We start from the raw sequence: 207,900 nt of genomic DNA, 5'->3' as shown, positions 1-207,900 counted from the left end.
ATATGGCAGTGTAGAAGGGGCCCAAACTAAGGGCCCAAATAATCTAATGACCCTGTCTGATTTGGAAGCTAAACTGGTCACCCTTGGTTAGTACTTTGATGGGAGACTAGCAGCAGATCCCAGGTGCTGCGGGCTATGCATATATGCCTTGAAGTCGCCTATCATAAATTGTTGGCAGGCGACTTGAAAACAAACACACACATGCATACATTGTTCAAACTAGGGAGGTTCTCTGGCAACAGCAGAGATGGCAAAGCATCTCCAAGGGGCCAGGGGATGCTGATTCAGAGAGGGCACGGACTCTGGCGGCCTCCTTGGCGCTTTGCTGCCCTGCATTTGACACCTCGCTTGGCCCTGGGCTTCCTCCCTCTTCCTGCCCAGACCCCATCCTGCTTCCCGGAGGGAGGAGAATCCCAGCGACCCACGAGACACGATTGGCCAGGAAAAGCAAGCACAGGCAGGAATAAAAGGTAACTGGGAGCATCCTGCCTGAACTGTTCTGAACCGACTGCCTTGCTGAGAGCCCTCTCACCATGAGCAGCAGTTTGGCCTTGTACCGTGGCATCTACACTGAGGAACGTTTCCAGCAGGTCTATGGAGTGGCTGCCACCCCAGAACCAGAGGGCCGTTTGGCAGAGATGCTGAAGGGCAAGCTGAGCCGGGGCTGTCAATGCTCCCGGGCAGCTGCCTGGTGCTTGTTCCAGAGGAGGCTTCCGATTGCCAGCTGGCTGCCCAAGTACCAGCCTAAGAAGTGTCTCCTGGGGGACCTGGTGGCAGGGCTGACTGTGGGCATTGTACACATCCCACAAGGTGAGTCAGTGAGCGGGCATGAGGGTCTGCCTCGACCCTAGAAGGCACAGCATCAATTGCATCCTAAAAGACTGAAGAAGAACACGGCCTGGAGAGGGCTGCTCTTTCTCAAACATACAGGATTAACAGTGAGGGCTCTTCTTCCACACTGGAAGTATTTTTGACTGAACATAGGTGCCATACTTGTTTCTGGACTTTCCCCTGCTTCCCAGGAAGCAGAATGGGGTCCTTACCATAGCTTTCTTACCTTTCTATGTTTTTAATACCACTTTTACTTAAAACTAATCTGGTTTTAAGTACCTACTTTTTGCTTCTCTCCGGCAACATCTTCAGAGTGTTGTTCAAGGCTTTCATAGCCGGAATCATAGGGTTGTTGTGTGTTTTCCAGGCTGTATGGCCATGTTCCAGAAGTATTCTCTCCTGATGTTTCGCCCACATCTATGGCAGGCATCCTCAGAGGTTGTGAGGTATATCTCACAACCTCTGAGGATGCCTGCCATAGATGTGGGCGAAACGTCAGGAGAGAATACTTCTGGAACATGGCCATACAGCCCGGAAAACACACAAAACCCCCAACATCTTCAGAGTTTCTCTCCAGTTTAATTGCCAGGATTCATTGCTATAGAAGCAATTTTAAACTTCTCTGCCAAAGATTGTTGGTACCTCACCAAACTAGATGTTGTTGTTGTTGTTGTTGTTGTTGTTGTGTGCCTTCAGATCATCCCTAAAGTGACCACAGGGTTTTCTTGGCAAAATGTATTCAGAACTTTTCTATATTGAATATTGCCTCTTCTACAGAGCTCCAAACTTTGCTGTGCCCAAACCCACCTACATGAGATTTTGATTTCAGCCTCCTGTAGACTGACATCCACCTTTTGATATTGTTTCCATCTAAGTTTTATTTGATCTTTCTCTCTCACACACACACACACACTTCTTTGCTCACCTGTAATTCTGTTCTGCACACCACCAACTTCCCACTTCTTCCCTGTTTCCCTGCGGCTTTGATCAGATTCCGAGTTTTTAAAAAATATTCTAGAGATAGCTTTCTAAGGCTGCAATCTGTTGCACACTTACCTGAAAGCATTGGGCACAGAGGAATGTCCATTATAAGTAAATACACAAAGTGCTTCTCAAGTGCTCACCTTGCTTCATGAATTACTCTCTCCCCTTTCTGTGGCTCTGTCGCACATTCGCTGGAGCAGGACACGAATTCAGCTGTGTGGCAGAATTAAAACAAAACAAACCTGAGCAGCTCCTGGATGTGTTTCCACTCCGGAGAGCCCAGACTGGAATCATGCCATGCCTGCTCCTTTTAAGGTGGCATTTTGCATGTGAGTGTAGGGATGGCATGACATGCAACAATGGATTGCTTGCTTTCTGTATCCACAATTTGATGGGAGACATCTGAGACGGTAGTTTAAGAGCTTGAAAGTGCTCATATGGGGGATTTTTCTGTACTCTAATCCCACCATTGGATACCAATCTATGGGTGCCTCTACACTGTAGAGTTAATACAGTTTGACACCACTTGAATTACCATGGCTCAATGCTATGTAATCCTGGGAGTTGTTTAATTTTCTAAGGTCTTTAGCCTTTTCTGCCAAAGAGTGCTACTGCCTCACCAAATTCCAACTCCCGAGATTCTATAGCATTGAGCAATGGCAATTAAAATGGTGTCAAACGGCATTAATTCTACAGTGTAGTGTCAGTCCCTTCAGAGCCTGATTTTATGTTGATACCTCATTTGGCTCCCACCCCAAGCTGCTCTTAAGACACGTGTTAGTCTGTTGCAACAGACACAGCACTATATCTAGAGGCACCTTAACAAAAGTATTTTCTGTTTGTTGTCAAACCTGTGTTCATGGACTTCACCAGTTTCATTGCAACATGGGGTGTGATATGATGATGATGATGATGATGGTGATGATGATGATGATAATATAATCAAAGTATGGATTGTCAATGTTGCAATCCCAGGTGATATCAGAATTGATGAGAAGCAACTGGAAAAACCGACACAATATGAGGATTTAAAGATCAAACTGCAAAGACTCTGCCACAAGCCAGTAAAGGTGGTCGTAGTGGTGATCGGCACACTGGGTGCAGTGCTTAAAGACCTTGGCCAATACTTAAAAACAATTGGCGCTGACAAAATTACCATCTGTCAGCTGCAAAAAGCTGCGTTACTTGCATTATTTACCGATACGTCACATAGTCCTAGATACCTGGGAAGTGTCTGATGTGTGATCCAACACAAGAGCCAGCACAGTGATCTTGTTTGCTGTGTATTAATATTGTTGTGTATAAAATAATAATAATAATAATAATAATAATAATAATAATAATAATAATAATAATAATAATTTTATTGCCTGCTTCACCCTGCAGCTCGAGGTGGGATATAACATCATTAAAACAAGAGGTAAAATACCATTAAAAGACATACAACAAAATACACAGTTAAAATATAAGTTAAAATCCACTAATGAAGTGCAGATTAAAATACTTAAATATTAAAATACTGCATCTGATGAGACAGACTCTATTCAGTGAAAGTTTATGCTACAAAAATCATTATTATGATACAGAAATCTTTTCGAGGGCATCATGATTGTATTATTACTTGTAATTCCAGAGTTCAGAAATACATCAGCAGCAAAATGAGGCACAGGTCCTTGAGGTGCTTATAAGATACACTTTGTATGCATTGGAGTATGGGGTACATGACTTCAAAGTTAGTAAAAGTAACAGTTTCCCTTGACATTAAGTCTAGTTGTTTCTAAGCCAAAGAGCCGGCGCTGACCATAGATACCTCCAAGGTCATGTGGCCGGCATGACTGCATGGAGCACCATTACCTTCCCACTGGAGCAGTACCTATTGATCTACTCACATTTGCATGTTTTCAAACTACTAAGTTGTCAGAAGCTGGGGCTAACAGCGGGAGCTCACCCCGCTCTCGGGATTCGAACCGCCGACCTTTCGGCCAGCAAGTTCAGCAGCTCAGCAGTTTAACCTGCTGCACCATGAGGGGCTCTACAAAGTTCAAAGTTACCTAGACACTTTGTTCTAGCTACTGAGCAGTGATAATCTGGATGGGTCAGCATAGTCAGATGTCTGTTTGATTTCTTTTTGCCACCTGGAACAAACTCATCATCTTTTCTGTGATGGTGTCTCCCTCTCCACCTTTCTCTGAGTCAGTTGCCTCCTTGCCCCTTTTAGGACTAATTGGCACATAGTGTATAACTGTTAACAATCTCACCAAGAGCAGTCCAGAGTTTAAGGTTTTGACTTGGATTTGGAATAATCTTGATCTAGTAGCCCTAATTTTCTGCTTGTTCTTCTTTCTCTAGGAATGGCCTTTGCTCTCCTGACCTCAGTAGCACCCGTTTATGGACTCTACACCTCGTTCTTCCCTGCTTTGCTGTACATGCTTTTTGGTACTGGGCGTCATGTCTCCACAGGTACGTAGGCTACAAGATGAAGCCAGAATTGCAATAGCCATCCTCAGACTTGGGGTTCACCATTCTTGCACTCTTGGATATCATACTCTACCATACAATCACAACGTATTGCAGGTTGAGCCTCCCTTGTTCAAAATGCTTGAGGCCAGGAGTATTTGCATGTATGTACATAATGAGATATCTTGAGACGGGACCCAAGTCTAAACATGAAATTCATTCATGCTTTATACATAGTAGGTTTGTGCATTTGTATGGAATTGCTATCCATTTCTGTATGTTCCATTCGTATGGCCCCATTTTCATTTTTGGGCACTGCTCCTGAAAATGGGTGCCTATACAAATGGGTGTTTCAGAAAAGGCTCAAAAAAACTCTGGATATTTTCATGCCTGCCAAAACAGTGCGCAAACACGAATGAAATGGATGAAACAGTAACCGAGCCCATGTCTAATAGACAGTTTATATACATGGCTTGAAGGTAATTTTATACACAATGTTTTTTTTAATAATTCTGTGCATGAAACAAAGTTATAAACATCACTAAGCTAAGATTCTGGAACATTGGACTAAATGTTTAATCACATTGCATGTCCAAGATCAAATCCAACTGTTACCATGAACTACTAAAAGAAGTTTAAAATTGGTTTTTTAAAAAAATATGCTGCCTGGGAGTCTGGTGGAGTCTTGTTCTTTGAAGGCTTTTAACAAGCGTCTGGCTGGCCATCTTTCAGAAGTGCTTTGATTGTGTATTCCTGCATAGCAGGAAGCTGGACTGGAATGCCCTTGTGGTCCCTTTGAATTCTATGATTCTGCTATCACCATGACACATCCATTTAGGGGTCGGTGAGCAGATGGTACCATCTTCTGCTGGTTATCCTTGCCATGTTTCCACAGCCACTGCCTCTTCCAAAAAAAAATTAAGAGAAAAAGACAGAACTGTTGGCCTTTGAAGCTCCCGTGGTCCTTGTTTCTCAGCCTGTCCCATGCCCATCTATCCAAATCCCTGGGAGATGTTTAATTTCTTGGAATGTTAAGAAAGGTGGAAAATAGAAATGGGGACACTGTGTGCGATGTAGCAGACACAACATGTTTATGAATGGGTGTTAGGATGGCAAGCCCAGAGCTTGGCCAAAAGCTTCCAAATCCCCTGGCAACAAGGACCATGATGGCTGGGGGATTCTGAGAGTTGTAGTCCCAAAATGTCAATCTTCTGCATGTGCATAGTACTACTCAGATTCGTTCTTTTCTCGCTTGTCCCCTTACGCAGGTACCTTTGCCGTGGTCAGCCTAATGACTGGTTCAGTGGTGGAGCGTTTGGTTCCTGTGTCCCTGCCATCCAATGGCACAGTCCCTAATGAAGTTGCTTTGCTGGAGGGGCAACGCATTGGGGTGGCTGCAGCCATGGCTTTCCTTGTAGGACTCCTCATGGTAAGTGTGCAGATTTTTCTAGAACTTGATAGGGATGTGCAGTTCCAAAAGACTAAAATATAAGGTGATACTCACAAGGGAAGATGTTTAGCATAATGGAATGGTTTTATTTATTTATTTATTTATTTCTCACATTTATATCCCGCCCTTCCCACTCGAAGGGACTCAGGGCAGCTTACAATAGTGGCAACAATTAGATGCCCATACAAATCAATATAAAAACAGCGTATAAAACAGTTAAAACTATTAAAATACATTATGAATTACAAAATATACAATTCGAACACAAAATCAGATCCGTTCATCCTCATGGAATGGTTGTCACAGTGTGATTTTTCATTCAGCCATAAGACGAAATAGTGAAGTATACTTCTGGACATGGAAGCTCCGTTAATGTTGCCTAATCCTTTTGAAAAGCCATCTGGGTATCTGAGCATCACCACATTCAGTGGCCATTGATCCCTTACATTCATGTCTGATGAACTATTTTTGTGTTTATGTTCTGTAGCATACTAGACCTAAAGATATCAGAGTCAGTGTTTCTTAAATTTGGTGCCACCTTCAGCAATTCTGCAGATCTTTAAAATGTCACATTTCCATGCCTACTTCCACCATCATATGGACAAGAAACCTGATTTTTTAAGAAATAAAATCTTTGATTAATCTGAATTGTGCAATTGGCTTTACAAGCTATAGCTTTTGTTTTGTTTGAGGGCTATAAGGATGTGTCTACACAGCCATATAACGCAGTTTCAGAATGCAAATTAACTGCATTGAACTGGATTATATGACAGTGTAGATCCAGCCTTTGTTGCTTCTGGTCCTGACATTTTCTCCTGCTTCATTCCCAGATTGCGATGTTTACGCTCCGCCTGGGCTTCCTCTCCACCTACCTCTCAGAGCCCGTGGTCAAGGCCTTTACTAGCGGTGCTGCTTTGCATGTAGTAGTATCTCAGCTCCAGAGCCTGCTAGGGCTGCCTTTGCCACGACCTGATGGTTGTTTTGCCATCTTCCAGGTATTTGGATCAGTGCTTATGACTCTGATGGAACCAGAAATATATATTTAGGGGTAGAATGCCTTTCTTATCCCACTCTAACTGATCCTAGATTAATATATTCTACATAGTGTATGTGGGATAGCATAACAATAATACTATGTTACAAAATTTGAAAATGTTTCTGTTCTTGGTTTGAAAGTGTTATTCCTGTTTAATTGTGTGGTACTTACTTTGAAAGCTATTATTATACTCTAGAAACTTTGTTTCTGTGGCTGCCACAAACTATGTTGAATTGGTTGAGACTCTATAAGTACAAACACAAGTGAAATAACACTTTGTAAAAAAAAATTGAAAAAAATTCTGTTCCTGGTTTGAAAGTGCTATTTCATGTTTACTTGTGTGGTACCTACTTAGAAAGTCTCTGTTATACTCCAGAAATTTATTTTTGTGGCTGCCACAAACTAAAAGAACTGCTTTTAAACATTTTAAATACATGAGATTATATTAGTCTACATGTTAATGTCCGATAATCTGGATTTTATCTGGATTTTAGCATGTGACTTGAAGGCATGTACATATACAAGGTTTTAATGCTTCCGGCCTTTTATTGTTCATTTAACTTTTTTCAAACCGTTGAATCATTCCACTTGCTTTACATTTTTTTATCTGTTTGCTGCCCTGACATACTGTAAGAAAAGGGAAGGATTTGTTGCTGTGTTCCTTTTAAGTTATTCAAACTTATGGCAACACTAAGCCAAACCTCTCACGGGTTTTCTTGGCAAGATTTGTTCAGAGCACGTTTTCCACTGCCTTCCTTGTAGTCTGAGAGTGTGACATGTGGGTTTCCAGTTTTGAGTGTGGATTTGGATTCTGGTCTCCGAAGTAGTACTGCAGTGCTTGAACAACTACACTATGCTGGCTGCCCAAAAAGGACAGGCTGAAAGCATTTGAACAAATAATAAATAAATAATCCAAGGAGTACTGGACGTTTATACATTTGTTTTTTCTCCTAGATACTGGCATCTGTTGTGGAAGCCTTGCCTTTAACCAACATTGCTGAACTACTTATCTCCGGTCTTTGCTTGGCTGTGCTGGTGCCCATAAAAGAGATCAACAACCGCTTCCGTAGCCGGATGTGGGTCCCCATCCCAGGAGAAATCATCATGGTGGGTGTGAATTCTTAAATAAGAGAAATTGTTGCCTTCTCCGACTGTGTCCTCCACCTCCTCCTTTTCCACTGCCACCATTGGCGTAGCCACCAATTTGTTGGCATTCTGTCCGTCTCTCCAGATTAGGCTCAAGGTGGTGAACAATTTTAAAAGAACAATGCAATTAAACACATACAAAAAGTGAACTGTAAAATAACTCAGCCGTTATCAGGACCTCAAGATTGAACTGCAAAGGCTCTGACATAAACCAGTACAGGTGGTCCCGGTGGTAATCGGCACACTGGGTGCCATGCCAAAAGATCTCAGCCAGCATTTGGAAATAATAAACATTGACAAAATTACGATCTGTCAACTGTAAAAGGCCACCTTACTGGGATCTGCGTGCATCATCTGAAAATACATCACACAGTCCTAAACGCTTGGAAAGTGTTCGACTTGTGATTTTGTGATACAAAATCCAGCATATATATCTCGTTTGCTGTGTCATACTATGTCTTTGTGTCAATAATAATAACAACTTTATTTATATCCCACCACCATCTCCCAAAAGGGACTTGATTACTACTTGTTCTGGTTGATATTGAAAAGTTCCCTATAGCAATTTAACTGACCCTTCGCTCTTGTAAGATTGTGAGACAAATATTTGAAAAATGTCAATATTCCCTCACAATGAATCTGGGAGATTCAGCAACCCACTCGGGCTTGTAGGAAGCCGTAACTATCATAAAAGCTTCCAAAAGGTGGTAGTGGGATGGCTGGGTCTTTTTCAAGATTATATGGCCTTCACTTTTGTTTTTGTCTTGGCATTCTTGATAGGTACTGCTGGCCACCGGGATCTGCTTCGCTTCCTCTTTAAATACTCATTATAAAGTGCAGATTGTTGGACACCTCCCAGCAGGGTAGGAGCCCCTTTCTCCCTCTGTTTTCCCATCCTTCATGCCAACTGAGGGCACAGTCGCTACCCATTGTGTTACCCGGGGAATGGAAGGGCAGTTTCCTTCTTTGGCCTTGGAATAACATGGATGTTGACTTGGGATGGCTCATGGGTTGGGGAAGGGAAAAGCTCGGTCCCTCCTGTCACTCAGTGATTCCCATTCCCCTGTTCTTTCGTGCAGGTTCCCACAGCCCCAGCTCCCAGCCCTGCATCTGCTGCCCCAAGTGCTGGGTGACACAGTGGCCCTCACTTTCGTGGCCTACGCCATCTCAGTGTCCCTAGCCATGATCTACGCTGAGAAGCACCACTATATCATTGACCCCAATCAGGTGTGTGTCCAGCCTGGAGCGCTAGGGTCTTCTCAGGGTGGGCAGAAAGAACCTGGGTGCTGCTGGCCAAGGATCATTTGCCCCAATACCACCTCCACATTGCCTGTCGAGCCTGCTTCCCTTTCCTTGCAGCCAGCTTTCCCCTGAGCTCCCCTCTCCTGTATCTGATCTTATGCAATAGAAATCCAGCCTCCACACTTGGGAGTATAACCTTACCACCCAGAGAGGTATGAGCTTTAGTTTACTTGCTAGTTTGGGTTTGTGTCACCAAAAAATAAGTTAAAAACAAGAGCCATACATCTATGGGTCTTCCATAATGGGCTGCCATTTATCAGAAACTGAGCAAAGGGGGGCTGAGCAACACAAGATACAGGGGTGGAGCAGCTCCTTGATTCTTGCGCTGTTTTCATTGGGCTCTTGCTCCGCAGCTCAACTGGGAAATTTCAGGGCTGCAAGTCACTCTAGAAATTTCCATAGTTGCTGTTATTGTTCATTGCTTCATGCACCACTGTTCTTTCAGCTCTGCTTGAAGTATTGTGAGAGCTTTTTGATGTTGCCTTTCTCCTCTCTTTACTAATCTCTCAGCAAGTTCCTTCCCTCACCTGATGCCCTCGTAGTGCATTTTGCCTGCCACCAAGTTAGCTATATGGTTGTAGTTCAACACATCTAGCTAGGAGCCCCTGATGGCGCAGTCGATTAAATCCTTGTGCCAGCAAGACTGCTGACTTAAAGGCTGGGTTGCTGACCTAAAGGTTGCTGGTTCAAATCCAACCTGGGGAGAGTGCGGATGAGTTCCCTCTATCAGCTCCAGCTCCATGTGGGGACATGAGAGAAGCCTCCCACAAGAATGGTAAAAACATCAAAACATTTGGGTGTCCCCTGGGCAACGGCCAAATCCACAAGATGGGGTGAGCTCCCATATGTCAGCTCTAGCTTGTGAGCACATGAGATAAGCCTCCCAGCAGGATGGTAACACATCCGGGCATCCCCTGGGCAACATCTCTGTAGACAGCCAATTCTCTCATACCAGTAGTGACTTGCAGTTTCTCAAGTCTCTCCTGATACAAAAACCCCCAAATCTAGCTTGATAAAAGTGGTAAGGATTGTCTACAGACACTAGGGGTCTCAGAGCTCATCTACACAGTACCTAAAACACAGAATTTCCTGTTAAAAAGGGACGGTGACTACATGACAGAGCTAAATGCACACTGATTTGCTACAACAGCCGAATAATACAGGATAAAAAGATTCCCTTTTATCCCTATTCCAGCCAAAAATGTGCATATCCGCATCTCTGTATATCCTTGCGCTTGGCAAAAACATGTGATTTCCTTCCCTCGCCCCTGTGGAGACTGCTCCAGAACTTGTCAGCTTTTAAAATGCCTGAAACAACTGATCAGCTGATTGGGCCATGAAATGGACACACAGCTGGTTTAAAGGAAGTGGGAATGGAGAGAAATTAGAACTCTCTGAAATACCTCAGTGATTCCAGCCATGTGAGCCTTTGACAGTACATTCTGTGAAGAAGTTATGGGGATAAGAGAGCCAGTGTGTTGTGTAATTTCAATATTAGACTACAGTTTTGGAGACCAGGGTTTGAATCACCATCTGGCCATGAAAACTACTGAATGGCCTTGGCCAATTCACACACTCTCAACCTCAGAAGAAGACAAAATGACACATCCTCTGAACAAATCTTGCCAGGAAAACATTACAGGGTTACTAAAGGGTGTCATGAGCCAAAAATAACTTAAAGGCACACAACAGAAACAATAGTTTATGGGGATGCCTGTGAGTGCACAAAGCTGTTACTAACAGGTGTTTTGCAATATCCCATGAGAATGAACTACTCATGCAGGCTCAGGTTGGGCATACTTCCCCTGCTTCCTTCCTTGCTCTAGTTCTGCTCTCATCCCCACCTCCTCTTGTGTCAAAGCAGTTTCAGATTCAGATATTCCACCATTCTTTTATGGGTTTCTTCTTACTTGCTTCTGTTCTCCCACAGGAACTCCTGGCCCATGGCCTTTCAAACCTGGTCTCCTCCCTATTCACCTGTTTCCCCAGTTCAGCCACACTGGCTACAACCAACATCTTGGAAAGTGCTGGTGGACACACGCAGGTACAAGGCTTAAATCAGCCCTACCATTGGGTAGAATGAGGAAGTTTCCCTAGACTGCTAATGCTGGGGTATATGGGTATTGGCTACAAGGGACCAGAGTAGTGATTCTCAACCTGTGGGTCCTCAGGTGTTTTGGCCTACAACTCGCAGAAATCCCAACCAGTTTACCAGCTGTTAGGATTTCTGGGCTAAACCATCTGGGGACCCACAGGTTGAGAACCACTGGACTAGAGGAAGGAGGTGTCTTTGATAGGTGTCTTGTCCTACAGTCCCCTAAGCGAGTCCATTGTCTTAAGGCATTGAAGAAAATGCTATCGTATCACAACTAGGGAAAGTAAATGCAATCAACCATCCAATTTGGGTTTATATCTATGAAAGTGGTGGGACATCATTTGATCTTTTTACAACAAAATGTCTCAGAAGTAGAAAACATTAGGCGTCTGCGGTGCTTTAGTTACAGCTACAAGGCGTAGAGCCTTTTCGACCTATGCTCCAATTCTGTGGAACTCATTGCCTCTATATGTTAGAGCAATGTCAGAGTTGTGACCTTTTGTAAAAGTGCTCAAGACTTGGCTGTTTGGTTATGCATTTAGGTAAATCAGATCTAATTTGCCAAATAGTCACTGTTGAATGTTTTTATATTGTGGAGTGATATTTTAAATTGTAAGTCGCTCGGAGCACTCTGGTGGAGAGCGACTAATTAAGAAATAAAGTGAAGTGAAGATGAAGAAGTGAAGCATGCCTTTCCTTCTGCCATCTTGGCATGTTTGTTTTGGCTCCGCAGGATGGAGAGGGCAAAAGGGCCAGGTAGGATGGAAAGAAAAGGACACCTAAGGCAGTGAACCATTTATTTTATTAATTGTGTCAGAAGCAAACCTAGGTTACAGTTGTAATATATTTAAAAACAGAAAGTTAAAAACTTGGCATTATTCTATATGTCCTTTGACCAGCGGCTGGTCACTTGGAGTGCCTCTGGTGTTGCTATAAGAAGGTCCTCCATTGTAATAGGTGCATTGTAACAGGTGACTCAAAGAAAGAGTTGGCCTAGGACTGGATTTGAGATTTGATTAGCAAGAGGAGCTTATTTGGATAAGGAAAGACAACTTTCACAAAGAGTTTGCACAAAGAGACACATGTAGGCAAAGCATCAGCACCTGGAATTTGTTGGCCATGCAGCTGTTAAAGGCACAGGAGCTCATCTAGAAGATGACCAGTTGGCAAACTGAGCTGGAGGTTCACAGTCTTGGAGAAATGTGAAATGTGTTGTCAGCTTTTGATGGACAGTGGCTGTTCTTTTTTAACTGGCAGAAATCAAGAGGCATGAAAGTGGTGAACCTGTATGTGTCAACTCTATAGATGACGCTGTGATCTAGGCAAGATATAGTTGTATGAAGGGCTGTGCTGCATTTATGCACAGATATGTTTTGATATCATGATAATAATACCTAGATAAGGCACAGTTATTTAACAGCTCCACAGATGTCTGGACTTCTATTTTTTAAAAAGTAATTTATACAGAGGTAAACACATCGAATGCTTCTAATATTGTAGAATTAAGCTGTTTGACACCACTTTAACTGCCTTAACATAATGCTATGGAATCCTAGGTGCTGATGTTTTACAAGGTTTTTTGCCAGGTGGTTTTTTGCCACACAGCTGAATAAAATCACACATTTTCTGCTTTGAACTAGAATATGTGGCAGTGTGGACTCAGATAACTCGGTTCAAATCACATTTTGTGGGATTTTCTGCCTTGATATTCTGGGATATCTGTCTTTGTGGAAGGACCCTCAGATACCCAATTCAAAGCAGACATTGTAGGATTTCCTGTCTTGATATTCTGGGTTATATGGCTGTGTGGAAGGGCCCTTAAGGCTCTTCCACACAGACATATAACCCAAAACTGCCATAACACAGTGCTATGGAATCCTAGGTGCTGATGTTTTACAAGATTTTTTGCCAGGTAGGCTGGAAAGTTTAAGTCCCCTTCCACACAGCTAAATAAAATCACACATTTTCTGCTTTGAACTGGAATATATGGCAGTGTGGACTCAGATAACCCAATTCAAAGCAGATATTGTGGGATTTTCTGCTTTGATATTCTGGGTTTTATGGCTGTGTGGAAGGGCCCTAAGGTAGAGTGCTGGTGCATCACCAAACTACAAATCCTAGGATCCGATAGTATTAAGCCATGGCAGACAAACTGTATTAATTCTGCATAGTTGGTATGAGATTTTTTTTTTTACCTATGGTGCAGCAGAATGGTGAGAATACATAATGCTATTTAATTCCTTCTGGGCCTAATGTCCTTTCTGTCAACATTGACTAATCAACCTCCTTTGTCCACAGCTTTCCGGTCTTTTTACTAGTGCTATTGTCCTGATTGTCCTGATGTGGATTGGCCCACTTTTCTACTACTTGCCCAAGGTAAACTAGACAGAAGGATGGGGATAGATATTATACAACAGGGCAATTTGTTATTCCCGTCAATCTCGAACAAAGAATAATGTTATGTGTTTGCGCTTTGACTGATTTGATCCACCAAGGTAATTAATTGTTTGCAGATTTCTAGTTTCTTTGGTGGACAATGTTGACTTTTTCTTATTTTTTGAATAAGGCCCAGTTTTGGAGGTGAACCAAGATGTCCTGTCCCCTTGCTATGGAATCTTAGAACTTCTAGTTTGATGAGACACCAGGAACCTTTGGCAGAGAAGGCTCAAGATCTTGTAAAACTACAACTCTTGGGACTCTAGAGCACTGAGCCGGGGCAGTTAAAGTGGTGCCAAACAGTGGAGAATTACCCTGAGCCCTCTTCTACACTGCCCTATATCCCAGGATCTGATTCCAGATTAGCTTCTTTAAACTGGATGGTATGACTCTCCACTGCCAGTTAATCTGAGATAAGAAGATAATATGGGATCAGATTCTGGGATATAAGTGCTTGTGGAAGAAGCCCCAGAGATCATTGGTAACATATGTCTTCGTAGACTAGGACTGTATCCACACTGCAAAATGTATATCCATTTTGGTACCTTATAGCAACCATGGCTTCGTGCTATGAAATTCTAGGACTTGTAGTTTTGTGAGATATTTATCCTGCTCTGTCAGAAAGCTCTTGTGCCAAAGAAACTACACACTCCAGAATTCAATCGAATAAAGCTTTGACAGTTAAAGTGGTGTCAAATTGATATACAGTAGAGTCTTACTTATCCAACGTTCTGGATTATCCAACGCATTTTTGTAGTCAATGTTTTCAATACATCATGATATTTTGGTGCTAAATTAATAAATAAAGTAATTACTAGATAGCATTACTGCGTATCGAACTACCTTTTCTGTCAAATTCATTGTATAACATGATGTTTTGGTGCTTAATTTGTAAAATCATAACCTAATTTGATGTTTAATAGGCTTTTCCTTAATCCCTCCTTATTATCCAACATTTTCGCTTATCCAATGGTCTGCCGGCCCGTTTATGTTGGATAAGTGAGACTCTACTGTAATTCCACAGTGTGGAATGTCTCTACTTTCTCAGATGTTTCCTCTAATTTGTTGTATTCCTTGTAAATTGTGAGCTAGCACAATTTTATGAGAAGGGGGTGGGAATAATCAGGATGAAAATCGTATTTAACACACACACACCTCTCTCTAGCCACCCATTGACTTTTTCAGAGGCCTTTGAATAATTCCAAATATCTGAATAGGAAGCAATTACAGCAGTGGTTCCCAAACTGGGGTTCCCAGATGTTTTTGGCCTTCAACTGGTAAACTTGCAGAGATTTCTGGGAGCTATAGGCCAAAGCATCTGGGGACCCCAGGTTGAGAACCATTGAATTATAGGATCAGAAACAATGAGAATACTCTTAATTGAGACAGTGGAACAAGTTGTGAGATGCTCACAAAGTAATCACATACTTTTCCCAGTTCAGTCTTGTCCCAAGTTAGACATGATGGGTTTAGGTTGACCTAACTGTGCATATCCTGGGATGGTGAAAAGACATTTTTTATATGAAGTAACCCTAGACAGTAAGACCTGTGACTCCTAATACCATTTCTCAACAATTGGTTTAGAGCAGTGATTCTCAGCCTGGGTTCCCCAGATGTTTTTGGCCTTCAACTCCCAGAAATCCTAACAGCTGGTAAACTGGCTGGGATTTCTGAGAGCTGTAAGCCAAAACATCTGGGGACTCCAGATTGGGAACCACTGGTTTAGAGTGCCTTTTTTGGCATGTGCTTGAAAGTGCAAGTTTGAAATTATCTCTTCTGATATGCATGTATGTAATGTGCCACTTTTTTCTGTTGTGTAAAATATGGCAAAGTCCACTTGTAATCACACCTGTATTGGCTTTTGTATTTCTAGTGTGTCCTGGCTTGTATTAATGTCACTAGTCTTCGGCAGATGTTTCTCCAGTTCCAAGATCTACCTGAGCTATGGAGGATCAGCCGCATTGACTTTGTAAGCATTTGAGATTGAACCGATTTATGATGTAGTTGTCAAAAATAAAGCTCTGTATATATTACCTGCCTACAGGGCCGGTTGTTACTAGGCGGCCGCGGACGCGGCCGCCTCGGGCGCTGGCTGCTAGGGGCGCTGTCGAGGCGTCGACAGCGACCCGTAGCGCCACCGACGCCTCCGGTGTTGGCGCGGGCCCGCGGGGCTTCAATCCCCGCGCCCACGCCAAACCGCGACAAGGACCTAGGCCATTTTGCCCTTAGTAACAAACTAAGGGCAAAAATGGCCTATCTGTGCTGTGCGCATGCGCACAGCCAGCTAAGCCATTTTTGCCCTTAGTTTGTTACTAAGGGCAAAATGGCCTAGGTGTGCTGTGCGCACGCGCACAGCACACCTAGGCCATTCGGGCCTTACTTCCTGGTCGCGGCCGGCGATCGCCCGGGCGATCGCCGGCCGCGACCAGGAAGTAAGGCCCGAATGGGCTATCTGCGCTGTGCCCGTGCGCACAGCGCAGATAGCCCATTCGGGCCTTACTTCCTGGTCGCGGCCGGCGATCGCCCGGGCGATCGCTGGCCGCGACCAGGAAGTAAGGCCCGAATGGGCTATCTGCGCTGTGCCCGTGCGCACAGCGCAGATAGCCCATTCGGGCCTTACTTCCTGGTCGCGGCCGGCGATCGCCCGGGCGATCGCCGGCCGCGACCAGGAAGTAAGGCCCGAATGGCCTAGGTGTGCTGTGCGCGTGCGCACAGCACACCTAGGCCATTTTGCCCTTAGTAACAAACTAAGGGCAAAAATGGCCTATCTGTGCTGTGCGCATGCGCACAGCCAGATAAGCCATTTTTGCCCTTAGTTTGTTACTAAGGGCAAAATGGCCTAGGTGTGCTGTGCGCACGCGCACAGCACACCTAGGCCATTCGGGCCTTACTTCCTGGTCGCGGCCAGGGCACGCTGGGCGGGGGGCGGGGCCAACTCTGGCCCCGCCCCCCGCACTATTCGCCCTGGCCCCGCCTCCCACACAGCGTGGGAGGCGGGGCCAGGGCACGCTGGGCGGGGCCAGGGCGTGGGAGGCGGGGCCGGTGGCGGGGGCGCTTTTTAGCACCCCCGCTTAACATTTAAAAATCTCTCCGGCCGGCCCTGCCTGCCTATCAAAGATGTTTATGAGACAACTGTTACAACTAGATCACTCCCCTTTGATGTATCATAGGGACGAGGAATCTTCCTACTTGTAGATGTTGAGAATCCACTTTTCTCATCATACTTTACTACTGATCAGACTGGGTAGGTTCGATGGGAATTGATTTTGATCTCAAGAGCATCTACACTATAGAATATATGCAATTAGATATCACTTTAATTGCTGAATGCCATGGAATTATGGAGGCTGTGATTTGGTGAAGCACCAGTACCCTTTGGCAGAGAAGACAGTTAATGTGATCTCAACCTGCATTAATTCTATAGTGTAATGTACCATAAGTTTGAAGTTCCCCCATAAACAATTTTTCTTATGTCTGTCATTAAACTCTTGTGAAGGAGTTTGTTCCTTATCCACTGTGCCAAGAATCTTTTGGAGATTTCCTGGTGGCACTGTTTTTTTTCATATGGTAGGATTTTACACAGCAGATTTTGAAGATCGTAAACATCAGTGGTTTTCAACCTGTGGGTCCCCAGATGTTTTGGCTTTCAACTTCAAGAAATCCTAACAGATGGTAAACAGGCTGGGATTTCTGGGAGCTGTAGGCCAAAAACATATGGGGACCCCAGGTTGAGAACCACTGATCTACATGATTCATCAGAACCTCTTAGGCAAAAGTCAAGCAGAAAGTCAAAGCCAGTACTGTATACTTCCATATTATTATGGAAATCCAAGTCTGGAGAGGTTATTTTTTTGAACTATGAATCTGAAATTTTCACCCTGTTGGCTAGGGGATTCTGGGAGTAGTTGTCCACTATTTCCAAGGTCAAAACTGATAAATCAAGAGACTGGGGGGGGGGGGGGGTGTCACCATGCTCTCCTGGCAGCACATCCGATTTCTGGGACTGCTTGTGATTCTGTCTTTTTTCATCCATCACAGGCTGTCTGGGTGGTCACGTGGCTCTCTGTGGTTGTACTCAGTGTGGACCTCGGCCTGGCAGTGGGGATTGTATTCTCCATGATGACTGTAGTTTGCCGCACGCAGAGGTATGGGCAGCACACTTCTCCCTTTCTCTTACTTTACCTGTTCCTTTTGCTTTTTAATTGGACACGATTTATACTTCCTGGCTGCCAACTATGGTCTTCCCAGACCCTTTCAAACCCTTTGAATGCTTCTGGATATGCTTGTATGTCAATGCTGAAGACCAAGGACTTAGTCTTGCCATAACAGTTTCACTGTGAAAGCCATTCACAATGGGCTTTTCAGGCTAATGTGGAAATATAAGTTGTGTCAGTATTGCAGTTAGCCAAGTCCTGAGAGCTCATCTAAATTGATACAAGAGATTGTCAAACAATGGGACCTAGTGTATTTTAGATCTGATCCTATGACCACTTTTCTTGAACTATTGGAAAGGTGGGGCAGAAATAACATTCAAGTCTTAAATACCAGAATGTATTCTATTTTACAAGGCCAATACTCCCAGATTTTTTGGCCAACGCATCCCCTAGCAAAGTTGTCACCATCATTGCTGAGAAGAAGCCTAGGGCAGTGGTTCTTAACCTGTGGTCCCCAGATGTTTTTGGCCTACAACTCCCAGAAATCCCGGCCAGTTTATCAGCTGTTAGAATTTCTGGGAATTGAAGGCCAAAAACATCTGGGGACCCTAGGTTGAGAACCACTGGCCTAGGGCTTGTTGGGTATTAGTAAATTCTGCCTAGGCTAATGCCAATGTCTCTGTGGTGTCACTTCCTCAATCTTACAGGGCCGAATGCTCAGTGCTGGGCAGGGCAGCTGACACAGAGATCTATAAGCCTGTCAAGTACAACAGCAAGGTAAGAGTGGTGGGGACTTGGAAACATATATGCACAGCTCAAGAAGCAGCCCTTACAGACAGCACAAATCTTTGGTGATAAAATCTGGAGGTGCTGACATTCCTTAGGACTAGAGTGCTCACTGGCTGAGCACGCACAAAGTTTGGAAAAACAACAATACAACTTCTAGTTATAAGTGTCCACCTCTCTTCTACTGTCTTATCCCTTTAATCGCAGAACCACTCATTTTAAAGTAAGCCCTAGTGAACTCAGTGGGTGATTCATCTGAATAGGATTGTTTATGTTTATGATTGTACCATCAGTGTTCGAGCATGTAGTAGAGGTGGAAGAGATATGGATAACCAGCTGATATTGGACTCCATCATTTATCAGATATGATGGGAGTGATAGTTTGGCAACATTTGATTCCCTATCATTAGCCTATAGGTTTGAAATATGGTGGGTTTTTTTAATTAATCAGTGGCAAAAAAACGTGAATATTTACAGTAGATTTCTATCATCTTTCTTTCCCCTCCCAAACCATGTAAATTTCCCTGAACATATAGTTAGAATGCAAAGTCAACATTACAGATACATAACTTAGAGTCCCTCATTCATCACTGATCAGTATTTGGGACCCTACATATTCACAATCATGGCAATAGTGTAAAGCAGTGGTTCTCAATACAGTAGAGTCTCACTTATCCAAGCTAAACGGGCTGGCAGAAGCTTGGATAAGCGAATATCTAGGATAATGAGGGATTAAGGAAAAGCCTATTAAACATCAAATTAGGTTATGATTTTTCAAATTAAGCATCAAAACATCATGTTATACAACAAATTTGACAGAAAAAGTAGTTCAATACACAGTAATGTTATGTTGTAATTACTGTATTTACGAATTTAGCACCAAAATATCATGATATATTGAAAACTACAAAAATGGGTTGGATAATCCAGAAGTTTGGATAAGCGAGGCTTGGATAAGTGAGACTCTACTGTATTTTCTTCACCATGGACCCCTTTTTAAATACCAGTTGTAGCCATGGACCTTAAGACTTATCTCAAGATTTAAGACACTAGACTGCATCGAATAATTATTTCAATTTTCTCATGAAGGTCCTTTAAATTTAGAGAGAAGGGGATATAAGTTAAACTGTTAATGTACACCTATTACACAGTAATATCATATTTTGATTTTGTAAGGGATTGGAGAAGCCACTGGTCCTGCCATGCTAAGCATCTGCCACTGTTCGTTATGAAGATCTGTTCTCCTGTCAATTAGGACCTAGCAAACTGTCATTTCCACCCCCCTCCTACAAGCAGTTCTGGTACAAGATGGAATTGTGACTGAGATCCTGATTCTGATGGTTGCATCAGAAATTGATGGTGGCAAGAAAGGTGGAAATGTCAGTCTAGTGCATCTTGATCAACCGGAGAACAGACCTCAGCTGCTTGCAGTGGCTGCTATCCAGTAAAACATGATTGGGGGCAGGGGGTAATGCCAGAAGACACTACTTAATGAAATATACTTATCGTAATAAAAAGGTAAAGGTTTTCCCCTGACGTTAAGTCCAGTCGTGACCGACTCTGGGGGTTGGTGCTCATCTCCATTTCTAAGCCAAAGAGCCAGCATTGTCCGTAGACACCTCCAAGGTCATGTGGCCAGCATGACTGCATGGAGCGCCGTTACCTTCCCGCTGGAGCGGTACCTATTGATCTACTCACATTTGCATGTTTTCGAACTGCTAGGTTGTCAGGAGCTGGGGCTAATAGTGGGCGCTCATTCCGCTCCCGGGATTTGAACCTGGCACCTTTTGGTCTGCGAGTTCAGCAGCTCAGCGTTTTAACACACTTCGCCACCAGGGGCTGATCTCAAATCTCAACCTTTTTAAAAAATACTTTTTATTTAGGATTCCTTAGTAATAAGTCAGACAATTGTATAGGCAGGAGGAAGGGAGGAAAGAAAGTCAACCAGCAACCTGATTGGGGGACTATGGAAGTTATAGTTAGTTATTGTTAACTTCCATAGTTATTGTCTTCCATGGTCTCAGCCTTGACAACTGGTTAAGGCTAAAGTGAGGCACCACAAGCTCACTGATCCACCTGTACTCTTTATCTATCTCATTCCTGTTTTTCAGTGCTTTGAGGTTCCAGGTGTCAAAATTTTAAGTTACCAAGCCCCCATTTATTATGGCAATCGCAATTTCTTTCGTGATGCTCTAAGTCAACTTGTGGGACTGGAAGACATCATGAAGCATGAGGACCAAGATCTAGACCATAGGATTAAGATGGACATCAGCACTGTGGTATGTTTTTGATTTTAAGGGTTGAAATGGTGTAGTGTGGGAGAATATATGGAGTGATGTGCGGGGTTGAATTCAAATGCACCCAGTTCCTCTTATTGTTCATCACAGTTCTTTGGTAGATCCGACCATATGGTAGAATGGTTTTAGAAAGCAGCTGCCAGCCAGAACTGTAATGAGATCATTTGTCATTTGGGATGTTTTGGACTTCAGCTCCCAGAGGCCCCAGCCAGAATGGTCAATGATAAGCAGCTATGGGTTTTGTTGTCCAAAACATCTAGTACATCTACTGTATCTGGATATAAGCAAGAAACAATGAACGACAGATTTTTCCCCCTTCACTGTCTCTTCAGTGTAAGATCTCCTCACCTCAATGTATAGTCAAATGGAAAACATATATTTAAAAACCACACACATAGCTCATTTTAACCTCTAACCTTTCTAATGAAATAACCAACAATTTGCCTGTTATTTGAGCAGAGACCATAAACTTCCATACTGCTGGAGGACTTAGAGATTATTAGAGAAAACTTCTCCAGGTATTTGTAAGTCCTCCAGCACGATTCTGTGGCCAGTTTCAGGCAAAATGTGATCACAGAATCACACTGGAAGATACAGAGATTCCAAGGGAAAGTGTTACAGTAGAGTCTCACTTATCCAAGCTAAACAGGCCGGCACAGGCCTGTAGCCAGGATTTTGTTTCGGGAGGGGCTGGGATTTTGGTTGGAGGGGGGGCTGAGTCTGAGCAGGAGAGGGTCTACCCTAGCAAACCTTTTGTATTGTTATCCCAATACCCCCATGCATATGGGATATATTGAGCATGGTGATCAGATCATGATATGAATAAACATAACAATTTAAATAATAAATGTAAGGCCTTCTCGCGGACCACCCTGGGAATTTCGGGGGGGGGGGGCTTGGGCCGGCAGAAGCATGGATAAGCAAATATCTTGAATAATAAGGAGGGATTAAGGAAAAGCCTATTAAACATCAAATTAGGTTATGATTTTACAAATTAAGCACCAAAACATCATGTTATACAACAAATTTGACAGAAAAAGTAGTTCAATATGCAGTAATGTTACGTTGTAATTACTGTATTTACGAATTTAGCACCAAAATATCACGATATATTGAAAACATTGACTTCAAAAATGCCTTGGATAATCCAGAGGCTTGGATAAGTGAGACTCTACTGTATTTCAGGATTTTAAAAACTGCATTTTAAAAATTTGTGTTTTCCCCTCTATTGTGGGGAAAAGCTTGTGTAAATGGAGAGCCTACAGCTATACCCTTTTTTGTTGGTTGTTTTTAACATCCACTGTACAACTGGCAAATTTAACAACTAATAATAGTTATGAGTTATGGGCACTGCTGACTTGGAGGCCTGGTTTTACAAAGACAGCACTTCCATACTGCGCATATGGTCTTTCCACCACTAAGATCATTTCTGGAACTTTTGGTTGTTTCTGTTGTTTATCCCGGTGTGTTTCTTGGACACACAGCACGTCACATTTCTTATCTCGGCACAGTTCATAAAGCAGCTATTCTTTGGCAGCTGACATGCTTTCAATGTTAACTGAGATTATTATAGTTATGATATCGAACATTGTCAATTATAGACTCTAAACCCATGGAGTCCAATGTTTGGTCCACTAGGTGTTTAGGACTCCAACAGAAGCCCTGTTCAACTTGCCCAATGGTCAGGAATTCTGGGAGTTGAAGTCCAGAACATCTGGAGGACCAAAATTTGGACACCACTGCTCTAAAAAACGAAATAGTTAATCAAACATTGATAGCTCAATGAATGAGAGGCCTCCAAGGAACATTATATATGTTGGGTTGTTGTATGTTTTCCGGGCTGTATGGCCATGTTCCAGAAGTATTCTCTCCTGACGTTTCACCCACATCTATGGCAGGCATCCTCAGAGGTTGTGAGGTAACCTCTGAGGATGCCTGCCATAGATGTGGGCAAAACGTCAGGAGAGAATACTTCTGGAACATGGCCATACAGCCCAGAAAACATACAACAACCCTGTGATCCCGGCCATGAAAGCCTTTGACAACACATTATATATGTTGTTAGAAGTTCGACTGTTTAACCTTGCCATTGGTCCCTAATGAGTTAAAAATGAACTGAACTTGGGGATTTTTTATTTAAAAAATGAAGAAAAAGATGAAAAACCCCTGATGTTCCCAATGTTGTTGGAGTACAACTCTCATGAGCTCTAGTTAGCATATGCAATGGTGAAGGACATTGGTTGCTGCAGTCCATCTCCACCTGTAAATCCTCCAGCATTTGTGTCAGCCCTTGTGCTAAATCAGTGATTCTCAACCTGTGGATGTTTTCAGATGTTTTGACCTTCAACTGCCAGAAATCCTAACAGCTGGTGAACTGGCTGGGATTTCTGGGAGTTGTAGCACCTGGGGACCCACAGGTTGAGAACCACTGTGATAATGATCATCCAGGTGCATAGGAATATCCTTTGATGATGTGGCGCAAATGCATTTCAAATAAATAAATGAAAAACAAACCCAGTGTTGGAGATTTTACTCTGTCTCTGCTTAAGAACCTTGTTTTCTTCCCCTATTCTATGTCGCCACTAATGTTTTGAATTTACCTCCTAGGAGAGCAGTGTCTCTGTTTTGGACCAAAAGAAAAGCACAGGTAAACAAAGATTAATTTCCTTCTGGTTCCTGGGATTTTTTTTCTTGGTGAACATGCAATCTGAACTGTGAAATGGTTAAATTTTCATTTCCTGAATTTTCCAGAGAGTAATACATTCTAGACAGAACATTATCCCTCCATGTGATGATGATCATGTAATTTTCTGAACATTATTTCTGAGTTCAGTACCACTAGCCAGTGACCAATAGCTAAGTCCTTTCCTGCATTGGGCTGAACCATATTTGTGCATGAGTTTGAGATGAGAGTTTTACATTTAGCTTTTCTCTGCCCTGGTTGGGGAATTGAGTGTTTCTGAGCATGTGAAATAATCAAGTGTCCTTGGTGCCACTGTATAGTTTGGACTGATCCCTGGTGTGTCTTGTTTGCTCTTTCAGGCATGGCAGTACAGGCTGTGATTCTTGACTGCAGTGGAGTGTCTTTTGTTGATTCGGCTGGAGCCCGGCTCCTTATTCAGGTGTGCCAAATGGCGAGGGTGTGCACACGTGTTTTCAAAGGGTTGGGAGTGAGGATGATGGCAAATGTACAGTTAAAAAGAGCATATGTGTTGTCAAAGGCTTTCATGGCCGGGATCACAGGGTTGTTTTATGTTTTCCGGGTTGTATGGCCATGTTCCAGAAATATTCTCTCCTGACGTTTCGCCCACATCTATGGCAGGCATCCTCAGAGGTTGTGAGGTATGGAGAAACTAAGAAACTATATTAACCTTAGTTTCTCCATACTTCACAACCTCTGAGGATGCCTGCCATAGATGTGGGCGAAACGTCAGGAGAGAATACTTCTAGAACATGGCCATACAGCCCGGAAAACATACAACAAAAAAGAGCATATCCTGGCCACAACCACAATGCCTAAACTCCGGATAGGGGAAGTACACCTAGTGATCAATGCAGGATGATGGTCACACTGGGAGTCAAGGCTCTTCTGGACTATTGGACCAGTTCTTAAACATGCTTCTGGAATGAGCTTCATGTATTCCAAGTAGACTGGAACGTACTTAGTCCTAATCTTTTTTTATACTGGTTTTAAACCACTTCATTGGATGTGTTGCAATAGCAGATTCCCAGATTACCTTAGTGTTTACACCTTATTTTATTTTTTTGGTTATTTAATATTTAATGTTTATTTTACATAAGTGATATTTGTCTTTACTGTTCTAATGTAGCACAAATCCTATGTAAAATCATACTACGTATTTTTGACATTAATATTGAAATCTGAAATATATACAGAAAGTATATGGAGCTCCATGTTACCCCCCTTTTAATTAGCAGAAGAACTTCAGCAGATATTATCATGGTGGGAGAAGTGATCACTGATGATAATGGAGCAGTCCTGAGGTTGACCAAATAACCCCTGTTGTGATTGTGTTTTCTGCATTAGCAGAGCCACCTCAGCTTCCATCTGGTTCACATGTGGTTTCCCATTTATCCAGGTCCATATCTACTTAGTTTTACCAAAAGAACTCCCTGATTTGTTGTTGAATAGCTGAGCTGGGATGTCTCTCTCGGGGAGAAAAATGTGTGCTTCCCTGATTGCTTGGAATGAAAAACAGGATCAGTAAAAGCATGCCAGCATGAAATACATGTATTCTGTCCCGTTGTGCAAAAATTCTATCTGTTCACTAGAAGAATGCAGTACCTTGAGGATGTTGGTAAACCAGGGCTGTTGTTCCAGGGAACTCATTGAGACTATTTGGGGTTTACTCAAGTATCCTCGTACGTGCCCTTGCCTTGCAGGTGTGTGCAGAATGCCAGAAAGCTGGGGTGCAGATGCATTTGGCAGCCTGTAATGGTGAGTGATTTAAGAGATGCTGTCAGACTTCCTTGCCTGTTAAGTGATGCTGTTCTTTTTATGACTACATGCTTCTGTAAACTCTAGAGGAGGAAAGTGTGTGTTCAGATAGTGTCATTAAATTACACTGTGTATTAAGTTACACTGTGTACTAACTTACACTATTTAACATTATTTTTGTTCCTGGGTTATAAATGTCATTTTCTAATTGGTTCTATAATAAAAACATGGAAAAGGTTTATTAAATTACAAAAACTTTGTTTTTGTGGGAATCCTGCAGCACATTTTGCTATAGTTTTTCAATGAATATCTCTTAGAGCAGGGGTCCTCAAACTTTTTAAGCAGAGGGCTGGTCCACAATCCTTCAGACTGTTGAGGGGCCGAATTATCATTTGAAAAAAAAATCCAACAAATTCCTATGCACACTGCAAATGTCTTATTTGTAATGCAAAACAACAACAACGAAAGAACAATACAATATTTAAAAATGAAAACAATTTTAATCAACATAAGCCTATCAGGATTTCAATGGGAAGTGTGGGCCTGCTTCTAGCCAATGAAATAGTCAAGTTAATTAGGATTGTTGTTGTTGTTGTTGTGTGCCTTCATATCAGACTTTGGGCGAGCCTAAGTCAAAAATTATTTATTTATTCATTTACTACATTTATTTACTACATTTATATCCCACCCTTCTCACCCCGAAGGGGACTCGGAGCAGCTGTATATACATACAATATATTATATTATTAGCATAGCACAATATTAGCATTATATATCATCATATTGAACTATACCACTATACTGTAATATTATATGTAATATATAACACATATTTAATATTATTATATGGTATTATTAGTTTTATATTGTATAACATGATAATATTATTATCAATATTATATGTATATACAATATATTATATTATTAAAACTGATATAAAAATATTATATTATAAAACTGAGGGCAGGGGCCAGGTAAATGACTTTGGAGGGCGGCATCCGGCCCCCGGGCCTTAGTTTGGGGACCCCTGTCTTAGAGCCTCAACCAATTCAACATGGTTTGTGGCAGCCACAAAAACAAAGTTTCTGGAATATAACAGTGACTTCCTAAGTAGATGGGAGCCCTGGTGGCAAAATGTGTTAAAGCGCTGAGCTGCTGAACTTGCAGACTGAAAGGTTGCAGGTTCAGATCCCGGGAGCGGAGTGAGCGCCTGCTGTTAGCGCCAGCTTCTGCCAAACTAGCAGTTCGAAAACATGCAAATATGAGTAGATTAATAGGTACCGCTCCAGCGGGAAGGTAACGGCACTCCATGCAGTCATGTCAGCCACATGACCTTGGAGGTGTCTATGGACAACTGCGGCTCTTCGGCTTAAAAATGGAGATGAGCACTGTGAAGACTTGATGTGATGACAGGGATGGAATCTTTTTGGATCCCACCACTGCCACCAAAATGTGAAGGATTCACCTTCTACCTCTACGTGTTCCACTTTTCTATATTATCACTGCCACCACCTTTGAAAGATGCTTTGCTCAAATAATAAGCAACATTTGAAGAAACAGTAACTTGTTTATTTATAGCACAAAGCTTGATGGTTGCAAGAATGTTATAACTTGCGGTGAACGATGTTACTTCTGTACAGTAAGTGTTGCAAGATTTCTCAATAGTTTCACTGAGCTTAGTATGATATCAGCTTTATATTACTTGTTTCTTTCAGTTAGGAATACTGTCCTTCTTGAACTTAGTTGATCTGTACCCGATCAAACTTGGACTGGGGAGCTCAACTGGTCAACCCTAGCCCTCCTTGACTTAGGGATATAGCCTCAGCTCTTTAGTTATTCCTACTAAAGGCTCAGCAACCTCAATTTTAGCCCTTCTCCGCTAAAACTCTCTAGCTGCTCAACTTCCTCCCACAATCTCTTTTTTCCGATCACACTCCTTTCTCACTGAACAGAACCAACTGCTCTGCTCAACCGACAAACTCCAACTGCCAAATTCCAACTGCTAAATTTTGAATTCTAAGGCTTCCACCAGCAAGGTGAAGCCACGCCCCTTTTCCTAGCCATGCCTTAGAGGCTCCCAGCTTCTGTATAAGAATAGCTGAAATATATAACCTTAAACAGTCAACCTAAACATAGCAATCATGAATAAAACACAATGATCATGACATCTTTACAAGCACCAACCCGCAGAGTCAGACATTACTGGACTTAACGTCAGGGGAAAACCTTTACCTTTACTTTCTAAGTAGATACCACACAATTAATTAGGAAATGGCACTTACAAACTATGAACAGAAAAACGTTATTTTTCACTTCTGTATGTTACTTATGCAAAGGGATCTCCATGGCCTTTTGATGACTGGCACAGACCCAACGTCATCATAGACATCCCTGTAGCCAAACACAGAACGACAAAGCCCATCACCTGAGACCCCAGAAACTGCAAAGCATTACATGGTTGTTGTGTCAAATGGTTCTAAACTTGTGGGTCCCCAGAGGTTTTGGCTTTCAACTCCCAGAAATCCTAACATCTGGCAAACTGGCTGGGATTTCTGGCAGTTGTAGGCCAAAACACCTGGGGACCCACAGGTTGAGAACCAATGAACTATAGGGACACTACTAGATCCCTTCCCAATACATTCTCCTTTGGCCACTAAAGGGCTGCAAAAGCTTGTCCCTGCAGAAGGAAGGCTATTCCTCTGAGAGGGAGATTATCTTAGTTCCACTAAAGCAGAACTTCATTATATGTCTGCCATGCTCTTTTCTGTGAATGTATCATCTCTGTTGTCACAGCCCTGCTCTGAATTTTCCTTCTCCCCATCTCTGTATAGTTTCTTTATACAAAACTAAAAGATGGGCAATATATGATTCACCACAAATCTGTTTTTAGAGGCCTGCAAAGATCCCCTTGACATTATTTTCCCTGCTCCCTCCCTGCAAAGAGGAGGATGCATTTCCTGGAAGTTTCCTGGAAGGACTTCAGTTTTTAAATAGCCTGCAGGGCTCACTCACACTGTTTAATATTTAAAAGAAACTGTTTTCAAATACAGCAGAGTCTCACTTATTCAACATTCGCTTCTCCAACATTCTGGATTATCCAACGCAATCTGCCTTTTAGTATTAAATGTCTTTGAAGTCAATCTTTTCAGTACATATATATATACAGTAGAGTCTTACTTATCCAACACTCGCTTATCCAACGTTCTGGATTATCCAACGCATTTTTGTAGTCAATGTTTTCAATAAATCGTGACATTTTGGTGCTAAATTCGTAAATACAATAATTACTACATAGCTTTACTGTGTATTGAACTACATTTTCTGTCAAATTTGTTGTATAACATGATGTTTTGGTGCTTAATTTGTAAAATCATAACCTAATTTGTTTAATAGGCTTCTCCTTAATCTCTCCTTATTATCCAACACATTCGCTTATCCAACTTCTGCCGGCCCGTTTGTGTAGGATAAGTGAGACTCTACTGTATATTGTACTGTGTTTTAAGAACACATATAAAACAAATGCTGCAATAGTATAAAAAACAGAGAATCAAAATAAAGCCTCCAGGAAAAAAAAAACTAAACCCCCAAAACAGTCACAACTCCCCCCTCCCAAAATCTTACCCAAACTAAGCAAATTAAAAATTGACTTCACAATCAGTCATCAGTTTAAAAACCATAATAAACATTTCTGAGACTGAGAATGATTTTGAAATGGGTCCCATCACATGATGTTTGCCCCATCCTGTCAGTATTTCGTCGGAACCAGTCTGCAAAACATCTCAGAAATGGATTATTTGCAGATGGAATTCTAATAGTGTTTTTTGAAATACTATGGATTATTCCATTGCTAAAGCACTGTTTTTTGTGTGTGATAGGAAAACCTGTATGAATCCCTTCAGCAATGATAGTTTTCAAAAGGCCATAGAGTGACATAGGGGTGTTTTGAATGGATTTGGAGGAGCCAGCTTTCCATGGTGTGATGAGTCAAAGCGCAGTACAGTAGTCTCACTTATCCAACATAAACGGGCTGGCAGAACATTGGATAAGTGAATATGTTGGATAATAAGGAGGGATTAAGGAAAAGCCTATTAAACATCAAATTAGGTTATGATTTTACAAATTAAGCACCAAAACATCATGTTATACAACAAATTTGACAGAAAAAGTAGTTCAATATGCAGTAATGCTATGTAGTAATTACTGTATTTACGAATTTAGAACCAAAATATCACGATGTTTTGAAAATATTGACTACAAAAATGCGTTGGATAATCCAGAACGTTGGATAAATGAGACTCTACTGTATTTTGAAATCATAAGAATTGTAATAAGCAGGTGTGATGAGGAGAGTATGCATCCCATCTCAATACAGTATGCATCCAGTCCTAAAAAATATGGGAAGCATACTGATATAAATGGATTATATATTCCAGTGTGATAAGGTCCTTGGAGTTGAGTTGCCTTCCTTTTCCCCCTTTCTTGTTTCCATCTAGCCAACATTCTACAGACTTTGAGCTTTTGTGGCCTGATGCATCACCTTCCCCCACAGCAGATTTTTGTCACTGTCCACGATGCTGCTTCATATCTCCAGCAGACAATGGTAAGTAGTTGAGGGTGTGGATGGAAAACAGGAAGGTGGAACACTTAAGTCTTCCACCTTCCATCATTTTATATGCAACCACTGTATCTCCAGTTTCTCACCACCACCACAAGCATTATATTTTTTTCCGGAGGATAATTGGTCTCTTGATCATTTTGATGGCTCTTTTCTGCAGCTTTGCCAATGGTATACTACCTTAATTCAGCTATGCTGACTAAGCTTGTTCCACTGTGTCCCAAGAGTTGCTGCCTCAAAGATAACGGCATTCTTTTCATGGCAGTTTTATTATAGGTTGTTTTCCACCCCATCTCGATAATGTTCATCTCTTTTGAGAGAATGCTCTCTGTTTTCTCTAATTCTGCATTAACAGGTCTTTTGCCAGATAGTAGTAAAAAAAACCCTTTCTGAATTCTCTCTCTCTCTCTCTCTCTCTCTCTCTATATATATATATATATATATATATATATATATATACAGTAGAGTCTCACTTATCCAACGTTCTGGATTATCCAATGCATTTTTGTAGTCAATGTTTTCAATACATCGTGATATTTTGCTGCTAAATTCATAAATACAGTAATTACAACATTGCATTACTGCATATTGAACTACTTTTCTGTCAAATTTGTTGTATAATATGATGTTTTGGTGCTTCATTTGTAAAATCATAACCTAATTTGATGTTTAATAGGTTTTTCCTTAATGCCTCCTTATTATCCAATATATTCGCTCATCCAACATTCTGCCGGCCCATTTATGTTGGATAAGTGAGACTCTACTGTGTGTGTGTGTGTATACACACACACACACACACACACACACACACATACATACATATGACAGATTTTGTGATTTATTTGCAGTCTTGCACGTTGATTCTATGCCTGTGTAGACCAAGATTTGAAATACAATACGACCGCAATATCTGTAGGACTGTTATCTGCTTTTTCATTTATACATGTCTAACAAAACATGACCTCTTTAAGCATTTCCCAGGTCTTCCAGCATGACACTTTCATATTCTTGGGCAATAGCATTCATTATTATCTATGGTTTGTGTATCCACACATTGATCCTGTTTGGGTATGAACTAGAGCAGTGGTTCTCAACCTGGGTCCCCAGATGTTTTTGGCCTTCAACTCCCAGAAATCCTAACAGCTAGAGAGTTTTCAGTCTCTTTTCCTGAATAGAAAGACCAGAGCATAAATCTATACTGTTAGGTTAGGTACTTGTTTATTCTAAGGGAGCGGATTATAGAACCTAGAAGATTATCATCCATTGGGTTTGATCGCTTTGTTCATGACATATGATAGCTCAAGAAGCCTTACAACAATCTTGTGAAATGGAGCGCTCTTGTTGTGATACTATTGCAATCATGTGACAGAAAGACCTGTGGATAGCAAGGACTGAGGGGTGAATGTGGGATGGGGAGGGACAAAGCCCTGATGTCCATTAGCTCAGAAACTAATGGATACCTGCATTTGGTTTCTCCTTAGGGAAATGTGGAACAGAAGGATCCAACCATCTGGGTGTAACCATCTTCTCCCAAAGATCAAGGAATGTATAAACCAACCTGTGTGTACCAGGACATGGACTATCTGAAATTACAAAGACATGTTAAAGGCAGCTGGCTGCCATGAAAAGCGAGGCTCTGCCTACTACTGGAAGTCTGGCTTGTCAGGAACAGCCTCATGGAGAAGGAGGCAATGAGGATGAGATGAGCACAGCCCTCACTCAACAACTGCTCTTCCCAAGAGCGACATGGCTAGCAGTACCTCGAATTAGCTCGCTGCTATACTAGTAGAGGGAGGGTCTTGTTTTGCACTCCCTCCTATCCTAGCATTTTTCTTTCAACACCATCAAAACAGAAAAAAGCAAGATTATTTTTTAAACAAAATGTTTTATTCCCTTCCTTCAAGTGCTTTCTTTACAGAACAAAAATGTCTTGCACAAAACAGAAAAACAATTAAAAGCAAAAGGGAAGGGACAGAGCCATTTCCAGCCCATACAACTGGGGAATGGTGTGGGGGAAGATGTGAGGCACATTCACATTACACAATTATGATTCCAGTTTAACTACCATGATGCCATCTAGCTAAAGTGGGATCATAATGTTATAACTATGCAGTGTGAATGGGATCCTGGTGAGGACTCATAGTATCTGCAGTGTACCCCACTCCTAGTCTCTCTTGCAGGAAGCAAGAGTGACTAGGAGAAGAGAGACTTTAGGTTTGCGAAGTACCTATTGCAAACAGAATGGGATGCTCTTAACCAGCATGGCCTTTAAATTCCAAGATCTGGAGATGAAAATGCCTTTGGCCCATGCATTCCTTTGTTGTGATCTGAGGAAGTCCCTTGCTGACCATTGACCAAGATATTTACACTGCCAGTTAGACAGGAGGCACCGCTGCAGGCAGCCTTAGTGAGAGCCAAGAATGAAGATGGGACTCACTTTCTACGCAGTCTCCCTCGGCCTGAAGAGCTTCTATCTGCTGTTTTAGATCTCTGTCCTTCCCAGGAATACCCAAAGAGTATTAACAACAGAGCTGGAACTCATATCATATTCAGCATGCTCTAGCCCTAGTAATTATTTAAATAACATTGTTATCAAGAGACATTTGGAAGTATAGATCCTTCTTGCTGAGGTTGGGGAAGAGAGTCGCTTCCGTCCAAGGTCTGTACTTTCAGCCATCACACTTACATCTCACTGAAAGCCAGGGAATGGGACAAGAAGTAGTTTATATTGTCAACAGGAGTTTAGAAATGTTTTGTATTTTTGGATTACAAACCACAGAACCCTAGAAGGTGTTTTTAATTAATAAAAAAAACCAAACAAACTTCCCAAGCTCTGGTCAACCAATTCAAGTAGCAGTATTTTTTTTCAAGATAGTAGGATGCAGGTAAAGAGCAGCATATTTAAATGGCTCAGTGAACATACCACCTATACTAAGTAAAAATAACAGGACACGGGTGAAACTCATCATGATAACATGAGCTTAGTCTTTGCAGATGGGGACTCTCATGATCCCTAACTACTTGTCAATTAGGTTTGATAAGAATGATAGGCCCAAATCTCCAAAGGGAATCAGTTCAGAGAAAGCTCTGAATATGTGCATTTTTGCCTTCAGCTATGTTAATGTTTCTCTGTTAGTTTGAAGTAAAATATTGGAACCAAACATGAGGGAAAAACAAACCTACTCAGCCCTGTTTTGCAAATATTCCCAACCACCACCAATTGTAGAAAAAGCAGCAATGAAGGTTGCAGGTTTGAAACCAAGAAGGCAAAGAAAGGAGGGTTTTGGGATATGGGGAAACACTTGGCGAATGGATTTCGTTGGAAATAATAAAAATACAGTTTCTTGTTGACAGTCTTTGTACTTCAGCATATAAAAAAATTGCTTCATTAGAAAAGAAACTGATCTGACCATCCACAAACACATAAGTCACTCCTGGGAAGTGCATTAACTTTACAGTGTGCTTGATAGCGCTGGCCCTGACCCCAACTGCAATGTACATCTCAAGGCTTCCCTCTGGTGGCAATTTTCCATCACTTTAGTCTTTGGCACTTTAAAATCTCCAAGGATGGCAACCGCTTGCGGAGGAAGGAGCTGAAGGGAATGGGACACAGATGCAAAGAATTGGCACAAAAAGTTGTGGCACCGGAGAAACCCCCATGGTCCAGGCACTGTCTCCTTCCAATCATGTCTCCACTCAATTCAATTAAGCAGAAACAGCAGATGCTTGGGTTGTGTTGGCAGATTTCTTGATACACCACGGGTACGCATGGGTGGCAGAAGCAGGACAGGGAGAGGCCAGACATTTCTTTCAACCGGAGTAGAAAAATGGACATTCCCAGGGCTTCATGGGGCCAGGCACCATTATCACTTCCCATCTAGGATTTCTGAGTTCAAAATATGTCAAACAAATGCAAGTGTAGGCAGCAGTACCTGTTCCACTAAAAACAGTAACACAGTAGTGCAAGCTCAGAAACAAAACAGTGCAGTTTTTCCATCCCACCTGGAAAAAGTGTTTTGGGTTTGTTTTTCTCACAGCAAGAGTGGTTACCCATTTCTGAAACCACTCTTTAGGCCTAAGGATGCCAAGACCTCCCTGAGCTCTGGGGATTTGGCTAGTTGACAGGGAAGACAGATTGCCCAGGGCTGTGGCCAGGTGCCAGAGTAGGCTGCCTGAGATCAGTAGGCCTGATGGCCTGAGGATTTAGCCAGTAGTCAGGGGCTGGGCCAGATGCCCCAAACGGAATACTAGTTGCCCGTCATGCATTTGAAACGGTTCTTAAAGTAGAAGAGCCTTTGCTTCACGTTGATGCTGTCGTCGCTTGAGTTGGGATAGCGGAATTTGGCATACTGCTTCTCGCTCTCTGTCTTCAGCCAGGGCAGCTTGATCTTGGACGCATGGTCCACCACCACGTCAGAGCAGGAGCCCACATGCAGAATGCCAAGGCCATCAATAAAGAACTCTGTGGGATTAAAAAGAATCAAGAAATGTAGCAGGATTGATATAGTATTAGTCAAGAAAACCTCATTTGTCTACATTAGTGGTGGGCAAAATGCAGCCCATGCATGGCATGCCACACTTCAAACACATAAATATGATTCACGGGACACACGAGAAGCCCCTCATACGTTTCGGACAGCTTTTGAGATAATTTTTCACCCCAAACAGCCACAAATCTCCCCTTCTAACTCCTCAACATAGGAAAAATGGCAGCCAGAAATGGCACAATGTCACTTCAGGTATGATGAAACACACTGCTGCCAACCAAAAGGCAGATTCAGGGAGGAAAGAAGTCCCTAGACATAGTTGCTGTTGGCTACCCCTTGGCTACATGAATTTTTTGGATGTTCCTCTTGTTTTCTTGTTGATCCTGAGACAAATTGTTATATGATAGCTCACAAAGTGAACAAAAACAACAAACATCAAACATTTCACATCTCATTTCAGACAATGACAAGAATTCTTCTCTCACCCTGGACTTTCCACAGATATATATAAACCTTCCTTGCTTAGTTTCTCCATACCTCACAACCTCTGAGGATGCCTGCCATAGATGTGGGCAAAACGTCAGAAGAGAATACTTCTAGAACATGGCCATACAGCCCGGAAAACATACAACAACCCCGCTAGAATTCAGGTTGGGAAATCCATAAAGGTACATTTCCCTTACATGAGCAGATCTGATTTTTCAGGCACTGTAGGGATTGGTCTCCCCTTTTTGTGCAGCACCCAAATCCCTCTTTCTAGCTTACGTTTTGAGCCCTGAAACAACTTCATTCAGGGATTTCATACTTCAGCAAAAACATGTAGGATCAGCAAAGCATCTGTTAACTCTCTCCCATGCTGGGTATACAAGGATTGCAGATGTGCTCAGAGCACCTTGAGACCCTCAGTTACCATTCCTTTGCACCTAACTATGGAATTGGGTTGGAAGACAAAACTTTTCGGATCCTGCCTGCTCACTCTGAAACTTATGAGTGGCTTCAGGGCTTTAAAGTGCATTTATGAGGACAGTATATGGGTCGGCATATGACATTCTGTATATGCTGAGGAGGTGTTGAGTTGGCCAAGGTCAGTACCAGAGCTTGAAAAACACATATTTTGATAACAAATCCCCAAATTCATTAATAAACATGGTTACTGGGGATTCTGGAAGTTACAGTTCAAAAATTAATTCTCCTAACTGTACCTGAAATTAGTGCATCTCAAGCTATCTGACCTGGGGGACCCACAATTATTTCATCCCCAATGATGCGCCAGATTCAAGAACTATGTTTGTACCAATTGGAAACCTCCTGGAAACAATCCAAGAACTTGCAGCCAACAGGTCAAGGACTGGAACTAGTCCAGGGACCACCACTTTACAATACTGCCATCTTGAAGCCTTCCCTGTGCCTACAGAATCACAAAACATCACCATTTGTACTGTTCTTTCCATTCCATTTCCTTTGCTTATTTTATGAGAAAAGAGTAAGTGCCAACACAAGGCATACATTGAGAATGGTCAGACTTATTTCATGTGAGTTTGTAGTCAACTATCCTGTTGTCATCACTCACCAAGGTGGGCAACCCGGCTGAGACGAGGATCGAACCCAACCTGCAGCATCTTCTCTGTGCGTGCCAGGAAGAAGTTGACTACACCGTCAGTAACCACACAATCAGGGAAGCCTTCGATGACATGGTGGTAGCCTTGGCGGGTTCTTAGGCAGTCGCCGTCATCGTCACCAGGCTGCACACTGATCTGCTGTCGGTATGTGGTGGTGTAACCAGTGATCTCCCGCACTGCTCCACCCACCTGCCAGACACAGGGTAAAATATTTGGGATGGACAGGGAAAAAAGCACAAAGCAGGATTAGGGTGTTCACACCAAATAACATACAGGAAAACCAACTTGTATTCAATTTCATCATTCTGAAGCTGACAAAAGCTTGAATTGGGAATTTAGAATTGAGCAATGCTAGATCCCCAAACACTCTTGGGGGCAAATATGATCTAGGAGCCCACAAGTAACAGTCTTCATTGGTACAGATATAAGATTTACTTCAGAATTGCCATCTTTCTCTTTGTGTGTGTCTTCAAGTTGCCTGTTGGTTTGTGGCGATCCCTTGAATTTCGTAGGATTTTCATAGACAAGGAATTTTCAGAAGTGGTTTTACCCAGTTCTTCTCTCTGAAATATAGCCCACAAGACCTGGTAATCATTGGTAGTCTCCCATCCAAGTATGAATCAGCACTGACCCTGTAGTTTTCAAGATCAGATGGGATCTGGTGCCTTTAGAGTACTTTTGGACCTTTCAGCCATATACTAAGCCCATCTAATGGAGCATTATGTCTCTCTGCAGTAGCCAGGCATGTGTCCTACTACTACTTTGAGGGTTAGAAATGACAATTTCCACCATTGTCCTTAACATGTGATATTTAGATCTTGTTACAGAACCTGGAACTGTCTGAATCACAGTTTTATTGTTTAAACTGGATTTACATTTCAGAATTACTGTATTTCATCGCATAGCAATCACACCTTACATCTCTTTTTTTTGGTGGATGAAAAAATGATGTGCGACTATTATGTGGTGAAAAACAATCCAGCTATGGGACATCACTTGGCTTGCACCTTACTCAGCCAATTGAAACTGGAAAGGGGGTGGGCAAGCTATGGGGCTTTACTTGGCTATGATTATTATGTGGTGGTAATTATTATGCAATGAAATATGAAAGTAGAAATGGCACTCAGGGTCCTAGGAATCAACTTCAGCTTAGTCTGAAGTTCTTCCTATCTGACTCTCTTTGCACACTTCTGATCAGGAACACATATTTCCCAGAGTGCAGCATATAACCCAGCCCATGTCTCAACCATGACTGACAGGTTTTTAATCTCTTGTTGCCACTCTGGACTGTGTCACTAGCCTCCAAGAAGTTCAGCTGGAAAGATGTCTGCTTGTTTCCTTGGGCAGAGGAAATGTTCTAGAGTCAGGAAGGGAGGACACTCACCAGATCCAGGGATGTTTTCTCAAGAACGTCTACCAGCTTCTCCACTTTAGTGCGAGGTGTGAAAATGAAATCGTCATCTGCCCACAAAACGTATTTGGTGGTCACTTGGGATATAGCAAGGTTCCTGCCAGCAAACCAGCCCTAGGAAGAAGGAATCCAATAAAAGAGCTTCTGTAAATGCCAGTTGGAGGCACTGCCCAGTAACTCCTATAACAAAACAAAACCAACACCCCTCCCAAACCCAAGCGCTGTAGTGATCTCATTTAACTATGATGCACTGAATATCATAAATTCATCACTTTCAATTCCATCAATTAACATTTTACTTCTTTATCACATTCCTGCACCCCTTCCACCAACACATAGGCCCCTAGTAGAGCTTGGACAACAGTATTTTGGATTGTATTCTTATAATCCCTCAGTCAACATGCTGGTCAAAGGATTTTGGAAACTGTAGTCCCTGTGATTAGCAACTCCACACTCTCTCTGTATTGGCAACCCATTATCAGGTAGTTCTTTTAGAGGTCTAGATTTGACTCTTGAGACTTCCGCTCTTGTTCCTTATACTGCTTCTGACCAACTATGACATATGTCCAACCAGAGTTCTGTTTCAGCCTATCCTTGGTTCTCAACATTCATACATTCATATAGATTAGAATAATATATAACAATGCATTGAAATGGACAATGGGTACCTAATATGTAATAATACAATTTTAACTCATTCTGCTATCATTGATTTTAAATCATAACAATAGGATAATTCCCAACATAAATGCACAGGGTAGCTTTGCATCTTAAAGAGGTGTTCCTTGCCCATGTCAAGAGTTTACCAAGAGAATGTTTCTTTCAGGCCCTAATGCAAAGACAGTGAATGTTTCACCCTCTGATTGCTGTTGGATTCTAACCTCTATCAACTTCAACCAACACAATAGAGAATGTAGTTCAATGCCATCTAGAGCAGAGGTTCTCAACCTGGGGTCCCCAGATGTTTTTGGCCTTCAACTCACAGAAATCTGAACAGCTGGTAAACTGGCTGGGATTTCTGGGAGTTGTAGGCCAAAAACATCTGGGGACCCAGGTTGAGAACCACTGATTTAGAGGAACATAGCTTCCTCAACCCTACCCTATCACAACATAAACCAAGAAATTGAGTAGACCATTTAGGAAGGCCTAGAGACTGCCCACCTTGCCAAAGGGCATGAAGTATTGTTCAATGTGGGGGCCCTGCACATGTTCGGTGTCTTGGCTGTCATCGGCGATGATGATGGTCACCGTGGGGTAAAATTTACGGATACTGTTGATCAGCGCTCGCAACTTGTCATAGCGCAAGAAAGTCTTGGTTGCTATGGTGACCAGCGCACTGATGTTATATTCTACTGGCGAGAAAAATACAGACGAGGTTAGCAAAGTTCTGCTTTCAGAAGGAGACGATCACAAGGCTTCAGAGAAGGCCATGATAAAAGTGGATACAGAAATGGGCATTCATCACAGCATAGAATTTTTAGGTAACAAGAACAGCCTGGGCAAGATTGATTTGATTTAGAAGAATGAGATCCTGTCCTCCTACATGTTTCCAAGTCTCATCTTGATGCTAAGAGGACAACAGCAAGACTACTGCCACAGAGCAAGAGTAGTCCAAGCAGTGACCTCTGGACAGTTTATCACATCCACTTTTTTGGTTTCCAGCCAACATTACACTAGATCCCAATAATTCCCTTATTGCTACTTGGGGGTTTTTTTTGTCCATAAGCATTTGCCTTGACAAATATTCACACAATGATTTATGATTTGAATATATTAGCTTGCTATTAAACCTTCAGATTAGCTTATAGGGTTTAAATGACAAAAGTAGAACTCTCAAATCATTAGAATTGATGAAACTAGGAGAACAATCTATCATAAACTTTCACCAAAGTATTAAAAAAAAACATTGAAATTCAGATGCAAATTCATGGCTGCTGCTTATTACACATTACATGGCAAACTAACTAGCACTCTCAAGCACTGGGAATTAGCTCAGTTTTCTCCCCTATCCTGACACAGCAAAATACGTTTTTTAAATCAAGAGTTTTTCCCATGGTGTGAGATGACACTAGAAAGCTTGTTCTAGAGTCAGGGTACTTTCCTTTTTGACTTCATGGAGAAGAGTCTCCTGGAAGTTCACTCATTCCCTTAAAGTTCTTCAGCTCTTTAGGAAAGTGGGGAACACATATTGATGCTGACACATACACAACTAGCTTCCTTCCACCTGTTGTATTCAACACATGAATCTGTACCCAGAAATACAGTCACATGCTCCTTGGTAGCTAATAAGCACCAAACAGGATATATTCAGGCAAAACAGTTGCCATTCACACCGTTTTCTACTCAGTTTGGCTTTAGGCATCAGCTTTCCTCATGTCTTTGTCCCCAACAATCATCCCTAAAAATGGACTTGTCATCTCATCACCATACCCATAAGTTTTGCATTTCTATGGCTATTCATATATACAATCTATCTATAAAGATCTGTTCTTAGGCATTTCACTCCACACATCCAAGGAAGTGGACTAGGGGGCAATCTACACTGTAGATTTAATGGAGTTTGACATCACTTAGAATAATAGAATCATAGAGACCACATGGACCAACCAGTCCAGCCCCCTGTCATGCAAAAGAAGCAAACTACCCCTGACAGATGGCCATCCAGCCTCTGTTTAAAACCTACAGGGAAGGATCTTCCATCACACTCTGAGGCAGAGAGTTCCACTGTTGAACAGCTCTTATAGTCAGGAAGTTCTTCCTAATGTTCAGGTGGAATGTCTTTTCCTGTAATTTGAACCTTTTGCTTCAAGTCCTAGTCTCCAGGGCAGCAGAAAACAAGCCTGCTCCCTCTTCCTCATGACACTCCTTTCAACCTTCTCTTCTCCAGGCTAAACCTGCCCAGCTCATTTTAATTGCCTCCTCTGGACACTTTCCAGCTTATCAAACTTGAACTGCCACGGCTCAATCCAATGGAATCCAGGGAGTTGTAGTTACAGAAGATCTTTAGCCTTCTCTGCCAAAGAGTGCTGCAACTCCCATGATTCCACAATATGGAGCCATGACAGTTAAAGTGAGGCCAAACTGCATTAGTTCTACAATGTAACAAAAGCTTACGCTACTAACTTGATCCTCTGAGTTAGTCTCTAAGGTGCTACAAGATCCCCTGACATACAAATGCAGTTATAGTTTGAGAGTGGGAACTGGAGATGGCTCTTGTATCTTTAATGCCCATGGAGAAGAGGTAATTACAGCAGGTATTTATTACGTGGTTGTATGAAAAGCAACACCTGCTGAAATTTATGCAGCCATGTCCAAAGTCTGGCCCAATTGCAGCCCCTGTTCAAATTTCCACTGGACCTCTCTCTGCAGGCCTCCCTCCCTCCCTTTCTTGACCACAATCAAAGCCCTCCTGACAGATGACCATGCCACTTCTGCTGAATAACCTCCAGAGAAGGAGACTCCACCAGACTGAGGCAGCATATGCCATTTTCTGAAATGACTTGAAGGCACACAACAATAATCCTAATTAACTTGATTCTCTCACTAGCCAAAAGCAGGCCCACACTTCCCATTGAAAGACTGGTATGTTTACATTGGTTACAATTGTTCTTCATTTTATATATTGTATTGTTCCTTCATATATATTTTTTGCACTACAAATAAGACATATGCAGCGTGCATAGCAGTGGTTCCCAACCTTTGGGCCTCCAGCTGTTTTGGACTTTAGCTCCCACAGTTCCTAACAACTAGTAAGCTAGCTGGGATTTCTGAGAGCTTAAGTCCAAAATACCCAGAGGCCCAAAGATTGAGAACCACTGGTGTATAGGAATGTGTTCATGTTCATTTTCAAATTATAGTCTGGCCCCTCAACAGGTTTGAGACCAGGAGCGGTTCAACCGCAAGGCAAATTAGGCAGTTGCCGAAGGCACCATCCTCTATGGGGTGCAGTTGAGGCTGGAAGATGGTGCCTTCAGCAACCGGTGAGGCACCTCCGCCCAGGCGTGGCCTCCTTGGGAAGGTGTCTTTGGCAGGGCCTTCAGGCGCAGGCCAGGATCGCTTCCCTGTCCTTAAAGAGAAAACTACAGAGTGCAACTACAGCATCTTTCTGTAATGTGGTGCTCATGTCAACCACTAGAGAGCAAGAGAGACTCTGAAAAGGTGCTCCACAAAGCACAATGCTTGCTATAATTCACAGTGACTCATATCACAACAGAAATGATGCTGTAGATATTTTTCACCAGTCCTTAGGATGCAATGATTCTTAAACACTGATCCTTGCTGGGAGGAAGGGAGCTCCCTGCACATGATCAGGTGAATGCCTGCTTCAGATCTTCTACAGAAGACACAGCCAAAAGACTTCAAAACTCAGACCCTCCCTTTCCCCACAAATTCTGTCCATGTTGTGCTCACCTCCACTGTTCTCTCCACTGGAGGATCCTGGGTTGTAGAGCCTGGGGGTAGGCGCATGGCGGATGCGGATTATGAAAGTCGCATGATGCTCATCGGTAGAAAACTGCACTGAAAAACAGAGGAAGAGGCAGACCACCAGTTTAGGGCTACCTTCACTTACTTAAAAAGAAAGGCCACACCACACCACTATATAGGTTTCTGGGCAGGAGACAGAGTTCTCCACTATTCATACCTACTTGGATTATAAGAGTATAATTCCCAGACTTGTTAGAGAACGACAAAAAGTTTTCATCCACACAGTCTAGGAACATATCCATTGCAGATATGAGGGTCGTACTATATGCCCTCATTCTCATCACCCTCTTGCCTCCGCAATACGGGAACAATGGAACAACAACAACAACAAACCTTTATTTATATACCACTCCATCTCCTCGAGAGGACTCAAGGCGGTTTCCAACATGTGTGCAAAAAACAGCTAATAGTCAAAACAACATATAGCAGCATGAACAGAACAAACATAATAAAAACAACATCATAAGACAACAGTAAAAAAAACAGTTCAATTAAAATGGACACAGAGTTCCAACAAGGCTACTTCACAGGGGTATTGCAAGGATTATGGAAATAATGTATATAAAATATTTGGATACTTGACAGGAACTGGGTACTATTACATGACAAAGGAAAGGATGTCTTCCTGGAGAAGTCAATGCCTGTACGTTGCAGTTGTGGAAATAGTGCAAGAAGACCCAATTAAAAACTGCCAGGATTGTAATTCACACACAGTAGAGTGACATTTGGAACACAATAGTGATTTCATTTGGATGTTTTGCTAGTATTTTTGGAACTGTTCCTAGAACACCTATTACTTCTAGAAACCAGATAAAAAGAAAAAAAATATAATGGGGACTGAGAAAGACAACTATTTTTGATGGTAGAGATGGCAATCCCTGGTACAATAGAATTCGGGGGGAAAGGGATTTTGCAGTGTTTGTTAATGTTTTGGTTATTTTCAAGTGCCTCCTTTATTTTCTAAAAACAATATTATTACTTTCTTATTGTGTCAAACCTACAAAATTCATATTAGCAACTTGCTCTTTTACTGCTAAGAGAATAAACACAAATACTGAACTGTACTGCAAACATTAGAATGGAAATTCTGTTTGCCTTTGACAGAAAGCAGACCTTAAAGCAGTGGTTCTCAACCTGTGGGTCCTCAGATGTTTTGGCCTATAACTCCCAGAAATACCAGCCAGTTGAAGGCCAAATCATCTGGGGACCCACAGGTTGAGAACCACTGGCTTAAAGCATGGGTTTGGGTGTTTGAGGAGGAAACTGATATGTGCAAAGGTTACTTTTCAGAGTAGTTTTGTCTTTCAGGCTGCAAACAATTTCATATCCATTTTACTAGGAGTAAACTCTAATAAATTCAGTGGCATATACTTCTGAGAAGATATGTGATGTGCAAAGACTGTACTGTTGACTTTTTTCTTTTTTAAGGAAGTCACTTACATGAAAATTAAGGTACATGTCTTAGTTACATCCCATCTGGATTACTGTAACGTGCTCTACGTGAGGCTGCCTCTGAAGAGTGCTTGGAAACTTTTGAAAGAGCTGCAGCCAGGTTGCTGCCCCGGTTGCAACAGCTTCACTGGTTGCCAGTCTGTTTCCGGGCACAATTCAAAGTTGTGGTTATGACTTTTAAAGCCCTAGACAGCTCTGGCCCAGGCTGTTTGGCTGATCGTGTCTCCTTGTACAAACCTGCCCGGGCCCTGAGATCTTCAGGAGAGGTCCTTCTCTCAGTCCCACCTCCATCTCAAGGCTTTGTGTTCCTAATCTACATAGTGTTCCTAATCTACATAATGATAACCAGGCGGACAACTGTATATTTCCAAAAGGCCATTCATAGCAAGCCTGAGAGGAGAGGCAGAACCACTCAAGAGAAACTGCTATAGCTGCTGGAAAATAGGAAGAAATTTAATCCACAGCATGAGGCATGGCATGATCCCTGCCCTCTTATCTTGGCAAAGCACTCTCGTGAGAGGAGGAAGAGGACGGCTTGGCACCAGAGCCCTGGAGATTGCCTCGTTTCATGTGATAGGAGCCACTCGAAAGCAGGGGAGCCTCCCCCGTCCTTGGCAAGCATTTTTGTCCAGTAAGAAGGACAGGCATGCTTTGATAACAAAGGGTTTTTGTTTTTCAGGGACAGCAGTGCTTTTAGAGAAACACACATACACACATACTCCTCAGAAGTTAGCACTTTGGCCCAGAAAGACAGACCCATAAACTCATAAAAATTCAACATAAATCAGTTGGGAAAGGCAGTTAGCATTGCCTTCTTGTCCTGGATACCATTCAGTGATGCCTCATTCTTCTCATCCAATCCTCCAGATGCAATGGATGAAAATTCCCACTGCCCCCAGCCAGGACCTTGTCATCAGGTTTCTGTAGAAACAAGTCCCCATGATGTAATCTGAGACTGACTTGCTTGGGAAACGCACTTTTTGCAGTGACACCTTGCTGGCTTTGGGCTTTATATTTCACTTCTTCTGGGTCACCCTGAAAGGGCCTCTTTGCTTTAGTCAACACGGCATTGCTAAGTCCCACTCCTACTGACAACTCAGTCATTCAACCAACCAAGGAGCACTTGAAAAAAAAAACAGCCAGCACAGATCCCAGATAATGGGCTCATTTCCATAGTTATTCCAGAAAAGTTGGGTGTTTTCTGAAGTGCTTTCTATTGGACTATAATATCCACTATCTCAACAAGTGAGGATGATGGAATGCATAGCCCAATAATTTAAGCAAGAGCCACGCTTTGGAAGGCTGTTTGGTGACTACTACAAGCAGTCCCCAAATTACAAACAAAATAGGTTCTGTAGGTTTGTTTTTAAGCTGAATTTGTATATAAATCGTAACAGCTACATTTTTAAGTGTAACACCAACTGCATGTATGTATGTGTGTGTATATGTATGTATGTATATACACACACAGTATATACACACACACACACAAACACACATATATGTGTGTGTGTGTGTATACACACACACACACACACAGAGGAGCCCCCGATGGTGCAGTGAGTTAAACCGCTGAGCTGCTGAACTTACTGACAAAAAGGTCGGCAGTTTGAATCTGGGGAGTGGGGTTAGATCCTGTTGTTAGCCCCAGCTTCTGCCAAACTAGCAGTTCAAAAACATGGAAATGTGAGTAGATCAATAGGTATCGCTCCAGCAGGAAGGTAACAGCACTCCATGCAGTCATGCTGGACACTTGACCTTGGAGGTGTCTATGTACAGTGCCAGCTCTTCGGCTTAGTTTTTGTGTGTGTGTATGTGTCAGGAGCGACTTGAGAAACTGCAAGTTGCTTCTGGTGTGAGATAATTGGCTGTCTGTAAGGACGTTGCCCAAGGGATGCCCAGATGTTTTGATGTTTTTACCATCCTTGTGGGAGGCTTCTCTCATGTCCCCGCATGGAGCTGGAGCTGATAGAGGGAACTCTCCCTGGGTTGGATTCGAACCTGGCAGCCTTCAGGTCAGTAACCCAACCTTCAAGTCACTACGCCACCGGGGGTTCAGCTTAGAAATGGAGATGAGCAACACCCCTCTGAGTCGGACACGATTAGACTTCATGTCAGGGGAAAACCTTTACCTATATATACACACACCGTATATATTTGCATACATATACCTATATACATATATGAGTTTTGGATAGCATAGGGAAGTGCTAACACCCCTGTGGTGTTTGTTTTGCTGTCTGGCCCCCGTGTAGAAGATTTCAACTCACTTTCTGTCCCTGTGATAATGGATTTTGAAAAATGTGGCTTGTTGTGGAAACAAGGATTGGTGAGAAACCTTCAGTTGAGACACCTTTTCCCCATGAAAACTCTTTTAGGAGATCATTTCCCCTCCTGGGGGTAGCTTTCTGTCACTTCCTGTTGTCTCACCCCTGTTCTTAACTGTGAATTGGTTGTAAGTCGGATGTTTGTAACTCGGTGACTGCCTGTATACCGTTTCCCTGCCTGGCTAATGGTTTGTTTTCTCTTCATTCACAGTAGCTATTTATATGTTTCAACTGTTTATCCTGATCTAGCCGAGGCCCTCAGGATGATAACTGTCCCATTAAAAATAGCAGCAAACATTCAATAACAGAGAATAGAGCACATATTTAGACAAGATGTTAACATAGCTGAACTTACAAGAAACAGTTATTATATAAAGACTGCAAAACATAAAGACTATAAAAAGAGCCATGCTGGATCTGATCAAAGGTAGTTCTAGCCCACATTTTATTAACCCAGCAGGCATTTCTGCACTTTGCGTCTCAGTGTTGTATTCTGGAATTTTTAGTTATTTGTTATTTTTATTTCTGTACCTAGCCTAAAATGGCCTATGCAAGGGGAAAAGTGAAAGGAAACTACAACATGGTCATATCAGGCTGCAAAACTTCTATAAACCAAGGGACCTGGTAAAAAGGAGGTAATATTCAAAGACATCTTTGCAGATGTGTTTCTCAATAAAAAGGTCATAAAGAAATCCTTTAAGATTTAGAAAAAGAAATGTCTAGCATAAGCATTCATGGACACTTGCTTCTTGCCATTAAAAGGTAAAGGCTTTCCCCTGACATTAAGTCTAGTCATACCCAACTCTGGGGGTTGGTGCTCATCTCCATTTCTAAGCCAAAGAGCTAGCATTGTCCGTAGACACCTCAAGGTCATGTGGCCGGCATGACTGCATGGAGCGGTCATGCCATTACCTTCCTGCCGGAGCCATACGTTTTACCTTCCCCACTGAGGTGGTACCTATTGATCTACTCGCATTGTATGCTTTCAAAGTGCTAGGTTGGCAAAGTTAGGGCTAAGTCGGGAGCTCACCCTGCTCCCTGGATTCGAACTGCTGACCTTTCAGTCAGCAAGTTCAGCACCTCAGTGGTTTAACACACTGCGCCATTAGGAGCTCTTGCCATTATTCAACCTGAAATCCACAGATAGCTCAGCAGGTTGAATCGCTAGCTGCAGGAAATCTGCTGACCAGGGGATTGGCAGTTCAAAGCCACATGTTGGAGTGAGCTCCCGATTGTTATCCTTAACTTCTGCCAACCTAGAAGTTCGAAAATATGCAATGTGAGTAGATCAATAAGTACTGCCTCGGTGGAAAGTAAAAGGACACCCCATGTAGACATGCTGGCAAAACACGATCGGAGGTGTCTATGGACAACAAGCTCCTCAGCATGGAAAATGGAACAAGAGAACCTCCTTATGGATAGAGTTGAGCATTGCCTCCAGACGCCAGAGATGAAAAAGGAGAAGGCCTTTACCTTTGTCTGTGTGTGTGTATTGTATGTTGTTGTTGTGTAAAAAGCATTGAATGATTGCCTTATATGTGTACTGCAGTGGTTCTCAACTTGTGGGTCCCCAGATATTTTGGCCTTCAACTCCCAGAAATCCTAACAGCTGGTAAATTGGCTGGGATTTCTGGGAGTTGTAGGCCAAAACACCTGAGGACCCACAGGTTGAGAACCACTGGTGTACTGTAATCCACTCTGACTCCCTTCAGGGAGATAAAGCGAAATGTAAATAAAGTGTATTATTATTATTATTATTATTATTATTATTATTATTATTATTATTATTATTATGTTCAGACTAAAAATTTCATGCTCTCAATTATTCTCAATTACATTTTAATTTAATTTAATTTTATCCCACCTTTCTCCCACTATAGGGACACAAGGGGTCTTAAAGAGGCCAAAGGATTCTTTTACATATTTGTATGGTAAAAAGGCAATTGGTATGAAAATCAAAAGGATTACAGTACCTCAGTTGAAATACCTGGTGTTTAGTCAACATAGCAGAGGTCTACTATTGAGCACTTAATACAGTGCAAATATCTTTAGGAAGCTTTTATATGCTAAGACTGTGACTAACTGTAAAGTAGTGATCCAGAACTAAACCAATGTATTAGTGAGATATGCCTGTATATCATTTGCTTGGGAAGAAAAACTAGAGGATATGAACACACCCATGTCTTGTCTCTGTGTTTCCAAGAAGCATTGGGTCAGCTGCTGGATGAACACTGTGATTAACACAACACTCCCGTTGTGTTAATCACACCACTGCTGGAACCTCAATCTGTGAAGACTGTGTGTTGACCGGCCGTGCACCGACCTCCACACATTAAAAAAATCACGCAGAGGCGTCTTCCAAGAAATGGAGGACCATCATCCTCTAACTACGAGGGATCGCCTAAATAAGTAAGTAAGAAGAAAATGCTGGATTAGATATGCCTTTGATCAGATCCAGCCTGTGTTATGTTTTTAAATAAATAATCCCACTATGCAACCTCAGACATACAAACTGGAAATTATTAACAGAAAGTCATTCCAGAAAAGAGAAGAATGTATACACAAGAGGGTTTTAAGATTCTTAAGGGGCACTCAATGTAGCTTCATATCAACTAACACAACAAAATTGGTGTGGTATGCTAATATTATTATTCACAGTATCATGTGAACAAGCCCTATTAACATTGGCTGGAATCCTGTACGGTAGATATATATTCGTAACCATCATGGTTAAAGTGCAATGTACTAAATCGCAGCCCAGTCTCCCCAGTCCACACTTTCTAAGGACGTTATCCCACAGTGGGTGGGAGGAGTGTCATATATCCTTGGCAATATGTCCTGTTGCATCAGAAGAAAGCAAACGGTATCATTTCTCGGATCCCATGACATGTTGTTCTTTCTTCCCTTTTCTCCCGAAACCATTAATTTTGATATTTATCTCACAACAGAGTGCAGTTCCCACCCATTCCATTAAAAAAACCTTGAGAAAAGAACTTGGGGATACTAGACTTTCCCTTCTAATCCTGCTACTCTCGAGGAGACAAGAGGCATTGATCTGCACACATACAGCCCTTCTCTGGGCTCCTCTCCTTCCTCCCAACCTCTCTAACCGTAATGCAATTTCAAAAGCCAAGATTACTATGAGAACTGACAGAAAAACAAAGGGATGTTATTTTGAAATTTTTGTAATATTTATGATTTATTTATTTATTTATTTTTTAAATTACCATGCCAGGCTCATAAACAGGATTTTGGGAGAGAAATGTCAACACTTGATAGGAGACCACCTATGGGATTGCACCTTACTCCACATCACTAAGTGATTCATCATGGGTAAATTTGACAGATCCTATCCCAAGTGTTTCCCCCCGTTTTCCCCAGTTGTGTAGCAATTCCTGAGCTTGGAAAACCATATCTGTCTGTGCCCCCCCTCTCCCTAGGTTCCAGACACTTTCAGAAACACTTTTCTGATGAGACATGAAGGACACAGGGAGTACCGTATATACTCGAAGATAAGCCGAGTTTTTCAGCCCTTATTTATGAGCTGAAAAAGCCTCCCCCGGCTTATATTTGGGTCAAGGTCAAGCCAGCAGCGGAGCCTGGAGGCCACAGTATGTTTTCTTTTCCAAAACCTCCCTCCTCTGCTTCTCCTCCCAGGCTGGTTATCTTATATTTTTTTGAGAGAGACACAGAGAAGAAGCAAATGTTTTCAAAAGCGAAAGGAGTGTGAGAGAAACCCTTGCAAGCCAGATTGCATGGGCAGAAGGGGAAGAAAAAAAAGATATTCTTGCAAATTTGCACGATTCATTACTATTATTATTACTACTCCTACTACTACTACTACTATTGCAAGAACATTTGAGTCCAAAGGGAGGGAAGGAGGGAAAAGAGAGCAACAGAAGGTGTGTATTTCTTTTTATTCCTAAGGAAACAAAAATGAGGTGGTGTTTTTTTGGGAGGGGGAGAGAAGTTTTAAAAAACCTTCGGGCTGTATGGCCATGTTCCAGAAGCTTTCTCTCCTGCCGTTTCACCCACATCTGAGGTAGGCATCCTCAGAGGTTGTGAGAATACCTGCCACAGGTGTGGGCAAAACGTCAGGACAGAAAGCTCCTGGAACATGGCCATACAGCCGAAAGACTCACAGCAACCCAGTAATTCCGGCCATGAAAGCCTTCGACAATAAAATTTCTGATATACCCTAGTCTGTCTTATGAGATCTCTGCTCTAGCCCCGATAGGGAAAGCAGTGGTTGCCTTCAGACCACACCCACCTGTATCCGCTGTGTTGGGATGGAAGAGCGTGTTGGTGTAGGTGACGAATTGCATTTGTCGGTTGAGATTGTCCAGCTGGGATGCCAACATGGCGAGGTGCATCCCACCTTCTCCTTCCACCTTGACACTATCGACTTCTGCAGCCACATCAAAGGTTCCCATTGTTGCTGTCAAGTTCACCTGTCAGAGGAGGGGTTTAAAAAAAAAAAAGGTACTGACAACATCAAGGACTAATGAGCCGGTATGCAATTCTAGAACCTATTTTATCAACTGACTGGATAGGAAGGAAATGGGAGGCAAATTTAACTAATTTACGACATTGAAATGAGGAAGTGCCATCACAGTGGATGATGAAGCAGCTGCTCCCCCCTGTGGCCAGAATCGAACATTCCCTCAGGAAAAGGTTAAATTGCATCTGCGTCTGTCTCTGTCTTGGTTCTATGTGTATATGGGCATTGAATGTTTGTCCTATATGTATATAATGTGATCCGCCCTGAGTCCCCTTCGGGGTGAGAAGGGCCGAATATAAATACTGTAAATAATAAATAATAATAAATGGGACCTTTTCAAAATTCATTTGTAGATCACAGATTGCCAGAGTAAGGGGTATGCCTAGGAGTAAACCCACCACCCCAAAATGGATTCTGGTACATAAAACAAATATGGATATTTAGTACAAAACTGGTTTCCTCCTCCCACCAGCCCCACTGCCCTGCTAATACCAATTAATGCATTTCTACAAAACGTGGCTTTTTGTGGCCAAAGAGCTCAATTACATACACCTGTACACAACATAGCACCCAAACTATTTGTGGCTTTATACAGTGGCTTTTTATCAGAGATCTCCCAAAGAGAGAATACCTACTGGCTATTTGTTAGAGACACAAGGCCAGTTTCTGCATTCAGCAGAATTCAGCTGTAAATCACTTTCTTACAGAATTAAGAGGTAAGCAAACACTTGCGCCATTTCAAGCCATTGGAGGGAGTTTATACATTTGAATGCTCTGTTCTCCTGTCTGTAATGTTAACCACCTGCATGTAGCAAAATGGAACATATGGAAAGGAGGACACAGAACTCCTCTCTCTCTCTCTCTCCGATGATTATATGCAAAGTCTGAAAACAGAATGGCAAATGGCACTCCCTTGTAAAGCCAAAGTATCCAAGGCACCCTGCCTCTACATAGTCCCATTATTTTTGCATCCTATGGCCAGAATTAGCATCCTAGGCCCTTTGGGGACAATCAAAACAGCTGCCTGATTTGTCTAACTCACCCTGATACCCAGCACAGGGAGCTCTCCATCCCTGGGAGAAGTATGTAATCACACAAATTTCATCTGCAGACTAAAGGAGTGCCATTCATAAAGTGACCATTGATTAAAAATAAATGGATGTTAGCAACTAACAAAGCAGAAACACAGCCAACTTGTATTCTCTGCCCTCAGACTTCTGTGCCCCAGAGTTAACTTACCCGGTACAACGTTCTTTCGGCTGCCTGTAAGCTCAGGCCTGAGGAACACAAAGGCACAAGTAGTTAGTGGGTCTTTACTATCTGTGGTGACACTGTGAGGAGGCACACTTACTCCAATAACTGCACCCTCCTCTGCCCCCACTACCCCTGGCCACTTTAGTTGGTCACCACCTTGGCAACAGAAAAGTGCACACATGAGGGGAGAAGAGTTCAACAGGGACAAATGCAAGATATTCCACTTTGACAAAAAAATAAATAAATACAAAGATACAGAATGGGGGACACCTGGCTCGACAGCAGTACGTGTAAAAAATATCTTGGAGTCCTCGTGGACAACAAGTTAAACATGAGCCAACAACGTGATGCAGCAGCTAAAAAAGCCAATGGGATTTTGGCCTGCATCAATAGGAGTAAGGTGTCTAGATCCAGGGAAGTCATGCTACCCCTCTATTCTGCCTTGGTCAGGCCACACCTGGAATACCGTGTCCAATTCTGGGCACCACAACTGAAGGGAAATGTTGACAAGCTGGAATGTGTCCAGAGGAGGGTGATTAAAATGATCAGGAGAACAAGCCCTATGGGGAGCGGCTTAAAGAGCTGGGCATGTTTAGCCTGCAGAAGAGAAGGGTGAGGGGAGATATGATGAGGGTCATATATAAATATGTGAGGGGAAGTCATAGGGAGGAGGGAGCAAGCTTGTTTTCTGCTGCCCTGGAAACTAGGCTGCGGAACAACGGCTTCAAACTTCAGGAAAGGAGATCCACTTGAACATTAGGAAAAACTTCCTCACTGTGAGAGCTGTTCGGCAGTGGAACTCTCTGCCCTAGAGTGTGGTGGAGGCTCCTTCTTTGGAGGCTTTTAAGCAGAGGCTGGATGGCCATCTGTTGGGGTTGCTTTGAATGCTATTTTCCTGCTTCTTGGCAGGCGGTTGGACTGGATGGCCCATGAGGTCTCTTCCAACACTATGATTCTAAGAAACTCACCTGGGATGAGAATGGTCTGGAGGGGACGGACCTCCACTCCCTGAGCTGGATACTCCAGAGGTGAGTTGGCTCGAACAATGAGGACCTGATCAGCTGGGGACTGTGACCTGGGAATGAGATGAAGGAAGAAAACTCTGGGAGATTAGTGCTTGGTTTTGAAAAGGGGCTCCCAGGCATATAAGAAATATGTACTTGGAAAGATCTGGCAAGCACCAAGGATTCGCCCCCACCCAGTTCAAGATTCTGCCTGCCAAGCATATCCTTCTCTGATCAGGTGAAGGCAACAGGTTGTTTGCCTGTATGACTTTACTTGCAGCTAATGCTGTCCATAGACAGAATGCTAAAATCTAAATATTCAACAGATTATCTTGGAACAAGTCCCACTGCATTTGCATTAAAGACCATCCCTGATTTATCTCTGATTTATAAACTACTCATCATTAAGAATGGGCAAGAAATAAGAGAAATCTACCCCTAGGAAGGAACATTCACTTCTGGAAGAGTTATTATGGGGGAAAGGTGTTTCCACTGAAGCCTTTTTACCAATCCTTGTTTCCACAACAAGTCAAATTTTTCCAAATGCAATTATCCCAGGGACACCAAGTTGGGTGAAATCTTCTGAACAGGGACACAGACTGCAAAACAAACACCACACAGGTGTTAACCCTTCCCTTTGCTATACAAAGTTAAAGAATATATATATTTGCTGGAGTTACACTTATAAACTTACTTGTTCCAACTTACATACACATTCAACTTAACAACAAACCTGCAGAACCTATCTTGTTCATAACTCGGGGACTGTCTATACTTCTAGAGCAGTGGTTCTCAACTTGGGGTCCCCAGATGGTTTTGGCCTTCAACCCCCAGAAATCCTAACAGCTGGTAAACTGGATGGGATTTCTGGAACTTGTAGGCCAAAAACATCTGGGGAACCCAGGTTGAGAACCACTGGTCTAGAGCAAGCACAAGTGTGCTGTTCACCTGTAGAAATATGGGAGTTGCTCCCTATCTTTTATAATAATTTTAATTAAGTATTTATTTTTAAAGGCATTTTAATTAAAATTGTCAACAATTCTTATGCACACATAAACACAAACAAACTTAAACAACAATTACATATCAAATTACACAACATATATCTCTAATTACATATAAGCCAAAACTACAAACAAATATACATAATTTGATTTTGAAAGTGGATTTCTTGCTTCCTTTTTTTCAGTTTCTCTATAATTTGGTATTTTTCCTTCTACCTTATATATAATTTAAGTAATTAAGCATTTTCTAATACATGAAAAGAGCCAAAACACAAAAGTAAACAAGAAAGAAAACGTAGTAAGAAAACAACCAGAACAAGAAAAAATAAAAAATACAACTTTTCTAACACAGGTTAGACATAACGATATAAAGTAACTTCTCCCATTATGATTGCCATTCCATAATTCTACTGCTTTGCAAAATCTGCTAATTATCAAAATCAACAAGTTACCATATTATTCCCCTTTCCTTGCAAAATGCTGGATAAAGTTCCCAATGTGTTTCCAGTGACCTTTCTTTAATCAATGTTGTTAATTGTCCATTTCATCTAAGTCCTTCAGGTTAAGTAATACTGTTTTATTTTTATAATTCTAAGCATAGAATAAACTTGTTGCAGTGATCATGTGTTGTAAACATTTTTTATTTGCTGCATTTTTTTCTGATCTGTTTTCAGCTGCAATCCCCATCAACACCAGCTAACATGGCTAATAGGAATTAAAGTCAAAAACATTTGGAGGGCAACAGGTTGGAAAAACCTGCTCTACAATATCCTTTTTGAGGCACTATATAGCCATCTCAAAGGATAGCATGACAAAGTGAATTACAGTACCCATTTAATAGATCTGGGGAAGTTTGGGTTCATATCTCAAGCCATTAGAACAGGCATGGGCAAACTTTGTCCCTCCAGGTGTTTTGGACATTTCTAACAAACCTCAAAAATCAATGAGAACATAACCTGCATTGAAAATTTTGGAAAAGAATGAATAGGAGGATCTTTTCCCCTTTTCTATTGTGGTTAGTTAAGACCTCAGAGTCAAACGGGGTCAATTAAACAGAAGAATTGCTCATGGGGCAGGAAGGCATCTGTTATCACCTTCTGGAGCTAGGAGAAAAAGCTTGAAAAGGTGTGAATTTAAAGGAGATTGCTCTTTGTATTTCTAGTATACTTGATATAACAAAGGTTTCTTTTTTGCAAAGCTGGAAAGAACATGAAATGTCTGAGGTGGAACAATGCATGCTACCTATCTTTGGCTAAGGATACTGTATCTGAAAGGACAAAGAATGGCAGGCCTGTGCCATAGTAATTCAATGTATTATTAAGACATAACCAACAGACCATATAGTGGTGCAACAAAGGTTTTGTAATTACAATGCATGAAATCTCAAGGTACAGTTGGGAAAGACCACTTGCCATAAGTCTGTACAAATATGTGAGGGGAAGTCTTAGGAAAGAGGGAGCAAACTTGTTTTTTGCTGCCCTGGAGACCAGGATAGGTAACAATGACATCAGACTTTGGGAAAGGAAATTCTACCTGAACATTAGGAAGAAAATATTAACTGTGAGAGCTGTTCAGCACTAGAACTCTCTGTGGTAGAGACTCCTTCTTTGGAGGCTTTTAAGCAGAGGCTGGATGGCCATCTGTTGGGGGTGCTTTGAATGCAATTTTCTTGCTTCTTGGCAGGGGGTTGGACTGGATGTCCCATGAGGCCTCTTCCAACTCTATTATTCTATGACTTGGATGGATGCTGGCACTTGGTGCAGAACCATGGAGCAAGAGTGGGAATTCTGCAGCCCTCCAAATGGTGTGGACTGCAAATCCCACTTTCTTACCCTTGGCCATGGAATTGCTATTTAATGTCATTAGGAAGGCCACATAGGTCCCACCTCTGGTGTAGATGGTAATGAGCTAGGTAAACCAGGGGTCTGGCTCAGTATCAGGCAACCCTCTGTGCAAAAGCATAGAGTGTATCAAGAACACACAAGGACCTGACATTATCTCCATATGATAGAAAAACGGATCTTTTGCCATTCCTTCCAGTGAGGAAAAGGCTAGATTACAATCAGATTTTAAAAATCAAAAATTAGAGGGAAAGTGGCACATACATTGCAAACGTTTAAAGCAGGAAAATGCCCCATTCCAGAAAGACACTTAGATCTAGAAGGGACTGGTTATTTAAATCTTTAATACCACTAACATAAACACAACCATTTCTCTGGGATGTGCTAGAGCAGGGGTCTCCAAACTTTTTAAACAGGGGGCCAGTTCACGATCCTTTGGACCATTGGAGGGCCGGACTATAGTTGGCCACCGAGCAACAACAACAACAACAACAAAGAGTGTTGGAAGAGACCCTTTTGGCCATAGAGTCCAATCCCCTTCTGCCTTTGTGCACCAAAAGCACAAACAAAGCACCCCTGACAGATGGCCACCCAGCCTCAATGTTAATAATAACAATAATAATAATAATAATAATAATAATAATAATAATAAAGGGTTGGAAGAGACCCACTCCTAGGGCCATTTAGTCCAACCCCCTTCTGCCTTTGTGCACCAAAAGCACAAGCAAAGCACCCCTGACAGATGGCCACCCAGCCTCAATGTTGTTGTTAATAATAATAATAATAATAATAATAATAATAATAATAATAATAATAATAATATAAAGAGGGTTGGAAGAGACCGCTTGGGCCATTTAGTCCAATCCCCTTCTGCCCTTGTGCACCAAAAGCACAAGCAAAGCACCCCTGACAGATGACCACCCGGCCTCAATGTTGATAATAATAATAATAATAATAATAATAATAATAATAATAATAATAATAATAATAATAATAATAAGAGTTGGAAGAGAAGAAGAGACCCCTTGGGTCATTTAGCCCAACCCCCTTCTGCCCTTGTGCCGTGGGGGCCGGATAAATGGCTTTGATGGGCCGCATCTGGCCCCCGGGCCTTAGTTTGGGGACCCCTGTGCTAGAGCATTGGTTCCCAACCTTTTTTGACTAGGGACCACTTGACCAGGGACCACTCTCCAACATTAGTACCAAAAGGGTTACGAATCAGTTTTTGATCAATTTTATATTCAATTTGGTTATCTGGGGTGCAGATTCAGAAAAATTGCATTGGATAGACCACATCAGATCTAACTTCTGATACAGAACATATGCCATCCAGTAGTTGCTGTCTGCTCATCCACAGAAAACCATATTTAATAATCTAGAGCTGATGTGGTCTATCCGATGCAATTTTCTGAATCAGCACCCCAAATAACCCCAAGAACTGCCCTAAAACTGAAGACACCAAAGAGCCCCCTGTGTTCCAGGCACCATATGGAATGGCTCCACTCTGGGGGAGGGAGGAGGAGGAGAAGCAGCAGTCAGGAGGCTTTCTGCTGCACCTTTTGTGGGTAGTCAGCCTCTCCCCTCCCGACATCCCCGTTGCATCCGCGCTATAAGAGGGTTTCGCAGGACCAGTCATTCTTGTAGCAATGGTGTAGTAACTGTGAGGCTGCAGATCATATTTTAGTTCTTGGGGACCACTGCTGGTCCACAGAACTGTTCTAGATTGTTGATCCAAAAACTCATGCCAGGTATATGTTTCTATAGGATGACAATAACATATGCACTTCTGAATCAAATCATATTAAATACTTTCTTTTGGATTAATGTGCCATGCCCGTTTTTTATATGGCAGCAAGGCGTGATAGCAAGCAGAAAACAAGCTAATTCAATTTCATATTAAATGAGCCATGAATAACATCTTTCCTTCCACCTACCTGCCATTTAGATTTGAAGTATCTTTGCTGCACACCCTTCTGCCCCGCCTTTTACCTCCAAGTGAATTCTTTTCAAACTTTCAAAAGTTTGCAAGAATGCCTCCTCCTTTAACCAGACAAAATCTGCCTTGTTTCACAATACCCTAGGAAAGTGGTCCTCAACCTGTGAGTCACCAGATGTTTTGGTCTACAACTCTCAGAAATCCCAGCCAGTTTATCAGCTATTAGGGTTTCTGGGAGTTGAAAGCCAAAACATCTGGGGACCCACAGGTTGAGAACCACTGCCCTAGGATGTCATTTAGCTGATTGGTTTTAATATAACTTTCAGAGAGCTAGCAGGCAGATCCAAAAACAATAGGTAAATAATATATCTCATATATCTATCTATCTATCTATCTATCTATCTATCTATCTATCTATCTATCTATCTATCTATCTCCTGCCTTCTTGTCTGCATGGAAACAGGAAAGGTGCACAGCTTTGTTACAGAGCACATCCAGAAGACCCCATATTTGGTTAGAACTGTGAATATCTCTGTTTCAGTACCATTGCATTTGACCCAGATCCTATCCCCATTGTCTTCTTGGTTTTGTCACTGGCTGTTCTGGTTGTAAATGATGGGAGTTGGAGTCCAACGAGTCTGCAGAGCCCATACATAAAATAAATTATATAATGGATTCCTTGTGAACAATTCACACAAAACTTCATCTAGAAAACTACCATTTTTCTCCTGGGTTCTCTGTGAGTTGAATCAACAATTGATTTGGCGAGGTTAGTTGTGAGACAAATCCAAGACATTAATAGTCAGCAAGTTCTATTAATGGAACTTGCTCTAGGAATAGCTGCCGACTGACTAGACAAATATCTAAACAAAATGCAACTCCAGCCTATTCTGGGACCCTCAATGGCAGTTCGATCAGCAAGTGATGTTTTTCACAGCACAATATAAGCATTGTTGTTACCTATGAATACACTAAGCTACTAGTGAAGGCAGAGTTATGACAACTAATGGAAGAATTGGCCAAGGTACGCTTACAGCTATTTATTTTCAAAACCTTTGAACACTGGAAATTGTGGCTGTCAGCTTGGGCACCAGAATGGACTCCAGAAAACATCTTGTGCTGGTTCTTAAATGGGACTGTCAGCTCTCTGTGAGTTGCTGAGCTTGAATCTGGGAAGAACTGTAAGAGCTGTGCCCAGATTACTTAACTGAATGAATGAATGGTTTATGAATGATGTATTGTACCAGCCTTAGGCCATGACATCGAATAACATGCAACCTTTAAAGTACAGTAAGTACTTTCCAATATAAACATTAAACTTATTCTATATTTACTGTTCTCAGAAGCAGTGACATGATAACAATAATAATGTCTGATTTGTATCATCCCAAGCTTTCTCCATTTCCATTTCTAGTTTCTGCTGTGGACTTTCCTAATTTAGCTTGCATTTTTGGGCTGCGACTGCAAATGTGGCAACCTTTAATGTTATATTTTTGGAATAATCCGCTAACAAGTCACAGATAAATGCTGACTGTTGCTGACCCTCTTCCAAAAGGGCTCCCAGAAGATAGTTTCTAGGGTCATTAGACAAAGGGCAATGTAGCTGATAGTGTATTAAATCTTCTCTTTTCCCTGACCCACAAATACAAAGTCATTGGGCATGAGGGATCCCTCTGTATCATCCCTCTAGCCAGCCTGATGGCATTGCTTGGAAGCGAAGGGATGTAAAAGTTTTTCTAAGGGCTATAGACGTTAAGTCATGAAGATATTGTTGACAATATTGGTCACTCTTTAGTAGAGAGTACCAAGTAGTGAAACTCTGCTACAAGTGTCTGACAGATGCATCCATTTCAAATATTTTACTTAATTGAGTAACACAATTAACCACCACAGAGAAGCATTTTTAGGAAAATGGTGACAAGAAAAAAAAGGCTTTTTTGGTAGCAGCATCCTCATTATGGGAGCACCTTGAACAAGCAGTATTTACTGGTTTTGATGGAAGATATCAGCTACGTGATATTTTGAATAATATCCCAAGGATTGTTTACAGTCTGACTGATGAGCCATGTTACTCAGTTTTGCTTTGTCAGTATTGCCATTGATTGAGAAGTGAGCTAGAGGAGCCAACATTTAGAATTTGCCTGAATTCATAAATAAACAAATGGGATCTGGAACCAAGACTGAAGATATTTTATGGAGCCTCTAGTTTTAAAGCATTGCTGAGCTGTTGAATTATTTTAATTCCTAAGCTTCAATAGTCCATTGCGGTTCTTTGTAGTTTGGGGATGAGGCCAGTGAGCTGATGAGTCAGCGCCAGTTTTTAGTCCATACCTGGAAATAACTACCCACAATGTTGAACACTATTCCTCAAATAGGTTTGGCATCCTGGATAGATCCTTTGAAGGCTGGATTCACCCCTGCCCCTTCCAAGGACACAATCAACTATCAAAAATAGTCAGAGCTATACACGCTCTGTAGTAAGTTCTATATTATTGTGGTGAAGATGAGGTCTACAGCCTGTATTTTGTACACAAGCCAGACAAACTGATACATTTTTTTAGTTTATTCTGCTTAGGGGAAAGACTCATGGCCAAACTCAGTGAATGTTCACTCGAACTCCAAATCAGCCTCCTTCTTCTCTGCAGTTCTGACTTCTGTGGCTGTGCTATGTGTACAAAGAGAACATCTATCTTGGAACTCACCTCTGTCGGTAACTACGGTATTCCTGTTCTCGTTTGCTGTTGATTTTGGGAAGTTCAGAAGGCTTAAAGGCATTTGCAAATTCTATGGAATAGACATGACCAAACAGCTGTTTCTGGAATGGGAGGTTGATACTCGGCTCAACCTCACACTTGCAGGAGTTCTTGGGAAGGAGTCTGTGAAGAGACAAGCCCAGGTCATTAAGTTTACCAGAAGGATCTTCAGCACTGGCTATATGTCTAATTAATTTAATTTAATCAATTTCATTAATTTAAGATATAGCAAATACATACTGCTCTGCAAAAGACATAAGTCCGTAAATCAGTATACTTTCAAAAATAATGAAATGTGTGTCATAAAGAATCTAGATATTGTTTACATTATAACAGTGGTTCTCAGCCTGTGGGTCACCAGATGTTTTGGCCTTCGACTCCCAGAAACCCTAACAGCTGGTAAACTGGCTGGGATTTCTGGGAGTTGTAGGCCAAAACATCTGGGGACCTACAGGTTGAGAACCACTACATAATACGATGCCTCTTGTCAAAGATCCAGTCTTACATACATGCATGTGCATTACTCTCAAGATGCATCCATCTACCATCGTTCAGATAAGTAGCTTCTCAGTGGAGAGAGAACTGTAACTAGAAGATTTCTAATGTAGAGATGGTCAGAAGGTTAAAAGAACCAGCATAGTGCAGTAGTTCAAAAGTTAGATCAGGACTCTGGGAGACCAGGAATTGAATTCCTGTTCACCCATGAAAACCCATAGGGTAACCTTTGGGAGGCTGTATCCTCTCATCTTCAGAGGAAGGCAATGGCTGCCCCTCGATGGGAATTTTGCCAAGAAAATGGCAAGAGAGGTTACCACAACATGGAACTGGCTTGAAGGGACACAGAAACAAATAATATCTGTGAATTTCCTGGAAAAGAGAAACAAGGATTTCTGACTTCTAACAACAGAATTAAAAAAGAGAGTGAAATAGGCAGGCATAGATACATCCAGCCTAGACATGTTTCTGAAAGAAAAAAAGAAGAAGAAAGCTTAGGATAGGAATGCATTTTTGTGCATTAGGAATTTCAGTCCTAATCAGAGCTTGGGCTTAATAAAGATAAAGGTTTTCCCTGATATTAAGTCTCGTCATATCCAACTCTGAGGGTTGGTGTTCATCTCCATTTCTAAGCCGGAGAGCCGGTGTTGTCCGCAGACACCTCCAAGGTCATGTGGCCAGCATGACTGCATGGAGTACCATTACCTTCCCACCAGAGCAGTACCTATTGATCTAATCACATTTGCATGTTTTCGAACTGCTAGCTCACCCTGCTCTCTGGATTCAAACTGCCAACCTTTCAGTCACTAAGCTCAGCAGCTCAGCTAATCTTGGGTTTTGAATGATTTAATATTATGTCTTTGACATGAGACTTCAATGGGTAGATCTCAGGGTTCTAGTGTTTTAAATAAAATATCTCCAAAAGCATACTTTAACCTGCTGTAGCATAAACAAAATTTTAAAAACCTCCATGTTCAATGTTTCCCAAAGACAAATAGGAACCACATTCCATCAACAATGGCTACTATTAACCCAGGGACTGATCTCCTGGTACTCAGGAGAGCAGTGGACAAGATAGGGGACAGGCTCCTTACTCCAGAATCTCCTCCTTTATCCGAAAAGCAATGTGGGCATATTTCTTCTCCGGTACCAAGAGGTGGCTATTCAACAGCTGTTCCGGCATCCGGGCAGACCCACGTCTCAGGTCCACTGTGGTATAGGGCTTTGGTGACCACACATGAAGGTAGAGGAATGCTAGGGATGCCGTCAGCACCGTCAGTGCACACAAGGACTTTTGGACTGGACGCATCCTGGAGGAGCAGGAAGAAGGGGGAAGTGGGAGACAGAGGGAAGCAGAAAGGAATATTAGAATGGAGATAACACCCATTCACCCAACAGCGAAAAAAGAATTTTCAATCTCAATAGGTGACTCTCAGCTTAACCACTCCATCAAGCTGAAGAACAAAAGCAGAGAGAAAAAAACAGGGTGATTGGAGTCATCACAGCTAGTATAATTTTTCTAAGCAATCATGTGTGATTCAGTTCTCCCTGTTGTAACACAAACTATTTTGAGATTGTTTGGTCTTGAACGGGCAATTCAGGTCCATTCACCTTATAATAGGTTTGATACAGGTGGAAATTCAAAATCCTAGAACTGGGTTGCTGAAACAATCAATATGCTTGCATTTTAAAAAAATCTTTTTGGTGAGTGGCCCCAGGTACAAAACTAACTATACTAAAAATTTAGCACTACACATTGTAAGCAAAGTTGCAATTTATGTGGACATGAGTGACAGCCACAATCAGTTTCCTCCCCAGCTAGGTATGAGTAACTTCTAGCTTTCCAGCTATTGAACTATAACTCCCATAATCTCTTTCCACTTAATGTACTGGCTAGGGATAATGGAGGTTTCAGTCCAACAACCTCAAGGACACAAGATGCAGAGAGACAGGCATGTCTGGTATTCGCCACAGTGCTGACACCAGTTCTTTGTCCAAAAGGCTACTACTTTGTCATGGATAATTGGCCTTAAAAGAACACATATGCTTCAGTAATTCATTGCTATTCATGGACCTGAGTCACCATTTTCACTAATAATAATAATAATAATAATAATAATAATAATAATAATAATAACAACAACTTTATTTTTATACCCCACCTCTATCTCCCCAAAGGGGACTCAGGGCGGCTTACATGGGGCCAAGCCCGAATAAAAACAATAGCAATATAAAACACAACAATAGACAAAGAACATGCACAATTATAAAAATTTAAACATTAGCCAATAAAAACAAATGACAAGAACTAATAAAAACATGGATTAAAATGGAGAGGTTGTAAAGGTGCACCATATAAATATTGTAAACACGAGGTGACTGATAAAGTGCTGCAAATTCTTGGAAGTGCAAATTGGGATGGGAATAGATCCTGTGTCTATATCAAGTTGACATAGGTTAAAAAGTGCAAACCGGTACAAGAATGGTCACAGATACAGATTGCTATGGGGGTGAGCAATCTTTATCTAAATGCCTGAGTAAAGAGCCAGGTTTTCAAACTCTTTCTGAATGCTACCAGGGTGGGGACTTTCCTGATTTCCCTGGGGAGCGAGTTCCAGAGCCGGGGGGCCACCACGGAGAAGGCCCTCTCTCTCGTCCCCACCAACCGCACTTGTGACGGAGGTGGGAGCGCGAGGAGGGCCTCCCCCGACGACTAAAGACTTCATTTATGAAAAAAGCAAAAAGGGGAATAGGAAAATGGATATTAAAAGATCGTGGAAAACATTGCACACATTCTTAAGAGTAATTCATAGAATCATAGAATCAGAGAGTTGGAAGAGACTTCGTGGGCCATCCAGTCCAACTCCCTGCCAAGAAGCAGGGAAATTGCATTCAAAGCACCCGTCAGATGGCCATCCAGCCTCTACTTAAAATCCTCCAAAGAAGGAGCCTCTACCACAGAGGGTTCTACTCCTGAACAGCTCTCACAGTTAGTACGTTCTTCCTAATGTCCGGGTGGAATCTCCTTTCCTGTAGTTTGAAGCCATTGTTCCACATCCTGGTCTCCAGGGCGGCAGAAAACAAGTTTGCTCCCTCCTCCCTATGACTTCCCCTCACATATCTATATATATTTGTTCAGTCTTATGACAAGTAGTCTTTCCCAACCTCACCTTAAGATTCCATGCACTGTATGCAAAACCTTTGTTGTACCACTTTATGGTCTATTTGTTTATGTCTTAATAATACATTGAATTCTGTCTACAAACAGCATTAGCTGCACGTGAAATCATACAGGCAACCAACCTGTTGCCTTCACTTGTTCAGAGAAGGATATGTTTGGCAGGCAGAATCTTGAATTGGGTGGGGACGAATCCTTGATGCTTGCCAGATCTTCCCAAGTATGTATTTCTTAAATGCCGGAAACCACTTTTCAAAACCAGGCACTAGTCTCCCAGAGCTTTCTTTCTTCACCTCATTCCTAGGCCGCAATCCCCAACTGACCATGCCCTTATCATTCGAGCCAACTCACCTCTGGAGTATCCCACTCAGGGAGTGGAGGTCCGTCCCCTCCAGACTATTCTCATTCCAGAATCATAGAATCATAGAACTGGAAGAGACCTCACAGGCCATTCAGTCCAACCCCCTGCCAAGCATGAAAATGGCATTCAGAGCACCCCCAACAGATGGCCAGTCAGCCAGCCTCTGCTTAAAATCGTTCAAAGAAGGAGCCTCCACCACACTCTGTGGTAGAGAGTTCCACTGCTGAACAGCTCTCAAAGTTAGGAAATTTTTCTTAATGTTCAGGTGGAATCTCCTTTGCTGTAGTTTAAAGCCATTGCTCCACGTCCTAGTCTCCGGGGCAGCAAAAAAACAAGCTTGCCACCCCCCCCCCTCCCTATGACTTCCCCTCACACATTTATACATGGCTATCATGTTTCCTCTTAGCCTTCTCTTCTCTTTCAAGTTGGAAGTCAATTTAGGGAGACTCCATACATTTCACTGGATTTTCTTAAGCAACGAATAAGGTATGCTTCCACCCCTAATCTTCTGCAAATGAGCTAACTAACCCTCACCCACCCAGCCCCCTTTCAACCCCTTCAAATCTGCCTTGCTTACCTGCCTCCAGTACAGAAAGCTCTGCTTCTTCTCCTTCTGGGCTATCAGTGAGCTGTCGCAAAACTACCCTGAAGACACTATTGTTAACAACGCATGTGAGTTACACCGGGAAAGACACTCGTGTTACAATCAAGGAAGTCTTGTTTGAGTCTGGAGAACATTTCCCTCCATACACCCACACACTTGTGCAATGAGTAAAGAAAATTACACAGATGCTGGTAGAAAAATGCACAAGGCAAAGGAATAATAATATGGAATTTATACCCTAAAAGGTGCTCAGAGCAGCATACAAATTGTTAATTTGACAATTCTCTGATTGCAATCTAAATAAGACATGATCCACAAAGACATTCGCGGAGTACCCATATGCTGACAGATGATTTAAAAGAACATGACACACACTTGAATGTTGAAGAAAACAGTTTGCTTAAACATACAAAATGTGGTATGTTCCTATGTAGTGAATTCAAGTTAAGCTCTGATGGGCCTTGACATGTTCTGCTGATCTAATAACAGCCACAACACTACAAAGAGCTGAAAGGCGTAGTCAACTGCATGTCACTTTGCTTCAGGCTAGCTGGATTACACATGGAGAGTCTGTTCTTTCCTTCTGACCTTTCTCAGTTATTACGTTTGCCATTAATGTAAATTCAGTTTATCTTGTAACAAGCTTGCAGTGCAGTGGTTCTCAACTTGTAGGTCCCCAGGTGTTTTGGCCTACAACTTCCAGAAATCCCAGCCAGTTTACCAGCTGTTAGGATTTCTGGGAGTTGAAGGCCAAAACATCTGGGGACCCACAGGTTGAGAACCACTGTTGTAATGCATGCCTTGGTTTTGATATGAGTACACCATGTCATACATCATCACTCATTTTTTCACTGCCCTCTTTCCTGCTTGTGTTTATTTTCTAAAGGCATGAAGAGCCAAAAGAGGAAGCCCTTCTCTGTGTCTCCATTGTGAAGACTTGAATCTCCTGCAAGGATGACGCCAGCAGGACTGCTAGTGGCTTCCACATCAGTGGCACAGCAATTCTATGGCAAGTTTTAGTCAAAAGTTTTAAGGAGCTGTACAAGGGACCTAATCTTGAGTTCAATACTTAGGGCCTTTGCAACACTTGATAACCCAGAATATCAAGTCAGATAATCCACAATATCTGTTTTGAACTGGGTTATCTGAGTCCACACTGCCACACTGTCTGGAAGGGGCCTTAGATAGCAGTTTTAAAGTCTGGGCTAAATCCCGGAGTTGATTCATCACTTGTCAAGGTCAGACACGAGCCAATGGATGGAAATACAGTTTATTGTATAAACAACTCAAAAAAGCTCATAAAACAAACACAGGAGCTTGCAACACTGAAACTTCAGTGTGAAAAAGACATTTAAACTGAAAAAACTCCAGAGATATAATCCAGATTAAAACAAAACTGCTTATATTCAGCTCAAAATTGCAGGATAATTTGGAGAAGGCAAAACAAACTGCGGGCCGAATTCCCAAGGGTCCAAAATAAACAGAATCCCAACTGGGTTACAAAATGGAGTTTTAAGGTTCAAAACAAACAGTGTCCCAAACCGGGCCAAACTTTGCCACCAGAAGCAGCGCAAACAAACTGGTGCCAAAAACAAAGCAACGAAGGGCAAAGAGTTACTGCAGGGTCAGAAGCCAAGCCAGTGACCAGTAACGGAGTGTAACTGCAGAACCAGGAGTCAAACTGGAATTGGAAGCAGAGCGTTACTTCAGGGCCAGGAACGAAGCCAACGGTCGGTAACGGAGAGTAACTGCAGAACCAGGAGTCAAACTGGAATTGGGAGCGGAGCGTTACTTCAGGGTCAGGAACGAAGCCAACGGTCGGTAACGGAGAGTAACTGCAGAACCAGGAGTCAAACTGGAATTGGGAGCGGAGCGTTACTTCAGGGTCAGGAACGAAGCCAACGGTCGGTAACAGAGAGTAGTTACAGGGTTGAGAATGAGGCCAAGCAGGAATAGGGAGCGAAGAGTAATGCCAAAACGATGTCCAGTCCAAGGTCCAAGATGAGAAGTCGTCACAGCAAAGTTCTTGTCAATGGGTTGACACAAGGAGCCAAAACGACGGAGGCAAACTAATGCAGACAGTAATCACAATGCAGCCTAAAGAAAACCCACACAGTTCCAGGCCCCGTTGTAGAAGTAACGCAGAATAAACTTATGTCGGTTGCACAGTCCCAAGCCAGTCTTCAGGAACACGAACACGAAACCCAATGGCGCCCAACAACCACCTTGCCACACGCAAGGGTCGAATGGCCAAATGCCCTCAATTTATTTACAACTCGTCTTCAGAACTCGAGCTGGGCACCGCCCTTCCCACAGGTTGCTCCCATTCCTCATCCGAGCTGGAACCGTCCTGCCGACGCCCAGACCTACTCGCAGCTGTGGAACTATCCACACTCCTCCAATTAGACCACCTTGGGTCTGATCCTGAAGGACCCCATGTTTACTCAGCGTCCCCACTACCAGTGAGCCCAGTCTCCCCATCACAACCCTCTGGAGCGCGTGTCCACTCCATGTCATCCTCTTCTGCCCGTACCACATCCCCAATGTCCATTTCAAGCCCCTCATCCCCTTCAAAACCCTCAAATGAATCCTCATCTGTTGATTCCTCAAATATCTCTCTAATCCTCTTTCTCTGTAACTCCTCAAATGAGTCTTGCTCCCGAGGAGTCTTTATTTTCTTTCTGCTACTATCAGTAGTATCATTGACCCCAGAAGGCTCATTCACAACATCACTTCGTTGACAAGAAAGCCACTATTGGACCATGCATAGGAACTTTTTGATCAGCAAGATGTCACCAGCCTCTGGCCCCACACACATCAGGAATACTGGTTTCCTTTTGCTTTAGTGGCAGTCATCAACACTAACATAGCAACAAAACATGACTGTGAGCTATCCCTATTGTAATGCAAAGTATTTTAACACTATCCAGATTTCAATGGGAAATTAAGATCCATTCGCTTTATAAAAGACTTGCTCCAGGTAGAGAAGAAAATTTCTAGACCTTGGAAACTGAAATTATCAAACTCTGTACTGGAAACAAATACCAGAGACATGGAAGGAGGCCAGAATTATTTTAATCCCCAAAGAAAATCAAGAGGAAAAACTGGTTCACAATTACAGACCTATCTCATTGCTAAATATAAATGATAAAATATTTACATCAATGTTGGCAAATAGATTAAAATCAACACTGAGCAATTGGATCAAATCTGATCAAGCAGGCTTTCTACCTGGAAGGCAAATTAAAGATAACACAAGGATAATTTTAAATATAATTAAACACATTCAAAATGCAAAACTTTAAAAGGGGCCCCTTTTATTATTGGATGCTGAAAAGGCCTTTGACAGATTAAACTGGGATTTTATCATTGAACTACTAAAGAACCTAAGATATGGGGGAAATTTCATTAATGGAATACAAGCCATATATACAGAACAAAGAGCCAAAATTAAAATTAATGGAGATATGACCTAAATGTTTCCAATACAGAGAGGTGTGAGACAGGGATGCCCCCTCTCACCCTTATTATTCATACTTGCAATAGAAATCCAAGCAAGAAATCTACGTCAGGATGTAGACCTGATAGGTATAAAAGTGAAAAATCAAAAATAAAATAAAGTTATTTGCGAATGAAATTACTTTAATGTCAGAAGACCCACTGAAGGAATTTCCCAAGATGATATGACTGGTCAATCAATTTGGATTAGTTGCGGGTCTTTCAATCAATCTGCACAAAACAAAAATATCAGCGACAAAGTTAAACAATAAAGAAAAAGAAGAACTAAGCCAAGAAACAGGAATTAAAATAGCTCTCCAATATATCCAACTGGGCATGTTTAGCTTGCAGAAGAGAAGGCTAAGAGGAGCCATGATAGCCATGTACAAATATGTGAGGGGAAGTCATAGGGAGGAGGGAGTAAGCTTTTTTTCTGCTGCCCTGCAGACTAGGACTCGGAACAATGGCTTCAAACTACAGGAAAGGAGATTCCACCTGAACATCAGGAAGAACTTCCTCACAGTAAGGGCTGTTCGGCAGTGGAACTCTCTGCCCCAGACTGTGGTGAAGGCTCCTTCTTTGGAGACTTTTAAGCAGAGGCTGGATGGCCATCTGTCGGGAGTGCTTTGAATGCGATTTCCTGCTTCTTGGCAGGGGGTTGGACTGGATGGCCCATGAGGTCTCTTCCAACTCTACTATTCTATGATTCTATGATTCTAGAATAAAGATGAAAAATCTACAAGATACTAAACAAAGAGGAGGAATGGCTCTCCCAAACCTAAAATTAAGCAGCTATATTGAATTGGCTAAAAGAATGGATCCATCTTGACAATCATAGTCTTATAACTCTCGAAGGAGATGATTTAAAATTTGGTTTACATGCATACTTAATTTATGGAAAAGTGGCAGAAGATTCAAACTTTAACAAACACCCAATTAGGAAAACCCTGATGAATATTTGGAACAAATATAAAAAAATTACACAAAAATGTCACAATGGACCTCGATACAGGAAGCTTTCAAACAAAGTGGAAATTCCAAGGATAGTAAAAGATGTCCAACATATGCGGAAATACTCAAGAAAACACAAGGTAACCTCCAGCTGAAAACAATGATAGCAATAAACCAACAGGGCTATAACATGAACTGGTTTGAATATGCACAAATACACCAACAATATCAAAAAGATGTGCAGATGGGATTTGAAGAAGAAAAGACAGATTTTGACAAGATACATAAATCAAGAAATAAACAACTATCTAAGCTCTACAATCTCCTATTAAAATTACACACAGAAGATGAATATATCAAGAAATGTATGGTAAAATGGGCCAAAAACATTGGCCGCTCAATCAGCTTAGACAAATGGGAATACTTCTGGAAAGTAAAAATAAAAATTTTCAAAAGCTATTCCCTTCTGGAAAATGTCTGCAAAATGTTTTATCAGTCCTATATGACACCTGTTAAATTAGCCAAAATGCAGCCACAATTTAAAAAACACTTGTTGGAAATGTAAGCAAGCAACAGAATCATTTTTCCATATGTGGGGGTCTTGCAGGAAGGCAAAAAAAACTTTTGGATTGAGATCCATAAAACTACTGAAAAAATATTAAAGCTAAAAATTCCTATGCACCCAGAAATATTCCTACTGCTGAAGTCAAACGATAAACTCTTCACCTTGATGATAATTGCTGTAAAAATCGTTTATGTACGAGCCTGGAAATTGGAGGAAACACCGGAAATTGAGGAATGGGTCGTGAAAGTGGTGGAGGTGGCTGAGATGGACATTCTGACAGGATATCTCCAGTCAAAAGACCCTTCGGAGTTTAGGAAAGACTGGGAACCCTTCAAAAGGTTTTTTAAAGGAAAGACTATTTCAACGTGGGGGGGGGGGGGTTCAAGTTTGACTATTACAAAATCACATTGTTTAACTTCCTTCTGAAGAATGTCAAGACGAAGCATCCTTTGGAACTATTTGATGTGACTTTCTTTTCTATTGTATATGTATTATGGTAGAACTTTGGAGATGTGAACGTTAAGTTTGTATTCAGAAAATGAATTATGTGTGGTTGTCAAGGAAGGGGAAGGAAAGGGAAAAAAGAAGAGGGAAAGGAAAAAATATTTAAAGATAAAGAAATAGGTAATGCTATTTGGACAAGCTGGAATGTTATAAAATTAGAAATAAGTGATTCCTGAAAAGGTTAAATATGTTGAAATAATGTTAATGAAACATTTGATGACGATTTTATACATCTTTCAATTTATACAAATTGGGTTTTTATAGCTATGGTGTATGTAAAATAGTCAAAAAGCTCAAACCACAAGAAAATCTTTCATTGCCCGTTCCCATTCTTATGGGTGTTTTTTATTAATGTGATATCATGATATGTTTAAACATATTCTGAGATTTTCTTGATCATGAAGATATATTCCCTGCCTCGCAAGAAGTTTCTTTTTTTAAAAAAAAATTACAGTAGGATATCTGCATATGACATTGGGGGGGGGGGGGGAGAGAGAGAGAGAGAGAGAGAAGTAGCTGGTGGATTTTTTTTTTGAAAATGTTTTCAATTCAAGTGAATTGTAAAGAATGTTACTTTGCACAAGTCGCCATTTGAATACAGATCTAGACAAGTTTCATTATTTTTGAATGTATATTTTCTGATTGTATATTAGATTGTTTGTGTCAAATAATTAATAAATTCAAAAAAAGAAAAAAAAGAAAAGTCCAATGGATGCATTTCACCCCATTTAATTCTGTGAAATCTCACTGCTAAATTCTTAAGAAGCCTCAGAACATATTCTTCTCTTTCTTTGCAGTTCTATAGAGATTTTTCAATTTTTGTAACATGGGGATGAACCCATCTTTTCATCTCAGAAAGTATTCAAAGCAGTATATGACATATACTTCATAAAAATAATGTGTAGTTTAATGGCTTTCAGACCCTTGCATCAGCTACTATTATTGTTTTTGTCTGTACAAAACAATAATAGTACAGTATATTAACTGTATGGATGAATCCCCCAAAGACGTTTCATGCCTAACCATCTTCCAATAGATCAGACATTCCAGTCTATCCTTGTAATGTCTGATTTGATAAATAATGATCCCAAAGGTAGATTGCAATTTGCAGTTTGCAGGGCATTATTTGTAGCAAGCAGTTTAACTAGCTTTGGTTTTGTAATTAAAACAGGCTACCCTTTTATTTCAAAAATCCTTTAGCCATTCCGGAGGAGGATCTAAAAGCTCTGTGACTGAGGGGAAAAAATATTGCTAACTGCATTAAAAAAACTTTGGTAAATCACGATGGGAGCGTATCACAGTACAAGCCTCCAAAACTGTAACATTACACACTGCAAGTCGAGTTCCAATTTATGTGGACACAACTGATTCTCAGGCCCCTTCTACACTGCCATATGTCCCAGGATCTGATCCCAGATTATCTGCTTTAAACTGAATAATATGAGTCTACACTGCCAGATAATCTGGGATAAACAGATAATCTGGAATCAGATCCTGGGATATAGGAGCAGTGTGGAATGGGCCTCGGAGTTTCCTCCCAACACATTTACAGCAGAGGGAGAAGTTACGTCCTCTCTTCTCTGACAGTGTCAGAGGACAGCATCCCAATTGGGATTCTTTGAACACAATCATGGACTTCTTTCCATCTGGATAATGGCTGGTGGACTATCAAGAGAAGACATTGGGACCCTGCCTACCAACAGAAAAAAGCCAACCAAAGACAAAAATAATAATAATAAATTTAAAGGTTTAAAAATAGCATTTTCTTTCATTCTTTAATTGAGGTTTTTGACTTTCACAGGGATCCTGTGCTACTCGCCCCAGCAAGTGCGGAGAGATGAAAGGAATGCTTTTAGGTTCTCTGGTGCCTCTACTCAGGGATCTTTGGCATGAGTTTGACTGGCAAAGCTAATTTCCTGTGATAATATTGAAGTGCTTTTGCATATATTCCAAAAGATAAACTATGCCATGAAACAGCCTCAGTGCCCAAGTACCAGTGGATTTGCATCCAGAAGTTTCACTTGATCTGGCAAACAAACAACATACAACCCCAAACAAACATTGCATTGCTGAGGCACCTTCTGGAAAAGGAATGGCCTGATGCAAGCTACACCCAGCAGATCTGGCAAGCAAAAGACAGTCAACCAAACACAATAGATAGCCCAAACTAGAACCACCGAATAATTGGGACGTACGTAGGTGCTGGCTTACCACTTGGAATCCAGATAAGCATCTAGATCTAGAAGAACCCAATACGTACTGTTCCTAATATTATTCCCAGGATATTCCCAAGGTATTTCTTGATTATAGAACATTCTCAGGGATATTTTGAAAACCTCAGGCTCAGTTTCCAATACTTGCAGGTAGGGCTGGGAAAGATCTCTATCTGAAACCCTAGAGAGTCCCTGCCAAAGACACTACATGCATCTGATATCTTGTCTGATTTCATAAGGTAAGCATGGTCAGATCTTATCAGTACTTTTATCAGGAAACTATCAATGAATACAAAGCAAGAAAGGCATCCCACCTGAAATCCTCAGTGCCAATCAGGGTTTGCAACTAGGTTTAGATGGGTCGCAGGTTCGACTCCGGGGAGCAGAGTGAGCACCCACTGTTAGCCCCAGCTTCTGCCAACCTAGCAGTTTAAAAACATGCAAATGTGAGTAGATCAATAGGTACTGCTCCGGCAGGAAGGTAACGCCGCTCCATGCAGTCATGCCTGCACGTGACCTTGGGGGTGTCTATGGACAACGCCGGCTCTTCAGCTTAGAAATGGAAATGAGCACCAACCTCCAGAGTCGGGCATGACTGGACTTAATGTCAGGGAAAAACCTTTAACTTTTCATGGCAAGAAGCAAGTGTCTATGAATGCTTATGCTAGACATTTCTTTTTCTCAGTCTTAAAGATGCCAAATGATTTCTTTATGACCTTTTTATTGAGGAACACAACTGCAAAAATGTCTTTGAATATTACCTCCTTTTTATCAGGTCCCTTGGTTTATAGAAGTTTTGCAGCCAGATGTGACCATGTTGTAGTTTCCTTTCACTTTTTCACCTGCATGGGCCAGTCGGACACGACTGGACTTAATGTCAGGGGAAAACCTTTACCTTTACCTTAGATGGAGCAGTGAAATCACCCATCCGTAAAATATAACTTTTACTATTTTTATGTTCACATCCATTCTGGAGCAAACCCAAGAGAAGTTTTCTCCTCATATTAATCGTGGAGGTGGAAAAAGAATGTGATTGTTGTGAGGAAGACATAGAGGCTTACATCTCTCCACCTTCCCAACTGATAAGATGAGCAAAACTTTAGGTTTCCTCTCTGGTGAAGCTCTATGATATACTCCAGCATATCACAGACAAAAGCTGTCATATAGTGTGGCTGAGATGGCAAAAGTTAGGAATGAAGAAGAATGCGCCAACTATGGGAGGCTGCAGCGGATTGCTTTAGATTGAGTCTACTGGGAAAAGCAAAATTTGTCACCTTTTCAAGGTAAAGGTGCAGCTAGCACACAAGCTGTGTGAAGGCCCTCCTGGCCAATGCAGACACCTGGGCCTCCAGGACGACCCCCAGACTGCGAACCTGCACCTTCAGGTTTGCAGTCCCTCCCTTTACTGAATTAACAATTTGAATTCGGTTTGCAGCAATTGAAGTAACCTGGGGACAAAGAGGGTTGGGCTGGGTCTCAGGCCTCTTCTACACTGCCATATATTCAAATCAGATTATCTTCTTACAGAATTAGCTTACTGTTTTTCTTTGAAATACGGTAAATATTCAAAAAACATTTACCCCACTTATGCCTCAGTTAATGTAATTTTATTGGTATCTATTTTTATTTTGAAATTTACCAGTAGCTGCTGTATTTCTCACCCTCGGCTTATACTTGAGTCAATAAGTTTTCCCAGTTTTTGTGGTAAAATTAGGTGCCTCGGCTTATATTCGGGTCGGCTTATACTCAAGTATATATCGTATATGAGTCTACATGGCCATATAATCTAGTTCAAAGCAGATAATCTGGATTTTATACATCAGTGTAGAAGGGGCCTCATTTGTATTCTCTTCAGCTCTGTAATTCCAAGGAAAGGAGAGGAAGACAAATAATAATAATAATAATAATAATAATAATAATAATAATAATAATAATGAGTATGATTCTTTATTTGCATTCCGTCCTATCTCCCCGATGAACTTAGGGCAGATTTCAGCAAACATTTAATGCCTAGAAAGAACAAACACAAATCAGGAGAAAAGCAAAATTCCTTCTCCTCCCCTCCTCTCCCATCTGCTGAGTTATCAAAGCGCATACTACAATTGAACTCTGAAATCAGTTTGTAGCAATGAAGTAAATCAAGGACAAAGGGGAGGAGAGTGAAACTGGGACATTGAAAAAGCAGCTAAAAAGAGAGGTTTGACAGACAGAGGATAAATTGGGTCTCTCCCTGCCAAATTGGGATAGTTGAAAGATATACAAATCCAGAGGAGGCAGTAATGCCAGCTGAAAAGTGCTATCATTGTGAAGTGTGAAAGGGACCTTTGGTCTTAAAATGAATGCCACAGGACTTTGGCCAGGTGCTGTACTCTTGTGGCAATCATTTTATAAATGAGCTGGGCAAATTCATAGAGCTGAGCAACAAAAATGTGACAACGAATACCAGAAGGCTAAGATGCAAAACAAGTTTGACAGGTTGGAACTTTTGGCTAAAACCAACCAATTAAAACCGAGAAAAAATTATACAATCTTACATTGGAAAAACACACATCAAACAAACAAGCCAGCAAAACCCAAAACACAAGTAGGCTTGTCCGATCGATGGAAAAAATGTTTCAATTCTCGTTTCTAAAGCAGGGGGTGCCGGCGCTTCGATATAGAAAGTATTTCCGAATTTTTCACCCAAAAATTTCGGATATTTCCGAAAATTTGTAATGATTCTTAATGTTCCTAAAATGGCGGACGCGCATGCACAATCGCCCCCAAAAAAAGGAAACCGGGGGGACTTTTACAGGGCTCTCCCGCCCTCATTTCTTGAGCTATCCTCATCAAATTTGGTACCGTGGGAGATCACATTCAACACTCTTTGCTCAACAAATTGCAGAACGTTTCCTGTCTCCTATGATTTTTGGCGAATTTTCATAACTTTTTATAATACACTATTTTTCAATATTTGAAGAAACCTGTTCCTGGTTTGAAAGTCTTATTTCCTGTTCATTTGGGTTCTTATCACTGTAAAAGTCCCTCTTCTACTTGTGTAGACTTTGGATTAGAAACGCAGCACACGCCAAGCAATGCCTTGGCAGGAGTGCCCACGTCCTTTGGAAACTAGAAATTGCTGTGGACCCTCTATTGAATCAAATCAATGTCTGACTTTGTGATTGCAGAAATAAAACTCAGCCGAAGGCTTAGGAATAGAAATGGAGCGTGAGGGAAGCAATGCCTTGGCAGGAGTGCCCACGTCCTTTGGAAACTATAAATTGCCTAATGCCTCTTTTCAAGCAAGGACTCTTTGCCAGATCCCACAAGCCCCAAGCCAATGCAATATTTATTACCCAAAAAATATACACAATCTCAAACCAGCAACAAAAGCCCCAACTCTTACCAGACCCAAACCCCTCTGTCTCACTACAGCCAGAACTTCACCCTCTCTCCCTCAATGCAGGTGGCTTGTTTGCTTGCGCAGCGCACCCTCTCTGCTCGGTAACCCAGCCCCAGAATGGCTCGCCAGGGCTAGGGAGGGGGCTTTTATGGAGCTCTTCCACGTGCACGCAGAGGACGCTAGCCCCCACCTTTCCATCCATTGTGGAAGTGTCTGATTGGCCTGGGAGCAGCAGCCATTTTAGGCTGCGCTAGGCTCCCATTCAAGGTAGGTTGCAGAAACAAAAAATCTTTTAAAAAATATTTTATATATTTTAAAAAAAATTTTGGAGGGGGGGGGGAAATTTAACGAAACATTAAGACACGGTTAGAGAATGGGCCAACGATGGTTCAAATTACATTGCCAGTTGCGCCCAGGGACAATGTCTCAAAACTCGATTCAAAAAGCGAGAACAATCCGAAATAATTCCGATATAAGAATCATAACGAATTTTTGGACAACCCTACTAAGTAGAGAGTAGACCTGGTTTGGAAGCAAGCACAGTTTGGAAATAACAGATTTCAAATTATGTAGTCACCTTTAGTGAATGACTTTTTCTATGCCTGCCATAGATGTGGGCGAAACATCAGGAGAGAATGCTTCTGGAACATGGCCATACAGCTAGGAAAACTCATAGCAACCCAGACCTTTTCTTGGTAATAATGGGAAAGAATACCCACCTGGATTTCACAGATAAAAACCAGGGCATGCTGTGGCCAAGCCACATCAGAGTGTGATAAAGAGGGGGAAAGTTATTAATGAGAAAGAGCACTTGAGCTAGAAGAGATTTGCAGCCACTTGCTTTTGTCCAACTTTCTGGGGAGGGCAAGATTCCACCTACACCACTTTACTCCCCTCCTCCCTGCTGAGATGAATGCACTTTGTGGACTTTAAATGTAGTTTGGAGCAACTGAAGTAAGTTGAAGTCAAAGGAAGAAAGAGGTTTGAAAAAAGAGAAGTCGAGACATTTCAAAATAGTCATAATGTGGGATGGCAGAGGATTCATGGGAGTGTCCCTGCCAAATCAAAACAGTTGCAGGGCATTGCAGAGCCAACATGGTATTCTCAAAAATAATTACAGTAGAGTCTCGCTTATCCAAGCTAAACGGGCCGGCAGAACCTTGGATAAGCGAATATCTTGGATAATAAGGAGGGATGAAGGAAAAGCCTATTAAACATTAAATTAGGTTATGATTTTACAAATTAAGCACCAAAACATCATGTTTTACAACAAATTTGACAGAAGAAGCAGTTCAATACGCAGTAATGTTATGTTGTAATTACTGTATTTACGAATTTAGCTCCAAAATATCACGATATATTGAAAACATTGACTACAAAAATGGCTTGGATAATCCAGAAACTTGGATAAGCGAGGCTTGGATGAGTGAGACTCTACTGTACTTGAGAAATGTGTGCACTAGATTTGGTAAGACATATCCAAGAAACTGGAAACAATGAGTAATATTTTGGGGTGTGGTGTCACCAGTATTTATTTATTTATTTATTTACAGTATTTATATTCCACCCTTCTCACCCCGAAGGGGACTCAGGGCGGATTACAATGAACACATATATGGCAAACATTCAATGCCAACAGACAAACAACATTCAGTTTTTTAGACAGACACAGAGGCATTTTTAACATCTTTCCAGCTTCACGATTCCGGCCACAGGGGGAGCTGTTGCTTCACCGTCCATTGGTGGCTGTTCTTCCTCATTCTTTTCCTCGTGAGCAGTTTTATGGTGTTGTAGATTAGTTAAATTAGCCTCCCGCATAAAGCGTACCTAAATTTTCCCTACTTGACAGATGCAACTGTCTTTCGGGGCTGCTAGGTCAACAGCAAGCCGGGGCTATTTTTTTATTTATTTTATTTTATTTTTTATGGTCGGAGGCTTAACCCGACCCGGGCTTCGAACTCATGACCTCTCGGTCAGTAGTGATTTATAGCAGCTGGTTACTAGCCAGCTGCGCCACAGCCCGGCCTGGTGGTATCTGAATTGATTATCTGGATTATATGGCAGTTGCTAATATGCAACTCTATCTAAAAGCACATGATATTACTAATGAAGCAATAACTGCTGTCAGTTGGATGAGGGCCAACTAATTGATACTTAATCTAGACAAGACATGTGTTCCCAGTCAGTCAAAACACAGACCAGGGAATGAGCTTGTCACCTGTGCTGGATGAAGTTACCCTCCCCCTGAAATCTCAAGTCCACAGCTTGAGTGCTCTGGATTCAACTCAGCCTGGATGCCTAGGTTTCAGGAGTGGCTAGAAGGGCATCTGCATAGCTAAAACTCATGTACTAGCTGTGCCCGTTCCTCGAGACATCACATCTGGCCACAGTCACACATGCCTTGATCACATCCTGGTTGGACTATGGTAACGCTCCGCGATTGCCTTTGGAAACTGTTCAGACTATAGGTCCAGAATGCTGTAGCTAGAATGCTAGCTGGGGCTAGCTACCAGAATCATATGATAAAACTCCCTTGCTTTTTTTCGTATCATGAGCGACTTGAGAAACTGCATGTCGCTTCTGGTGTGAGAGAATTGGCCATCTGCAAGGACATTGCCCAGGGGACATCCTGATGTTTTTGATGATTTTACCATCCCTTGTGGGAGGCTTCTCTCATGTCCCCGCATGGAGCTGGAGCTGATAGAGGAAGCTCATCCACACTCTCCCCGGGTTGGAGTTGAACCGGCAAACTTCAGGTCAGCAACCCAACCTTCAAGTCATCAGTCTATGATCGAGGTGACCACCCCCCCCCCAGGACTTTGTAAAAGATAGTTCAAAAATCAAGACTTTATGTTCTATATTCCATATATTTATAGTAGAAGGTGATTGAGACTTTTTACTGGAGTTTACTGTGACTCTCTGCACAAAAGGTGTTTGACCTTTTAGCCTGAGGCAAGAGATAACAACTTCATGAATTGTAAAATCATGCTGCTAAAACTCCACTTTTATGAATTTCCATGCTGGGTTCTCCAGATGTTATGAACTTTGTTCTTATCAAATATTTTCAATTGTTTATATCATTCATGATTCCCCTTTATGCAATGTAACTCACTTTTATGGATTCTCCCTTATTTCCATGAAATCTATCTATCTGCCTATATGTATTTGTACTCTTTGGGATCCCCGGAAAATATGTATTTTTCCCAGCATGGTTTATATTCCAACTTTATTTTATTTTTCATTTTATTTCATATAATTGTCAAATCATGAAATCAAATAGGAAATATTTTGAACTCAACCTGAACCCCAGAACTTATCCCATTTCCTATGACCCAGGCTTCCTTTCCCAAAAACAAAAGGATAATCTGCCACCGCTAAATCCAATCAAATTCAAATTGCATGGACAATATAGGGCTTGAGTCGCCGAATTCGGAGTTTGCTGACCTAAAGGTGATTCGCCCCAAGGCAAACATTGTCATATCTCACCCAAAGGAAAAACCAGGACACCTCAGGAAGGCGCCCTGCAGAGCCTGTCAATATGGCTCATCACCACCCATCTTTGCTTCCATCTCTGACACCCCAAGGCATATCTAAAATCTGTATACGTGACAGAAACCCGGACACTCTTGATTGCTGCCATTAATAAATTAAGCACCCTTTAGAAATCGGTCTAGCAGGACTTAATCCGCTAGTTCCTGTCCCGTCACCTCATTGTTTCGATAACTCCCGCCTTCTCTTTCCTGATTGGCCCGAGTAGAGACAAAAGGCAGCTTCCTATTGGGCCAACGGAGCAAGGCGGGAAACGAAAGCCCGCCTCGTTCAACCTTCTAGCCTATCAACGATCAGATGGGCGGGGAAGCAGGGCGGGAAATTCAAAGGGTTGTCAGACTGAAATTTTGTATAAGTATGGCTTTATTTTGATTGTATGGTACCCTAGTAGACCGAATGATCGCTACTAGAGTCCTCTTCAGCTGAATTGCTCAATAAAGACTCCTTGGCGGATTTTCCTTCAACTTTGGCGGACCTTCTTCATTTCGGCTTCAGGTTGTATTGCGGCTCGTAATTCTCCTTTTGGCTTCGCCAAGGTCCGTTCTCTCAGGACCGGATCGGGTCTCTCCTTAAGGGCCCGATCCCCTAAAACGCAGTCGACAACAAGTCCTGACAACACAAGGGTTTAACCCACTGCGCCACCTTGCTAAAAATGCTGCTCTGGCTATTGGTTTGTTTCCCAGGACAATTCAAAATGCTAGTCATGACTTACCAAGCCATATACGGTTTAGGTACACACCATCGAAAAGCCTATGTCTCCTTATATTAATGTCCCAGACCCCTAAGATCTACAGGGAAAGGCTTTGTCAGGGTCCCCCCCACCATCACAGGCTTATTTGGTGAAGACATGAGATAAAGTAATCTTCAGTGGCTGCACCCACCACTGAGAACTCCCTTTCATGGGAGGCTAGTCTAGATACCTCCTTGCTTTCCTTTTGATGGCAGGTGAAGATACTTTTCCCCCCAAAAAGAGTTTAATGTACAGGCAGTCCCTGAGTTACAAATGACTCATAGTTATGAATGGGGGTGAGACAACAGGAAGTGAGAGAAATCTAACTCCAGGAAGTAAAATTCACTCCTGAAAGAGTTATTATCATGGGGAAAAGGTATCTCCACTGAAGCTTTAGGACCAATCCCTGTTTCCATAAGAAGAGATCTTTTTTCAAAATCCAATTCTCACAGGGACAGAAAGTGAGGTGAAATCTTCTGAACAGGGGTATAGACAGCAAAACAAAGAGCACAGGGTGTTAATTAATCAGGAATTACAGGAATATCATATGTTATGGATTGGAGTAGAGGGCAATATACGTCTCGATATGATGCCTCCTGAACTTGTATATATACTGTAGTGGTTTTTCTTAATCTGTTTATCCTATCATGTTTATATTATTGATGTACTCTTCTTGTTGTTTATGTGATTTTAATATGTTGTAAGCTGCTTTGGGTCCCATGAGGGAAAAAAACAGGATGTACATAAAGATATTATTATTATTATTATTATTATTATTATTATTATTATTATTATTATTGACACAACGATACAGTACGACACAGCAAAAAAGATAGACATGCTGGATTTTGTATCACAAAATCACAAGTTGAACACTTCCCAAGCATTTAGGACTGTGTGATGTATTTTCGGATGATGCGCACAGATTCCAGTAGGGTGGCATTTTGCAGTTGACAGATTGTAATTTTGTCAATGTTTATTGTTTCTTTTGGCATGGCACCCAATGTGCCGATCACCACTGGGACCACCTGTACTGGTTTCTGCCAGAGTCCTGATAGCGGCTGAATTTTTCCTGTTGTTTTTCATCAATTCGACTGTCACCTGGTATGGCGATATCAATAATCCAAAGCTTTTTCTTTTCTACAACTGTGATGTCTGGTGTGTTGTGTTCCAGAACTTTGTCAGTCTGGATTCAAAAGCCCCACAGTATCTTTGTGTGTTCATTTTCCACAACTTTTGCAGGTTTGTGATAGGTGCCACCTTGTCGTGGTGGGAGGGGGTGCTTAACTGCTCCGAGGACGCTGAGAGCTGTGCTGGCGGTAGTGTAACTACCGGCAGGTCCAACCAAGCCAGAGAGGCCTCAGCTGAGGAGTGGAACCAAGAGCACCTAACCCATTAGCATTATGGACAAACAAACCAAAATGAAGTCTATACTGGCTTGGTCATCACCCAGGATAAAAAGGACCGCGGTGGATGCTGCCAATTCTGGATATCCATCGACAAGTGGGCTACAGAATCAAAATACAAATGAACAGCCACAGAAGTGGCAGAAATATACAATGCCAGAAAACTGCACTATTATTATTATTATTATTATTATTATTATTATTATTATTATTATTATTATTATTATATGACACAGCAAACAAGATAGATATGCTGGATTTCGTTTCACAAAATCACAAGTCGAACACTTCCCAATTGTCTAGGACTGTGTGATGTATTTTCGGATGATGAACGCAGATCCCAGCAGGGTGGCCTTTTGCAGTTGGCAGATTGTAATTTTGTCAATGTCTATTGTTTCCAAATGCTGACAGATCTTTTGACACAGCACCCAATGTGCTGATCACCACCGAGACCACCTGCACTGGTTTCTGCCAGAGTCTTTGAAGTTCAATCTTGAGGTCCTGATAGCGGCTGAGTTTTTCCTGTTGTTTTTTGTCAATGCGACTGTCACCTGGGATGGCGACATCAATGGTCCAAACCTTTTTCTTTTCCACAACTGTGATGTCTGGTGTGTTGTGTTCCAGAACTTTGTCAGTCTGGATTTGGAAGTCCCACAGTATCTTTGCGTGTTCATTTTCCAATACTTTTGCAGGCTTGTGATCCCACCAGTTCTTTACTGCAGGGAGGTGGTACTTGAGGCATAAGTTCCAATGAATCATTTGGGCCACATAGTTGTGCCTCTGTTTGTAGTCTGTCTGTGCGATTTCCTTACAGCAGCTGAGGATATGATCAATGGTTTCATCGGTTTCCTTGCACAGTCTGCATTTTGGGTCATCAGCTGATTTTTCGATCTTGGCCTTAATTGCATTTGTTCTGATGGCTTGCTTCTGGGCTGCAAGGATCAGGCCTTCTGACTCCTTCTTCAGGGTCCCATTCGTGAGCCATAGCCAGGTCTTCTACTTATCAGCTTTTCCCTCAAGGAACTTTCCATGCAATGTTTTGTTGTGCCAGCTGTCAGCAAACATCATCATCATCATCATCATCATCATTATTAACCCTTTATCTAGGAGAAAGGCAGCATAGACATTAAATAAAGTAAAATCTAAATGAATGAATGAATAAAAACATTGAATATTTGAGAGTGATAGAGATTTTTTTCTATTTGGAAATTAAGACAGAAAATTTTAGCTAAAAGAGCTGTAAAATGTAAAAGGTAAAATGAGCATTATTCCTTTTTTACTTAGGGAAACTAGTCATTTAGCACAGTCCACTTTTTCTAGCCAGAAGGTGAAGGCAAAACAGAGTAGTGAGATCTGGCATCCCAACTACTAGGAAGGAAGGAGGAAGCTATATAAATAAAACAATTCCTGGGAAATACTGGCAAAGTGCAAAAAAACAATAAAAAATCAATAAAGACTTGCAAACTGTAACATGCAGACGGTTGATTGGCTGCATGGGGATTTGCATACAGTTCTTTCCTCTTGTATGGAAATGACTCAACAAAACGAGAGAGTTTCTTTGTACTGTCATCTCCTGCCTGGAGATGATCCTGAAAACTGGAATTTGAGATCTGAGCACTCTTTTTGTGTGTCCTCACAATGTTGTATAAGATCTGATCATAGCCAACACTGATGACCTGGTAAATGGAGTGGAAGTGGTGGGATCCTTAGGTGGGAATGACTACGTGCTCCTAGAATTTGTGATACAGAGGGAAAGGGGAAATTTATAGACTCATATAATCCAGTTCAAATCAGATAATGTGGATTATCTGATTTGATAATATGGATTATATGGTAGTGTAGAGGGGGCCTAAGAGAAGTCTAGATTTTAGGAGAGCTGACTTCAGGAAATTTAGGGAAATACTGAGCATGATTCTGTGGATATGAATACTAAAAGAGAAGAGTTAATGATGGATGGGAGTGTCTCAAAAATGAGATACTGAAGGCATAACTGCAAACAGTGCCTAGTTGACACTGTTTGCAACTGTGCCTAAAGAAGCCTGAATGAATGTTCAAAGAACTTTTAAACTGATGTGTACAAGAAGTGGAAAGAGAGGGAGATTACCAAAGAGGAATTTGAACAAATAACCAACATATGTAGGGAAAGAATCCAAAAGGCTAAGCACAAAAGCTCAAGCTTGCCAAAGAGATTAAAAACAATAATATTGGTTCTTTGGTTATGTCAGTTAGAAAAGGGAAGAACAAGGAAACAGCAGGGGCTCTGCATGGAAAAGGTGGTGAAAGGCTAACAGGGGATAGGGAAAAAGCAGAACTGCTTAACACCTTCTTTGCCTCAGTCTTTTCCCAAAAGGAAATCAGTGTTCAAGCTGAGTAATATAGAGCAAACGAGGCACTAGGGGAAATGCAACCCAAAATACCTCCCAAGTAGCAGCAATACCCAACTAATCTAAACAAACTGAAGTATCCACGGCCAGATGAATATAGAGGGAACTAGCAGAAGTCATTTCAGAACCACTGGTAATAATCTTTGAGAATTCTTATGTGTCTAGTGCTGTAGGTAGGGCCAGATACCACTTGGGACAGCCCCATGGTTGCCATGGTGGACATGAAGCCCTCAGCTGCTCCCGACAGGATGGTCTCTGCATGGATGTTGAAGTCTCCCAGCACAATGAGCTGTTGGGACTCCAACGCCAGGCCCGAGACCATCCCGGCTGGCTCAGGCAGGGAGACTGCAGTGCAACGGGGTGATTTGTTTATCCCAATTGCATTAGATGCAGGTTCCACTTCCCTTTTGAAAACTGTTGGTTTAGGGTCATACGCCAATCTATGCCTGCCTATTTGTAAGGAACACATATGTACCTCAAATTCACCAAAGTATTTCCCAAAACATACTGATGACATTCTTTCCGGAGATTAGGGAAAGAGGACTAAGGGGACTAAGGTGTTTTCAGGCAACACACCAACCTGAAGCTGGGGCAATCCATGTTCATTTTCTAGACAATGTTGTGCAATAGCCCTACTTTTTGTCAGAGGTCCACCATGAGATACATCTACACATGAACAGTTTCCACCTGGAACACTACCTTCACTGAAACAACACCTTCACTATTAACCACGCTATCCAAAGTCATAGTCTGGGCCTTTCCAATAGTCATTGCACAAAGTTCCATATTTATCTATTGCACAATTTTTTCAAAGGCTTGATTAAAAAGCCACATTTTCACTTTCTTACAGAAGGTCAGGAGGGAGGGGGCTGATCTAATGTCACTGGGAAGGGAATTCCACAGCTGAGGGGCCACCACTGAGAAGGCCCCGCCAGTCATGCCTCAGAAAGAGGTGGGACTGAGCGCAGGGCCGCCCCAGATAATCTTAAACTCCAAGATGGTCCATAGGGGGAGATCCATTCGGACAGGTAAGCGGAGCCGGAGCCATTTAAGGCTTTTTAGGCTAAAGCCAGCACTTTGAATTGTTAAGGGGAAGTCTGTTCCTGTTGGTTCTCCTGGACCTTTCAGCAGCCTTTGATACCGTTGTCCACAGTATCCTTCTGGGACGCCTCGTGGATATGGGGCTCGGAGATATTGCTTTGCAGTGGCTCCTGTCCTTCCTAGAGGGTCGTTCCCAGAAGGTGTTGCTGAGGGACATCTGCTCAGCCCCACAACCATTGTCCTGTGGGGGCCCACCCCATGTTGTTTCACATCTACATGTAGCCATTGAGAGATATCTGGAGTTTTGGAGTAGGGTGTCATCTGTACGCAGATGATGTCCAGCTCTCACTCCTTCCTACCTGTTACTAAGGAAGCTATTCAGATCCTGAACTGGTGCTTGGCAGCTGTGTCAGACTGGATGAGGGTGAACAAATTGAAATTGAATCCAGACAAGATAGAAGTTCTCCTGGTCAGTCACAAGGCCGAACAGGGCATAGGGTTACAGCCTGTGTTGGATGGGGTTACACTCCCACTGAAGATGCAGGTTCGCAACTTGGGGGTTCCCGTGGACTCATCGCCAAACATGGAACCCAGGTTTCGGCAGTGGCCAAGGGAGCTTTCACACAATTAAAACTTGTGCACCTGTGACGGCGCGAGTGGCGCCATCTATATGTTGAACTGTAAGTTGCAAGATTTGAATTGTTGTATCATTCCTGATTTTGCCTTTACCCTGTAAATGCAGTTGGATTGATTGGTTATTTATAGCTGTCAATCAATGTTGTTTGCACCAGTTATATTGCTTCCTCAGCTCAATTGTTTGACTCCACCTCTTCCTGGAGTAGGACAGTGTTTCCTTTTTTCTTTCCACCATCAAGCTTTCTGCCAGATGGACGTGAGAGAGAGACTTGGCACTAAAAGCCCTTGATTAAGTTACCTCTCAGCACCAATTCTGAGGTTCTTACCCTTGAGACTTATGCTTCATGTTCAGGGCTAACCTGGACGACGTTGAGGAGTCTCAAGCACCTTCAAATCAGTTCTTTGGCACCAAAGGAAGACTGTGTCTTCAAACATAGGCCATTTGGACCGAGGCTGAGGATTGCTCCTGCACTCACAGCCATTGAGAAAGAGGGACATGGAAAAGCTTCTCAGCTGCAGAGCTCCTTGGACTTAAGACAACCAAAGACTGTAATGTATAATTTCCTTTACCCCTTTGAAACTTCCAGCTTATTGCCTTAAAGAGATAACCTTTTGTGAACAATAAAACCAGTTATCTACAGTGTTTTGGTCCTTGGGAGTTCCAGTTTCCCTAAAGGAGGGCAAGAAGCAATCCCCTGGGGAAAGATGTCATGTCCATGCCTCTTTCGCTAAGAGTTATAGCCCCAGGTGCGACAGCACAGCAACAGCTGTGCCCACATCTTGTGAACTCTGACTTGGTCACAGTAGTCCATGCACTTGTTACACCCCGTATAGATTATTATAACGTGCTCTATGTGGGGTTGCCTTTGAAGACTATTTGGAAGCTTCCATTGGTCCAATGGGTGGCAGCCAGATTGAGCACCAGAGTGGTGTACAGGGAGTACACAACTCCTCTGTCACGCCAGCTCCACTGGCTGCCAGTCTGCTACCGAGCACAATTCAAAGTGCTGGCTTTAGCCTATAAAGCCCTAAACAGTTCCAGCCCAGCTTACCTGTCCGAACATATCTTTCCTTATGAACCACCTCGAAGATTAAGATAATATGGGGAGGCTCTGCTCTCTGTCCCGCCTGCTTCGCAAGTGCGACTGGTGGGGATGAGAGACAGGGCCTTCTTGGTGGTGGCCCCTTGGCTGTGGAGCTCCCTCCCTAGCCCCCTCCCTCCTAACCTGCAGAAGGAAAGTAAAAACCTGGCTCTGGGATCAGACCTTTGGATAATAGCGCAGTGCAGTAATAGATGTGGAATATGTGCAATGACTATGGAACAGTTTTAGACTACGATTTCTGGATGGTGTGATTTTAATTTAATGCATTTTTTTAAAATGTTAATATGTATTTTTATTTCAAATATTCCAAGATTATGTTTTATATGTTTTTTTAAGGCATCGAATAATTGCCATATATAAGCCACCTTGAGTCCCCTTCGGGGTAGAGAAAGGCGGAGTATAAATAGGATAAATAAATAAAAATACTCAGTAGCAGATTGGCAGCCAGTGGAACTGATGCAACAGGGGGGTTGTATGCTCCATATGAACCGCACCGGTGAACAATCTGGCTGCCACCCATTGGACCATTTGAAGCTTCCAAACAGTCTTCAAAGGCAACCCCATGTAGAACGTATTGCAGGAGTCTATACTACTGTGGCCAAGTCTGACTTCCCAAAGTTCGAGGATAACTGGCGCGCAAGTTTTAATTGTGTGAAAGCTCCCCTCGCCACCAAAACCTAGGGTTCCAGGCAGAGGCGGTTCAACCACCAGGCCAACTAGGCAGTTGCCTGTGGTGCCATCTTGTTGGGGGCACCATCGAGGCAACTTCTGTTTCCTGCGGCCTGCCTCCGCAAGGTATTGAACTGCTTTTTCTGTTGATTTGTTGTAAAACATGATGTTTTAGTGCTTAATTTGTAAAATCTTAATGTAATTTGATGTTTAATAGGCTTTTCCTGAATCCCTCATTATCAAACATTTTCGCTTATCCAACACTTTTATTTTTCAGTGATTGGTTTGGGGGGGGGGGGGCGCCAAAATTCTGTTCGCCTACACTTGAAAAATACCTAGGGCCCGGCTCTGGTTCCAGGCACAGCAGTGAGTCCAGGAGAACCCCCAAGCTGCAAACCTGCATCTTCAGGGGGAGTGTAACCCCATTCAATACAGCTGTAACCCAGGGAAAACCTTTACCCTTACCTCTGTATGCTAGCATTGTAAAGATTTACACATTTTGCTTGCATTTGCTGCAACAGATCCACACAGGTACCACTCTGGAAAGTGATTAACATTTGCATGGAGTTATTATGGAGTTAATGCATGGCTATTCGACTCCAGTGCCATCCTGTGTGTGTTTGTACATCCACAAATACAGACATGATCCCTGCTAGCTAAAAACACTTTAAATATTGCATGAACAGATCATAGTTCAAGAAAATGTATAGGCTACAATAGATCTGCTAGCATTTAAAAGTACCCTAGAAACCCTTACCTTCATCTTAAAAGCCAACCAGCAGACAGAAGTTTTTGGCTGGCTAAATTTCTAACAACATTGCAATTATTTAAAAAAAATCTCAATATTGTAAAAGCAGTACATTCACAGCTCACCATGTTGCCATCCCAGCTGCCTCCGAGAGAGTGAAGAACTGGAAATATCCACTGGACTTTATTCCATTCTCCAGGGCCATTCCCTTTCCTTTGTATGCACCCTGTCTTGTTTAGATTGCAAGCCTGAGGGCAGGAACTATCACATTAACAAAGAGCCTTTGTTGCTGAAGAGCAGGATGTAAATATTCGAAATAAAATAAAATCAAAAAACTGGGTTGGCCTTCTTATCTAGGAGAGGCTACCCTATCCCTTGGGCATGGCCAGAGTAGAAACTGAGGCCAGCCACGTGCTGGGAATTATACTTTCTGACCTCCTCCCACAACATGACTATTACAGGAAGCCAAGGACGCACAGGCACAACACAGTTAACAAAGACTCTGAGAAATAAGCTCCTTTTTATTTTTCAATATTGAGATTTTTTTTAGTAATTGCAGTGTTTCTCAATATTGAGATTTTTTTAGTAATTGCAATGTTGTTACAAATTTAGCCAGCCAACAACAACACTTTATTTATAAACCGCCCCTCTCCCTGAGGGAATTCAGGGTGGTTTCCAATGAGTAACAAAAATGGCAAACATTTAATGCCTTAAACAGACAAACAAGTCAAGTCAAGAACAATGAATAAAATAATCTCAACATAACTTATAAAGGATAAGGTAAAGGTTTCCCTTGACATTGTCTAGTCGTGTCCAACTATGGGGGTTAGTGTTCATCTCCATTTCTAAGCCGAAGAGCTGGTATTGTCCGTAGACACCTCCTTTGTTATCTGGCCAGCATGACTACATGGAGCGCTGCTACCTTCAGCTAGAGAAGCTACTGATCTACTCACGTTTGCATGTTTTTGAACTTCTAGATTGGCAGGAGCTGGGGGTAACAGCAGGAGCTCACCTCACTCCCCAGATTCAAACCGCTGACCTTTCAATCAGCAAATTCAGCAGTTCAGCAGTTTAAGCCACTGTACCACCAACCAAAAATTAGTCGAGGATAAAACTAACTGAACATAATATAACACCGGAACTCAAACCAATTAAAACACAATACATTAAAAGCATTAGATAGTTTATAGGTCTTGACCACCCAGACACCCTTTTCCTCCTCATTTTCTGTCCAGCTATGTTTTTTTTTTTACACAACATCAATATTATGAAGACAGAGGAGGCAAGCTGGTGAAACAAACTTTTAGTGTTGCTTTGCTAAACTGCATCTGCATTAAGCGATGCAATAAAATTTCATGTGGGAAATGGTGTGATTTTATGTGTTGTTTGAGGCTTTCATGGCCAGAATCACTGGGTTGCTGTGAGTTTTTGGGGGCTGTGTGGTCATGTTCCAGCAGCATTCTCTCCTAATGTTTCGCTTGCATCTGTGGCTGGCATCTTCAGAACCTCTGAAAATGATAGCCACAGATGCAAGTGAAAAATTAGGAGAGAATGCTGCTGGAATAGGGCCATATAGCCTAAAAACTCACAGCAACCCAGAGTCATTTTACTTTAGCTTAACCCACATGTGTATATGCATACATGTATTTGAAGTTTGGCCATTAAAATGAAAACCATAAGCAAATTGGAGGTTGGTGAAAGAAGAACATCACTCCTAGATGCATTGTGGAAGAAGCTTTCAAATGGCCACTAGAAGATTTGAAGTATTTTTGCTGACTTATGCAAGGCTGACCTGACTTGAATAAAAAGTGTGTCGAAGTATGATGATCTATTATTTCCAGTGAGCACTCGGTGGCACAGCGGATTAAACCGCTGAGCTGCTGAACTTGCTGACTGAAAGGTCGGCAGTTCTAATCTGGGGAGTGGGGTGAGCTCCCACTGTTAGACCCAGCGTCTGCCAAATCTAGCAGTTTGAAAACATGCAAATGTGAGTTGATCAATAGGTACCGCTCTGGCGGGAAGATAACGATGCTCCATGCAGTCATGCTGGCCACATTACCTTGGAGGTGTCTATGGACAATGCCGACCAGAGATGAGCACCAACCGCCAGGGTTGGACACAACCAGGCTTAATGTCAGAGGAAAATCTTTACCTTTACTATTTCTGGTAGTGTTAAGGAACCTCTCATTTTTCTTTCCATGGATGTTAATTGGGCCACTGGTGCCACATTGTTTATCACAGTAACAGAAGTAATGCCCAGGAACATACCTACTTTGCTAACTGAAGTATTAGATAAAGGAAGCCATAATGCCAGTCTTTAATAATAATAATACAGTAGAGTCTCACTAATCCAAGCCTCACTTATCCAAGCCTCTGGATAATCCAAGCCATTTTTGTAGTCAATGTTTTCAATATATCGTGATATTTTGGTGCTAAATTCGTAAATACAGTAATGACAACATAACATTACTGCGTATTGAACTACTTTTTCTGTCAAATTTGTTGTATAACATGATGTTTTGTAAAATCATAACCTAATTTGATGTTTAATAGGCTTTTTCTTAATCTCTCCTTATTATCCAAGATATTCGCTTATCCAAGCTTCTGCCGGCCCGTTTAGCTTGGATAAGTGAGACTCTACTGTAGTTATCTTATTGCTCTAAACCACAGTCTCCCCAGGTTTGGGCACAACAGATAATATTGCATCTTAGGGAACCATGGGGTTTGTAGTTTTGTAAAGCCATAAAGCTCTCTGAAAGAGAATTCTAGATATCCTTTGAAACTACACATCCCAGGGATCCTAAAGATTGACTCATGATAGTTGAAATGGTATAAAAAAATTATACTTGTGTAGTGTAAAACAAGCTACTGATTGTGAAACATGGACCATCTACAGACGTCACACTCAACTCCTGGAGCGATTCCATCAGCATTGCCTCTGAAAAGTCCTGCATGTTTCTTGGGAAGACGGGCAGACAGATGTCAGTGTGCTGAAAGAAGCAAAGACCACCAGCACTGAAGCTATGCTCCTACGCCATCAACTCTACTGGACTGGCCACGTTGTCCGAATGCCCAATCACTGTCTCCCAAAGCAGTTACTATACTCCCAACTCAAGAATGGAAAACGGAATATTGCTGGACAGGGAAAGAGATTTAAAGATGGGCTTAAAGCCAACCTTAACAACTGTGGCATAGAACTGGGAAGCCCTGGCCCTTGAGCGCTCTAGCTGGAAGTCAGCTGTGATCAGTAGTGCTGTGGAATTTGAAGAGCATGAATAAAGGGCAAAAGGGAGAAACGTGCCAAAAGGAAGGTACATCAAGTCAACCTTGATTGGGACCACCTTCCACCTGGAAACCGATGCCCTCATTGTGGAAGAACGCAAGGGTCAATAGGGATTAACAGTCACTTATGTACCCACTGCCAGGACACTACACCTGGAAGACAACCATACTCGGACAACAAGGAATCTCTTAAGTAAGTAAATAACTGAATGCATCTTTAAACCTGTAACATTGATGCAGACCAAAAACAACATCTGCAATTCAATATCTGCAACATCTGTCCCATTTCCCTTCTATTTTGACAGCAAGTAGGACAAGTGTGTATTAATTTCATAGAATTTGAGAGTTGGAAGGGGCTTCATGGACCAACTTCCTACTCAATACAGTATCTCTATCTTAAGCCTTCTCAGCAGAAAGCTGTCCTGCCTTTTTAAAGACATCCAGAGAAAGAGACTCCATCCCCTCTTTAGGCAATTGTTTTTCTGAACCATCAAGATGTTTCTTCTTAAGGAGGCACGGCTTGGTGCAAGCCAAATTGGCTGCTTAGCTTTCTTGCTCTGGGAAACATCCAACATATTTCGTATTTTAGTTTCAAACAGTGGATGCTGCTTTGTTTACCCTTTTTGGGGAAGTATCCAAACAGCATCTGGAAATGTTTACTGAAGTTTAACTAGCTATTTCCCACATAGACTACACTGACAATGAACTCTCTTCACAGAAATAACAGCACCACAACCCGGGGGGGTGTCCTAAAATGAACTATCATTTACTTGAGCTCTTGGGGGGGGGGGGGGAATGATATTTTAGATCTTCAATTTAGCAAACATGGGGCCAGCATTTCCAAAATAGAAACCATAGTATCAGAAGTGTTTGGTTTAAGCTTAAAGGATGAACACTTCCTCAGAGCCACATGAGATTAGTTGGATAACCAAGAAAATAGGAGCTTCAGGCTAAACCTACGCTTTTGCAGACTACCTGAGGGGTGAGAGAATAATGTAATTGTTGCTAAATTGTAGCCTGGCTTACACAAATGTTCTTGGATCCAAGGCTGACCAATGAAAAAATGGAGTACAGACATAGATTGCCAATTGCAAAGCTCATGTCATGACTGCAAGACAGAGCAAGAGATGTTATTGTGCAATTTGGAAGATATTCCTATAACATGCACATTTTTAGAATGCTTAAATGTTTTGCCTATTCTACAGTATGGGAATGTGGACATACAAGTAGACCAGGACATCTCCACGAAGATTCTTAAGTACAGTAGAGTCTCACTTATCCAAGCTAAACGGGTCGGCAGAACCTTGGATAAGCGAATATCTTGGATAATAAGGAGGGATTAAGGAAAAGCCTATTAAACATCAAATTAGGTTATGATTTTACAAATTAAGCACCAAAACATCATGTTATACAACAAATTTGACAGAAAAAGTAGTTCAATACGCAGTAATGTTTTGTTGTAATTACTGTATTTACAAATTTAGCACCAAAATATTATGATATATTGAAAACATTGACTACAAAAATGCCTTGGATAATCCAGAACCTTGAGTAAGAGAGTCTTGGATAAGTGAGACTCTACTGTATTGTAAAGAATTATGTGTGTTCAATGACCAACATCTTAAAAATGTTATTGGCTAATAATAGGAATTTCTATTAAAAATTATCACTCATAAAGACTGGAAAAACTTGAAAGTATTTTCTGTACCTCAGATAATAGTGATACATGCTAGAGATATTCCACCTCTTAGAAGAGTTTCAGGAGATGTTAGTAAGCAAAACCCACAAGAAAAGTGACATTGAGGCAGGGCCATAGCCAGAAAAAAGTTTTGAGGGGAGGGGGTTGAACCTTTTTTTTAGCGAATCATGAGTAATTCCATAACACAAAATAATTTAGAAATCAAGTTCCATTGTTGAGTGTCACTTCACTGGACACTCAACGCAGATAAACTTCAGTGGACACTGATGGGGATTGGTGAATCAGTTAAAATGCATGAGTAAACAAGGTGCTTTTAAAAAAAACATGAATTCTTTTGGGGGGTGAACTCCTACCCCTCCCCCTTTGGCTACAGCCCTGCATTGAGGTATTATCATAGAATCATAGAATCATAGAATAGTAGAGTTGGAAGAGACCAAATGGGCCATCCAGTCCAACCCCCTGCTAAGAAGCAGGAAATCGCATTCAAAGCACCCCCGACAGATGGCCATCCAGCCTCTGTTTAAAAGCCTCCAAAGAAGGAGCCTCTACCATGGCCCGGGGGAGAGAGTTCCACTGCCGAACAGCCCTCACAGTGAGGAAGTTCTTCCTGATGTTCAGGTGGAATCTCCTTTCCCTGTAGTTTGAAGCCATTGTTCCGTGTCCTAGTCTGCAGGGCAGCAGAAAACAAGCTTGCCCCCTCCTCCCTATGACTTCCCTTCACGTATTTGTACATGGCTATCATGTCTCCTCTCAGCCTTCTCTTCTGCAGGCTAAACATGCCCAGCTCTTTAAGCCGCTCCTCATAGGGCTTGTTCTCCAGACCCTTAATCATTTTAGTCGCCCTCCTCTGGACGCTTTCCAGCTTGTCAACATCTCCCTTCAACTGCGGTGCCCAGAATTGAACACAGTATTCCAGGTGTGGTCTGACCAAGGCAGAATAGAGGGGTAGCATGACTTCCCTGGATCTAGACGCTGTTCCCCTATTGATGCAGGCCAGAATCCCGTTGGCTTTTTTAGCTGCCGCATCACATTGTTGGCTCATGTTTAACTTGTTGTCCACGAGGACTCCAAGGTCTTTTTCGCACACACTGCTGTCAAGCCAGGCGTCCCCCATTCTGTATCTTTGATTTCCATTTTTTCTGCCGAAGTGAAGTATCTTGCATTTGTCCCTGTTGAACTTCATTTTGTTAGTTTCGGCCCATCTCTCTAGTCTGTCAAGATCGTTTTGAATTCTGCTCCTGTCTTCTGGAGTGTTAGCTATCCCTCCCAGTTTTGTGTCGTCTGCAAACTTGATGATCGTGCCTTCTAACCCTTCGTCTAAGTCGTTAATAACGATGTTGAACAGAACCGGGCCCAGGACGGAGCCCTGCGGCACTCCACTTGTCACTTCTTTCCATGATGAAGACGACGCATTGGTGAGCACCCTTTGGGTTCGTTCGCTTAGCCAATTACAGATCCACCTAACTGTAGTTTTGTCTAGCCCACATTTTACTAGTTTGTTTGCCAGAAGGTCGTGGGGGACTTTGTCGAAGGCCTTACTGAAATCCAGGTACGCTACATCCACAGCATTCCCTGTATCGACCCAACTCATAACTCTATCGAAAAAAGAGATCCGATTAGTCTGGCATGACTTGTTTTTGGTAAATCCGTGTAGACTATTAGCAATGACCGCATTTGTTTCTAAGTGTTCGCAGACCACTTCCTTAATGATCTTTTCCAGAATCTTGCCTGGTATTGATGTGAGGCTGACCGGACGGTAATTGTTTGGGTCGTTCTTTTTTCCCTTCTTGAAGATAGGGACCACATTCGCCCTCCTCCAATCTGCTAGGACTTCTCCCGTTCTCCAAGAACTCTCGAAGATAATTGCCAGTGGTTCTGAAATAACTTCCGCTAGTTCCTTCAATACTCTTGGATGTAGCTGATCTGGCCCTGGGGACTTGAATTCGTTTAGAGCGGCCAGGTGTTCCTGGACAACTTGTTTCCCTATTTGGGGTTGGATTTCCCCCAATCCTTCGTCCATTCCATGTTGCTGAGGTTGAAGATGGCTTTCTTTTTGTGAGAAGACTGAGGCAAAGAAGGCATTAAGCAGTTCTGCCTTTTCCCTATCCCCTGTCGCCATCACCCCATCTTCTCCTTGCAGTGGCCCTATCGCCTCCTTTTTCTTCCTTTTTCTACCAACATAAGCAAAAAAGCCTTTTTTGTTGTTTTTTATGTCCCTGGCAAGCCTGAGCTCATTTTGCGCTTTAGCCTTGCGAACCTTTTCCCTACAGGTGTTGGCTATACGTTTGAATTCTTCTTTGGTGATTTCTCCCCTTTTCCACTTCTTGTGTATGTCACTTTTGAGCTTTAGCTCAGTTAGAAGTTCTTTGGACATCCATTCTGGCTTCCTTGCACTTGTCTTATTTTTCTTCTTTGTTGGCACTGTTTGCATTTGCGCCTTGAGTATTTCACTTTTGAAAAACTCCCATCCATCCTTAACTCCCTTGTTTTTTAATATTGGCGTCCATGGAATGCCGCTCAGTAATTCCTTCATTTTTTGGAAGTCAGCTCTCTTAAAGTCCAGAATGCGTGTTTAACTTGAATTCCCTATACATTCTCCATTCCTCATTATATGTTAGTGGGAGCTGTGGTGGCACAATGGATTAAACCCTTGTGCCAGCTGAACTGCTGACCTGAAGTCTGGGTTGCTGACCTGAGGGTTGCCGGTTCGAATCCGCAAGATGGGGTGAGATCCTGTCTGTCAACTCTAGCTTACAGTGACATGAGAGAAGCCTCCCAGCGATCACATCCGGGCTTCCCCAATGCAACATCTTTGTAGATGGCTAATTCTCTCACACCAGAAGCGACTTGCAGTATGTTCTCAAGTTGCTTCTGACACAATAAAAAATTATGTTGGTTTTAGTACTGCTTCCAGAGGACGCAGCCATAGAGGGGTCTTTGGCTCCAGCCCTTCCTAGTAACTTTTCCATGATGCTAGAAGCTAGCTCTTATCGGGTGCCTATTAAAGTCTTTGTTAGCCTTATCTTTCCCATACCATAAGTAGGCATGCCAATCAAATCTTAGATTATGCCCCTCTAGGTGGGAGCCTCCGGTGGCTCAGTGTGTTAAAGCACTGAGCTGCTGAACTTGCAGACCGAAAGGTCCCAGGTTCAAATCAGGGAAGCAGAGTGAGCGCCCGCTGTTAATCTCCAGCTTCTGCCAACCTAGCAGTTTGAAAACATGCAAATGTGAGTAGATCAATAGGTACCACTCCGGTGGGAAGGTAACGGCGTTCCATGCAGTCATGCCGGTCACATGACCTTGGAGGTGTCTACGGACAACGCCGGCTCTTTGGCTTAGAAATGGAGATGAACACCAACTCCCAGAGTCGGACACGACTGGACTTAATGTCAGGGGATGCCTTTACCTTTACTAGGTTGAGTAAAGCACAATTTCCCAACTTTATCCAGTTCTTTAACTAACTAAAGCCTACGGCTTCATAATAATATCTAAGATCTAGAAGCGCTACTCCCCCTCTATCTTTGGCATCTATCAGATTTCTATATGCAATTCTAGCCTTTTTTCATTCCATATACCTTTGACCATATCCTATCTCTATTCATCAAAGACCTTAACTTCAAAAATTGTAAATTTTGAAATAAAACAGCATTTTTGGTAGAATCATCATTTTTACATCATTGTTCAGGAAATAGCAACCTGTAATGAAAGGACCAATGCATTGACATTTCTGGCCCATGTGTTCGAATATCAGCAAGCAAGCCAATGCCTAAATCAAGAAGTATCTTCCTAAGATCTACAGAAATACTCACAGGAACACCTCAGCAAGCAAGAGTCCAAAAGTGGCAGGTCAAATCCTGGAACCTCAATCAGTGGCTGATACAAGGTGAGAACTCCTGGGCACACAGAAGGCTGGGCGACTTGGAAGGTGCTGAACAGACTACACTCTGGCACCACAAGATGCAGAGCCAACCTTAAGAAATGGGGCTACAAAGCAGAGTCCATGACATGTGAGTGTGGAGAAGAGCAAACTGCAGACCACTTACTACAATGCAACCTGAGCCCTGCCACATGCACAATGGAGAACCTTCTTACAGTGACACCAGACACACTACAAGTGGCCAGCTTCTGATCAAAGGAAGTTTAGTATAATGCCTAGTTTTTAACTTTGTTTGTGGTTTTTCTATACATTATAACCATATTCTCAATTTGCTTCTGACATGATAAATAAATCAATCATTTTTAGCGCTACTATTCTCTCCCCAACCAGGATCCTTTGCCATCTTTCCAGATCTTTTTTGACCTCCTTCCATGCCTTCCAATAGTTGTCTTGAATTAGATTATTGTTTTTATTAGTTATCCATACTCCTAGGTACTTAACTTTCCTTGTGACCTTACATGCTGATAAGTTCTCCAGCTTATCGATATTGTTTTTTGAGAGGTTTTTTTGGGGGAAAGGAAAATGGAAATTAAAAGGGAGAGAAGATCTAAAGATAAAGTACTGGTTTAGGTATTATCAACTACAGGATATATTTAGGAAAAAAATTAAAATTGGGTTCCCCAAAAATAAATTGGAGCTGGAGAACATTTTAGAGAAGAAAATAAAGGATTAATCTCCAGGTTATACAATTTTTTTCTAGTAGAGGATAACCTGGAAGATAACCAAACAAAAACAGTAATGTTCTCCTGGGCTAGAGATCTAGGGAAAAACAGAGATTTGGAAAAAACCAAAATTATGGCAACCAGACTGATTGATAACTGGCAAATAGAGGACGTGCTCTTTCAATGCACATTCTACAGAGACCTCAGAACTAATCTCATTACACCGTGGCTTCTAAAATATCCAGGGCGCACTGAAAAATATTTCTCCACACTACAATTAACTTACAGTGTTGCTAAGTTTTCTGCTGCAGCAATTAAAATTAGACGGATGATGGTCGACCTCACAAGACAACACCCACTCGGGAATGTAGCTAGAGCAACTAGTTACAACTGAAATGCTACTAGACTTGTAATGCAGCCCTCCCGTCTCCTTTACTGCCCCTCCCCAGTGCTTTGACCCCTCCTATCCGTCTCCCCGCCCCTCGGTTCCATACCTGCTACATTAATCTGTCTTTTTAAACTGTGATTTCAAATTGTTTTCTAATCAGTTCTTTTAGAACTGCTAAATAGGGAACTGCATTTCCCCTTCCCAGGGCATTTGTGCCCCACTTTGTGTGGGTCATGGACCGTAATAAAGATTGAGAATAGAGGGAGAAAACGTGGAGGCAGTGACAGATTTTACATTTCTAGGTGCGAAGATTACTGCAGCTGCAGACTGCAGCCAGGAAATCAGAAGATGTTTACTTCTTGGGAGGAGAGCAATGACCAATCTCGATAAAATAGTGAAGAGTAGAGACATCACACTGGCAACAAAGGTCTGCATAGTTAAAGCAATGGTATCCCCTTAGTAACCTATGGATGTGAGAACTGGACCATAAGGAAGTCTGAGCGAAGGAAGATAGACACTTTGAACTGTGGTGTTGGAAGGAAATTCTGAGAGTGCCTTGGACTGCAAGAAGATACATATTTTATTTTCCCCAGTCCCACCATCTCCCCATTCCCACCCATGAACCACCAACCATGATTTCCAGCACCTCGCCATATGGAACTAGTATCTAACAAAACTCTATCATTATCATTGTTGTTGTTTATTTGTTCAGTTGCTTCTGACCTTTTGTGACTTCATGGACCAGCCCATGCCATGGCCACCCCTAGCTCCTTCAAGATCAAGGCAGTCACTTCAAGGATACCATCCATCCATCTTGCCCTTGGTCGGACCCTCTTCCTTTTTCCTTCCATTTTCCCCAGCATCATTATCTTCTCCAAGCTTTCCTGTCTTCTCATTATGTGGCCAAAGTACTTCATCTTTGCCTCTAATATCCTTCCCTCCAGTGAGCAGCCGGGCATTATTTCCTGGAGCATGGACTGGTTGGGTATCTCAGTTGTTGAATTTTGAAGACTGTACTTTTTTTTCTTCATATAACACAATAAAGTTTGTACACAAAAAAGAAAAAAAAAGAAAAATGACATTGAGGGATATGACCCCAGATGGAAACCTGCTTTAATAAAAAAAGAAGGGGAAGAATGTCTAATTGCAACTGCTTTATTACTCCTATATTGGGCAATCCTGATAATGATTAAATTGACAGATTTAATTCAGTTCCCTTAACCATTCCCTGAGGGTAGATATCTAGTACGTCTGAAAATAGGATCCCCAATAACTGTGAAGGTCATCTTAGCAGCCAAGGTGTCCACAACTTGTTCCTACTCTGCTTTTATACAGTTGTTCTGCATCAAAGTAAAAAAAAAATCCAAGTATTAAGTGATGTGGTGTCTTATTTATTTATTGCATTTATATGCCGTTTTTCTCACCTTTGGAGACTCAAAGCGGTACACAACATAATCTATGGTAAAATTCAATGCCTCATATGTATAAAACATCACGTATCAAATCAACAACATATAACAATAGATTAAAACAATTAAAAATATAAAACTATAACAACAGTCACAGACCTAACATAAAACCTTTAGACCTTGCATCTTATTCCTCTTATCCATTTCCCAGGGTGAAACTGTGAGTAGGTATCAGAGGGAGTTACTGGGAATATCCTATCAACTCTTGGTGGCATGCATAGAAATAGCCCTACACTGTCAGACGCTAAATAATTTGTCCATGCATTCTTGGTTGAACACTGTCTAACCAATTGGTCTGGCCATGAAATGTTTCCACAGTGTAAAGTTCTGGAAAGAAAAGAACATTTTGAACAAATATATTTATTTAATTATAAGGAAGCCTCTCTGCAGAGTTCTCCGCCCTCCCTTACGAGTCTTTGGAGAAACAACCCTTTCAAACGAGAAAGTTCCTAGCTATTGTACAAGATCATCAGGTGATACTGACGATTAAAAAAGAAGTTCCATCCAATATTCTATCAAAATTAACTCTCCTTAATGTCTAGATCTACTCCTTGGCAAATACAAAGGTTCAAGTTACCCATTTAATGTTTAATACCAAATGTGGGGAGAGCTGGATGGGATTTCAGGACTTGGACCTGTATCTCAGGGCCTGGACCAATGTTTCAGATTGAGGAATGATAAGTGAGACTGTGTGTTGAAAGGAGTGTTGTGTATTTTCATGTGTCAGAATGTGTGCGTTTATTTCAATTTGTTTGTAACTCTGATTGATGCTTAACATATGGCTTCAGCTCCTTTTAATGTCACAAGGCCAACATGCTGAAATCACAACATCCTTAAATCTCAAATCCTGGCTCTGAAATCTCAAGGCCTTGGTTATTCCCCTTGGATTCTATCCTTTAGACTGCTCCACCATTTTATATCCCTGTTCCCTTTATTCGTATGCCTCTCTCTCCCGAGTTTTTAATTAAGTGTTCATGTGGCCCGCCCTGTTTTTTACTGTTTTCTCTGATTTGTGCTGTAATGTATATGATTATTTTTGCACTGTTATATTGTGTTATGATATGTTGTTTTATTTTGTTATATTGTATGGTGTCTGGGCATGGCCCCATGTAAGCCGCCCCGAGTCCCCGTTGGGGAGATGGTGGCGGGGTATAAATAAAGTATTATTATTATTATTATTATTATTATTATTATTATTATTATTATTATTATTATTATATTATCGTGACCTGGCAACCCTAGCTGTGGTCAGAAGGGTTACAGTGTGAACCTCTCCACTGCAATGCTTTACAAAGACAAAATAAATAAAAAAAACCAATCATGACTCATTTTTAAGATTTGCAGTGGCTGGCTTCTGCAAGAGGTCAGTGAATCATGAACAGCAGAAACAGAACAGACAATGCAAACAACTGCAAAACCCACACATTATAAAATCTCCCAAAGTACATAAAGTTACACATGCTTGCTCAATGTCTGTAATTCATACAGATCACAGCTTTACTTGGCACAAGCTCTAGACAGCTCTGGTACTGATGTCCGAAGCGCCAGCATTCAAATTGATATGAACCCGCAGCGGAGAGTTCCGCAGATCCATCACCAAAGGAACAGAGCGGGACCGCAGCAGACTATTATTAAAGGATCTTTTTTTCTTCACTTTCCCCTTCCCTGAACTATGTAACAAATCCCCCCAATAAAAGTAGCATACATTTTATAACAGTAGCACTCTCTATCTGGTTATTTTGTGTCTTTCCCTGACTCCTTCTTTTGCACGCAATCCTCCCCCTCCCTCTCTCTCTAACCCGTCCGTCCTTTAAACTCTGGCTGAGGCTCCTCCGCCATAGGTTAATACGGCGGACGATACAAATTGGCTCATATCTTTATCAAAATTACCCCTAGCACGCTCTTCTTTTAGTTCTAACCCTTCCTAAGGCTCCTGACCCAAGGACCACCAGCGGAACCAAAATCGGTCCAGTTCTCGGCACCTCATCAGCTGACTGTCAAACGGAACCGACTGCTCTTTCCAAGCCAGACTGCTCTTTTCCAGCCTTATCCCGGACTTTCCTCTCCCCGCGACCCGCGGGATGGTTTTAAGAGATCACTGGTCCTTTTCTGTGAACTGTGGATGGGGGATCGCTCTCCCGCTGGGGAGACATAGTTCTCCAAGGACCTTCACCCTCTCTACAGCTGCCAGGAGGGTGCCTGGATGGGCGCCCTCCACGTTTCATTCACACCTTCATAATTTTATGAATGAGAAGAACACTCTTCCCCAAACCTACCCCTGAACTTATGAAATCCTATACTTCCAAAGACTGCAACTCACATGTACCTCTTCCCCATGCTATTTCTATGAATTCCTTCCACCACAGATGAACTCTTTTCCCAATGTATCCGTGAATTTTCATATTCTATGAACCTGGACACCCTCATGAATCACTGTTATATGAATTTCTAATCGTTGGGCTAACTTCATGAATTGTAAAATCATGCTGCTAAAACTCCACTTTTATGAATTTCCATGCTGGGTTCTCCAGATGTTATGAACTTCGTTCTTATCAAATATTTTCAATTGTTTATACCATTCATGATTCCCCTTTATGCAATGTAACTCACTTTTATGAATTCTCCCTTATTTCCATGAAATCTATCTATCTGCCTATATGTATTTGTACTCTTTGGGATCCCCGGGAAATATGTATTTTTCCCAGCATGGTTTATATTCCAACTTTATTTTATTTTTCATTTTATTTCATATAATTGTCAAGTCATGAAATCAAATAGGAAATATTTTGAACTCAACCTGAACCCCAGAACTTATCCCATTTCCTATGACCCAGGCTTCCTTTCCCAAAAACAAAAGGATAATCTGCCCCCGCTAAACCCAATCAAATTCAAATTGCATGGACAATATAGGGCTTGAGTCGCCGAATTCGGAGTGTTGACCTAAAGGTGATTCGCCCCAAGGCAAACATTGTCATATCTCACCCAAAGGAAAATCCAGGACACCTCAGGAAGGCGCCCTGCAGAGCCTGTCAATATGGCTCATCATCACCCATCTTTGCTTCCACCTCTGACACCCCAAGGCATATCTAAAATCTGTATACGTGACAGAAACCCGGACACCCTTGATTGCTGCCATTAATAAATTTAGCACCCTTTAGAAATCGGTCTAGCAGGACTTAATCCGACAGTTCCTGCCCTGTCACCTCATTGTTTCAATAACTCCCGCCTTCTCTTTTCTGATTGGCCCGAGTAAAGACAAAAGGCAGCTTCCTATTGGGCCAACGGAGCAAGGCGGGAAACGAAAGCCCGCCTCGTTCAACCTTCTAGCCTATCAACGATCAGATGGGCGGGGGAGCAGGGCGGAAAATTCAAAGGGCTGTCAGACTGAAATTTTGTATAAATATGGCTTTATTTTGATTGTATGGTACCCTAGTAGACCGAATGATCGCTACTAGAGTCCTCTTCAGCTGAATTGCTCAATAAAGACTCCTTGGCGGATTTTCCTTCAACTTTGGCGGACCTTCTTCATTTCGGCTTCAGGTTGTATTGCGGCTCGTAATTCTCCTTTTGGCTTCGCCAAGGTCCGTTCTCTCAGGACCGGATCGGGTCTCTCCTTAAGGGCCCGATCCCCTAAAACGCGGTCGACAACAGTACCAAAATTGTTGTTTTGCACCGAGTCCTGCTACTGCCACGCTTCCAGCCTGAGAGTCCCAGATCAGATCTGACAACACCCTGATATTTCACAACCCCTTTTGTGCAACAGGCGAAAACCCCAAAGCAAGCACCTTTGCTCTTTGAGTGAATTTGGCCATTGCGCTTAAGAGAGGAAATGAGTGTATGTTTATTATTAACTACCTCCACCCTGCCTTTTACCTCAATAGTTACATTGCACTCCAGTTCAGCCTCAGCTTCACTCATTGTCAGATTTCATCCACAGTCATCCTTCCACATTCACTTGGGTTAGACAGACACAAGAGCTCAATGAGAATGAAAAACCACTCTTTCTCTCTCTTGCTCTCTTTTTTCTTTTTGTCTGAAAGAACATTTTTTAGTACTTTCAAGATCTTCCAGCATGACTCTGTGATCAATTTTCACTGAAAATTGGCCACAGAATCGCATTAGAGAACCTAGAGCGTTCAAAAGAGGCATTTTCTCAAGAATTCTCCAGCATGACTTGAGGAAACTGACCATACGGTTGCTCTTAAGTAAGCTTAGGTAGGAGGAATGATGAGAAAGTGAGACATTTTAAAAGTAGCTGGAAAAGTGGAGTGACAGAGAATTAATCAGGACAGTTGAAAGTTATGGAAAAGCAAAACATGATCATTTAGTACACTTCTGGTTCATAATTCCTAATGGTGTTCAGTAATGCAGAGCCCTTGGTGGTCCAGTTTTGTATGATCTTTTCAGGGTGACAGCACTCCGTGTTTTGGACTTTGAATCCTTAGAATCTATGCATCCATTCAGAAAGTACATCGGTGATCCGGTCCCTGAAGTTATTGACATTGCCCTCAGGTTAAATGGTGCTTTTGGCAATAAGCTCAGCATGTGTTGCTGTTTATTTGCTCAGCCTTCATTCATCTTGTGGAGATGAATGAAGGAATCCTTCCCTTGGGTTGAAGAGATGAGAAAAGATTTCGTCTAGAGAAATGTATGATCTAAATTCCTGACAGAGGGATTCAACGACAACTACGCTTTATTACGGTCCATGACCAGCACAAAGGGATTCATTCGATCACCCTTTAAGAGGCTGTACTAAGTCTGTCATAAGAAGATATGATTCACGAGAAAAGACAATAATAATAATAATAATAATAAAACTTTATTTATATACCGCCCTATCTCCCGGATGGGACTCAGGGTGGTTTACAGTCATAAAAGCAACACAAACATTACATAACAACATAATACACATTATTAAACAAAGTAAAATAATACAATTATAACAATAAATCACACTTACATGACCAGATCAAGGGGACGGGAACCATAAACCCAATATATTAAAATGTATCATTTTAGGCTAGGGAAATCTTGTGTAATATATTCAGGCTCAGAAATCGGCGGTAGTCCAATATAATTACTCAAAAACCTGCCGACACCACCAGGTCTTCAGTTCCTTACGGAAATTGGATAATGTAGGGGATTGCCTGATCTCTTTTGGCAATGCATTCCAGAGCTGGGGGGCCACTGCCGAGAAGGCTCGTTCCCTCGTCCCCACCAGCCGCACTTGAGACGGTGGTGGGAGCGCGAGAAGAGCCTCCCCGGAAGATTTCAAGGTCCGCACTGGCTCATAGGAGGCGATGCGAGCACGGAGATAGGTAGGGCACAAGCCGTATAGGGCTTTATAGGTCAAAACCTGCACCTTGAATTGGGCCCGGCAGTTTATTGGCTTGGAAAAGTAGAAAGCAATAAGAAGAGAAGAAAAACACATTCCAGATGGAAGCCACAGCCCTGAGTCTAAGACTTGAGCAGGGCTGTTGGCCTTTCATTCATGGGATCACCATAAATTAAGATCAGCTTGATGGCAATTCACAAGAAGGTGTGGCAGCGAGGAAAGGAAATATGATGTGAAGCTTAGATTACAGAAATCTGTCCTAACCTGTTCCCTGGCACCAACCATTTCCCCTTTCCCAGGAATGGATTCCATAATCGACTCATGTTGGACAATATACTGATATGGAATACAATGGACACTAGCGCCAGAGGCGTTAGACTTATTTGCTGAAGATACATGACACAATTATCAAGATAATAAAACCCATGGGACCAAATGGCTTCTCTTTGTTCATCCTAAAGCTGGGACATGGTAATCAACTCGGGAAACTATGTGTTGTTTGTCCCACTGTTTGTCCTACCCCGTCAGCCATTGGAGAGAAGAAATCTGCACTGGAAGCGGATAACGTTTTCTGATTGGTTGGCGGGCACCACAGTCCTGCCTCAGAGAGGGAATCCTCCCAGTTGGTGTGACGTCAGAGACCAATCAGCATGAAGCCGAGCCCAGCTGGGTGTGAGCGAGAAAAACAAATGACCTTACTATATAAAAATGTCTGTTTTATTTGTATCAAGCTTTTTTTTCATGTCAGGAGCAACTTGAGTCGCGTCTGGAGTGAGAGAATTGGCAGTCTGCAAGGACGTTGCCCAGGGGACGCCCTGATGTTTTGATGTTTTTACCATCCTTGTGGGAGGCTTCTCTCATGTCCCCGTATGGAGCTGGAGCTGATAGAGGGAGCTCATCCGCGCTCTCCCCATGTGGGATTCGAACCTGGCAGCTTTCAGGTCAGCAACCCAACCTTCAAGTCACAAGGCTTTCGTCCACTAGGCCACCGGTGGCTCCTCTGTATCAAGCATGTCAGCTTCTCATCCTAATATGGGACTTGAAAAGTTTTTGGGAAACAGAGTTACAAATTACAGAACAAGATATGAGACAAGTGGTAGAGACAATAGGGATTACAAGGAATACAAAAGTAAGAGAAATGAGGAGAAAAATATTACGTAAATGGTATGGTACAGCCTGTCAATTAGCGTATTATTATAAAAAGGGGAGCAGTTAGTGCTGGCATTGATGTCAACAGGAAGGGTGGTTTATGCACATGATATGGGAATGCAAACAGGTACAATACTTCTGGCAGACTATACAAAATGTGTCAAACCAAATATTAGGAACTGATTGGCTTATAACAAAAGAAATGGCAGTCTTAGTACAAAGAGAGGGAATGGGAAATTATGGGGAAATAAAGGAAGCAATAATTGAGTACACACAAGCGGTGATAGTATTGGGATGGAAAGACAAATCAAAGTGCACAGTAAATAAATGGTATCAGTATATGGTGGACCAAATGGAATTCGAAATTATGGATGTAATATTAAATGATTCAAATAATAATAATAATAATAATAATAATAATAACTTTATTTTTATACCCCGCCCCATCTCCCCGAAGGGACTCGGGGCGGCTTACATGGGGCCTAGCCCGATAAAACAATCAAATATCAATGATACAACAATAAAACAATTATACCAATAAAACCTTAATTATCAGTAAAACAATCGATAAAATCGACATGAAACATACAATATTAAAACAGGAAACTAATTCATAAAAATAGAAATGTGAAGGAAGTTGAAGGAGAAGTTGAAGAAAGTTGAAGGAAGATGGAACTGGATCAAGAATTATATTATGAATAAGTCTAGAGATCAGCCATAAGAAATAGGATACAAATGTTATACAGTATGTAAATCAAGAAGGAGTGTCTCAAACAGGATTATATGTAAAAGAAAATAATCCTCGTAGTGGTAGTGGGAACTGTAAATGTTGTGTATGTGTATGTCCTAAGATAAAAATATATATTTAAAAAGATTTAAATATATTTACCTTTTTTAAAAAAGCATGTCAGCTTCTTTGAGTGGTGTACTTCTGTCTGGCATCCCTTCTGACCAGATTGAATGAAATACCTCAGTGGCTTCTGCTTCAACTGGTGAGATTTCTTTGACTGGGGAACATTGAGTTTTAGCTTTAAGTCTTGCCAAACATGAATCCACAGGTGGCCCACTGCTAGTACATGTTATCTGCTCGATCTCGGTATCCGGCATTGAGTTTCGCTATCTGTGGTGTGGCTCCCACTATCTGTGACCTCTTCAAATTGCTCGATTTCAACATTACCATAAGAAAAGAAAATTCATCAAAGGGTTCTTTTTCTCATTGCCTGAAACAGGACATAAGCTCCTTTCCCTCATCATAATACATGTGTGAATCAATAAATTTATGCCACTATTGTTGGTTAACAACTATACATCTACAGAATATGTGCAGCTGTTTTTGTCCCTGATCAAAAATGGGCGAACTGACACGTGGAAAAGCCTGTCCCTAAAGAGTCAAAATAATATGAGATTTTGAAGTTTTGGATGTTGTGACTTTTTTTTTGGTAAAAAAAATTGCCTTGAAAGAATGGACAAAAATTATTGTGGTAGAGATAGAGATGATAGAGATAATGATAGCAGTAGAGATGCTAGGGAGAAATACTGGCGATAAGAGATAGGGATGACAGAGGTAGTATAGGCGCAAGATGGAAAATTAATAGGAAAGTTAATATTTCAAATGCTTGCCTGCATTCATATGTAGAACTCTGCTAATAAAATGTCTTAATTTTCAACTTTTCGCCAGCATAGTAACATACAGTAAAAAGCATGTTTTCTTTTAGAGTAAGAAAACCTCAAGAATTCTAGTCAATGTATGATGCAAAAAAGGAACTACAGGTTAGCTTTGCAGGTTTTGAACATTGTGCTTTTGAACAGTTGTGAGTTTTGCTTTTTGGAGGAAAGCTTCAGTTTGAAAAGTTAGAGCTGGAAGGATAGAAACAAGGTTATCTCTGGTCAAAAGATGTTAGCCAATAATTGAGTCAGGAGTTGCGTCTTCTCTCCATTTTAACATGCTGGCAAATGGATTCTCATGGGCAGCCAACAGAAGTGTTCATTTGACATGGAATGGCTTCCGTGGGACTCCAATTTGATAGAAGGTCAAAACAGAGAGAAGACTGAGAGATAGAAATGTTAGAGACAGAAATGGAAGATAGACATAATAGAGTGATATGATAAAGGTAGAATCATAGAATCAGAGTTGGAAGAGACCTCACGGGTCATCCAGTCCAACCCCCTGCCAAGATGCAGGAAAATTGCAATCAAAGCACCCCCAACAGATGGCCATTGAGCCTCTGCTTAAAAGCCTCCAAAGAAGGAGCCTCCACCACACTCTGGGGCAGAGAGTTCCACCGCTGAACAGCTCTCACAGTGAGGAAGTTCTTCCTAATGTTGAGGTGGAATTTCCTTTCCTGTAGTTTGAAGCCATTGTCCCACATCCTGGTCTCCAGGGCAGCAGAAAACAAGCTTGATCCCTCCTCCCTATGACTTCCCCTCACATAATAATGCATATTTGTACAGTCTTATGACAAGTAGTCTTTCCCAACTTCCCAATTGCAAAGTTTCTCTTTTTCATATAAAAAGAAAATAAATGAAAGCGGTATGGCTGGAGACTACACTTTCCCGGGTAATAGATCAGAAAGTGAAGGATTTGTCTAGAAATTGATAGATTTCATCACATTTGGTGGCAGTCAATAAAACGGAAAGGCATTAAATGCTACGGTAAGAAGACGATTCCCCCCACTTTTTGTCCCTAATGGGATGAAGTCCTAAGTCATTTCTGACTCATGGAGACTCTTAGGTAAGCCTATTTATTATTTATTTATTTTACAGTATTTGTTCAGAGTGGGTTTGTCTTGGCCTTTCCCAATATCACCCAGTTCAGGGGTCCCCAAACTAAGGCCCGGGGGCCGGATGCAGCCCTCCAAGGTCATTTACCTGGCCCCCGCCATCAGTTTTATAATATATGTTTATATCACTTTTAATAATATATTGTATATACATATACTATTGATAATAATATTATGTTATACAATATAATACTAATAATACCACCATATAATAAAATTATTTAATTAATATTATATAATACTATAGTGGTATAGTTCAATATAGTAATATGTAGTGCTAATATTGTGCTATGCTAATATAACATATTGTATGTACATACAGCTGCTCTGCGTCCCCTTCGGGGTGAGAAGGGTGGGATATAAATGTAGTAAATAAATGCAGTAAATAAATAATTTTAGATTTAGGCTCGCCCAAAGTCTAAAATGACTTGAAGGCACACAACAATGACAACAATCCTAATTAACTTGACTATCTCATTGGCCAGGAGCAGGCCCACACTTTCCATTGAAATCCTGATAGGTTTATGTTGGCTAAAATTGTTTTCATTTTTAAATATTGTATTGTTCTTTTGTTGTTGATGATGTTACATTACAAATAAGACATGTGCAGTATGCATAGGAATTTGTATTTTTTTTTTTCAAATGATAATTCGGCCCCTCAACAGTCTGAAGGATTGTGGAATGGCCCTCTGCTTCAAAAGTTTGAGGACCCCTGACCCAGTTGGTTTCATGGCTTAGTGGGAATTCAAACCTCAGTATTCCAGTCCCACTCAGGTCACTACATCACACAGATCCTCCACTTCATCATACCTTCGATAGCGGCTCTCGGCAGCACCCCGGTTTGCCGGACTCTTCCAGCAGCTCTCTACACTTAACTATTTACACACATATAAACATACTCAGCATGGGGATCATATATTTGCCAACTGAAATAATGCACCTGATGAAGCGAGATGCTAACCACAAAAGCTTGCACCAAATAAAACTTGTCTTTCAGGTTCCATAAGACACTTTGTCATCTTTGGACCCAGTCCCAGATTCCTCCCCTATTGCATGTATCTTGGAGGAGGAAGGGGAGAGAAAGGTGTTCAAGTAAGAGAAGTTGCCTCATAGGCTCCATAGTTGCCTCATGGGATGCAGGTGGTCGGCTATCAGGACAGAGCCAGAGCTTAAAAATAATGCAGGTTGAAGGTAGATTTTGTGAACTCACAATAGAACAGCAGAAGTTAGTAATCTGGCCAATGGAATCTGTAGTCTTAAAAAAGTGGCTGTCCAGGAGTTTCAATGTGATAAATTTGCACCCAGTTTGTTTCAAAATCAGTTTCATTCTTTGATAGCCTTCTAGGGAAACATAAAAATATATCTAAATAGTTTTCAAAATGTAAAAAGAACACTTTTATCAGATGTTAAGCATTTTAAAATATCTGACACACCAGTACTTTAGAAGACCAGCAAAAAGGATGTCATCACTAGACCATGCTTGCTGCTTTACTGAAAAATGTACCCATTCAACATTTTTGAAAATATAAAATTGTCCCTTCTTATAAATCTTGTTGTTGTAAAAGGTACACTGAATTCATAGTCATTACAGAAGCCCCCAGAGGTGCAGTGGGTTGAACCCTTATGCTAGCAGGACAAAAACAACAGTTACTTGCTTATTACACATTTCAGCTGCCTATCAAACTGAATCCTTATTTCTCCTTTCCTGGCTTGGGAATTTGGGTGACCTAGCCTTCTAGACCTCAAATGTCTGCAAGTGTACATGAAGATTTAAATTACATGCAGAAGTAACTATAGTTTTTAGATTACAGTACGGCCTAACTTACAAAAAAGTAATTCCTATTACAATGCACATAAAACTGGGCTTAGTTCTCGCTACAGAGATCTGAAAACAGTCACTGAAATACTGTTGTCAAAACCTGTGTTAAGTCCTTCTGGAGTTGAACAATGTGAGTTTTAAAAGTCAAAGCATGAGAGGTCTCACAGCTTGAGAGGTCTCACAGCCAACTTTTTGCAGTTTTTCTTTTCCTTCCCTTGAGAAGGATAATTCTGAAATGGTACAGAAGAAACATGTGTTCTCCAGCTGCTGTTGAGCTGCAGAATTAGACTTCATTTCAGAGCTGTTTGGGAGGGTATGTACACTCCACCAAATTATTTTCAATCTCATGGGGGAAGAAAGTCCCCTTCTGACAGAAGCCTGTCTTGGAGATTCAAGTCAACCAGAAACATTACTCCTGGGAAAGTATGTAATTTTCAGAAAACCCTTCCCCCAGAAAGGCTGTTACAGGAAGACGGGTGGCATGCCCTTTGGTATTTCAGCTAAATAAACCACCTACTGTCACCAACTGCTCTCTTCCTCTGTTCCAAGGATCTCAAAAAACAGCCAGAAAATAATCTCTGGATGGAGCCAAGTTCCCTCAAATCAAGCTAACCAGCCTTCCTTAGAAGTCAGCAACTGGCAGCTTAAGAGGTTTATCTCTCATTCAGTTCTTGTCCGTCTAAACTCTAACTCGAAACCACCATCACCACCCATGGTTTTTATCCTTGTCTTTTAATGTGTACATTTAAATAATTTAATGTAATTCCACCCATGGCCGAATCGTATTGCAACTATCTCTTTTTTGTAATGGGTTATTGATGTGTGTTTTATCTGTCCTTGTTGTCATGGTTTAAGCTTCCTTTTGCGGGAGGCAAAGAAGAATACAAATGAATAACAAGTAATGCATTCCTTGGCTATTTGACAAGAAATCTTGACCTAGTAGGTTCCCAAGGTAGAAGCCAAAGACATGGAAAGGGAATGGAATGGTGTTGAAAGAAGGTACAGTAGAGTCTCACTTATCCAACATAAATGGACCGGCAGAATGTTAGATAAGCGAATATGTTGGATAATAAGGAGGCATTAAGGAAAAGCCTATTAAACATCAAATTACATTATGATTTTACAAATTAAGCACCAAAACATCATGTTATACAACAAATTTGGAAAAAAAGTAGTTCAATACACAGTAATGCTATGCAGTAATTACTGTATTTACGAATTTAGCACCAAAATATCATGATGTATTGAAAACATTGACTACAAAAATGCGTTGGATAATCCAGAACCTTGGATAAGCGAGTGTTGGATAAGTGAGACTCTACTGTATCTAAAACAGGTGAGCGGTAAGCCAAACCTTTGCCTGAGTCATGGAGAGTCAGTTGGTCAGTTGCACTCATATGTTTTCTCCTTAAGTTCAGAATACAGCCCCTTCAAAAAAGAAAGTTAGTCCAGCTTCCGATCCCCGCAATTGGGAATTATTATTATTATTATTATTATTATTATTATTAATGCTTTATTTGTAGCCCATCCTATCTCCCCAGGGGGACTCAGAGCGGCTCACAACATAATATGCCAGTATAAAACAAGAAAAATATAAAAGCACACAATACATTATATAGTGAAATTAAAACAAGCAAGATTAAAAATTATCCTTAGATAAACATCATTTAAACATTTAAAGCCAGTTAAAGTAGGTGCCAAATGTGTTTTCTTTTCATTCCATTTGTCGCTGTTGCAAGCTAAATTCCTGCTCATCGTTATATGCCTGAGAGCATAGAAATGTTTTTAATTTCTTTTTAAATGTGAATAAGGAGGGGGCCATTTTGATCTTCTTGGGGAGGGCATTCCAAAATTGAAAGGCTGCCACTGAGAAGATCCCCCCCTCTCGTTTCCACCAGCTATGCTTGAGACGGAGGTGGGACCGAGAGTAGGGCCTCCTTGGCAGGTTTGTATAAGGTTTTCTAGATAGGCTAGAATAATAAATGAAGGGAGTGCCTCTTGCTAAAACTTAAGTCAGATCCAGCTGCAGGATTAGTCAGTTTCTGTACATCAGAATAGGAGCAAGAGGGGCATATTATTATTATTATTATTATTATTACTATTACTATTATTATTAATTTTTATCCCACTTTTCTCCCATGGGAGGGACTCAAAGTGGCGTACAGTGAATTAAAACAGAATTTAAATAAAATACACATTCAACAAGACATAATAAAACAGCTAACACAAATATCCAATTACCTAAATCATAAAAAATAAATTAATAACTTACAACATATACCATTAAAAATCCCCTAACTTCAGGCCACTGAGATTATTCATCAAACTGGTTATCTAAGATCCTAAAAGATAAATTAATACCCAAAGTGGAAGAATGGATAAAAAGAATATGGGATATAATGAATATGGACTACCTAACGTTCCTGCTATCAACAACACAAAATAAGCCAAAAAAAAGTTTAGATTGGACACCAGTAAAGGACTGGATAAAGAAAGAAAAAGTTAGAATATTGTTATAAAGCCCTTAACACGAAGGAGAAGTGTCAACTGTCGACACAAAAAAAATGAATGATAGCAACAACATAAATAATACAAATAGTTACGACAACTTTATAGAGAAGAATGGAAGTCAAGAATCGACAAGGACCCTGACCCCCCTGCCCTTATTACCCCTTTCCCCCTCACTTTCTACCACCCCCCTCCCTACCCCCCCATCCTTTCTCCCCCCCCCATACTTTCCTAACCCACTAAAGTGGATTTTATTGTTATTTTCAAAATTTAATAAAAATTAAAATTTTTAAAAAAGAGACTCCATTTTCATTAGGCCGTGTCACATTGCCAGGTCCAATATAGCATTTAAGATAGTGGTTCCCAACCTGTGGTCCATGGACCACCAGTGGTCCGCAAGAACTAAAATATGGTCCGTGGCCCCACCGTTACTACGCCATTACAACGAGAGTGGTCTTGCAGAATCCTCTTATAGTGCTGGGGCAATAAGGATGTCAGGAGGGGAGAGGGTGACTACCCACAAAAGGCACAACAACAAGCCTCCTCCAGCTCTAGAGTATTAAATATGGTTTTCTGTGGCCGTGCTGATGGCGACTACTGGATGGCATATGTTCTGTAACAGAAACTAGAGCTGATGTAATCTATCTAATGCAATTTTCTGAATCAGCACCCTAAATAACCAAATTGAATCTAAAGTTGACCAAAAATTGATTCGTAACCCTTTTGGTATTAATGCTGGAGAGTGGTCCCTGGTCAAAGTGATCCCTGGTCAAAAAAAGGTTGGGAACCACTGATTTAATTGTTAGATATTGTTGTTGTTTATTCATTCTGTCGCTTCTGACTCTTTGTGACCTCATGGACCAGCCCATGCCAGAGCTTTCTGTCAGCCATGGCTTCCCCCAGCTCATTCAAGGTCAAACCAGTTACTTCAAGGATACCATCCATCCATCTTGCCCATGGTTGGCCCCTGTTCCTTTTTCCTTCCATTTTCCCCAGCATCATTATCTTCTCCAAGCTTTCCTGTCTTCTCATTATGTGGACAAGGTACTTCATCTTTGCCTCTAATATCCTTCCCTCCAGTGAGCAGTTGGGCAATATTTCCTGAAGTATGAACTAGTTTGATCTTCTTGCGGTCCAAGGCACTCTCAGAATTTTCCTCCAACTGGTAGTTTACCTATTATAAATCATCTGAAAGGGCCTGGCTCCACAAAAAGGTCTTAATTTGAGATCAAAAGACTAGCAAGGAGGGGGCAATCGCACCTCTCTAGTAAGGGAATTCCAGAGCTGTGGGGCCACCATCAAGATGGCCCTCTCTCTTGATCCCCCAAGCTCACTCATTGAGATTTGGATGTCCAGTAGGTTCTCTGTACACTTGGATTCAACCATCCACGGCTTAAAAATATTATTTAAAAATGGTCCAAAAACAAACAAAAACAAAGGAAAAAGAAGGAAGAGGGAAGAGGAATGGTCCGCAGTCACATGGCTACATCCCATCTCACTGATGTGGATAGAACATAACAGAATACAGACAGAAACAAGACAACCATACAGAACATCTGTTACAATTAATTTCATCCCACAGTGCATCTACACTGTAGAAATAATGCAGATATCACTTTAACTGTCATAATTCAATGATTTGGAATCATAGTTGTCTAAGTCTTTTCGCTTTCTGCGCCAAAGAGTGGCAACACCTCCACAAGCTACAACTCTCAGGATTCCATCATATTGAGATATGGTAATTAAAGTGGTGCCAAACTGCATTACTTCCACAGTGTAGTTGCACCCCTTCAAAATAAATGATAGGGTGATACTGGGAGTATCATATTGGGGGGGGGGGGGAAACATGCCTTGAAAAAGCTAAAACCGTGGAACTCTTCATGATAGGAGAGAGAAATGAAGAAATGATACCCTGCCATGTTAGAGTGCAGTGTTAGAAAGCAGAAGAAGCCTGCCACATAGTTTATTCAGCTTGTTTGTACTATATTCAGATCGCCACATATTCAGCTATCTGACTAAACTTGCCTAGCAACATTTCCCCAATAGCTATATAAAGAATACGTGGAAATAAGGAAGAAAACTAGTCAGACAAGACTAGACAACAGGCATATATGACAAATAAGAGAGACGTGGACAACAGGGAGATGTGACACATAGATAACACATAGATGTGACACATAGATGTGACACATATATAACAAACAGGGATGAACTGGTCAAGGGGTACACGTGGACAATGTATGGACAGAGATAGGGAACCAATCAGATAATGCCTGCACACTGTATGGGACCAATGGTTGTAGAGATCAATGTATGGGGATAAGAAAAGAAAATGTTTAAAAAGGTCACCTATTGCCACATTGGGCACGGCAATCTTTTGAAGCCCACTCCGGTGGTATGATTGGCCGTCTTCTCACTGATCAGTCAGAATAAAGAAGCCTTGTCTATGGACAATACCGGCTCTTTGGCTTAGAAATGGAGATGAGCATCAACCCACAGAATCGGACTAGACTAGATTTAATGTCAAGGGAAAACTTTACCTTTACTAACTTTCCTATATCTCTGTAACCGTAACCAAATGTAAAACGAGCCCTTGATATCTGTTGGGGTTTGGTTTAAGACCTTGATGGAGACCGAAATCTGTGAATGCTCAAGTCCCATTATATACAATGGCATAGTAAAATAGTGCCCCTGTATAACACTGTAATGTTTGTTTTGGAATATTTTCAAGCTATGGATGGTTGAATTTGCAAATGCAAAATTCCTTGATACAGAAGGTTGCCTGGTCTTGAGAGTATCATTATAAGGCTGTGTCAAAGCCAAGAAACAGAAAAGGCAAGAAACTTGTAATATATACATGTGAACTTCTTACACATTTAAATAATTAGGAGAAAACTGGACTGGTAAACAAAGCATGGGAGCTTCAGAACTAGGAAGACTCTGAGAAAGAATTCACTTTTGTGGTCAAACCACAAAGTCGATGTGTTGGAACAGCTAATATTTGCAAATATTTGTACTGCAACTAAAAGATTGCACATACCTAAATGTGCAAATTAGTCTAGATATCTTTATCAGTCAAGATATTACAAAAATCTGTATTTAGACATGGTAGAGAAAATTATATACCCTAAAGGCATCGGATCCAGTGTGTTGATGTGTTCTCTTTGGCAAGTGATGAATCAGCCCCTTTCAGAAGAAATTTGTGAGCTGACCTAGCAAGCAAGTCAGTTGTTGCCTTCACTCCCCAGCAATTCCAGATAGGAATAGAAAGGATTTCCATCTGAAACCCTGGAAGATGCTGCCTGTTAATGTAGGTCAGGATGGGCAGAATACTGTCCTGAGGCTGAATGTGGGTCTCAAAGCTCTTTTACAGTTGTCAGCCCTTCCCAAGACAGGGGTTCTCAACCTCTGGTATGGGGCTTTTCAAAGTCCCAACCTGAAGAGCAAATAACGAAGGATTCAAGGGGCTGAAGTCCTAGACATATGGAGGACCAATAGTTGAGATCACTGGTCCAAAGGCCAATATGGAATTATCTTGGACTAACTTGATTTTAAACCTTGATTTTGCCATTTTATATGCAGAGCATCACTTTACTATGCCATTGTATATAATAGAACTAGAACAGGAGTTGTCCAACTCATTGTCATCAAGGGCCACATCAGCTTTCCGTTTGCCTTCAAAGGCCTGTTTGTAATAGTAAGCCTGTATCAATGTAATTATATACATGTTCTCTGCTATTAAAAGCTGAATGGGCCACATAAAATCATGTGGCAGGCCCAATTTGGCCCATGGGCCTTGCATTTAACACATAAACTGGAGCATTTATAGATTTTGGTCTACACTGAGCATCCTGGACCCAGTAACACTTCTCAATAAACATGCCCAAGACTGCCCTGTATTGTTGTCTTAAGAGTGATTTAGTTACATATAACATTCATGTAAAGGTCTTTTATTTCTTATACATTTGAAGAATCATGGGATATATACACCATTGTTATTCTGGGTTTACTAGTGGTGATAAGTTGTCATACATATTTAGACTGAAGCAGAAATTACAAACTCCTCTAGAGTTTTTTTGGGGGGGAAACTCATTCATCATCATAGTCTATGTTGTACAAGGTTTGCTGTGACATGTGATTCAATGACATGGGGGGGGGTTGTTTTCACTCTCATCTTAGATTATCAAATCCCAGGAAGTGCCTTTTTGTGATTTCTAGGTGCATATGCTGTAACTGGCTCATTTTACAAGTTGTAAATATATAATAGTTAGTTATATTTATTTTTTTATTGCAAATATTACTAAATCAATTTTCATTTGCACATATCCCAACTTAACACAATGTTCTAGACACACCGCCCTAACCATATTACCATTGTCCATTTACAAGACATGTCATAAGCAACCGTAGACATTTAATATGCAGCCTGCCATTTTCTAGACATATAAAGGTGTTTTTATTAGATAAGAGGTACACTTCCCATAAAAACTTGAATGCAGTAACCTAAAGGCACCAGATCATGCCTGATATTGAAAGGGAAACAGGATCAAACCTGGTTAGTACTTAGATGGGAATCTGTTAAAATAACAATACATTTACCCGTAACCACACCCACAATATATGTATACATATATACACAGTCTCCAGTTCAAAGAAGGGCAAAAGGTACATGGAATAAGCTTCCACAGAAATATTCTCAATTGAACAAAGACAGACCTGTATGCATAATTTGAAGCTGTGTCTTGACTTTAACCTTGTATCACAGAGGGTGTTTCCTCCATGGGAAGACCTACACCCAACTCCCCTGCCTGCATGACCTCTGAACCATGCACAGAGCCTCTTAAGTAGGAAGACATGCCTTTATTTTAAGGTCACAGAGCCCTCAGTTATGGGAAATGGCTGCAGCACAAGCTTCAGTAAGTGGTTTCAGGATACAGGATTCGATAGGATTCTAGTAAAGGGATGAGGAACCCAAGCAGGTCTAGGCTGGGAGTTTTAGTGACTCAAGGAGTAAGCAAGACCGAAAACAAGAACAAGAAGACATAAAAGGGGTTTCATTGAAACTACCCAAGTCCACGGCTTACCTGATCAACTTGTTTTGCCTTCCCATTGGTAGAAAGCATATTCTCATCTCTGTCCAGGTTTCTCTGAAGTTCCACCCCTCTTGGATGTCCTGCCAAAAAGTCCTCAGTCCAGGAGTTGCTCAGGTCTTTTCCTGCAGCTCCCACAAACAAATGCAGGTCTAAAGAAGGCACTTGCACCTTTTCTCCTCTCCGGCAGCACCTGACTCTCAATTCCCTATCCACTGTTCATTTGTTGGCCTTTTCGCCCCTCCTCATTGCAGAGGCTTTATCTGAGCCCGGCAGATGTTTTTGCTTTCCTCTTGAGATCAATTTGCCGGGAAGAGGCAAGGCAATGCCTATGGGGAGACTTACTTTTCTATCCCATCCAAACATCGATTTGACATTTTGGCTAAAAAAACTGAGGACTCACCACATAAAGAAAGCAAAAATTGCAAGGACACCACAGATAAAGTCCTGGGAGTGTCTGGCCATCCTTCCTTGTTTGCAGAAGTGGGACTAACATGACCTACTCTACTTTCCAGGAAAGAGTGATCATAATTATAGTAAAAGTTTATATTTAACCCATCCTCTCTCCCTGAAGAGACTCAGGGTAGCTGGGGATCCGAAGCAATTGTGAACATGTATATTATTATTGTTATTACTATAACTACTTTATTTATACCCTGCCTTTCCCTCCAAGGGGACTCGGGGCAGCTAACACTCACACACTTTAATCAATTTAAAACAAAGCAAATACAAAAATTAAAAAACAATTACATGGTACTATGTGTCTGGTTAAAAACTGCACTCAATTGTACACCTTCCGAGTGCTCATAGGTGGTGCGCACTTTGTTTTAGAAATGTACCCAGCAGTTTTCCATCACAAATTTAACCATCTATGGCTTTAAAATATGCTCCAAAATCCCCAAAAGCAAACATTGCTTTTGCTGTTATATTAGATGCTATTTACTAAAATGCTTGGAAGACAGCTAACTTTTATTTCATTGATATGGTTTCTCTATATAATAATAATAATGGTAATAATAATAACACTTTATTTCTAGATTACCCTCTCTCCCCGAAGGGTGGTTTAAAGGTAAAAGTTTTCTCCTGACATGAAGTCTAGTCGTGTCCGACTCTGGGGGTTGGTGCTCATCTCCATTTCTAAGCCGAAAAGTCAGCATTGTCCATAGACAACTCCAAGGCCATGTGGCCGGCATGACTGCATGGAGCGCCGCTACCTTCCCACTGGAGCGGTACCTATTGATCTACTCACATTTGTATGTTTTTGAACTGCTGGGTTGGCAGAAACAATCCAGTAAGATATAATAAACTAAAACATGAGTGAGTAAACATTATAGCATATACCCTAAAAGCAATTAAGATGCAATTACATTAAAAATTGCCAACACTCTAATGGTTCCAATTATGTTCTTACTTCTCGTGTCTTGCGCTGTTTTGGCCAGCATTCCCTTTTCATATATACTAAATCCGTCTGTGCTTTTTCCAAGTGTGTTTATCTTGTTCTTTCCTTTTAGCTATTGCTTTAAGATAACTTTGCTTATCCTTCTCTCTTACATATTTCCTTTCCAGTTCCTGGATTTCTAATTCTAATTTCCTTCTCTCTGCTTCTTGCCTTCTTCTAAGATTACATGCCTCTTCTATACAAAGGCCTCTCGATACTGCTTTGCATCATGTCCCACACTGTTGCTTTTTGTCATTAATTTTTTTTCTAGTTCTTTGGCTATGTTTTACACTATCTTATTATTCTCTAATATCGCATTTCCAACCTTGCAGTTCTTATATGTTTTGAACCACCAAAACTGGGCTCTACAGGCCAATGGATACTCTACCATAGACATCAGAAGAGCTGCAAGGCCAAGAACAAGCCATGAGAGTAAAGACAAAGATCCACCCAAAGGAAAAGTGCTCTTGCCATACATCAAAGCAAGAACAGACCACACAGGGAAGCTGATGGAGAAACACAAACTACAAACTATCTACAGACTCACCAAGAAAATTCAACAAATGCTACGTTCAGCAAAGGACAAGAGGGATCCTCTCACCTCTGTAGGAGTCTACTGTATACTGTACCATGTAGCGGTGGACAAGTCTACATAGGGACCACCAAATGCAAAATTGCCCAGACGTGAATCAAGGAGCATGAAGGGCACTGCAGACTAATTCGGCCAGGAAGATCGGCCATGGCAGTGCACTTGGTAAACCAACCTGGACACAGCATATTATCTGAGAACACAGAAATGCTGGACCACTCTAATAGCTACCATGTCAGACTGGACAGGGAGGCCATTGAAGTCCACAAGCATATGGATGATTTCAAAAGAAGGGAGGAGGCATGAAGATGAACAGAATCTGGCTACCAGTATTGAAGGACTCTAAAATCAGGACGGTAAGTGAAGAGCACCATTCAGAAAGCGGAAGAATTCTGGGCATGTCAATCGGGGCCAGCTAACACCTCCAAACAAAGGATTCCCTCAGAAAGTAAGCAGCCAGACCTTGAAGCTAAAAAGGTATACAATGCCAATTGCAACATTCACACCTGCCTCAAACAGACAAGAGTTCCTTCTCCCACCCTGAACTTTCCACAGATATATAAACCTCATTTACCTAGTTTCCAACAGACCTCACAACCTCTGAGGATGCCTGCCATAGATATGGGTGAAACGTCAGGAAAGAATGCTTCTGGAACATGGCCATACAGCCCGGAAAACTCACAGCAATGCAGTAATCCTTTATTTGGAGATCCAAGCTTATTAATGCGTGTTCCTGACAAATGCCATTCTACACTCCCAACCAGTAAGAAAAAGGGTGTGTGTGTGAAATGAAGAATAAATTAGGCCAATGTCATCAACAAAGCATGTGCCACAAAAGATTGATCAGCCAGTCCATTCATGTTTATTTCCTTTCCTCCTTCTGATTAGCAGACCTGAAATGACAGCGAAGGAGGGGTGCCAGCTGACCATATAGGGAGAGAATGCATTCAAAGGAAATGCCTGATGTCACGTTTCCAATGCTTAGCAGGCTTCGCCCAGAGTTTAGCTCTCATTGAGGGAACAAATCCCCTCCTCAGGTGAGCTGCCTCCAAAGTAAGAGAGAACTAATGAGGGTGAAACAAATTACATCTGCCCAACAGGAATGTGCAGGCACAGAATGAAAGCATTGCCATGGTAAATGAGCAAGTGATGGAGCAGTTGGGGTGGGCAGAATCGCATCTACTATGAGAGCTCCAGATGACATGAAGCAGGCTGGCAAGGATGTTTACCTCCCAATTATTGAACAACAGAAGCAACAACAAAATTATTGCTGCTAGTTTTTTAAGCAGATGCTAACTGCTCATCTGTCGGGAGTGTTTTCATTGTGTGTTCCTGCATGGCCTAATGGGGTTGGATTGGATGGCCCTTGTGGTTTTTTCCCAGCCCTATGATTCTAAATTATCCAGCTAAATTATCCAAAACAAATCTTGACTGGAGAGACTGCAAGACTGGTTCAGTAAAATTGATCCATGCACTCAAAACTAAACGGAACGATTTTTATTGATCAGCCAATTTGCCTTATTGAAACACACAATATAAACACAACGTATGTACAGTATACATCTAGTCCAAGTAAAAATATAAATGTACATGTACAGAGAGAAAAAGTGAGGGCCATAGAATTATAGAGTTGGAAGAGACTTTGTGGGTCATTCAATCCAACTCCCTGTCAAGAAGCCGGAAAATCGTATTCAAAGCACCCCCGACAGATGGCCATCTAACCTCTGCTTGAAAGACTCTAAAGAAGGAACCTCCATTACACTCCAGGACAGAGAGTTCCACTGCTGAACAGCTCTCACAGTTAGAAAGTTCTTCCTAATGTTCAGGTGGAATTTCTTTTCCTGAAGTTTAAAGTCATTGTTCCATATCCTAGTTTCCAGGGCAGCAGAAAACAAGCTTGCTCCCTCCTCCTTATGACTTCCTCTCACATATTTATACATGGCTATCATCATGTTTCCTCTCAGCCTTCTCTTCTGTAGGCTAAACATTTCCAGTTCTTTAAGCCGCTCCTCACAGGGCTTGTTCTCCAGACCCTTGATCATTTTAGTCGCCCTCCTCTGGACACATTCCAGCTTGTCAACATCTCCCCTAAATTACAGTGCCCAGAATTGGACACAGTATTTCAGGGTGCCCAACTTGTAACCAAATATATCTTAATCTTTACATCAAGATTAATGTAAATATACTTTACATAAAATGTCCTCGTCCTCCTTACACTATATACCAATCTAATCAATATACTCTAACCTCCTGTTAGATTTTTGTATGTGTCAGGAGTGACTTGATAAACTGCAAGTTGCTTCTGGTGTGAGAGAATTGGCCGTCTGCAAAGACGTTGCCCAGGGAACGCCTGAATGTTTGATGTTTTGCTATCCTTGTGGGAGACTTCTCTCATGTCCCCGCATGGGGAGCTAGAGCTGAAAGACAGGAGCTCACCTTGACCCCTGGATTCGAATCGCCAACCTTTTGGTCAGTAGTCCTGCCGGCACAAGGGTTTAACCCATTGCACTACCAGAGGCTCCTCCTTTTAGATGCTTTATAGAGATAAAGGGCAACTTTTGTTGATAAAACGGGCTTATTTATTAATCGTGTCAGAAGCAAATTGAGACTACCGTTATAATGTATAAAAAAACCCACAAACAAAGTTAAAATTTGGCATTATACTAAATGTTCTTTGACCAGTAGCTGGCCACTTGGAGTACCTCTGGTGTCGCTGTAAGAAAGTCCTCCATTGTGCATGTGTCAGGGCTGAGGCTGCATTGTAGTAAGTGGTCTGGGGTTTGCTGTTCTCTATACTCGCATATCATGGCCTCCACTTCGTAGCCCCATTTCTTAATGTTCGCTCTGCATCTCGTGGTGCCAGAGTGCAATCTGTTCAGCGCCTTCTATGCGGCCAAAACCACAGTTTTACTAGCTGGTTATAACCCCGTTTTAATCATTCCTAATTAAAACAGGCTTATAACCAGCTAGCAAAAATGTGTTTTTTCCTGCTTTATCCCAGCTCATTTTATTACAAATAAAAGGCCATAAATGTGTCTTTTCCTTTCTTTTTCCTGCACTCAGTCCATGTCTTTAGTACTAGGCTATGAGTGGGTAAGTGCCACCAGTGATTTAAAGATCTTTCTCCTTTTGTTGTTGTGGTGAAAAAAAGCAAAGTAGAATCTACAAGATGGGGTCTATAGATCCAATCTAATCTTGGAAGCTGAGCAAAGTCAGCTGGAAACCACTAATGAGCATCAGGTTATATTTCAGAGGCAAAAATTAACAAAACTACCTCTGAGTATTTCTGTACTTGCAAAAAAAAACCCATATGAAATTCAGGAGGGGGGAATACATCAACAGGTGACAAAAAGGCACTTAGACAAGCATAGGCTCTTCAGATCTAATGGTAACATCTACATGGTAAAATGAATGAAGTTTGACACCACTTTAACTGCCATGGCTCAGTGCTATGGAATCATGGGTTTTATATGTTGGTGCTCTTTTGCAGAGAAAGGCTAAAGATCTTGTGAAACTACAACTCCCATGATTCCATAGCATTGAGCCATGGCAATTAAAGTGATGTCAAACCACATTATTTTGACAATATAGAAGCACCTGTATTCAAATCTCATCTTGGCCATGAAGCCTTCCCAAAGTACAAACACATAGTATAACAATATACCTGACATTGTATATCCATAAGCATGTTCATCCATAAGCATGAACTTAAGATGTGAAAAAGATATTTGCAACCAAATCCTAAGATTTTTGCCTTATGTTGCCTGCAGAGATTAATCTTTCCATTTAGAAGCAAGCTTTACAGCATTCACCACACTGGGATTTCCTTATTATCAAACATGCTCCAAATCATGTTTCATTACACCCATATCACTGGACTGTGATCCACATACACTGAGCCAGCAACTAAAGCCCCTTTCACACAGTGGAATAAAATCCCACATTATCTGCTTTGAAGTGGAATATATGGCCGTGTGGACTCAGATAACCCAGTTCAAAGCATAAATTGTGGGATTTTCTGCCTTGATATTCTGGGATATAGGGCTGTGTGGAAGGGCCCTAAGTGTCCATCCATACTATACAACTCTAGCACTCTGAGATCACTTTAACTGCCATGACTGTATCCTGCAGAATCCCAGGATTTATAGTTTTACAAGTCACTGGAACTCTCTGGTGGAGAACGCCCCCATGGCCATCAAAGTGGTATCAAATGACTACCATTGCGTAGTGTGAAAGGCCACTGGGTTTACCATTTCTCAAAGTAAATACATTGTTCTGGGCTATCTAGGGCACACATGAAATGCACTTTCACATCGTTTTCACCACCATGGCTCAACTGCAATGGAATTATGGGAGTCGGAGTGAAGCCAAGGAGTGCTGGTGCTTCACCAAACAACAAATTCCAGAGTCCCATAGCATTGAGCCACGGCAGTTTAAGTGGGGTTAAACTGCATTCATTCTACAGTATAAATGCACAGTATAAATTCAGTCTTACTTAGCCCATGTTATCATGGGGAGGCATTAGATCTTTACAAACAAAAACTGACAAAACAAAACCTACATCTGCCTAGACTGCAGTAGAAAGGCTACAAATCAAACCTAGTACCAGACATTTCTTATTTCACAGAGAGATGCATTTTAATTTTTATGTCACAAAACAAACAAACAATGGCCATAAAATCTTTCCAGAACTTCCTTTGCATCCAAGGGCCCTTCCACACAGCCATATAACCCAGAATTTTAAGACAGAAAATCCAATAATATCTGCTTTGAATTGGGTTATCTGAGGCCCCTTCCACATAGGTGAGTAAAATCCCACAATATCTGCTTTGAACAGGAATATATGGCAGTGGACTCAGATAACCAAGTTCAAAGCAGATATTGTGGGTTATACTGCCTTGATGTTTTGGGTTATATGTCTGTGTGGAAGAGCCCTGAGGGCCCTTCCACACAGCCATATAACCCAGAATTTCAAGACAGAAAATCCAATAATATCTGCTTTGAATTGGGTTATCTGAGGCCCCTTCCACATAGGTAAGTAAAATCCCACAATATCTGCTTTGAACAGGAATATATAGCAGTGTGGACTCAAATAACGCAGTTCAAAGCAGATATTGTGGGTTATACTGCCTTGATGTTTTGGGTTATATGTCTGTGTGGAAGAGCACTGAGGGCCCTTCCACACAGCCAGAATATCAAGACAGGAAATCCCACAATGTCTGCTTTGAATTGGGTATATCAGGGTCCTTCCACACAGTCATATATCCCAGAATATCAAGGCAATAAATCCCACAAAATGTGATTTGAACTGGGTTATCTGAGTCCACACTGCCATATATTCTAGTTTAAAGCAGATAATGTGGGATTTTATTCATCTGTGTAGAAGGGGCATGAGTCCACACTGCCATATATTCCAGTTCCAATCAGATATTGTTTGATTTCCTGCCTTGATACGTTGGGTTATATGGTTGTGTGGAAGGGTCCAGGATTCCATATCTGTTCCATTCGGACCAAGCCTTGACCTGGGAGGCTGATTCAGAGCACATCTGCCCTGTAGAATTAATGCAGTTTGACACCACTTTAACTGCCATGGCTCAGGGCCCTTCCACACAGCCATATACAGTAGAGTCTCACTTATCCAACACTTGCTTATGCAATGTTCTGGATTATCCAATGCATTTTTGTAGTCAATGTTTTCAATATATCGTGATATTTTGGTGCTAAATTCGTAAATACAGTAATTACTACATAGCATTACTGCATACTGATCTACTCTTTCTGTCAAATTTGTTGTATAACATGATGTTTTGGTGCTTAATTTGTAAAATCATAACCTAATTTGATGTTTAATAGGCTTTTCCTTAATCCCTCCTTATTATCCAACATATTCACTTATCCAACATTCTGCCGGCCCGTTTATGTTGGATAAGTGAGACTCTACTGTAATCAAAAATATCAAGGCAGAATAACCAGAATATCTGCTTTGAACTGGAATATCTGAGTCCACACTGCCATATATCCCAGATCAAAACAGATAATGTGGGATTTTATTCAGCTGTGTGGAAGGGGCCCTGGTAAAACTACAGCTCTTGCGATTCCACAGCATTGAGCCATGGCCACGGGAGTGGTGTCAAACCAAACGGCATGAATTCTACAGTGTGAATGCATCCTCAGACCGTGAACATGGCAATGGTTGCCCACATCTTGCCTGCCTGCTGCTGATACAGGGAACATGGCTGCACCTTGGGCCCTCTTTGCCCGGTTGGTGGCCCGTCATGCCATTATTTGGTTCTCTGTGGGCTCAGTCCCAGACATAAAGGAAAGGAGGAGGAGAGGGTGCAGTGATGCTTCTTAAAGGGAAGATCCCTCCAGCATCCCTGAGCCAAGGCAGGAGCATTAGGCAAAGGCATTAACCCTTTGCTCCCCTTCCAAGCAGCCTCTAGGGAGAGAATAAAGCCGAGGAGATCTCATTATTTTTCCCCCTGGAAACACTGCTAGGAGGAGAAAAGAAACAAAGGAAGTGTCTGAATCGAGGCCTCTTCTTCTCCTTTCCACAAGAATCCTCCACCCGCATTGGTACCAATCTTTCCCTATCATTTTGGCACCTGTCATTCTGCATCATGGATCTGGTGGGTTGTGTCTCCACCCCAATCGGCCATGAACAAAAGAAAGGCAACAATCCCCCACCCCAATCCTGAATGGCAGAGCAAATGGAGGTAGAAGGAAGGACTATACCTTGCTCCGGAGGAGGAGAGAAGCTCCCCATTCAACATTGCACCATCTTCCTTCACCAGCGCCAGGGACTCCTCGGTGCCATTGTCACATCTTGGTGCCTGGATGGATCTCCTGCCAGCTCCCTGCTCCCCCCCTCCTGGCGTTTGGCTTCTCCCCCTTTACATAAAGCGAAGGATGCTCCAGGATCTATAAGCCAAAGGCATCCCTAAGGAGAGCAGGGAGGAGGGACCCCAGCCTGCGCGCTATTATAGGGTCTAGACTAGAGGGAAAAAATATATAATTGGCTCTGCTCTGCCCCTAGTGGCCAAATCCAGAAGAGCATGCTGAGAGGTGTGCGGCGGAGGGCGGTGATTGCCTTTTCCTGTCAAGATTCGGAATATACCATCTCTGCGGGAAAAAAGGGGGGGCGGTCCATTGTCTGAAGCGCAGCCCATCAAAGGGTTAGTCTCTCTGTCGCAACGTTCTCCCCTCCCTTCCGACAATGCTGATGATTGCCTACCCTCCAACCGTTTGGCTAGGGGTGCACCTACATTGTAAACATTGCTGCAATTTGACACCACTTTAACTGTCATGGCCCCATGCTATTGAATCATGGGCGTTGTAGTTCTATAAAGCTTTGGTCCTTATCTAGCAAATTGGACTGGTGCTTTCTTCAGTAGATTACAAATCCCAGTATTCCATAGCATTGAAGGTGCATTCTACACTATAAGAGTGATTCCCTTTGTCACTGCTGTCCTGGCTCAATGTTATAGAATCATGGGACTTGTAGTTTTGCAAGTTCTTTATGCTCCTGCTTTGTCACCAAACTCCCATGACCCCATAGCCTTGAGACAGAGCAGCTAAAGTGGTGTCAAACTGAATTAAGTTTATAGTGTAGAAGAGAGATGTCAAATGGATTTTCATCAAGGGCCTCCGGTGGCCTAGGGGATAAAAGCCTTGTGACTTGAAGGTTGGGTTGCTGACCTGAAGGCTGCCAGGTTCGAATCCCACCCGGGGAGAGCGCGGATAAGCTCCCTCTATCAGCTCCAGCTCCATGTGGGGACATGAGAGAAGCCTCCCACAAGGATGGTAAAACATCAAAACATCCGGGCGTCCCCTGGGCAACGTCCTTGCAGATGGCCAATTCTCTCACTCCAGAAGCAACTCCGGTTGCTCCTGACACAGAAAAAATAAAAAGGGCCACATCAGCCTTTTGGTTACCTTCAAAGGGCCATTGAAGCCATGGATGGAGAATCTGTGGATACAGAAGACCAACTATGATTATTTTACACAGGTTTTTTTGTGTGTCAGGAGCAACTTGAGAAACTGCAAGTCGCTTCTGGTGTGAGAGAATTGGCCATCTGCAAGGATGTTGCCCAGAGGACACCTGGATGTTTTTGATGTTTCTATTATTCTTGTGAGGTCAGCTGTGACCAGCAGTGCTGTAGAGTTTGAAGAGGCACGAATAAAGGGCTTAAGGGAGAAACGTGCCAAGAGGAAGGCCCGTCAAGCCAACCCTGACTGGGACCACCTTTCACCTGGAAACCGATGTCCTCACTGCGGTAGAACATGCAGATCAAGAATAGGTCTCTTCAGCCACCTAAGAACCCACCCTCAAGACCCCACAACTGGAAGACCATCATCCTCGAACTATGAGGGATCGCCTAAGTGAAATGAAGTGAAGTGATTCTTGTGAGAGACTTTTCTCATGTCCCCACATGGAGCTGGAGCTGATAGAGGAAGCTCCTCCACGCTCTCTTCAGGTTGGATTCGAACTGGCAACCTTCAGGTCAGCAACTCAACCTTCAAGTCATCAGTCCTACTAGCACAAGCGGACATTTTACACAGTGGTCGGTGCTCTTTAGTTTTTACCTAGTTCATGTTCATCAAATGACAACTCACATCACTTTTGATTATCTGTCAAGCAAACTGGATAATGGAAATTGCAACCCAGCAGTGAAATAAAGCAATTTGAACCAGCTGCGGTGCATAGTGAGGTCTGGGCCACAGATAGCAAAACCCGGAGCGCAGATATCGAGTTCTGTTAAGTGGATACCAGCACTGGCAACGGGCCGCCTGTGGATCTGTGTGCCTGGCGAGATGAAGAAAATAATCATCATCATCATTTTATTTTTAAACCTCGCCCCATCTCCCCGAAGGGACTCAGGGCGGCTTACATGGGGCCAAACCCGAACATCAACAATATAAAAACAAAGCAATAAACAAATGAATAAACAGCAACGATAAAACAGGTCATAAAAATCACATACAAAACTATAATGATAAAATCTTGGGTTGGCTCCAAAAGGAACTGGGCCAAAAGTGCAAGAAGTTAACCCAGTGCTCCCCAATCAAGAAATCTCACCAAGTTGAAGAAGAAGCCACTGAGGCATTTTATTTCTGATCCAGTTGAAGTGATGTCCAACTGAATTAATTGTATAATGTAGATGCATCCATGTAAGTAAATATGGTATATTGTTATCCCAACTTGCTCTTAAGAGCATCCTGATGTGCAGAAGAGAAGAGACAATGGAACGAATGGTAAACTGAAGGCAAAATAAACCACCAGTTATAATTGCTTGGTCCAAAAAAGTAATTTTGTTGCTATTGTAGTTACAGTTTCAAAAGTAATATTCCATTTTCCCATATGGAAAAGTAAATGGTTACTTTTAGTGGTTTGAAAAACAAAAACTGAATGTTTCATTCAGAAGCAGGAAGCACATCACATACCAGCCCTTGGTCCATGGGATGTTTCTTTCTCACTAATTAGGCCTCTTCTATACTGCCATATAATCCAGTTCAAAGCAGATAATATGGATTTTATATGGCAGTGTAGAAGGAGCCTTAGAGAGGCTTCCCTCCCTTATAAATACATCCTAAAAGTTATATTGCAAGAGGAATGAAGTTATCTTTTAGTTAGTATTGCACTGTTTCTAACCTTTTTTTAACGAGAAAAAGAAATGTATTTCAATTACATTCAGCTTCCTACACGCGCTGGGGTTTGGGATTAGTACATATTATATAGGATTGGCTGATGTGCCCCTTCAACTTGTTTCTGACTTATCAATGCCCCTCAAGCAGACCTATCATTGAGTTTTCCTGGCAAGATTTGTTCAGAAGGAGCTTCCTGTTGCTTTTCTCTGAGGCTGAGAGAATGTGACTTGCTCTTTGGTTGAGCAGAAATTTAGACCCTAATCTGTAGAGTTCTGGTCCAATCTCCAAGCCAGCATACACTGCTGACTCTCATAGTATTTACTACATTAGAATATTAATACTGAAAGGAGCCGCAGTGACACAGTGGGTTAAACCCTTATGCCACCTGAACTGCTGACCTGAAGGTTGGGTTGCTGACCTGAAGGTTGCTGGTTTGAATCTGCGAGACGGGGTGAGTCTGTCAACTCTAGCTTGCAAAAACATGAGAGAAGCCTCCTAGCTAACACATCTGGGTGTCCCTTGGGCAACGTCTCTGTAGATGGCAAATTCTTGTGCACCAGAAGCAACTTGCAGTATGTTCTCAAGTCACTTCTGAAATGATTAAAAATTGTTATGTATTCAGCTACTGTAGTTTAGTGAGCATATTCAGTTGGTCATGCTGAAAAATACAACAAAATACAAAATCCACAAATCAGTGCTACCTTCATCGGCCAATGGATGGTCAATAAAGATATAATCATGTTTTGTAGATATTGTTGTGTAGTGGTTAGACTATAGAACTGCAGTTTATGAAATCCATGGTCCAGATCTTACTGAAGTATGAAATTCATGGCCGACTGTGGAACTGTCACTCACTGGGTGTATCTACACTGTAAAATTAACACAGTTTGACACTATTTCAACTGCCATAGCTCAATGCTATGGAATCCTAGAATTTGTAATTTGGTGAACCACCAGCCTTTTTTGGCAGAGTAGGCGAAAGACCTTGTGAAATTGTTATCAAGCCAAAGTAAAAAAACAAAAAACAAACCCAAAATCTTGAAGATTTATATTTCACCAAGGGCTCAGATATAAATATATGATTTTTCCTTTTTTGATAAGACCCTTTCCAGACTTGCGCAAGTTCAAAGCATCAGAAGATCAAGGCTGAACCAATAGCAACTATAAACCCCTAAATATCATATCTAACCCTTTAGTAAATTGTATCTATTTTTCATGACTTTTGTATAATTTGTATCTTTCTGTGTACTATATCTATTTCTTTTATATAAAATGTATACACTTCTTTACCAAAATGTAACTAAATAAGCCAGAGAGAGTAATTTTTTTCTTAACCTTGCTGAGTAATTTCCTAAGAACAAGAAGGTTGGGCAAAGCCCTCCAGCTGTTTCTTAGCCAGACTTCCCTATCAGCCCAGATAAAACCAAACCTGCTTGTATAGTTATATAGTTCACTTGAAGCTGAGAGATTGCTGTCTGCAGAAACAGAGGCTCAGAGTGTGTGCATTTGTTAAACCTCTTTATTGATGGCCAAACCCTTGTGTCATGGAACCAAGTCCCAGGGCTGAATTTCCAAGCCCTGGACTTGGAGTCATAACATAAATAATTCTGGATGTCTCATGGAGCACCTGGCAGAAGAAGATAGAAGAGCCTGGGAACTCGGGGTTGAAAGTATAAACAATTATAATTGGTAGAATGTGTGGGAATAATAGTAATGTGATACAGGGGGTGGGATTTAGTGATGATATTTACGTGTGGTGTGACGTTACGACAGAGGTGATAAAAATGATTGTATGTAAACATTAGGTCATTCCCGACTTTTCCAAAGTCATGTATTCTTCAATAAAGATTGGGTTTGAGAGCAGCAATCTTTGACCTGCGTTCAGACTGGTCCTTTGAAGTGAGCCTGACACCTTGATTATCCAAGATCAGCATCTTTGTCCCTTGAGTCTTGTACCTTTGTTTCCTAAGATCCATATTTTTGTTTGACACAGAACTGGACATGTGAGCTAATCAAAAGCCCATCAGCATATCTTTACTATTTGTTTTCCCCAGACAACAAATCATAATAAATCTCTGTGGCTTGTCTTCAACCTGGTGAGTTTGTTTCTTTGTCCTGGCCTATCTAGTTTAGCATATGCTCGCCTGGCATGGATCCTCTTATCCATGGTCCTAATTAACCACTACAAAATTACAACTCCCACGATTCCACAGCATTGAGTCATGACAGTTAGTGTGGTGTCAAGCTGCATTTATTCTACAGTATGGACACATCCCTGTCAGTGTAGCCTACCTCACATGGCAGTTGTATGAACTGGAGAAGAGGAGAGCCCAATGTGCCATATTTTACTCTACCTTGATCTCAATTGAAGAAAAGTGAGGTATACCTGTACCAAATAAATAAAAATAAATATGGTGATTGGGAAAATCACCTGTCTACACTGGGGGGAAAGGTGGAGTGAAGCGGCTTGGCTGCTGCTAGGTGACATATATATGAGGAAAAGGGATGGAGGAAGGTGAGTGAGAGAAAGAAAGTTGTAGTCTGAGTGTTGGACTAAGGACCCTTCCACACATCCCTATATCCCAGAATATCAAGGCAGAAAATCCCACAATATCTGCTTTGAACTGGGTTATCTGAGTTCATATTCAGATAATGTGGGATTTTCTGCCTTGATATTCTAGGATAAAGGGCTGTGTGGAAGGGCTCTAAGGTAGTGGGAGGCCAAGGTTTGAATCCTTGCTTGGCCATGGGAATCTTATGGGAGATCTTGGGCAGGTCAGAATAACTCAGCATTATGGGAAGGCAAAGGCAAATCTGGAGAAGCCAAAATATTTTTAAAGCAGTGGTAAAATCGGGATGATAAAAACATCACTAGCGATATCTCTATCAAGTTGGAATAGTTGGAAGGTATGAGAAGTTACTACTGTAATTACTCCCCAAAATATTTTGCTGCCTGAAACAAAGGGCTAGAACAGTGGTTCTCAACCTGGGGCCCCCAGATGTTTATGGCCTACAACTCCCAGAAATCCCAGCCAGTTTACCAGCTGTTAGGATTTCTAGGTGTTGAAGGCCAAAAACATCTGATTAAGAACCACTGGGCTAGAAGGTGTTACTTAGCATCACACCTTTTAACTACAATTCCATAACTGGCCTTGTCATCTACACTGGCTGGATTATCTTACAAGACAAAAAGAATGTTGTGTGTCATGTGCAGTTCTTCTACCCAGAATGAAAATATTTTCTGGAGACAGGGGGGCTGTATCTTCTGTCCCATCTCCTTAAGCTTAACATTTGCTACTTTGGCCATCATCGCAGGGCCCTTCCACACAGCCATATAACCTGAATATTGTTAGGGATTCCTCTTCTTCAGAAGAGGAAGGGGAGCAGGAAAGTGTTCATGAATCTGAGGGTGAGTTGGAATCTGAGGAGGAAATTTTGCAAGTACCCACATTTCAGGAGAGGCGAAAGGAAACAGAGATGTTGTTCAGCTAGAATACCTGCCAAAAATGCAGCTAAGTAATTAGGAACTACCCTAGCAGCTGTGAGGGGACTCAGGGCTATGAAGCAAAAGCAGGTGCAGCCAGCTCTTGCTGGTAACAAACTAACTCTTTGCTCCCCTTGTGCCTGCTTCAAGTCTGCATCTGGGAAACTGCTCCTAAGGATTTACTGCTGTTTCTTTGTCTGAAGTAAGACTGCTATTTGATTTGGGAATTTAACAGAGACTAAGAACTGCGTTTACCATAAGACTTCCTTGCTTCCTTTTGCATTATTCCACTGGGTGTGCTGTACTTTAGGTTTTGCTGAAGTAAAGCAGTTTTCATTTACTTACCACAGTGTTTTAAGGCTGTTCTTGAAAGACAAAACAGGACAAATATCAAGGCAGAAAATCCCATGATATCGGCTTTAACTGGATTATCTGAGTCCACACTGACAGATAATCCAGTTCAAAGTTGATTTTATACAGTTGTGTGGAAGAGGCCTCAGTCTGCTTAATGGTAGGGCTGCCCATCTACACACTACAGATTATGATGAGCCCCAAGTTCTTGGATGTCTTGTTCCTGTAGTGATGGTATGGATCAATGAACCCCTCTCTCCCAAATGTGAACCAAGGGTATATCCACACTGTAGAATTAATGTAGTTTCACACCATTATACCTACCCTGGCCCAATGCTATGCAGTCATGGGAGTTGTTGTTTTACCAGATTTTTAGTATTTTTTGCCAAAGAGAGATCACAGTTAAAGTGATGTCAAATTGCATTATATTGACCCCAAGTTTACAGCTCCATTGGGACAGACAATGAGCATGCATTAACTAACCTTTTCCCACACACAGAACCTCAGGGGATAGTCCAGGTATGGGCAAATTTCGGTCTTTCAGAAGAGCCACAAGGGTTATCTAAATATTATCTGATTTCATCCTGGGAATGTTTCCTCATCTACAGTATTGTGCCAGAACCCTTTTGTGAGATCGCCATTGTATATGCCAAACATCTTTTTGTCTATCCGATTGGCATCCATTATATTAACTGGTTGAAATATCTAAACACATTTCAGCTAATTATTTCTTGCCACTCCATATTCCTTTCCACTCATACCCCTTTCCTGGGTGGATTTATGAATGAACAGACATCTTCTAAATAATCCAATGACAGTTTATTAAATTTCATTCCATGACTGGAACCAAGCAGCAATGATGACAGACAGAGCCCCAGACCAACCAGGGAGCGGATCATAACCAGCAACATTTTGGACAAATCAAAGGCTAACACAGCAACATGCCTTTGTTTTGAAGAGCTGTCAAAGTGCTGCCATTGGGACCTTCCACACTGCCCTTTATCTCAGGATCTGATCTCAGATTATCTGCTTTAAACTGGAATATATGAGTCCTCACTGTCAGATAACTGGGATAAACAGATAATCTGAGATCTGATTCTGAGATAAAGAGGCAGTGTGGAAGGGCCCATTATGTCTGTATGTTTACATTGAGGTATATTAGTTCTTTGGAGTGCAGACTCCATTGACATTCTCCTTGACCAAGGAAAACAAATGCCTCTGATTTTGCTTTTGACTCATCTGTGTATCATCTGGCTTTCTGGAAGTTTCATACTCTGGGCCCCGAACCCATGGTTTTAGTAGAGCTGAAATCACACAACAAACCCCTTCCGTAAAACGTTACTCCCCAAGCACCTCCATCTAGTCTGGAATTGCATCTCAGTTAATCTCATTTAGAGTGCGTCTACAATATATAATTATGCAGTTCAACTAGACTTTGACTACTATGGAATCCCAGGAGTTGTGGTTGGCTTTCTCTACCAAGCCACACGAAACCACAAGTCCCAGCATCCATAGCAAATTGCATTAATTCTACCACATAGATACATCCCCAGTCTATTAACACAACTAATCACCTTGAACTCCCATTGCATGTTCAGCAGTTGTGACTTTCGAAATGCTGATCTGTCACAAAGAAATTGGAACAAGGTTTCTGTGTCTTATCATGTCCCTTAATCTGAGCCAGACATGGTCTGATCCATTTTCCCAGCCTTTAATTGCCTTAAGTAAAATAACTCTAATGGTCAGGCTTTTTACAATTGCCAGTAACTAGCCGGGATTGAAGGATTTGTGCACTTAAGCTCAGATAATATCCTTTCCCCTGCCTGTCTATAAAAATACAGCAATGTCTAAGCAAGGAATAGGGTGTCCATACAAATGCAGGCCTTCTGCTCCACCACACAAACCCTAGCTGCAGCAGCTATTATAGTGCTATATACCAGGAGCTCAGAAGAACAGTATGTACCACTTTAATAGGACACAATGCTTTCCATTCTTTCTAACACAGGACTCCTGATGAAGCCACTCTGTGCTGGGGGCTGATCAGGGGGTGGAAGGCTTTTAGTTTGCGACTCAGTACAATGCCTGATTCACAACAGCCAGTAAGTGACTCTTTTTTAGCTCTGAAAAGGGAGGAGGCTTGAAACCTCAAGTGAATTGTCCAAAGATCTCTACAGGATTTGAAAGTACATCTTTCCCAGATGATGCTGGACATCCAATCATGGCTCAGTCTGCATGAAAGAAGTGCTAGAACACTAACAGACACCTGCCCTGGGGAGGAGGTTTAATTGGCTTAACGTTGTTGTGTAAATTCAAGTCATTTCTGAATTAAGACGGTTTATCATTGGATTTTCTCAAGGTAACCCAATGGTTTTCCAAAGCCAAGCGGAGAATCAAATCCTAGTCTCCAGAGTCATAGCCCAACACTCAAACCACTACACCACATTGCTAAATTGGTACTTGAAGAAAAAGAAGTAAAAGTTGAGACCGTAGTATTTGAGGGATCTCTTTTCCATACAAACCAAACAAAGCTCTTCACACCTCAGAAAATTATTTTTTGATGTATAGTTAGCTACCAGAACCGTGCACCCAGAAATACGTTTCACCAATATCCCTCTCTTCCTTTCCTTTGCACTCCGGCAATAACTTATTATTAAGAATTAATATTTGTAATTTTAGTCAATTTTCCTATAGTAGAGAACATACCCAGTCTGGTTCAACCTGGAAACCCAGCTGCTGGTAGAGCAGGATTGGGGTAATCTGAAAACAGACACTGAACCTGCCATTGAGGCTTTGCTAGATGGCATAACTTAAGGCTTTTTCTATTTGAAGTTTAGGGAAGCTGCCAGGGTGGGGTTGTGAACAGCAAATCAGAAGTGTTGATTAGGGAAGACCAAAGAGGAATCAAAATTCAAGGTTTCAACCAGAAAATAGGACGAGAAAACAAACCAGGACATGGGGCCAAAGAACATAATGAGAGATGAATTGAGACAGAGTTTGTTCATCAGGCAGGATTCAGATGGTCAAGGAAATTGTTCCATATACTTTTTTTCCAGATATAGTTGTCAGGTTGGTCAGACAGAACCATTCTGTTGTTACCATCATTAGGCAGAATGAGTTGGACAAATGTTTAAGGAGGTGGATACTGATGGCTGCAGAATACAAAGGGATGTGTGTATCCCATTACCTGCTCTTTATAATCTAAGCCTGGGGTCCTCAAACTTTTAGAGCAGATCCTTCAGACTGTTGGAGGGCTATAGTTTGAAGAAAAAAAACATGAATTCATATGCACACTGCACATATCATATTTGTAGTGCAAAAACCATGAAAGAACAATACATCACTGGAATCACTGGGTTGCTGTGAGTTTTTCAGGCTGTATGGCTATGTTTCAGAAGCATTCTCTCCTGACATTTCATCTGCATCAGTGGCAGGCATCCTCAGAGGTTGTGCGATATATTGGAAACTAGCAAGTGAGGTTTATATATCTGTGGAAGGTCCAAGGTGGGAGAAAGAACTCTTGTCTGTTGGAGGAAATGTGAATGTTGCAATTAATCACCTAATTAGCATTTAATGGCCTTGCCATATTTTGTTCATTTTCATGGCAGCGCCCAAAAACGAATCAAGGAACATGAAAGGCACTGCAGGCTAACTCAACCAGAGAAGTAAGCCATAGCAGAGCACTTGATGAACCAATCTGAACACAGCATATTATTTGACAACACAAAAATGCTGGACCACTCTGACAACTACCATGTCAGATTACACAAAGAAGCCATTGAAATCCACAAGCATGTGGACAATTTCAACAGACAGGAGGAAACCATGAAAATGAACTAAATATGGCTGCCAGTATTTAAAAGAACTCTAAAATCAGGACAGCAAATAAAGTATAACACTCTGAAAAGAGAGGAATTCCAGGCAGGAATCAATCAGGGCCAACTAACACTTCTGAACAGAGGATTCCCCGAGGCAGGAAGAAGCCAAGCCTTGAAGCTGGCAAGGTCATTAATGCTAATCAAGGTGATTCACACTGGCCTCCAACAGACAGGAGTCCTTTCTCCCACCCTGGACCTTCCACAGATATATAAACCCCACTTGCCTAGTTTCCAATAGACCTCACAACCTCTGAGGATGCCTGCCATAGATGTGGGTGAAATATCAGGAGAGAATTCTTCTGGAACATGGCCATACAGCCCGGAAAACACACAACAACCCAAATCAACAAGTCTCATAGAATCATAGACTCCTCGTATTTTTCCTTCTCACTAGAACTGTTTGAAATTGTCCATCCAATCTCACTTTTCAGAAACTCTCATCCATTATGAATGCTTTTCTCGTTTAATATTCCTGATTTTGGGATCACACACAGTTTTTCCCTAAGTTTACTGAGGACAGCTTTCCTAAAGTCTAAAATGCATGTCTGACTATGCCTGGCTTTCCCTTTCCACTGTATAACAAACTCCCTCCCTGCAAAGGAATCTGGCAATTCTACAAATTAACCATGTTGTCAGTGTTGGTTAGGATCAGATCTAAAATAGATGGTCTTCCACCTTCTGAGTAATGACATTTTCTGCAAGACAAGTGAGGAATTTATTGGACCTGAGATTCTTGGCTTATTTTCCAACAAATATCAAGAAAGTTCCAATCACCCGTTACTACTCAAAAGTTGCCACTTGAAGCAACATTTTACAACACTTAGGCATAGTTCTGCTTCTGTAGAGAAGTTGCTACAATTATGGTAGTTTAGAAACAGATACCCAGGTGGAAGAGACAGAACCTTATTCAACCCAGGGGGAAAAAATGTGCCATAAGTATTTTTCACCAGAAATGAGAGCTAATTAACAGATAAAATCTCACAAAAGCAAAGCATTGGAATTACCTTCTCTTCAGTAATTCAAAAATAGAAATAGTGTGCTAATTTATGGTTTACAGTCACAAATAGAACACAATGATAATAGTTCATTGTTTTTAAGTAGGATATTGTGTATTTTTGTGGATTGTTGAGGAAAACTGGATTTGAATCCCAAGAAATGACAAAGCAGCATTTAAGTCTTACATGTGAGACTGTGCGGATTAAAAGAAAGTGGTGTATCATCACAGATAGGCTTTTTATTTCCATCAGTGTTGGTTAATATCAATTAATATGTTTGCCACACAGAAGTATTGCTTTTTATGCAGTCACTGCCTAATGGGTATGATAATGCCTCCTCCAACCTGGCCCCAGACAAAAACATAGAAAGACAACATTTTGTACCTGAAGAGGAGTGCTTAGAATCTCAAGGAATTTGTAAAGGATGAAAAGAGAAGGGAATCAACTGAGGCCCGTTCCACACAGCTGAATAAAATCCCACATTTTCTGCTTTAAACTGGAATGTATGGCAGTGTGGACTCAGGGCCCTTCTACACAGCCATATAACTCAGAATATCAAGAAAAATCCTATAATATTTGCTCTGAACTGGGTTATCTGAGTCCACACTGCCATATATCCCAGTTCAAAGCAGATATTGTGGGATTTCCTGCCCTGGTATTCTGAGTTAAATGGCTGGGTGGAAGCGTACTGAGGAAAAGGGATCTAATAAGGAGTAGTGGAACAAAACAAGATAGCAGTGAATCCCTGGTATAGCTGACAGTTTAGGGAAGGTGTCACATATGCCATAAGTCTGTGTTTATTGAAACTACACAGAGAATCTAATAATAAGGTGTGCTTTAGGCTCCTTCTACACAGTTGTATAAAATCCAGAATATCTGCTTTGAACTGGATTATATGGCAGTGTAGACTCAGACAGTCTAGTTCAAAGAAGATAATGTGGATTATCTGACTTGATATTCTGGATTATATGGCAGTGTAGAAGGGGCTCAAGTCAATTCTGGATGAAATTGGTAGTAGCTGGTGGGTCCTATGAAAACAGGCCAGTTAATTTTCTTTGGGCTTTAGTAGGGACTAGGCTTGATCGATCCATGAAAAATTTGATTCTAAACTCGTTTCAAAACTAGAGGGGGGCAGCTTTTCGTTTCTGATGGTATTTCCGAATTTGGCCCCCAAAAAATTTCAAAATTAACGAAAATTCGTTATTTTCTAAATTAATACGTTAATGGCGGACGCGCATGCGCAATTCCCAAAAACAGCACAGAGGGAGAGGACTTTACAGGACTCTCCCACCCTCATTTTTTGAGTGATCTTCTTCAAACTTGGTACAGTGGTAGAACACATTTAACACTGATAGCTCACCAAAATTTGGAACGTTCCCCTTATCCTCTGATTTTTGGAGAATTTTCATAGCTTTTATAATAAACCATTTTTTAATAATTGCAGAAATCTGTTCCTGGTTTGAAAGTCTTATTTCCTGTTAAATTGGGTTGTCTTTACTGTGAAAGTCATTGTTCTACTTCAGAAACTTTGTTTTTGTGGCTGAAACTTTGTTAAATTGGTGTGTGTGTGATATATATTGTGTGTATATATATATGTATATATATATATATATATATATATATATATATATATATATATATAGTCCCTGCTTGTGTGTGTGTGTGTGTGTGTGTGTGTGTGTGTAGGTAAAGGTAAAGGTATCCCTTGACGTTAAGTTCAGTCATGTCTGACTCTGGGGGTTGGTGCTCATCTCCATTTCTAAGCCCAAGAGCCAGTGTTGTCCATAGACACCTCCAAGGTCATGTGGCCGGCATGACTACATGGAGTGCCATTACCTTCCCAGAAACACCCAGAAAATGGGAATTCCAGACAGGAAACAATCAGGGCCAGCTAATACCTCCCAACAAAGGATTCCCCCAGGTAGGAAGCAGCCAGGCTTTGAAGCTGCAATGCTATTCAATGCTAATTAAGGTGACCAATTGCAACATTCACACTTGCCTCCCACAGACAAGAGTTCTTTCTCCCACCCTGGACCTTCCACAGATATATAAACCCCACTTGCCTAGCTTCGCACAGACGTCAAAACCTCTATGTCTGCCACAGATGTGGGTGAAACGTCAGGAGAGAATGCTTCTGGCACATGGCCATAGAGCCCGGAATACATACCACAACAGTGTGATCCCGGCCATGAAAGCTTTCGACAACACAACCACAGTATCCATTCAAGTTCATGTAGCGTGGTATGGACTGGAGACCTGTATTGGGGGGAGGGAGGGTGCGAATCTGGGCCCCTGGGAGCAGCCGAGGACGGGCCTGGCCCACACCCCCTCGCATCCCGGGCCTCTTCCTCCTCACCGCCGGGCCCCTCTCTGTCTCTCCAGGCCTGAGCTGAGGCGTGGCGGCGGCGGCGGTGGCCATTTCCCCCCTCCGTCTTCCTCCTCCTCCTCGGCCTCCTTCCCCCTCGCCCCCTCCCATTGGCTGAGCCTCCCATTGGCTGAGGGGCAAAAGGAAAGGAGTTTGGGTGATTTGCAAAAGCTTTTTTTTCTTAACGAACAAAACGAAGAAATAAGAAAAAACGGCCTCTCGCGATTCGAAACCGCGATATCCAGACGTGTGGACAACCAAGGTTCTATATTGCTTCAAAACAAACGAAAATAACGAATTAATAACGGGTAACGGGAAAATCGAATTATTTGAGCTAGCCTAGTAGGGACTATAAAAGAATCTATCCAAGGTGCTGAATCCAATCACTTCAAAATAAATTCAGCATCTTGGTATCCCATTTAAAGTTTAAGCCAAACAACCAAAGGGGCTCATTACTCCACAATATCAATGCCACCAGCTGTCAGTGTGCCATTGGAGCAAATTATAAGTATTTAATTGCCAAATAAAATTAAAATTAAATAACAAAAAATACCCAGCTCTGTTCAACAAGAATTACTGAACAGATTTTTTTTCTTATGGATCTCTTATTTCATATGCCTTAACTGTTATGAAACACCATAAACAGTAATAGCTATACTAATAGCAGTAGCATCTTGCCTCATCATAAGGAGACAACCAGCATGAGAGAGACAACAAATATCACTAAAGTCATGACTCAAAAGAGCCATGGAATGAAGAATGTGATGTGGTTAGGATCTCTGGGTTGAAAGTCCACCACAATTATAATACAGGACTAGCATATTAATGTTACCTTGCCTTGAATGTCATTCATATATATATATATATATATATATATATATATATATATATATCTTATTATTGAGTAGTCCATTTCTAAAATTTATCTGAGTGTAGAAACAGACTGGTTATAGAACTGTATTAGTTACATTTAAAAAATATTAAAGCCACATAAAAGGAGCAACAAGAATCACTCAGTGCATTTTCTATTTATTATGTAGTCTAACTTTAAAAGATAAAGGTTTCCCCTGACGTTACGTCCAGTCATGTCTGACTCTGGGGGTTGGTGCTCATCTCCATTTCTAAGCCGAAGAGCGTTGTCCGTAGACACCTCCAAGGTCATGTGGCCGGCATGACTGCATGGAGCGCCATTACCTTCCCACCGGAGCGGTACCTATTGATTTACTCTCATTGGCATGTTTTCGAACTACTAGGTTGGCAGAAGCTGGAGCAACAGCGGGCGCTCACTCCGCTCCCAGGATTTGAACCTGGGACCTTTCGGTCTGCAAGTTCAGCAGCTCAGTGCTTTAACACACTTCGCTGCTGGGGCTAACTTTAGAAATCCAAAAAAAGTAGTTTGTATTCATATATGGTAGTGAGCCTTCAAGTTATTTCTTATTTATGGTGACCCTGAGATAAAACTGTCACAGGCTTTTCTTGGCAAGATTTGTTCAGAGGGGGTTTGCCACTGTTTCCTTCTGAAGTTGAGAGGCTGTGACTTGACCAAGGCAAGTCATCCAGTGGGTTCCCATGACTGAGCATTGAGTTGAACCGTAATCTCTCCTTGCCCAATGCTCAGATGACTACACCACACTGGCTCTCTTATATTTGTATGTAGCTTATATGTATTCAGCATTAGTAGCTTGTACTAATCTTGTTTTGTGTTGCCTTATGATTGCAATAGTCATGGAATAATCAAGAAGTGATCTCAGGGTCATCCTTACATAAATAATTACAGAGTGACCATAACCTGTTAGAGAAAATGCATGTTCCTTTCATCAAAATGATGCAAACTGTTCCATTGCCCGCAGCAGAAGTAAAGCACCCACCCGTACAATGTGAACAGACAGACAGCTGCTCAGCTCCACCATGTGCACCAGAGAGGAAGGTATTCCCCTAACACAGCAAGAGACAGCAATGTAGGTGGCTCCTCCCAACCTGGTCCCTGAAGTGGAGGAGGAGGAGGAATGCCTCCTTCCCATTAGAAGTCTCCTCAACATGCAGCTGACTTTTTCTTGGATTCCTGGTTCCCTGGATTTTTCAAAGCTAAGAGACTATGCAGTCATATCGGCCACATGACCTTGGAGGTATCTACAGACAACGCTGGCTCTTTGGCTTAGAAATGGAGATGAGCACCAACCCCCAGAGTTGGACACGACTGGACTTAACGTCAGGGAAAACCTTTACCTTTACTAAGAGACTATGGGAGGTATGGCCAGGAAAATCCCCTGTCACTTCTTCCAGAATGCCTTGGAGCCAGGCAGTCAAGAAATAGCCAGCTTTATATAAAGCTGCCACCTTGTGGTGGGTAGCAGCAACCCTCTCTTTTCCTTTTCCTATAACAGTAGAAAATGACTGGCTTCATTTTCTTCCTCTACTTTCCCATATATCAAACCAGCACTTTGAATTATGTCCAGCAGCCAGTGGAGTTGGGTTTTCCCTGTAGCAAACAAGCAAACTGGCTGAAGCTTTGTGGACTAGCTGAAGTTTCCAAACATTCTTCAAAGGCAACCCCATGTCGAGCGTGTCACAATAGCCCAGCTGGGATGTAAGCAAGTCCTGTGTCACTATGGCATCTGAAGGAGTGAGTGCAGCTGGCAAGCAAGCATTAAATGTACAAATGCACTCCTGGCCATCACTGGAACCTGAGCTTCCAGGTTCAGGGTTGAAGCCAGGAGTACGCCCAAGACGTGGACCTTCCTTTTCAGGGGGAATATAACTCCATCCAACACAAGGTGAATCCATATTCCCTGATCTACATTTTAACTGACCAGGAGTGGCTTTGTCTTGGCTGGATTCAGTTTCAATTTGTTCACATTCATCCTGGTATTGTACGTAAAAGGAACGAATTTGGGACCAAAACAGTTTCCTTGACTTGTGATAGAAAGGAGTAGTAGAAGTTGGGTGCCATCTGCATACTGTTGACACCAAACCCCAAGCGATAAGCAACCTCCCATGTTTCGTGTATTTATTAAATAGCATGGAGGACAAAAGTGAGTCTGAAGGATCCCACAGGCCAATGGCCAGCACCATGTCTCCACTATAATTCTGCCATGTTTTAACAATACATTGACCACTCCCTTTACTTGCTTTTTTAAACTAAGCCAAGAAGGCAAAGTTTCTAACACACATATGGTGGTTCATATCTCTTCAAGAAATCTGTCTACATTCTTGGATGGCACAAACTGAAAAGCAATCATAATCATTGGACAAGTTAGAATCAAAGTTACAGCCACTGCATCCATATCAATGATAGTGTCAAAGTCAAAGGGGATCCAAGCAATTTCATCTGCAAAATGCCAGATAAATTATCCATAGCAAACTGTTTATGTTCTATGAGTTGGTTTCTTGGAGATCTTTTATTCAGAGTATTCCCCATAGAGTCACAGAATAACAGAGTTGGAAGAGACCACATGGACCATCTAATCCAACCCCCTGCCATGCAGGAAAGGCACAATCAAAGTATCCCTGACAGATGGCCATACAGACTCTGCTTAAAAGCTTCCAAGGAAGGAGCTTCCACCACACTCTGAATCATAGAGTTGGAAGACACCTCGTGGACTATCCAGTCCAATCCCTTGCCAAGAAGCAGGAAAATCACATTAAAGCACCCCTAACAGATGGCCATCCAGCCTCTGTTTAAAAGTTCATCCTAATTTTCAGGTTGAATCTCCTTTCCTGTAATTTGAACCCATTGCTCCCAGTCCTAGTTTCCAGGGCAGCAGAAAACAAACCTGCTCCCTCTTCTGTATGACACCCTTTCAAATATTTAAACATGGTGATCATGTCTCCTCTCAGTCCTCTATTCTGCAGGCTAAACATCCCCATCATTTAAAGCCACTCCTCATAGGGCATGGTCTCTAGACCTTTGACCATTTGGACAAGTTCCAGCTTGCCAATATCTCTCTTGAATTTTTGTGCCCAGAATTGGACACAGCATTCCAGGTGAGGTGTAACCAAAGCAGAATACAAAGGCACCATGACTTCCATCACACTGTTGACTCATGTTGAACTTGTTGTCCATGACAACTCCAAGATCTTTTTCACATGGACTTTTGTCAAGCCAGGCATCACCCATTTTGTATCATGTGAAAAAGACCTTGGAGTCCTCGTGGACAGCAAGTTAAACATGTGATGTGGCGGTGAAAAAAGTCAATGGGATTTTGGCTTGCATAAATAGGGGTATGGCGTCTAGATCCAGGGAAGTCATGCTACCCCTCTTATTCTGCCTTGGCCAGGCCACATCTGGAATACTGTGTCCAATGGGAACAAATGTGGAACAAAAAATTAAAATATACATATGCAATGGATTTGAAAGAGAATTGGATAAAAATGTTCCACAGATGGTATACTACACCGAAACAATTAGCTAAAATGTATAAAACAGTTCTGATAAGTGCTGGAAATGTAAAGAACAAGTTGGCTCCTTCTATCACATGTGGTGGACTTGCAAAGAAGCAACAAAGTTTTGGATGAAGATTCATGAAGAATCACAAAAGATTTTAAAAATAACATTTATAAGAAAACCAGAGTATTATCTATTAGGATTTACAGATTTAGACTTACAATTGACGGAACAAGAAGACAAACTTTTTACTTATATTGTGACTTCTGCTAGAATTGTTTTTGCTAGAGAATGGAAACAGGAATCAGTCCCATCAATTGAGGAGTGGGTGGAGAAGATAAGAGAAATAAAGGATATGGACGAATTGACTTTTTTGTTGAAGAAAAATACAGGCAAGATAATGAAAAGAACGAACTGGGACGATCTTCAGGACTATCTGGATAATTTGAGAAAATGAAGATTAAAAGAGGCAGTCAGTGGTGACATCTTTGAATGTCTGGGAATCCTTGTTGATGGGTGGCAGGATGAAATGGAAGTGTCAATATGGGATAATCTTTTTGCAGAGAAAATAAAATAACGTATTAACTGTGGATTTTGATAATTAGTAGGCTTGGTTTAATAGAAGAATTGTACAAATTGTTTGGTTGGAGAAGTTTTCAAATACTAAGACTTATTAAAAGGGTAGTAACTTAAGGATCACTCAAAAGATCTTCCTTGGGTGAAAAAACCCCACAGTCTTTATTCCAACTGGAGAAACGGAGTCAAGTAGCCTTGAAAAAGCTCCTGCCATGAACAAAGGGAAGTCCTTCCTTTTACAGTATCTCTTTCATAAGTTTGATTTCTCACAAGTTTCATTTCATGTTTTCATGATAAGAAAAGCCATTATAATAGGTGCATATTCAGACCATTCCCTTATATGGAAAATCCATAACTGTTGCTAAGGCAGACAGCTGGGTTACATGTAACATTGTGCAAAGCAGGAAAAAACAGGAAGCAATAAATTTCAAAGAAACCTGGCTCCTTTCTGTCCCAGTTCTCCTGGTTGGGGGGGGGGGGGGGTCCTCTTTATTTCATGACTAGCTTGGGTACCCAGAGTTGATCAGGTTATTTGAAAAAGTCAATTTTTAATGGTACAAAATGCATAAGATTGTGGGTGAACTACAACTAACATCATGTCAGGTTAACCCTGAAAAAAAGCCATCAATATTTAAAGTTTGTTATGTTGGGCAGGTTTGCTCTGGATGCATCATTGGTGGTGTTCAGTGTGCTCTCTGGCTGTAGGGTAAACTACAACTCGCACTATAGTGAGTCAGTCCCCTCAAACCCCTCCACTAGGTTGAAATAGTCATGGGGGTTCTTCATGCCAAGTTTGGGCCAGGTCCATCATCTGTGGAGATCACAGTTTCCCTGGTTGTGAGTGAACTACAACTCCCAGAAAAGAAGGTCAGTTTTCCCCAAACCCCTCCAGTAATCAAATTCAGCATATCAAGTATGTGTGCTACGTTTGGTCCAGATCCATCGGTTTTTTGGTTTCACGGTGTCTCTGGATGTAGGTGAACTACAACCCCCCCCCCCCCAAAAAAAAATCAAGGTGAATTTTCCCCAAAGACCTTCAGTATTTTTTGCTGGTCATGGGAGCTCATATGCTAAGTTTGGTCCAATTCCATCTTTGGTGGAGTTCAGAGAACTCATTGATTGCAGGTGATCTATAAATCCCAGTACCTACAACTCCAACATGTTCAGGCCAATTCCCCTCAAAACCCAACAGTATTCAAATGTGGACATATCAGGTATGCATGCCAACTTTGGTCCAGATCCATCAAGTGTGCTCTGTATGTAGATGAACTGCAACTCCTATAAATCCCTCCAAAGATCTTCAGTATTGTTTTGTTGGTCATGGGGACTCTGTGTACCAAGTTAGTTCCAGGTCATTGGTGGAGTTCAGAGTGCTTCTATATTTCTGTGAACTATACACCCCAGTACCTACAACTCCTATAAATCATGGTGAATTCTCTCCAAATCTCTCTAGTATGTTCAGTTGCTGATCAATTCCTCTGTTTATTGTGTGCCAAAGAAAAGAACAGGAAAGGATAAAAGTAGGCTGAATGATAATCTGATTAAAAGAGAAGAGGATATTACAAAAATTAAACAAATGACGAAAGAATATTTCAAATTTAATAACATACAGGAGACCAGCCCATTAATCATATGGGATGCCTATAAAGCGGTGGCCAGAGGGTTTTTTATCCAGCAAAAGAAGCTAAAATCGAAAATCAGAAATGAGAATTTAAAACAAATACAAAGCCAGATAGAAATAAAAGAAAAAGCTCTAAAAGCCAATCCTGGAAATAACAAAATAAAACAACAATTAGGAATTTTATTAAATCGGAAAAAAAATCTCGAACTAGATAACATAGCAAATCAGGTAAAATGGGCAAAACAATATACATTCGAAAACGCTAACAAACCCGGGAAGTGGTTAGCTAGAATGTTAAGGAAAAAAAGAAATAGCCAGCAAGTATTAAAAATAAATTCGCATAGTGTATATTGATGAGGAGATAAAGGAAGAATTCAAAAATTATTATAAGCAACTGTATGAAAAGGAACAGATTAGACAAGAGGAAATTGTGGAATATTTATGTAAGCAAAAACTGCAAAAGATAACAGATGAACAAAGATTTGATTTAAATAGAGAAATAACGGCTGAAGAAGTGAAATTGGCAATAAAGGACTTAGAAGCAAATAAAGCGCCAGGACTGGATGGCTTTATATCAGGGTTTTATAAAATTGAACAGGAAGAGATTATCACACATCTAGCTAAAATAATGAACTTGGCTTTAACAGAAAGTATTATTCCAAATACCTGGAGGGAAGCAGAGATAATAATGATACACAAAGAGGGGAAAGACCATAGTGACGTCAAAAATTACCGTCCTATTTCATTATTAAATTCGGATTACAAAATTTTTACAAAGATTCTAGCAAAAAGACTATCAAATTTCTTAAACACATGGATTGCAGATGATCAATCTGGTTTTCTACCAAATCGCAGTACAAAAGATAATATTAGAATTATAATTGATGCAATTGAATATTATGAGCAAAACCATCAAAAAGCAGTTGGCTTTCTCGCACTGGACGCAGAGAAAGCTTTCGATCAATTGAATTGGGACTTTGTAAAATCACTACTAATAGAATTAGATATGGGTGCTCAATTTCTAAATAGTATAAATGCCATATATAATCAACAAAAAGCTATAATTAGAGTGAATGAGCAAACAACTGAAAATTTCGAAATTAATAGAGGTGCTAGGCAAGGATGCCCACTTTCGCCCCTTATTTTTATTCTGGCACTAGAAATTTTATTGAGATCAATTAGGGAAGATGAAAAGTTAGTAGGAATAAAAATTGAGAAGCAGGAAACAAAGGTCCGAGCATTTGCGGACGACGTAATCTGCATAATAGAAAACCCCAAGGATAACATTAAGTTCTGGCTAAATAAAATTGAAGAATTTGGTAAATTAGCTGGATTCAAAATTAATAAAGATAAATCGGCAATTTTGACAAAGAATATGACACAACAGGACCAGGAAATATTAAAGAATCAAACGGGACTCCAATTAGCCAGTAAAATTAAATATTTAGGCATTTGGATTGCAACAAAGAATAATCGACTATTGGAGCTTAATTATATAAGAAAATGGAAAGAAATAAAAAAAGATTTGGAGGAATGGAAAAATTTAAGGATATCTCTTCTTGGCAGAATTGCCACAATTAAAATGACAGTCCTCCTGAAGATGCTCTACCTGTTTAGAAACATTCCTATAATAAGAAATAATCAATTATTTAAAAACTGGTATAAGGATATGAGCAAGTTCATATGGAATAATAAAAAGCCTAGGATTAAACAAACGACGATGTCAACCCCCAAAGCAAGAGGTGGGTTAGACCTGCCAGACCTTAAATTATATCATGAGGCCTGCGCATTGGAATGGATTAGAGATTGGGTTAATCTAAAGAAAGTGAAAATTTTATCATTAGAAGGTTATAACTTAAGAAGGGGATGGCATGGATATTTGTGGCGAGATAAATACAAAATAGAAAGAAATTTTGGCAACCATTTTATCAGATCGGCTTTAATAAGAACATGGATTAAGTATAAAAGATTCCTTCATGAAAAGACACCACTCTGGTTTTCGCCATTAGAAGCGAACCAAAGAAGAGAACTAGGTTGGTCCTCCTGGCCAACCTATAAAGAGGTCCTAAATTGGTCAAATACAAGGGAAGGTCAACCAGAGATTAAGAAATTAGAAGAAATTCAAATTAACTATAAGAACGTGTCATGGCTTCATTACTATCAATTAAAAGAGAGCTTTAATACAGATAAAAAAGTGGGATTCAACCTAAAAAATGAGTTTTGGGATATAGTACTACAAAGAAATAAAAAGGTAATAACCATTTTATATAATAAATTAGTGGAGTGGGCCACGGAAAAAGAAGTGATAAAAGAATCGATGTTAAAATGGTCAAGAGACCTAGATAGACCAATTCTAATAAATGAGTGGGAGGAGATATGAAATAAAAAAATCAAGTATTGCCGGGCTACAGACCTTAAAGAAAATTGGATTAAAACAGTTCACAGGTGGTACTTGACGCCTAAAAAAATTGCGTTAATGTATAAAAATACAGATAATAAATGCTGGAGATGTAGAGAACAGGTTGGGTCATACATTCACATGTGGTGGAGTTGTAAAATAGTTAAAAAATTCTGGACAACAATTAACATGGAATGTAGGAAAATTTTAAAAATTAATTTGGAATGCAAGCCGGACCACTATTTATTGGGATTATATAACATTCACGAAAACGAGAATAAAGTAGAAGCAAAAAATAAAGAGAATTTAGATAAAATTTATACTTATTTAATCACGGCAGCGAGATTAGTAATTGCCAAACACTGGAAAAGCTCAGCAATACCAACTAGAGAGATGTGGCTAGACAAAGTAATGGACATCAAAAATATGGATAAGCTAACATTTTTGATAAAAAAAAATACAGGAGGAATAATGAAAGAAACGGACTGGTCTTACTTTGAAGAATACATAGAAGAAGAGTTGAGAAGATAAACCAAGTAAGAAGACGAACAGAAGATAGCGGAGCGGAAGTCTACCCCCCCCCCCAATCCCACCTAGGGCTACTTTCCTACCCCAAATCCCACCTATTCCTATGGACTGACCCCTCCCCATACCACCACCCCCTACCCATCCCCATACTTACCCTGTAACCCCCTCCCTTTTTCTTATTCCTTAAGTTGATAATTGTTTAAAAAATCTACAATAAAAATTATTTTAAAAAAAAGGAAAGGATAAAAGTAGAGGCAGTGGGAGGCATCATGCGAATTCCATACCAATGGAGAAAGTAAGATGTCTGTGGTGAAGGAAATATAAAATCTGGAAGGAAATTGTCCTCAAATGAAAGCTTTCACTGGGGTGGTGGGCAGTATGACATTTGTGGAGGACATATGGTGAATTAATACAAGATGTTTATGAGTAAACAAGATATGTTATTTTCAACTAAAGAAGACTTTATATTTTATCGTTGTGCTTGGGAATATCACTTGTTCAAAGAGTTGACTTCTAACAAGGTCATGCTTTATTGACTAGTGGTTTCCACATATAATAATAATCATTTTATTTTTGTACCCTGCCTCCATCTTCCCAAAGAGACTCAGGGCAGCTTACATGGGGACGAGCCCAGTCAGCATAGTTAAAATATAAAATATGAACATACTAAGTACACACATGGTACATAGAAGAGCATAAACAATAATATAAACGATAACATGTTGATGGGGATTCACATTTGCCAATGGATACAATATCATTTTTCCTTTTCAATAAGGTTATGATTGCCATTTATTTCCAAAAGGTTATTGCCCCAGAGAGTGGGTGAAATAATTCCCATTAGTCATTCGCCTTCTTTGCCAAAAGAGGGCTGGTGCTTTACCAAACTACAACATCGATGATGTTATAGAAGTCAGCCACTAAAGATCAAACAGCGTCAAACTATGATGCCTTCCACACAGCTGAATAAAATTCCACATTATCTACTTTGAGCTGGAATATATGGCAGTGTGGATTCAGACAATACAGTTCAAAACAGATATTGTGGGATTTTCTGCCTTGAAATTCTGGGTTATAGGACTGTGTGGAAGGGCCCTGGGTTATCTGAGACCACACTGCCGTATATTCCAGTTCAGAACAGATATTGTGGGATTTTCTGCCTTGAAATTCTGGGTTATATGACTGTGTGGAAGGGCCCTGGGTTATCTGAGTCCGCACTGCTATATATTCCAGTTCAGAACAGATACTGTGGGATTTTCTGCCTTGATATTCTGGGCTATAGGACTGTGTGGAAGGGCCCTGGGTTATCTGAGTCCGCACTGCTATATATTCCAGTTCAGAACAGATACTGTGGGATTTTCTGCCTTGATATTCTGGGCTATAGGACTGTGTGGAAGGGCCCTGGGTTATCTGAGTCCGCACTGCTATATATTCCAGTTCAGAACAGATATTGTGGGATTTTCTGCCTTGATATTCTGGGCTATAGGACTGTGTGGAAGGGCCCCACATTAATTCTGTAGCATAGGCGCACTCGCCTTCTTCAACCTCCCAATCGCGCAGCCGCTTGCCATTCTGATTGGCTGCGTCGATTGTCTGAGCTTCAGCCAATCGGTTTCCACCAGGTTTTTTTAGACGCGGCTTGTGCAAGCGCTCGCTCCTCCGATTGGCCGCCGGAGTGAGCCAATCGCGATTTACCAGGTTTTTCCCTCACCGAAAAAGCCTCACTCTCCCCGCCCCTTGGAATCAGCCAATGGTAAGCGACCTTCGCGAAAATTGACATCTCGTCGGGACCATACTATTTCCAGGAACAGAATGCGAAGGCAGGGCGGAAGTCACCGTTGCCTAGGAAGAGCAGAAACAGGCGGAGGAGGTGGCCGTGCGGAGAAGATGGCGGCGCGGTGCCTGCTTTCGAGGTTTTGGGGCCCGCTGCTGCTCTGGGCGGCGACGCTGGGCGGCGGAGAGGCGCTGGGCTCCTTGAACCTGCTGGAGCTCAGCGAGCTGAAATACGGCATTGAGATCGGGGCCGAGCCAGTGTTGGCTGGGCAGGTAGGCCCCCTGGATGGGGAAGAGAGGGAGGGAAGTGTCAGCCACACTGGAGCATTAACGTAGTTTGGCAACACTTGAACAGCCATGGCTCAGTGCTATAGAATCCTAGGGTTTGTAGTTTCACAAGGTGTTTAAGCCCTCTCTGCTAAAAGAGCGCTGTTACCTCCCCAAACTCCCAACTCCCAGGATTCCATGGCACTGAGCCAGGACAGTTCAATGTAGGGTCAAAACTGCAATAGTTCTACAGTGCAGATGCACCCCTAGAAGTGTCCTGAATTTCAGTTTTTGGAATACATGCAAAGGACCAAATCTAAACACAAAAGTTCATTTACACTTTATGCCCATAGGCTGAAGGTAATGTTATACACAACATTTTAAATAATTTGGGGGTACAAAGTAAGTCTTGTGGACATTGAACTGAAAGCTGAAAGGTGCCACTATCCCAGACTGGATCTACACTGCCATATAATCCAGTTGCTTTGAACTGGATTATATGAGGCTTTTCCACACAGCTGTGTAAAATCCACATAGAACTGGATTATATGGCAGTGTAGATGGGACCTCAGCCATTGGAAGTTTTGGAGGACAGTAGACTCCCAGTTGACTGGAATTCAAGCAACCAGAACTCTCAGGCAACCAGCAACAAAAAAATTGAAGAAACAATACTTTAATTTAAAAAAATCTGATTGTGTAATACAGTATAGTAAAACTGTGTTACGTTGAAATTGTCATAGAGTTGGAAAAGACCACATGGGCTACCTAGTCTAACCCCCTGCCATGCAGGAAAAGCACAATCAATCCACTCCTGCCAGATTACCATCCAGCCTTTGTTTTAAAGCCTCCACCACACTCAGGGCCCTTCCGCACAGCTCTATATCTCAGAATATCAAGGCAGAAAATCCCACAATATCTGCTTTGAACTGAGTCCACACTCAGATAATGTGGGATTTTCTGCCTTGATATGTAATGTAATGTAAACTTTTATTACGGTCAATGACCAGCTCATATCAAGGGCACCCAGTCCCGTACATCCCTATGAAATCCGAGAGGTTATATACTTCAAAATTAATAAAACTCCTATAAAACTAAATAATTAACAAAATTTTAAATCTAGGCTAAAAACTTCAATATTAATATAAACCATTATAAAATTGAATCATTGACAAAATTTAAAATCTAGGCTGAAGATCATATACCAGTACCATTAAGACCCAACTCAACCCACAGGATCATCCAGGGGGAGTCTAAAGGGAGTGGATGGCACTGGGGGGGGGGGGGGGGAATACCCATAACTGTAAATAACAACCTATAACTATAAATAGTAGTCTATATCTGCTTTCCCAACTCTATTCTATAGATGATACTTAGTTCTTTTGGCTCTCAATCATCAACTGCCGGATTTTAATTGCAGCCGTGCAGAACTTGGCGACATTATACGTCACAGCTGAGATGGTATCTGAGAGCAATAAGGTTATGTAAAATTGTCCAGAACGTCCTGGGTATTTAGTTGTCCATGGCATGATGAGATGTGTTCGAATGTCTCTATAAAACAGGCATTGCAGAAGTACATGCTCCTATATCTGGGCCCTCAGAGGCACAGTTGAAAAGTGACGTTGAAAAGTATATAGAGTGAGGCCTTGGTATCCATTGGGGTTGGGTTCTGGGCTCCTCCGTGTATATCAAAGTCCTGAATGCTCAAGTTCCATTATATATAATGGTGTAGTAATTGCCATTTGCTTTTAATTACTGTACATATCAATATAGGTCAGTACAGAGTTTATGGTATGGTATAGTATGGGCTATATAGTATTAGCTAGGCTAGGTTTTAATAGTGATGCTAAGCAATCAGAAACTACATTTAACTGGCATTAACCCATGCCCTGTGAGGAGCATCTTAAAGAACTGGGTATGTTTAGTCTGCAGAAGAGAAGGTTGAAGGGAGACATGAGAGCCATGTAGAAATATGTGAATGGGCATCATAAGGAAGAGGGAGTAGGCTTGTTTTATGCTGCCCTGGAAACTAGAACTCGGAGCAATGGGTTCCAATTACAGGAAAGAAGATTCCCCCTGAACATTAGGGAGAACTTTCTTATTGTTAGGGCTGTTGAGCAGTGAAACTCTCTGCCTCGGAATCTGGTGGAAGCTCTTTCCTTGGAAGCTTTTAAACAGAGGCTCGATGACCATCTGTCAGGGGTACTTTGCGCTTTTCCTGCATTGCAGGCGATTGGACTAGATGGCCCATGTGGTCTCTTCCAACTCCATTATTCTGTGATTCTATGCCCTGATTCTATTCATTATTCTATGATTCTATTCCCTGAGTGTCAGTTAACTGAGAGTCTGCTTTATTTTAGATTCAGAGATAAGGGGTGTCTATCTTATTGTGTATGTCAATATGTGTGTTTATAGAATTTTTGCAATATTTGTGTGTTTTGCCTGTTCTGTGACCTGCCTTGAATAAAAAATAAAATTATTATTATTGCCCCAAGAACAGTGGAGAGTTTTGTGGTACTTGAATCAAACTGTGGTGTGGTTTAATATCCATGTCTGTGCTATGGATGCTGCTTTCTAAATTTCAAGTGGCTGAGAAGAGAACATCCATTGTGAAGTTTGTTTCCTAAAGGTACCAGATCCCCCAAAATTGTAAATAAGTTATAGGTGGCAGCACATTGTTGGCTCGGAGGAGAATATTACGCATGGATCAAAATGTATCAAATCACTTCAGTACAGGGCTTGGAAAATGGCATTTTGTAGCAAAAGAATACATATCCTCAGCATGGGTTTTTTTCCCGATTCCTGTAAAAATTGTTCAGATGGATTTGGTACCTTTTGGAAACCAACTCCACATTTGCACAGGAAGTACATGGGTTTTAGGAGATGTCAAGAATATTGTTGTGTCTTAGGATATGCTCAGTAACTGCCTGAGAGGAAAGTGTGTATCAGTAGGAGGAAGTCTTGAGCCCTGTAATCTTATTCAAAATATTTTCATAAAACCAGCCCTTGGGATCCACTGGGGTTGCGTTCCAAGCTTTTCCATGGATATCAAAGTCCGTGGATGCTTAAGTCCCATGATATAATGGTGTAGTAAAGCGGTGTCCCTTATATAAAATGGCAAAATCAAGGATTGATTGTTGGATGCTGTGGATGGCAGAATCCTTGGATGCAGGATCTGTGGATACAGAGGGTCCACTGTAATATCTCTTTAGAATATTTCTACCTCTATCTTCAGCCCCAGAGACTTTCAGAATGGTTTACAAATTGTACATTTAACAATTCATGTCCTTAGGCTTACTATCTAAATAAGACAACACAAGGAAAGGGGAATGACAGTGGAGGAAGAGATTAAATCTAGCAGATCTGGCCTCTGCTTCTCTCTTTCCAAGGACAGGATAGTGGCAGTTGGGATGGAAGGAGGAGGATTTTTAAAGATTACATGGAGGTTTCTGCAGGACAAGTATGGATTTTTATTACTAAAAGATATATTGCACTGCTTCCACTTCTTCCCCTCCTTCAAACCCTACTTCAGACGACAGTGTTTAGGCATTACTTTAATCCTCACTCTCACAAAGATTGCATGTGGAAGGTATCAAGTTCAAACTCAGTGTATCTTAAGATATTATTTGGAAGGAAAATGTCTCTGTTTAAGGCCTTAGAAAAGTAATACCAGTGGAGTTATACTACAGTAGATTAGTTTGCATCATGTAAAGTGTCAATTCTTTCTAACTTACATGTCATATAGCAGAGACCCATGTTCCCTTTCTGTGTTATTTATTTACTTCTGCCTGAATCCTATGTAATCAAACCACAGTGATCCATATTGAGTGCAGTTTGACAGCCCTATCACCTTCAGAAACAGATTTTTAACTACCTTGTTCCAGAAGCAGATGTTGCCTTCTCAAACAGTGATTATTATTGTGCTTTGATACAGATGGAAGTGATAAATGGTATAAATTATTGTATAAAGGATGTAGAAGATATAAGATTGGATATAAGATTTGAGTCAGATCAACTATGTGAAATATTTTGTGAGATAGAGATTTTTGTACTACAGATTTACAATACACTAGCTTTGCCCGGCCACACGTTGCTGTGGCTCATGGGAATCATTTGTTGGCCAGGTGGAATAGCAGTGAATAGCCTTGCAGCCTTAAAGCCTGGCTGTTTCTGGAGTAGATGAAGTAGCACCCTCAATCAAAGAGCCGCTTTGAAGCCTGGCTACTTCCTTAGTAGGGGAATCCTTGTTTGGCCAGCTTGAACTGCACTGAATAGTCTTGCAGCTTAAAAGCCTGGCTACTTTCTACATAGGGCATCCTTGCTAGGCCAGGTTGAATGGGATGGAGTAGCCTCTTGGCCTCAGAGCTTGGGGGTTTTCTGTCTAGGGGAAATCTTGGTTGGCCAGGTTGAATAGCACTGAATAGCCTTGCTGCTTGCAAGCCTGGCTGCTTTCTACCTTGTGGAATCCTTGGTTGGCCAGTTTGAATAGCAATTAATAGTCTCAGTGTGGCAGGTATGAATGCTGCAATTAGCCACCTTGATTAGCATTTAATGGCCTTGCAGCTTCAAAGCCTGTTTGCTTTTTGCCTGGGATAATCCTTTGTTGGGAAGTGTTAGCTGGCCCTGATTGTTTCCTTTCTGGAATTCCCAATTTCCTTGCTTTCAGAGTGTTGCTCTTTATTTACTGTCCTGGTTTTAGAGATTATATTGTTCTGTATTATTATACCACAGTAATTATTTCATATTACAGTAGAGTCTCACTTATCCAACATTCGCTTATCCAGTGTTCTGGATTATCCAACGCAGTCGGCCTTTTAGTAGTCAATGTTTTTGTAGTCAATGTTTTCAATACATTGTGATGTTTTAGTACTAAATTCGTAAATACAGTAATTACTACATAGCATTACTGCACATTGAACTACTTTTTCTGTCAACTTTGTTGTATAACATGATGTTTTGGTGCTTAATTTGTAAAATCATAATGTAATTATATGAGGCTCCTTCTACACAGCTGTATAAAATGCACACTGAAGTGGATTATATGGCAGTGTGGACTCAAGATAATCCAGTTCAAAGCAGATAATATAAGGTTATAAATGGGTAATATATCTGTGTGGAAGGGCCTTGAGTCTACACTGCCATGTAATCCAGTTCAAATCAGATAATCTGTATTTTATAGGCAGTGTGGAAGAGGCCTGATTGAAGCAGCCCCGGGTACCATTAAATGGCTGAGTGGGTTGCTAGAAGACAAAGTGGGTGAAGCTTAGCCTTCTAACTGGCAACAATGGGGAAAAAACTATTATTCCTCTCCCTCTAATTAGAACTTTATTTTTCTTGTTTTTTTGATGTCTAAACACAGCGGGAATGACCATATCTTTTGTGGCCATGTTTCTTGAGTTTTGGGTGTTTAGTTTCGCTATTTACTTTAAGGCAGAAATGGTCAGAACATTTTTATATATATAGATTATTATGGTGGAAGGAAAGACATGTATAATGGACGGAAAATGTCAAGCTGCAAGTGGAGAAATGCAGCCTTTCGTATATGGAATTTTCAAATAGCAAATATAACACAGGCTTCAATAAAGGAACATGTACCTTATTTGGTAAAATCATGGGAAAAAGCCAAACCAGTGGGTTGATGTGAGTTTTTCAGGCTGTATGACTATATTCTAGTAGCATTGTGTGAGTGAATGAAAACTTGATATCAAGAATTGTGTAGTGAAAACAGAGCAATAAATGTTACATGTAAAATGTTTGAAATCCAGATCTGGTGTCCTGGAAGCATTTTTCAGATCTATAGTCTTGGGTAAACATCTTCAGTTTCCATTCTTCTCTCGAGCATAAGAACAAACTGTTTTTGGTTACATTGTTACTTGCATAACATGAAATACTGCTGGTATAATATATGCTATGCTAGTGAAACTTTCTGTCAGAGTGATTCAGTTGGATCTGTTTTTGATGGTAAGCGTTCTGAGTGCAGAGCTTGCTTATTTTTTTATCTATGGCATTCATTCATTGAGGGGCAGTGCACAATGGTGAAGCTATAAGAAGCATGCTAAGCTGGTGTTTCTCATAGGGTAATAAGGATGAGATTTGTAAAGAAATGTCACAGCAGGCTGTTGTTGGCTTCATTATAGTACTTGGCAACATATCACTTTTCCTCATTATCCTTTATATATAGATCAGTCTGCTTCCAGCAGAGGCAATGTTGTGTTGACAGAGATATATTAGAACTGATCTAGGGCAAGCACTACTAAGGGAAAAGCTTCTGAAAACTCAGTGTGTTATATCTTCCTGAAGCTTTATTGGGGTGGGGATCTGCATTGGATTTTGCGAGAATAGTGCTGAACTAACTTGGTAAATGATCAGCATTCATAAAATAAAACTGATCATGTTGCTATCTATTAACATGTCCCAGAAATTATAATGACCTAGTTCACTGCAGGTGGAGCTGGGAATATAATTGACTTCCTTTACAGGAGAGTTGGGATAGATATATTTATGCCAGATCAATGTAGTTAATTTGCATCTCCCTTCATTCTAGATCTGTGGTTCTCAACCTGTGAGTTCCCAGGTGTTTTGGCCTACAACTCCCAGAAATCCCAGCCGGCTGTTAGGATTTCTGGGAGTTGAAGGCCAAACTGTCTGGGGAACCACAAATTGAGAACCACTGTTCTAGATGTATAGTACCTCATAGCTGCAGGACCAAGCTTACTTCCATGATGGATCAAAATGGAACTTTTGTGATCTTGGTGTATAATAATGGTGTCAAAATTGCTGTGTATTATGGTAAAATGCTTTTAGACATATTGGCTGTGGAGTAAAATACAATAAAATCCACAAACAGCAATCCCTTTATTATGCGGACCCCAAAGTGTGGAATACATTGTGCTAGTTGTTAGAGCTTCCCTGACTTCATCATCAGGCAGTGATGTTAGAAAATTGTACACAAGAAAAAATGGTAATGATGGTAAAGTCACAGGACTATATCCTGTATGAGATATTATCAATTAATATGGTATTAAGGAATTTCAGTGCACGCAGAGGCCACTGCTCTTTGTTGAAGGTAGAAAATCCCAAAGAGTTCAGCCTAAATCCATAGATTCCCTCTTGTTTAAGACTCCCCTGTTATGGCTAAATTTGGTATCTTGAAATCCAGGAAACAATCAAAAATGCCACAAAAATGTTAATAAAGCCAAATCACAACTGCATTAGTATAATGAAGTTTGTCCTTTTTTTTAAAGTGCAGAGTACATTAGATTGTAACCCTATATATGAAGTGGGTTGGTTGAACTGGAAGTCCGTGAGCGAAAGAGATGCAAAATAGCAGTGATTTGATCACTTGAAGCAAACTAAAAATCAATTATAAACATTTCAAACAAGGGTTTCAGTGTGGCAACCATGCAATAGTATCTGAGAAATCATGGGAAGGTTATCAGACTAAAACTCATTTGTCAGTAGCTATGAAAAAAGAAACTGTGTTCTAGTTACTCATAAACATCCATTATATTTAATGATGCATATTGCATAATAATGTTTCCTGGAGGGCAGCCATGTAAGGAAAAAAAAACAGTCTTGTGGCATCAATGGCTATTAACTTCTGTAAAGCATAGGTTTTTAACTCAGCCCACTTCATCAGATTCGTGGATCTTTACAAAACTTTGTGATTATTACATAATGCTTGAATTCATAGGAATTATAAAGGAAGTGCTGTACAAACATCCATATATTGTTCATACTGTTAAATTCTTTAAAGGTATTCAAACAGGTGAATGGTTGCTCTTAAATTTCTCTCTTGGATCATCCAGGAATAGCACGATCAACATGAATAAATGTCACCAGTCATCTTTTTAAATTTAGACAAATCTCTTTAAAATTCATACCTAATTACATGTAATATTAATCTTAACAATTCAACCAATACGACTAACATTCAATTATTTTAATTTCAGCTTTCATCACACAATACCCCCATTTGTCCCTTTCAATTTATAAATTGATCTTACTTTATTTCAACCATTTATTTCTATATCTTACTGTATTTCCTCCTTCATTCCTAATATTCTTATTTCACCAATCCATCCACTACACAGAGAAAAAAAGTATTTATTTTTATTTTTGATTCTGCCAGACTTGTTTCAATTTTTTCATGGTCTCTTTGACAGTGTCTGACAAAAGTCAAAGAGCAACAACAATCATCCAAGTTCTAATTTCCATTTTCAGATTCCCATCAAGACTGCTTGACTGCTGCTTCATTTGCCACAGCCCATATTCTTCCCCTCATCAAACAATCTTTATCTATATATAAGAGAGAAAATATGTTTGTATGTATTTTCCAAGATGACTCCCACATCCAGAGATCCATGTGACTTCTGCAAATACGGATTTGAACAAAAGTTGGCATACAACCCCCTCCTCCATGACAACAGATTTGGGAGGATGTGTATGTGTGTTGACCCAGGATAATGGGAATTGCAGTTCACGGTACATCCAGGGTGAAATTGCAGAGTGCACTATGAACCCCACCAATGATGCATCTGGACCAAACTTGGCACACAGACCCCTCATAACCAACTTAAATACTACTGGGGTTTGGATGGGGGTGGACCCGAGACGCTGGGAGTTGTAGTTCACCCACTTCCAGAGACCATTGTGAACCCCACAGATGATGGATCTGGACCAAACATGGCACACATACCCCTCTTGACCAACTTTAACTGTTGGCAGAGTTTGGGAAAGGGGTGGACTAGAGATAATGGGATTGACAGTTTACCCATATTCTTATTCATTTTCTGATGAGACTATTCATAAAATCCAAAAACAAACAATGACTTTTTCTAATAAATATTGCTACATATTACCTAACCTGGGCATCAACAGGGACTTAAGTTATTCTGTATATAAAAATCAAACTCTGTCAGTGCATACAGCTGTCTGTCTGCACTATAAAGGCTTTTGCTAGGATGAAGTGGTTTTCTGTGATGTCACTAGAGATGAAAGATTACATGTATATTAGGGGAAGCAAGGACGGAAGGAAAGAGTCACAAAGATAGCCATGTTGCGATGAAGACATTTTGGGGTAGGCCCTCTCAGAGCTGGAGATGGAAGAAAGGGGAGGGGGAGGAAAGAGAAGGGAAAGAAAGAAAAAGAGGGGGGTAAGGGACAGAAGGGGGGAGGAAAGAAAACAAAGGAGAGAAAATAAAAGGGGAAAGGTATGAGAGGAGGGAAAATGAAAGAAGGAATGAAAGCAGGGGAGCAGTAGCCCCTCCTACACAGGGACAGTGCCAGGTATGTACAACACAAGCCCGAAATCCTTGGCCTGACCTTGGCAAGTGGACTTTAATGACTCTGTGTTTACAACTTCAGCAAGAGTTGCATCATCCTACGTGAAGCTTGCACCATCTAAACTTTATATGACCCAGGGGAAATTGAAGATTTACTTGAGGTGGCTTTAGGTGCTTTTGCTGCCTTGTGGATTGAAAAGAGCCGCCCTAGGTCTGAGAAAACCAAACGGCTCTTTCTGCTCATTTTCTTCTTGGGTTCTGGCCATACTTTGGAGAACAGACAACTGAGTTACAAAGGGGTTGCCCTTTTACAAGATGACAAAGTTGCTTCTCTAATAGTGAATTCACAGTTTTGCATAGCTAGAAAAATTGGGAAGTAGCAGCATTTGAATATTTACAATGTTTTTTCAGATCACTTGTAGGAAAAAGAAGAAACATTTGTAGGAGCGAGAGATTTCCCTTTAAATCAATTGGCTTCTTCCGTTATGGAATGATGCCACCTTTGTTTGTAAAGGGGTGCTTTGGTCTTGAAGGATAAGCCAACATGCTTCCACATTGGGAGAAAACTGTAATATAAATCAATAAAATTAAATTGAATTTAAAAACAAATAGTGCTTTATGTTTTGCACCACTTTTTAAGTCAAGAACAAGTTTTAATCCAATTTGATCAGTCAAATGCATTTCTAAAGTATGGACATGTCTACTGCTGCTTTGGATGTACCTTTTCTGCAGAATTGAGGTACTAATCACCCCAACCAGTCAATTTATGAAGTCTAAATCCAATTTGCTTTAGTTTTACACGTGCTGCTTTTTTCTTTTGAATTATGATTTCTTCCTTTTCTTCTTCATATTATTTACTAGCATTTGATTCAAATGTTCAGTATGCTGTTGTACCAATAATTCTGGATCCACTCGTGGCTTTGGCTGCTGGGTGTAAAGAAGAGGGGAAAAGACCAAAAGGGTAATAAAATGAGGCTGTAATTCAGAAACAGTGAGGCAGGCAAAAGGGACTGGAACACTGCTGTAAATTGTCACAAGATAATCACTTTTCCCTCCATTCCCTCCATCACATTATAAACAAAATAATTTTTGAGAGGTAGAAAAAAGATGGCTGTGTGCTTGCACACAGGCTGCTTATTTTGCTTAAATTGTTACTAATGAAAAACGATGAAGCAATGAAGCTTTCCACTGTGTTCCTTGTTAGTGACATATTGCTTCTCCACAGAGAGATTAAAACAAAAACAACAGCCCAGTTAAATAGCTTTTTCTAAGCTAGTAATTTAATTAAAATTGTCTTTCAGACTTGCAGTGTTCCAGTGGCTTTTAAGGGGAAGAATACTGTATTCGAAACTGTAGTCCTATGTACTATTGGACTGTAATTCTTGTCATACTCTCACCATAAGCCATAGCAGTTTAGTTTGGGGGGATTCGTTGGATGCTGCTGGCTAGCATTCCAAGGACTGAGTATAAACAATGTGAAATGATGGCTTTCAGGTGACAGATCCTGGTATCTTAGGGTGCATCTCCACTGTAGAACTAATGCAGTTTGACACCACTTCAGCTGTCATGGCTCAATGCTATGGAATTGTGGGATTTGTGGTTTGGTTAGGCCAAAGGTTTTTGAAACTGCGACTCCAGCATCCCTTAGCATTGAGTCACAGCAGTTAAACTGATGTCATACTGTATTAATTCTGCAGTGACATGCACCCTTAATTTAGGTTCATAAATTGCCATTCACCACATCATTGCTATAGGTAAGCCCAAATATCATATGACTTTTCATGTAAATTCAGTGGGATTTATATTCAAATGAGCTCATCCAGGATTGCTATCATCTTTATATGGCCTTGCCTGGGGGAATTCTTTAGGTCTGTTTCTAAAGGAAAGAGTGGTATGTGGGAGTTGATCATTTTTCAGGAATTCATTTGAATGTTTGACACGCAGCTGCTGTAAACAAGGAGAGAGAGATGCTTGGGCTGCATATGCATGTAGATCTCTGAATGATTTGCAGTTAATTAGCAAGATCCTCCAATTCCCAGTTAACTAGAGCACTAAACAACTCTGTCTTACCTGAAATGAAGGAGTCAGGAATGGATTTCTCTGTGGAAAAACTATGTGCTCTGTTCAGTTCTGACATTTCAAACAAATCCTTAAGCTTAGCATTCTTGAATGCACTGATTTTTGTTCTGGTTGGTGGATTTTGAAATGTTTATTTTTTAAATAAATAAAAACAAATTAACTCTCACATGCCTGACGTTTTATTGGAGTCTAGGTAGCTGCTTCCTTCTTTATGTAAGACGGAAGTGGCACTCCAGTTCTACTGGACTGGTAATGCACTAGCTTCTGACAGCTTAACTCTCGGTGCTGGCAGCATAAATGAGGATGTCCTAAAGGACTTTTTTTCTAGACCATGTGCTATATGTCCTGGGCTTTCTTTGTGGCATATCAGGAATCCTGTGATGGATAGAGCAGTTAGGCTAAGTCGGTTGTCCCAAAGGGTCTCTTAGGGTCTGGCACCACTTTTTTCTTGGACTTCAGGTGTTGCTGAGCAACTCTGGGAGCCCATGTACAGTTTTTACAATGTATTGTACAATTTTATATATGTGTTTTATTGTAAGCCGCCCTAAGTCTCCTATTGGGTGAGAAGGGCGGGATATAAATATTGCAATAAATAAATAAATAAAAATTGCTGAAGAAAAAAACCCCATGTGCTACCACCAACCACAGAGTAAGGTCTTAGGGGGATTCTGTAAAGTGTTTTTCTAGTACTACTTCAGCCATAGATTACTATCACCAATACACTAAGTGTATAGCTCTGCAATGTTAGGCTGCTCAAAAGTAATTTCCATGGAATTCACTTGGGCAGACTCTGAGGAGAGTAGCTATATATTGGCAGTATAGGCCAGCTGTAAGTCAAAAAGGGTTTATGAATGGTGCTACATTTATTGTGGAAATAAAAAGAATATTAGAGTTCTTGTGCAGGATTCAGTGGGGCATTTTTACAGGCTCTTCCATGCCTCCTGCTTCCCATCATGTGCCATAAAAACCTTCTCACAAAGACTGGGAGACTCTCCCCAGTAGGTTTTTGGTGACATGGAGAGGTCCAGGGAGGAGTATACGTGGGGAAAGTGCGAATGCTATTAAAGTGCCATCTTAATAGCTTTAATTCAGGTGTGTGGTTAAATTTTAGTGTGAGCTGAGTATGTGTATGTTTGGGCAGAAGTACTGTAATTTTGCAGAAGTGCTAAAAAGCCATTGAACGCATTAATGAGCACAGGCCTCAGCTTCCTGAGAATCTCAACTTCCGAAGCAAGAAAAAGGAACAGTTTAAGCAAATGCTACTAAAATAAAACCATCCTTTTGAGTAAATCTTCCGGTCTTTTAAGCTGCAAACACATACCTTTGCAAATATAACAGAGTTTAATCTATCCTAGGAGAACTTAAAAGAAGAATTTACTCCCTCTACTTTCTCCATTGCAGTGTCACTTTTGGCCTTTTTGAAAGTCCGGGGAAGGAAATGGCAGGGGCAACCGACCCGTTCTCCATGGAATATCCCACATCTTATCCACAAGTCATATCAAAATCCATAACTTTGACCCCACAATCTACCCTCAACTAATACATGAGGCCAACTTATACATGAGAATATCAAGTAGACAATATAAGGCACTTACATCAATTACTCAGATCACAGAGCTCTGCTTGTTGAAGGGCTAGGATACCTTTTAAAGGATGTGTCTAGGCACCTTATTCCAAAGCTTAGAAAGCTTTTTGTTTACATGAAAACCTGCTAGGCAGCAAGCAAGTTTTCGTGGCTCTGCTTCTTCCTAGTTCAAGAATCCGTACAGTCCTCAAGGTTACTTAACATTGTTATATAGACTGTCTCTGCAGTAGATGTGGTGATAACATAGCTCTTCTGCATTTAGGAATAGGTACCTACTTACTCCATTGCTGTCAACTAGCTGCTTACACATTGTGGCTGACAGCTTTCCATCCCTAAAGGGCTGCAAAAATAAAGTCCATCTCCTCTCTTTTGTGTTTAATCAATTTTCAAAAGGAAGTGATGGAATGCATGAAAGGGTTTGTGGATTTTTGCCAAATTATTTGTCAGGCATGCTTTTCTGTAAGTAGATTAAAGCTGCTTCCAAAATTTGATTTGCTATTGGAGTGGCTGGGCAGTTTGAACTGAGCACAAGGTGACCTCATTTTAGTGCGGGCCTTCCAGTTTTCTTGTGTACTCATTGCTGACCATGTATTTAATCTTGAAGGACCCAATAACAAATGGCATTATTCTTCCATTGATGTAAATATGTGTTATTCCTGTGTGAATATATATGTTATTAAGATCCAATCTGGAAACCTTGTCATCCTCAATTTCTCCAAATACCTAGAGGTTCACCTTTATATTCAAAGTCACAGATAATTCATATTCTGGATACACACAGAACCAGTATTTCACAAGAGAATGAGTGAAATATTCATTATCCTGGTGTGGGAACCTCTATTCCTACTATGTATTTTAAAGGTAGTCTACATTTCCTCTCACGCAAATTGAAGAACTTTTGACTGTCCTGGTGTTTTGGGGCCCTTCCAGACAGGCCGTATATCCCAAGTTCCGATCCCAGGTTTTCTGCTTTAAACTGGATTATATGAGTCCACATTGCAAGATAATCTGGGATAAACAGAAAACCTGGGATTGGATCCTGGGATATAGAGCCTGTCTGGAAGGGTCCTTAGAATACAGTTACTGTTATCATTGACTATGGTGGATGGGATTCCAGTACCCCCACCCCTTTCTGAACCTTTGAAGGATATCAAGAAAACAGCACACTATCTTTACCATCACTTTACAGAAATTGATTTGTAAAGAAAATAGGAGGGCCGGTACAGTGAGGGCTCACTTCATTGTTTGTGTGTTTGCATTGCACAGTAGGCAGGGGCATACCTATAGCAGTTCATGAGCTTTGGTCTGTGTGTGTGTGTATGTTTTCATGTCAGAAGTGACTTGAGAAACTTCAGCTCTCTTCTGGTGTGAGAGACTTGGCCATATACAAGGATGTTGCCCAGGGGATGCCTGGATGTTTTACCATCCTGTGAGAGGCTTCTCTCATGTCCCCGCATGTGAAGTTGGAGCTGACAGACGGGAGCTCCTCCGCTCCCCAATTCAAACCACCGACCTTTCGGTCAGCAGTCCTGCCAGCACAAGGGTTTAACCCCTTGTGCCACGGGGGTTCCAAAGCTTTGGTGTGGTGCTGGATGGAGATGTCTGCCACATGAAAGGGCAGATCTGAAATGTGCCTTTGCTATGGGCCTTCAGAGGAACTATATTGACTTCCATAGAGGCAAACAGGCAAGCTGTTGAATTTGCAGGCATCCCTCTTCCATCTACAGAATAAATGAGTGTATAGAAAATAGAAGAAAGTAGATTCACATGATAGATTCACAATATAACTTCTGTAATGCTGCCAAATTTTCCTTAGGGAAAAAAACAAATAGCAAATCCTCTCCCATTCTAATCACAGTGTCAGAAGCTGTAGCTGATGATAAGTATTCCTTTTTACAAAGTCTTTTTATGCCTGTCCAGTATCACCTATTTCCTCATCCTCTGTCAAGCTAATACATTTTAGCAAAATTGGCATTGGGAACAGTGAAGGAAGGCTGGGAAAACAGATTTTCAGTTTCAGGTTTTCTCGTATTTACCTTATTTTAACCCACCTTTCTCCTGATATAGGGACTCAGGTTGCAGCAGCATATCTGCAGTAAACAATGCAGTGATGCTTTAGGGGGTTAAAATAGGATTTACTCTAGCCAATCCTACTGTAGCCATGTGTGCCTGCCCACAATAGGGAAAGTAAATAGCAGCCCTCTCTAGCATTCCTTATTGAGTAAGCATCAAATGCAAAAAGGGGAGAAAAGATTAAGCTATCATACATAGAAAGTGGCAAAACCAATATAGATATTGTACAAAGATTAAGAAAATTATGTTCATGGTTAAAGATAAAGATATATAAGAAAATGTGGTAGGTGTTTGGGGAAGTGGGGGGGGGGGGAGAGGAAAAAATTTGAAAAGGATAACTTTGCAAAAGAGATGAATAGATAATATAAAAATGCTCCATTACTTACAACATTTATATGCAATAGCTCACAGATTGTGTTATTATATACTTAATAAAAATATTTTTAAAAGATTAAGCTGTCATACCATCTCAGTATGTTTTTTAAAACATAGATCCATATTCTTGGCCACCAAAGTAGAAATGGAGGCTGGTGAAAGGGAAAAAAAGTCCCTAGATGTATTTTGGTGAAAGCTTTCAAGTGGTCTCTAGAAGGCTGAAGATGTTTTTTCTTACCTGACCTGATTGTTTCATTTCATTGGTGAATATTGTTAGTTTGGGGCAAAATGTATTGAGCTATTCTTTTTTGGGGATGAGGGAACCTACCAAAATTTTTGTTAAAGCAGTCATTCTCGAGAATGGTTCCTTAACTGAAATATGCCTATATTCTCTTCATTTTCATTTAAATTTTCACCAACCGTTCCCTTGCTTCTATTTTGTCAGAGTAAATCAGCTGATGTGGTGACCATCTCCTCAAAATACAAGCAAAAATATGAGTGCCGGCTGCCTGCTGCAGCTGTGAAGATACATCAGGACAAAGAGGAAGATCCACAGAGCTATACTGGCTTGGGAATCTCAGAACTGCTGAAGCCAATGGAAGCTGCCCCTTGCCTTATCAAGGTACTTTTACACTGGGATTTAAAGGAAGGGGCCGTTGGAAGTGGAGGTGCAACCAAGAAAAGTGGTGGGTGTCACACCCAAGAACTTTGTAAACCAATCTTCTCTGAGGTGGTTTTCCCCACAGAGCTCCCAGAGGCATATAAAAAGACAGTGCCAGATAAGCAAAGTATGTACTCATTTCAGTAATTGTCAGAAGGGCTCAGTAATTGTCATAAGAGGCCAATCACTACCCTTCCCATTTCACAACTGTGGGGATTGAGGTTGAGAGACTGGCTTCAGCAGAGTAGCCCTGAAGCTTTATGGAGCCCCAGAGCAGGTATGATGTTGGCGAGCCCTGCAGAGGTCTCCCTATGAAACATGTGAAAGGTCAACAGTATGGCAAGGTTTGGGAAAGGGAAATTGGTATACATGGGACCTCTTGTTTTATATAAGCCAAGGCTGCAGAATTTGGATGGTAGTCTTTCAGGAGAGGTCTAATTCAAGAGGCAGTTTATCCAGGTTTTGCTTCAGTGAAATATTCTGGACCTTAACCCTTCTCCTTTTCCTCTCAGACTAAGGACTGGTGGACCTACGAGTTTTGCTACGGGAAGCACATCCAGCAATATCACATGGAAGGTACTTTCTTCTCCTTTGTCACTTGATTGCCCGCTTACCTGCCTGGTCTAGATTTAAGTTAAACTGGAGACATCCCAAATGCTAAGTTCTGGAAGGTTTGAGAAAGCTAAAACAAAGTCATTCTGTACAGAATGTGTGGCTACTCTAGGAACTAGACAATTTCATATAGAATAGTGCTGTTAATGGTTGCTAGTTATGAGAAAGTTATATGTAACATCAAGTATTGGAGTTGAAACTTGATAGCAGTTGCTGAGAAGGATGTTGCTGTCACTCATGTTGGCTTCCCAAATGTATATGTTTGATCATTCTGGAAACACAGTGCTGGACTAGATAGATCTGAGCAAACATAACTTTTATCATGTTCTTCCCAATGGCCGCAAATAACATTATGTAACACGATTTTCGTTCCTGGGTTATAAATGTCATTTCCTAATTGGTTCTATCATAAAAACATGGAAAAAAGTTTATTAAACTGAAAAAAACTTTGTTTTTCTTCAGCATGGTCTCTGTGAAAGACACACCTGTGGTATTTTCTGCGTCCATGCAGCAAATCGCACAGGTGCGAATTTCACAGATGACCACTCAAAGAACCATGGTTACAGGTAAACAACCTTACTTTGCGGTACATCCTGCAGCACATTATGTTATAGTTTTTCAATGAATATCTCCTATAGTCTCAACCAATTCAACATAGTTTGTGGTAGCTACAAAAACAAAGTTTCTGATGTATGACAACTACTTTCAAAGTAAGTACTCTACAATTAAACAGGAAATAACACTTTTCAAAAGAACATTTTTCAGATTTTGTTACATAGTGTAATCATTGCCACAGCGTCATTGATTACAAATCCTTTACCATACATATTTATGAATGTGTGACAAGCCAGAGTTTCTTGCCTCCCTTTTTACAAATGTCTCTGGGCGACTTAGATAGCCACAATACTCCATAATCCAAATGACTTCAGAATTACACTTCCGTACCTCTGCTCCCTCATCTCTGTCACACGCTATGTGATTCTTGCTTATATACTGTAGAAATTGCCTGGAGGTTAGATGACCACTTCCTCACAGGTTATTAAAGTAAGGTATTTGATTTATCAGTCTATGAACTTGCATAGACATGATCTGCCTTATTATTTTTTGTAGTTAGCAAAGAGGCAAGATCAGCTTATATCAACACCTCCAGAATCACAAGGACATCATATGATGTGACTCCAATAAATAAGCAAATAAATAGTAGCCAAAGGCAAGAGGAGACAAATTTCTCACCACTTTGCTGTGATGCAAATCTTTACTAGCAGAACCATATTTCTATGATCTTGGGTTGCAATTTCTGTACACTGGCCTTATGTAGTCTGGTGCCTTTCAGTTTGATCGACTGCAACTTCCATAATTTGTAGCCAACATGGCCTGAACTTCAAATGCTCCCTGAGACATTGGCTGCTTAGAGGTTGTCATGTTGATTGGAGATAATAGAGGCTGTAGGTCTCCATATTAAGAGGGCTCCAGGATAGGGAAGGCTAATCTACAGTACATTTACTCGACACTCTTAGTTTAAAAAAAAGGTAAATTCCCATATTGTAGATCTTGACCAGTACTGTCAAATTATAATAGCTTTCAAAGTGATGACTTCTGCAGATAATCATAGCAAACAAGAAAGGTCTTCCTCATTTTTACCTGGCATAAATACGGCTTTTCTTCGCCAAGCTATTCATGAAGTGGGAATGAGAATTAATCAACCGGCATTTCATTTTGTGTCAGTGCACAAAATTAAAATACATCCCGTAGTGCTATAATTTCACCCACCCAAGTCCCTAACTTAAGACCACAGATTTGATGCCTGTAGAAATAGACCATTTATCGTAATTTTGTTCATATTTGGGATCATGGTTTCCTTGGGGAGATTGTAATGGGAGAGCTTATTTAGGCCTCCATTTCTTTTGAACAATTGCTTCAGAGATGTGCTTAAAATATAGCTTTTGGTATTGTTCCCAGGCCATTGATGTGTGTGCGTGTGTGTAAATATAGTTGCAATGGTGACTTGAATTTTGATCCTGGTGTGCAGCTCATTCTGGTTTCTTTGGCCTATGGTCTATGCTAGTTTTCCCTACCACAGTACCATCAAAAGCATAACAAAACAACAGGGTCTTACGGGATTACACATCTATACACAAAATAAAAGTGAAATTATGTATGTGTGTATGTGGCTGGGATGTCTACTTGCACAGACAAGCTCCTGCCTCCACAAACAGCTATAGATCCAACTACTCAGGAGACACAATTGGCTTTCCCTTCAATGGCATTGAAAGTTATAGTGAGCACCATGAACATGTACCCTGCCAATGTCCTCCACAAAAACCATACTGCCCAAGTAAAGGCTTTTATGTGGGGACAATTTCATTCTAGATTTTCTGTTTCCTCCACCACAGACATCCCAGTGTTTCTTACTCTTTCCATTGGTGTGGAATTTGCATAACCCCTCCCAGGGCTATACCCAGAGTGGGGGTTTAAGGGTTCAACCCCCCCCCCCCCAAAGGGTTCAACACCTCCCCTCCAAAACCTGGTTGACTCATGAATTTTAATTGGTTAACCAATTTATGAGTAAAACTTGACACATTTCGGGGAGGGGGGTTGAACTTTTAAAAAAAACCCCTCTGGTTACGGCCCTGACCCTGCCCACTGCATTTCCTTTAACCCTTTCCTATTCTTTTCTATGGCACACAGCAAACTGAGGAATTTATCAGCAACTGAACATATTAGAAAGGTTTGGGGAGATTTCACCATGATTTATAGGAGTTGTAGGTACTGAGTTGTATAGTTCACCGGTAATCTAAGAGCACTCTGAACTCTACCAACGATGGACCTGGAACTAACTTGGTACACAGAACCCCCATGACCAACAAAAAATACTGGAGGTCTTCGGACGGATTTATAGGAGTTGTAGTTTACCTACATCCAGAGAGCACTATGAACCCAAACAATGATGGATCTAGACCAAACTTGGCATGCATACCCAATATGCCCAAATTTGAATGCTGGTGGGTTTCGAGGGGAAATTGCCTGAACATTTTGGAGTTGTAGGTACTGGGATTTATAGTTCTCCTGCAATCAATGAGCCCTCAACTCCACCAAAGATGGAATTGGTCCAAACTTGGCACACAGAGCCTCCATGACCAGAAAATATAGTGGAGGTATTTCGGGGAAATTCACCTTGATTTGGGGGAGCTGTAGTATACCTACATCCAGAGAGCACTGTGAACCCAAACACCAATGGATCTGGACCAAACATGGCACATATACCTAATATGCCAAAATTTGATTACTAGAGGGATTTGGGGGGAACTGACCTTCCTTTCTGGGAGTTGTAGTTCACCCACAACCAGAGAAACCTTGACCCCCACCAATGATGGATCTGGACCAAACTTGGCACACAGAACCACCATGACTAACTCAACCTACTGGAGGAGTTTGAAGGAACTGGCTCACCATAGTGGGAGTTGTAGCTTACCCTACAGCCAGAAAGCACACTGAACCTCATCGATGATGCATCTAGAGCAAACTTACCCAACGTAACAAACTTTAAATACTGATGGAGTTTTTCAGGGTTAACCTGGCATTCACCCACAATCATTTGTTTTTTGTACAATTAAAAATCAATTTTTTTCAAATAACCCGGACAAAGCCGGGTACCCATGCTAGTGACTATAATTTCTAATATATTATTTATAATAAGTATGTAAGAAATTCATTCTGGCCTGAGCTTTTGTGAATCCAATCTGCTTCATTGGGAGCAAGACCTTGTCTCCTAGGTTACTGACAGGCCATTAATGCCTTCCCATTTGTTGTTTCCCCAGAATCTGAAATCAAGGGTGATATCCTGTACCTTGGATATTACCAGTCTGCATTTGACTGGGACAATGAAACTGCAAAGGTGAGTGTTCTGCAGGCTGTAAGTTCTTTGAGCCTGGAGGTTTCTTTTTGGGAGCAACAGAAGAAGCTACAGAAGAGATAGCTTCCTTTCCCTCCTTCCAACTGCAGTGCTTGTATTTGAGAAATTTCAGGAAGTAGGTTTTTTACAAGTGTTTTCTTCTGCATCATAAACAGACAGCAGTGAAAACTATTCCAATGTTTACATACTATTGTCTTCCATTGGGTTCTTGCTTCTTTTTCCTTCTCTTCCTGCTATTACTGTAATATCAAACTGTTCTTCCAGTCCAGGGCTTAAAGTGATTTATAAAAGTTAAAATTGCTATAGGTAAAAAAAGCCCACATCGTGCAAAAAGTCAAAATGTTAATTTTTATGAATATGGCAATTAAATAGAAAAAGAAAAACTATGAAAACTATTCAACATATTCTCCCCCCGGCCCCTGCCCAGCATTTGGCTTCCAAAAACCTCCCAAAACATAAATGTATTCACCAGCATTCAGAACACACACTTATAAAACCTTTTGTGCCCCTTGCTTAGTGGAAATGTTTTTAGCATATTTAAATGCTATTATATATTTGAATATATATTTGGACTTTAAATTTCATTTTAACTGGCTTATTTACATTGGCTGAAATGTTAAAGATGCTTTTCTAAATGAGTTGTACTGATGTTTGCAGTGTAACCCTATTGGGGAAGGCCACCATCTTAGAAGGAGATTCAGAAATATATTTAAATAAAATCTCCTGTTACAGTGACCTGCTTTGGAGTACAATGGGGCACAGAGAACTTCCCTTCTGTGTTTTTTTTTTTTTTTTTGACTTGTCTTGTTCAGGCTAGGAAATATATTGAACAAATGTGGCTATGGAGGACCTCACCCAGAGCTTTCTCTTCTGCATTGGTTTGAAGGCTCTTTAAAGAAAAGGTCAAAGTGACCATAGAGACTAAATTTCCTGCTCTCTTAATGACCTTGGTCAGACTTTTAGCTTTCTCACGTGACAAAGCGGGGACCTCAGGTCTCTTTTTTCCTTTCAACCTCATTGAAAGTTGTTTCTTTCTTGGATATTTCCAGGGTGCTCCTGGTGGTGGTGACATTTGTTCCCATGTTATGCTAGAGATAAACTGCAGCTATTGCCTGTATCTAGGATAATAAGTGAATTTATCTGTGGTGTCTGCTTAAAAAGGGGCTTTCTAATTAGAGGAAATTGAGGGAGACACTGTGATAATTTCAATTCCCTCTTCTTTTCCATTACAGGCTTCTAAGCAACACAAACTGAAGCGTTATCACAGCCAGACCTATGTAAATGGTTCCAAGTGTAACCTGAATGGGAAGCCCAGGGAGGCTGAAGTCAGGGTAAGGAAGGGGCCTTTCTGGCTCCTTGAGAGCATCTCCTCTATCATCAGCTGCGATGGAAAGGTAGTTGGTCTTTGTTCTTGCAGAACAATAGAAATGGGAAGCATCTCTTCTGCTTGTACTTCTGTAGTTTTAACTGCATGTGAAACCTTCATCAGTCTAAGACTCCCTTTCATCCTGGTAAACTCAACTGGATATTATACATCATCCTTTTGGAGAGAGGCACTTCCCACTCAACCCCAGCTCATAAATAACTATCCAAGGGCTTTTAACAAGGCTGTTAACAGATTTCAAAGTTATTACTGTTAGTTGCCAGGGCTACCATTTGTGGAGGTGGAAGGCAGGATGTGACTATAATCAAAGCTTTTCCACATCCTTGTTCCAGTTCCTGTGTGAGGAAGGTGCAGGTGACTACATTGCCCGTGTAGATGAACCTCAGTCCTGCTCCTACGTGCTGACCGTCCACACCACCCGCATCTGCCATCACCCATTCCTGCGGCCTCCATCAACCGCCACCCCTCAGACCATCCGCTGCCATCCAGCTTTGAGCCCAGCTGAGTATGTAGAATATGTCAAGGCTCAAGTGTGTGAGTATCTCAGTGTCATCTTGTCTTAGGACGCATGTGTCAAATTCCAGACGCACGGGTGAATACGGCTACCATGTCATTTTATGTGACCCTCCAGATGATTAACAACAACTCTTGTATTCTTCATCATTAGACATCATAACAACAGTGAATGGGAGTTGTGATACTGTAACACCTGGAAGGTGGTTGTTTGTTGTGTTGGGTCAAGATATCAGGGTTTGAATTTAGATGCAAGGCTTGAAGATATGATGTCTGACATTAAAATGTCCTTCAATCTTTCCCCAATCTTAGAACCACAGTGCTGTTGAGTTGCAATTCCCATTATCCCCAATCCGCATGGCAGACAATAAAAATGATGGGAGTTGGGTTTGGGAACCTAAACTGGGCAAACGCTAAAGAGCACCAATCTATATATATATATAAAATGGTAAATGGACTTTTTACCTAGAAGTAGGCAACGAAACTACATGACCCAGAGCCACGAAACTTGGCAACACAACCCGCTGTCCTTGCCCCTAGGTTCCAACAACAAAAAGAAAAGAAAAGAAAAATCAAGTCCTAATTAGAGGGAGAGGAATTTATTCAATTGCTGCCAGTTAGAAGGCTAAGCTTTGCCTACTTGGTCTCCTAGCAACCCACTCACCCCAGGACCTCTTCAACCAGGCTTCTTCCCCACTGCCTATAAAATACAGATTATCTGATTTGTACTGAATTATATGGCAGTGTAGACTCAAGGCCCTTCCACACAGCTATTTAACCCATTTATAATCTTATATTATCTGCTTTGAACTGGATTACCTTGAGTCCACACTGCCATATAATCCACTTCAGTGTGCATTTTATACAGCTATGTGGAATGGGCCTCATATAATCCAGTTCTAAGCAGATAATATAAGATTATAAATATACAGTAAAGTCTCACTTATCACACATAAACAGGCTGGCAGAATGTTGGATAAGCAAATACGTTGGATAATAAGAAGGGATTCAGGAAAAGCCTATTAAACATCAAATTAGGTAATGATTTTACAAATTAAGCACCAAAACATCATGTTATACAACAAATTTGACAGAAAAAGTAATTCTATGTGTAATAATGCTATGTAGTAATTACTGTATTTACAAATTTAGCACCAAAATATCACAATGAATTTAAAACATTGACTACAAAAACACTGACTACTAAAAGGACGACTGCGTTGGATAATCCAGAACATTGGATAAGGAAATGTTGAATAAGTGAAATTCTACTGCAATATGAAATAATTACTGTGGTAGAATAATACAGAACAATATAATCTCTAAAACCAGGACAGTAAATAAAGAGCAACACTCTGAAAGCGGGGAAATTGGGAATTCCAGAAAGGAACCTGAGAAGGGAGAGAAGCAGTGTGTATTACCCAAGTCATTATTATTACTATTGTTGTTGTTGTTGTTGTTGTGTTGCTGTGAACCGTGAAAATGAACACAATCTGGCCCCAAGTATTCAAAAACACTAAAATCAGAATATATAAAAATTACTGTGGTATAAGAAAACAGAACAATACAATCTCTAAAATCAGAACACTAAATAAAGAACACTCTGAAAACAGGGGAATTCCAGACAGGAAACAGCCAGACCCAGCTAACACCTCCCAACAAAGTATTCCCATCACCAAAGTCTGGCAAATCCTGTTTTCTGAGGACCACAGACTTTTTTTAAAAAAATATGTGCGCTCAACCACTGGGTACTTCTTCATCTACACTGACAGTAGAAGCACATAAAATATCGCAAAGAACAACACTCTGAAAACAATTGAACTCCAGGCAGGAAACAATCAGGGCCAGCTAACACCTCCCAACAAAAAATTCACTCATGGAGGAAACATCCAGGCTTTAAAGCTGCAAGGCCATTACATCCTAATCATTTTTCCTAATTGCAGCATTCATACTTGCCTCCAACAGTAAAAAAAAAAATCAGAAATATTGTATATTCACAACCTTTAGGAAATAATATCCCCTGATGGCACAGCATGTTAAAGTGCTGAGCTGCTGAACTTCTGGACCGAAAGGCCGCAGGTTTGAATTGGGGAAGCGGAGAGAGCCCCCACTGTTAACCCCAGCTTCTGCCAACCCAGAAGTTCAAAAACATGCAAATGTGAGTGCATGAATAGGTACTGCTCCATGCAGTCATCCCACATGACCTTGGAGGAGTCTACGGACAATGCTGGCTCTTCGGCTCAGAAATGGAGATGAGCACCAACCCCCAGAGTCAGACATGACTGTACTTAATGTCAGGAGAAAACCTTTACCCTTTACCTTAACTACCACCAATTCCTCAATACTTTATTTCCCATACCACCATACTTCGCCACAGCAACGCGTGGCCGGGCACAGCTAGTAGCTATGTAAAAAAGTATAGTTGGCCCTCTGTATCCATGGATTCAGCAGCCCTTTGAAGGCAACCATAAGGCTGATGTGACCCTTAATGAAAATGAGTTTGACACTCCTGTCTTAGGGTTACAGCCCTTGTGTTTCTCCTTAGGATTGTCCTACAAGAGGAATATAGCATTGTTCAAGAGGGATAACAACCAAGATATCTGATCTCAAACATAAAATTGTCATAAGATAGATGTTGGCAACACTGGTAGGCCCAAGGCTAGTTCACCCCCATCCCTGCTGCCCCACTGGATCCACATTGCATCCTTTTAAAGGGACCTATGGCATAGACATCTCAGAGATGAGATCAGATTACTATGCCTACAGTGAAGCCATGGATTCCTATTTCCTTCAGGTTTTTGCACTTGCATGAAATTTCCATTTCTGTGTCCTCATTTGCCCTCTCTGTGTAGTAAAAGCCAAGCAGCACCAAAATAATGATCTTGATAGTTACCCCTGACTCCCAAAGGACTTTGGACTTCTTGTTTATTACTCACAGTGATCAAGAGTGTGTGGGGCAGTGGTATATAATAGCATTTCTTTATTTCAATTTCTGCAGCTGACACAAAGCGCAAAGTGGAGGAGATCTCTGAAGAGCTGAACACATTAGGCACACGACTGTGGAATGAGCCAGACCGTAACTCTGCTGTTCAGGATGCAGATGGAAATGGTAGAGCATCATTGCCCTTGGCAACTTTGTGCTTTCTGTACTACAGCTCCTGTCAGCCCCAATATGGCCAGTGATGAGGGCTGGTGGGAATTGTAGCCCAAACCGTTTGGCAGTTGGAAAGGCTAAAACAGGATCACAAAGATGTTTCTGAAATAAGAGAAAATGGAAATAAAATATTAATAGTGTGGTAAGGATCTTTAAGTTGGATTAATTGTCTAGAAAGCAGGTAACTACATAATATATAACAAGCTGCCAGACCCTTTTGTGGAAATGACTGGTAGTAGTAAAGATTCAGGCTCCTTTAATGGAGTTTGTGCAGGGAAATATGCAAGCATCATTAAAATCATATACTGGAAAAATATACTTGCTGCTTTCAAACATATATATCTAATACACTGTCAGGTTCCCTAACTTATAACTAACTACATTTCACAGCTCAACCAAAAAATATCTTGGTGTCTTGGCTTTTAGGCCTGTTCCTGGGGATATTTGGGGTGCTGATTCAAAATATTACCTTTGATAGTCCACATCAGCTCTAGTTTCTTAGATATGGTTATCATGGTTTTCTATAGGAGAGCAGATGATGATTGGTAGGTAACATAAATTGTGTATCAAAATCTAGAGCTGATAGGGGAAATTTGGTGCCATTTCTGAAATCAGCAGGTCAACTATTTGTTAGCAGACTAACATTTGAGGCACCAAATGTACGGACGGTATGTTGGCCAGTGTTTCAGGCATCAGGGCTCCAGGTGGCTTTACTTACTTCCATCTTTCTCACAATAAAAAAGAGGGAAGAAGTACATGAGTCAATGTGTGATCACAAAAACCAAGGAGTTGTTGGTGTCAGAGGGGACCAGCTGCCTAGTCGTATCCCTCATAAATGTCTATGCATTGTTTTCCACACAATCTGGTTGGGAAACCATGTTTTGTTGTGACAAAAACGTAAACAATTTTCCTTGACTAAATATTACAAAATAAATGAACAGCTGTTGTGCAACGCTCTGGTACGACAGTCTCCTAATCCATGGTGGCTGGTGGCAACATGATGGATAAATCTGCACTGGGTTTACTCAAAATTTGAAAGGAGTTATTCTCAAGGTGCCGAGCTTATATTGACAGCAGGATTCAAAGCTGTGGATAGTTCTTTTACATTTCAAACTAAAACATAGAGGAGGTTCACTGCCCTACTGGCACGGAAGCCATCATTTATCCTCAGCACCAGATGGCCAGATGCATGCCGAGCTAAAATGAGCTTTAATGGTAGCTCGTATTTACAGCTAGAGGGCTGAGGTGCTTCTCATCACTGGAAATTCTGCTCAAGTCAGTTGACTTTGAGATATGTGGCAGTTCTGCAAAATGCTGTGAATAAGTCCTGTTGCTTCCTCTCAACTCATACTGTTTTGTGTTGTTGTTACTGGTTTGTTCGATGACCCTAGCTCCTTCTCCCCCTCCTGAGACTAAACAAGACGATGACACCAATTTCTGGGAGGGAGTAATGCGTGGAGATGGGAAAGCATCCCAGATGCCAAAAGACACAAAGGTAATACTTAATTGTAACCGTTGCTTCCATCTTCCCCAGAGGCCTCTCTTATCCATACATCTGAAATACTCCAAAAACTGAAACTTTTTGTTGCCTAAATACAACAAAATTTGACAGGTATTCAGCTGTTTCATATTGAAAAAAATAGCCATTTTTCAAAACCAGAAGTGCACTTCCAATCACTTCCTTTTTTTTCTTTTGTTTTCTTCCTCCAGGCTCTCCTGGTGTTTTTTACTTCAACTCCCACCTAACAGCCAATAAGCTGGCTGGGATTTTTGGGAGTTGAGTCCAAAACACCTGGAGGACCTAAATTTGCCCATGCCTGTGCTAACATATGCCACAGCATGGAGTATCTAAATATATCTGTTAAAAGTTTAGTATGACTGAAGGGTTAAATGCATCTGTATTTTGTGTATAGCATGTGCAGCACCAAAGAAAATGTGGAAAATCAATCCTTCTGGTGGAACGACTAGCAGGGCTCAAGGGCTTGTGCATTGCAGAAAGGGTTCACCATTTAATCCCACTATGATATGGCTCCTGTGGATAGTACTCCAACCCATTCCTCTTATGATCTCTTTTGCAGGAGGAAGAATCAATCCTAAACACAGAAGAAAGTCATCTGGCAGGTAAATTGCAATGGTCTAAAGCAGTGTTTCTCAATCTACTCCTCCAGGTGTCCTGGACTTCAGCTCCTACAATTCTTAACAGCTGGTAAATTGGTAGGGATTTCTGGGAGCTAAAGTCCAAAACACCCAGAGGTGCAGAGTTTGAGAAACACTGGTCTAAAGAGTACGAGATAAAAGGATGTTATTGGGAAAGTTACATGAATCCTCCTTTACCTCCAGTGGCAATGCTGCTGAAAATCTCCAACTAGGCAGAGGATAGGAAGAGTCAGAGTGGGTGTAAAAAGATATTTATTCATTGTGTTACTATCCTTAGGACCAGAATGAAAAGCTTATATGTATAAAATTGTGGTCCTGTGCATGAAAGATGACATAAAATTCAGCACACTGGGCACCCCCAGAGTATACATGTATAGTCTAATTTTAAAGCAAGTTTCTGATCCTTTAGGCAGTGGAAAGACACATGTATGGGTAATGCCTGGTGAAAGTTCAAATGTTTAATGGAAGATCAAGCCCTTATTGGTAAGAAATGTGATATATTTTATGCAGAGAAAATTTCACAGGACTTTACACGCTTCCGAATTCAGCTCTGTGTTTATTAGCTTACGTCTATTAGTCTGAACTCCTGCCAGCCACATGTCTCCAAAAGAATATAATACATGTTGCTTGGATCTTTCTAGATTTCAAGAAAAAAATACACTTTAAAATTATCCGGAATCCTGGAGATCTGGTTCAGTTCATTCACGATTTGAAGGAGAGCGCCAGGAAGGTAAGATTTTATGACAAAACATTCCATCTGAAGATGGGCTGAGGCTCAGGGTTTCCGCTGAATAAATGAGGTGCACATCTTCATAGCTTCTTATTCCCACCCTGATAAAGCAATAATAAAAATGTGTGCAAATACAGCTGATTTTTAATGCAAGTTCTTATGAGCACAAGCCCTGTTTTTTGACTCCCCATTACCTTCTAGATCAGAGCTGGGCAAAATCAAGCCCTCTAGATGTAATTGGATTTATATATTTATTTACTATTATTTATATACCACCTTTCTTACCCCTGTGGGGGACTCAAGGCGGTTTACAACATATTAATGGCGAAAATTCAATGCCAACATACATATAATAGAAACATTGTAATAACTGAACACTGACATATACCTATAAATTAAAATAATTAAAACCATTAAAAAATAGGCATAAACAACATTTAAACATTAAGACAAAGCATTAAAAACATCCTAATATAAATATCCTAATATAAATATAAAAGGTGGTGAGAATATACAGAAGATAGGAGGGATAAAAATATAGAAGATAGCTTTGATGGTGTGGTGAATGAATTAGAAACAGACATCCTGAGGAGTGAGGTTGAATGGGCCTTAAGAAGCATTGCTAACACCAAGGCAGCAGGAGACGATGGGATCCCAGCTGAACTGTTAAAAATCTTGAAAGATGATGCTATCAAGGTGATGCATGCCATATGCCAGCAAATATGGAAAACACAAGAATGGCCATCAGATTGGAAAAAATCAATTTACATCCCCATACCAAAAAAGGGAACTGCTAAAGAATGTTCAAACTTCCGTACAGTGACACTTATTTCCCATGCCAGTAAGGTAATGCTCAAGATCCTGCAAGGCAGACTTCAGCAATACATGGAGTTAGAGCTGCCAAATGTCCAAGCTGGGTTCAGAAAAGGCAGAGGAATGAGAGACCAAATTGCCAATATCCGCTGGAAGCCAGGGAGTTTCAGAAAAACATCTACTTCTGCTTTATTGACTACTCTAAAACCTTCGACTGTGTGGACCATAACAAACTGTGGCATGTACTTGGTGGTATGGGGATACCAAGTCACCTTGTCTGTCTCCTGAGAAATCTGTATAAAGACCAAGTAGCCACAGTAAGAACAGACCACGGAACAACAGACTGGTTCAAGATTGGGAAAGGAGTACGGCAGGGCTGTATACTATCGCCCTACCTATTCAACTTGTATGCAGAACACATCATGCAACGTGCGGGTCTTGACGAATCCAAGGATGGAGTTAAAATTTCTGGAAGAAACATTAACAACCTTAGGTATGCAGATGATACCACTCTGATGGCTGAAAGTGAGGAAGAGCTGAGGAGCCTTATCACCAAGGTGAAAGAAGAAAGTGCAAAAGCTGGGTTGCAGTTAAATGTCAAGAAAACCAAAATCATGGCAACCAGACCGATTGACAACTGGCAAATAGAGGGAGAAAACGTGGAGGCAGTGACAGACTTTATATTTCTAGGTGCAAAGATCACTGCAGATGCAGACTGCAGCCAGGAAATCAGAAGACGTTTACTTCTTGGGAGGAGAACAATGGCCAACCTCTATAAAATACTGAAAAGGAAAGACATCACACTGGCAACGATGGTCCGCATAGTCAAAGCAATGGTATTCCCCATAGTAACCTATGGATGCGAGAGCTTGACTATAAGGAAGGCTGAGCGAAGGAAGATAGACGCTTTTGAACTTTGGTGCTGGAGGAAAATCCTGAGAGTGCCTTGGACGGCAAGAAGATCCAACCAGTCCATCATCCAGGAAATAATGCCCAACTGCTCACTGGAGGGAAGGATATTAGAGGCAAAGTTGAAGTATTTTGGTCACATCATGAGAAGACAGGAAAGCTTGGAGAAGATCATGATGCTGGGGAAAATGGAAGGAAAAAGGAAGAGAGGACAACCAAGGACGAGATGGATGGACGGTATCCTTGAAGTGACTGGCTCGACCTTGAAGGAACTGAGGGCGGTGATGGCCGACAGGGAGCTCTGGCGTGGACTGGTCCATGAGGTCACAAAGAGTCGAAAACGACTGAACAAGTGAGACGACGACGACGAATATAAATATTAAAATCATATCATCCAATTATCGTGCACTATGGCCATTCAGATTGTCATGGCACATAGGTAAAGGTAAAGGTTTTTCCCTTACATTAAGTCTAGTTGTGTCTGACTTGGGCGGTTGGTGCTCATCTCCATTTCTAAGCCGAAGGGCCGATATTGTCCATAGACACCTTCAAGGTCATGTGGCCGGCATGACTGCATGAAGCGCTGTTACCTTCCCGCCGGAGCGGTACCTATTGATCTCCCATATGCATGTTTTCAAACTGCTAGATTGGCAGAAGCTGGGGCTAACACCAGGAGCTCATCCAACTCCCTGGATTCGAACCACTGACCTTTCGGTCAGCAAATTCAGCAACTCTGGTTTAATCCACTGGTCCACCAGGAGCTCCGTAATTGCACATATCTCCTAATTATTCTTTGCACTGCATTACTGATCAAAGGCTTGGTCCCACACCACGTCTTTGTTTTCTTCCTTCCCTTGATCTTAATCAAATTTACCAATGCTGAAGAGTAATGGGAATCTCAGTTGATAATGTCTATGGGTATTGCCTTCCTTGTCTTAGACTGGTCTGTGTAATCTGTGTGGAACATCCTATAAAAAGGTATGTTTTGGATCGCACTTCCGGAACAGTTTGGGCCTTCGGTATTAGTATGGTTGTTGTCATATTGCTTTAAAATCTCCTTCAATTGAGGCTTTTAAACAAAGGTTGGATAACCATCTCTCTGGGGTGTTTAGCTGTGAGTTTCTGGGTTAGCCCAGATGGTCCTGGGGGTGCCTTGCTACTCTGCTTGGTTTGTGCCCCGTCTTTCTCCTGCCAAGGCAAGATACGGATGAAAACACATTCTGTGTCTGACTTAGATCATCCAGACTTCACCTTACCTTTCAGTTTCTGAGTTGCCATTTCTTCCTCCAGAATAAGGAGAAGACTAGTGAATCAGAAGCAAGTGCACAAGATACCTCACCCAAAAAAGAGCCAAAAGGAGAAAGGGAGAAGCCTAATGAAGGAGCCCAGGAAGAGGAGGAGGAGGATGAAGAAGAACTGCTGGGGAAGTTCGAGAAGGAGCTGGAAGACATCCTGCTACAAAAATCTGAAATGGCCGAACTAAAGGAAGAGGTGAAATCTGAGATGGAGAAGGAGTTTGATCACATCATTAATGAGGTAAAGATCTGTGAAGACAGATATGGGAAAGAGTTTTAAAAAATACAAAACACATTGCCCAGAATCCCATAGAGGTCATGCTACTTAAGGGATTCTAGGAGTTACATTCTCAAAAAATATGTACAATCTCTGTGTGGCTTCTTTTCTTTCCCTTCTATGCTGGATTCTTGAAAACAACGAAGTAGATATGGAGCCAATATTTGATGTTGCTTTTCTTTTAGTTATTATTTGCACACCCAGTGCCTTATATATGAGAAGAGGCTAAAACATTTCAGTATTCTTTTGATTAAGCAAAAAGGGTGAAAGGAGGAGAGAGACAAAACTGATCTACAAAAAGGATGAAGAGGAAAGGAAATCTGATTTTGTTCTATGAAATTGATAGTGATTGGTTCAGAATTGAGAATATGGTGTAGTATTTCACATAATATGCAAAAGGTTCTTGTAGCACCTTTGAGACTGAGGGATGGAAATTGGTAGCTTTTGCAGACATTTTCCTCGGATGAATGGGATGAGGAGTGGACTTTTCACTTCATGCATCTACTTAAGTCTATGAAAACATACACTATCAACATCTTTTTCTCAATTAGTATCAAAGGTGCTACAAGATCCCTTTGCGGACTGATATTCCAGACTAATCCAAATACGTATTTCAATCTTCTTCATACAATACATGGATTATATGAAGTAATGCCTCCAGATATATAATCCTGCCTGTACACTGAACTGTGTGTCATAGATCATGGCATTAAAATCTGTTATGTTTGGTGTAGAAAAGAAGATTGTGTTCTTGGTGGTAACCCCAACAAAGATATTTTCTTCCTATCCATGTGCCCTTTTTGTGCAGGTACTTAGACATGCCATAAAAGGCTTTCTGTATAAAGCCGCCTTCTTTTGAAGTTGTCCTTAGCTTAAGTTTTTCCATTGTGGTAGGAACTGAGCGAGTCTCAGTTTGTTTCTCCAAAAATCTTAGCTTGTTTTTTTTTTTTTGTCCTCCGACTATAAACTTAACAGGTGAAAGATGAGCTAGAAACAGAAGGCCTGAAAGGAGAGTTTGATCGAAAACAAGCCTCTAAGTCTTTGGCATCAACCCTCAACAAGCTTATTGACAAGCTGGATTCAGGCAAAGCCCCAAATAAAGGAGATAAAGAGCAAGAGCAGAAACCAGAAGAAGATGAAGAGGAGGAGGAAACACCACTGGATGGAGGAGATTCTGCTAAAGAAGATGCAGCCAGGGCAGCCAGTGGTATGTTTTCTTATAGATGGTGTAGAGTTCATTGTTTTGAGTATTGATACAGATGAGGATAGTATGTTTGTTTGGTGTAGAGATTTTGATTGACAAGCTAAACTTTGGGTATATCACACACTCTCAGCTTCAGAGGAAGCCAATAGCAAATCTTCTCTGAATCAATGTTGCCAAGAAAGCTCTGAGATAGGGCCACAGTAAGTTGGGGATGACATCAACAGTTTGAGGATCTGTCTGCAATAGCCAGCAGGAGGCACTATTTTGCTGTGAACTTTAAGGATTTTGCTTTAAAGATTCACTTGCTAATTCGATCAAACAAGAAAAGATGAACAAGACTTGTTCTAAATAACTGCTACTGACCAGCAAATGACATAGCTAGAAAATACCTAGGAAGACTTAGGGATGGAGCATACCTATGATCTTATATGGAGCTTGATCTTAGGGTTATTATTACCTGTCTTTACACATGTTCCTAAAGTTCTCGCAGGAAAATGGATTGGGAGATTGCTAAAGATACTTAGGGTAGTAACAAATATTTGGGTACATGTCTTGTGATATAACTAGCAAAATTTCAATGTGTCTTGGTGGTGGGGCAAGGATTCTTCTGAGACAGATTTGCTGATTACTTAAATATTTATAAGAACTGTGTTCTTCCTTCTCCCTACTCTTGATCAAGAATACACTTTGGGGAAACTTTTTTGGTTATGAAATCTGTTGCTGGGGAAAAGTCTCTTCGTAGTGAAATTTGTCAACTCCCTGGGATTAATAAATCTGCTGCTTCTGCTGCTGTCGCTACTTGGTCATTTTGTCACTACCAACCACGTAAACAGCTGGGCCTCATAATCAAACATCTCAACTTTTACCTTTGAATGTTTTATTTCTTTATGGTATTTATATCCCTCCCTTCTCACCCCAAAGGGGACTCAGAGCAGCCTTACAATAGGCAATAATTCAATGCCAAAAAAATAAACCAATTTTCATCAATTTCCTTTCACACAAGCATTATGGAATGATTGTCAGATGTCTGAGTAGGCACTACAGAAGTGTAAGCAGGGTCTTTCCCCCTTTCCAACGTAATGATCCTATGGGTCTTAGCATGACCATGAATGTTTTACTGAAAGGACAAAATATCTTCTTATTGGTTCCCTCTCTTCAGGCCCCATACAGTATCTTTTTAACATAATAAATAAAACCCAACAGAGTTTTCTCTCACCAAGCCAAACATTTCCCCAGAAGTTCAAAATAAATACATCAAAGTGAAGATTTCTCCTTATGTCTAGTCTTTGGATCAAATTCTGGTTAAATCTGATAAATTAATGAAACATAAAACACAAGCCCACACAACAAAAATTTCCACAGTTGATTACAGGTGCAAAGTGGAAGCTCACTTTCATTATATGAAAGTTCATAGCCTTAGCCAAATGTGACCTATTGCTATATTAAGATATTAGGAAGCGTTGCTACTGGCTAATTTGGCAGCTTGTCCCTTATTACTCAAGCAAAAAGGTTAATTGTTCCACATAATAGGGTGCTGTTATACCAGTGGTTCTCAACCTGTGGTTCCCAGATGTTTTGGCCTACAACTCCCAGAAATCCCAGCCAGTTTACCAGCTGTTATGATTTCTGGGAGTTGAAGGCCAATGGGTTGAAGGGACCCATGGGTTAAGAACCACTGTTATACAGTAATAAGGGGAAGAAAGAGAACATGCTGTTTATAACATTTGAATTAATAGGCAGGAAATGACAGGGAAAGGATGAAAGCATGGTATCTCATCACTTTCTAACTGCTTATTTTGAAGTTTTCCATTTATTCTGGCTAATGTGTGTATGTCGCAAATAAAAAAATGTTGTTCTTGCTTATTTTGCACACTACTTCCTCTTAGCCATAGGGAAGGCTCTGCACTGAAACTTTTATTTCCTTGTTCAGCTCTCCAACTTTGCTTCTGAAATACTCTTCCAGCACTATCCAAACATTTTCTAGTCTTAAGGGCTAGAGATGTGTTCTTGGGTTTTGAAGCTTAGGGACTCAGGGTTTTGAAGTTAAGGCCCCTGGTTATTATTTCCTGCACAAGCCCCTTCCCCAGCTGAATGTGGCCCACTAGTCTAAAACTGCATTCTGCCTGCTGCTGGGCAGTCATAAGCAGGAGCCAGAACCTGGAGAATAGTGGTGGATAACAGTGTACAGCTAGTGGGCTATATTCAGTTTGGGTGGATCAGAAGCAAAGCTGATGTGGCTCATTGGCTGATCACTACACCTTTCTGGGTCTTCTTGCCTTCCTTTTCCTCTGCTGTCCAGGGCTCTTCTGCTTTTGCAAGGGTGCTTTGAAGGCCTTAATATTGTGCTCAAAATGCCTTGGTACAAATGTTGTTGTCCTAGATCTCATTGGCATAAGAGAGGCTCTCATTCTTTAGGTAGCCCTTGCGAGCAGATCCAGCCAGCTTGTGCTTCAACTTTCCTCCCGCAAATGCCAATTCATTGATACGCCCTTGTCCCCTTTCTGTCTCAGATGGCAACGCGGACGGGCGCGTGAAAGTCAGGGTCACTAAAGTCAAGCCAGGTAGCGCTCGACAGAAGGAGCTGCGAGTCCAAGAGATGAGCAGGGACAACCCGCAGCTGCGCCACATAGAGAGTGTGGTTAAGGACCTGTTGGAGAAGGAAGGCCTGAAGGCAGAAGGTAATGCAGCCATGCCACTTGGGCAGGGAGGGCAATAGGTATTGCTCGGAGCCTTTGCTGGGCTAGGTGCCATAGGCAGAGTTCAGGCAGGGACGCAAGGTCACCAGAGGATTCCCATTGCAAACTTGCAAAATGGAGTCATGGGCTACCCTGATCCTGAGCTGATAATCTCAAGACATTATCTGATTAATGATCTTCCGAGAAGGTTTTTGAGGCCATGATTGCCAGCATTCAATTTGGAGGCCATAGCTCACTGGGAGATCATTTGTGATTTTCACACACACACTTTCTTGTTCCACCTGTGAAACTCAAACTGAATAGGATTTTTGGAACCTGAAAAAGAGCTCTGCCTGGAGATCATGGAAGGCTCCAGGCTTAGTGGAAGAAGATGTTACATATTCAATGCCAAGATCTCACATATTAAATGTCAGGATGCCTGCTTACTACATAAAATGTATTTGTTTAGGGAAATACAGAATGGGCAAATAATGTTTTTTAAAGGGTGATCAGAGTAACCATTGCTGGCAACTCCTTGACATACATATTCATCTTGAAATTTAAAAGAAAAGCGAAAAAAAACTTAACCAGATGTGTTGAGTCATGCTGTCCTTTAAGGGACTAATATTGAAATAGGGGATTAAGACTTGATGTTTAAAATGAATTTTCAGAAAACAGTAGATCCAGGTAAGAAATACAGGAAACAACATATCTTTTTCAGGAAATATCCTTGACCTCTAAGGTAGGGAAAAATAGATGATTTGTAAGAGAAATTGATTTTGAAAGGTGCCTTTAGATTATGTACATAGATTTTTAAAAAAAATAGCATATGTGATCCTCAACCAATATTTTTCGAAATTGGAATATCAAAATAAGGTGCTCAGAGAAATCTATAAATACTATGAGATTTGGACTGCACTGAATAATCCATTCTCTGGGTTGTTGTATGTCTTTCGGGCTGTGTGGCCATGTTCCAGAAGCATTCTCTCCTGACGTTTCGCCCACATCTATCAGAGGTTGTGAGGTATGGATAAACTAAGTAAGGGAAGGAAAGAATATATATATCTGTGTAGAGTTCCTGCTCACCCATCTACTGCATCTAAATTAGATATATATTGGGCAAGGCCTGATTTACTTAATTTTGAATTCTTATTAGATTGCATTCAAGTGAGTAGCAAATTCATGCCGAGTCTCAGAATTCTTGACTATCAGTGGTTTGTCCTTCTACAGGGGGAGGGGGTGTCCATCACAAAGACAATGACTATTTTGTTGTAATTTATTGAAGAGCTATATTTTTTATATCTTATACAGTTTTAATTGTTTGACTGTATGCTCTATGATACCTGACGGTTTGATTTATATTCCAAGGCAACGTCTTTTGTTTAATTTACATGTATAATTGTCTTAATGTTGAATTGATGGCATTGAATGTTTGCCAATTTTATGTTTTATATTGGAAGCCGCCCTCGGTCTCTTCGGGGAGAGAGGTTAAAATATTATTATTATTATTATTATTATTATTATTATTATTATTATTTTATTATGACACAACAAACAAGATAGATATGCTGGATTTCATATCACAAAATCACAAGTCCAACACTTCCCAAGTGTCTAGGACTGTGTGATATATTTTCGGATGATGCGCGCAGATCCCAGCAGGGTAGCCTTTTGCAGTTGGCAGATCGTAATTTTGTCAATGTCTATTGTTTCCAAATACCGGCTGAGATCTCGGAATGGTTAAGCCCCCCCACCACGTCAAGGTGGCACCTGCGGAGGGGATTATTATTATTATTATTATTATTATTATTATTATTATTATTATTATATTGTATGACACAACAAACAAGATAGATATGCTGGATTTCGTATCACAAAATCATAAGTCGAACACTTCCCAAGTGTCTAGGACTGTGTGATGTATTTTCGGATGATGCGCGCAGATCCCAGTAAGGAGGCCTTTTGCAGTTGTTGTTGTTGTTGTTGTTGTTATTATTATTATTATTATTATTATTATTATTATTATTATTATATTTTGGGTATAAGTCTGCTGAGAAGGAGGAATGTTGCGGCAGGCTTTGCATCAGAATCCAAAACATATTTGTCCCCAACAAGCCTGAAGATTAAGCCCTTCCACTACGTCAATCTAAAGCTAACATCAAAACTAAAGACTAGTGAAATTGCCACATCCTGGCCAATGTGAATGAGCAGAGCTGACACTATCCATCATTTCCTTCCCAACTGTATGATTGCTCTCTTAGTTATATTTGGCTGGGCTTTTGGCTTATTTGACTCTTCCTCTTGAAAGTATAAACGCTGGCAAGTCCAGTGTTTGTTTTGTTGAAGGGCATAACTGCATATGTGTGCATGCACATCCATTCTGTCCCATTCAGCCACGAGGGGGAAGGGGGACGTCCAGCCTGGTTTCAGATGACTCAGCTCAGTCACTTCTCCTTTTCAGCCTCTTTTAGTATTAAGAACTACAGACAGTTTAATTCTAGGGAGTCCACATGCTTTCTCACATTTAACCATTTGCATGTGATTCCTCGTGTTCAGAAGAGGAGAAAAAGGACAAGTAACATGAAAGCCTCCAGGACTTACCTTCGCTTAGCCTAGAGCAGTGGTTCCCAACCTTTGAGCCTCCACGTGTTTTTGACTTTACCTCCCAGAAATCCCTGCCAGTTTACTAGCTGTTAGGAACTGTGGGAGCTGAAGTTCAAAACACCTGGAGGCCCAAAGGTTGGGAACCACTTTCCTGGAGTCATGTTGACCTTTTTGTTCTCCAGTTGAAAGAGCTATCAAACTGCCCTTCTGACCTCACTTTCCCCCACTGTTTTGGGATTTGAGGGCCACAGAGTTGAGTGGTCTGTCAAAATGTCCCAGTTTCTCATCTCCCTCAATGATAGCCATAGTGTATGTGTCACCCAGCCTTGTCATAGTTAGCAGCTATCTGCTCATTCTACTCTTAATGGATAATTGTCTTTTAATGTGTGGGGAAACATTGAACTCAACGGTGACATATTCAATTTCTAATTGAAGTGATATGCTTAGGAGATCCAAGGAGAAAATCTTGGGAAGAATTACTTTTTGAACTACATTTCCAAAAATCCCTTGCATTGGCTGAGTTGTAGTTATCCCCCGCTTTTTTTCAAGTTCTGATGTAAGATGATGCTTGGTTTGAACTTACATGAATTGACTTTGTAAGCCTCTGCATGTATCTTTGCTGCTACTTGGAGCCAGAGTCCCTCTTATCTCTTGCCATTGCTTCTCTTTTTAAAGAAGAACATAATTCTTTATTGGCTTTGAATAAGCAAAAGATCCTTACTATGTTCATATACCTTCATAGGCCACTTTCATAAATGTGAATTGTTAAGCTAAGCATTTCTTAACTTTAGTGTATTCCAAATGTTTTAAACTTCCATGCCCATCAACCTCAGCCAGCATAGTCACTCATGAAGACTGCTGAGAGTTGCTGCTAAGCAATACCTAGAAGGCATCAGGTTGAAGATGGCTGCTCAAATGTTTGTGGAGGGCTGCCTAATGATTGTTTTGTTTCCTGTGTAACTGATAGGTAAAATTGAAATCAAGATAGTGACGACAGGTGGCTTGGGGGATGACGATGACACTCACTGGCTGTCAGAAGAGGACACCAAGAACCTCAAGGATATTTTCTTCAACATTTTGGTGAGGACCAAGATACGACATATTCTCCTCTTACCTTAGGGTTGGGGGCAATAATGTTCATGTGCTTGTTTTTCTTGGCAGCGGTGGCCTTTTTTCAAAGGAAGATGAACAGTACCTAAATTGATGAATTTTGAAGATCAGGCATCCTCGAACTGCAGCCCTCCAGCTGTTTGGGCCTCCGACTCCCAGAATTTCTGACCATTGAACAAGCTGGCTAGGACTTCTGGGAGCTGGAGGCCAAAACAGCTAGAGGTCCTCAGATTGAGAATGCCTGCCTTAGCGATTGTTTGGGGAATACAGAGCCGATTCTCACAATTGAATCCCTCAGAGCAGTGAGGGTATGTGACCCAACAATATCTGGAGAATCTCAGTCACAATTAATTTTATGTATGGTTTGTTGGAATGAGTGTCAATTGTGTAACTCGCATTCCTTTCAACAAGTTCCTGAACAGAATTGTTTTCCAGTGAAATGTGAGCAGCAGCACTTCCCTGCATTCTTGTGTCTTTACAGGAAGGGGTGAGAGGCATTGGGAGTGTTGAAGGCTTGCCATTTTGCTTTTCCCTATAATTTCTTGGGTTCACAGTGGTTCCTAGAGTTCATCATTTTCTGGACACATAGGTGCTGGTGGTGGTAGATTTCTCATGGTCTTGTTCTTCCTCCCATAGATCCAGGGTACAGAGGAAGCTCACAAGGAACAGCGGCGCCAGCGTCAGCTGGAAGACAACTACCGTTTTGTGTGGAGACGCAACCAGGAGGATCTACCAACTACTGGTGGCACGGATTCAGATGAATTGGATTTCTGAACCTCACTGGTCAATAGGACTTTGCCAACCATGGCTGCTCCCAAGGAGGATCGATAATTTTCCACAGTGATCAGAATTCCACTTGAATGCTCACAAAGCAAGCAGCCAGTTCAAGGGGCATCTTGGCTCTCAGGTGCAAAATATCTTCTTTAGACTGACAGTTGTCATGCCAAGTTTTGCTAAGGCATCTTCACCACCTTTCTTCATCATGTCACAAAGATGTCTGTCGGCTGTCTCCAATAGTACTGTGGCCTTTTTTCAGAGCCTAAACTTTTGTGCCCTCCAGTGCCGAGCTATTGGCTGCATCCTCCAGCTCCCAGCCAGCTATGCTTGGCTGGAAGAGGAGAAAAGCCAGGGTGCCCCCTGCCCCAGTGGAAGTTAAGGGCAGATCCAATTCTCCTAACCTGAGACTGTTAATCCCCACCCTGCTCCAGAGTCCCTACCAAAAAGCTCTTCAATTCAGTGAATGGTGAAATCAGGGTAAAGAACCTTTGTTTCTTAATGCCTTGTATATTTGGATAAATTCTTACCTCTTCACCCCACCCCACCCTGGTCTGGTTTGTGTAAATGGTGTCACCTGTGTGCCTTGAAATGTCAAACTGAAAGGAGAGGACTAGTATCGTTATTTTGTTTAGGCCTCTTCTCAAATCCTCTCCCCTTTTTGGCTTTCTGTCTGAAAGTTCATGAATTGAGCACAAATAAGCTCCATGTTGTACTGGCATTCTTTGTGACCAACTTCTCTGATGCTGCTCCAAGGTCATGTGTAAGCTGGTGGTTTGAGCTCTCAAGCCCAGCAAAGAGAATGCAGAATGATGTGGAAGAAAGGTATTGTGTACTGCTTTCCCTTGTTACATTGTTTCATCTCTGCTAGGGCTCTAGGAATAGAACATGAACTGAGTAAAAAAAAAATAGTCCAGCCTCTTCAAAGGAGCCCTACAGACAGGGGTAGCTGTTCCTTCTGTGAAAACTCAAGCCACAAACCTGGCTGGAAACTCTTTCAGTAAGATGATGAATCCAGGTCAAACACAGAACAATCAAAACTACTTAATGGGTGACTGGAAAGAAGGAATTGCTCCCCCAGGAAAGAGGTGAGGCTGGAAGAATCCAGCCATCTCTCTTGGCACATCAAGGACTATTCACAACTTCTCTTTTCTATCAATAAATCCAGATCACCCAAGCCTTGAATTTGGAAATTTGTTTTCTTGGTTGTTTCAGGGAAAAGACTTCTGAGCAGGGCAATGAATCATCTATGTATTGAAAAATCTTGTTCTGACCCACTTAATAGTGTTCATGAATGCAAATTTTTTGGAACATTTAACTACAATACATTTAAAATAAGCAATACTGTTCTGTACTGCAGGGTTATCACATTCAGAAACGCTGACACAGTGAAGAAAAGCAGGAGGAGCTTCCTTGCTGAGTGAAACTTTATAATTGCATGGACTGTGAAAAGACCTTCACATATAGTCGCATAATCTTGATAAACGTAATAGAATTCACATTGAAGAGAATGATGGTAATGAATGCGATTTCCTGCTTCTTGGCAGGGGGTTGGACTGGATGTCCCATGAGGTCTCTTCCAACTCTACTATTCTATGATTCTATGAAGCCATATCTGCTCTGAGCCCAGTGCTTGTTTGACAGCTTATTTTCTGCCTCTCAGGCCAATGTTGGATATTGGATTCACCACTGTTCATGTTGGCTAGGGCTGGTAGAAGTTGTTGTCAAGCGTTCACAATGTGCTCATCTAGTTACCTGCAATCCTTTCCATTATAACTGGGTGAGAATCATTCTTGCCTCTTCATATTGATAACAGTAATTCCAGACCTCCTTTACCAGCACAGTCAATGGTAAGTAATGCTAGAAATGGCATTTCAGCAATATTTGGAGGACCACATCACCCCTCTCTCCTTGTACTAGATGAAAAGGAGTAGTAATTCTTCAGACGTTCCCTGACCTTCCTTGCTTCTTTTGAAACAAAGCATCCAGTGACTCTGATCTTCAAATGCTCACTGCCTTCTTTGCGGCTGAGAAATTCAGATGATGAACAGGAAACTGTTAATTTGTGTTTTAACCTTTACTCCTTCAAAAGAGTATATGTGGTCCAGTATATACATGAAATGTGGGGGCTGCATGAATAAGTAGGCAGAATACAGGCTCATTCAATAATAATGCTGTTTCAGCTGGCAAAGGTTGCATGTCCATTTGTTGTGTGCCTTCAAATCATTTCTGACTCATGGCGACCCTATCACTCGGGCTGAGAATGTGCGACTTTTCCAGGGTTACCAGTGGATTCTCATGGCCAAACAGATTTGAATCCTGGTCTCCAGAATCATAGTCCAACCCTCAAATCACTATGCCATGAATATCAATTTGTGTCTGCTAATGTTTTAAACCTTTTCTATACAATCATCAAAGCTGAAGTAGTACCAAGTTCTTTTTAACTTTGCCAAGCAAATATAGAAAAATATGGAAGTTGTGAATACACATACACAATCAATCATTGCTTATTTTCATGTATGTTCAACTTCTCAATTGCAATCTATTGCTTGCTCTGCCTCTTAGCCCTTGGGCAGAGCAAGCATTGCCAGAAGGAGGACATTTGGGACTAGAAGGAGAAGCTCCTCTGAGAACATTGCAATCTCATTTGAAATTTGGTGTGTGTCTTAAAACTGATATTCAGATTTTTCCAGAGGTTGTGAAACAGGATGACAAAACATTGAAGAAATCTTGCTCACTATTTATGGAAATTCAAAGAAAGGAATATATGAGGGAAGAAAGGAAAGAAGAAAAAAGCTGGAAGCCAGTTTTCTGGGAATACCTGAACTAAATTGCTTAAAGAGGATTCGAGACGGCTCCTGTATTGGTGTTGGGATCGGCATATTGTTCATATTGCTGTGTGCTATATTGAAGGTGTTGGGATCAGCATATTGTTCATATTGCTGTGTGCTATATTGAAGGTGTTGCCATTTCCTATTATTTCTACATATTGCACTATATGTCTGGTACTACCACTTTTTTGCAGCAAAAAAAAAATCAAAATATTGCCTTTTAAGGATCTCAGTGTACACTGTTGTTGCAGTGCCCTTTCTCTTCATTATTCCTGCCCGCATTGCAACTTGGTCCAGTGCAGAATTGCTAGAGCCTCCAGATGGCGTAGTGGACTAAGTGACTTGAAGGTTGGGTTGCTGACCTGAAAGCTGCCAGGTTTGAATCCCACCCGGGGAGAGTGTGGATGAGCTCCCTCTATCAGCTCCAGTTCCATGCGGGGACATGAGAGAAGCCTCCCACAAGGATGGTAAAAACATTTTTAAAAATCCGGGCGTCCCCTGCAGACGGTCAATTCTCTCACTCCAGAAGCGACTCGAGTTGCTCCTGACATGAAAAAAAGTGCAGAATTGCTTGTAAATCATTAGCATAGGCTCCAAGGAAGAGTTGAAGGAGGAAGCCGAGAACCGTTTAGATTCCATTTTTAACTGGGATAAAGTACTGTTGTTTAGAAATCCTGTGTTTACCCAGAAATTCATTATCATAATCTTCCTCAATTCAGTTCTTTCTACATGCATCAGGTTCTTTGTAGCCTAGCAATTCTGGATTACACCAGAATGGGGAAGGCTTATCCATGCCATTGCTGAGAAATGAATAATAATCCCACCCCATCCCCAAGTGTTTCCCCGAGATCTTCCATAGCAGAAATGCTGGGGAACAGACATTCTTCCTGATCTTATTAGACTGCAATTGCCATCATTGTTGACCATTGGATATGCTGTCTAGAGTAGAGATTTAAGTTTTAGTTGCACCTGGACAACCACAAGTGGCCTGACCCAACGTTAATTAGAGCAACAGCCTGGAAGTCCAAGAAGTTGGCACTTGCTTCCCAATTTCTTAAGAGTTTCTTGACTCATTCTGATCCATCCACCTGTTTTGTGATTCTCAGAAAGTGCAGGACAAAAAGGCGGTACTGTATGTGTGCCTCCTTCAAATGCCCTTGCTACAATAGTCCTCATCCCTGGGGGTTTTACTGGCTTCCAGTTCCACCATTTGCTGTAACTCTGTGTTGTTAGTCCACTGAATCTGATTGTTTTTCTCCTCTATTAGATTTTTCTGGTACACTGTGTCTTGAACTGTTTCCGTGTGATCATAACCACCAGACTTGAATGTCTATTTGAAGTTGGCTGGCTGGGACTAAAGTAGGGATTCTCTTGATAATAGTACACATTCTTCTGCTCAAACGTCTTCCCCCTTGAACTATCCAGAATGATGTTGGAGTCTCCTGGGTTGTAGTATGAATCTCCAACGTTCATTTTTAGACTAACTTAGGAAGAGTGGTTTAGTACTTCATGTCTACTGGGTATACTCTAGATCTTTTTTTCCCGCCAGGATGAGATGATACTGATCTGGGTGGGGAGGGATTTTCCAGTTTCACCTCTAGAGCACATAATGTCTTTCCAGCTGCAAAGGGTTTTGAATAAGAAAGATGACCAAGATCCATTTCCATCTGGCTTCAGGAAAGCAATGAGACAGATATGGCCTCTGTTGGATAACTTATGTTGGGAACAGAATGGGAAGAATATTTCCTTCCAGTACAATCATTCTGTGCCATCTGAGATAGAGCTCGAGGTCACTGTTTTCTTCTGATTCTTCTTGGAAGAGCAAACTCTGGAATATTGGTGCTGGAATATTCCATTTTGTCTCTTTGGCATTTGGCACAGCCCTCTGACTTGCTCTCTGCGTTGCTCAACATGTATGTGAAACCACTCAGAGAGCATGGGTGCTGCTTGGAGTTTTGGGGACATGACCCAACTATATTTTTCCCGAACACCTAATTCCATGGTAGCCATTTCCAATTTAAATTGGTGTTTGTTGTCCCTACTGGACTGAATGAGGGCAAACAAACTAAAATTAAATTGAAATGAGACATGGAGAACAGGGATTCAAATTGTGTTGATGATATTACACTCCCACTGAAATCTTTGCAGCTTAGTTATATTCCTGGACTGAGATCTGAATCTGTTTGCCTGGTTTTGGTGGTGGCCAGGAATGCCTTTGCTAGTGCACTGACTGTGCCATTTACTGGAAATTTCTGACCTGCCCAAAGTGATATATGGCTTAGTTTCCATTTGGATTACGTATAATGTGTTCTATGACGAGCTGCCTTTGAAAAGTATTCAGAAAGTTCACCTTGCTTAAAGAGATAGCAACCAGATTGTTAACTGTGATGCGCAACAGGGAACATAGAACTTGTTGCTGTTGCTCCATTGGCTACTGTTCTGTTTCTGGTCACAATCCCAACCACTGGTTGTGACATAGTTTGGTTCCAGACTGTCTGAAGGGCCACATCTTCCTATTTGAACTTGTTTGTGCTATGTAATAGCTTCAGGGGAGACTGTCCTTAGTCTTACCACCTTTACAGGAGACGGTCTTGTCAGTGGCTGCTTCAGGGTTTTTGAACTCAGGATAAGGTGGTTCTCAGCTTCCATTAAGAAGTGGAAGTTTTTAGGCTTTTAAAAACTGCAAGGGCTTTAAATATTATGTAATTTACAGATTCTGTGGATTTAATTCTATGGACATTTGAATTGCAGTGTAGCAATAACTTTTTCTTTATGTTCACTTGAGCCTTTGTATGTATTTTTTTAACTGTATTCTAGTTAAATACAGTGAAAAGCACCTAAGCTGCTTGAATTTGGTCTGGGCCTCCTATCAAATGATAGATAACTGGGTGCAGCACCACTAGCCAGACCTCCACAGACGACTTTGAGGCTTTCTAAATTAACTGTGGGCTACTATTAATTAGTTGTGTCTATAGATTAAATGCAGCTTGTGACCTATTTTATTTATTTACAGCATTTATATTCCGCCCTTCTCACCCCGAAGGGGACTCACACATTGCACACATAAAGGCAAACATTCAATGCCATGACATAGAACAGAGACAGAGACAAGACGCAGGCACCGGGCTGGCCTCAAACGCATGACCTAGCTGTAACATTGCTGTAATCGGTAGCTGTGGATGGTGCCAAGAAGGAGATTGTCATTGTTCAAAATAATCATGTTCTGTTTGCTCTGCCTGAGTTGAGTTTACAGATCAATAAACCTGATAGCCAGTGTGAAACCCTATTCCATATCCTTGTATGTTTGTTTGGCTTTGTTCATGCACTGACGGAAATGACGGTGTCCATTTCTTAGATGCCAGTCCTTTATGGCTGGCTAAAGACAGCAGGGGCAACGCAAACACGCTCAGAGTCTAGTATCCTCACACTTGACCACTCTTCTGAAGTGGCCAGGTCATGCAGACTACCTGGATGCTGCTAGAAAGACCATAGCACCTAGAGATTCCTAGAGAACACTTTAATCAAATTTGTGTATAATCAAATTTGAAACAGGCAAACTGCAAATGTGGAGTAATGACTGTATGTTTTTTTTTTAAAAAAAAACTCCTTCTCACCATCTTCCTGTCATTTCTTGGGCATTTCATCTTTCTTTGCTTGTTTGTGTTGGTTGGGCAATTCTTATTTTAATTATGTTGTTAAAATAATTCTGGCACTTTTTCATGTTCATATTTGCTCTGTTTCTAGCTACTTCCTGATTATGATTTTTTTCTCTTTACTTCCCTCTTTAAAAATGAATAAAATGACTGTGCAATTCTCTTTCTCCCTCTCTCTCTGAAGTTGGGTTGTCTTCCCCCTGCACTTGCAATATCAGGCACATTTTTACTAAGTTTGACAGTTGTAGCATGAGCTGAGAAGGTTGTATTCTGTCAGTGTTGCAAGGTTCAGTATACCTTCACTTGTTTTAAGTAGCAGTGGTGTGTTCTTACAAGCAGTATCCTAGTCATGTTGCAAAATAACAACCACAACAACAACAACAACAACAACAACAACAACAACATTATTTTTGTATCCCACCTCCATCTCCCTGAAGGGACTCAGGATGTCTAACATAGGACCAAGCCCAGATAATTACAACAAAATAACAAAATAAAATACATAATACACATCATCAACAGGTAAAATACATCAAGGTAAAAACACAAGTATACAACAATAATATAGTAAAGTACTAAAATAGTAACAATAGCATAATAAAACACAATTAAAATCAGAACAAGAATTAACGAGAACAAACTGGGCCAAAGTGCAAGAAGTGTATATGGTAACCCGATAGGTGAGGAAGATAGATAAAATGCTACATTTAATGGGAGACCTGGGGTGGGATAGACAATTAAATTATTTCCAAACTAATGGAACAGAATAAAGGGCAACATATCGTGATTATCATTGAGACTGAACCTATCATGGGGATTCATTACTCATTCTCCAAAAGCACACTGGAAAAGCCAAGGTTTTAAACTTCCTAAAGGTTACCAGGGTGGGGGCTTATCTAATCTCCCTGGGGAGCGAGTTCTAGGGCTGAGGGGCCACCATGGAGAAGGCCCTCTCACTCATCCCCACAAGCCACACTTGTGACAGAGGCAGGAGTGAGAGAAGGGCCTCCCCAAAAATTAAAGAGATCACGCAGGTTCATAGGGGGAAATGCGATTATGAAGTTAGGCGGGCCCCGAACTGTTCAGGGCTTTGTAGGTGATAACCTGCACCTTGAATTGGGACTGGAAAATGAACGGCAGCCAATGGAGTTCCTTAAACAGGGGAGTTGGCCGCTCCCTGCAATTTGCTCTGGTTAATAGTCTGGCTGCCAATCGCTGGACCAATTGTGTAGCTCTTAAGTATGTGGTTCTTTTGGGGGGGGGGGTGTTAAAAAGTGAAGGAAGACACACAACTTTTCTACCAGTATAGAAACAAATGTGAACACACCCACATCTCTAGACCAATAAGACACTATTTCAAGTATATGCTTAACTAATTCTTAGGTTTTGCTTATGCATATTTTGATCAAGTGTGAATATGCTGTGGAAATTCCAGAGTTTAATATTACATAGTAAAGCTAAAGGTTTCCCCTTGACATTAAGTCTAGATGTGTCCAACTCGGGGGGCTGGTGCTCATCTCCATTTCTAAGCTGAAGAGACGGCATTGGGCATTGTCTGTAGACACCTCCAAGGTCATGTGGCCGGCATGACTGAATGGAGCGCAGTTACCTTCCGGAGCAATACCTATTGATTTAATCACATTTGCAAGTTTTTGAACTGCTAGGTTGGCAGAAGCTGGGGATAACAGCGGGAGGTCACCCTGTTCCCTGGATTCGAACTGCCAACCTTTTGGTCAGCAGGTTCAGCAGCTCAGCGGTTTAACCCACTGTGCCACCAGGGACGCATAGATTTGGAAGAGACAAGGGCCATCCAGCCTAACCCCTGTTCCTGGAACTTTCTGGAGGCTGTAAAAATTGTCCACAGGATTTAAAATATGGCCTTGAAACAGGTTAGACAAGTATGGCCTGTGTACAGATGGTCATCTTTCTACCCCTGGAATCTGGGGGCTGCAGAAAGAAACGGACAGAAATGCCAAGAGGTGCTCCTTTGGTCTTCAAAATCCATGAACCTATCCCTCTGTAAATTCTTAACTATTTGCTTCAGCCTTGAATTTACTTCTTCCAACATGGACAAATTAAGTTGCTCAAAGGACACATTACATCATGACCTGTTTGCAGGTCACTGTTCTCCCCTTAAGGCAGAGAGAAGCCCACTTTTGCATGGAGAGAAATTTCCTAAAACCCCTAGCAGCCCATGGTGCCCTGCTATTGCACTCCCTCCAACGTTTTACAGATGAAAATTGGGGCCCATGTGGCTAAGCCACATGGGAGTGTGGTCAAGATTACGAAAGTTATCAATTAGAACCTAAAAGACTGCAAAAATTTGCTTTTGCTTGAACCTACTGGTAAAGGAAAAATTCTGCCTCCTCTCCTGAGTTTTCTACTGAGTTCATTACTTTGAACTCAGTTTGCAGCAACTAAGGATAAAGGGGTGAATGTGGGAGGAGGCGGAGGAATTTGGTACATTTAAAGAGCAACTGAAAAGCTATGGGACTGCAGAGGATTAATCCCTTCCAAATTAGGACTGTTGAAGGCATGGAGAAAGTGTCTGCACAGTTCTCTTCCCCATAGATTTATCTGGTCTTGAGGCACAAACTTGTACTCCTGTGTTGACTGAGATGTACTTGAGGCACATCGCAGCTGACAGTGCTTTCATGGGTGGGGTTGCTGAGCATGTCTTCACCAGACATCTCATTTAAGTCAGCATTGCAGGAAGCTTTTGCAAGATAATTCACTATGGCCTTACCCAGCTGCTCTGGATTAACTTGCTCAGGTGAGTTGAAATCTACCTTTGTAAGCATGGCTGGGTCCCCTCTGCTACTTTCCCCATATAAAATGATAGCACTATGATTCCACTTGAAAACTGTCGTGGCATCCTGACATTCATAGCTCGAACAGAAACGAGAATGTGTAAATGGTTCTAAGATGCCAATAATCCCAAGATTCCATCGCATCCAGCAAGGCATGGCACGGCACTGTTGTCCCCTCTGCAACAACTGTTGAGAGTTCCTCCCACTATCACTAGTTGCCATTCTCATGGTCACTGAGTGGGACGGAGGCAGCCAGCAAGACACTGCTACATTGTGTCTTCTGTGTTACATATAATGATCCGAGGAAGTCCTCAGTGGCAGAACAGGTAGATTATATGGTCTATGCTACAATAGTTGTGACAGTGGACGACAGCTGCAACAGATAAGAGGCCACCAATTGTCATATCCATGCCATTGAATTAGAACTTCTTTTTGTGAAGACTGTGTGTTGGTCGCTGTGTATTGATCTCCACACATAAAACAAATTCACGCACAGGTGCCTTCCAAGCAAATCAAAACCAACAATGTCCCATGGCACTCAACGAGCGGCAACAGAAGCAGGGCTGTGAAATCTGGAAGCCCCTAGCTGCAGACTGGCCCATGGCAGTGGATATGGACTCAGTTGTTCCCATCACCAAGACTTATCTTTGGAAGACAATCATATGAATGATCACTTATGATATGATGATAAAGCAGAATCCTTGTGATATAGTTGTGTAGTGTGAAAGAGTCTCTGATGTCTAGAAGATTTCCCAAACAGTTAATACCTCCCAAACAGAGGATGCCTCTAGGCAACAAAGGCCAGGCTACCTCCATGCAGATACCCTCACTGATTGACTTTGCAGATTTGTGGCTATTCAATGATGTTCAAGCTTGCTAATTGCAACATTCACACTTCCTTTAAGGGTTCTTTCTCCCACCCCATGCTTGCCCGAAAATAAGACACTGTCTTATATTTATTTTTTCCTCACTATGCCTTATTTTCAGGGGATGTCTTATTTTTACGTATGGTACAACAATCTGCATTTATGGGATGATCTCTCTGGGCTCAGTAGCAGACTGCTTGCTGAAGCTTTCTCCCATCCCCTGGTGTTGCTGGTCAGTGCTGGGGAGCAGCAGCTTTACTGGTGTTTGTGGGGTGTGAGAGAGACCCACAGACTGTTTCTGGTTGGTGCCGGGGGAGAGAGACCCACAGTGCGGAGTCAAACGGCAGCCACGGCTTTACTTCTTTCCCCTGAGGACACACAATACCTAAAGCAGAGAATCCTTCTCCTCACTTCACTGAGGAAACCTTTGCTTTCATTTTCTATGTCTCTTCTATGCCTCAGCTTGCAGTGCGCACAGAACAACAGGGACCTGATGGGGGATCCGACATTGTACGCTTCATAGCCACAGCTATCGCTATGCCTTATTTTCGGGGTAAGGCTTATATTGCACAAGTGCTTAGAAGTCTTGCTACAGCTTATTTTATGAGTACGTCTTATTTTTGATGAAACATGCATTCCACAGATACACTCCACTTGCTTCACTGCCAACAGAACCTCTGAAGATGCCAGCCACACATGCAGGTGAAACATCAAGAGAGAATGGTACTGGAACCAGAGCCGGTCCAACGATGAGGTGAATTAAGCGGTCGCTTCGGGCACAAAACATACGGGGGCGCAGTTGAGACTGCTTTTTCTGTTGATTTGTTGTAAACATTATGTTTTGGTGCTTAATTTGTAAAATCTTAATGTAATTTGATGTTTAATAGGCTTTTCCTTAATCCCTCCTTATTATCCAATATTTTCCCTTATCCAATGCTTTTATTTTTTTAGTGATTGGTTGGGGGGGGGGGGGCAAATTTTGTTCACCTACACTTGAAAAATACCTAGGGCCGGCTCTGACTGGAACATATCCACACAGCCTGAAAAACTCACAATGACCCAGTGATTCCAGCAATGAAAGCCTTCAACAACACAAATTTCCCTGTCTTTCAAAGTTTCTTTATGTGTGCCTGCAAATTCTGACTCAGTGATCCCCACCCCCCTCAGCTTCTTACGCACACATAACTCATAATTTCATATTCTGAAATACAGGACTATTAAGAAAAACAGTGGTGGGAACCCTTACAACCTCTTTAAAAGACAAACTTCTTTTAGATGCCGGGAGAGGCCATTTCTTTCTTTCTAGCCACAGAAAGCATGGCCTGGAGAGAGGCCAAGGGTCACAAAATAGACTTTCCGGTTTGAAGATGACTCACTAGGTATCATTGTTAGCCATCAAGAGCTGTTCTGCTGCTATATGTATTTTTCATAAAGATTTTGCTTCCTCATGCAATCTTTTTATGGGGCAGAACTAGAGGGTACAATCTTATGTTTCCTAGTTAACATCTGCCATTTAAAATCATCTTATTGGGCTGTAAGAGATATAGTATTGACAAACTATTTTACAAGACCAAAGGAGCAAACATTCACAAAAGCTGTGCTTAAAGCTAAAATATCTAGATAATCCTGTTCCACCCAAAAGGCATATGGTAGTGCTGAAAGGTATTTAAAAAGGTGAAAAGAGCACTGGCGCATGCCATGATCAGTGAAGGATTATTGGAGGGGGGGAATGACTCATCTTCCTTATGGACAAAGGCCAAAATTTTCCAGGTGACAGAGAAAGGAAAAAAGGAGAACCTGGTAAGAGATATGCTGCCAGTGCAATGTTCCTGCATGATTACTTCATATATTTACACTTTAATGTTTGCATTCGAATACAAGATTCTGGTTCCATTGGGTGGTCTATGTAAGTTTATCTTTCCTTAGCCTGAAATCTTTCAGCAGTATGATCCAAAGGCTAATGCTGGCATAGGATAATGAGAATTTTAATCCAGCTCACTTGAAGGGGAACATTGTGACACCTCTACTAGATTGCATTTATTTATCATGTCAAAAGCAAATTGGGGGTACAGTTATAGGTAGGGCTCAGGCTGCATTGTAGTAGGTGGCCTGTGGTTTGCTCTTCTCCACAGATATCTTTTAAATATGCTATGACATATTTCCTGGTTAATTGAGCAAGATATCTCTGTGATGCTTTCAACTTTTTTGGAGGGGAGGCTGGACAAAGGAGAAATGATGTCCAAGATAAGAGATGGATGAAAGGTGAAGGAAGATGGTAAGCATAGCTAGGAAAAGTAGGTGTACGCAAGAACAAGAAATTGAAAGAAAAAGGAGACAAAAATAGCCAGGTGGTGCAATGGGTTAAATCCTTTTGCCGGCAGGACTGATGACTTGAAGGTTGGGTTGCTTACCTGAAGGTTGCAGGTTTGAATTCAATCCAGGGAGAGCTGGGATGAGCTCCCTCTTATCAGCTCCAGCTCCATGAGGGGACATGAGAGAAGCCTCCCACAAGGATGGTAAAAACATCAGAACATTTGGGTGTCCCCTGGGCAACGTCCCTGCAGACAGCCAACTATTTCACACCAGAAGCGACTTGCAGTTTCTCTAGTCACTAGACTAGATGAGAGAGAAAAAAAGAGAGGAGGAAAGAAGAGATTTAGCCATATCCTGTCACATCCTGTCAAAAAATTGGCAAGTTTTTCAGATTTGGCAGAGGTCACTTTTTCTGGAAAATTTCATCATTTTCCAAACCCGGCGGGTCAGAAAAATGAAAATTTGGCAAGTTTTTCAGATTTGACAGAGGTCACTTTTTCTGGAAAATTTCATCATTTTCCAAACCCGGCGGGTCAGAAAAATGAAAATTTGGCAAGTTTTTCAGATTTGGCAGAGGTCATGTTTTCTGGAAAATTTCATCATTTTCCAAACCCGGCGGGTCAGAAAAATGAAAATTTGGCAAGTTTTTCAGATTTGGCAGAGGTCACTTTTTCTGGAAAATTTGAGGATTTTCCATACCCGGCGGGTCAGAAAAATGAAAATTTGGCAAGTTTTTCAGATTTGGCAGAGGTCACTTTCTCTGGAAAATTTCATCATTTTCCAAACCCGGCGGGTCAGAAAAATGAAAATTTGGCAAGTTTTTCAGATTTGGCAGAGGTCACGTTTTCTGGAAAATTTCATCATTTTCCAAACCCGGCGGGTCAGAAAAATGAAAATTTGGCAAGTTTTTCAGATTTGGCAGAGGTCACTTTTTCTGGAAAATTTGAGGATTTTCCATACCCGGCAAGTCAGAAAAATGAAAATTTGGCAAGTTTTTCAGATTTGGCAGAGGTCACTTTTTCTGGAATATTTCATCATTTTCCAAACCCGGCGGGTCAGAAAAATGAAAATTTGGCAAGTTTTTCAGATTTGGCAGAGGTCACTTTTTCTGGAAAATGTCATCATTTTCCAAACCCGGCGGGTCAGAAAAATGAAAATTTGGCAAGTTTTTCAGATTTGGCAGAGGTCACTTTTTCTGGAAAATTTCATCATTTTCCAAACCCGGCGGGTCAGAAAAATCAAAATTTGACAAGTTTTTCAGATTTGGCAGAGGTCACTTTTTCTGGAAAATTTCATCATTTTCCAAACCCGGCGGGTCAGAAAAATCAAAATTTGGCAAGTTTTTCAGATTTGGCCGAGGTCACTTTTTCTGGAAAATTTCATCATTTTCCAAACCCGGCGGGTCAGAAAAATGAAAATTTGGCAAGTTTTTCAGATTTGGCAGAGGTCACTTTTTCTCGAAAATTTCATCATTTTCCAAACCCGGCGGGTCAGAAAAATGAAAATTTGGCAAGTTTTTCAGATTTGGCAGAGGTCACTTTTTCTGGAAAATTTCATCATTTTCCAAACCCGGCGGGTCAGAAAAATGAAAATTTGGCAAGTTTTTCAGATTTGGCAGAGGTCACTTTTTCTGGAAAATTTGAGGATTTTCCAAACCCGGAGGGTCAGAAAAATGAAAATTTGGCAAGTTTTTCAGATTTGGCAGAGGTCACTTTTTCTGGAAAATTTGAGGATTTTCCAAACCCGGCGGGTCAGAAAAATGAAAATTTGGCAAGTTTTTCAGATTTGGCAGAGGTCACTTTTTCTGGAAAATTTCATCATTTTCCAAACCCGGCGGGTCAGAAAAATGAAAATCTGGCAAGTTTTTCAGATTTGGCAGAGGTCACTTTTTCTGGAAAAATTCATCATTTTCCAAACCCAGCGGGTCAGACAAACCAAAATTTGGCAAGTTTTTCAGATTTGGCAGAGGTCACTTTTTCTGGAAAATTTCATCATTTTCCAAACCCGGCAGGTCAGAAAAATCAAAATTTGGCAAGTTTTTCAGATTTGGCAGAGGTCACTTTTTCTGGAAAATTTCATCATTTTACAAACCCGGCGGGTCAGAAAAATGAAAATTTGGCAAGTTTTTCAGATTTGGCAGAGGTCACTTTTTCTGGAAAATGTCATCATTTTCCAAACCCGGCGGGTCAGAAAAATGAAAATTTGGCAAGTTTTTCAGATTTGGCAGAGGTCACTTTTTCTGGAAAATTTCATCATTTTCCAAACCCGGCGGGTCAGAAAAATGAAAATTTGGCAAGTTTTTCAGATTTGGCCGAGGTCACTTTTTCTGGAAAATTTCATCATTTTCCAAACCCGGCGGGTCAGAAAAATGAAAATTTGGCAAGTTTTTCAGATTTGGCAGAGGTCATGTTTTCTGGAAAATTTCATCATTTTCCAAACCCGGCGGGTCAGAAAAATGAAAATTTGGCAAGTTTTTCAGATTTGGCAGAGGTCACTTTTTCTGGAAAATTTGAGGATTTTCCAAACCCGGAGGGTCAGAAAAATGAAAATTTGGCAAGTTTTTCAGATTTGGCCGAGGTCACTTTTTCTGGAAAATTTCATCATTTTCCAAACCCGGCGGGTCAGAAAAATGAAAATTTGGCAAGTTTTTCAGATTTGGCAGAGGTCATGTTTTCTGGAAAATTTCATCATTTTCCAAAC

General features: G+C 41.3%; 3 protein-coding genes across 13 annotated transcripts; 2 read left to right on the top strand and 1 right to left on the bottom strand.

Annotated features, from left to right (window-relative positions):
* The first annotated feature begins 480 nt into the window (after positions 1–480).
* slc26a10p (Solute carrier family 26 member 10) lies at positions 481–33,397 on the top strand. Of its 3 annotated transcripts, XM_062971087.1 has the most exons (18): positions 483–810; positions 4,165–4,275; positions 5,541–5,701; positions 6,553–6,717; positions 7,713–7,865; positions 8,685–8,767; positions 8,984–9,131; positions 11,137–11,250; positions 13,600–13,677; positions 15,611–15,706; positions 17,776–17,882; positions 18,599–18,668; positions 20,789–20,956; positions 23,582–23,621; positions 24,017–24,096; positions 25,379–25,433; positions 29,927–30,033; positions 31,530–33,397. In XM_062971087.1, the coding sequence occupies exons 1-18, from the start codon at positions 534–536 to the stop codon at positions 31,566–31,568; spliced, it is 2,052 nt and encodes a 683-aa protein (XP_062827157.1). In that variant the 5' UTR covers positions 483–533; the 3' UTR covers positions 31,569–33,397. The 3 variants fall into 3 exon arrangements, with proteins under 3 accessions (XP_062827158.1, XP_062827159.1, XP_062827157.1); XM_062971088.1 differs by lacking the exon at positions 29,927–30,033 and having other exon boundaries at positions 481–810; XM_062971089.1 differs by lacking the exons at positions 8,685–8,767; positions 8,984–9,131 and having other exon boundaries at positions 482–810.
* On the bottom strand, positions 31,914–127,294 carry b4galnt1 (beta-1,4-N-acetyl-galactosaminyltransferase 1). Of its 8 annotated transcripts, none has more exons than XM_062971093.1 (11): positions 127,020–127,294; positions 61,712–61,927; positions 60,072–60,245; positions 52,553–52,659; positions 51,570–51,607; positions 50,100–50,280; positions 41,976–42,083; positions 38,727–38,917; positions 37,539–37,679; positions 36,106–36,343; positions 31,914–34,510 (listed from the first exon to the last, which is right to left on the bottom strand). In XM_062971093.1, the coding sequence occupies exons 1-11, from the start codon at positions 127,055–127,057 to the stop codon at positions 34,296–34,298; spliced, it is 1,647 nt and encodes a 548-aa protein (XP_062827163.1). In that variant the 5' UTR covers positions 127,058–127,294; the 3' UTR covers positions 31,914–34,295. The 8 variants fall into 8 exon arrangements, with proteins under 8 accessions (XP_062827163.1, XP_062827162.1, XP_062827164.1 ...); XM_062971092.1 differs by lacking the exon at positions 127,020–127,294 and adding an exon at positions 118,252–118,823; XM_062971094.1 differs by lacking the exon at positions 127,020–127,294 and adding an exon at positions 117,884–118,166.
* Positions 127,295–152,286: 24,992 nt separating this feature from the next.
* Positions 152,287–199,374, top strand: os9 (OS9 endoplasmic reticulum lectin). Of its 2 annotated transcripts, XM_062971080.1 has the most exons (15): positions 152,290–152,555; positions 168,388–168,564; positions 169,116–169,179; positions 173,034–173,110; positions 174,361–174,459; positions 174,845–175,046; positions 178,024–178,134; positions 179,571–179,674; positions 180,258–180,300; positions 180,978–181,066; positions 184,079–184,324; positions 185,336–185,567; positions 188,075–188,242; positions 191,811–191,923; positions 192,590–199,374. In XM_062971080.1, exons 1-15 carry the CDS (start codon positions 152,322–152,324, stop codon positions 192,725–192,727), a joined length of 2,097 nt encoding a protein of 698 aa, XP_062827150.1. In that variant the 5' UTR covers positions 152,290–152,321; the 3' UTR covers positions 192,728–199,374. The 2 variants fall into 2 exon arrangements, with proteins under 2 accessions (XP_062827151.1, XP_062827150.1); XM_062971081.1 differs by lacking the exon at positions 188,075–188,242 and having other exon boundaries at positions 152,287–152,555.
* The last annotated feature ends 8,526 nt before the right edge of the window (positions 199,375–207,900 follow it).

Source organism: Anolis carolinensis, chromosome 2, assembly GCF_035594765.1.
Source record: "Anolis carolinensis isolate JA03-04 chromosome 2, rAnoCar3.1.pri, whole genome shotgun sequence".
In the NCBI taxonomy this organism is placed as follows: Eukaryota; Metazoa; Chordata; class Lepidosauria; order Squamata; family Dactyloidae; genus Anolis; species Anolis carolinensis.
This window is presented reverse-complemented; position numbering and strand designations above follow the sequence as displayed.

Bases quoted from the DNA above. Each gene is read 5' to 3' on its own strand.
- os9 (XM_062971080.1), top strand. From the start codon at position 152,322: ATGCGAAGGCAGGGCGGAAGTCACCGTTGCCTAGGAAGAGCAGAAACA. The intron at 169,180-173,033 runs GTACTTTCTTCT...TTGTTTCCCCAG, and splicing joins CCAGCAATATCACATGGAAG to AATCTGAAATCAAGGGTGAT. The intron at 188,243-191,810 runs GTAATGCAGCCA...TGTAACTGATAG, and splicing joins GGAAGGCCTGAAGGCAGAAG to GTAAAATTGAAATCAAGATA.
- b4galnt1 (XM_062971090.1), bottom strand. From the start codon at position 88,344: ATGGCCCTGGAGAATGGAATAAAGTCCAGTGGATATTTCCAGTTCTTC. The intron at 52,660-60,071 runs GTGAGTTCCAAG...TCTCATTCCCAG, and splicing joins TACCGTAGTTACCGACAGAG to GTCACAGTCCCCAGCTGATC. The intron at 50,281-51,569 runs GTAAGTTAACTC...CTCCTCTGACAG, and splicing joins CCGAAAGAACGTTGTACCGG to GTGAACTTGACAGCAACAAT.
- slc26a10p (XM_062971087.1), top strand. From the start codon at position 534: ATGAGCAGCAGTTTGGCCTTGTACCGTGGCATCTACACTGAGGAACGT. The intron at 8,768-8,983 runs GTAGGAGCCCCT...TCTTTCGTGCAG, and splicing joins GTTGGACACCTCCCAGCAGG to GTTCCCACAGCCCCAGCTCC. The intron at 23,622-24,016 runs GTAAACAAAGAT...TTGCTCTTTCAG, and splicing joins GGACCAAAAGAAAAGCACAG to GCATGGCAGTACAGGCTGTG.